Source organism: Felis catus, chromosome B4 (genome assembly GCF_018350175.1).
Source record: "Felis catus isolate Fca126 chromosome B4, F.catus_Fca126_mat1.0, whole genome shotgun sequence".
Lineage (NCBI taxonomy): Eukaryota > Metazoa > Chordata > Mammalia > Carnivora > Felidae > Felis > Felis catus.
In genome coordinates, this window is record NC_058374.1 from 121,683,249 (window position 1) to 121,933,667 (window position 250,419).

The 250,419-nt window shown below is 38.7% G+C and overlaps 3 protein-coding genes, 1 long non-coding RNA gene and 3 pseudogenes across 9 annotated transcripts; 4 read left to right on the forward strand and 3 right to left on the reverse strand.

Moving 5' to 3' along the window:
- Nucleotides 1–4,895: 4,895 nt before the first annotated feature.
- On the reverse strand, nucleotides 4,896–37,005 carry LOC123386707. 2 transcript variants are annotated; one of them, XR_006601010.1, is made up of 6 exons: nucleotides 36,943–37,005; nucleotides 33,470–33,615; nucleotides 12,166–12,367; nucleotides 11,292–11,389; nucleotides 9,785–9,879; nucleotides 4,896–5,107 (listed from the first exon to the last, which is right to left on the reverse strand). It is a non-coding gene; the product is annotated as an uncharacterized LOC123386707 (long non-coding RNA). The 2 variants fall into 2 exon arrangements; XR_006601011.1 differs by lacking the exons at nucleotides 33,470–33,615; nucleotides 36,943–37,005 and adding an exon at nucleotides 31,300–31,605.
- On the forward strand, nucleotides 33,706–34,619 carry LOC101080981 (annotated as a pseudogene).
- On the forward strand, nucleotides 37,005–145,722 carry UTP20 (UTP20 small subunit processome component). 2 transcript variants are annotated; one of them, XM_006933978.4, is made up of 62 exons: nucleotides 37,005–37,231; nucleotides 38,182–38,262; nucleotides 41,826–41,892; nucleotides 42,030–42,162; nucleotides 42,615–42,803; nucleotides 46,332–46,413; nucleotides 47,099–47,236; nucleotides 47,708–47,863; nucleotides 48,462–48,608; nucleotides 48,692–48,826; nucleotides 49,810–49,887; nucleotides 51,717–51,895; nucleotides 56,259–56,414; nucleotides 56,557–56,645; nucleotides 58,103–58,208; nucleotides 62,533–62,683; nucleotides 63,341–63,403; nucleotides 64,188–64,346; nucleotides 65,409–65,485; nucleotides 75,624–75,703; nucleotides 75,946–76,186; nucleotides 80,784–80,969; nucleotides 85,017–85,107; nucleotides 85,720–85,805; nucleotides 86,367–86,492; nucleotides 90,069–90,235; nucleotides 92,378–92,586; nucleotides 98,758–98,901; nucleotides 99,610–99,689; nucleotides 104,440–104,657; nucleotides 105,201–105,345; nucleotides 106,564–106,651; nucleotides 107,755–107,898; nucleotides 108,098–108,148; nucleotides 108,261–108,413; nucleotides 110,507–110,662; nucleotides 111,004–111,144; nucleotides 111,811–111,948; nucleotides 116,361–116,500; nucleotides 116,751–116,833; nucleotides 118,956–119,272; nucleotides 120,813–120,952; nucleotides 121,399–121,555; nucleotides 126,461–126,559; nucleotides 127,401–127,568; nucleotides 128,942–129,108; nucleotides 130,153–130,294; nucleotides 131,389–131,505; nucleotides 132,976–133,146; nucleotides 133,380–133,511; nucleotides 133,974–134,084; nucleotides 135,678–135,757; nucleotides 136,184–136,253; nucleotides 136,382–136,564; nucleotides 137,789–137,920; nucleotides 138,370–138,502; nucleotides 140,071–140,258; nucleotides 140,982–141,053; nucleotides 143,005–143,304; nucleotides 143,517–143,643; nucleotides 144,923–145,068; nucleotides 145,348–145,722. In XM_006933978.4, the coding sequence occupies exons 1-62, from the start codon at nucleotides 37,187–37,189 to the stop codon at nucleotides 145,501–145,503; spliced, it is 8,406 nt and encodes a 2,801-aa protein (XP_006934040.1). In that variant the 5' UTR covers nucleotides 37,005–37,186; the 3' UTR covers nucleotides 145,504–145,722. The 2 variants fall into 2 exon arrangements, with proteins under 2 accessions (XP_006934040.1, XP_019690962.1); XM_019835403.2 differs by having other exon boundaries at nucleotides 118,983–119,272.
- On the reverse strand, nucleotides 50,459–50,671 carry LOC111561614 (annotated as a pseudogene).
- A 3,836-nt stretch (nucleotides 145,723–149,558) lies between the features above and the next one.
- On the reverse strand, nucleotides 149,559–161,763 carry ARL1 (ADP ribosylation factor like GTPase 1). Its single transcript, XM_003989168.6, has 6 exons — nucleotides 161,544–161,763; nucleotides 158,618–158,755; nucleotides 156,106–156,187; nucleotides 154,594–154,705; nucleotides 150,724–150,902; nucleotides 149,559–149,964 (listed from the first exon to the last, which is right to left on the reverse strand). The coding sequence occupies exons 1-6, from the start codon at nucleotides 161,545–161,547 to the stop codon at nucleotides 149,934–149,936; spliced, it is 546 nt and encodes a 181-aa protein (XP_003989217.1). The 5' UTR covers nucleotides 161,548–161,763; the 3' UTR covers nucleotides 149,559–149,933.
- Nucleotides 161,764–162,714: 951 nt separating this feature from the next.
- On the forward strand, nucleotides 162,715–162,881 carry LOC111561603 (annotated as a pseudogene).
- A 39,630-nt stretch (nucleotides 162,882–202,511) lies between these two features.
- SPIC (Spi-C transcription factor) lies at nucleotides 202,512–212,775 on the forward strand. 4 transcript variants are annotated; one of them, XM_019835404.2, is made up of 6 exons: nucleotides 202,512–202,644; nucleotides 204,316–204,341; nucleotides 205,129–205,225; nucleotides 206,132–206,268; nucleotides 207,705–207,813; nucleotides 211,134–212,775. In XM_019835404.2, the coding sequence occupies exons 2-6, from the start codon at nucleotides 204,339–204,341 to the stop codon at nucleotides 211,559–211,561; spliced, it is 774 nt and encodes a 257-aa protein (XP_019690963.1). In that variant the 5' UTR covers nucleotides 202,512–202,644; nucleotides 204,316–204,338; the 3' UTR covers nucleotides 211,562–212,775. The 4 variants fall into 4 exon arrangements, with proteins under 4 accessions (XP_019690963.1, XP_019690965.1, XP_019690964.1 ...); XM_019835406.2 differs by having other exon boundaries at nucleotides 206,156–206,268; XM_019835405.2 differs by having other exon boundaries at nucleotides 205,132–205,225.
- The last annotated feature ends 37,644 nt before the right edge of the window (nucleotides 212,776–250,419 follow it).

Below are 250,419 nucleotides of genomic sequence, written 5' to 3' on the forward strand. Positions count from 1 at the left end.
AAAATCGTAGGATGTAGAGCCAGTCTGAGAATTAAACTCTCCTGGGACAGGATTGAAGCAACATTTGAATAGCAAATCCTAGTATTGTACCAAAACTATTGCTAGTAATTAATGAATGTCCTAGGTACTTCAACTTTTTCCTCACTTGGGGTAGTTTCCAATGTGTTTTGGATTTTTAAGAGGCTGATGATGCTTTCCTCTCACCTTTTGCTATAGAGCTTGATTACTGTCCCTGTATCTACTCTCTATCACCCAACCCCCCTTCAATATTATTTCCAGATGGCCAGTGTGTCTTCATACTTTAGAATTCCTGACAACCTTCCTTGATATGCCAGTGCTCAAAGAATGTATATACAGACCAAACGTAATGTAGCAAAGTGCCATTATTTAAGAAGGAACTTCCCAAGAAAACTCCCTAAAATGGAATGAGATGCCTCCTAGAGTTCCATGTCACTGGAGGTATTCTGTATCACGAAGACTCATCAAGGTGAATAAAACCAAAGCAAAGCAAGGCAAAGCCAAACAGTAACCTAATTGAAAAGGCCACGCTCCTTCCACCATGCCAAGCTACATTATTTTTCCAGTATCTCTGGTATGGATAGATTTGCAATGGTGTTTTGGCTTTCCTACGTCTCTCACTCCCCTTCAATGATCAGGGGTGTGCATTTTCAAGATGAGCACCTAGTATGTGACCACAGAATAATGTGGACTAAATTACACATATAAGGATTAATCTAATGTCATGCCTAATTCAAAACATATCGTAGAATCCCAGTTTCTTCATTGGTAAAATTGGTATAGTCAATCTGACTCCATTTTTTTGAAGTTTGACTACTGACAGCTTTTAAGCCTCACTCCTTCTTCCCCATCTGTCCTACATCTGGGACAACTGGTAACAAAGCTGAGATACTCCCTCTTTTGATGTTGATGAGAAATTACCCTCACCCTGGCCCAACCCCCTAACCACCAAAAAACAAACAACAACAACAACAAGGACAACAAAAAACAAAAACACCCAGGCCAGTCTCATTTCCTTGCTCTCTCTCAAACCATTTTTAAAATCTCTTTGGGGGGCGCCTGGGTGGCGCAGTCGGTTGAGCGTCCGACTTCAGCCGGGTCACGATCTCGCGGTCCGTGAGTTCGAGCCCCACGTCAGGCTCTGGGCTGATGGCTCAGAGCCTGGAGCCTGTTTCCGATTCTGTGTCTCCCTCTCTCTCTGCCCCTCCCCCATTCATGCTCTGTCTCTCTCTGTCCCAAAAATAAATAAATGTTGAAAAAAAATTTTTTTTAAATAAATAAATAAATAAAATCTCTTTGGGGGCCACACTGATTTCCCCCAGAAAGCCTCATTATGTGAGTAATAAACTTTTTTCATACACTCTTGGTATGTATGTGCCATCATTAGTCTTGACATGCAAACCCGACTTGGGGTGGAGGTCCTGTTTCTTAGGAGTAGTCACAACATTGGGAATAATGCTAAGTATCTTCAAGGATTATTGTGAGAATAAGAAATAAGGTAATAAATAACAGTCTTTATAATCACATAGTAAGTGCTCATAAGTTTGCGATAAATTTGAAATGAGTTATAAAGCAATTTAGAACAGAGTCTAGGGGGCGCCTGGGTGGCGCAGTCGGTTGAGCGTCCGACTTCAGCCAGGTCACGATCTCGCGGTCCGTGAGTTCGAGCCCCGCGTCAGGCTCTGGGCTGATGGCTCAGAGCCTGGAGCCTGTTTCCGATTCTGTGTCTCCCTCTCTCTGTGCCCCTTCCCCGTTCATGCTCTGTCTCTCTCTGTCCCAAAAATAAATAAACGTTGAAAAAAAAAAAAATTTTTAGAACAGAGTCTAGGACATGTAAGTGCTTTCTAAGTGTTTGATAGATAAAGAGCTCTTATTTCTGCTAGTGTGTAATCCACACCTTAATTTTTGCACATGAAAGGAAACCCATAATTGATATCTAAAATTGCATCTAGAAAGCATTTAATTAGAATATGATATGCACCAATGCACTTATAAGCCCATTTAAGAAAAAAAAATTTCTGACTCCTAGATGTCATATTTATGAGGTCAGGTATAGATACATATGGATAAGAATGTACATTTATGTTCTTACATAGTAATAAACTAGAGAATACGCAGGGCATATTCTGGCATTGCCAGCACTGGAAGAGTTTTAGTCCATTCAGGAATGGAGACCTCCCACCAGGATTCTGATGGTTGTAAAACAATGGAGTTGGAATAAGGTTCAACCAACCCCACCTGGGGAAGAATTCGGTGACAGAGATTCACACACACACACATACACACACAAACCCCTAACAAACTGTCCATTCTATGAAACTTAAGAGAAGAAGGGATATAATTTATTTATTTTAAAGCCCCCAAATTTTCAGAGGTAATAGAACTTAGGGCAGCCTCAGAAGAAGCTGTGCTAGAGATCAACCATGGCAATTTGGGCATGTTTCCAATTTGTACTCTCCTTCATGCAAGTTAAATATGCATTTAATGCAACTTCACTATTAGCATACAACAACAAGATCTTCTACTCTATGATCCTTTATCAAATGAATTTCTGCAGCCCTTGACTTGAAGCATCCGTGAACTGCAAGGAGAGAGACAAGAGACGTGTGTTGCATCAAGAACTACCAGGACCTATTTGGAATATGCACTGACAGCTACAGATAATAGCTTAGAAGACCTCTAGGAAGAAGAATGCTTAAGTCCAGAAACGTCATCAGGATTGTGAGCCAAGGTTTGGGACAGGTCCATCAAACCATTCTCCAATTAGTTCATCTCAATTCTGAATCCTGACCCAAAATAGTTAAGACATGTAGAGACAAGTGAAACCTGAGATGCCAATTCACTTTCCTAACGTGACCACACTTTACCTCTCCACCCATTCAACTTTCCAATATGCATGCTTCATCTCCAACTGCTCTTCAACGCCCAAATTTTACATAAGAAAATAGGGAAGTTCTGTTTTACGGATGAAAATAAGGTCAATGTTACCATTTTAATTAAAAAGTTAGTTTCATTAAACCTACAGATGAATTCAATCTACACCACTGAAGACATCTAAATGCTCAAAGGACTATAATAATGAGTTAATTAGCTCTGCAGCTATCACATGGTAGTTAAGTATAAAATCAATTACTTGACATGGAAATCATGGGATGGTCTTTCACTGAGACCAAGGTAATTATAATTTTAAGTGACATGAGCTTTAGCAAAGATTAGGTAGATAGACTGACATGTGCATATGTCATGTGTATATGTTCATATCATTCAGCACATGGAGCATCTACTATAGACAAGACAGTGTGCTTGTTGCTGCAGTACATGTATAGATAGGTAAAGACGTGGCCTTGGCCTCACAGACCTTAGTCTAGTCTGAGTTCCCCCAAAGACAACATACATAAACTTCCAGACATAGAGAAAGTGCTAAATAAATGTTAGTTCTTTTACCCTCCTCTCCCCCTTCCACATTCTCCTCCTTAATGCAAAGTGAAAAAGTTCCCATCAATTCCTTTTAAATAAAATGAAAGGAAAAAAATTAATAAAATAAATTAAACATAAAATGAAAAGGAATATACTGCAGGAGCCCCTTGGCCCTTCTAATAATGCAAACGACTTATCAACATGTACAAAAGATTTAACTGGGGGGGCCACTGGGTGGCTCAGTTGGTGAAGCATCCAACGTCAGCTCAGGTCATGATCTCACGGTGAGTTTGAGCCCTGCATCGTGCGCTCTCTCTCTTTCTCAAAATAAATAAATAAACTTAAAAAAAAAAGATTTAACTGGAATAGAGTCAAAATTTTCAAAGTAAATAACTGTAGCCTCATTACCCTGGCTTCAGACTAGCAGGAGGAAGATTTTTGGAAAGTAGGACAGAGGCCACCCCATAGGAGGCCAACAGGGCAAACTCTAGGAACCGTATGTTCTCACACCAAGCCCCATCCTGGTGTCACCATACGTTGACAATGCTGGCAGCTCTGACAGCTACACAGATGCATATTCAGGAAGAGCTGGCATTGGGAACCTCAACGCACTCCCTGCATTCTTCACTCTTGCAAAGTGACAGAGTTCTTTACAGGTGAGTCACAGAGCATGGTCATGCTCCCAGGATTCCTGCTTTACATAAAGGGATCTCTCCAACCCCAGCCACAAAGATGTTTTAGAAGATGTGTGTATTAGGGTTGTGGTTTTGTTTAAGGAAATGGAAAATGGGCATTTTGTTTTGTTGTTTCCCAGAAGCTCGCATAGTACCTGATGTATCCAGGCATCCAGGATACCATGTGTTATTTGAGTAATGAATGAGCGAAACATGGCACTTAGGAAACTGCCAGTCCTGTTAGAATTCTAGTAGAATGATAGTAGTTAACATATAGTTTCTATTATATGCCAGACCCTGTTCTAAGTGCTTTAACTTATTAACATTGTTTTGTTTTTGTTTTTTACTTTTCTTAACCCTTGCAACAACCCTACGAGGTAGGTATAACTATTAATAGGAACTATTATTATATCCACTCTACAGATGAAACAATAGAGACTAATAACAACTAACTTACCCAAGATTGCTAGTTTACAGTTGGTGCAGGTGACTGAGTTAAGCTCAGACAGTCTGGGACTGGAATTAGTGTTCCTAATCAGTAAGCAATACTGCCTCACGAGAATAGTAGAAGCAATGTTCCCACTTATACCGGACCCTTCTTACAAAGAGATGCTTGAACATATGTATAGCCATGTGTGTTTTAGTAAATATACACCTACATCCTATGCAAGTAGCACAATCTAAAATCCTGAACTCTCTTCTATATAGTAAGGATCCAGAACTTAAATATATATGGTCCCTTTCAATTGGATTAGGAAGAAAAACCTCACAGTTCAAACCAAGCAATAGTCTGCAAATATATGTCTTTATATAACAACCCAGACATAAAAAATCATGAGCCAGATTTGGTTTGAGATCTTGAAGAATAATCATATTTAAGTTACGGAAGACCCAAGACTGCTTTCCTAAGTGCAATCATTGGTTCAAACAGGTCAAGTCTGATGAAGGAACACACAGAAAGAAGTCCAGGCCATTGCTATTTCTGGAAGCTCCCAACTCTATAAAAAAGTAAAGAAACGTAAACACAGGGTTACTTGATGTGTAGGTTTTCTTAAATATTTATAAGTTAATAATTTAACAAGTTAATTTTTAAACAAAGCAAAATATGGAGTAGAAATTGTCCTATTTAAAAAGCAATTAAAGCATTTGTAAAAAAAAATTTTTTTTAACGTTTATTTATTTTTGGGACAGAGAGAGACAGAGCATGAACGGGGGAGGGGCAGAGAGAGAGGGAGACACAGAATCTGAAACAGGCTCCAGGCTCTGAGCCATCAGCCCAGAGCCCGACGCGGGGCTCAAACTCCTGGACCGCGAGATTGTGACCGGGCTGAAGTCGGAAGCTTAACCGACTGCGCCACCCAGGCGCCCCTAAAAAAATTGTTTTTAATTTTTTTAATGTTTATTTTTGAGAGACAGAGAGAGACAGAGCATATGTGGGGGAGGAGCAGAGAGAGAGGAAGACACAGAATCTGAAGCAAACTCCAGGCTCAGAGCTGTCAGCACAGAGTCCAACACAGGCTCGAACCCACAATTTTAATTCAAAATATACTTGATAGGGACACAGGTTTAAAGTTGCTGAGAGATGTAATCTTGGTGAATACAGGTAAAATTTCATTTGGAGATGTGATTTGGAGATCCTTTCTGAATGTCCTGGGCCAAATGGCCTTTTCAGTCCCTGTGGTAGACCCTGATGGAATCTAAACTTTTTCCTTCCCTCTTCCTTCCTTCCTTCCTTCCTTCCTTCCTTCCTTCCTTCCTTCCTTCCTTCCTTCCTTCCTTCCTTCCTTCCTTCAATTTATTTAACATTTCAAATGGTTAGGAAGTAAATGAACCAAGTAAGAAGATGGACAGAGATGTTTGTGTACTGTAACACTGTATGAAATAAGAAAATAGTGCTACAGAACCTAAATATTCATATCAATAGGGCACTGGCCTGGGGCGCCTGGGTGGCTCAGACTGTTAAGTGTCCGACTTTGGTTCAGGTCATGATCTCATGGCTCGTGAGTTCAAGCCCCACATTGGGCTCTGTGCTAAAGGCTCAGAGCCTGGAGCCTGCTTCAGATTCTGTGTCTTCTTGTGTCTCTCTGCTCATGCTCTGTCTCTCTCTCTCAAAAATAAATAAATATTTTAAAAATTTAAACAAATAGGGCATTGGCATTTTAAATATTGGTCGTTCACAGGATTTTCTTTCCTCCTAACACTATAATTTCTCTTTAGGAAATCCCAAATACTTTCGTTTCTCAATTTTCACATCTCAGTATATGCTTATGGCTCTAAATTTAAATCTTCAGCCCCTGCCTCCTCCCTGAGCATTCCACACCCAACCACCTAAAGGACACCCCACACCCAACATGACTAACTTTATTTGGTAGCCCACTTGATGAAACCAGAGTCATTCAAAAAGACATCAAATACTTTCATCTGCATCCTAACGGTTCTCAAATCCATCCCTCTCCTCTTCATCTCTATATTTTTGCCTTAGTTCCATCTCTGGTTATCTTCCACCCGATTTTCACCTTCTAACTCCAATCTTATTAGGGTGACTGGGTATTGCAAACTGAAATACCAACAGGCAACAGATAACTTAAGTGAATATAACAGGTCAGGTATAGATATTTTGGTGTGGTGGCATCCTGAAGAACACATGCTTTATCTAGAACACTTCCAGTTCTTTAAGTGTAGTACTTGAGTTGCTAGATTTAGCAAATAAAATTCAAGACTCCCATGCAATATTTGGGATGTACTTATACTAAAAACTTAGCCATTATTTAGCTGAAATTCAAATTTAATTGTGTGTCTTATCTTTTATCCAATAACCCTATCTAGACTTTTCTTCAGAGTAAGAGGGAGGACAAAAGAGATGACTGATGAGGTAGCTAACATACAGTGGGGTTGGAAGTTTAGGTTTTGGGTTCAAGAAGATCTAGTTAGTCCCAGGAGATAAAAAAGTCAAAGAAGGCAGGAGCTAATAAAAGTGTTAGAAGTCTGTGGAGTGGGTAATGATTGGATCGCTCATCTGTTGTGGAATGAACTGTGTTTCCCCCAAAAATATGTTCAAGTCCTAAGCCACAGTACTTGTGAATGTGACCGTATTTGCAACTAGGGTCTTTACAAATATAATTAAGTTAAAATGAAGTCATAATGGATTAGGGTGGGCCCTAATGCAATGACTGGTATCCTTATAAGAGGGAAATTTGAACACAGAGACAGAGGGGAGAACCCCATGGAAAAACATAGGCAGAGACTGGAGTGATACTACTACAAACCAAACAATGCTAAGTATTGCTGGTCACCACCAGGAAGAGGTAAGGAAGGATTCTTCTCTAGGGCCTTCAGAGAGAGCATGGCCCTGTTGACACCTTGATCTTGGACTTCTAGCCTCCAGACTGTGAGAGAGTAAATTTGTTGTGTTAAGCCATGTAGTTTGTGGTGATTTGTTACAGTTGCCCTAAGTAATGAACCAGCCTACTCCTTTCCCTTCATAACCCACATGATTACAGAGGACACTTTTGGCAGCAATGTTGGTATGGGACTGGTCTGAAGCAGGGACAACAGGAGTAAAACCAGTGACTACAGCTGAGCTAGTGTCCCTCCCCCTGGTCTGGTACTGTGAGATTTTGGTCATTCTCTGGTAACTGGACCTCAACTATGTAAACTTAGGAACCTATCTGTTGGTCTTGCTAAAGTCTACAGACTCATAATCAGTCACTCTGCAGAGATAGAACCAGCCCTGATAATAAGTGAGACACTGGTTCCAGTTTGTCCTTGTGGCCCACTGCACACCTTTGCACTTGGGTTTCTAAGAAGACCATCTGCGCTTATAAAAAAAAAATTCCTACCTCTCACTTAAACTAGCTTGAGCTAGCTTCACTGAAGTTCTCTTTGTTACCTGCTACCAAAGACCCATCCTGTACAGTTTATGATTCTCTATGAGGAATGGGAAAAAGTCCATTCAGGTACTAGTTTTCTAGTTTGTTGCAAAATGTAACAAAATGCCACAAACTGGGTGAGGCTAGAGGTCCAAAATCAAGGTGTTGGCAAGGATGATTCCTTCTGAGAGCCTTGAGGGAAGGATCTATTCCAGGCTTCTCTCCTTGGCTTGTAGATGGCCATTTTCATGTTCATTTGGCATTCTCTCCATGTGTCTGTCTCCAAATTTCCAAGCTTTTTATAAGGACATCAGCCGTATTGGATTAGAGTCTCCCCTAATGATCTCATTTTAGCTTGATCACCTCAATTTGACCAGCAATGCAGCAGGAAGCCCATCTGAGACTAGAAGCCCTAAGATATATGCAAAAACTTACTAAGTTACTTTATACCCAGTGGCCAAAGAACAGGTTATTCTTGGCAGTGGCCCCACCTTGTTTTCAGAATATGGCTTAGATTCAGAGTCAAAGAAAACTGTGCCAACTCTAATTTCACTAAAGACTTGAGTACAGAAACTTGGTTTAATCCTCTTTGCTTCTCTCACCATCCACTGAAACTTCAGTGCTCTCAAACTAACCCCTCAGACCTAAGAGGCTGCATTTCCAAATTCATAGTTTCACTTTGCTTTGGTCACCATCTTTAATTTTTAAACTTTAACATTCAAATAAAGGTATCAATAAAGGAAAATCCAGTTTGATGTTCATGGAGGACTTTGCAAATTACTTTCAGGACCAAGGATACAAGGGGGTCCCTAGTCCAGGATCTATTTTGCATGGGTTGAAACAACAAAACTTACAGTCCCAAGGTTTTTTTGTGCGTATTCATTTTAAATGTTCTCACAGATTGCTACATTTCTAAGAAATTTCTATTACTCAAGAAATATTCACAGAAAAATAATGAAAAGCCTTATAAATGCCTTCAAAGGGCTTCCAAATATCTTGGCAGGCTCTCTAAGATTCAAAATCTGGTTCTCAAATTTTAGGTTCATAACCCTACCTAGAAAAAACTCACGCTCACCAGTTGATAAAAGATTGATGTGTAAACCAGGATGTCATGGTACTTACCCATGTTGGGGCATAGACATTTTAGGGAAGAGTGTATTCATGTTTACTATTCAAGAAAGCCCCTTTATTGGATTCAAGCAGGTGGATTCAAGCAGCACCAGGCATGGACTATGATGGACACAGGAATGTATCATCCTATCTCCCCTCCCGTTGCATTCCCTCAGCTGCAGACGCTATGATGGCTAATATCCACACTAGCCTCAGCTGAAGACAGCCTCTGCATTCAAGATCATGCCCTTTCTCAAGGCAGCCTGCACATTTTGACCGAAAAGCCTTGGTGAAAAGGCTTGGTCTCTTGCTCCAATTCATGACAACCGAGGACAACTTTGTAAGGCCAATTCTGCTCCAAAGGGATTAGCTTAGGCCTTTGTTGTGGCAGCCTTATTTCCCAACCTCTTCCTCTGGCACATTGTTGCTTCATTCATTACTCCATATGTATTGCCTGACAGCTCTCCCCAGTTAATTTCCTGCACATAAAACTCCATTTCAGAGTCTGCTTCCCAGGGAACCTGATCTGCAAATATGCATAACTGGAGATGCCTATACTATCATTTTTTTTACCAAAGATAAGAAGGGCAACAAATACAATAGTCATACAGCAGCTATTTATTCGGCAGGACCTAGACTAGCCCCTTGGGATAAAAAGATGAATGAGGTTACCAGTAGATACTCTAACATACTTACTTAGCCACAGGGTAGAGATGTCTTACTTAGCCACAGGGTAGGAAGTTCCGGGTAGAATCAAGGAAGGTTTCCTGGAGATGATGCCCCATCTGACTCTGGAGGGATAAGTTAAGAGTTTGCCAAGGGAAGGAAGATAAGAAAAACATCCTATCTAGATAGAGGGAAGCATCTGTGGTCAGGGTGGTCACAATTACTACTAAATTCATCAGAACATGGAGTTGGCCAGAAGAAGTTTTACGCCACCAAATTCAACTCATTCAGCAAACCGGTCACAATTATAAACAGAGGTGGTGGTTGGCAGGGTGGGTGGAGTAGCACCATACTATTCTCAGTGCTGAGGTCTTAAATTTTAGAGTTTAAAGAAGAGAGTGGAGATAAAGAATAGTAGTATTAGCATCCAAAATGTGACCTCTCCACTGGGTTCTCTCTTTGGACACTGTAGGGAAGGATGTCCCTCTATCAAGCATGCACGAGATTTTCCCTTGAGCCACCTATTAATCTGTACACATCCTCAGCAACTGGGCAATCCCTTCCCTCTAGATGCCTTCTCTCTTTTCTTCCAAGGCCTCATCATTCTTCTTGCCCCTCTGTCCTACCCTAAGGCTTTGCTGATTCTTTCTAGCCTATGATTTATGTGACTACTAAACTGGGGTCATCAATATTATCCTTGGTGGAGCCAGTGGCAGTTTTTAAATACGTTGAGAAAAGAGGCTTCAAGTGCTGTGCTTAGGTGAAGGAGAAGAAGGAAACAGCCCTCTCATTCTCAGCCTCTGAGTGAAACATTTACAATCTAATCCAATCACCTGCTTATGTTGGCCATTTCCTATAATATAAATCAAATGCTCTGGTATGCAAATGGTCTGAATTTTTCCTCCTCTTTGTAACAAAGACTCTCTCTCTCTTCCCTCTTCAAAATCCTAGTTTGGAAAGAGCCCTCAAAGAGGAATAGACAGGCACCCGATTCCAAGAACAGAGATCTTGATACATAAAATGACACTCAGAGATACCCCAACAAATAAGTGAGAAACAAAGGTTCAAACCCTGATCTGTCCAAAGCCCATGGATGTTCCACACTGTTCGCAGAATGAGCATTTTCTACATGCCAGTCCAATGTGAGCTGTTTTACACTGGTCATCTCATCTAATTCTCCCAAGAACACTATGAAGGAGATACAAACTCATGGGCAATGCTTTTCAAACAATTCCACCAAAATGCCCTCAACATGCAGAGGAGAGCCAGCTCTCATCCTTGTGTGACCCAGAGATGTATTGTGAGCAGATGCTGCAAATAGGAAATATTTGTGTGCCCTTGTTTCCTATACAATTTCATTAAAAATGAAGGCTTCCACTCCATAAAATGTTTCATTTTAAAAAGTGATATCCTTGCCCCTTAAATTTTCAAGTGTAATTGACATTCCATAAACATTTCCCTGTTTATGTTGTGGTTTCCTTCACCTTGCTTCTAATAAGTGGAAATCTTAAAGTCATCAGCATTAAGTTTGTCTTACCATGGTTTGTGTCAGGAAAGAGCAGGATGTAAGTTGCATGGGAAGAGAAACATTGCCTGTCTTGTTTACCACAGTATCCCCAGCACAAAAAGCAGTACCTGGAACATAGTAGGGGTTCAAACAGTACTTGTTAGAATGACAGTAGGAGGCAATCACTGGAATGTAGGCTTTTTATCAGTAGAAGGATCATTCTCTTAATCCTCATCTTCATTAGGAACTGAGGAACAATCTTGACAACTGCATACTGTGCAAATATTATATGTATTGTATAGGAAGATAGGATTAGTGTACAACTTGCCTAAATTAGGGAAATAGCTCCTCTTATAACAAGATTTTATTTTGATTCTTTTTTTTTCAATGAGAGGGATATTGAGAGCACAAGAGATAGCAGAGGGACCAATAGATCCCACTCTACCTTGGTTCCAAACGAAATGCCTCAGTAAGTAATATACCAATGGTTACCTGTACTGCTTCCATCCCTCAGTCAGGGACAAGATTTCTCAACCATCCAAACAGTAGACTGGCTACCTGTTTGTGTCAATCCAGTAATTTTTTCTAACAAGATGGATCATAGAGGTATTTTTCCCCCTTTTATTATCTTCTTTAGGGCAGAATTTATGGGTCTATAACGTCTGTTGTGATCTGAGTATTTGTATCCCCCCCCCCAATTTATATGTTAAAGCCCTAACCCCCAATATAATGGCATTAGAAAGTGGGCCTTTGGAGGTAATTAAGTTGGGCTGAGGTCATGAGGATAAAGCCCCCACCATAGGATTCATGTACTTATAAGAAGAAGAAACCAGAGCTCTCTCTTGCCACCACATAAGGACACATCTAGAAGGTGGCCATGTGCAAACAGAAACAGAGTTCTTACCAGGAACCAAACTGGCTGGCATCCCAATCTCAGACTTCAACTCTTCAGATGTGTGAGAAAAATAAGTGTCTGTTGTTTAAGGTACCCAGTCAGTCTATGGGATTTTGTTATAGCAGCCCAAGCTAAGACAATATCCAATCATAAATTTCTTTTGCCTTGTTTTAAATACAAAGGGATAGGCTTCTTTCTAGTTTTTATAAACCTGTTGAAAGAAAACAAGCATGATTTCTAAATAAAGGGGCTTCAAGATAGGATTTGTAGATTTTACTTGTTTTCTTTCCTTGTAGTAGCTACACAGCCTTTCCCTGGGAAAGGGGTACCAAAATTTTGGTATAACTTACTTAATAGCAATAGACAATTGTCATAGTGTGTTAATCTCAACTTCTTCCCTTGACAAGGAAAAACTGTTACCTGGCCTTGTCACAAAAAAGATTTTCCCAAGGATTTCCCATAATAATGATATTTTGTACTGAGAAAAGCAGCTTATGAAATTATATAATTATATTTTTAATAACATATATTTATAGGCATAAAAAATGTTCTGGGTGGATATACACGAGGGTGTTAATTGAAGTTATAACTACATATTGGAATTGTGTGTAATTTTTATTTTTTATATTTTTGCTTACCTATTATAATTCTCGCTTTGATATATCGCTTTTGTAAAAAGAAAAAAAATGTTTCAACTACTAAAATAATACAAGATTCAGAAAAGCTACATAAGTAGCTTTGGAGAGTACCAAAATTACACTTAGATTCTATGGCTTTCAGAAGGAGGTAAGAAAATTAACATGTATTGGGTACTTGCTTTGTGTCAGCAATTCTGCTAGTGGTGGTATTAGTCCCATTTTACAGATGAGAAAACGAGGTTCAAGAGGGTTACATAAATAGTTTAAAGCACATACTGGTACAAAGCAAAACCAGAATTAAACCAGATTGATCTAATCCCAAGGCCACACTCTCTCCCCTTGACCAGACAGCTTCCAGCACTGCATGATGGAAAGCCCCAGACACCTAATTTTACTCATCACCACTCAGGCACCTTGTATACAATAGGCTGTAAATAATGGTTGTACCTAAGTTGCATCTGAGTCAAGTTCCTTTTTACAGCTCAGGGCAAGAGTGCCATGTGAGGCTCAAAGGCATCCACTTACCCCTTTACTCACCCTCAGTAAAGACAAATAGCTATAAGAATCTTGTTACAGCTGCTGTGCAAAGTCCTGCGTCTTTTAAGAATAAACGTGGCTTTCATTCTCTCTGCTTGTGGTAAAAGCCCATTATTAGGGTGACTTACAGCCCTTTGATAATTCTGAGATACACGTGTTCTTAAGGGAAGCGTCTCTACATCATGCTTGACTGACAATTGGCCTCTTAGTTTAACAACTGACAAAACATCACAGCGTTGCCTCAATTGCCCTTTGTATCCTTGTCCTGTTGGATGTTTTGTTAAGCATTAATATGACTGATTCCTCATCACACCAATGAGCTTTGGGCAATTTATTTATCATTTCTCTTTGCCATCACATCACTTCTGGGAAGAGCATAATTGCTAAATATTGTCTTCCCACCATTAAAATGAACATAGTAGCACACTGAACATTGCACTTCATGGAATGTTTGGCAAAGTGGCAAATGATTGGTAAAAAACAATATTATAGGTGGAAGAAAGGCTAAGTATGAACAGAATGCAGTTGAGTGATGACACTTAGGGAGTGGAGGAAAATCATGTGGGATATGTGGTAATGGAGGGAAAGTTCCTGTCTTACAACAAGGACTATTTATCTAGTTATGAAGCTCTCATAATGGGCCAGGCCCTGGGCTAAGTGCTTTGCATACGTTATGTGATTCATTCCCACAAGCAGGAGCTGATCCAGGTTGTGTGAAGTTCTGAAGATTACACACTCTGCGGGGGAAGGGGGGAGGGTGGGGGTCTTTTAGATTATAAAATTCAAAATACAACATGCCCAAGACTCCCTGTGAGGGGCCCATACAAGCGAGGTACCTCAATGCTTAAACTTTCTTAGCTTCCTGGTAAACCCATAAACCCTCTCAAGCATGTACTACCCATTCTACATACAAGGAAGCTCAGTACAGTTAAACATAACCCTGTCACAGAGCTCCCAAGTGGCAAAGTGAGTATTCTAACCAGGCTTCCGAAATCCTTAAAAAATTATCCAAAACCACCAAATAGGCAATTCATGAGGACAAACACCCTTGAAACAACAGCACATGTGGATCTGAGAGCTTCCTGGCAGGGCCAGCCTCTGTTAGAGCCTGCAGGGCTTGGAGTTGCAGAAACTTGCCTCAATTCTGCAGGAATTTGCATCTTTCAGATCCATAGAATCTGTAAAGAAAGCCACTATTGAGGAGACAGAAAGACAGGTTTTAATGGTTCTGCTTATTGTGTCTACAAACCAAAAAGCAAGGGAGAAAAAAAATTATTTTTAAGCCACACATACTTAATTCAGCCAGATAAGAAGCTGTCCCAGAGAAGAAGCTACCAGGGTAGCTAGTTAACAGATGGGCTAGTTAACAACTTGTGGGGCAGAGGGAGTCCCAGTTTGTAGTGTTTTCAATGTCTACGGTGTCAACACTTCTATTATGACTGGTTTCAATTTATCCATTGTTTGGGTAACTATGGATAGTTTGTTTGGCTCGAAAAATTCCTGAATATTCAGCAATCAGCTCCTGGAAATAGGTATTAGCTATTCCAGCACATCATTGGCCGGAGATGTTTGACTCGGCTATGATGGTCATGGCCTCAAGTCCTTTGGTTTATATAAGGATTTTTCTTAAAATTCAGAGGCAAATATTCTTGGCCTTGGAATCTTGTCTAGTTGGCACTATGGGCAAAGGACTTGAGATTGTTAAATCTCAAGAATGTTAGAGAAATGAGTTAGGCGTTCTTCAGTCTACAGGGACCTGTTTATAAAATCTTTCTGCATCATGTACTCAGCTACTGATATGGGTATGAACCCTCAGCCCCTGTCCCTCCCTACCACTAGCCCTGTTGACGCCCCTCAATCCTCTGCCCTCCTTCCACCTCATGAGCAACAGTCAAGGATAGGACAACTGGTAAAAGCAAAAAGGACTAGTCCAACCTCCTCATTTTACAGATAGGAAACTGAGGCCCAAGGAGAAGAAAAGTGACGAGTCATACAGAATTTTAAATACTCCAAGTGGGACTAAAAGTTAAGTCTTCTGCCTGTCTGTCGTTCTTTCTAACACCTTGCTGTTGAAGCAATTAAACCTTATGATAAACATTTCGTGATGATATCTTCGAACCGCACCGTATCTTCCAGATTAATTTTGTAGCAACATCAGGAAAGTGATAATTTGGCTGTTTTGGGCACTGACTCATTTCCTTTGTCTCTGCCTTTTTTTTAGTTTTCTAGAGCTGAAAACACTCATCACTGCACAGGTAAGCTCAGGGCTACCTAATTCAAAGGCCAAGAGAAAGCAGAGCCTGAGATGGGGCTTGTGTGGAGGCAGTTTATTTGGGGATATAATCTGGGGAAGAAGGGAGAATCAAGAAAGGTGTCTTATTAAGCTCCTGCAACCCCAGGAGGAGTTTTAAACAATACCTTCCAGAATTAGGGGGTTTCTACAACATGGGACTTTCAGTGCAACAAAACAGGAAAGTCCTGGGAAAATTAGGATGAGTTGGCCACCCTCAGAAATCATCTACCCAAAGCCAGAAGAGGGGAACATTTATTCACCAGCTACAGTCCTCTATTGGTTAAGTTGCCCTGTGAGACAGATGCCAACTTCCTTGCACTTGCCATGTTGCATACATGGAAGTCAAAACACATTTCTGCAGGTGTCCAAAGAAGAGGAGTAAGAGCAGCCCCAGGGCAGAACGAGATGCAGTACATCTGAGGTGAGGGACTGGAGGCTCACACCTCCGGTGGCTTGGTGCTGCAACAATGGCTGGAGTCAAGCTAGGCTGAGAGGATACCAGGCAGTGTGCAAGGGGTATCCGATGCAAGGCATGAAGGTGATGCAGACAGCCTTGGTCCTGAGCTGGCAGAAGTATCAAGTGACCCTCTGGGACCCGGGATATAGTGACTACTAAAGTTGCTCTGCAGCTTACCAGGTTGACCCTTCATGAATCTACCCATGACAAGATGTTGATCTTTACATGGTTTTCCTCCCTTCATCTCTCCCTTCCTCTCTTCCCTCCTTTGTCCCCTCCTCCTGCCACCCTTCTGTCATCACTTCTTTTCTTCTCCAATAAATATTTAGTGAGTACCTATAATATCCCAGGGACTATTAGGTACTTGAGATATAAAAATTAACTAAACACAACCCTTGCCCTCAAGAAGCACGTAGAGGAAGAACCACCAATCATAAAACAGGTAGTTAGAATACAATGCAACTCTGGTAGAGAAATGGGCAAGAGAAAAATGGGAGAAAAAAGTTTGACACAGGAAGGAACATCTATGGTTTATAATAATAACAGATAATTTTGATGGGGTGCTGACTGTGTGCCAGACAATGTTCTGAAGTCTTTCTAGTACCAACACATTTCATCCTTACAACAGCCCTAGGAAGGAGGTGCAATCATTACCCTGATTTAGAAATGAGAAAACTGGACTATTGAAAGTTTTCCAAGGTTTAAGGCACAATGGCACACACTATAGCTGGTCATCAAAACCCATTTTCTTTCCTTCTAGGGCGCTCAGCTAGATCACACTGCTCAGCCTCCATTGCAGTGAGGTGTAGCCATGTGACTGAATTCCAACTAAAAGACATGTACTATTTCCAGGCCTGACCCATAAAAAACTTCCATGTATATCCTCCATATGCTTTTCCCCTTCTGGATATCTAGAAAGGATGACCTTGGAAAGCACATGTTGAAAGTGGTTGAGTCTCTATCAGTCTGGGTCCCTAAATAGAGCTGGGCTTGTCCCACTGATTATTCACCTGCTCAGCCCTGTTACTTGAACAAGAAATAAATTCTATTGTGTTTGAGCCATTATAGATCTTTGGATCTTTTTGTTAACAGCAATAACTCCACCTATTTTATAAGTCTCTCTATTAATGCCATTAGTCTATTGTAGTTAATATAAGTACATATGAGAAAGTAGCAGAAAATTAGATTGAAAAGATAAATGAAGGGTGTCATGTAACATATAAAAAAGTCTCACCCTTTTTTTACTCTCAGAAGTATGGAATAATTCTTTTAAGACAGAGCAGAAGAAAATAAAAGGGTAGATATAGTTCCAGTTGGGAAGAGAGGATAGTTAACGGAGGTCATGTCTAAAGTGCTCTTTTTTTTTTTCCTGAGCAATAAGAAGAACAGTCATCTTCCTGAGGGCGTGCTAGCTGTGCCCGCGTGGAGGTGGGTTGTGAGGGAAGAGGCTGGGAGCTTGAGAAACGTGGTGAAGGTTAATAAGGGGAGATGCAGCAGTTAAAAGAGCAGACTTCGGAGCTTATATCCATCATGATCCTGTAAGGAAAACAGACATCACTCCAGGTAGGCATTTCAAGTAGAGAGGTGCTTAATACAGGAAATTAGGGGCTCGCAGGATGGGCAGGAAGTCTTGACAAGCTAAATTCAGTGGGGACACTAGCTTTCAGCTTCCTTGCCTCAGAGCCAGAGAGCCACGACCACCCAACCCAGAAGCCTGCAGGAAACCACTGACAACTTCATATACCTCTACAGAGCCAGGCTGGTGAAATGGCAGAGAAATGTGGCAACTGAAAAAAAAACCTCACATTTGGGAGGTCCATTTTTGTGTTTTATAAATGTAACTGCAAATTCTTTAAAACTTACTCCATCAAGACATGTGATATATGTCCCTTCCCCTAGAAATAGGATACGCTTATGACTGCTTAAGCCAGCAGAATAGGATGGAAATGAAGCTATGTGACTTCTAAGATTATTTTATAAAAGGCTTTGAAGATTCCTGTTTTGCTTCCTGAGAAGAGTCATGCTAGGAGCCCTGAGCTGCCATGTAAGAAGTCTGACTACTCCAGGCCACTCTGCTATCTGGAAGCACAAGTCACATAGAGAGGTTTATAAGAGGAGGCAGGAAGGTCAGAGAAGGCAGCGAGGCCATGGTAGCAGAGGGACAGAAGATGTAATGATAAAAGTAGAGGTTGGAGTGATATGGGCCATAAGCCAAGGAATGCTGGCAGCCTCAAAAAGCTGGAAAAAGACGAAGAAGTAGGTTGTCCCCTGGAGCCTCCAGAAAGAATGTAGCCTGGCTGACCCATTTTAGACCTCTGGCCCCCAGAACATACATTGCTTTAAGGTATTATGTTTAAGGTAATATGTTGCATCAATAACAAACTAATACAATGCCTGACGCTAAAGACACTCTCAGTAAATATTTCTTAGTAAATAAACAGATGAATAAGGCTATAAGCATCTCTTCTCATAAACACATGGAATTGTACTCCCACATAATTTTAAAAGAATAATTTATTGTCTGATATCTAAATATTAGGAGGTATGATATTTTCAGTTCCCCTAAACTCCTAAACCCAGACTAAATGTAGGCAGGAATGAGTCAAATAGAAAGTATTGTGTTTTAAGAAAATTTACTGAACACTTACTATGTGCTTTATTTACTGCCTTTCACTTAATCCTCACAAGAACCCTACGAGGTATGTACTAGTAGATCATCCACAGAGGCATTAAATAATTTGTCAAAGGTCTCATAGCTCACAAGTGATAAGGCAAGAATTAGAATCAGGCTGACTGACTCCAAAGTTCAAGTATGCAGACTTTATGGTACATTGCCGTGGTGTAGGAAAAGAATAGCACAAGATGATGGAAAGCCTAGTGCACCAGGAGTCTCCAGATTAGGGTCTAGACTTGACCCTGTGTGACCCTGGGTGAGAAGGTGAGGTGATGATTGAAACAAAGGTCGGAGTGATGGTCTTAATTCGGGGTCTGGTTTCTTCTTCTGAAAAATATGGAGGTTGGGCCAGATGACCTTTAAAGTCTCCTTTAGAACAGGGTTTCTGTATGCATTTCCAAGTTAAAGAAAAATCACACATGCTGAGTGAAATAAGGACAGGGTAGCAGCATACTCTGCTTGATGTGCTGAAGGAATCTGTTTCCCTTGGTGAACATCTGGTTAAGTTGCGGTATCCATCTGCTTATGTTATCTCCTTACCACCATGGTTTTATAAAGGGAACAAAGATGAGTATGGTAGACTGATTACAAAAACGGCCTAATTCTTCACTCCTCTCTGTAGCTATGCACTTTGCAACGGAAATTTGCAGTTCTTCCCATTAAGAAATGGAAACCATTTCCCCACCCTTTGAAGGTGGTCTGCTTCTGTGACTTGCTCTGCTTAGCAGAATAGCAGAAGTAGTGGTGTAACAGATCTGAGCCTGGGCTTTGCACTCTTCCAGCCTCTCTCAGGACTCTACCTGGTCTCAGGTTAGCCTGCTGGATGATGAAAGACCACGGTGAAGCAGAACCAAGCCATCCGAGTCAAAGCCAAGCTAGATTAGCCAGCCACTGACCAGGCTGTCAGCAGACCACAGATGCCTGAACAAGCCCAGCCAAGATCAGCCAAGACCAACCCAGAACAGCAGAACACCTAGCCAACTATAGACTTGTTGGATGCCACTATGGCTGGGTTTTTTTCCCCCCTGAAGCTTTATTGTGGCAATAGATAATGAACATGGTTAGCTTTCAAGCAAAGCAGAAAATATGGTAAATGAATTATGCCTGTATTAATCAGAATAATCCATCAGGAAAATTAATCTAGGTTGCAAGTGACAGAAATCTGACCTAGACTTGCTTAAACACACAAGGGATTTATTGGATTATGTTACTGAAAAGTCCAAAGATGGACACAGCTAGATCTAGATGCACCAAATTTGTCATTGGGAACTTGATTCCTTCCATCTCTTGGTTCTACTCTTGTCTGTCTTAGCTTTGTGTTCATGCAAATACTCCCTCATGGGGCAAGATGGCCACCAGCAGCTTCCAGCTTAACTCTGTTGTATTCATTGTTAAGTAGAAAGAGGATCTCTGTTCCCCAATAATTCATGTAAAAGTCTTAGGGACAACTTTCACTGGACTGACTAGAATCACACACCTACCCCTGTTTTTTCAAGGAGATATCCTGGGCCTAGGCTTGGGTCATGCAGCCAACCCCAGAGAAAGGGGATGGCTGGTATGGAAACCACACAGACTAAGAACAAAGAGAGGGGGTTCCCTAAAGGAAAATTAAAGTAGTGCTATCAAAAGAATGGGCAGTAAATGAAAACAATATATGATTTCTATACTCTTCAATATTACTAATGAATTAGAGAGAAAAGAGAGTGATGACTTCTTAGCATTGATTCTTCCGCAGAACAGCAAGTGGTTCATCCCTACCCAGAAAAACATTTCAACATTAATGTCAAAGTAGCTATTACTATATGCAGTTCTTCCTCCTCCCCACCCAAATTTTTGTCAAAATCAAATTTTGATCACATCTACCACGTAAGTAGACACTAGGATCAAACGGCCATACACATGAAAGGAAGGTTTTGTGACAGTCCTAGGAGCTATGAGGTATCTGAACTTGATCTCAAAGATTCTTGAAGTGTACCCATAATCTTCCTGAATCATAAAATTGGTTCCAAGTCCTAATTAGAGAGATACCATAGTGCAGTGGCTAAGAGCACAGATTCTGAATACAGTCTGCATATGTTTGGGTCCCTGCTTTTATTGCTTTATGACACTATGTGACTTCGGGGAAGTTCCCTAGTCTTTCTGTGCCTGTTTTCTCATCAGTATGTAGAGATTATAGAATTTACCTTGTAGGAAGAGTAAATGAGTCATAATGTACAAAGAACTTGGAACAGTATCTGGTATGTGGTAAGAGCTGTAAAGTGTCAGCTATTAATCATCTGGGAGGATGCATGTGGAAACAAGTCCTTTGAACCTGGGGTAAGAAAGTGTGGTACCATAAATCAAAGATGTATGACCTTGGCTGAGTCACTTATCGTCTCTGGGATTATTTTACTTCTTCATTTACAATACGATGGAAATTATATCTACCTTGCTTACCTCACAGGGCTGCCACAGGATCAGAGGAGATGATGAGTTCTAACTACTTTGAAAACTCCAAGTCCCTTATTAATATTAATCATCGCCATCCAGATTATCTGATTTGTGTGTTAGCAGAGAAGTTTTTCATCTGATGCTGCTATGAGTAAGGAATCATTAGGAAAGAAAATCTTTTGCTGAAATAAAATAATGGACTCCTCAACCAAACCCAGTTCAAAAGTCAACAGGACTATTATGTGATTTGAAACATCCACTGCCACCTTGATGCTTAACATGAAGTAAAGTTGATTGTAATGGAAAGGGTATAAAAAAATTGGGGGCCAGGACATCTGGATTTTAGTTCCTGGTTCTGCTGTTAACTTACTGTATCATCTTGGGTGAGTCATTTTATTTTTCTGAGGTTCCCTAGTCTGTAAAATGAGGCATGTTTGCTATACTATGACTGCATGGTTCTTGTGACAGAGAAGTTCCTGGGCGCTAGGGTTCTGATTGCTTCTAGGTAGAGGATTATTTATCATTAGTGTTAAATGAATCTGAATCTCTGGAAATTTCTGAATCTCTGGAAAATACATCTTCCCAGATGACATTGTATTATAAATACAATATTTGGTTAAGAGAATATACCTAAGAGTATATGTTGAAACCACAATGTCTTTGTCTCTGGAATTCCCCACGAATATAAGCACAGACCAACTTATAAATGCTCCAGAAGACAACAGCAGTCTTCCTTTCTTCAGTCCTACAAGGCATCTGGAAATGTCCTCTTCCATGGACCCTCTCCCATTGTGCTTGCCCTGGGACTCTGTCAGGTCTTCTAAGAGGCTCTTTCAGCAATTTCCTACTATAGTCTACAAGGCCCTATGCAGAGGCACCTGGGTGGCTCATTCAGTTAAGCATCTGACTTCAGCCCAGGTCATGATCTCACAGTTTGTGAGCATGAGCCCCACTTCAGGTAAGCCTGCTTCTCTCTCCCTCCCCCTCGTTCACTTGCACCCTGTCTCTCCCAAAACAAAAAGGCCCTATGCAATCTGCTCCCCAACACCAACCCTGACTTCTTTTCCTCCGTATTCACTGTGTACCAGACAAGTGGGGCTTCTGGCTAGTCCTGGACCAGATCAGAGTTTAATCCTGCCTCAGTGCCTTTGCACTGACTGTCCTTCTGCCTGAAATTATCTTCACCTAAATAGCCCCATGGCTCCTTCCCTCACTTCCTTCCTTCAGGTTTCTGCTTCCCTCATGTAAACCTTCCCCACTTTGCTCTTATGTTCCTTAAATTAGGTACCAGCTAAGATGTGATAACCAAAAAATCCAAAAATGATGTGGCTCATATTAGATAGAGGTTTATTTCCTTCTCATGTAAAGTCAAGAATTGAACAGTCTAAAGCTGGGACTCTGCTATCTTCCGCACTTGGCTTCCAAGGATGGTTCAGTCAATGCTATTTCCCAGCCAGTGGGAAAGAGAAAGAGAGGTTCCAAGGCAAGTAGCTTTATCCTTCAACAAATGACCTGCAAGTTACATGAAACACTTCCACTCATAATCCACTGGCCTGATCTTGGTCACAAAGTTTTACCCATGTGCAAAATGTATGGCCACATCACTAGCTAAAACTTGAGGTAGGGGTTCTTCTTCTAAAAGATGAAAAAGAAAAACTTCTGTGAAACAAGTGAAAAGTTTCTGCCACACTCTATCCACTTACTATATTTATCTCTATACCACTTACTGCAATCTAATGGCCTATAGATTTACATGTTTGTTTTTGTCTCCCCACACTAGAATATGAGCCCCATAAAGTTAGGGAACTTTTTTTTACTGCTGTATCTCCAACCCTTAGATAAGTGCCTAACAGTAGACACTCAATAAAGACCTACCTAGTGAGTAAATTATTTTTTCCTCTTCTGTTCTTAGGCACTCATTTCTCTGTGATTTACTTTGGATCTCACAGATCCTAATTTTCCTGGTTTCTAGTATTGACATTCTGGTCCTACTTCCTCTTGGCACTCCCAATATTTAAGAACAGGGTGTCATCCTTCTAGATCCCATATTAGGTAGCCATAATGCTTAGCAGAGGACTTTTGGTTTAGAAGGAGGAGTTAAGAGGAAGTGCTATTTTTAAAAATTAATTGGCTTTATTCTTTATTTTTTAACTTTTTAATGTTTATTTATTATTGAGAGACAGAGTGAGACAGAGCATGAGCATGGGAGGGGCAGAGAGAGGGGGAGACACAGAATCCAAAGCAGGCTGCAGGCTCTGAGCTGTCAGCACAGACCCCAACGCGGGGCTCGAACTCACAAACCGCGAGATCATGACCTGAGCTGAAGTTGGATGCTTAACCGAATGAGCCACCCAGGTGCCCCTGGCTTTATTCTTGAGGCAGTTACAAGTTTACAGAAAAATTGGACAGAAAGTACAGAGAATTCCCACATACCTACTTTCTGTCCTCATACGATTTCTCCCATTATGAGTGTCTTGCCTTAGTGTGGTGTATTTGTTATGATGAATGTCCCAATGGTGATATATCATTATTAACTAAACTCTGAGTTTACTTTAAGGTTCACTCCTTGGTTGCATAGTTCTATGGGTATAATGCCATGTACTCAGCATTACAGCATCATACAGAATAATTTCATTGCCCTAAAAATCCCTTGCACTCCATCTATTTCTTCTCTCCCTATCTTTCTCCAAGTTCTTGACAAGCACTGATCTGTGTACTACCTTTCTAGTTTTGCTTTTTTCCAGAACAACACATAGTTGGAGTCATATAGTCTGTTGTCTTTTCAAATTGGCTCCTTTCACTTAGCAATATGCATTTATGCTTCTTCCATGTTTTTTTCATAACCTGACAGCTCATTTCTTTTTATTGATGAATAATATTCTATTATATGGATGTACTATGGTTTGTGTTTCATTCACTTATTAAAGGACATCTTAATTCTTCCAAGTTTTGGCAATTATGAATAAAGCTACTATAAACATCCATGTGTTGATTTTTGTGTGGACATAAGTTTTCAATTCATTAACTTAACTAAGAGTAACTGCTGGGCCATATGATAAGCCTTAGTTTAGCTTTGTAAGAAATAGGTAACTGTCTTCCAAAATGGCTGTCCAGGGCACCTAGCTGGCTGAGTCCATACAGCATGGGCCTCTTGATCTCAGGGCTGTAGGTTCTTTTTTTTTTTTTTTTTTTTTTGCCTCTGAGGAACCCAGGGCTCCTGGGACCACAGTTTTGTTTTTTTTTTTCAATATATGAAATGTATTGTCAAATTGGTTTCCATACAACACCCAGTGCTCATCTCAAAAGGTGCCCTCCTCAATACCCATCACCCACCCTCCCCTCCCTCCCACCCCCTATCAACCCTCAGTTTGTTCTCAGTTTTTAAGAGTCTATACTTATGCTTTGGCTCTCTCCCACTCTAACCTCTTTTTTTTTTTCCTTCCCCTCCCCCATGGGTTTCTGTTAAGTTTCTCAGGATCCACATAAGAGTGAAAACATATGGTATCTGTCTTTCTCTGTATGGCTTATTTCACTTAGCATCACACTCTCCAGTTCCATCCATGTTGCTACAAAAGGGCCATATTTCATTGTTTTTCATTGCCACATAGTACTCCATTGTGTATATAAACCACAATTTCTTTATCCGTTCATCAGCTGACGGACATTTAGGCTCTTTCCATAATTTGGCTATTGTTGTCAGGGCTGTAGGTTCAAGCCCCATGTTAAGTGTAGAGATTACTTTAAAATAAACAAACAAATAAATAAATAAATAATCTATCTCCAAAATGGTTGTCCCATGTTGCATTCCCACCATCAATGAATGAGAGTTCTTGTTGCTCCAGACCCTCTCCAGCATTTGATGTTGTCACTATTTTGGAACTTAGCCATTCTATAGGTGTGTAGTGGTATGTCACTATTTGATTTGCAATTCTTTAACGACATACAATGTTGAGCATCTTTTCATATGTTTATTTGCCATCTGTGTATCTTCTTTGGTGAGGTGTCTACTCAAAGCTTTTGCTTATTTTTTAATTGTGTTTTCTAATTGTTGAGTTTTAAAAGTTCTTTGCATATTTTTGATACAAGTCTTTATTCAGATATGTGTTTTGCAAATATTTTTTCCAATTCTTTGGCTTGTCTTTTCATCCTCTTCAGATACATTTTTAAGTGTATCTTTTAAAGTATTCTATCATAAGGATGCCTGGGTAGCTCAGTTGAGCGTCCAACTCTTGATTTCGGTTCAGGTCATGATCTCACAGTTAATGGGATCGAGCCCCACATTGTGCTCTGTGCTGACAGCGCAGAGCCTGCGTGGGATTCTCTCTCCCTCTGCCCCTCCCCTGTTTGCACGCACACTGTCTCTGTCAAAAAATAAATAAATAAACTAAAAAAAAATTAAGTATTTGGGGTGCATGGGTGGCTCAGTCGGCTAAGCGCCTGACTTCAGCTCAGGTCATGATCTCAGGTTTGTGGGTTCGAGCCCCGCATCAAGCTCTGTGCTGACAACTCAGAACCTGGAGGCTGCATCAGATTCTGTGTCTCCCTCTCTCTCTGCCCCTCCCCCACTCATTCTCTCTCTCTCTCTCTCTCTCTCTCTCTCTCTCTCTCTCTCTCTCAAGAACATTAAAAATTATTTTAAAAATTATTCTATCGGGGCGCCTGGGTGGCTCAGTCGGTTAAGCGGCCGACTTCGGCTCAGGTCATGATCTCACGGTCCGTGAGTTCAAGCCCCGCGTCGGGCTCTGTGCTGACGGCTCAGAGCCTGGAGCCTGTTTCAGATTCTGTGTCTCCCTCTCTCTGACCCTCCCCCATTCATGCTCTGTCTCTCTCTGTCTCAAAAATAAATAAATGTTAAAAAAAAATTAAAAAAAAATTATTCTATCATCTAGATGAAAGAGTGGCATATGAAAAACTAAGAAGTGTCCCTTCCTCTGCCTCCCCTTACTAATATTGAAAACTTACCATTTTATATATGTAAGGAATTCTGGAAGCAACTCTATTAATTCTTTGACTTCACATGATACAACACTTAAATCATGAATATGTACATTACTTCTTTTGACATAGGGTTAATTTTACAAAGTCACACACTGGAGGGAACTTCCCAAAATTAGAACCCAGGTTTTCTGACCCCTGGCCTGATATTCTTTCTTATCCGTCACACTGACTCCTCTCATCCACACTTTTTTGATTCTTATTCCTCATATAAATATTTGTTTTAAGAGGAAAGCTTAAGTTTCCAGCCTTGTTTATCAGCAACACAAAAATTTTACATTAGCTATACAAGTATTATTTTGATTTCCAGTGTCAGATCCTGACTGAAATGGCCTTAGGCATAGAAGGGCAAAATAATCAAGTAAGGTAACTGAAAAATCTGAGGACTGGATGGATCCAGTGGCTGGGAGTAATTAATCTCTTGACCTCTTTCTCCATCTCCCCTCCTCCTTCCCCTCCCCTCCCTATTTTTCTCTCAGCTCTGTTTTCCTTTGCATAAACTTCATTGTGAAGCCAACTTCTCCTGGCAATGACAACGGCCACCAACAGCTTCAGGCTCCTATTATCTTGACTCATCCAAGAAAAAGAAGCTCCTCTTTCCTTATAGCTCTAGCCAAAATTCCAGATAGGGCTCTTAGCCCAGCTTGGGACACATGCTCAACTCTGAACCAGTTACTTGGCCAAAGAAATACAGCCTAGGACACAGGCCTTTCCTGTTACCTAACCTGAACCTCAGACACCAAGAGTGAGGTATGTGCTAAGGTTCTAGGAGCTTTAGCATACATTCTGTCATGTGATTCCCAAATTAGAGCCTGCATCAGAATCATCTGGCAGGCTTGTGATCACAGGAACCCCACCTCCAGAGCTTCTGATTCAGTAGTTTTGTGGTGGGGCCTGAGAATTTGCATTTCTAACAAGTTTCCATTGGGTGCTGATGCCACTGGTAGGGGGATCACACTTTGAAAACCAGATTACGAAGTCATTGATTCTTCATAACAACCCCATGAGGGGCACCTGAATTGGGTCAGTAAAGTAAGGCCCACACAGTAGTGGCAGAGCAAGAGAGCCTGAAGTCCTGACAGCAGAGTCCAAGCTCATCCCACCTCTCATTCAAAGAAGCAACTGCGATATAAAACAACCAAGACAAAAACCATTTTGATGCAAAGATATAACCCAAGGGGAGAGTGGGCAAAGGAAAAGGAGAAATACATCCAAATTATGAGACTCCTGATCCTTCCTAAAGAAGACGTCAGTGATCTAGTTAAGGTAGAAATATAGAGTAGAAATCATGGGGGTGCCTGGGTGGCTCAGTCAGCTAAGTGTCTGGCTCTTGATTTAGGCTCAGGTCATGATCTCACAGTTCATGAATTCTAGCCCCATGTCAGCTCTGTGATAACAATGCAGAGACTGCTTAGGATTCATTCATTCTCTCTCTCTCTCTCTCTCTTTCTCTCTCTCTCTTTCTTTCCCCGCCCCCACCCTGCTCACACTCTTTCTCAAAATAAATAAGTAAACATTTAAAAACAAAGAGTGGAAATCATGAAAATAAGTATGTAAAAATATGCAGATGTTTCAATTGTTCAAAAGGCAGGTTAACTTAGGTTATCCTCTGGCATCTTTAACAAGAAAATAAGGAATTTAATGTTCATGACAGAAATGCAAATGGTGAGTGGAAATGAGGAAGGAAAACAAGCTGAAAATAGACAGCAATGGTGTGTATACACAAGTGCGTGTGTGCATATGTGTATGTGCGTGTGTGTGTTTCTGAGGATGGTGAAGGGTGTTACAAATATTCTAACACCAACTGAGAACTACACCAACTCCCCTGTAAAAAGTTGAGTAACTCATTGTATTCAACAAGAAAAACCAGCAGCAGCAACAACAACCTATCTGCAAGAGGTATGTTTAAAATCGAAGATAATAGACTTACCCAGAAGAGTCTAATGCAGAGGCTGCAAACTGAAATGCCCATGGGGTCAGGTGAACAACTTAAACCAGTTATGGGCCAGGGGACGAGTAGCTGGGACAGAGGCAAAGGGGCTGCCACTATTCAGTTCCAGTTGACTGTTGCTTTTCTGAATGTGGGTGAGTTTGTGGATTTTTTAAAGAGAAGATGGAAATCTGGATTTTCACCTAAAATCTCCAGATTTTTGACAAATTAACATATTTTAAGAATATTGTAAACAAAAAATATAGTGGGCTACACTGGGCTTGTGAAACCCACTAATCTGCAATTTCAGGTCTGATGTCTCTGATGCCTGAGCTTTAAACAAAGGATAGAGGAAAAGAAGCTCAGTGGTCCCAGTGCCAAAAAGTGGTCACATAATTGAAAAAGAAATAATAATGATAATAATTATTATTATTATTAATGTTTGTGTAGCTCTGTATAGGCTACAGGAGACTTCGACCAGCTTTACATCAAGGATCTCCTTACCAACCAGGCAGTAAAAAAGCAGATTGGGTTATTATGCTTAATTTATTTTTTTTATTTTTATTTTTTGAGAGAGAGAGGGCCACAAGTGAGCGAGGGGCAGAGAGAGAGAGGGAGAGAGAGAGAGAATTCCTCAGAGCCTAAAGCAGGACTCTTGAGCTCACCAGACGTAGGACTTGTGCTCACCCAATGGGAGGTCTGAACTCATGAACCATGAGATCATGACCTGGGCTGCAGTCAGATGCTTAACTGACAGAGCCACCTAGGTGCCCCTATTAAAGATGCACCCAGGTGTTTATTTTAAAGATGAGGAAAATGAGGCTGAGTGATTAAATCACTAGTCCAATTATCAGCTAATACATGGAAAATCCCATACCTGGGACCCAGCTGTTCTTCTGGATCTAGCTTCCATGCTCTGGATGCATCCTGATTGCCACACAACTGTGAACAGTAAATAATTCTCTCAAGAATGGAATAATCTTTTGGCACAGAAACAGACACATAGACCAATGGAATAGAATAGAAACCCCAGAACTAGACCCACAAACGTATGGCCAACTCATCTTTGACAAAGCAGGAAAGAACATCCAATGGAAAAAAGACAGCCTCTTTAACAAATGGTGCTGGGAGAACTGGACAGCTACATGCAGAAGGTTGAAACTAGACCACTTTCTCACACCATTCACAAAAATAAACTCCAAATGGATAAAGGACCTAAATGTGAGACAGGAAACCATCAAAACCTTAGAGGAGAAAGCAGGAAAAGACCTCTCTGACCTCAGCCGTAGCAATCTCTTACTCGACACATCCCCAAAGGCAAGGGAATTAAAAGAAAAAGTGAATTACTGGGACCTTATGAAGATAAAAAGCTTCTGCACAGCAAAGGAAACAACCAACAAAACTAAAAGGCAACCAACGGAATGGGAAAAGATATTCGCAAATGACATATCGGACAAAGGGCTAGTATCCAAAATCTATAAAGAGCTCACCAAACTCCACACCCGAAAAACAAATAACCCAGTGAAGAAATGGGCAGAAAACATGAATAGACACTTCTCTAAAGAAGACATCCGGATGGCCAACAGGCACATGAAAAGATGTTCAGCGTCGCTCCTTATCAGGGAAATACAAATCAAAACCACACTCAGGTATCACCTCACGCCAGTCAGAGTGGCCAAAATGAACAAATCAGGAGACTATAGATGCTGGAGAGGATGTGGAGAAACGGGAACCCTCTTGCACTGTTGGTGGGAATGCAAATTGGTGCAGCCGCTCTGGAAAGCAGTGTGGAGGTTCCTCAGAAAATTAAAAATAGACCTACCCTATGACCCAGCAATAGCACTGCTAGGAATTTATCCAAGGGATACAGGAGTACTGATGCATAGGGCCACTTGTACCCCAATGTTCATAGCAGCACTCTCAACAATAGCCAAATTATGGAAAGAGCCTAAATGTCCATCAACTGATGAATGGATAAAGAAATTGTGGTTTATATACACAATGGAATATTACGTGGCAATGAGAAAAAATGAAATATGGCCTTTTGTAGCAACGTGGATGGAACTGGAGAGTGTGATGCTAAGTGAAATAAGCCATACAGAGAAAGACAGATACCATATGTTTTCACTCTTATGTGGATCCTGAGAAATTAACAGGAACCCATGGGGGAGGGGAAGGAAAAAAAAAAAAAGAGGTTAGAGTGGGAGAGAGCCAAAGCATAAGAGACTCTTAAAAACTGAGAACAAACTGAGGGTTGATGGGGGGTGGGAGGGAAGAGAGGGTGGGTGATGGGTATTGAGGAGGGCACCTTTTGGGATGAGCACTGGGTGTTGTATGGAAACTAATTTGTCAATAAATTTCATAAAAAAAAAAAAAAGAATGGAATAATCTTTGACTTTCTTTTGAGGGGGATTTAGGGGGAGAGGAGCAGAGAGAGAGAGGGGGAGGGAGGGAGGGAGAGAGAGAGAGAGAGAGAGAGAGAGAGAGAGAGAGAGAGAGAGAGAATCTCAAGCATGCTCTACACTCACTGCATAGCCCAAGGTGGGACTCAATACCAGAACCCTGGGATCATGACCTGAGCTGAAATCAAGAGTCTGGTGCTCAACCAACGGAGCCACCCAAGCACCCCAAGAGTGGAATGATCTTTGGATTAGCTTACCCTACTGCTTACAAGTCACTAAAAGACCCTCCTTGGTCCACTCCTTCTCTTTCACTTCACTCCCCTTTGTTCATTCGAGATCTCACTTTCTTTGTCCCTTGTTGAGTGAGGATCATCTCTGGTTTGATATATTTCACCTATTGAGCCCCTTTCTAGACAAGACCATGCCAACAGGCAGACCTACCCCCTTCCAGACCATCACATACAATACCTGAGCTAATTTTTCAGCAGCCTGTGTGACTATTGTCCCCACTTGATAGATCAGGAAGCTGAAGCTCTCATGACCTCTGAGTTTTACACTCTCCCTTATGTTTTCCTTTTATTAGCTCAAGGACGATAGGGATGCTGTCAATGCCCAGTGCTAACTTGACAGGGTGTGGCTTAGGATGAGGAATTAAAAATAAGCAAATTTATACTCAACCATTTTAAATCATTTCATACACTATTCCCTCCGTTTTATACTGTTTCCTTTACCCAGATAACACCATTCATGTCCATGCTCCTCCTTTGCCTGGCTAACTTCTATTCACCTTCTGGGTCTCAGCTTAGATGTCACCTCTACTTAAAGGCCTTCTCTGGGCTCCACTTCCATGTATGGCCGGGTAAACTCCTCATGTGATTATATAGTCCCCTGGGCTTGAAACTGCAGTGTGCTAGGCAATAAGGAAACAAAGATTAAAAGGTGAAAGTTCCAAGAGCTCCTGATCAAGCTTAAGAAGGAAGGAATTATGTTTCCTGACTGGGATAAATGGATCAGAACAATATTAGGGGGAAAAAAAGGAGGATTACATGGGGTATTCAATGTCTCTGCACAGAGGGAAAAGGCTGGGGGCAAGGAGGCACTCATAAAAACAGAAGTGTTTGGGGGCACCTGGGTGGCTCAGTTGGCTAAGCATCTAACTTCGGCTCAGGTCATGATCTCATGGTTTGTGAGTTTGAGCCCCGCAACAGGCTCTGTGCTGACAGTTCAGAGACTGGAGCCTGCTTCAGATTCTGTGTCTCTCTCTCTCTCTGCCCCTCCCCTGCTCTCTCTCTTTCTCTCAAAAACAAATAAACATTAAAAAAAAAAAGAGGTGTTTTTTGTGGCTACTTCAGATATTCCACAGAAACTCAGAAACCTGGCTTTGAGAGAGACCTTAAAAATCATGTGGTATAACCCATATCCAATGCAGAAGTTCTATTACTCTGGAGTTTGTCAGGGTTAAATAAAGTATTGTACGTTTTGTTAATTCAACAGACATTCATTAAACAACTCTTAAGTTCAAGAGATACACTGGCAATGTAAAGTTGAAAAAGTGCATGGTTTCTGCCCTGAAAAAACTTGTTAGGTAGCTACATACTAGAGAATTAATGGTCACTTATTTATCCATTCAGCAAATATTTGTTCCATTTTCTATATGCCAATACGATAACTTGGAAGATTGGGATTATCATCCTCTCCATGTAATAAATCAGAAAGTTGGGTCTCAGATAGGTTAAGTAATTTATCAAAGGTTGCACAGTTATGGTATCTGGTACCATCCTAAGTGCCTCTCACCCATTAGCTTATTTATTCTGCACAACAGCCCCCTAGGAAATAAGTGCTTTTGTTACCTTCATTTTCCATTTAAGGAAATTATGCTCAGAGAGCTTCCCCAAAGTCACACCCCCAATAAATGGCAGAGCTAGGACTCAAACTCAGGCAATCTGGTTCCAGCACCCGTGCTCTTTAACCATCATATTATATACATAAGTTATTCAACCAGAGCTGTCAATACAAGCATACCTCAGAGCTATTGCAAGTTCAGTTCCAGATTATCCCAATAATACAAATATTGCAATAAAGTGAGTCAAATGAATGGGAAAAAAATCCTGTCGTTTGCAACAACATGGATGGAGCTAGAGAGAAATAAGTCAAAGACAAATACCATATGATGTCACTCATATGTGGAAGATATAAAACAAATGAGCTAAGGGAAAAAAAAATAGAGAGGCAAACCAAAAAACAGACTCTTAACTATATAGAACAAACTGATGATTACCAGAGAGGAGGTGGGGGTGGGATGGGTTGAATAGGTGATGGGGATTAAGGAGTGCACCTGTGATGAGCACCGGGTGATGTATGCCAGTGTTGAATCACCATATTGTACACGTGAACCTAATATAACACTGTATGTTAATTCATTGGAATTTAAATAAAAACTTTAAAAAATACTTTATTGACAAAAAACTGCTAACCATCATTTGAGGTTTCAGCAAGTCATAATCTCTGATCACAGATACCTATAAGAAATATAATAGTAATGAAACAGTTTGAAAATTTGCCAGAATTACCAAAATATGACACAGAGACATAAAGTGAGTGAATGCTGTTGAGAAAATGGTACTGGTAGATTTGCCTTATGCAAGGTTGCCACAAACCTTCAATTGGCAAAAAATAAAGCAAAACAAAACAATGCAATATCTGTGAAACACAATAAAAATGAAGCATGAGAAAATAAGGTATGCCTGTACAGGAGAATCATATAATGAGTAACAATGCAATATAGAACTTGCAAGTGTCATTTCTTTTAGTGTCCTTGATTTTCATTTTTCTCTCCATTCCTTATTGTCCCATTAACTCCACCATCAAAAATAAACAACAGAGAAAGAAAAGGACACAATTATCTGGGGTGATTTTAGCAATAGGCTGGGAATATTGCTTAGAGTGGGGGCTCTTACCTTCAGGGGACTGAAGACTTCTAATTTTCTGCAATCATCTACACACTTCAGTGTGAATGAGCTTATCTGCTTTTTTCTAAGGAGAAAGTCTGCAGCTTTCATAGAATTCCTTAAGAGACTTGTGATGCATTAAGGGGAAGGACCACCTAAAGAAAAAAAGCCAGTTAGCTTACTGGAGGCAAGCCAAATATTGGGCACTTCTATACTTTATTATTAAAAAATCCAGAAGCCAGGAGCAAGCCCTGAACAGAAGTTTCTAGGTCCATCAGCACTGCAGGAATGGCAACTTATGGGATCTTGGCTGGCCAGTCTGTGGCAGTGGTCTGGGGTAAGTCATCTTTGGTGGAAGCTCTGGAATATCTGATAGATAAGCTTCAAACATTAATCAGCAATGAGGGCCAAGTGTCTGTGGAAAACATCAACCAGCTGTTGCAATCTGCCCACAAAGAATCTAGCCTTGACATTATTTTGTTGGGTGTAATTCCTAGAAGCACTACTCTGCACAGTGCTCAGATTTGGGCTGAGATGCCCTGGTGGATGTCTTTTTCTGAAAGAGCTGGTAGAGACAGCTGTAGTCAACAATAGCAAAGGGAGGACAACATCTAAGCTGCGTTTGGCCCTGACTCTTTCTGGTCTTGTGGAAGTGAAAGAGCTGCAGCAGGAGCCCTTGAACCCTGAAGAGATACAGTCTGTCCAAGAACACCTGTTACCAAAGTGACAGTTTGCTTTGTTTACAGATTGCCGGCAAAAACCCAACTTTGAAGTGTGTTCTTCTGGTCAACTGAAGCTTTCCATTGCCAAGAAGTCTTCTCCTCTGATGAAGCCTGCTATGGCCCCTGCAGCAGCCAAGCTTTGGACCCTCTCAGCCAATGACATGGAGGATGAGAGCATGGATCTCATTGACTCCGATGAGCAGCTGGATCCGGAAAATTTTAAGAAGCCAGATTCAGCTTCCCTTGGGCTCCTTTGTGTGAGGAAGGGGGAAAAAAGAGGAAGAACTGCACCTGTGGCCTCACAGAAGCACTGGAGAAAGAGAAGGCAAGGGAACAGGTGAGCTCCAGCCCAAGTGGGCTTGTAGAAATTTCTACCTGGATAATGCTTTCTGCTGTGCCAGCTGCCCTTACCTTGGGATGCCAGCCTTCAAACCTAGGGAGCAGGCACTCCTGAGCAATAGCAATCTCACTGATGCCTGGGAGGGACCCAACGAGGTGCAAACCTGCTCCTCCAGCCAACTCCTGTCCCTCAAATCCCACCATTGTGGTTCCTCCCATCTCCTCCGGATTTGCTCACTCTCTGCTTCACATGAATCCATCTGCAGGAAGGGCGCTTGGTAAACACAGTGAAGCTGGCAAGAGGTGTGCAGTGCTGCTACGCATCAAAAGGCCACGGCATAACGGACTCACATTACTCTGAGTGGGGAGACCTGTTTCTCCACCTAGTGTTAGGGAATAGGAGAGTGTCCTGAAGAGGGCCCTCTCCTGATGACACAATGCTGACCTAACACTCAGAGCCCGGGCATCCTTGAGTATTAACACTTTGGGACAAAGAGGGCCCTTGCCCCTATCCTAAACTCAGCATTACTGCCACTACTTATCTTCCAGACTTGGTGGTGAACTTGCATTTATTTGCTGGCGACATGAGTGAAGAGTCTCATGACCTCCTTAGGGCACCAAAGGAATCACCATTGGTTGCTGTTATCATATTCAGCGTCCTTCTGCCCTTTCTATCTCTACCTCACCCATTTTACTGTATTGTATCTGTCTTATTGTTTTGCTAATCTATAGTTATTAAAGTTGTGTACGTCTGCAAAAAAAAGTCCATAAATGCTACGGAGCCGTTAAAAATATTTACAACCCCATGATGACATACAAAATATTGATGTTGTAATGCCAATAATAATATGAAAGTGTTTAGATCTACTTCACTTCTTCATCCGATTCCCTCCAGTCTATGCATATTTTGCTTCCTTTCTTCAATACCGGACCGTACTTGTCAAGGTCACCAGTGACCTTCACCTTGTCAGATCCAGCAGCTACTTCCCCAGCCTTAGCTTTCAGCATAGTTGACCAGTGGTTCCTCATCCATGCCAAGACTAATCTGTGTCTACCTCACTGGCTCTCTATCCCATCTCCCTTCTAGGCCACTGCTAAATGTTAGAGCACTCCAAGGATCAACTCGGTCCTCTTCTCTTCTTCACCCTCCTTTCCATAGCTCTCTCCCTAAAATATCTCATCCAGTTCCACGGCTTTATAAATACTCCAAATGATTCAGTAGTTAAAGAGTGTTTAAGGTATTTAAGTCACACCTCCAGTCCTGACCTCTACACCAAGCTCTGGGCAGGAATGTATCCAATTGTCTACTTAATATCTTTCCTTGTCTAAGATGTAAGCACCTCAGACTAAATACTTCCAAACAGAATTATTATTATTATTATTATTATTACTATTATTATTGTGTCTTGTTCAATTCACACAACAGTGCATGGCCCAAGTAGAGTCTCAAGAAATACTTGCTGAATAAATACGTGGAAAAAAAAATACACATACAGCTGCTTGTACAATTACGTTTAACAACATAAGAGTGGTAGGAAAAATACCCAAATTTTAACTGGTTGCTTATGAAATTAAGATTTTTCTTTAAAACTCCTTTTCTGGGTGCCTGGGTGGCTCAGTGGGTTAAGCGTCCGACTTTGGCTCAGGTCACATGCTCTCGCGGTTCCTGAGTTCGAGCTCTGTGTCCGGCTCTGTGCTGACAGCTCAGAGCCTGGAGCCTGCTTCGGATTCTGTGTGTCCCTCTCTCTCTATCCCTCCCCTGTTCCTGCTCTGTCTCTCTCTGTCTAAAAAATAAGTAAAACATTAAAAAATAAATTTAAAAAATAAAACTCTTTTTCTATTTTTCAATTTTATTCAGACAGTAATGGTTAATATGACTTTGACGCTCAGAGACTTCTGCCAGACTGCCACTTACTTACCAGCTGCACATCCTTGCCTCCTTCGTATGCCAAAGGGGCTCAAAAATATGCACCTCAGAGGCCCCTGGGAGGCTCAGTCAGTTAAGCCACAGACTTTGGCTCAGGTCATGACTTCAAGGTTTGTGAGTTGGAGCCCGCGTTGGGCTGTGTTGACAGCTCAGAGCCTGGAGCCTGCTTCGGATTGTTTCTCCCTCTCTCTCTGCCTCTCCCCCACTTGCACTCTGTCTCTCTCCCTCTCTCAAAAAAAATAAATAAATAAAATGTAAAAAAAAAAAATTAAAAATGCACCTCAATTATGTCCACGTAGCGTTCACACTGCGCTTTTCTGTAAAATTCTGGATGTAAAGAGCTTTGCGTGGTATAAGGCTCATAGTGAAGGGTAGTGATTGTTAGTCGATAATACTGACAGGGAGATTTTCTTTTATAATAAAAATACATAGTTTTTATAAGTCTTCCCTGAAAGGAGAAAAAGAATTCCACGCCTACTCCAACATCAACTCACCGCGGCCCCGCCCTCTTTCCAGAAGGCTGCGACTGCTCGGTCGGCTTTTTCCGCCCACGTGATTCTCCCAGGCTCCTCCCCATCGCCAACATGGCCGCGCCCAGAGGCACAAGCCGCACGTGATGGAGTCCGAGCACCTGGAAATTGGAGCGTGCAAGTGTGTGAGCAAGTTTACCTCCGTACCATCGGTTCCATCCTTTCGACCCTTACCTAGGTCCTCGCGGACCCCTGTGTCTCTGCCGCCATGAAGACAAAGCCTATGTCCCACAAGACGGAGAACACGTACAGGGTGAGCAAAGGCACCTGGGCCAGGAACCGTGGGTACCTGCTGCCTCAGCCTTGGAACTGGGTCTGAGCAGGACACTGGGGGCCGAGGTGTTCTGGGCGGAGCGTGAGTCACTTACCTGGCAAAAGAGAGGGACTTGGCGGGTGTAGTAAACATGGGATGGGGAAAGACGTCTGAATAGCACGTTTCGCCCGCGGTTTGTGGGGTCTGGCCTGCCTGGGAATTCCCTTTGGTCCAGAGTTAAATTCATTATCACAGACTAATTGCTTAGGAGATGTTTTCCACTACTCTTTTCTCCTTAAAGACCAAATTGGGGGGCGAGCCGGAGGAAGGAGGTAAGTGATTTCTGGCTAATGGCTATGACACCACTTTCAGTTTTTCTTCTGAGAGTTTCTTTGTTATTGTACCAATCGTATGTCTGCATGTGTTTAAAAACACTATTGTTGCAACGACTTAGCCAGATCCCTGTGCTTGTAGCGGGTTATGAAACCTACAGTAGATCCAGGGAAGCCACATCACCGACTTTCACCTGGATCCACCACAATTTAGTGTGGAAATTTTATTTGAAATGACATAACTGAACTTTTGCAAATACATTCGTGGAAGTATTTAATTATCTTCATATAGTAGTAGTACAGGGCGTTTAACACTATGTCTTTGAGCTTGTTTTTACACTTCTCTTTTGTGACTCATCAGTGATGTCTACATCTAGTTTCAAAACACAATTATATATTTTATGATTGATTGAAAATACAAGTCTGAAATTGCAAGAGAAGCATACTGTTATTCGTAATGATAGTACGTGAGGAGGCTTATTGAAACTTTAAACTTTATATTTTCACAAGGCAATTGTGGACATGTAATTATTATATTATACAGTGCTTAAAACAGATATTCAAGATGTGATAAGTGTTAAATGATGATTGTATATTAAATATCCCTCCCTTTCGCAGTTTCTTACATTTGCTGAACGATTGGCGAATGTGAATATTGATATTATTCACCGGATTGATAGAACTGCAAGCTATGATGAGGTAAGAGAATGTTTACTAGCCGATCTTCGAGTATTCACAGTTGGTTTTTTAGTCTCTCCTCTTAGTAGAAGTGAATTGGTTTTCAAGCCATTCCTTAATGAATATGAAATGCATTATACCTGTGTGATTTTATAAGTTGCTACATATGGCAAATAAGATCTCAATTAAAGCAAATTAGAAATTTATGGGCTCAATAGCCATATGTGCTACAATATTAGACAAGTGTAGATATGGAACATTTCCATCATTGTGGAAAGTTCTATCAGGTGATACTGTGTTAGACAATTGGCTTGATACCTAGATACTTGGGCTTCTGTGATTCCAGCCTCTCCCTTTTCCATGTGCATTCTGATTGCTGGTGCAGATTCATTTTCCTGAAGCTACAGTTTTTAAGAGGTTTTAAAGGGGTGCCTGGGTGGCGTAGTCGGTTAAGCGTCCGACTTCAGCCAGGTCACGATCTCGCGGTCCGTGAGTTCGAGCCCTGCGTCAGGCTCTGGGCTGATGGCTCAGAGCCTGGAGCCTGTTTCCGATTCTGTGTCTCCCTCTCTCTCTGCCCCTCCCCCGTTCATGCTCTGTCTCTCTCTGTCCCAAAAATAAATAAACGTTGAAAAAAAAAATTAAAAGAGGTTTTAAGAACATCACTTTTCCAGGGCTTAGTTTCTTCCTTTACAAAATGAAAGGAGCTAGATTTCCAGTTCTAACCATGCTCTCAGTCACACCTGTACTTAAAAATCTTGCTTTTGCTGCATCTTCATTATGTCCCTGTTACCCTATTAAGGTCCTCTGTAACATGCCTTTAACTTAGGGGTTCAACTTCAGTTCTTACAGTTCTTCACTTATAACTCTAGTCAGACTTTGCTCACTGTCCCTTTGGATGCCTTATTCCAACGTGTGAATTCAATGTGTTAAATGATGTGATCTGGGTAAGCACATAATGCTTTATTTGTATAGGTTTTAGCATGGCAAAAGGGCAGGAAATACTGTTTAATGTTGAGAGAGAAACCTATATAAAGGAACAGAGACTAGAAAATTCATGTGACATTTAAGAAACTGCAAAACATTTCAATGTGGTTATTCATTGTATGTATAGTGTTTGTGTTGATGGTGACTGGGATAGGGGAAGGAGATAGCTGGTGAGAGATAAAGCTGAAGAAATAATCAAGGAGCATAAAGAACTTCATATGTCAAGCTAAGTTTGGATTTTATCCTGAAGCTCTGGGATGTCATTCTTGGAGTAAGGTAGAGGAGTGTGTGACATGATCAGGTCTCAGTTTTATTATTATTATTTTTTCAACGTTTATTTATTTTTGGGACAGAGAGACAGAGCATGAACGGGGGAGGGGCAGAGAGAGAGGGAGACACAGAATCAGAAACAGGCTCCAGGCTCTGAGCCATCAGACCAGAGCCTGACGCGGGGCTCGAACTCACGGACCGCGAGATCGTGACCTGGCTGAAGTCGGACGCTTAACCCACTGCGCCACCCAGGCGCCCCCAGGTCTCAGTTTTAGATCTCTCTAGCCCTTAATGTGAAAGGAAGAGCAGGATTGGAGTCAGGACAACCTGTTGTGAGGATTTGGTAGTCATCTAAGTGAGAAAATTATTATGGTAGCAGCAGTCAAGATGGAGAGAAGGATTCCAGAGATATTAAAGAAGTAGAATGGAGAGGACTTGTGACCTGCTGGTTATGGAGGGAAGGAGGTTAAAGTTTGGTTCTAACAACTGGGTGGTTGAGGACATCACTTATTAAGGTAGATTTGTAGGAAGAGAAGCAGGGGGTTGATTCTATTTGGGGCTTACTGAATTTGATGTACCTGTGGCCATCTGAATGATGGTGTCCAAAAGCTATTTGGATATATGGATCTGGAGGAGTACAGGTGATTTTGGAGGTGGAATTGTAGATTTAGAATTCAGTATATGGTTTATAATTTAAGCCACAGGAGAGATACATGGTTTAAGAGGTAGAATGTCAGGTTAGAGAAGAGAGCCTAGGATCTGATCTTGGGCTGGATGGTCCAGAATGGTCTCAATCACATTTTAACTGGGGCTTGTTAGTCCTAGTTATCCTCATGGCCGTTTACTCTCTGATAAGCTAGACTAGGCTTCTTTTCATGATGGCAGAATCTTTTCAAGAGAGAGAAAGCAGAAGTTATAAAGCCTCTTAAAGCCTAACTTTGGCAGTTGCAAGATCACTTCTGTTGCACATTATAGGTCAAAGCAAGTCAGAAAACCTGGCCACATTCAAGGAGTGAGAAAATAGACTCCATCCCTCTGCGGTAGGGGCTGTGAGTCACATGGCAAAGGGACAGGGACATAGTCTACCACAAAATGGCTGACATGTGCCTGCTGCTATCCTATACTGGGAATGCCTTCTTCATTTAGGTTTAAACTGCTAGGTGTATTTCTCTCTCTTAAGAGACACCGAACAAAATTTAATGAGATCCTCTTTCTTTCCCTCTATTCTGCCTATTGATTTATCTTCATTTTTATTTTTCAAAGATTTCCAAAGCCCTCTTTAAAGGTTTGCTCTTTTTTTGAGATTGTAGATTTGGCATGCAGTTTGTGGACTAATTTGTACTGTCACATTCCACTCACACACACACATACAGTAATAATTTTATTGATTTTACCTTTCAAAGTACAAAGTAATGTACACTGGGATAATAAGCTAAACAGTATGACAACATATTGGTGAACTTAGAAAAACTTATCTCACCTCTCCTACCCCTTATTGTCAAGGAAACTAATATGAACAATTTGGTATATATATATATATTCTGTACTTTTCTGTCATACAAATATTTGCAAATGTGTATATTTATAGAGGTCTTTTTAAAAAAATATTGGCTCCTACCATATACTTTATACTACGTAACTTGCTTTTATCGTTTTGGGAGTTTATCCTCAACATCCTTCTAATTCAATATAGATACAACTATTCTTAGTAGCTATATAATATACCTTAGAATTTATGGACCATGAGTTACAACAAGCACTTTCCTGTTGTTCGATGTTTACACTTTTTATGTTTTCCACCCACTACAATAAAGTTGAATAAGCATCCTTATACTAGTATGTTTGTAAATTTTATAAAAAGCATCTCCAGAATGGGAATTGATGGGTCAGAGGGCATACCTGTTTTGTTTTTGTTTTTGTTTTTGTTTTTGTTTTTGTTTTTGTTTTTGTTTTCATTTTAATGATTGCTGGAGTATTTTCCCATAAGGTTGTAATTCATATTTCCAAAAGCAGAATGAAAGAATTATAAGAGCACATTTTTCTGGGCCTAAAATTGTAGAAAACAGGAAAAAATTTTTTTTCTTTAGTGTGACTATCACATAGGTTTTAAAGAATCATTTGCTGCAACCAAATCAACAAAATACTGTGTTTATAAATCCTTTGCCCATATTATACATCTGATTGCTTTTTGAGTATGTTAGTTATCACCCTTTAAAAAAAATGCGTTTAAACTCCTATTATCATTGTCTCAAGGTATCATTATTCCTATTTACTTTGATCATAGATTTTCTTTGAGTTGCCTGATTAATGGACTGCTTTAATCTTGGCAGGAAGTCGAAACCTACTTTTTTGAGGGTCTGCTGAAATGGAGAGAATTGAACCTTACAGAACACTTTGGTATTTTCTATTTTGCTTCTATTTTATTCTCCCATCATTTGTACTTTATGTGTTTAAAACAACTAAATTAGTGGTATGGTAGAAAAGCAGAACCTATTCTCTCTCTCTTTCTCTCTCTTTTTTTTTTTTTCACCCAGGAAAATTTTACAAAGAAGTTATTGACAAGTGCCAGTCCTTCAATCAGTTGGTCTATCATCAAAATGAGATAGTTCAGAGTTTGAAGACTCACCTGCAGACCAAGAACAGTTTTGCTTATCAGCCCCTTTTGGAGTAAGTAACGTGTTGAGAGAAAGCTCAATGACCTTTATCTGAATTATAGAAAGGTTGTGTTTTATACTACATTTGCCTTAGATCTGGTGTCTGTAATTTGGAAACAAGAATGTACCTTTTCTGTTAGATCAGAACATTAGTGAATTGCCAAAAAGCAGAATCTTTAGAGTTATCCTCCTTTTTTCTTTTATACATTTAAGAAAATTCATATTTCTTTCATGCTACAGGAATGAGCATAATTTGTGATTAAAAACAAAAATACACTTTCTTGCTCCAGCTGAATTTCTTTGCTGAACTCTTAAAATGTGAAAAATTTTATGCCTTTCTCAAGACTTGGTTTGGAAGTTTTAATTAATCCTGTTATCACAGGCAATCTGTTATCATTTGTGAAATAGTCTGTCTTTTGATCTGCATGTCTCAGAATCAGTTACCTCTACTTATCTTTAATGCAGTTTGGTTGTACAGTTGGCACGAGATCTGCAGACGGACTTTTATCCACATTTTCAGGATTTTTTCCTGACCATCACCTCAATCCTGGAGACTCAGGACACGGAGTTACTAGAATGGGCTTTCACCTCACTGTCCTATCTTTACAAGTACCTGTGGAGACTGATGGTGAAGGACATGTCCAATATATACAGGTGACCCTTTTCTCTCTCTAATTCGGGTTTGGTTTGATTTTTGTCCCTTTTCAATTTTATTTTATCTTACGTACAATTCAGCACTGTTTAGTAAATTTATGGCATTGTGCAAATACCACCATAATCCAGTTTAAAAACATTTCCATCATGGGGCACCTGGGTGGCTGAGTTGGTTGAGCGTCCGACTTCGGCTCAGGTCATGGTCTCCCGGTCTGTGAGTTCCAGCCCCGTGTTGGGTTCTGTGCTGACAGCTCGGAGCCTGGGGCCTGCTTTGGATTCTTTGTCTCCCTCTCTCTCTGCCCCTCCCCTGCTCATGCTCTGTCTCTGTCTCTCTCTCTCTCTCTCTCTCTCTCTCTCTGTCAAAAATAAATAAACATTAAAAAAAATTTTTTTAAACATTTCCATCATCGCCAAAAGATTTCTCATGTCTGTCTACAAGTCAGTCCTGCTCCCCATCTGCATCAGTTTTGAGAGCAAAAGCACTGTATATATATATGTATTAAATAGTCATGATTGTCTCTGTGAAAACAACTGTGTGCTTTAGGCTCCTCAATAGAACAGGCCTCCTCAGTAACAAAACAGTTTAACATCTGAGTTTTGCAAGTTTTTATTTTTTGTTCAAGTGCAGTCTTTATCAATACCAGCAACCAGGATTGCTCACTCTTGCCTTGTGTTTAGTTAAAAAATGTCCACTACCCATCATGCGTACCTGCTGACATGGCTGCCTGACTCTGACATATTTTTTTGATTGTCTTTCTCTGGAGTTCTGTTTGACTCCAGACTGCCTTTCCAGCTCAGTCTCTATACAAAGTTGGTTCTCCAGCCAAAGTGGTCCACATTGGCTGGTCTGCATTGACCTGGTCTTTTCTTATCTGCAGCCATTGAAATCCTGCCTCTTGCCATCAAAGTCAGACTTGGTTTCCATAATCTCCACAAATATTTCCGGGCACCTTAGCCAAAAGTGAAAGCTTTGTACTCTGAACTCCTCTGGTGTTCTATACACTTACGTTACACAACTTCTGTTATAATTGTTTGTTCATTAGTAATGATGTTCTTTACTAACCTGTGAACTGTTCAAGAGTCCAGTCTTAAATATCTGCATTTACCCAGTCCCTAACATATTAAGTAAGCCCGAAGAGACATTCAGGGAACATTGTGAGCAAATGTGGACAGGGGAAGAGGATGAATTCAGTAGTTGCATTTTGTTTAAGGAAAAGATTGTTTATAATCAATTTCAGTCTGGGACTGATGGAGCTTTCCAGTTGGTGTACTGATTATTTCTGCATACTTTAATTGCCACAGGAATATGTAAGATTACTACCCTCCTCCCAAGTATAGGTGTGGGTTTGGGATAGGACTATAGATTTCGTTTTTGTTTTTATACCAACCCCCTTTACCCTACCCTTGGTTGAACCACCCTTCCCTCTACCCTGCCTTGATTAAAGAATGAGAAAGAAATATTTTTCCAGCCTTTGCTGGTTCTTTGTGAAGCTTTTGGTAAAATGTATTAGAAACCAGATTACTTTGTCAAAACCAGCAAGATCTTGGGGCAGTATTCAGTAGTCCCCCCCTTATGTGTGGGGGTTTATGTTCCAAGCCCCACAGTGGACACCCGAAAGCACAGATAGTACTGAACTCTGTATGTGCTATGTTTTTTTCTATGTATACATACCTATAACAAAGTGTAATTTATAAATGCACAGATTAATAGCAATAACTAATAATAAATAGAGCAATTATAACAACATACTGTAACAGAAGTTGTGTGTATGTGGTCTCTCTTTGGAAATACCTTATTGTACTGTACTCACATTTGTGATGATGTGAGATGATAAAAGGCTAATGTGATGAGATGAAGTGAGATGAACAACAAGGTAGATATTGTGGCATTAGTGCTATGCTCCTATTGAGCTGACAGTGGTCAGTAGGAGGAGCACCTGATTCCAGACCACAGTTGACTCTGGGTAGCTGAGACCACTGAATGGAACACAGATAAGGAGGGACCACTGCATGGCTTATTTGGTTTCATGACTTCTCTTGTTACTTTTTTATCTTCTAAGCCACGCTTTCCACTTCTAAATTTATTTGCTGTTGGTGTGACATCTTCAACAGCCTGGATATTTTCACATAAGTATTACTAAAATCAAAGTCAGCACATTCCTGCTCAAACTATCTCTTCATTCGTTCATGTGTTCAGTAAGTATGTACTGTGTTAGGCCCTTTTTGGTTGCCCATTTTCCAACAGTGATACCATCTTTCTTCTCGTCAACTGAGGCTTGGTGTCTTAGAGGCATTTTTGACCCAGTTGTCTTCAGGGACCCCAAATCCTCTTGATTCCATTATTCATGTACTCACTTGGTTAAGTATTTATTAAACACTGTACAGCACTTGAGATGCAATTGCAAATAAAACAGATAAAAAATCCCTCTTCATGCAAAGTTTACAATTTATCAGTGGAACACCTTGGGTGCATGCCTGGCATGTGTGAGAAACAGCAAAGAATCCTGGGTGGTGGGGCAGCGTGTATAAGTAGAGACTAATTAGACGGTGCCACATCATATTAATAAGGGTCCAGGCCTTGTGGGCAGTGTAAGGTCTTTGCTTCCACCACAAGGACTCTTGAAATGTCTCTTGGGTCCATCTTTTGCCATTTCACTCTACCATCAGCTTCTTTCATGCCCTTGTTCGCCCAAGCTTGCGTGACTTGAACAGATTTCTAGCTGGACTGCCAGCCTCTTCTTTCTTCATTTATTTTATCCTATATCCTGCTGCTAAATTAAACTTTCTGAAATATTAACTTCTTACTTAGCCAATATTTATTAGCACCTGTTATGGGCAACGAAGTGCTAGGTACTGAGGGTACAGTGTAAGAGAGATACATTCCATACTCTCCTGTCATTGGGGAGACCAGTTTAAACAATGTGATTATTCAGGTAATTATTTAGTTATAGCTACATGGCGGTGTGACCTTAAGCAGGTTGCTTGACCTTTCTGTCTCAGTTTCATTATCTGTGGAACCAGGATAACAGTTCCCACCCCATGGAGTTGTGTTGTTTACAGGAAGTAACAGAGAAAGTGCTTACGAGATGAAAGCTAAAGCCTAGTCTCCTCTGTTTGGTGTTCACAGTGACTGGTTTACCTGAGCAGCTTTATCTGCAGCAGCCCACCCAGCCACATCACCCTTTTTCTTTCAGACAGACTAGCCTCCTTTAGATTGTTTCTGCTCGCCCCATCTTTGCTCTCGCTTTTATCTCTAGTCATACGCACTACTGTACCCACCTGAATTCTTCATATTGTTCAGGACTCAGCTCTTCATGGAGTCTTCTCTGTAAGACCTGTACCACTGGTCCTAGGATTTTTCTTGTCTGTGACCATCTTCTGTCTTGGTAGTTGAATGAGGTTTTAAAGCACTTGCTTTATACTTGAAATGTATTCCTTGCATACCTAGCACAGTGTTGGGCATACAGTTGACATGGAATGTATGTTTATTAAAATGTGATTAAACATGTCTTATTTTCTCATTTATAGCATGTATAGTACACTTCTGGCTCATAAAAAACTACATATAAGAAACTTTGCTGCTGAAAGTTTTACTTTTTTGATGAGAAAGGTTAGTCTGATATATGTTTATTGCTCATTAATCCTCAAGAATTTAATGAACAGAAGCAGATATCTTTTATAATATGGTTTTTATGAACTAAATAAATATGTATGTATATGTATGTGTACATATATATATATATATATATATATACACGAATAAACCTTTTACCATTTTGAATTTATCATAAAATTGCTCACTAATGTGAAATAATTTGAGTCACTCGTTTATTGTTATTTAGGTTTTTGGTAGCTTTCAGTGTGTGCATATCAGAAGTGCCCTTGAATTCAAGTTAGTAAATATATGAATGGTGAGAGTAATAGAAACTTATAATAATTTCCTGGAAAGAACTGATGACATAGTGTCACTTGTGTTTGTTTCCATAGTAAATTTTAGAGGGTCACACTGGTATTAATTTCTCTTATAAGTATATGATTTGCTTTCAAAAATAAAATATTGCCTTATGTAGTTTTTCTTGGCACAGACCTTCATATTATTTCATCGAATCACTGTTGTATATGAAATAAGAAGTGGTATACTATTATAATAGTTTGAAATCATTACAGGTTTCTCTTCCTTTTAGAATTTTATCCTAATTACATTTAACTGAACCTGTGAACCAGTAAATAATATGTATTCATTTGGATTTGTTTGTTTTGTAAATACAGTTTTCCATTTGCATTTTGTGTTTTAGGTTTCTGATAAAAACGCACTTTTCAATTTAATGTTTCTTGATCTTGATGAACATCCGGAAAAAGTAGAAGGAGTTGGACAGTTGCTCTTTGAAATGTGCAAAGGAGTTAGAAATATGTTTCATTCCTGTACAGGGAAGGTAAATAACCGGAAGGATACTTTGTGTCTGTGTGAAAGCTATTAAAAAGAAAACCCATAATATTTATGTAAATGGTGTGGAGAGAGGATAGCCTAGAATAAATAAAAAGCACTAAATGGGGAGCATTAGGTTGTTGATAACAATGCTTACCTAACGTAGGTTCTAGGTGATTAGGTATAGTATTTACTTACAAAATCATTGCTGTCTTCTCCATCTGGATCCTAGAAGGTAACATAAATTGATTAATGAGTGAGGAGTAGACAGTTGGATGATAAAATTCTCCATCCTAGTTTGGAAATTCCTTTTGGGATGTGTAGTTAACCATCAAAGCTACCCTGTCTTTGATTATTCCAGATCAGATTTTAAGATAGGTTAATCAGAGTGGGGAATAATTAGACTGGGAAATAACAGTGTTAATACTTAAAAATAAGATTGTACATGTTTATTTTAATGATTATTGGCTTCCCACAGGCAGTGAAGCTAATTTTGCAAAAACTAGGACCAGTTACTGAAACAGAAACTCAGCTACCATGGATTTTAGTTGGAGAAACACTCAAAAACATGGTCAAATCCACTGTGTCCTACATCTACAGGGAACATTTTGGTCCACTTTTTGAATGTTTGCAAGTGAGTTCTAATTTTTAAGGGTTTGTTTGTAATAAGAAGCCCAAGAGTTGATTGTTCTTGCTCTTAGTTTAGCAAAACACTCCTGGAGATTGTATTTTTATAATTGTTATCTTTATACTTTTGCATACATCCTAGGATATTTTTTCCCTCTCTATCTCCTGGTCTTTGGTTGCTTGGTTTTTGGTTTTTGGTTTTTGTTTTGGATATTTTGAGATGCAATAGAACATAGTGGCTAAACGCCCTGAGAGCCAGACCGCCCCTGTTCAAATCTTGGCTTTGTCACTTACTGGTAGTGTGACTTGGGAAAGTTACTTAAATATCTGTTCCCCAGTGTTTTCATCCGGTGGGATTATGGGACAGTAATATTATCTACCTCATGGTTGTTATCAGGATTGTGAATAAACACTTACAAAGCACTTTATGACTGTGCATTCAAAAATGTTAAGATATTCTTAGTGACTCCTGGTAGGTATGTCTTTCTTTCAAAACAAAGGAATGTGAAAATTTGAACTGCTTCACCCAATATTTTCATTATTGGGTTAACAGGTGAGTTTCATATGTTATAGTTCTTCTTTTCTGTTAAATTCTTTATTGGCAGGAATCACTCTTGGATCTACATAGAAAAGTAACCACAACGAACTGTGGGGAAAGTTCTGAACAGATAAGAAGGTTGTTAGAAATATATCTAATACTTGTGAAACATGGAAATGGATCAAAGATAACCAAACCTGTTGATGTTTGTGAGGTGAGTTCCCAACTGCATTTGTTTAGAGTCTGTTCATTAAAATCTATTGCTAAGTGTACATTGTTTTTTCTTTTATTTTACAGGTATTATGTCAAACAATACACATAGCCAATCTTTCCACAACTTGCCGGGAGACACTCTTGGCTGTAATTTCTGCTTTGATCCTGGGTGAAAATGTTTCCTTGCCAGAGACCTTTATCAAAGAAACCATACAGAAAGTAATTTACTTCAACAAATATTAATTGAGTAGTTAATAAGATGTTTAGCATTGAGTAGGCCTCCTGGGGAATACAAATGAAGTGTGCAAAGGCTCTGCCTTCAGGGAATTTATAATCTTGTTAAGGAGATGTGAGTTGCATGCTGTAATAGAGAGAGACAAAACAAAATGTGATAAAGTAAATGTTTGGCATATATTCAGCAACACATATAGCTTACCATGTGCTAGGTATGGAATAGGTATTCCAGGGTGGACAGTATGGTGCCTGTAGTTTTTGCTTGTTAGGGAAGTGGGGCCCAGGGAACGAGTTATTATAATCCTTTGAATTTATTGATGTCATTGAAACATAATGATTAATTCTGCTTGGGGTTGAGGGACAGAGACTGTTTTTCAACGAATTTATATTTGGGATAGTCCTTGAAGGTTAACTAGCATCTGCCAGTCAGAGAAGGTTTAAAAATGCCAGGGAACAGCACAAGGTGCGTTCAGAAAGTACAAAAATGTATGCCGATTGGGCTTCCGTGGACACAGGAAGTGTGATGTATATCAGTGAGGCTCTGTTTGGCTTTGAAAAGTTTGGTTGGGTTTTATCCTGCAAATAGTGGAAGGCCCTGGAAAATTTTTAAGCAGGATAATGATCTGATGATTTGAGATTTGCATTTTAATGAGTTTAGAAGAGGTTTTATAGGGAAGCGGGATTGAAAATAGACCAATTAGGTTCATGCCGTGCAGCAGTAAAAAGTATGGAGAAAGGTGTAAAATAGTGCTGCCTGCTGTTTCATGAAAAGTAAGTTCTTTTTTGAGAGTGAGTTCTCCCGAGACTCTGTTGACTTGTATCAGGCATCCTACCACTTCTTGCTTGCAAATTAGAGGACCTTGAAGGTTTTGGGTGTTTTTTGTTTTCAGGAATGGGGAAAGTACTCTCTGTATATTTAATGTGTGTGTGTGTGTGTGTGTGTGTTTTTTTTAACCTGTGGTCCACAGATTTTTGAGAGTGGATTTGAAAGACGTCTAATTTTGGATTTTTCTGAAGTCATGTTTGTTATGAAGCAGTTTGAGCAGGTGAGCAACTAACGTTTTGGATTTGTTTTGTTATGGATCTGTCACGATGAAATAATCAAACTTAAAATCCTATGATTTTTGTTTGTTTGAGAGGAATAGAATAAGTATTTGATGTTTTAGTCCATATTTTTTGATGCAATTATATTCCAATTGTAGTTTATAAGAAACTTTGTTTCATATGCCAAGGCATTTAAAATGCCATTAGATAACCAACTTGTTTTCTAATAATCCTTGAGGAAGTTATAGAACCGTTTGGTAAAATTGAAAAAAGAGTTTAAGGAACTTTTATGTGACTTTGGAGCATAGAAAAAAATAGTTTCTGAAACATTTTGGGTTGCAGGAAGGTTACGAATGCACTTTCTTGCTACAAAGTAAATACAGTACCTGATTTAATGACATAGAAATCTTTCCCATTAAATCCTGACTTTATTTTATCCCTTTCCCCTCCCTCCCATCAAACATTTGCCATTCCTTATAACTGGTCATGCATAGCATACCTCATGGAAGCCTGTCTGTGTTTGTTCTGATTTCCCCTTTAGTCATTAATATATTATCATTTGCCTCCATAAGTAAATAATAAATAAATCAAATAAATAAACAAACAAACAAACAAACCTTTGTGTGTGTCCTAGCCCTGTTCCTTCCTGTCCAGTGAGAGCCCTTTACCTTGCTCTGGTTTTTGTAGCAACCCCATTGTTTCCTTCTCCCCTGTTCTCTTTTTATCTTCTTAAACTGGTAAGAACAGAGACTACACTTGATCTTACCCAAAAGGCCGAGAATCCATATCTTTGGTTTTTTTATAAACACCTTATTTTTATCAGAGGACTCCTTATGTGTATTCAAACAGTCAAGCAGGGCTAAAAGACAATCACTTGATTTCCACTCACATCTCCCTCACCAGGAGCAGCCACATCTCTTAGGTTTCATCTATCTTTTCCTGTTACTTCATACTTTCTAATCATTTGAATATACTGCTTTTCCTTGATGCATTAGTTTTAGTCGTTAGCTATAGAATTTTTATGGTGGATGGATTCTGATTCTTTTATACTCTCATCTTCTCAATAGAGTTACATCACAAATTTTGGTTGGATTCCTATTCACCATATAATTAATCCTTCCAAACAGGGAGTATTTTATAATTATGTTTCCTTTTTTTTTTTTGTATACTTTTCCATTTTTCCTAAAGTTACAGATTGCCTCATTCTGGAATAACTGGAAATTATTTTCCTTGAATAGCTGGACAGTGAGTCTGTTTTTCCACAGCATTCTAAAATGCCTTTCACATGGCAAACTGTCAGAAAACTTAGCAGCTTGAGTTTTTGTTTTTGTTTATTTTCCTTTCCTGGACACACTCCTCCTGAAGCAGTGCAAGTCTGAATGGGTTGCTTTTTCAACACACTGAACAGATGTCATACTAGGACTTCCTTTTGCTTTTCTCCTATTTCCTGGGTCTCATGTCTTTACCTTGTTATGCTTTACTTCCTTATTTTGATGGTACACATTTTCCAGAAGTTCTTAAGAAAGGGCGAATGGAAGTAAAATTTTGAGATTTAGTACACTGGAGAATGTCTTTATTCATATTGTTCATAGGCTGGCTATAGAATTCTAGAGTTTGTCATTTTCCCTCATTTTTTCAGGCTTTTCTTCAAGGTCTTAGAGCTTTCATTGTTTCTGTGAAGAAGTCTGATGCCATTACGATTTCTGATCCTGTGTTTGTGATCTGTTTTGTTTTTTTTTTCCCCCTCTGTGGAGGTATGAGAATCCTCTCTTCCTTAGGTGTTCTACAATGTCTATCTGTTAATAAACGTGATTTCCTTTCTTATTTTTAGCTTTTTCTACCCAGCTTTCTCTTATACGTTGAAAATTGCTTCTTGAGTGATGAGGCTGCTGCCAAAGATGAAGCTCTGGCCATTTTGGCCAAGCTCATTCTGAGCAAAGCAGCACCTCCTACTGCTGGCTCGATGGCGATTGAGAAGTACCCTCTGCTTTTCTCACAACAGACGGTGGGGTAAGTTCTAAGTCTTTATTCCCTGTAATGTTGACAGGATTACCTGTTTTATAACGTAACAAGAATGCTGTAAAAATGAAGATCTCTGTATTTTAACTGGAAAGATGTCCCTGATACATTGTTCTGTGAAAAAAGAAGATGTAAAACAGTTGTTCTGTGAAAAAAGAAGATGGTCCCATTTTGTAAAGTTAAAACAGAAAGTGTATGTAAGCATTGGAAAAAACATGGAAGGATACACAAATAGGTTAACTTGGTTAACGTCAGGAGGATGGAATGTGAAAGAAAGAGGTGACTGTTGATTTGTTTTAGCCTTTTATTTTAAAATAATTGTACATTCACATGCAGTTGAAAGAAATAGCATGGGGTGCCTGGGTGGCCCAGTCAGTTAAGTGTCCAACTCTTGATCTCAGCTCAAGTCTTCATCTCAGGATTGTGAGTTCAAGCCCCACGTTAGCCTCCATGCTGGGCATGGAGCCTACTTTAAAAAAAAAGAAAAGAAATAATACAGAGATGTTCTGTGTATTCTTCCCCCAGCTTCCCCCAGTAGTAACATCTTGCGTAAGTTAATGGGATGTCACAACCATAAAATTGGACATTTTTCAGATTACCTCAGTTTTACACACACTCATCTCTGGGTATGTGTGTATCTGGCTGTATGGTTCTGTGTAGTTTTATCACACGTGTAGATTCATAACCACAACCAGAGTCCAGATACAGAGCTGTTCCTCACCACAAGGATCTCTTGCACTACCTTTTAATAGCCATGCTCACCCTGACACTCCGCTCTCCATTCCTAACCCCTGGCAATCCGTCCTCCATTTTTAGGATTGTGTCATTTCAAGAATATTATATAAATGGAATTAAAGAGTACAACTTTTGAGGTTGTCTTTCAGTTATGCAGTTCCCTTGCGACCTGTCCAAGTTGTGTGTGTCAGTAGCCCATCTCTTTGTTAAAAATCTTTTCATGTGCTTATTGCTGAGTAGCAGCCCATGGTGTGGATGGAGGTAGCATACTCCATTCAGTGATTCACTTGTTGAAAGACTTCTAGTTTTTGGCCATTATGAATAAAGCTGTTATGAACATTCATGTACGTAACTTTTTGTTGCTCTGAGATAAATGCCCAAGAGTGGAATTGTTGAGTTATATTATAAGTACATGTCTCATTTGATGAGAAACTGTCAGTAGTTGTCCAGTGTGGTTATGCCATGGTACATTCCCACCAACAGGCTGAGTGATCCGGTTTCTCTGCATCCTCTCCAGCAGTTGGTATCATCACTGTTTTTTATTTTTTGCCAGTCTAATAGGATATGGTGAAATCTCATTGTGATTTTAAATTGCATTTCCTTAATGGCTAATGATGTTAACCATCTTTTTGTGGGTTTATTTTCTATCTATATATCCTCTTCAGTGAAATATCTATTAATTTCCTTGGCTCATTTTCTTTCTTTTTTTTTTTTTTTTTTTTAAGTTTATTTTGAGAGAGAGCAAGTGCACGAGCAGGGGCGGGGCAGAGAGAGAGGGTGAGAGAGAATCCCAAGCAGGCTCTGCACTGACAGTGCAGAGCCCAACACTGGGCTCCATCTCACAAACCTTGAGATCATGACCTGAGTTGAAATCAAGAGTCGGACACTTAACCAGCTGAACCACCCAGGAGCTCCCCACCTTGACCCTTTTTCTAACTGGACCGTGTGTTTCCTTACTGTTGAGTTTTGAGAACACGTTATATATTCTAGTTAAAGGTTTTGTTGTCAAATGAATGGTTTGCACATATATTCTTCTAGTCTATAGCCTGTCTTGTTCCCTTAAGATTTTTCACAGAGCACAGTTTTAGATTTCGATGAGGTTCAGTTGACCAACATTCCTTTTATGGGTAATGCTTTTGATGTCAAGTCCAAGAACTCTTTGCCTGGCTGTAAATCCTAGATGTTTTCTCCTACTTTTCTAAAAGTTTCATAGTTTTGTTTTACATGTAAGTCCATGATCCGTTTTGAGTTAATTTTTATATAAGGTGTGAGGTTTAGGTCAGGTGTCTTTTTTTTTGCTTGTGGATGCCTACTCTTCTGGCAACATTTGTTGAAAAGGCTATTCTTTTATGTTCTCTTTTATCGGTCATGTATCTCTCCTCCTCTAATACCACACTATCTTATTACACTAGCTCTAAAATAAGTCTTGAAATCTTGAAAAAAAATTCCTCCCGTTCTATTCTTCTTTTGTAGACTTTTTCAGCTATTCCTTGTCCTTCGTCGTTCTATATAAATTTTAGCAGAATCTTGTCTATGTCTACAAAAAAAACTTTGCTGGGATATTGTTTGGAATTGCCTTAAATCAAAGATAAGTTTGGGGACAATTGACGTTTCCCTAAAGATACGCAAAACTGTTAACTCTGTTTATGTCAGGAGGACAGGAAGGGAAAGAAGGAAGTGACTGTTAACTTAGATTATATAACTTTGCATCATTTGAATTGTTAAAAGAGCCATGGATTACTTTCTTAATTTCATTAAAAATAATGCATACCCTTTAGAAGCTGAAAACGAGGTTTATATAAACATGTGAGAGGATTCTGCTGATCATTTTTCAAGTAGTTGTGGGTGTGTTTTTAGAAATTATAGATTAGGAAACCAGTTCCCTTATCATTCCTATGTGTTCATGCTTAAATTTATTTCTCTGGGATTTGTTAGACTTGCTGCATTTATATTTTGCTTTGGGACAGTAGGAATAGATGAACAATTCTTGAGTTTTTGCTGAGTACTCATCTTTGAAGCGTCACAGAATCCCTTGAGATGGGTGTAGTTGTCCGCATGGTCGCACAGCGGAGTTAGTTGTTGATTCGGGATTGGTTTGAGATTCTGGAGGAACTCCTCTTCTTCACATGTTGCTCTCCTGCTGACTTTAAAAGTAGCTTCTCTCTATCAAAACATGCAAACAAAATCTTGTTGGTTTTTCAACATACTGCGCTGATTCCTGTCCAGCAGCCTCTGCAGTAAGTCTTCCCTCTGCCTAGTATGAGTACAGAGCATTGAGCAAGGAGGAGGGCAGAATGGGAGGCCTGGGTCAGATCACATGGGTCTTGTAGGGTGAAGTAGGGAGTGTGGATTTTCCTGGAGGAGCTCATCGGCAGGTGTGACAAAGCAAGGGAATGACCCACTTTTTTTTCAAGCAGCTCAATGTTTTCTTGTAAGGTTTTTGCAGATTGTTGATTCGCGGTTACTACTAGAATATATGTCAAGATGTAGTGACTTTCAGAAATCACCAATGAAATTAAACTATTATAATTTCTGAACATTCGATATCCTGGTAAGTATGAAACAAAAAAGAATACAACGTTTTAGTTAATTTTAATAATAACAGGGCACAGAAATAAAAACCTGATATTCTGCTTCTGTTGTGTAACAGACTGGGCATGGAGGCTAAATTATCAAAACAAATCAATTTACTTACTGTTTGTATGAGTTTTCTTTCAATTAGATTTCTGTCTTTCAAATAGGCGTGAGGTGTAGTTCATTGGCAAAAAGGAAAAGAGGCAAACAAGAATAGTGCCAAAGTAACAGACACCTAAACCTAAATGTCATGTCAGAAAACATCAAGGAAGAATTTATCAGATTAAAGAAGCAGAGAAAATTACTTCTAAATCATAATCACTTCAGTGGCATTTGTCAAATTCACCACTATGTGCAACATCATTCTACATTTGTAAAGTCAAAATTCATGTCAAAATGGAAGGGGGGAATAGAGGAAGTCTATTCATTACAATTAATTACCTCTCCTGTTTTAAAAAAGCGTTCAGCAGAATGTACAGAAAAGAATGAATCAGAATGAATTAGAAAATTCAGAAATAATACCTAAAATTAGAAGAGACTTGCTTTAAGTTATGAAGTAAATTAAAATAGAGAATAGAAGGGGCGCCTGGGTAGCTCAGTCGGTTAAGTGTCCGACTCTTGATTTGGGCTCAGGTCATTCTCTTGCAGTTTATGATATCGAGCCCTATGTCGGTCTCTGTGCTGACAGTGTAGAGCCTGCTTGAGATTCCCTCTCTCTCTCTGTCTCTCTCTCTGCTCCTCCCCTATACCTGGGCATGCGTACGCCTGCCCGCTCTCTCTCTCTTTCTCAAAAAAATAAACTTTAAAAAAGAGAGAGTAGAAGAAAGTAGAACCAAAGGAGTTGAAAAAGCCTCTCACTGAAAGTCCAGAAACAACTCCCGTTCATTTACTTACTTATATTCAACCACCACCCCCAGTTTGCACCTCCCCACAAATGTTCCATGTTCGCTCATGGAGAGGAGCCAGTTTTATTTCAGACTTCAGAGGGCAAGAGCAGTTATATTCCCTCCTCTTTTCAACATTCGTGTTTCTTCTCTTCCTTCAGATCCTGTGTAAGGCAGAAGAAGACTAGATCCAAGGGAGGAAAAGAACAGATCCCAGTGCTGGACCACCTCTTATCTCTAATTCGGTTACCTGCAAATAAAGATTCTACTTACCTTTCACATTCTTGGGCAGCCCTTGTCGTGTTACCTCACATCAGGTGAGAAAATAAACTGTGGGTAATTTTGAAAGAAATACTTAGCATGCTGAGTTCAACATGTGTTAGCCATTCCTTGCTATTCCCTGAAAAAAGCCATTGAATGCAACTTTGAACTTTTCTCTTTTTCTCCCTACTTGGACAGACCTCTTGAGAAAGAGAAGGTGATACCAGTCGTCACATGCTTCATAGAGTCACTCTTCGTGAATGTTGACGGAGAGAGTTTTGCAAAAGGTCAGTTACAATCCCCATTTGTTCTCTTCTTTCTTTTCTGGCACACCCAAAGTAACTATAAACACAACGGAATACCAGAGAATAGTGCTAGCATTGTGCTCTGACATAACCCCCTATATGATAAATACAGGAAAGAAAAGGATAAGATGGACGTATTGCCCTTGTACCTCAGAATGTGGTGACCGGCTCAGGGCGGCTTGAGCCCAAGCTGAATCTGAAGAGGAAGTGTTAGAAGGGTGCCATGGTATATGACCCCTCATTTTCAAGCCCCGGCTTTTATCTTGTTCTCTGTCTCCCATGCGTACTCTATCCCTGGTATACACCTTATAGTCCATTTGCCTCCATTTGCTCACCCTGAGCAAGATACTATCTTTTACAGCCTTCCGCTACCCTTGTACTTGTGTTCCTTCTGCCAGAGTCCTTTCTAGGCCTTTGTCACTTGGTGAACTCTTAATTTTCTTTCAAAACTCATTTCAAGCACAGCACCTGTAGGAAGGCCTACATGACTTCCTGGCAGAGTTAGGCTGCCCTGCCCAGAACTTCCTTTCCTATTATACACTTGAACACCTCCTCCCACTAGCATGAAGATAGCAGTTTGAAAGTAGATGTTTTGTTTTATCCTAGGACAGTATTTTCTAATGTAATATATAGTAGTTGTTCATTCATTTAAACATTAATGTGTTAGGTTCTCTGTTTGATACTCAGCAAACAGGTTAGAGGGTAAAGCAGACTCACCACAGCTGAAGTGCTCAATAGCCACATGTGGCTAGTGGCTGCCATATTGGATTGCAGCGCGAGTACAGAACATTTCTGTCATTGCAGAAGGTTTTAACGGACAGCATCGTTCTAGTATCTCGAGCAGGGATTGGCAAAATTTTTATGTAAAGGACCAGATAGTAGATATTTTAGGTTTTATAAGTCCTATTCAGTCTTTGTGGCATATTCTTTATTGTTTGCTTGTTTGTTGTTTTAAACAACCCTTTAAAAAATGTAAAAAACATTCTTAGCTAACAGGCCATATAAAAACAGGCTACCTACAAATCTGACTTATGGGCCAAAGTTTCCCAATCTCTAGTCTAAGATTAAATGAATGCCTAATTTAAAAAAATAATTTATTAGCTTTTGAAAAGTACAAGTGTGTCTCCTCAAAAATTCTAATTTTGCTATTGGCAGCGAATCGAACCATTGAACTTATCTCCTCATCTTAATGGAACATACATTTTGATTCTCTATTTTTGAATATATTTTTCTCTTAAGAAAGCTACAAGACTTGGGAACCTTCTCTTTTCAGTTCCTGCCTGTTACATCCTTACGTTTGACAGATGATTCTTTAGGCGGTACAGCTTCACTTTCATTTAGGAACTCCTAGAAACAGCAAGTGTTAGATAAATGAGATGCCTGGTAGTAATTGTGTCAAAGGAATAAGTTATGTGGTTCTCCTGTTTTTCTGCCCTTAGGAAACTTGTTTGTTCTTTGTCAAGCTGTAAATACTATGTTAAGTTTGGAAGAATCTTCTGAAATTCTGCATTTGGTTCCTGTGGAACGTGTGAAGAATTTAGTATTGTAAGTAAACATATCTCCCATGTATATTAATCATGAATAAAATATAAAAGCTTCTGTTTTTGTGAAATCTTGGGCATAATAAAGGTCCTTATTTTGATCTATTTTATACCCAAGTTGTATTCATATTAGAAATTTATGATTGATTTAAATCCTTAAAATAAGTACATTTTTTATGCAGTCTTTAAATGCAGATTCATCTTTGTAGAGCGGTATTTTACCATGTGGGTAAGCTCATGTTGTAGAGCATAAGGGTATATAATGCTGATTATTCCCAACCGTGACTTGCACAGTGTTGACCTTTTGTGACTTCCTGAGTGATTCCAGCACACGCATTTCCACTACACTCATTCTGTCTCATCCTGATATCACCATTTTGGAAAACTTTCCTGTGGTCCTTTTACTACATAGCAAAACAACCCAGGTTTTTGTTTTTATAAGTTTATGTCAACCAGCTCCTGATTTTGGTAGTAGTAGAAGTCTGTTATCGGGGAGCCGTGTTCTTCTCAGCTTAGCACCCTTTCTAAAGGTCACACCTTTTGAAAACCTGGTAAAGTAGTTGGCTTCTTTTTCTAGAGTCTAATCCATTTTCCATCCATACTGTTTTTTGTTGTTGTTGCTGCTGTTGTTGTTTTAGAGAGAGAGAGAGAGAGAGAGAGACAAAGTGCAAGCCAGGGAGAGGGGAGGGGCAGAGGGAGATAGAGAATCTTAACCAGGCTCCACACACAGCACAGAGCTCTACTTGGGGCTTGAAACAGATTTATTCATTTACTTCATTCAGTAAATATTCATTTGCTTTTCTTAGGTACCAGGCCCTATTCTAGGCACTGGGAGACATAGTGAATGAAACACACACAAAATACCCTGCCTTCATGGAGCTACTATTCTAGCAAGAAGAAACACTAAGCACGATAAATAAGTCGGATTTATAACATGTTAGACAGTGGCAAGAAAATTAAAGGAGAGTTGGGATAGGGAGATTCTGGAGGTTGGGGACAACAACAGTTTTAAATAGGGAAGGCCTCACCAAGAAGGAGACATCTGAGCAGAAACCCAGAAGCAGAAGGGGGTAAATCATGAGGGTATCTGGGGTTGGGGCCTCTCTCTGTTACTGACCTGGGAGACTTGAGTGCCACCGCTGTAGGGGGTGCCCAGCAAGGAGCTGTTGGCAGCTGAGCAGAGTGAGGGGTGAGTAGTAGGAGAAGATGACACAGAGGTGGTGGCCATGACCAACAGTGTGTGACATTTGGCCGTTGTGGGGCCTGGGCTTCTACTCCGAGTGAAAGGGAAGGAAGCCACAAGAGGAATTTTGGCAAGAGAATGACTTAGGCCTAAGCAGGACCACCCTGGCTACCGTGCTGAGAACAAAGTAGACCAGTTAGAAGACTTACTGCAGTAATCCAGTCTCTTTCCATTTCCAAATCTGGACAAAGCTGGCAATTCTCCATGGTTCCTTGAATTGGTTTACATTCCTTTAGGGAGTTTTTCTTTGATATCATCCTATATCTCACGTTTTATGTTCTCTTGTTCGCTTTATTGATCTGTTTAAACTTCTCATGGTATATTCTTTGGTATAAACAATTTAAGCCATCTGTAGAGGTTTTGAAATAAAAAGGCACACATAACACAGGGATTAGTATGTCCCCTGCAGAAGACCAGCCAGCCTCCCAACCAGGTGGCACTTAGCCTTGGAGGCCTGGAAACCTCTAACAGGAGTATATACAGCTTTGAAAGTGGAGGCGTAAACTTGGAATTGTGAAAGCTTTAGACGCAAGCTTCTGTGCTTGGTGCCATGCTAGTTACTGGTTAAGCACGTAGGTTTCACAGCCAAGACAACTTGGATTAGAATCTTATCTCTACCATCTACTAGCCCTGCAGCCTTTGGTGGGTTTATTAACCTCAACTTCATTATCTCTCTCAAGGGAATAACAGCACTTCCCTCATGGGCGTTAAATTGAACACCACATCCTGTCATGGCGTCCTACACATTGCATTTTTATTATGTCCTTACCTGCCAGTCTCTGTTCTGAGTACTTCATGTCCATTATTTAATCCTCACAGCAGCTCCATGAGGCGTGGGGACTCTTATCATTACAGATGGGAGCACTAAAGTTCCAAAATAAGTGCAGAATCTAACTACTCAGCATCCACTGCCACCCTGCTCTAAACCACCATATCTCTTACCTGGATTATTGCATTAGCCTCCGAACAAGCCCCCTTACTTCTGTCCTTGTCCCGCTGCTCTGTTTGGTGTCTCCCAACCGTACGATACTATTAAATGAAGGACCGATTATGGCACTCTTTTGCTGACAGTGATTCTCCACTAGCGGTGATGCCAGAGATACTTTTGGTTGTTACAACTGGGGGCTGCTACTGCAATCTAGTAGGTGGAGGCCCTGGATGTTGCTAAGCACCCTACAGGATGGCTTCCACAGCAAAAAGCTATCTGGCCCAAAATGTCAGTCATGCTGCTATGAGAAACCCATCTTACTCAGTATAAAGTCTGGTCCTTATCCTGTTCCTTGGGGCTCTGTAAGATCCAACCCCTAGCTACTTCTGACCTTACCCCCAGCCACTCTTCCTTGTTAATAACTCCCTTCCAGCTGGACTGGTCTTCTTGATGCTCCTCTTCCGGGTAAGCACACCTATCTGTGACCTGGCATCACCGTTCCCTCTGCCTGAATTGCCTTCCAGATATCCAGTGACTGATTCATTCACCTCCTTCAGGCCCTACCTCCCATGACCACCCCGATATCACATATATTTCTTTTCAACCTTCCTCCCGCCCTGCACAACCTCTCAGTCTTGACTTTCTATGGTTTGCTTTTCTCTGCTTCACTCATCACTGTCATACATAATTAGTTTATTTATTATGTTGGCTACCTTCTCTTGTTAGAATATAAGCTCTGGAAGGATAGGGACTTTGTTTTTTGTTTACTGCTATATGCAGTGTCTATAAAGGTCACTGGCATATAGTAGATACTCACTAAATATTTGTTGAAGGAGGATGACACCCAAAAATTAAGCAGCCTTGTCAGAGGGACACTGCTGATGGACTGCAGAGCTGGCTTCAAACTTGGGCTTTCCTACCCCAGAGCCTGTGCTGTACCCTCCTCTGTACTGTCCCTCCCTCAGCTCGGTGACTGGCACATGGAAAACACTAATATTCTATAATCTCCCTTTATGTCATTGTCATTTATAACTGTGTAGATTGAAAAAACAGCATTATGGGCACCTAGGTGGCTCAGCTGGTTAAGCGTCCGACTTCAGCCCAGGTCATGATCTCATGGTCCATGAGTTCAAGCCCCACATCGGGCTCTGTGCTGACAGTTCAGAGCCTGTGTTTCCCTCTCTTGGCCCCTCCCCAACTCACACTGTCTCTCTCTCACTTTCTCTCATAAATAAACATTAAAAGGTTTTTTAAAAGAAAGAAAAATTAGCATTGGGTTTTAGTTAAAATAGCATATTCTATGAAATCTTTCCATTTGTGACAACGTGGATGGAACTAGAGTGTATTAGGCTAAGCGAAATAAGTCAAAAAAGACAAATACACGATTTCACTCGTGGAATTTAAGAAAACAGATGAATATAGGGGAAGGGAAGGGAAAACAAGGTAAACACAGAGAGGGAGGCAAACCATAAGAGACTCTTAAATTCAGAGAACAAACTGAGGATTGCTGGTGGGGTGTCGGATGGAAGATGGGCTAAATGGGTGATGGGCTTTAAAGAGGACACTTGTTGGGATGAACACTGGGTATTACATGTAAGTGATGAGTCACTAAATTCTACTCCTGAAACCATCATTACACTATATGTTAACTAACTTGGATTTAAATTAAAAAAAAAAAAATAGCATATGCTGGGACACCTGGGTGGCTCAGTTGGTTAAGCATTCAACTTCGGCTCAGGTCATGATCTCACAGTCCGTGAGTTTGAGCCCTGCATCGGGCTCTGTGCTGACAGCTCGGAGCCTGGAGCCTGCTTCAGATTCTGTGTCTGCCTCTCTCTGACCCATCCCCGTTCATGCTCTGTCTCTCTCTGTCTCAAAAATAAATAAACATTAAAAAAAAATTTTTTTTTTAAATAGCATATGCTAATCCCATCTCTGCCTCCACCTAGCTGTGTGTCCTTGAGCTCATTACTCACTGTTGCAAGGCCTCAGATTCTTCATCTCTAAAATGGAGTCAATGTCTGAATAAAATGTCTACATTTTACCTTGGTCTCTTTTACAATTCCTTTACCAGTGATAATTTTCTGTAGTTTCTTTTACAGTCTAAATACCCAGCTGTGTGGTGCAGGCTGGGTCTAATAAATAATCTTGTTGCAGAACATTTCCTGTGGAGCCATCTGTGTTGCTGTTAGCTGATCTCTATTATCAGAGATTATCCTTATGTGGCTGCAAAGGGCCACTTTCTGAGGAAGCTTTAATGGAATTATTTCCCAGGTTACAAGCTAACATTTCAACTGGCATATCCAAGGTAATGGTTTTGTGGTATGTTCTCAGTCTCTCCTCTTTGATTACATATGTATCTCCAGTGGTTGTCAGAGCTCCTTAATCAGAAAATGCTGCTAGGGGGTGATTTCTGTTTGAAGCAGTGATTCCTAAATTGACCTACAAACTGTTTGCAGCAGGATTACTTGGGGAGCTTAATAAAAATACAAATTCCAGGTCCTCACAGGCTGGAGTTCTGATTCAGAAACTGAAAAATCTGCATCGTTTTTTTTAAAGCCCTTTAGGTGATTCTGCCGCTTGGTCAGGTGTGTAGAAATACCTGAATACGTTATGTAGGGATTGTTATGTAGGGATAACAATCACTAATTGCAACAGAATTGTAAATTTAATCAGTTTCTTTGCCCTTATTTACAGAGATGCTTATAGTGTCACAGTTGAAGGAAAAACACGGTTCTATGGGCAACCTTATCTTTTCCATCTAGTCTGGTCATTACTTGTTCCGTGTACTATTTGAATAAGGTGTTGGTTGGTGTCTAATATGAAATAAGGTATAGAATAACATGTATCTTTCTGATAAGCATTATATTTTCCTTAATGCTATAAAAGTGAAATCTCACTGGCTGTTAATCGGTTTCTTATGTGTAAACTTTGAAGTTTGAAATGTGCCTTTTACTTTCTCTAGATTCGGCTTTTGACAATAAGGATCCTAAACCATTTTGAGGTTCGACTTCCAGAACTGATGGAGGTATTTTTGCTGTTCAATTTGGATAACTTTTTAAAAACATCACTTTTTTTTTTTAATTTCCGAAGTGATATTTTTACAGAAAATTCAAATACTGTTGTGTAAATATCATAAAAACTGAAATTGTTGTTGTAATTCTTAGTCCTGCCCACACTGAAAATTCACAGGTAATTGGTGAATATTCTTTCAGACCTTTTGTACACATGTACAATTTAAATGGCATCAGGGAGGTTTTGCCATATCAGTACCTCAGGCTTACCTCATTTCTTTTGAGGCTTAAAAGGATACTGCCCCGATACCAGAATTTAAAATATCTTATATAACAGTTCTTTGTTGATGGATGCTGAAGTGGATTGTTTGGAGTTTTGCAGCATTTCCAATAAAATAGTAATGAACATCCTTATGCTGATATATTTGAATAGGGAAATATTCCCATAATGCATATTACTACTTGTAGAAATTATAGAAGTAGAATTGTGTAAGTGGAAGTATATGTATACGTTTTTATTTGAACAAATGTTGCCAATCGATTTGAGTCATTCTGAGAATGAGTTTCCTGTTTTTTCCTTGTCATTTCTGTGCTAGACATTATTCTTAAATTAGATTCTAACAAAAAGTAAATAGTTTGAGGAAAAATGGATCATTTACCACAAGAAGTGTTGCTTATTTAATTTACAACATTAACATACCCCAGTTTTTCTTTTTGTTAGAACTTTGGTCACATTTCATGTTCTTTTTGCAAAATCAAAGTACTGACCTGCCTCCTTGGTTTTCTCCGTTCACTCAGGATGATGGGCTCTCAGAGCGTCAGTCTGCCTTGGCTATATTACGCCAGGCAGAACTTGTTCCAGCAACTGTGAGTGATTACAGAGAGAAGCTTCTTCATTTGAGAAAACTAAGACATGATATGGTGCAGGCTGCAGTCCCTGATGGGCCATTACAGGAGGTATAAAACAGTGTCTCAGGTTTTTAAACAATTTGTCCTTTTTGATCTGTTTAGCTGGCTTTTGGAAAGAGAAACATAGCAAGTAGTTAAAAAAAAGTTTTTTATTTAAGCTAGCTAGATAAATCTCCAGTTTCCTTAGGTATTTTGAATTAAATGGCTCTGCCAGCCTTTTCCACAGTGGAAATAACTGTCCTCCCTCTGAATACGGGCATAATATGTGAAAGTAGGTACAACAGAAGGGCTCAACATCCGGTTTAAGACCTGACATTCTTCTCCATGTGCTGCAGGATGTCAGGCCTCTTATCTTTTGTATTGGGGGTTTTTGTGCTTGACCCTTGAGGATGGATCACAGATCCCTTTGGGAGTAAGGCCAATGGAAGCGTTCCCTTTAGATCAGAGCATTTCTGCTCTTTACATGTTTTATATATTAGTGTCTTGTGTTAACGTTTCGTTTGGAAAAAGGGCTCTGCTGCTAAAATAGTAATAAACACCTCATTCCCAAATAATACTAAAACTACCATTCTATATGATGCCTCCCCAGCACATGGAGATATGAGTGATGGCAGTCATTCTCAAAGGTGACTGAGAAAACTTGAGACCCTCTGAACTGAATGCCTTTAATGTATAGTTTTGAAAACTCAGCCATCTGCTCACAGAGCCCCAGCTGCCATTCACAGTGTATATCGTCTTGGGCTCTTTGGTATCTGTATTTTACTGCTTGCTGTTCAGGTTTTATCTCACACGGTGATGGTAATAGCAGTGTTTGTTAGGTGGGAATTTAATCATGAGTCAGATCTGTTTATTCAAATGCTATATCCTTTGTGAACATCTGGAGTGAGTTTGAGTACTTCTGCTTTAGTGATTCTTCTTTGTTAAATAGCGAGTGACATTTTGGGGAGAGTCAGAAAATTATTATATGCCAAATTTTGGATTGGTACCTACAACTTGTTCCTTAAAGCACAAGCTTCTTTTTAACCTCTGATTGTCTGAGTTGGGATATTTATATTTCATGCGTTCTGTAGTTTATAGCCCATTTACTAAACTAGTTTGCTATAATCGCAGGTGCCACTTCGTTATTTATTAAGCATGTTGTATGTTAACTTCAGTGCCCTCTGGGATCCTGTTATTGAACTCATAAGGTAAGCATGGGTTAAAATGGATGAAGCCGTATGTGTTAACTATTGCAGAGTGATGGGGCCAGATTATACTCCTGCTAGGTGTGATTTAAATGAATGGGTGTGTATAGTATTTGTAGGTACCTTAAATCCTTTGTGGGACAAGGTGAAGGAAAAACGAACATTAGTTATTCTCTCTAATGTCAAGTATTTCAACATCTCAGATGTTATATGTATGTATCTTTGTGCATTGAAATAACTTCAAAGGACTTGCTCTGTCTATTTGATAGGATATATCTGTATGGTTAAATTTATTTTTTAATTTTTTTAATATGAAATTTATTGTCAAATTGGTTTCCATACAACACCCAGTGCTCATCCCAAAAGGTGTCCTCCTCAATACCATCACCCACCCTCCTCTCCCTCCCACCCCCCATCAACCCTGAGTTTGTTCTCAGTTTTTAAGAGTCTCTTATGCTTTGGCTCTCTCCCACTCTAACCTCTTTTTCTTTTTTTTTTTTCCTTCCCCTCCCCCATGGGTTTCTGTTAAGTTTCTCAGGATCCACATAAGAGTGAAAACATATGGTATCTGTCTTTCTCTGTATGACTTATTTCACTTAACATAACACTCTCCAGTTCCATCCACGTTGCTACAAAGGACCATAGTTCGTTCTTTCTCATTGCCACGTAGTACTCCATTGTGTATATAAACCACAATTTCTTTATCCATTTGCCAATTGATAGACATTTAGCCTCTTTCCATAATTTGGCTATTGTTGAGAATGCTGCTATAAACATTGGAGTGCAAGTGCCCCTATGCATCAGCATTCCTGTATCCCTTGGGTAAATTCCTAGCAGTGCTACTGTGGGGTCATAGGGTAGGTCTATTTTTAATTTTTTGAGGAACTTCCCCACTGTTTTCCAGAGTGGCTGCACCAGTTTGCATTCCCACCAACAGTGCAAGAGGGTTCCCGTTTCTCCACATCCTCTCCAGCATCTATAGTCTCCTGACTATATGTTCATTTTAGCCACTCTGACTGGCGTGAGGTGATATCTGAGTGTGGTTTTGATTTGTATTTCCCTGATGAGGAGCGACGTTGAGCATCTTTTCATGTGCCTGTTGCCCATCTGGATGTCTTCTTTAGAGAAGTGTCTATTCATGTTTTCTGCCCATTTCTTCTCTGGATTATTTGGTTTTCGGGTGTGGAGTTTGGTGAGCTCTTTATAGATTTTGGATACTAGCCCTTTGCCCAATATGTCATTTGCAAATATCTTTTCCTATTCCGTTGGTTGCTTTTTAGTTTTGTTGGTTGTTTCCTTTGCAGTGCAGAAGCTTTTATCTTTATGAGGTCCCAATAGTTCCTTTTTGCTTTTAATTCCCTTGCTATTGGGGATGTGTCAAGTAAGAAATTGCTGCGGCTGAGGTCAGAGAGGTTTTTTCCTGTTTTCTCCTCTAGGGTTTTGATGGTTTCCTGTCTCACATTCAGGTCCTTTATCCATTTTGAGTTTGTTTTTGTGAATGGTGTGAGAAAGTGGTCTAGTTTCATCCTTTTGCATGTTGCTGTCCAGTTCTCCCAGCACCATTTGTTAAAGAGATGGTCTTTTTTTCCATTGGATATTCTTTCCTGCTTTGTCAAAGATTAGTTGGCCATACTTTTGTGGGTCCAATTCTGGACTCTCTGTTCTATTCCATTGGTCTATTGTCTTTGTGCCAATACCATGGTGTCTTGATGATTACAGCTTTGTAGTAGAGGCTAAAGTCTGGGATTGTGATGCTTCCTGCTTTGGTTGTCTTCTTCAAAATTACTTTGGCTATTTGGGGCCTTTCGTGGTTCGATACAAATTTTAGGATTACTTGTTCTAGCTTCGAGAAGAATGCTGGTGCAATTCTGATTGGGATTGCATTGGATGTGTAGATAGCTTTGGGTAGTATTGACATTTTAACAATATTCTTCCAATCCATGAGCAGGGAATGTCTTTCCATTTCTTTATTCTTCAATTTCCTTCATAAGCTTTCTATAGTTTTCAGCATACAGATCTTTTACATCTTTGATTAGGTTTATTCCTAGGTATTTTATGCTTCTTGGTGCAATTGTGAATGGGATCAGTTTCTTTATTTGTCCTTCTGTTGCTTCATTATCAGTGTATAAGAATGCAGCTGATTTCTGTACCTTAATTTTGTATCCTGCGACTTTGCTGAACTCATGTATCAGTTCTAGCAGACTTTTGGTGGAGTCTATTGGATTTTCCATGTACAATATCATGTCATCTGCAAAAAGTGAAAACTTCATCTTTGCCAATTTTGATGCCTTTGATTTCCTTTTGTTATCTGATTGCTGATGCTAGAACTTCCAACACTATGTTAAACAACAGCGGTGAGAGTGGGCATCCCTGTCGTGTTCCTGATCTCAGGGGGAAAGCTCTCAGTTTTTCCCCATTGAGGATGATGTTAGCTGTGGGCTTTTCACAAATGGCTTTTATGATGTTTAAGTATGTTCCTTCTATCCCGACTTTCTCAAGGGTTTTTATTAAGAAAGGATGTTGAATTTTGTCAAATGCTTTCTCTGCATCAATTGACAGGATCATATGATTCTTATCTTTTCTTTTACTAATGTGATGTATCACATTGATTGATTTGTGAATGTTGAACCAGCCCTGCAGGCCAGGAATGAATCTCACTTGATCATGGTGAATAATTCTTTTTATATGCTGTTGAATTCTATTTGCTAGTATCTTACTGAGAATTTTTGCATCCATATTCACCAGGGATATTGGCCTGCGGTTCTCTTTTTTTTACTGGGTCTCTGCCTGATTTAGGAATCAAAGTAATGCTGGCTTCATAGAATGAGTCTGGAAGTTTTCCTTCCCTTTCTGTTTTTTGGAACAGCTTGAGAAGGATAGGTATTATCTCTGCTTTAAATGTCTGGTAGAATTCCCCAGGGAAGCCATCTGGTCCTGGACTCTTATTTGTTGGGAGATTTTTGATAACTGATTCCATTTCTTCACTGGTTATGGGTCTGTTCAAGCTTTCTATTCCTGTTTGAATTTTGGGAGTGTGTGGGTGTTTAGGAATTTGTCCACTTCTTCCAGGTTGTCCAGTTTGTTGGCATGTAATTTTTCATAGTATTCCCTGATAATTGTATCTCTGAGGGATTGGTTGTAATAATTCCATTTTTCTTCATGATTTTATCTATTTGGGTCCTCTCCCTTTTCTTTTTCAGAAGCCTAGCTAGAGGTTTATCAATTTTGTTTATTTTTTCAAAAAACCAACTCTTGGTTTCATTGATGTGCTCTGCAGTTTTTTTAGATTCTATATTATTTATTTCTGCTCTGATCTTTATTATTTCTCTTCTTCTGCTGGGTTTGGGGTGTCTTTGCTGCTCTGCTTCTATTTCCTTTAGGTGTGGTGTTAGATTTTGTATTTGGGATTTTTCTTGTTTCTTGAGATAGGTCTGGATTGCAATGTATTTTCCTCTCAGGACTGCCTTCGCTGCATCCCAAAGCATTTGGATTGTCGTATTTTCCTTTTCATTTGTTTCCATATATTTTTTAATCTCTTCTCTAATTGCCTGGTTGACCCATTCATTCTTTAGTAGGGTGTTCTTTAACCATTCTTTTGGAGGTTTTCCAGACTTTTTCCTGTAGTTGATTTCAAGCTTCATAGCATTGTGGTCAGAAAGTATGCATGGTATGATCTCAATTCTTGTATACTTATGAAGGGCTGTTTTGTGACCCAGTATGTGATTTGTCTTGGAGAATGTTCCATGTGCACTCGAGAAGAAAGTATATTCTGTTGCTTTGGGATGCAGAGTTCTAAATATATCTGTCAAGTCCATCTGATCCAATGTATCATTCAGGGCCCTTGTTTCTTTATTGCTCCTGTCTAGATAATCTATCCATTTCTGTAAGTAGGGTGTTAAAGTCCCCTGTAATTACCACATCCTTATCAATAAGGTTGCTTATGTTTGTGCGTAATTGTCATATATTTGGGGGCTCCTGTATTCGGCGCATAGACATTTATAATTGTTAGCTCTTCCTGATGGATAGACCCTGTAATTATTATATAATGCCCTTCTTCATCTCTTGTTACAGCCTTTAATTTAAAGTCTAGTTTGTCTGATATAAGTATGGCTACTCCAGCTTTCTTTTGACTTCCAGTAGCATGATAAATAGTTCTCCATCCCCTCACTTTCAATCTGAAGGTGTCCTCAGGTCTAAAATGAGTCTCTTGTAGACAGCAAATAGATGGGTCTTGTTTTTTTATCCATTTTGATAATCCTATTTTTTTTTTGGTTGGCACATTTAGTTCATATACATTCAGTTTTATTATAGAAAGATACGGGTTTAGAGTCATTGTGATGTCTGTAGGTTTCATGGTTGTAGTGATGTCTCTGGTACCTTGTCTCACAGGATCCCCCTTAGGGTCTCTTGTAGGGCTGGTTTAGGGGTGACGAATTCCTTCAGTTTTTGTTTGTTTGGGAAGACCTTTATCTCTTCTTCTATTCTAAATGGCAGACTTGCTGGATAAAGGATTCTTGGCTACATATTTTTTCTGTTCATCACATTGAAGATTTCCTGCCATTCCTTCTGGCCTGCCAACTTTCAGTAGATAAATCTGTCACTAGTCTTATCAGCCTCTCTTTATATGTTAGGACACGTTTATCCCTTGCTGCTTTCAGAATTTTCACTTTATCCTTGTATTTTGCCAGTTTGACTATGATATGTCATGCAGAAGATCGATTCAAGTCACATGAAGGACGTTCTCTGTCCCTCTTGGATTTCAGTGCTTTTTTCCTTCCCCAGTTCAGGGAAGTTCTCAGCTATGATTTGTTCAAGTACACCTTCAGCACCTTTCCCTGTCTCTTACTCCTCTGGAATCCCAATTATGCATGTTAGTACGTTTAGTTGTGTCACTTAGTTCTCTAATTCTCCCCTCATACTCCTGGATTTTTTTATATCTCTTTTTCTCAGTTTCCTCTTTTTCCATAATTTTATCTTCTAATTCACCTATTTTCTCCTCTGTCTCTTCAATCCAAGCTGTGGTCACCTCCATTTTATTTTGCAGCTCATTTATAGCATTTTTTAGCTCCTCCTGACTGTTTCTTAGTCCCTTGATCTCTGTAGTAATAGATTCTCTGCTGTCCTGTATACGTTTTTCAAGCCCAGCAATTCATTTTATGACTATTATTTTAAATTCATTTTCTGTTACATTACTTAAATCGTTTTTGATCAGTTCGTTAGTTGCCGCTACTTCCTGGAGTTTCTTTTGAGGAGAATTCTTCCGTTTCGTCATTTTGGATAGTCCCTGGTGTGGCACGGAACTGCAGGGCTCTTCCTCTGTGCTGTCTGGAGTAACTCGCGCTGGTGGGCAGGGCTGCAGTCAGACCTGATGTCTGCCCCCAGCCCACCCCTGGGGCCACAGTCAGACTGGTGTGGACCTTATCTTCCCCTCTCCCAGGGGTGGTGTGGCCCCTGTCTGGGCTACTTACACATTGCCAGGCTTGTGGTGCTGCTTAGATGGGATCTGGCGTATTAGCCTGGGCGGATCCGCAAGGTGCACAGGGGCTGGAGGGGCAGACTCAGCTCGCTTTGCCTTTGGTAGTCCGCTTCGGGAGGGGCCCCTCTTCCATGGGCCTCTTGTCTACGCTTGGCTCTAGAGAGTCCTCTGCTAGTCTTCTGGCGGTTTTCTGGGTTATTTAGGCAGATGTGGGTGGAATCTAAGTGGTCAGCAGGACGTGGTGAGCCCAGTGTCCTCCTATGCTGCCATCTTCCTCACCATGGTCTGTTAAATTTTTTTTACAGTGACAAGATAGTGTATAGTAATTGCAAAATTTTATTTATATATATTGAGTCAGTGAGCCAAACTTTAAACATGACTTTTTGAAACCTTAGGTGTCTAGTATCCAAGAGTCCCTTAGTTCTAAAAAGGACCTTAGTAATCACATAGAAATTACATATGTGGTGCTTCATATGTAGTCTGTCCTTTTGCAGACCTGTGTCTTCAGATGGTCTACTCTGCTTTTTGTCAGATTAGACATATATCATGTGTGACCTCTCAAAACCATAAGCATTAGTTCTTAGTTGACAGAAGTAGAATAAGCAAATCTCTTTACAATTTGGAACCAGTTTGCCTTTTACTGCCCTTCAAAACCATTGAAAACAAAGCCTTCTGACATCAACTTCATAATTTCACTTATTGTGCTTAAGGAAGAATCTGACATATGTGTTACTAATAGCCTGCTATCAAAAATGTTGGTTTCTCAATTGCTAAATGCCTTTCATGGTTCTCCATGGCTGGCTAGGCTGTCTTCCTGTTGGGTACATCTGTCTATCTGAAAACTGATTGATTTTTCATGGATAGTCAACAGCATATACAGTTCATGTCTTGTGTGATGATTATCCACCTTTGCCTAGCAGTCTGTACTTTGCCCAGGGGCATCCCTGTGGTTAGAGGGGCGGTGATGACTAGGAGTTGGAGACTGAACTTTGCTAAGAAGCCCTTTAATCTTGGCTGGCATGGGCCTCACACTTGCCCTCAGAATGCGGAAAAGTAGCCCAGGAGAAAGACAGGCAGAAGTCCAACCTGTGTCACTGTCTTTCCGTTGCTGCTCAGTAGAGCTGTTGGCTGAGACCTGCTTGAGTCTTTTCTGGCCCCTCGTCTGTTCAGGAACACACACACACACATTCAATCAACCTGCTGTAGTGACAAAACGGATGTTGGGCTGTGGCATTAGTAAAAATGATATCCAGTCTCTTAAAAAAAAAAAAAAAAAAAAAAAGACTCACTTGTGTCCCTGGCCAGGCACCACATGCTGATCAAGAAGGGCCAGACCTGCTCCTTCGAACTCCATAGTCTGTGACCCCAGAGAGCTAGGCCAGGCCTTTCCATGCTCCCAGCTGGGTGCCAGTAGATGTTTACTGCCTGCCTGGAGCCACCTGCTCAGGCACAAGTGAGAGTAAAATATTAGGAGCAGAAAAAAATATCATATTCTTAGACAAGTAATGACAGAAAGAGCATACACATTTTTTTAAATTTAATTTTTTTTTAAATTTACATCCAAATTAGTTAGCATATAGTGCAACAATGACTTCAGGAGTAGATTCCTTAGTGCCCCTTACCCATTTAGCCCATCCCCCCTCCCACACCCCCTCCAGTAACCCTCTGTTTGTTCTCCATATTTATGAGTCTCTTCTGTTTTGTCCCCCTCCCTATTTTTATATTATTTTTATTGCCTTTCCCTTATGTTCATTTGTTTTGTCTCTTAAAGTCCTCATATGAGTGAAGTCATATGGTATTTGTCTTTCTCTGACTAATTTCACTTAGCATAATACCCTCCAGTTCCATCCACGTAGTTGCAAATGGCAAGATTTCATTCTTTTTGATTGCCGAGTAATACTCCATTGTATATATGTACCACATCTTCTTTATCCATTCATCCATCGATGGACATTTGGGCTCTTTCCATACTTTCGCTGTTGTTCATAGTGCTGCTATAAACATGGGGGTGCATGTGTCCCTTTAAAACGGCACACCTGTATCCCTTGGATAAATACCTAGTAGTATTTATCCAGGGATTTATCTAGAGTACTTATCCAAGGATAAATTTATCCAGTATTTATCCCAGCAATTGCTGGGTTGTAGGGTAGTTTTATTTTTAGTTTTTTGAGGAACCTCCATACTGTTTTCCAGAGTGGCTGCACCAGCTTGCATTGCCACCAACAATGCAAAAGAGATCCTCTTTCTCTGCATCCTCGCCAACATCTGTTTTTGACTGAGTTGTTAATGTTAGCCATTCTGACAGGTGTGAGGTGGTATCTAGAGCTTAAACATTTTGAGATTATTGGTGCTAAGATACCAAATTATATAAACACTTATGTGATTCATCTGATTTCTCTTCAAATTCTGAAAGATATGTTTCATGTAGTTATTTTTTTTGCCTTTATGTCAATGATACGTATATTTTAATTTGGTAGAGGAAAACCAACACTTAAAAATTTTTTTAACGTTTTATTTTATTTTGAGAGGCACAGTGGAAGCAGGGGAGGGGTAGAGGGAGAGGGAGACACAGAATCTAAAGCAGGCTCCAGGCTCTGAGCTGTCAGCACATTCCCCGATGTGGGGCTCAAACCCACAAATGCGAGATCATGTCAGGCGCTTAACTGAATGAGTCACCCAGGCACCTCTGAAAGCCAACACTTTAAAGTTAGCTGAGTTTTTCTCCCGAGTCCTCTCCTTTCTTTAATGTGCCATACCTTGTACCTGATGCCCCGTTCACATTACTGTGCCTTTAAAAATAGTCTTCTTAGGGTGCCTGGGTGGCTCAGTCAGTTAAGCATTTGACTCTTGACTTTGGCTCAGGTCATGATCTCACAGTTGAGTGAGTTTGAGTCCCACATTGGGCTCTTCACTGACAGCGTGAAGGATTCTGTCTCTTTCCCTCTCTCTGCCCCTTCTTACTGTTTCTGTCTCTCTCAAAGTAAATATACTTAAACAAACAAACAAAAAAAAACAACAAAAAAAAAACAAAAAAAAACCTTTTTAGAGGGATCTATTTAGGTTTTAAAAAATATCCTTTAGGGGCGCCTGGGTGGCGCAGTCGGTTAAGCGTCCGACTTCAGCCAGGTCACGATCTCGCGGTCTGTGAGTTCGAGCCCTGTGTCAGGCTCTGGGCTGATGGCTCGGAGCCTGGAGCCTGTTTCCGATTCTGTGTCTCCCTCTCTCTCTGCCCCTCCCCTGTTCATGCTCTGCCTCTCTCTGTCCCAAAAATAAAAAAATAAAAAAAATAAAAAAAAAAAAGTTGAAAAAGGAAAAAAAAAATATCCTTTAGTACTTTATGACTATAAAAATAATTCCTCCTCAAAAAATTAAAAATAGAAATACCATGTGATTCAGTAATTCCACTACTGGGAGCACCTGGGGGGCTCAGTCAGTGTCCAACTCATTTTTTTTTTTTTAATGTTTATTTATTTTTGAGAGAGAGAGAGAGACAGAGTGGGAGCAGGAGAGGGACAGAGAGAGGGAGACACAGAATCCAAAGCAGGCTCCAGGCTCTGAGCTGTCAGCACAGAACCCAACACAGGGCTTGAACTCATGAACTGTGAGATCATGACCTGAGCTGAAGTTGCCTGCTTAACCAACTGAGCTATCCAGGTGCCCCAAATGTCCAACTCTTGATTTCAGCTCAGGTCATGATCTCACAGTTTGTGAGATTGAGCCTCATGTTGGGCTTTGCATTAACAACATGGAGCCTGCTTGGGATTCTCTCTCCCTCTCTCTCTGCCTCTCCCTCTCTCTCTTTCAAAATAAATAAATAAACATTAAAAAAAATATAATCGCACTACTAGGTATTTACCAAAGAAAACAAAAACATTAATTCAAAAATGTAGATGTTCACTGCAGTGTTATTTACAAGAGCCAAGATATGGAGGCAATCTAAGTGTCCATCAGTAGATGAGTGGGTAAGGAAAATGTGGTATATGTACACAATGGAATATTACACAGCCATAAAAAAGGATGAGATTGTGCCATTTGAAATAACATCAGTGGACCTAGAGGGTATTACGCTAAGTGAAATAAGTCAGACTGAGAAAGACAAATATATGATTCTACTTATAAGTGGAATCTTTAAAAAAAATGAATAAACAAAAAGCAGAATCAGACCTGTAAGTACAAAGAAAACCCTGATGGCAAGGAAAAAAAAAAGAAAAAAAAAAAAAAGAAAACAAAAAAACCTGATGGTTGCCAGAGGGGAGTGGGTGGGGGGTATGGGCAGCATGGGTGAAGGAGAGTGAGAGATACAGGTTTCCAGTTATGGAATCAGTAAGTTATGGGAATAAAAGGAATATGGTCAATGGTATTATAACAGCGATGTAATGGGGCAGATGGTAGCTACACTTGTGAGCACAGCATAATGTATAAACTTGTCAAATCACTAAGTTATACACCAGAAACTAATATTGTGTTTCAACTACACTGAAATTAGTAAAAATTCCTGCTCAGTGCAGGCATTTTGAAAAAATGTAAAAAAGTACAAAAGTTATTGAAGCCCTATATTCAAGGATAACCTAATTAAGTTGTAATTATATCCTTTCGCTTTTTTTTTTTCCTATGAGAGATCTTTTAAAAAGGATTATACCACGTATTTGTGATCTTTTCTCTTAGTTCTCATGCACATGAAATGGACAATAAGCAATTTTGGAAAGTCTACTATGAACATCTGGAAAAAGCAGCTCTACATGCTGGTATGTAAGGGGAAGTGAAAGGGAGGCTGGGGAAAAAAAGGCGGTTTAACTATTTAATTTTTTACTGCTTAATTGTGCATGAAATCGGGAAACAGAAATGAGTAATGTACTATCCTGATAACCTTTGGATATATTTTATTGTTTCCTCATATTACTAGAGCTAGAAACACCCTCACATGAGGAGACCCAGAGGACAAATGTTAACATTTCTCTAGTGGTTCCAATGACTTTTTTTCTTGCAGAGAAAGAGCTGCAAAATGATGTAAGAGATGAGAAGTCCATTGGAGATGAAAGTTGGGAGCAGCCTCAGGAAGGAGATGTTGGAGCTCTTTATCATGAGCAGTTAACATCAAAAACTGACTGTCAGGAAAGACTGGACCACACCAACTTCCGATTTTTGCTCTGGCGAGCTCTGGCAAAATTCCCAGAGAGGGTAGAGCCACGGTCCAGGGAGCTTTCCCCACTTTTCCTGAGATTTATCCAGTAAGTATTCCTTTCCAGGAATATGTCCCTGGTAGAGTATGAGGAAGAGAAGATGTGAAGTCTTAAACTCCCAAGTAGGCTGTTTTTTTAGTGTGTCCATCACATTTTCAAACCATTGGCTCATCTGTAAAGCACTGGCTCTCTCAGATAACAGCTAGGTTTTTTTTGCCACTTAATTTGACACCAGTTAAAATGTAACCATGCCACAAATGGTGTTAATAAAAATTCCAGGTTAAAAAAAAATTATAGGGGCAACTAGGTGGCTCAGTTGGTTAAGTGTCTGACTTCGGCTCAGGTCACGATCTCATGGTTCATGGGTTTGAGCCCCACATTAGGCTCTGGGCTGATAGCTCAGAGCCTGGAGCCTGCTTTGGATTCTGTGTCTCCCTCTCTGTCTGTCTCTCTCGCTCTCTCTCTCTCAAAAATAAACATTAAAATTTTTTTTATTTTAAATTAAAAAATATAAAAATAAAAATTCTGGGTTACAGGGGCGCCTGGGTGGCTCAGTCGGTTAAACATCCAACTTCAGCTCAGGTCATGGTTTCACAGTCTGTGAGTTTGAGCCCTGCATCCGGCTCTGTGCTGACAGCTTGGAGCCCGGAGCCTGCTTTGGATTCTGTGTCTCCCTCTCTCTGTGCCCCTCCCCCGTTCATGCTCTGTCTCTCTCTGTCTCAAAAATAAATAAACATTAAAAAAAATTTTTTGGGGGGGCGCCTGGGTGGCGCAGTCGGTTAAGCGTCCGACTTCAGCCAGGTCACGATCTTGCGGTCCGTGAGTTCGAGCCCCGTGTCAGGCTCTGGGCTGATGGCTCAGAGCCTGGAGCCTGTTTCCGATTCTGTGTCTCCCTCTCTCTCTGCCCCTCCCCCGTTCATACTCTGTCTCTCTCTCTGTCCCAAAAATAAACGTTGAAAAAAAAAAAAATTAAAAAAAAATTTTTTTTTAATTGCAGGTTACAAAATAAGAAAGGCTTGTTGAATTAGATTAGCATACAAAGGCCTTGTTATTTTTTGCCTTGTTGTTTCATTGCCTTTCTTGGGGCTTTAACGTGTTTTCCAGAAACCCAGCCCCAGCCACTGTGTTGTCAGTCTGCTTATGTTTCCTAGGATGCTGAGGGGGAATGTACTTTGTATGTTACTACAGAATAACAACTTTCTGGAGCATTGTTTTGTTTTGAGTAGATAGTTGGATGACTTTAAAACTCTAAAGATACGGGATGTGATGTACAGAACAGGACTAATCATCAACGAAGAGTATGTTTTATAGTAGTATTTCATTATATGGGAAAGTGTCATATGTGTAACTTAAGCAGGCTACAAACCACATCATGCTTGGCTTGCTCAAAGAACAGCAAGAAAGTCTGAGTGGCTATAGCAGTGACCCTGGGAGAAAATAGTTAAAGATTAGGCCAAAAACTTAACAGGAGACCAAATTGTGTAGGGCCTTCAAGTGACAGTAAAGGACTTGTTTTTTTTCTGTTAGTGAAATGGAAAGACAGCAGAAGGTTTAAACAGAGGTGACATGACTTAAGATTTCTTAAGGATTTTTCTAGCTGTCATGTCAAGAATAGACTGTGGGTCGGTCAGAGCAGATAGACCAGCTTCAGAGATTATAAAGTCCGGCAAGAAATGTGGGTGACTTGACCAAGGTTGTAGTGGTACAGCTGATGAGGGGTGGTTGAATTCTGCATATTCTTGGAAAGATTTCACGTCAGTAAAATATGTTTGGGGGGGATTACACTTAGAACAGCCTGTGCAATTTGGTCAGCCAACAGATCAGACGTGTAGGTGTTTGGGGGAAAAGGGGGAATCAACATTCCCCATCAAAGGGGGAAGGTGAAAGGGGAGGAATTGGGGATGTCTCTAAGGTTTTGAGCTGAGCGACTGGAAGAAGAGAGTCACCATTTACTGAGATTGGGAGGAAAGCACAGGTTTGCGGATTTGTGGGGGAGATCAGGAGTTCATTTTTCTAGGTGTATGTTTGGGATACTGAATAGCCATCTAAGTAGGGATGTTGAATAGGCAGTTGAATTTGAAGTTTAAAGTTGGAGGGAAAGGTTTGGCCTAAAGATTATAAATTGAGAATCATCAGTATACACATGATTTTTAAATCGTGAGACCAGGAATGAAGCTACACCTAAGGTGTAAATGTAGACAGAGAAGACTTCCAAGGACTGATAGCCGAGATTTAGAAGTTGGGAGATAAGGAGCCAGCAAAGGAAGCCAGAAAGAGTGAGAGAAGAACCAAGACCATGTAGCATCCCAGGTGCCACGTGAAGAAAGCATTTTGAAGAGGGAGTAATTAGTTGGATCATACATGTCTGAGATGTCAGTCAGATAAAGCAGAAGAATTGATCATTGGCTTTAGAAGGCATCTTAACAAGAGTTGTTTTGGTTAACCTGGTAGGGATGAAAGCCTGATTAAAATCAGCTTAAAAAGAAACAAAACTAAAAATGAAAACAGCAAGTGTGGATAGTTCTTGTAAAAAAGAAGCAGACAGGTGGAGGGTGATGTGGGAGTGGAGAGAGCTGCTATTAGTAGGTTGCTGTTTAATATTTAAGCAGCGCACCTCTGTGTAATGCTGGTGTTGTGAATGATCCAGAAAGGAGGGAAAATTTGTAATGTAAGAGAGGGAATAAAATTGCTGGAGTCATGTCTTTGAATAGTTAAGATAGGATCCAGTGCATAAGTAGAAAAGTTTATATGAATAATTCATTCTGGCAAAGGTTACAAAGATTCAGGCAGGTCAGTAGGTTCCATGGTGGAAGAGTAATGATTTTTTCACCTAATTCTTCAGGCTTCAATTTATTTATAGCATGACAACGATATTTAGCTTCCCTGCCTTGTTTTGAAGATCATATAAAATAATGTTTATCAGTTGTTTTGTGCGCTACAAAGAGCTATACATATGGAAGCAAGTACTAATGGTGTTAACAGGAAATAAATTTCCTGCTCTGTTAATTTTCTAAATTTTTCCCTAAAGAAAGAAAGGGATTACTAATAGATTCCTGGGGATGGAGAGAGGAGCCTGTAACAAGATGTCATTTCTGAGTTTAAGAAGACTTAGAGACTATAGATAAACAATATTTTTTTAAAAGATACACAATTTAAAAAATATTTAACATTAGTTGGCAATGATTACCTGTGGCAAATACTTTTATAGATGATCCAAACTAATGGAAAATGCAAATGTCACCTTTCATTTTGACTTTGAAATATATTATGGGCTTTTTATTTTATTTTTTTACTAGAAATTTACATTTCTAAATATGTTTCCAACAATTCAGTGTTAGAACTAATTTGTGAATCCCTTGTAAACAAACATTCTTTGAGAAGAACCAAACCAGAGGCAGGAGTGACTAACAATGACGATACCTTGATAACAGGTGACATCTAAAGAGTCCCTGCTGTGTGCTAGAAGCACTCTTGTGAGTGCTCCGTGTGAATTATCTTACTTAACAAACACTAGTGAACATGCTGTGCATGGAGATATAGTTTAAAATTTATGTTCTATATGGTTAACTGAGTGTTGGGATTATAGTGGGGGTGCTGTTCAGTAGATGATGGTATGGTTTGTAACCGACACAGCAACCTTGTTCATTTTATGTATTCGTCTGCCTGGTAGGTATCAAGTGCTAGATCCTGCTGGCTGAAAATACAGAGTTGACTATAGTAAAGTGTCCCAGCTCTCCAGGGCTAGTTTCGTGTATTCACCTGGAGTTTAACGTGTGTTGACCTGGAGTGTCTTCCAGGTGTGCTGGGAGGGTGCTACCCTCAAACATGTTATTTTATCAGTGTATTTTTGAGTGCAGACTTTAAAGCCTGTCTGATCGATTTCCTTGTGTCTGTAGCCCAGTGCCGTCCATGCACAAAACAGACCACAAATGAACAAGTTGTTGGATGATGGAATTAAAATGACTCAAAAGCAATGCACTCTGTGGCAGCCTTCAAGATAATATTAGTTACTTCAAATATCAGACCAAAATTAAAGGGATGGAATCTAATAAAAACAAACGTGAATAGGAATTGGATAAGCTTAGTTTAAAGAGGCAAAACACAAATACTTTGTGATTTTCATTACCTGGACATTCAGTTTGAGTCTGTGTCATGCTGTGTCTGCCCCTGAAAGCAATGGAGTTGACAGTCCACCTGTCTTACCAGACCACGTCCAGAGGACTGAATTTTGCTGTGGCACTATATTTGCAAAAGGACATTGGCAAAGTACAGTGGGTCTGGGTGAAAGTGACTGGCATGGTCTTAGTGCTATGCTTTCCTTATTTAATAAAATCCACCCCTATACCCACCTCCCCCAGTTACGGTTCCAGAGGCAGAGAAGAGAGACTGATTTCAGCTCAGGCCAAAAGAGATTTTTCAAATATTTTTAACAGTGTAACAGTGGGATTTTAAAAGTGTAACTGCAATTAATGGTAGGTTTGCCAAACCAGGTACTTAAGAGGGGCTGAATAAGAAAGAATAATGTGAGGAGGTTTGGCTAAGGTGCCCCTGGTGACTCTTCATTGTGTGACTCTGAACCGTGGACGTACATCCATCTGTCACAAACAGAATTAGGACAACTCCGCTTCATCTCTTTCCACTGTAGCAACGAGTATTACCCAGCAGACCTGCAGGTCGCTCCCACCCAGGATCTGCGCAGGAAAGGGAAAGGGGTGGCCGCGGAGGAGACTGAAGAGGAACCCGATGCTGGAGATGACGAAGAGCTGGGGGAAGAAGCGGTGCCCATGGGTGAGCCCTCACAGAAGAAAAAGACCAGAAGAGCTGCAGCAAAGTAAGTTCAACATTGCTGGAAGATCACAGATCCAGGGTTCTGGGAGAAACGGGAAGAGACCTCTGATGGCCTAAGTGTGACATAGCCTTGGACAAGACGAACCACTCAGATAATTACTCAGAGAAGTGCTGCATCGCCTTGTGATTTTCTTTTGCAGCCCAAAGAAACCTGCCAGTTTTCTGAGTTTTTTGGTTGCTTATTATTACTTATTTTGCCCCTGACTTGAGTTGTCGGGATTTTGGGGGTCATCTAATCATAAGTGCTTTTTATCGACAAGAGCAATGGTCCTCGAGTGGTTGAATGCTCTTTGATCTTTGCCCTTCACTCTCATGGCACCAGGGTGTTATTTTGTGTGCTAGGGGAACACGTAATGGAACATCTCTTATAAATCTGTCAGCGCTTTTGCCTTTTGACTTGTCCCTACCCCTTGCCCCCATTACATTCTCTTTCCTGTCATCTGGGGTGTTCACTTACGTAAATTGTTAAGAAACCTCAGAAAAAGTAGAAGTGATCAGGCTTTCAGAAGTTACTGCAGCTTCCTTGAAGACTGTCTGCATTGAGGCTGCAAGGATCCAGTGTATTGGTGCTACCGTGTTATTTTAGCACTTTATAAATCTCAAACTGATCTGCCTATTTGTTCAGTCTTCCCATGAGCCTTTTATTGGTTCATTCAGCAGCTGTTCTGAGTGCATTTTGTTAAGTGTTGGGCTTCAAAGCTACACAGGAAGCACAGTCTAATGCCTGGTCAAATTTTTTTTTATAGAAGAAGTATTTTTAAAGGAGTTTTAGGGCAGGACAAATCCAAAAACAACAACGACAAAAACTGAGTTCTAGGATCATAGCGAAAAATGACTTAATTCTATCACAAAGAGAAGATTGTTACAAAGGAGAGGGCCCCACTGAAGCTGAAAGATGAAAGAAAGCCTGCTGGGCAGCTAGGGCAGGGAAGGACTTGGCAGCTAATGGAAATAGTGTGAGAGCGCCTGGGTGGCTCAGTCAGTTAAGTGTCTGACTCTTGATTTCGACTCACATCATGATCTCACCTGAGTTGGTGAGTTCGAGCCCTGCATCTGGCTCTTTGCTGACAGTGCAGAGCCTGCTTGGGATTCTCTCTCTCTCTCTCTCTCTCTCTCTCTCTCTCTTTCCCTCTCTCTTCCTCCCTCCCTCTCTCCTTCTCTCCTCCCTCCCCCTCTCTCTTTTTGCCCCTCCTCCCCTGTGTTCTCTCTCTCTCTCTCAAAATGAATGAATGAATGAATGAATGAGATAGTGTATAAAGCATAGGGGCAAGAAAGAGTGTGGCCATGCTTCCTGAAACTAGTTCCTTTTGTTTCTACCTTCTCATAACTCTGAGCGTTCTGTCCCCTACTACTTTCTCCAAGACCAAGATTGCTGTTTTCTTCTTCGTATCCTCAGCACACAGCTAGCAAAAGATTAGTCCTCGTATTTCTTTGTTGAATAAATGAATAAGCTACTTATCCAGTCATACCTCTTTCTTTCTTACCTCTGGACCTTTGCTGTGTCCTCCCCTCTTTCTGCTGTGCCCTTGCCTCACACCTGCCAACTGAAATTCTACTCATGCTTCCAGAAACTGTTCTGTGCTACTTCTTTACGGAAGCTTGTCCTGTCTTTTAAACTGAAAGTTCTCTTAACTCAGCTTCAGACTCAGAACAGCCATTTCATGCCTCTATCATGGTGCTTCTCCTTGCCTTGGATATTAATGAATTTTTTATAGATCTGCCATATAAATCAGAATGTCTTTTAAGGATAAGGTTCACGTCTTAATTTTTCTGCCCCCTGTAGCCAAACTTAGAATATTGCTAACATACACCAGTTAAAATGTGAGGGGGGGCGCCTGGGTGGTTAGGTCAGTTAAGCATCTGACTCTTGATTTCAGTTCAAGTCTTGATGTCAGTGTTGTGAGTTCAAGCCCCTCACTGGGCTTCACACTGGTTGTGGAGCCAACTTAAAAAAAAAAAAAAAAAAGGAAAAGAAAATTTGAGTAAATTGGTACTCACATTCCTGTGTCATCTCAATAAATTCATAGTCCCGAGTTTGTAATCCTTCATGGAACATGGTCCTTGCTAGCAAGTATTTATTGAGAACATACAAATTGGTTCCTGTTTTCTTTGGCTCTTTAAGGCCACATGGAGCATAAAAAAATAATACATGTTGGGGGGAAGGAGTAGATATTTTCAAAGAAAATTTTAAAAGTTTATTTGTAAAACTGTAAGGAAGGGCTCAGTGATAAGTATATATGGACATTGTATCAGACTTCTCTAGAGAAGCAGACCAACAGAATGAAGGTGTGTGTGTGTGTGTGTGTGTGTGTGTGTGTGTGTGTGTGTGTGTGTGTGTGTGTAAAGATTTATTTTAACAAATTGGCTCGTGATTATGGGAGCCAGCAGGTCCAGAATTTGTAGGGCAAAATGGCAAGCTAGAAACTTAGGCAAGATTTGGTGTTGTAGTCTTGAGCACAAAATTCATAGACTGGGATTTCTATGTCACAATTTTACGGCAGAATTCCTTCTCTGAGAAATATCTGTTTTTGCTCTTAAGGCCTCATTGAATGAGTCCGATCCACATTATTGAGGGTAGTCTCCTTTATTTAAAGCCAACCGATTTTGTCAACATCTACAAAATACTTGCAACACCTAGATTAGCGTTTCATTACATAACTGACTGCTGTAATTTACACAGGTGGACACATAAGACTAACCATCACAGGCATGGAAGCTAAATGTAAGCACGAGTGCTACCCTTATCCCCATTTCTCCGTAATATGTAAAGAGGTCCTAACTTCAAGATTACTTTCTCTGTTAATAGAGTCCCGTAGGACTTTTACAGTTTTGCATTCTTTTGCCCGGGAGCAGAGGAGGAGCACTGTTTACTAAACTCTTAGGAGCAGAGTCCCCACAAGTTTGGTTCAATCCTTGCAGGAAATCCAGGAGGTGGTATCTTTGCCTGGATGAGGAAACTGAGACTCTGAAACATTAAGTCGCTTTCCCCAAAGTCAGTATCACCTGTGCAGCATGGTTTCTATCTCTCTTCACTTCTCCCTGCTTTTAGTCTTGAAATAGGCAGATAAAACCTCTTCAAATCGGAACGTTTGTTCATTCAGGTTTTTTTTTTAAGCCCTATACAGCTTATAAATTATACACAGAGAGAAAACAGTTTGTTTCCCAAGTACTATTTTAAAGCCTCATTGGGGCACCTGGGTGGCTCAGTCGAAGTGTCCAACTTCGACTCAGGTCATGATCTCACTGTTCCCAAGTTGGAGCCTCACGTCGGGCTCTGTGCTGACAGCTCAGAGCCTGGAGCCTGCTTCAGATTCTGTGTCTCCCTCTCTGTCTCTGCCCCTCCTGCTCTCGTGCTCTGTCTCTGTCTCTCTCTCAAACAAACATTAAGAAAAAAAAATTTTTTAAAGCCTCATGAAGCCTATGGATTAGGAAGTTGAGCGAGTCACTGAGCTCTCTTCTCAGCCTCTTTTATTGGATGTAGTGGATGATCTGAGTGGCTTGGAGGCAGTCCCATATCCATATTTAACTTTTGACCACAGAATATTGTTCTTTCTTACTCCTTCTTGGTAACCAAGAGTCATGGTTACCCAAACATGGACCTCTGTTTCCTGACATCAGTGTTCATGTTATATGAAAGTGAGGAAGATTATATTTCACCACCTTCTTGTCTACTGCATCGAAACTAGACAAGGAATCATTTCAGAAATTACCTGTGTTCAACTTTGCAATGTATTGCTGTTTGATTACTTCCCATGTTTGGTTAATTTAAACCATTCGAAGCACATCCTGAATGATTTTCTGGGGGAGAGCCTAGATTTCAAAGGAAGGCCTGCGTGAGATTGAGAATTTCTGTAGAATAATTTCCTAAATGCAAATAATTAAAACTTGTTTGTGAGTTAACAGTGAAACCATAGTCAAGGTGTTTGGCATAGTTGTCAGAGAGACTAAAATTGGTGGGCACTATCATCTTAAGAAAATCTCTGTTCTTTAATTTTGTGTTGCCTGTGGTTTTTGTTTTTTGTGTTTTTAGGCAGTTAATTGCTCATTTGCAAGTTTTCTCAAAGTTTTCAAATCCACGAGCCTTATATCTAGAATCCAAATTATATGACCTGTATCTTCAGGTAAGTAAAATAAATTCTTGCCACTATAATTCTTTGTGAAATTTTCTCTTGTCATTTACTTTATCAGAATAACTTTTAGGTTTTTAATAATTGTTAATAAATAGGGCCTATGGCTACCTTTCCAGTACAATGTTTTAAAAGTTAATAATTATTTTCTGTATCTTGAGAAACAGTTTTAGACAGTACTGATTTTGTTGGTATTAAAGACATCTTGGGTAACATTGATCAGCTGTATTAACAATGGGTTTGTGCCAAAAGAAGCTAACTACTTTTCCTTTTACATAAATTGGTCTTACGGAGTGCTGGAATTTCAGGATCTGTTAGATTGAGTGAAAGCTGATAGTTGGAACAAGAATCTGTTGCAGTCACAATATATGATCTTCAGTTGCAGAAAAGATTGTAGACGAAATTTAATGCCAGAAGCTGAGTAAGCATTGGTTGTCATTCTAGGCCATAAGAGGAAACAAAATTTCCTTTTTTCATTTGGATGTTTCTTAACAGGGGACTTATATGATTTCAGCAGAATTTATCTTCATTCTGTCCATAACTCACATATAACTTCCCATGGTATATGTGACTTCATTAATTTATTCTATAAAATATCACTCTTAGCTGTTGCTACATCAGGATCAAATGGTGCAGAAAATAACCCTGGATTGTATAATGACATATAAGCATCCACATATCCTCCCTTACAGGTAAGTTACTTGAAGCTAAAGAAGTGCTGTTTCTTTGGCTGATTTTTATCTTTCTACCTGAGAGCCTTTCTAAAATAATTTTCTGAAGGCCTAGGAAATTTCCCTCTTTTCTACCATAATCATAATGCTATTTTCAAGTAATAAATGAAAACTGAAAGTATATTTGTGTGTTAAGAGTGATTCTTCATCAGTAATAAGGTAGGAAAGAGAATATTAATTGATATGTGTTGAGAAGGTTATACCATGTTGCTTCAGTAACGCCAAAATCTTGGTGATTACGCAGGGAATCATAATGATCACTCTCTGTAAGAACTAAGGAAAGCTTTTGTATGAATCTCTTTTAAACAGCTGAGTTATTGACTGTTACTTCCTTATAGTCACTTTTACCTTTTAAAATTTGAAAGCCTGTCATTTTGTGAAAATTTTCCTTTGTGGATATCAACCACAATATGGGTATTCTTAATACCTGTTTCAGTTTTTTGGATTACTGTACTATATTGCATTTTTTAAAGGTACCATTGATTATTAAATGATGATTTGTGCTGTATTCTATTTTTAAAGGGAAAACTTACAAAGATTGCTTGAAGACCGAAGCTTTAAGGAAGAGATAGTGCATTTTAGCATTTCTGAAGATAATGCAGTAGTGAAAACAGCCCACCGAGCAGATCTGTTTCCCATTCTGATGAGGTATTTATACTGTTTACAACTGATTTTTTTAAGTTGATCACAAAAACAGTTGTGAATGGAGTATTATGATTCTTTCATTTATAATCATATGATTATTCCTTCAGTTATAATTTTTTCAATTATAATGGAATATTTCACTTTTTATTTTATTTTGATTTTTTTTTAATTGGACCTTTTGGAGAAGTCAAATTGTTATAGAAACTTACTTGAAAATAATTTGTCCCTGGGGCATCTGGGTGGCTCAGTTGCTTAAGAGTCCCAATTCTTGGTCTCGGCTCAGATGGTGATCTCACAGTTTGTGAGTTCAGGCCCTGCAGTAGGCTCACACAGTGGTGGTGTGGAGCCTGCTTGGGATTCCCCCCCACCCCTCTCTGTCCTTCCCCTGCTTGCATTCTCTCTCTCAAAATAAATAAATAAACTTTAAGATAAGATATAAAATAAACTTTGTCCCTAACATAAAGAAAGATCTTGCCGTGGAGTTATTTTAATAATAATGTTAAAATTAAATCCAGTATTCCTCTAAATTTTATTGAGAAATAGGAAATATAATTCATTCATTTGGTATGTAACTAATTATGATTATAAAAGCTATTGATTTTTGGTGTTGATAATGTAACCATCCACAGTACAGACCTTTGTTATATTCGTTTTAATAGTTTTCATTGGATTTTCTTGGTTGAAAAAGTAATCGTTAATAACAGTCATTAAATTATTAGTCTGCTGTTTAAAAAAAACTCTTTAAGGTTCCGTTTTACTCGAAATAAAGTAGAAGGTCCTCACTCCTCCTTCGAGGGCCTGGTATGACCTCCCTGCAGCCTGCCTGTCCAGCCACATGGTTTCCATTCACTGCCCCCCTCAGAGCCCACTTCCAAGTCTGTGGACCTGCTCATCTCTGTGCTCATAACACAAGTTGGCTAACTCTTCTTCTTCACTCAGTCTTCTCTCCGATGTCATGTTGTCAGGATGCCTTCCTCGACCACTTTGTGTAAAATCGCACCTTCCTCTAACCACCCTTTAGTCCCCTGCCTCGCTTTATTTTTCCTCATAATTGTCTGGCATATCCTCTTTCTTAACACTTGTCTCCCCTGACAGAAGGTACTCCATGGCCTGTAGTAAATGTTAGTCAAATTAATTTCGTCTTTTATGGTAAAAACAAACAAGCCTTATTTTTTCTGTTTTTTAAATTTACATATCACCTACACAGAGTAGAAGAATGAACTGTGGTGGTAGTGGTTGTGGTTATCCTTGTCTTGCTGCCGTATTTAACAGTAATGCTGCTAGAGCAGCCCTTCTTGAAGTGTAGTCTGCCCCTTCTTGGCGGGGGCTGTCGCTGAGATGCTCTCAGGCGGTCTTTGAGGTTAAGACTTTTTTCATAGTACTACTAAGACATTACTTTTTCCCAGCATGCCGATATTTGTGCTGACGAGGCAGAAGCAACAGTGGGTAAAACTTCTGGTGCCCCACGACTAATCAGGACAGTGCCTCCAAACTGTACCAGTCATTCTTCATTACCACACACCTGGAGTTAAAAAAAAAAAAAAAAAAAAAATCCTGGTTTCATTAATGTTCTTGGTGAATCTTAAACCTTGAGTACTCGTCTTTTTATTGTCTTGTATGACAAAGTGGGAAATGTGCACAAAGCACTTCTGCTGAATACTGGTTGTCTCATCGAATGGCCTATTTTCCAAATTACCGATGTGTGTTACAGAATCATTGGTGGGTAAAGATCCATTCAAAGTGCAAGATAGACAGATGGAGATTAAGGTAACAAATCACAGAGTTTATGAATATGTTTCAGATTGCACATGCAACTAGCCTTTAAGAAACTACCGCTTGTTGGGGCGCCTGGGTGGCTCAGTTGGTTAAGTGTCCGACTTCAGCTTGGGTCATGATCTTACGGTTTGTGAGTTCGAGCCCCGCATCAGGCTCTGTGCTGACAGCTCAGAGCCTGGAGCCTGCTTCGGATTCTGTGCCTCCCTCTCTCTGCCCCTCCCCTGCTCATTCTTTGTGTGTGTGTGTGTGTGTGTGTCTCTCTCTCTCTCAAAGAATAAATAAACATTAAAAAGAAAATTTAAAAAATAGAAAAAATGGAAAGTACCACTTGTTGAAGTTTGGTGTAGTATCAAAGTGCAATATCCACAGTTATCACAAAAGAATTATCTGAAAGTTTACAAAATATGTTTCCTTTCCCCACCTGCATATCTGTTTAAAGTCTGGATTTTCTTCAACTACAATACATTGCAATTGATTGAATGCAGAAACGGATAGGAAAATCCAGTTATCTTCTAATAAGCAAGATAGTAAAGAAATGTGAAAATAAGTAAAAAAACATACCTCTAGACTCACTAAGTTTTGGTGGGGAGAGATTTGGAAAATAAAATTATTTTTTATCAAAAATATTATTGATGGTAACCCATTTTAATTTCTACTATGATAAATATCAATAGATAAAACTCATACAAAAACTCTTTGGGGACCTCAAAAATGTTTAAGAGTATAAAGCACCCCACACTAATAGGTTTTGCTAGTGATTCTGTCTTGCATTTCTGGGATACTTCTTATTTAGCTTTAATATTGTTTTAATGCATTACTGGATACTGTAATTAGAAATGAGTATTATGAGGCGCCTGGGTGGCTCAGTCGGTTGAGCGTTCGACTTCTGCTCAGGTCATGATATCACAGCTTGTGAGTTTGAGCCCCTCATCAGGCTATGTGCTAACAGCTCAGAGCCTGGAGCCTGGAGCCTGCTTCGGATTCTGTGTCTCTTGCTCTCTCTGCCCCTCCCTCACTTGTGTGTGTGCACATGTGTTCTCTCTCTCTCTCTCTCTCTCTCTCTCTCTCTCTCTCTCTCTCTCTCAAAAATAAACACTAAATTTTTTTTTAAAAAGAAATGGGTTTTATGTTTATAAGCAAGAGTGGTATATAATTTTATTTTTGTTCCTAGCCCAACTCAATATCTTAGTTACACCACCTTCATAAATGAAAAAGGACTGTTCCTTCTTTCTCTCAGCTATGAAACTTTATAGCATAGCAATTAGTTTTCTTTGACAGTTTAAAAAATTCATCTGAAAAACTGTATAGGTTCCATGTTTACTCATAATTACTGTTCTATTCAGGTTTTCTTAAGTTCTTTTCACTTACTTATGTGTTTTGGCTTTTTCTTGCCCAGGAAATTCCCCATTTAATTGAAATCTTGCCAGTTTCCTTATTTTACTTAGAGTTGAATTCACTTATTTCCTTTGAATCTATATATTATTGTTTTCATTTTTCCTTGATTAGATATACCTTTGGCTTGCCTATTTTACTGCTTTTTTCTTCGTATAAATAACTACCCTTTGGCCTTTTATCTTTATTATTTCCTTCCTCCTGCTTCCTTCAGCCTTGTTTTTTGTTGTTGTTCTTCTAAATTTTATATGTTAAATAACTAATTTCTGCTTTCATCTTTCCTTATTTTATAATATATCCTTTTAAGTCCATTGACTTGCTGTTCTTGGCTTTTAGGAAAACAAAATGACTAGAATTATGTTTCAGGATTAATGTGCAAAGAAAATAATGTTCTCTTAATTAACTTTTTAGGATTTTGTATGGCCGAATGAAAAATAAGACTGGGAGTAAAACTCAGGGGAAATCTGCCTCAGGGACCCGCATGTCCATTGTTCTGAGATTCCTTGCTGGGACCAAACCGGAGGAGATCGAGACATTCTTGGACCTGCTATTTGAACCTGTGAAGCACTTCAAGAATGGTAGCTCTCAACTCCCTGCTACTCTGAATGTGTGTTGTCTGCTGTAGATTTCTGATGTCTCAGGCTAAGTCTCCTGTGCTCTTGGACATCTTTCTCATGGGACTGTTCCTCCCAATCTTGATGGTGGACTTTTGGCTGAAATGGAATTCATTTGAAATTTTGATTGAATTAACCAAAGCTCACACTGATCCTGAGGGTCGTCAGCATCCATGTGTCAGTAAGCCCCTGATTAGAAAATGTGTATTTTTCAGGGGGAGCCTGGCTGGCATGGTCGGTGGAGCATGCGACTCTTGATCTCAGGGTTGTAAGTTCAAACCCCACGTTGAGTGTAGAGATTACTTAGAAAAAATAAGATCTTTAAATGAAAGGAAGAAAGGAAGGAAGGAAGGAAGGAAGGAAGGAAGGAAGGAAGGAAGGAAGGAAGAAGATAATGTATTTTGATTGTTGTGCATTTAGGCCATTTGAAAAATGGTTACTTACGCATACACAATGAATAGGTTTCTCCTTAGAAACTTAGAGCATGCTGATGAATTAATTTCAGTTGTCTTGGTATTTAGTCATTCACTAAGTCATTCATCTATTGAGTAGTGATTAATTGAATACCTCCTATACCCTGGACACTTTTCAATAATCTCTGCTCTCAACCTCACCGTCTAAGTGCAGTGAATGTAATAAGTATATAAAAATGAGTTGAAATGCTGTGTGGTTTTTGGTGTGCAATGTTAGTAATTATTAATAATAATAATAGCTAACATTATTGAGTGCATACTCCATGCCAGACATTATGGCAGATCCCTTTACATACAATTCAGTTGATCCTTAAAATAACCACATGAGGTATCATTACTTGACTGGTCCCATTTTACAAATGAGGAAACTGAGACTTAGTGTAGTATTTTGCTTATAGCCACTCAGGTAGAAAATGGTAGTTTTGTTTTTGTTTCTGTTTTTTGTTTTTTTTTTTTAAGTTTATTTATTTTGAGAGCGAGCGAGCATCCAAGCTGGGTAGGGGCAGAGAGAGGGAGAGAGAGAGAATCCCAAGCAGGCTCCAAGCTGGGTAGGGGCAGAGAGAGGGAGAGAGAGAGAATCCCAAGCAGGCTCCAAGGTAACAGCACAGAGCCTAGCATCGGGGCTCGATCTCACCAACTGTGAGGTGAATGACCTAAGCTGAAATCAAGAGTTGGAAGCTCAACCACTGAACCACTCAGGTGCCCCAAAAATAGGAGAGAGAAAGAGAGAGATAAAGAGAGAGAAGGAAAGAAAGGGAGGGAGGAAGGAAGGAAGGGGGAGGGAGGGAGGGAGAAAATGATAGCTCTTTCTGACTGCAGAACCTCTGCTGTAGTCCCATAATTGCTTTGCTTTAGGCAAACATAGATATTTATTTATAGGGTAATGTGTTACATTAAGTTCTGTATTTTTCTATGATAATGGATTCAGCTGTTAAAATGTTTTCATTCCGTATATTGCCCTGCAAAAGAATAGAAAGGCTTTTGTTCAGTGAAACAGCCTCCATTGTAAGAGGGTAGCTATAAATGGTACTCTTAACAGGTGTACCATTTAGGTGTATGAATTAGCAAGCCTGTGATTTCATGGCAGTTGGTTTGAAGTATAAAGCTCAAGCGGTAACAATTCAAGTCTTTTAAGTAAATTATGAAATCAATTTTGGTGCCTGTTTATAAAGAATTTTGTTTTATTTATTCACTAAGGACTACAAGAGGAAACATTTGATTCTCAGCATTTAAGAAACTTCTAATTAGTGGGACATTTTCTGTGAAACTGCTCAAATCAACATAGACAGTGAAAGCTGAGAGTGAGGAAAGTGTATGGAAAATTGCGAGGGGGAATGAAGACATTGTAACTCGGGTTTTGAGGAATAGTCTAAGTAGGATGAGAAGTGGGTTAGAGACTTAGTTCTGGCACAGGTTTCTCTCTTTTATTCTGAGTTTCCTCATCTATAAAGTGATAATACTAAAATCTGCCATGCCTAGCTCATTGAATATTTGGTAAGAGAATCAGGAGAAAATATGTTAGGAAAGTACATTATCATCTACATGATCATACTGTATCATTGAGGGAAATTGAAATGAAGCTGTAATTGGAGAGTAACTAACATTTCCTTTTACTTGATATCTCTTGCACTAGGAGAATGCCATTCTGCAGTCATTCAGTCAGTAGAAGATTTGGATTTGTCTAAAGTTCTTCCTTTAGGTCGTCAGCATGGTATCTTAAATAGCCTTGAAATAGTATTGAAGAACATTAGTCATCTGATCAGTGCCTACTTACCAAAGATTTTGCAGATACTGTTGTGCATGACAGCAACAGTCTCACACGTCCTTGACCAACGAGAAAAGGTGAGATTCACTGTAGATGTTTTTCTTCCTGGATGAATTATGTGGGTTTGAACTGTGTGGGTCCACTTGCAAATGGGATTTTTTTTTCTGATAAATACAGTGCAGTACTGTAAATGTACCTAATGATCTTCTTAATAACCTTTTCTCTAGCTGACTTTATTATAAAGTAATAATACAGAATTACAAATTATAATACATATACAAAGTATATGTTAATTGACTGTTTATGGTATTGGCAAGGCTTTCAATCAACAGTAAGCTATTAGTAAAGTTTTGGGGGAGTTACACATAGACTTGTGACTGCGCAAGGGATCAACACCCCTAACCCTTGCATTATTCAAGGGTCAGCTGTATGTCACTTGTATATTTTAAAAAGAGGTTTACAAATAGAGTGTGAATTAGTTCTATATACATCTGAAAAACTAAAGTCAGGGATAGTTGAGCTGATGTTTCTCACATTTTAATTTCAAGAGCCTAGAGGTATAGGACATCTTTCAACTCTCATTTGTCCAGAGTAGTTGGAGAATGAACAGAATACTGTTAGCATCATCCTTGTTATTTTGAGGTAAGAATTGCCGAGAGGTCTTTTATAAGTAAATGCTTGCCTACTAGGAGTACAATGTTTTGAATAAAGATCAGCAGCAAGACCAGGCGGCTAGCTCAATGCCAGAGGCTTCACAAGGCAGTAAATATTTTCTGAATTGTATTAAAGACAATATGTTTATGTTCTGTTGAAACAAGTATACGGGCATAAGTATACTCTCTGGGAAGTCGAGAGAATCCTATGTCTTTATGGACTGAAGGCTTCTTAGAGAAAATGAGACTTGAAGTGCAGATCTAGATTCCCATTTCTGTTGATTCTCCATTAATGGTAAACAGGCACAGTTTTAACTGGGTTAAAAATCTGTTTCATTCATTTGATTTATGGATATGCATGGTGAACTGTCTCTCAGATATGGTCATGATCACTGACAATTGACAACCAAAATTTGACGCTGTTTTTTGGGCTATGTGTGGATACAAATCTGCTTTAGTAATGAAATTCTCAATTGCCGAGCTCCAGGGATTTAGAACACACCTTATATTTTGTTAGGCATCATTTTGTTTTCTTTACTCTTTCATTCATTCCTGCCACAAATATTAATTGAGCCCCTTTTGGGTGACAAGCACCATTCTGAGCACTGGAGATGGAACAGTGAACAAAGCAAACAAAGCTTCCTGTCCATTCATTTATTCAATAAATACTTATTTCACACCTACCTGCTATCTATCAGACATAATTCTAGGTAGGGAATGAGACAGGTAAGGACTCAGTGTCATGGGGAGAAAGAGAATCAATAAATAATTATAATAATGTCGGTTGGTGGGGAGTCCCCAGAGGGAAATAAATGAGACCCTCTGCAGATCTGTGAGTCATTCTCTGTGGAGCTCTCTCCTCCCCAGCACTCTGCCTGCAAATTCTTGCTGCTGTGCCTGGGCTCTGCCTTCTCACACTAAATCCTGGAACTCCAAGCAGGAAACCGGGGAATGTGTAGGACTCACTTCCTCTGTTGCCCCCCTCTCCCAGGGCTTACTGTCCTTTACTGCCTGCTGTCTAGTATCTGAAAAACCATAATTTCATATGTTCATATGAATGTTTCATATGTTCAGTTTTTCAGTTGCTTGAGAAGGAAGGCCAAACCTAGTCCTTGTTGATCCATCTTGAACAGATGCAGAAAAACTGCGAGCAGGCAGAGAACAGACCTCCGACTAACACAAGGTTAGGAGCAGCTCAAGTTCCCAATAGCCAGGGCAGAAAGCTCATAATACCCAAGGCACCAGGAAGAGTCCTAGGCAGGGCCTTGCCTCGGTGTTGGAACTAGATTAACTCTGGAATAAAGGCTGCCCTGGCAACACCTACCAAAGCTCACAAAGATCCAACTTCCCAAGTACATTAACTGCTTCTGAGAATAAAATGCAAAAGTTTTCAAATGATTTAAATGAAAATAAAATTCACAGTGTCTGACATCCAGTCAAGTTTTACCAGGCATGCCAAGAAGTAAGAAAATTGTATTCATAATAAGGAAAAAAACAGTCAATAGAAGCAGCACGAGCAATGGTACAGATGATGGAAATAGCCAAAAACTTAAAATAGCTGTTAGAAAGGAATACACTCCATATATTCACAAAAGTAGAGGAAAACATGAGCATGTTGAGGGACATGAAGATGTGAAAATTTTTAAATAAAATGAGGGGATGTGATAGGAAGTGACAAACAGGGAGTGGATGGTGCTGCTTTTATTAAGGTGGTCAGTGTCTTCTCTAAGGAGGTGATAATTTGAACTCGTGTCTCCCCAGCTGTGGGAAGAACATTTCAGGCAGATAAAATGACCGGTAGTCCCTGAGGTAGAACAGCCTTGGCACATTCTAAGAGACACAAGGGCACAGGAGCAACAGGACTCGTGTAAGGTAACGTTGAGAGCTAGGTAGGGCCTCTTGGGCTGTGAGCTGGATTTACTCCTAACTGTATTGGGAAACCTCGAAGAGGTTTGAAGCCAGGGAGTGATGAGGTCTGTTTGATGTTTTTAAAATCTCACTTTGATTGCTTTGTGGAAAAGAGGCTGGGGGGGGGGGGGGGGGAGCAACAGTGAAAGCTGAAAAGAGGTCTTGGAAAAATTCTTTCTCTGTGTTATTTGAGAGCATCAGAGCCATACGAAGACTTCTGTGTGAATTTTCATTTGTGCCTTATAGTGAGTGATAGTGACTTTGTCTACACATGGATATATTAAATCGTGAAAGGTTAAAGGTTTTATAAACTCTGTATAAGTTGTCTGACTTCTTGGTTAACTTAGAAGCAGTTATTCAGTAATGCAGCCTTACTCTTGAGTCAACAGTTAGTAACTCCAAAGACCAATTATGCAATTTCATAGATCATTAGTTAGTGAGGTGCTATTGGAACTTTTTTTTTTAAGGTTCTTGGACAAGTTCAAAGAATTCCTTGAAGTACTGTAATGAATTATTACACAGTAATACTGCTTAAGTGAGTTAAACTTCTACATTTGTGTATTTGAACTAAGTTACACATTTATTTATTTTTATTTTTAATTTTATTTGTGTGTGTGTGTGTCTTTTAGCTCCTTTAAAACATTGACTGACACTGAAGTATATATCATGAGGGTTGTTGTGGTTTGATTTATTTTGGAATATTTGAACAATGTAGTAACTTTTAAGTGTACATGAACTCAGTCATATTGGCTGTTCCTCTCGGAGCAAAAGTCTACAATTGCTCGCTTTTAGGGCTTTTCTCAAGTTTACTAAATTATTGAGTAAATTGGGAAGCTGACACTGTAGAAACCAAGTGAGTGGAATGTGTAGATCCTACCCGATGTGGAGGGTGCCTGGTGGGAAGAGGGAAAAGGTGGGGGTGTCTGATTTGACATCATATTTGCTAAGGTTAGTTTCTTATTTTCTCCAGGGGATCATGATACCATATTGTTTCAAATGTAGGTAATAGTTTTTATCTTTTAGCAAACATGATAGACCTCATATTGAAAATATTGCCCGCAGAACTGAAGCAAAGCAGAATGACCTGTAACTGTATCACCTTGTGCTTGCCTGTTATTTCCTGTCGTAATTCGTATAAAGAGATAATTAGCCACAAGTAGATGGTAGAAACCTGGGCGGTATGTGAAATATGATGATTCCTCCAATTTGCATGGTGAAGTAATGACATTGTTGCTCCCATTCACTTGAATTTACAATGTGTTTTAGATTCAAATACTTCTTTTGATCAGAATATCCAATTTTCATCACAAGTAACCCCCCCCCATTACTTTTCTTCATAATATCATGGCCATAAAGCTTGATGAAATTCATTATATTAGGGTATTGTGTTGTCTTCACAAATTTCAGAGTGGTTTTCCTCACACTAGTCAGAGTGGCTAAAATGAGCAAATCAGGAAACTAGACACTGGCGAGGATGTGGAGAAATGGGAACCCTCTTGCACTGTTGGTGGGAATGCAAACTGGTGCAGCCACTCTGGAAAACAGTGTGGAGGTTCCTCAGAAAATTAAAAATAGATCTGCCCTATGACCCAGCAATACCACTGCTAGGAATTTACCCAAGGGATACAGGAGTGCTGATGCATAGAGGCATTTGTACCCAATGTTTATAGCAGCACTTTGAACAGTAGCCAAATCATGGAAAGAGCCTAAATGCCCATCAATTGAGAATGGATAAAGAGGATGTGGTTTATACATACAATGGAATACTACTTGGCAATGAGAAAGAATGAAATCATGCCATTTGCAGCAACGTGGATGGAACTGGAACGTATTATGCTAAGTGAAATAAGTCAGAGAAAGACAGGTATCATATGTTTTCACTCATATGTAGATCTTGAGAAACTTAACAGAAGACCATGGAGGAAGGGAAGGGGAAAAAAATAGTTACAGAGGGGGAGGGAAGCAAACCATAAGAGACTCTTATACAGAGAACAAACTGAGGGAAGCAAACCATAAGAGACTCTTATACAGAGAACAAACTGGAAGGTTGGGGAGAGGGGAAAATGAGTGATGGGCATTGAGGAGGGCACTTGTTGGGATGAGCACTGGGTGATGTATGTAAGCCCATTTGACAGTAAATTATATTAAAAATTTTTTTCAGGGTGGTTTTTAGATTTCGATAAAAAGGTCGATAGATTTCGATAAAAATAGATAATAAAGGTCCCTTGTAAAAATAAGTTGCCACTATATATCCAGGGCTCACAGTATGTTAATGAAATGGAAAAAACAATTAGAGGGTGCACCTTACCCCATTTGTTTGATTTTTAATAACATTCTGTGCTTGGGAGAAAACTTTCTAGGCTTTTATCTCTCTGCTTGGCCTAAACCTTTTCATCCTTCAAGATCCACTAGAAATTCTGCCTCTCACATGAAGCATTTATTTCCCTTTTCAAATTTGTAATTCCTCCCCTATTGGCTGTCTTCAGCGTTTTCAGTCTGTCACATAATTTAATATGTTTTCCTTTAGTGAGATTTTAAGCTGAGGTCAGAACTATGGCTGTCATGCCATTGGACTCATTGGTGGGGTCTCAATAAATTATTCTACTCTGAGCCTGAACAAACTGGCCACATAATTGTGATTTTGTAACTCATCAGGAAGGAGATGCCGCTAGGAGTAGCAGTATCTGTTATGAAAGAAGTTTGCTCTTAATTCAAACATCCACCCACTCTAGCCTCTGTGCCTCTAAAGACAAATTTTGATTTTTTTCCCGTATTTTTCTTTGAACTGTATATTTTCAGATCATCCCATGCCTCAATTTAATCACCTTATTCTCTTATACTGTATGAAGTATTCCACTATATAGACCATACATTCTTTAGTTCCCTAGACTAATTTTTTAACAAGAATAATTGAAAACTCCTAGTTTCAGAAAAAGTAAAAAAAAATAAGTTATGAAAACAAAAAAAGAAAGTGACTTTCATTTGAAACAAAGATTTATTTTTCCCCCTAATCTAAGACATTGTGATGGCAAAAAAACTTTTGTTTAGAATGTTCTGTTCATAGGAAGAAATCAGGATTTTATTTGAGACAATTACTGGGATAAAGAAAGAAAACAATGCAGGACACAAAACAGCTGTTCCATTTGTGGTTTTTTTTTTTCCCCCTTAAGGACACTTTAACATGATTTTACTAGGCAGTGATAATGGAGCACACCTCACCATTTGACTTTAAGTCTCTGTTTACCCATCTTGTTCAATGAAAAAAGCAATATGATATACTCAGTTGACATTTCCATATGAATCAGAGCCACAGTCAATAGACTTACTAACAGGATTTCCAGTTTGATTCGTAGCCATCTGAGCAAGAGTGCTTCCCTGAGGAATCAAGGATAAAAAGGAAATAGTTTTTTTTTTTTTTTAATTTTTTTAATGTTTATTTATTTTTGAGAGAGAGACAGATTACGAGTGGGAGAGGGACAGAGAGATGGAGACACGGAATCTGAAGTGGGCTCCAGATTTTCAGATGTCCGCACAGAGCCCGATGCAGGGCTCGAACTCACGAACCAGGAGATCATGACCTGAGCCGAAGTCGGACGCTTAATCAACTGAGCCACACAGGTGCCCTGAAATACGTTTTTTTTTGTTTTTTGTTTTTTGTTTTTTTAAGAGAAGATCTTTCTTTTACAGATACAGCTCAGGTTTATTAACCCGCTGAAAAATTTAAGACGTCTTGGAATCAAAATGGTAACTGACATCTTTTTGGATTGGGAGTCTTACCAATTCAGAACAGAAGAAATTGATGCTGTATTTCATGGTGCGGTTTGGCCCCAGGTAAACATGAGTATTACATTCTGCCTGGATATCTTCTGCTTCTTCCCTTGTTTTTACTTTAACCAGCTTAGTCTACACGCAGACATGAATGCCTTTCCTGGTCTTTTCTTTTACACTAAGTCTTCCTTTGTTTCTGGAGCTTCAGAGCACTTTTCTTTGCCTCCACTGCCACCTAAAGCTCAAGAGCTGGTTTCTTAATCCCATGACATTTATACTTAAGGTTAATTTGAATATGACGTGTCTCTCAAGCAAATGGAATATAACCGTTGTATCACCTCAGTGATGTGCCTTTGAATTTTGACAAATACAAGAGAAAATGCACAAGTGTTTTTGTTACACATTTCCTTGTTTGTAACCACTTTGTGACGATACCTGGTATAACTGTAACTAAAAAGACTATAGAGGAGACTTGATTTTAGGAAAGATTTCTAGCTGCTTGAGTTCTGTTATTTCTACCCAAATGAAACCTAAAGGACGTCATTCCTTTCAAGTGTCTAGCCCTTCCTTGCACTGCCTTTGCCATCTTCCCTGTGTAGATATTTTGGATTCCTTTGTTTTTTTTCTTTCATCTGTCCTTTAAATGTTAATCTCTGTCCCTTGGCTCTTTATCCTTGGGTGTGGTTTCTGTACTTGTTCTGCTTTTTAGTTATTTTTGTCCACAATTCTGTATGTGATTTTATTTTGTATTCTGTTCATTTTGCATCCTAGATCGGAAGGCTTGGATCTGAGAGTCAGTATTCTCCCACTCCTCTGCTGAAACTAATTAGTATCTGGAGCAGAAATGCAAGGTATGACCCTTCCTCCCTGCCTTTAAAAAGGACAGTGTTTTAGACCAATCTAGTCAAAATGAGTCAAGGGAATTAATATTATTTATGGTCTTTCCATACAATGAAATACAACAGGTGTGGTTAAAGAGAATAAGGTGGCTGAATTTCAAAATACATAGTTTAAAGAAAAATACAAGTTGCTGAACAATATAATCCAAGAAAAATAACTGCATGTGTATATATATAAAACGAAGTAGAAAATGTCTAGAAGGAGAGGTGCCTGGGTGGCTCCGCCAGTTAAGCGTCAGACTCTTGATTTTGGCTCAGGTTATGATCTCATGCTTTGTGGGATTAGGCCCTGTGTCCAGCTGTATGCTTACTGCTCAGGCCCTGCTTAGGATTCTCTCTCTCTCCCTCTCTCTGCCCCTCCCCTGCTCACTGCTCTGTGTGTGTGTCTCTCTCAAAAATAAATAAAAACTTGAAAGAAAGAACAAAAGGAAGGAAAGAAACAGAAAGGAAGGAAGGAAGAGGAAGGAAGGGAGAAAGAAAGAGGAAGGAAGAAAGGAAGGGAGGAAGGAAGAAAGAAAAAAAAGGAAGGAAGAAAAAGAAAAGAAAGAAAAAGAAAATGTCTAGAAGGATACATGGGAAACTGTTAATGTTATTGTAGCATGTGGAAGTTTTGGTGCCTGGGAGCAGGCAAGAGATACTTTTTATGATATATCTTTGGAGCGTTCATTTGTAATTTTTAACAAAGGGGAATATAGGTAAAATAACATTTTGCAATTTAAGTTGTAGAGCATAATTATAGCAAAAGTTATGCATTTTTGCTAGTTTTGCAGTTCCATTAAAACTTAGAAATTAAAAGTATTGGAATCAATAGGGATGTTCTTCTGGTGTGTTGTAATTGTTTCAGTAGTTTGATTTGGCCTGGGAAAGGGAAAAACAGAATGTGAAACATGGCAGATACAGGTTTCTCCAGCTATCTGAAAGTAGAGCATTTCTATGAAACCTTTCTTAAGCCAAAATGGCATAAAGCAAAGAAGTGATTACTATTTATTTACACGGAAAACATTTGTAGCATTCCTAGATCCAAAAAATAACCTCTCATAGGCTTCTCTGATACCTTAGGTCACATCTTGCTAAGGGATGCACAGAATAAATCAAGACAAAGCACAGATGTTCACAGACGCAGTTCACAGCTCTGGCACCTTGATGCTGAGATGCTGAGTGTGGTTGCCAGGGAAGAAGCCTGGCAGGGCCACTCTCACTGCTCAGGGTGCGTGCTGCCTCCATAATGACTTACTGCACAACAAATGGTGAAAGCTATTTTTGCGTTTCGCCTTTTTTCATAAAAGCCAAGTGGCATAACATGAACTTTTGAAAAGCCGGGGATATCTGTAGTTATACCAGCATATAAACCTGGCTACTTTTTGCATGTTTGCTTAAAAATAAAAGCTGATTTGTAATTTGCATTCTTTGTCTTTTTCCCAGTTCCTACTTAAAATAAAAAAAATTCCATAGGCTTTTTACATTTTCTAGATGTCCTCTGTTCTTTATAGAACTACATCTAGGGGCGCCTGGGTGGCGCAGTCGGTTAAGCGTCCGACTTCAGCCAGGTCACGATCTCGCGGTCCGTGAGTTCGAGCCCCGCGTCAGGCTCTGGGCTGATGGCTCAGAGCCTGGAGCCTGTTTCCGATTCTGTGTCTCCCTCTCTCTCTGCCCCTCCCCCGTTCATGCTCTGTCTCTCTCTGTCCCAAAAATAAATAAAAAACGTTGAAAAAAAAAAAAAAAAAGAACTACATCTAAGTATACATACAGCCCTCCCGAACATAAGTCAACATTGTTTTGAGGACATCATGAGCCATTTACAGGACCTTCATCTACAGAGGCTTGTGTCACAGACCAAATGCATATTTCCTGAGGAGTGTAGAAATCTATGTTGTTTATCTCAGTGATAGAAATAGACTTGAGTTTGCCCTGATCTGTTTTGAATAATGAAAGGTAGAATTAAAAAAAAAAAAATCATAATTGATTGTGTGATATTAGAATCTTGGCATCAGTTTTTACAAAATTGGTATCCTACTATATAACTAGCTTTTGATTTTATCTTTTTTCATGTACCATGATATCAGGAACTTTTCCCCATGTTATTAAATAGTCATCAAAAACAAACCAAAGACCTTGACACTGTCTTCCTCAGGAAAACCTGTTTAAAATATTTTACTGGTAGTAAAGACTCTTTTCATTTATTTCCCAGTTTAAGAAAACAGTTTCATGTCTTGTCTTATAACTGGGCCTTTATAAGCAGCCTTTCATAGGCATACTTGAGAAATGTCTTATAGTTGTGTAATTTTTATGCAAATGAACCGTGAAGGACTTTTCATCTAAGACTTGGTGATGGTGACCGCCTTTTATATTAGTTGGGTCCTTTCTTAAGGTATAGATCCACATCACTGGATGCCACTTCATCCTGTGTTCTGCAGTTTCTCCCACTGTGGGTTGGAGAAAAATAGAAGTCACTGAGTAACATGGCTTTTTTTGTATGTAACACTTAACCTGAAAGAAATCTTTAGAAGGACTGACTTCCCTTGAAATCTCCCTGGCAATAGATACGCATTTGTTTCTGTGTGTGGAAGAATTAAAAAATGAGTATTTCTGGGGCGCCTGGGTGGCTCAGTCAGTTGAGCATCCGACTTCAGCTCAGGTGATGATCTCATGGTTTGTGGGTTTGAGCCCCGTGTCAGGCTCTGTGCTGACAGCTCGGAGCCTGGAGCCTGCTTCGGATTCTGTGCTTCCCTTTCTCTCTCCCCAACACACTCGCATTCTGTCTCTGTCTGTCTCAAAAATAAATAAACATTTAAGAAAAAAATTTTTTTTTTAGTATTTCAGAACCAGCTGATAGAAATGTTACTTTTCAGTTAAAAATTATTTCAAAGTGTGGTTACAGTTTACATAGTGTCAGTTAGACATTTAAGCAGGTTTTCATCTGCAGTGAAGTCCAGCATTTTATTTTGCTTTGTGTTTAGACAGATGCAGGTAGAGCTGAACTATAGCCGGTATCTTTAAGGTTACAATTAAGGTTAAATTGTCTCAGAAATTAAGTGAACTCGAAACAACAGAAACTTACTCATTAACTAGAGAGGTCATATAAGCCCAACCATATTCCTGAGGGTGAAGAGAGATGCTATAAATAATTAAGCCAAACAACCAAAATAAACTGGGACTGTCCCTGGCCACCCTCGCTAATAGCTGCTCTGGTTCTGACCGCCATGAACCCCACGTGACTCCATCTCTTCCTCTTCTGAGCTTTCCTCTCCTGGGCCTGTGATCACATGCTGCCTTTTTTTACCCTCCTCTCTTAATAGTTGACCTACTTAAAGCTCCCTGAGGGTAGAGAACATGTCACATTATTATTGTTACTACCCCTCATGATCCATGGTTCTTTGATACTCGTTACATATTGAAAGAGTGGCTGAAATTTCTGACAGAGCCCTATTATTAAGCATGGAGCATGCCCAGTACACTGTTACATTGCCGTTCAAGAAACGCAGTTTGGTCATTTACAAGTTGTTTTGGATTTGAATGGGTTCTTGCGAAGACCTTGCCAGCAATTGAAAGCAGTTTTTTCACCTTTTGTGCTTAAAAAAAATGTTAAGACATCATAGAGTAGTGGTCAAGAGAACAGTCTCCAAAACCACACAGACCTAGCTTCAGATCCTAGCACGACTGTGTGTTCTTTGACAGAGTTGGCCTCTCTGAGCCACAGTGTCACCACCTATAGGATGGAAATAATAACAGTACCTACCTCATGGATAATAGAGGTGATAATGTGTAAAGTATCCTGCTTGGTGCCTGCACATACTATGCCTAGTATCTGTTAGACAAAGTTGTATGGATACAGCCTCTTAGAGCCTTTCTTCAGTTTGTTAGTACTAAGTACATTAAAAGTGCTTGAGCTCTTCTTCCAATGATGATTAATTGGTAAAACCAAACTGTCTGCATATTTTTGGTTTTACCTTCCTGCTGATTGTTAGGACTACATCCCTGATGTAAAACAATTTCTGGTTTGCCATTGGCTGGAAAGCCTTTGTGTTCTCTACCCTTGTTGGTGTGTTTCCTCTAGGTGGGATGCTCTTATCCTTTGTGCGAGGTTTCATAATTGGGGATGGATTCATCCACCTCCACCCGAAAATGATCCTAATCTCTAAATGTTGCATATCCCGATACAGCAAATTCTTGTTTGGTCTGTACTCTTAATTTCCATGCTGTAGTCTTTATGTTTTTTTTATGTTTTATGTTTTATAAACATTGGTTGGTTTTTATGTTTTATAAACATTCACACTCTAGAAGGCTTTAAATTGAAAAATAGCTTGTCTTCAATACATTTCTTGTAGAAAAGGCTTAGACTTTGGAGTTAGACTGTGGTTCAGATCTCAGCTCTACACCATTAAGCACAGTGGCTTTAGACAAGTCTCAGGGTTTTTTTTGTTTGTTTTTGTTTTTTACCTGTAATGTGGGGACCGTGTTACCGCATGATAGAGATGTTATGAGGATTAAATGAGACATGTAGATAAATTGTCTAATGTAATGTTGGTGAGGTGCCTACCATTACCCATCATATTATAGATTTTAAAATAATTTCCCTTTTGAGTAATCTTACTAATGTTCCTTCACATATGTATTTAAACTCAATATGAAAATTCATATTGAACTTGTTTTCATAAATGAACATTGAGAAATAAGATGACTATTTCAATGTTTCTCCTTGCAGGTATTTCCCTTTGCTGGCTAAACAGAAACCTGGGCACCCTGAGTGTGATATCCTGACCAACGTCTTTGCAATTCTGTCAGCGAAGAATCTCTCTGAAGCCACAGCCTCTATTGTGATGGATATAGCTGATGACCTTCTTAACCTTCCAGATTTTGAACCCACAGAAACACTTTCGAGCTTGCCGGTGACTGGATGCGAATACACCGAAAGGACAGATGGTACGTGTGCTGTACAAAGCAAAGCTAGCATTTGTGCCCTCACAAAGGAAAAAGTCCATACAATTTGGCTCTTTTAATTACTTACATTATTAAAAGAGTTTCTTTTCTGTAGAAATTAATACCAACTTACATAAACTGAATTTTCTTTGCAGTCATAGCAATTCAGATTATTTATGCTCCAGAAAGCTCAACTGCCCACCAGGAAATTATCAAATGACTTCCACTGTCCTGTTTCTGAATTCTTCCTATCATATTGTACGAACAGTTCTTTTACTACTTCCCAAAATGGGTTAATTAGATAAAGCCTCAGGGGTCTCTTATATAAACTTAAATTTAGCTAATGATACAGCTATTATGACTAAGAAGAAAGTTATTTCATCTTTAAATTTGAAATTTACTAAATGTTTATGATAATTGAGTGGTTTCCTTGTCATTATGAAGATAAGATAATTGAGTGGTTTCCTTGTCTGTCATTATGAAGATAGTGTACGATTATCCTTTAAGAGAATAATTTATTAAAATCAAAACATCACTTTTTTTCAGAGTCTATCACAATGGGAGGAAGATTAATTCTACCTCATGTACCTGCAATTCTCCAGTATCTCAGCAAAACCACAATAAGTGCAGAAAAGGTGAAAAAGAAAAAGAACAGAGCACAAGTCAGTAAGGAACTTGGCATTCTGTCAAAGTAAGTGATATATATACGGCCTTAAAAGGTAACATTACTCTCCGTGGTTTTAATTTCTGCTAAATTATGTCCAGTTTTTCAATTATTTAAATGTGATAATAAGCTGAAAAGGTTTTCAGTATTTTAAATGCTCTCCATTTTTAAGTTAATGTGGAACTCTTTTTCTTTTCTGGAATATTTATTAAAAAACTTTTATGTAAAGCATCTGCCTTTATTATAAGAAAACAGTCTTAAAAATTCTAAAGTAGACTAATAGATTTGCTTGTTTAGCCTTTGCATATTTTGTTCAACTAGAATTTTGAAAAAAAAAGAATTTTGAGTTACATGAGATCACATACTTTTTTTTTTTTAGTTTAATTGATAAAAATAGTTAACTTAAAAGAGCAGGCTGTGGTTGCTTTGTTTGTTTTCTAAGGGTCAAGAAGATCTTGCAAGGATTTTTAAAGATTCTTTTTGTCAGTAGACCTAATAATATGTAATTGTGATTTCTATAGCAAGGTTGGTAAACCAGAGCACAAAAAATGTTTCTATTTTAAACTCTAAATTATTCCAGGCCTTAGCTGTGAAAAGTTTATTTTTTCTGTTAACCTCAGCAACAGCAAAAAATGATATATTAGAGAATCGTTGAGGAACTTCTTTGAAATGTTTTATTTATACTGTTGTACTTCTAAGTTTTGCAGAATGGGAAACCACACAAAATACACTCATTGAATTTTATCACAGGCTGTGTGGTGGTGAAAAGGTGAAGAGAGATCAGGCACCAGAAAGACCCGGGTTTGAAAGCCCTGCTCTACCATTTCTTAGCAATGTGACACCAGTTTCTCTGAGTCTCCCATTTTCTTTGGGCAAAATGGAGCTAAAAATAATTCCTACATTGAAGGCTATTTTGGGAATTAAAGTGAAAACTGTACAGAAAGCCTTCTACAAGTCTTGGCACTTAGAATGTTATTTCTTTGTAAAATAAGAAATTACTGATGGTCAGATCATGATATCATGTACACAATCAGATGCTACAAGAGAAATAGAATAGTAGCAAGGTGCCTGAAGTTGGAGAGAAGTGAGCAGACACTGCTAAATAAGTCACCTGAACTTTTTATAGATGAACACATAAAAGCCACCTGTGTCTGTCACGTTTTTCTACAAAAAGTTGACCTTCTTAGAGAAGTACTCTCAAATTGTTGATCTTCCTTACATATCCATTTTTTTCCCCATCTCTAGGATCAGCAAGTTCATGAAAGACAAAGAACAAAGTTCTCTGCTCATTACACTTCTCCTCCCTTTCCTCCACCGTGGCAATATTGCTCAGGTACAGATTCATAGGATTTTATTTTGTCTCTGAAGCAACACTTTATTATTAGATTTATTTGTGAGCAGTAATTTCCTTGGTTAGATTCTGTGATGTATTTGTGAAGAGACTTTATATAGAAATACAAAAATAAAAATAGAGGAGAAAAACTGGAATGGAAGTAGGAATGAGGGTGCACAAGAAGGTGGAAAACGCCATCATCAGTCATAACAGAGAAAGTGTTATTAATCCCTTCATTTTCCTTTCTTTAGCTTCTAATCCATTTCAAGGCTTTTTTTTTTTCCCCCTGACTTTGACCAGTAATGAATCTGGAACCCAAAAAGTACATCGTATAATCTTTTTTTTTTTTTTAATTTTTTTTTTTTTTTAGTGTTTATTTCTGAGACAGAGACAGAGCATGAGTGGGGGAGGGGCAGAGAGAGAGGGAGAGAGAGAATCAGAAGCAGGCTCCAGGCTCCGAGCTGTCAACACAGAGCCCGACGTGGGGCTTGAACTCACAACCCGTGATATCATGACCTGAGCCGAAGTTGGTCACTCAACCAACTGAGCCACCCAGGCGCCCCAGTACATCGTATAATCTTAAATATAGATCACAGTTGCAGGACTGAATGAAAAGTCAGACTATAATAATATTAGGCATAGCTAAGAATTTTCTGATATGATTTTCAAACCTTAGTTCAATCCCAAGTTAAAGAGTCTTCCCATGCTCAAACTCAGGTATGAGGCCGAAGCCATTACACTGAACATCTCTTAGTGCATAGTAATTCAGTGTGGAAAACCACAGATCTGTAGACAACCAGAAATGTGTATTTTTTTTCAGCAAGCTCATTTTTCTTGGCTCTTTTTGGACTCAGTAGAGGAAATTCTGTCCCAAAGCCATATGTGTTTTCTATTAGAATTAAGGAAGAAACCGTTCATGGACGTTGTTGTGGATTTTATGTTAAGTTAAAATGCTAAGAACTTTTAAAAGACTGTGAAATAACTTTTCCAATTACTACTTTTGCTTCTTATTCATAATTGTATGTTTTCTGGACTGAAATATATTAAAGCCAAGTTGATCAGTTTTATAAATTACCGAAATGTGATTTCTTTTTCTTCTTAAGGATACAGAGGTTGATATTTTGGTGACAGTACAAAACCTTTTAAAACATTGTCTGGAGCCTACAAGCTTCCTCAAGCCTCTAGCAAAACTCTTCTCAGTTATTAAGAATAAATTGTCAAGACAGTTGCTTTGTACAGTTTTCCAGGTCTGTAATACTAATTTTTACCCCAAACCACCCACCCCTTTTTAAAAAGATAACTATGACATGTAACACATATTAACAGCTTTCTTGGTGCCAGTATGATGTTTCCTATAAATTTGAGTGGAAGGAGGGAGTTAAAGGGAGGAGGGCAGGAAAATTAAGATTTTATTCAGCAATAACATACTTTTTTCATTCCATTTAGACTCTTTCTGATTTTGAGAGTGGATTAAAATACATTACTGATGTTGTCAAGGTAAGAGAGAAAGTCTTCTCTTTTGCTTCAAAAGTATTATCATTTTTGTTTATTTAAGGTTTATGTACTTTCACCTACGTTTTCAACGTTTCAATGTTTTCATTTCTTGTAGCTTAACGCCTTTGATCAAAGACATCTTGATGATATCAACTTTGATGTTCGCTTCTCAGCATTCCAGACAATCGCCTCTTGTATTAAAGAGATGCAAACTGTGGATGTTAACTACTTAATTCTAGTCATGCATAATTGTTTCTATAATCTGGAGGTAGGTTTTTATAGCAAAAGTTTATGAATTGGTTTTCATTGTTTTGATAATACAACTGCATGACCAAATTCCTTAATTTGTGTTTTGAGCAGGACAAAGACTTTTGTGTAAAATTTCTTTTAGTTGCACAATATTTTGCAATATGGTGAAGACCATATTGTTATTCTCATGATTTAAAAGGTAAGTACTTTGAATAAAATAATATATGTGGAAACACTTTGAAAAATCCAAAAGCTGTGTATTCTAAAATTCCCTATTCTAAAATAGGGAAATTCATAAAGACAGAAAGTAAATTAGTGGCTAGGTTACAAAGGGCTTCTGAGGGAGGGAGGAATGGGAACGGAGAGGGAGGACTTCAGATTGGCACAGGGTTTATTTTGAGAGTAATAAAAATGTTCTGAAGTTAGATAGTGGTGATGGTTGAAACAACCTGGTGAATATATTTGCAAAAAGACTTAAAGTGTACAAAAGGGTAAATTTTAGAGATGCCTGGGTGGCTCAGTCATTTAAGCATCTGACTTCGGCTCGGGTCATGATCTCATGGTCTGTGAGTTCAAGCCCCACCGTCGGGCTCTGTGCTGATGGCTTGGAGCCTGGAGCCTGCTTCAGATTCTGTGTCTCCCTCTCTCTCTGCCCCTCCCCCACTCATATTCTGTCTCTCAAAAATAAACATTAAAATAATTTTTTTTTTAAGGGTGAACTTTAGGGGTACCTGGGTGGCTCAGTTGGTTGAGCATCTGACTTCAGCTTAGGTCATGATCTCTCAGTTTGTGAGTTTGAGCCCCGCATCGTGCTCTGTACTGACAGCTCAGAGCCTGGAACCTGCTTCGGACTCTGTGTGTGTCTCTCTCTGTCCCTCCTCTGCTCACACTCTCTCTCTCTCAAAATAAATAGACATTTTTTAAAAAAAGTGAATTTTATAGTATTTCAATTATATCTCAGTTTTTTGAAGTTTTGTAACTACTGTCATTATTTGACAGTCTGCCCCTCCTTTATTGATAGAGAACTATAAAGGGTTTGGACTATAATTAAGTGCCATGTTGCTGAATTGAATTAAAGCCCCAGAATGAGGAAAATGGAACCCTTGATTTATAGTTGACCACGTAATCAGTAATATCTTTGTGGCATTTTACAGTTATTCATCAGATATCAACAATTATGTAATATATGAAAAAGTAATCTGTTTGGAGATAATTCTTCATATATTATGTCAAGTTCCAACACAGAGGATTCCAAATCACTGCTTGGTTGGCTGAGTTGGAAATAGTTTCTCCACATTCACTGCCTACATTGCTCGAAGCAGGAACTGGAGCACAACTAACCAGGATTATACCAGCCAACTTTGTCATTCTCAGTGATCATGTGACACTGAATATTGAAAACTGCTTATTTTGCTTGTTTGGAGAATTAAAACAAATCAAAAACTCTATTTCATCATATTTTCCAAATGGGAGTGACACTTCTCAGTAAGCATGATTTTTTAAAGTTATATACTACAGGCATGCCTCATTTTATCATGCTTTGCAGATACTGTTTTTTACAAATTGAAGGTTTGTGGCAACTCTGCTTCAAACAAGTCTGTCAGCACAATTTTTCCAATAGCATTTGCTTACTTTGTGTCTTTGTGTCACATTTGCTAATTCTCACATTATTTCAAACTTTTTCATTATTATTATGTTTGTCATGGTGATCTGTGATCAGTGATTCTGACTCTCTGAAATACAGATCATGGTAAATATTTTTTAATGAAGGTATGTACCTTGTTTTTTTAGACATAATGCTAGTGCACACTTAATAGACCATAGCATAGTGTAAACATAACTTTTATATGCACTGGGAAACATTAATATTCATGTCACCTACTTCATTGTGATTTTCACTTTGCTGTGGTGGTCTGAAACCAGACTCACAGTATCTCTGAGGTATGCCTGCATGTTCCTCACAACACTACATTTGGTTCTTCCTTATGATTTTTACATAGACGAGTGGCAACATTTTCACTGAGGGGTAAACTCTTTCATTGGGAAATAATATTCCATATTACAGATATTACACAGAATAATTTGGGGTTTTTTCTTTTTTCCTGTTTCCAGTTAGGAGACATGTCTTTAAGTGATAATGCCAGCATATGCCTGATGAGTATCATCAAGAAGGTAGCTGCCTTGAACGTCACAGAGAAAGAATACAGGGAAATCATTCATCGTTCACTCCTGGAGAAATTGAGGAAAGGATTGAAGAGCCAGACAGAGGTATTGGGGTTTGCGATTGTATTTTTGTCTTTTACATACTACTGTCTGTGAGTTTTGGTATTGGTTTTGTTTTTCCCTACTTATACTGTTGTTGAAAAGCAGTCAGTCTTATAAGTACATTTAATTAAAATACTTGATTGCATAAATACCAAACTTTTAACAGGAGAATGAGAATAGAAAGGAGAGCAATCACTTCTGATTTCAGTTTGTGTTTATAGTGGGAATATTTTACTTTAAAAAAAAGAAAAAAAATTGTAATGGCTTTGTTGTGTGTTTCTTTGTATCCTCTAGAAAACAAATTCTTTAAAAAAATTTTTTTCCCCTCAATTTGGCATTTGCAGAATATTCAACAGGATTATACCACAGTGCTTTCCTGTTTAATTCAAACTTTTCCAAATCAACCAGAATTTAAAGAGTTGGTACAGCTTACTGATTGCCATGATCCAGAAATGGACTTCTTTGAGAATATGAAACACATTCAGGTAGAAGACAGTTCTGTTCAGTTCTTTTTTTCCCTGCCTATAAGTATTTCAAACTGTTCTGTCTCATTTAAAAAGATATATTTTAATTTTCCAAAAAGTTTTGAGCCTCTGATTTCTTGGTCTTCTTGATCATCAATGAAATTAGCACAGGAAATGATCATTTTCCTGGGGTCTGTTTTCTTTCATGGTATCATAAACCACAATTACAGTGTCACCTTTCTCTGCCATTTGCTAAGAAGTTTAACTGCTTTAGGATCCATTGTTAAACAAATGCTATGGATTATATCTCTGGAAGCAAATCAAGGCATAGGTGTTGCTCATGTAACACATGGACTGCCCTTCACTCCTTTAATCTCTTCATGCAAAAGGAACATGATACTGGGGCACCTGAGTGACTCAGTCAGTTGAGCATCCAACTTGTGGTTTTGGCTCAGGTCATGATCTCACAGTTTCGTGGGTTTGAGCCCCACGTCAGGCTCAGTGCTGGCAGCATGAAGCCTGCCTAGGATTCTCTCTCTCTCCCTCTCTCTCTGCCCTGCCCCCACTTGCACTGTCTCTGTCTCTCTCAAAATAAATAAATAAACTTCAAAAAGAAATGATACAGAAATAGAGCTGGTCATAGGTGAGTTCATTCAGTAACTAATTCTTATTTTATCTAACGCATAGATCCACAGAAGAGCAAGAGCCTTGAAGAAACTGGCAAAACAGCTAATGGAAGGCAAAGTTATGCTGTCTTCTAAATCTCTCCAGAATTACATCATGCCTTATGCCATGACTCCAATTTTTGATGAGAAAATGCTCAAGGTAGGACATTAGATTTAGAAAACATTAAACCTCAGGGCACCTGGGTGGCTCAGTCGGTTAGGTGTCATCCAACTTTGGTTCAGGTCATGGTCTCATGGTTTGTGACTTTGAGCCCCGCATTGGGCTCTGTGCTGACAGCTCAGAGCCTGGAGCCTGCTTCAGATTCTGTGTCTCCCTGTCCCTCTGCCCCTCTCCTGCTCACACTCTGTCTGTCTGTCTGTCTGTCTGTCTGTCTCTCTCTCTCTCTCTCTCTCTAAAAATAAACATTAAAAAAAAAGAAAAGAAACCATTAAACCTCTACCCATACCGTGACACAATTTTCCAAAATGCATATGGGGTTGGTGGCATCCATGTTGATGTTGTCACCATAATTAGAGGCTTAGAATAGTTCTGAAGCCCTTAGAATGGTACTTGGCACACAGTAAATGTTCTATAAATGGTAGGCATTATTTTTATTTTCGTTATTATTAGCTCGCAAAGGCCAGCCACAAAATATTTCCCCTCTTAGAAATGATCACATTACTAACATAGCATACTTTTATTTTTGTATCATAGGATTTAATTCTGATAAATACCATTAATAATCAGTATTTTCCCAAATGTCTTACAAGAAATGAAGTCACACAATAGCTACCTTTTCTTTAACACTATACCAGCTACAGGAGCTATTTTAAGTACTTTACATAGTCTTACTTCATCCTCACCACAGCTCAGCCCTATGGGGGGATTGTTGTCAGTATATTACAGGAAAGTAAACTGGGAATATGTGAGGTATTTATCTTTCTCAAAGACATACAGAATGAGAATCAGTATTTGAACTTAGGCCTGTCTTCACTGTTAGACTACACAGTGCCAAAAAAACAGTGCCTGGCACATTGTAAGACCCTGGTAAATGATATTTATTGATCAGATTAATGAAAGAGTGAAATTTAAGTCCAATTTGAGGCGATATCAGGAGCTGTTGGTCGAACTTATTCTGTGTTGATCACATGGTCTTGTGCAAGTTTAGGTTTCCCCTATTGTTTCAAAATTTTTTTAAAGAATTACCTACATAGGGGTGCCTGGGTGGCTCAGTTGGTTAAGCATCTGACTTCAGCTCAGGTCATGATCTCATGGTTTGTGGGTTTGAGCCCCACATCAGGCTCCATGCTGATGGCTCAGAGCCTGAAGCCTGCTTCAGATTCTGTGTCTCCCCCTCTCTCTCTGTCCCTCCCCCCGACCATTCAAAGATGAATAAACATTAAAAAAAAAGAAAACAAAAGAATTACGTACGTAAATAAAAGAATACTCCCCCTAAATTCTGGTTTGAAGAGCCAGTAAGCACAACCAATTTATAGTTTGATGGTAGTAAAATAGGAAAGAGGTGTAGATGAAAAAAATAAATTATATTTAGTTTTGGTTGATATTAACATATCTCTTTAAACGTTTATTTATGTTAAGGGAGAGACTGCTCATGAGTGGGGGAGGGGCAGAGAGAGAGGGAGAGACAGTTGCCACAGTGTTAGTGCAGAGCCGGATGGGGGGTTCAGTCCCATGAACCATGAGCTCACGACCTGAGCTGAAATCAAGAGTCAGATGCTTAACCAGCTGAGCCACCCAGGCACCGCAATATGGTATATCTTTTTAGTGTTCTATTTTTTTTTTAAACATATTTGTGATTTTGTATTTACAGTTGGTTTCTGGTAGATAACATATAACTGGTCTTGGCAGTTTTATCAAATCTGACAATCTCTGCCTTTTAATAGGTTTTAGACAGGGGCATCTAGATGGTGCAGTAAAGCATCCGACTCTTGATTTTTGTCTCCGGTTATGATCTCACAGTGGTGAGATCAAGCTCTGCATCAGGCTCCACACTGACGGTATGAAGCCTGCTTGGGGTTCTCTCTTCTTCCTCTGCCCCTCCCCTGTTCATGCTTTCTCTCAAAAAAGAAAAATCGTTTTTTAGACCATTTACATTTAATATGATTATTAATATGGTTGGATTTATATCTTTGATGTTGTTTATATTCCATTTGTCCCTCTCTTTTTTCCCTTGTATTGGATTAATTGGATTTTTTAAGCGATTTTATTTTATCTCTGTTGGCTTATTAGTTATCATTGAACTCTATTTATAGGTTTTACCTCTACATTAGTTCTGGTGTCCTTTTTTTTTTTTTTTTTCTTCAGTTTATGTATTTTGATAGAGAAATAGAGTGCATGTGTCCAAGAGCATGCACAGCCAGGGGAGAAGCAGAGAAAGAGGGATAGAGAGAATCCCAAGCAGGCTCTGTGCAGTCATCATGGAGCCTGACTCAGGCAGGGCTCAATCCCATGAACCATGAGATCATGACCTGAGCTGAAACCAAGAGTCAGACACTCAACTGACTGAGCCACCCAGGTGCCCCTACCTATACATTAGTTTTAAACATATATTGTTATTTTTGCCTTAAACAGTCAATTATCTTTTAAAGTGATCTTTCAAAATAAGGAAGGATCTTTTGTATTTCCTTACATATTTATAATTTCTGGTTACTTCCAATTACTTATAATTTTCCAGTTATTCCTTTGGGTAGATCCAGATATACTGCTATATCATTTTATTCCTGACAGGAAGACCTCCTTTAAATTTTTTATAATAAAGGTCTACTGGTGATGAATTCTTTCAGTTTTTATGTCTTTTCTCATCTTTGCTTTTGAAAGATGATGTTTCTGGAAGTTGTGGAATTCTAGATTGACAGGGTTTTTTTTTCTTTCTATTCTTTAAAGATAATTGCTCTATTGTCTTCTGATTTATATCCTTTCCAACAAGAAGTCATTCTTATCTTTCTTCCTCTGAGTGTAATATATCTATTTTTAGGGGCTGCCTTGAAAATTTTCTCTATATCACTGGTTTTAAGCTAGTTGATTATGCTGTGCCTTAGTGTAGTTTCCTTCATATTTCTTGTGCTTGGGGTTTGTTGAGCTTTTTGGATCTACTGATTTGTAGTGTTCTTCAGACTTGGAATTTTTTGCCATTATTTCTTCAAAGATACTTTTGGGTCTCCTTCTTGCCTTTGGAGACTCCAGTGTGTATTAGGCCACTCAGAATTGGCCCAAACTCCCTGAAGCTTTTTTTTTTTTTTTTTTTTTCATTAGTTTCTCCCCCTCCACCCAGGGTTTCATCTTGTTTCATTTTTGTTTCAAATTTGTATCGCTGTGTCTTCAAGTTCACTAATCTTTTCTTCAGAGTCTAATCTGATTTGAATCCTATCCAGTGTGTCTTTCCTTCCAGAACTGTCTTTTCTATTTCTGAATTTTTGGCTTGGGCCTTATAATTTTATATCTTACCTCTCCTTAACATGCTTCTGCTTTCCTTTCCCTTCTTGATCTTATGGAATGTAATTTCATCAATTGTCTTTCTTTGTCTACTTAAGTCTATTATCTGTGTCACTTTGGGGTCTGTTTCTACTAGTTGATTTTTCTTGTCATGAGAGGTATTTTCTGCAGCTTTCTTCTCTGTGTAGCTCTCTCCTCTCTATTCTTTGCCCTTTGGACTCTGGCTGCCACAGCCTTCTCTCTGCCTCCTTACCTCAGGGAGACCACTGGGCCCTTTTTGGGTTTCTCCTGTGCTATGACCTGACAGTTCTCTTCACACAGTGAAATTAGGATAATTATAAGACACATTTCATTTGTTGCCTTTCTCTCAGCTAGCACTGTACTGCACTGTTCAATGTCCAAAGTCTGAAAACTGCTATTTCATATATTTTTGTCTATTTTTCTAGTTTAAGGTATCAGGGTAAAACCAGTCCCTGTTCTTTATGGTGGCATGAAAGAAATGTCTCCAGGGCATCTGTACTGTTGAATGCTGAGCTGTACGTTAAAGTTAACTTTAGTGTTTAACTTTACACACTGAATTTACTTCATTCACTGTCTATAGGCTTTAACCCATCAGGGAGGTCTGAGTGGAAAAAAAGTACAAAGTATGAACTGATTAATATCCTTTAATTAAAGATGGTGTCATTTCTTTAATTGACAGTGTCTTCCTAGAGCTGTTAGGGGGAGTGGGATATAGTTTGGGCATTCTTTCCCTTCTATAATTGCTAATCACCTACTGTCTAAGCTTTTTATTTATTTATTTATTTATTAAAAAAAATTTTTTTTTAATGTTTATTTACTTTTGAGACAGAAAGAGACAGAGCATGAATGGGGGAGGGTCAGAGAGAGAGAGGGAGACACAGAATCTGAAACAGGCTCCAGGCTCTGAGCTGTCAGCACAGAACCCAACACGGGGCTCGAACTCATGAACCGTGAGATCATGACCTGAGCCGAAGTCAGATGCTTAACCGACTGAGCCACCCAGGCGCCCCTGTCTAAGCTTTTTAGTGTACGAAGTTAGCTCTTTATTTTATTAGCAAATACTTATTCTATGTTGATGCTCTTGATTTGTTTTACAGCATGAAAATATAACCATTGCTGCCACAGAAGTTATTGGAGCTATTTGCAAACACCTCTCTTGGTCAGCATATATATATTACTTGAAACATTTCATTCATGTCTTACAGACAGGACAGATCAATCAAAAGTTGGGTGTCAGGTATGTATGGTCAAGCTTATTTTTGCTTTGTTTTTAAAATGTAAATTTTGGATTATTTCCTGAAGTGGTCTCTCTAATCTTAGTTTGCTTTTACCTTGTATTAATGAGGTTATGCTAATATTTGTTGAATTCAAAAATACCTAAAACTGGTAAAAATAATTTTACTGTTGATAAGTCTTTAAATCCTTCACTTTAATCATCAAATGATGTTATGAATCAGACATTTGTGTGTACATTCTTTTTTCAACAGTTTGCTAGTAATAGTGTTAGAAGCATTCCACTTCGACCACAAAACTCTTGAAGAACAAATGAGAAAAATTCAGAATGAAGAAAGTAAGTTTTTAAAACTTTCTTAAACTAGATTTCCACTCTATTCTTGGATAATTGATGTTAATGAATTAAAGATGGCAAAATTCAACTTATCACCTTTTTCTACTTAGAGCAGTGACCAGTGAATGAGTCAAGAGGAAGTTAAAGCAAATGGTTTGAGTATTTGTATAAAATCTTTTTTTTAACAATAGAGAAGGCCAGTCTAAATTATATGGGTAAAAAAAAATCTGAGCTTCAATTATTTATATAGAAATCCAATTTTACCACCTGCATGTATGGAAAGAACAGTAAGCAATGAATGCAAAGATAGTATAAGAAAAGAATTAAAAATTAGAGCAACAATTAATAAGACAAAGTAGATACCATAAGAAAGGATCATCAAAGCTAAAAATAGGTATATGAAAAGATTATAAGTTGGCAAACCTCTGTCAAGATTGATCAGTAAAAATAGAAGGCATAGGCATAATAAACATTTAGAATTTTTAAAGGTCCCAATCAAATTAAAAAGGTAAAATAATATTATGATCTTTGAACTTAAAAATTTGAATACTTGAGTGAGATATACAAACTCTTAGAAAAATAAAATACAAAAGCTGGCTTTAAAAGAAATAGAAAATCTGGGTGTATCTCTAACTACTAAAAAATTGACTCTGTAGTTATAAACCTTCTCCTGATGAAAATACCAGGTTCACATTGCTTTATAGGCTAGTTATACAAATATTGAAGGAATGGGTAATTTCAACCTTACATCAGCTATTTCAGATGATTAATAAAAAGGAAGCTTCCACTAACTCATGAAGTTGGTATAATTAGTTAATGGAATTTAACATTAGCATGCAAAAAACATGTGGTCCTCTAAAGAGGCACAAGGGAAACATTTGGTTAGATTTAGTATTTAGTCATGATATCAAATAAGGAACAAATAGAAATTTCCTTAACCTGTTAGAGGATGAACACTTAAATAGGCCAATAGGCTGTTTTTGCTAAAAGACATTGAAATATTTTGGCACTTAGTTTGCACTACTTCAGCATTCCTTCCTACTCAAGAATTTCTAATTCTTTGATTCACAGTAAAATCATTACAGAGCCACACTAATAAATAGCAAAGACTGGCTTGAATTTGTAGGAACCTTTTGTGTTTTAAACCGTTAATTAAAACCGTTAATGCTTTAAACCATTGATCAAACTAAAGTCTCTCAACAGTTTATCTTCAGGCAGTTGAATCTGCATTTTGCAATTTTGCATCAATAAAAACATTAAAAATTAAAACAATCTGCTTAACTGTCTATTTTCTTAGATATGACTAGAGTTTAAAACATTTATTGAGTACTATGAGCTGGGCCTTTCGAGACATTATCTCCTTTGTTCTCATAAAAACCATACAAGAACCTTAGTTGTTAGTTACACCATTATTTTTTGATATGAGAAGTTACAGTTCAGAAATGTAAAGTAACTTTCCCAAAGCTACACAGCCAGGAAATAAAATAAAGACTAATGGCTACCATTTTTTTGAAAGTCTGTGACGTATCAGAAATGTATATTTGGGTGATTATAGACTTTATCTCATTGAATCGTGACAACAACCTTGCAAGTGGTGCCATCTCCATCTTACTGATAAAGAATACAAAGCCCACTAGGCTTAGGTTAACTCACTTTGGTCATATGGCTTGTTAGCAGATCCATGCCTGGACTTGCCCCAGTACAACACTGCCTAATTTTCTTTAATGAACTGAGCCCTATAGTAAGGGACATTTCTGCATGAGAACTGTTGGCTGCATTATAGTTTTCATGCTCATGAGTATAGGTTTTTGTTTTTGGAAACCTCCAACCACAATACTTTGGAAGCTTTCTTTTGGTTAAGACCCTCCTCCCCACCTAGTCTCCAAGTGTATTCCCAACATAGCCTGCACTTGCTCTCCCACACTCATAACTGTCCGTTTACTTGTCTCTGTTCCCCATTAGACTCCAAACTGTAAGACAGCAAAAAATCATAACCCTCTCACATAGTGCTGTTTCCTTTAGTACTTTATCTTACCTATCTGTAGTTGAAGACTAGATCGTTTTTATTGGATGTTGGTGGGAAAGACTTGTAACACAACTGTGTTGTTTCCTTATTTGATTTAAGGTGACTTTTGTTGTTTACTAAACATAGACACAGTAGAAGTGATTGAGTTGCCAGAGCATGAAACCATGGAATTAGAGCATATGGATGAGGAAGAGAAGGAAAACAAATGTAAGAATTTGTCAGACAACAACAAAGAACCGGGAAACCCCGATCCAGCTGAATGTCAAGGGGCATCAGCTAAAGAACCTGAGTGTGTCACTGGGTCCATCTCTTTCCTTCCTCGGAATAAGGAAGAATTGGAGAGAACAATTAAAAATATCCAAGGAACCATAACTGGGGATATCCTACCCAGGCTACATAAATGCCTGGCCTCTACGGTAATCATTCTGGTTGGGGCCCAACAGAATGGGGCCCATTCTGTCTGTGTGAACACAAGTGTTTGTGGCACTCTGTCAGCCTGAGGCTCCTGACTATTATTGATTGACTTCAGCTTTTGGGTTTTCTTTCATCTCAACATTTCAGAATTCACCTCCCTTGTTTTGTCTCATCATCTTTAGGTTCATCTTCTGCATCAAAGCAGCAATTTTTCTTCATTATGATTTTCATCTGGTAGATATCTCCAAAGCAGATAATTAGATAATTCTCATTTCAAAAAAAAAAAGAGTTTTAAAAAATTAGAATATGTTTCCCTTTTCTACTTCTTGGCCACTTCTCTGCTGTTCGGAATTCATCTTCTTCCTGGGTAATAGGAATAACATTTAGCAGTGAATTCTCATGAAGTCAGAGCCTTTCTTTCTCAGGGTAAAACAGGGGTTGGCAAACTGTAGTCCATGGGCTGGATCTATCCTGCAGCCTGTTGTAAGTAAAGTTTTTTTGGAACACGGTTACATTTATCAATTTGCATATTGTCTAATTCTGCTTTTGTGTTACCACAGCAGAGTTGAGTAGCTTCAACAGAGATCTTAAGCCAAAAATACTATCTGGCCCTCTACAGAAGTTTGCCAGCCCCTGGTGTAAAATATTGACTTGGTCATTTTGTATATTTGTAAATATAACTTCTTACTTGAGGCACTATATTTCTTATGTACAAACACTGTCACTCAAACTCTTGAAAATCCCGATTGATACAAATTTTTTATGATTTTTAGATATTTCACAGCAATCTTAATCCACATCAGTGAAAACTTGACTATTTTTTTCTGATCGTTCCTTTGGGAAAAAACATTCTCTCTTTTTATTTTTTTAATATAATTTATTGTCAACTTAACATACAGTGTATATAGTATGCTCTTGGCTTTGGGAGTAGATTCCTGTGATTCATCACTTACATAAACACCCAGTGCTCATCCCAACAGGTGTCCTCCTTAATGTCCATCACCCATTTTCCCCTCTCCCCTGCCGCCCCATCAATCATCAGTTTGTTCTATTTAAGAGTCTCTTATGTTTGCCTCCTCTCTGCTTGAAACTATTTTTTCCCCTTCCCTTCCCCCATGGTCATCTGTTAATTTTCTCAAATTCCACATATGAGTGAAAACATACGAAATCTGTCCTTCTCTGACTGACTTACTTCACTTTGCATAATACCCTCCAGTTCCATCCACATTGTTGCAAATGGCAAGATTTCATTCTTTCTCATTGCCAAGTAGTATTCCATTGTATATATAAACCACGTCTTCTTTATCCATTCGTCAGTTGATGGATATTTGGGCTCTTCTTTGGAAAAAACATTATTATTCCTATTATTTTTATAATTCTTTGAGAGTTATTCTCAAATTGCATAATTTAGTTTGTTTTTTTAAGACCGTAAACTTAGAAGTGTCATATCAAAGAGCTTATCGTTCAAATGCAAGATTTCGGTGTTGGTAGGTCCCCGATCCATTTATTTTTGTTTTAGTTTAATCTAAATTTTTCTTACAGACTAAAAGGGAAGAAGAACACAAGCTCATAAAATCCAAGGTTGTGAATGATGAGGAAGTAGTTCGAGTTCCTTTAGCTTTTGCCATGGTTAAACTAATGCAGTCCCTTCCACAAGAAGTTATGGAAGCTAACCTGCCAAGGTATATTGTATGACAAATTAGAAATGTTCAGTGAAACTCAAAACTTGGTTCTTTCTTCCTGACTCTTGAGTCTCTTTTTGTGAGGAAGAGACGTATTGTCACAATTTGCTGTGATTTAGAATTCTAATTGGGGGGCACCTGGGTGGCTCAGTTGGTTAAGCTCAGGTCATGATATCACAGTTCATGGGTTTGGGCCCTACGTCCAGCTCTTTGCTGACAGCTGGGAGCCTGGAGCCTGCTTTGGATTCTGTGTCTCCTCTCTCTCTGCCCCTCCCCTGCTCACACTCTATGTCTCTGTCTCTCAAAAATAAATTGGCCTTAAAAATAATTTTTTTTTTTAGAATCCTAATTGGGAAATTTGGGTAATGAATAAGAGACCAGAGGATGTCTGTATTTTTATTTGCTTCTGGTTTTTGATTAGTCCTTTTCAATTTTTCATTTTCTAGTATTTTGCTGAAAGTGTGTGCCCTCCTCAAGAACAGAGCACAGGAAATCAGAGACATTGCACGCAGCACTCTAGCAAAAATAATAGAAGATCTGGGTGTGCACTACCTACAATATATTTTAAAAGAATTACAAAGTACCCTTGTCCGTGGATATCAGGTAAATTGCATTATGCGCCTTATATTCATTCAAGTTGGATTGAAGTTCAAATATTTGCAATTTGAACACTACAAGTGATGTTGCCTTCTGTCTGTATTCAGTAAAGTTGATCCACTGAGGTAGTAATCAAGAATATTCATAAGTTTCGGGGCTCAGTCAGTTAAGCATCCCACTTGATTTTGTCTCAGGTCATGATCTCAGGGTTCCTGAGTTCAAGCCCCACACCAGACCCTGCACTGACATCACGGATCCTGCTTGGGATTCATTCATTCTCTCTCTCTCTCTCTCTCTCTCTCTCTCTCTCTCTCCCTCCCTCCCTCCCTCCCTCCCTCCCTCCCTCCCTGAAAAATAAACTTTTAAAAAAAGAATATTTACAAGTTTCTAATCAGCATTTTAAAAATCTGTTTAAAAAAAACAAACAAAAACTCCCGTGTCTGATTTTTATAAAGATACTTATAGGCCAGGGTTATATAACCTATTTTTCTCAAATAATTTGATACCAAGTTTTGTATTTTGAGAGTTCTTAAAAATATTCTTATTGAATGCATATTGAATTTATTACCACAAATGTGAATAATAAAGAGCATAGGCATTTGTTTAAGGATTGAAACATACAAGTAATAAAAATAATAGGATCTCCAGGTGGAATAGAAAGCTCTTTGAGTGGTGACGTGGCTGGCTGGCTCCTTACTACTCCAAGTGTTCAGCAACACCTGGGAGCTTGTTAGACACGCACAATTTAGGGCCCTACACCTGACCTGTACTGCCTGCATTTCAGTAAGATCCCTGAGTGATTTGAAGTTCAAGAAACACTGTTGCTTGTTCTTTTCAAGTACTCAGTCAAGACTCTGGGTAGTTAGCTTTACCTTCTGTGTCTAAATTTGCTCAAAGGTAAACTTCCTATTCTGTGGGTTCTAAATCTAACACAGTAAAAATATCAGTATTTATTTTAATGGTCTCTCTTGGTATAGTTTTTTATTTTAATTTTTTTTAATGTTTCCTTTTTGAGAGACAGAACGCAAGCAGGGGAGGGGCAGAGAGAGAGGGAGACACGGAATCTGAAGCAAGTTCCAGGCTCTAAGCTGACAGCAAAGAGCCTGACACAAGGGGACGAACCCACCAACCCTGAGATCATGGCCTGAGACGAAGTCGGACGCTTAACCGACTGAGCCACCCAGATGCCCCTCCTGGTGTAGTTTTTTAATGGTTGCTCTAGGAATTACCATATATATCCTTATTTTTAACAATCTACTTGGAAACAATATTTTACATCTTCCAAGTGGAATGTGGAAACCTTACCACCATATATGGATCCCTTCACCCTTCTTTTGTTTTATAGTTGTTTGTATGTTACATCTCTATATATTGAAAACTTTATTGGGCAATGTTAGAGTTTTTGCTTGTAATTGTCAAACATATCTTAACTCAAGAGGAGAAGAATTAGTCTATTAGTTTGCCCAGATATTTATCATTTCTACTTCTCTTCTTTCATTTCTGAATTTCCAAGTTTCTTTCTGGCATCATTTCCCTTCAGTCTAAAGAATTTCCATCAGCAGTCTTGTAGAGCACATGTGGCGGCAGCAAATGCTGTTAGTTTTCTGTCATCTCTGAATATCTTTTCACCTTATTCCTGAAGGATACTGTCATTGGATATCTGATTCTACATTGACAGTACTTTTCTTTCAGCTTCTTAAAAATGTTATCACTTCCTTCTGGTCTTTTGGATGAAAAATCCAGTTATTCAAAACAGTTTTCTCCTCTAAGTCATGCATCGTTTTCTCTGGCTGCTTTAAGAACTTTTTCTTGGCCTTTATTTTTTAGTAGTTTGACTGTAATGTGTCTAAGTTGGGTTTTTAACCCAACTGATCACCAGTAGATACATATGAAATTATGCCTTTAAAGTTCATTCTGGGGGGCGCCTGGGTGGCTCAGTTGGTTGACTGTCCGACTTCAGCTCCGGTCATGATCTCGAGGTTCATGAGTTCGAGCCCCACATCGGGCTCAGTGCTGACAGCTCAGAGCCTAGAGCCTGCCTCAGATTATGTGTCTCCCTCTCTCTCTGCCCCTCCCTGCTCATGCTCTCTCTCTCTTAAAAATAAACACTTAAAAAAAATAAGATAAACACTTAAAAATTTTTTTAATTTTTTATTTTTTTAATTTTTTTTTTTTAACATTTATTCATTTTTGAGAGAGAGACAGAACGCAGGCAAGGGAGGGGCAGAGAGAGAGGGAGTCACAGAATTCGAAGCAGGGTCCAGGCTCTGAGGTGTCAGCACAGAGCCCGACACGGGGCTCGAACTCAGGAACTGCAAGATCATGGCCTGAGCTGAAGTCGGATGCTCAACCAACTGGGGCGCCAGGCTAGCTCAGTCGTTAGAGTGTGTGACTTTTGATCTTGGAGTTGTGAATTTGAGCCCCACATTCACTGTAGAGATTACTTAAAAAAAATAAAATCCAATCTGTGTATTGACAACCAATTATGTTTCCTTAGCCTATGATCATTATCTGGTGTTCCCTGTGATAATTTGTAACACTAGAAGCAGTATAAAGAATGCAGAAAGCTTGAGAGGCAACATAGTGTAGTGATGCAGAGCTGGGGCTGTGGCACCAGCTCTGTGGTTTCAAATCCTGACTCTACCACTGCCTACCCAATGCAACTTGGGGCAAGTTACTTGATCTCTCTGTGCCTCAGCTTTCTCACCTGAAAAGTGCTGACGATGGATACAGTGAGCAAGGATTAAATGATTTAATACATGTGAGGTATTAATACAATAATTTTACTAGCCCATAGTAAGCTCTTAGGAATGTTATTAGCTATGGTTACTGTGAAGAGCAAAAACTTGTCTATTTCCTTCATAACAGCTTTGATTGCACCCAACATTGGCAAGCTCTTTAATTCACAGGTTGGTTTTTAAAGTTCAAGACTCTTGTGCCTTTTCTTTATAAATCAATGGCCTGGAGGTGCCTAGGTGGCTCAGTCGATTAAGCGGCCAACTTCATTCAGCTCACGTTATGATTTCATGAGTTTGAGCCCTGCATTGAGCTCTGTACTGACAGTGTGGAGTCTGTTTGGGGTTTTCTCTTTCTCGCTCTCTCTCTGGCCCCCCCCCCAGCTTGTTCCCTCCCTCCCTTCCCCCCCCCAAAATAAATAAATAAACATAAAATAAAAATAAAATAAAATAAAATAAAATAAAATAAAATAAAATAAAATAAATCAGTGGCCTGGTTTAGTCACAGTAGTACACACCAAGCTTGGTGATATGTTTCTGAGCATCTTTTGTACAAAGTGATCATTTGGTTAAAGTCTTTTATTTATTTATTTATTTATTTATTTATTTATTTATTTATTTATTTATTTATTTATTTATTTTTTCAGTGTATGAAGTTTATTGTCAAATTGGTTTCCATACAACACCCAGTGCTCATCCCAAAAGGTGTCCTCCTCAATACCCATCACCCACCCTCCCCGCCCTCCCACCCCCCATCAACCCTCAGTTTGTTCTCAGTTTTTAAGAGTCTCTTATGCTTTGGCTCTCTCCCACTCTAACCTCTTTTTTTTTTTTTTCTTCCCCTCCCCCATGGGTTTCTGTTAAGTTTCTCAGGATCCACATAAGAGTGAAAACATATGGTATCTGTCTTTCTCTGTATGATTTATTTCACTTAGCATCACACTCTCCAGTTCCATCCAGGTTGCTACAAAGGGCCATATTTCATTCTTTCTCATTGCCACGTAGTACTCCATTGTGTATGTAAACCACAATTTCTTTATCCATTCATCAGTTGATGGACATTTAGGCTCTTTCCATAATTTGGCTATTGTTGAGAGTGCTGCTATAAACATTGGGGTACAAGTGCCCCTATGCATCAGTACTCCTGTAGCCCTTGGGTAAATTCCTAGCAGTGCTATTGCTGGGTCATAGAGTAGGTCTATTTTTAATTTTTTGAGGAACCTCCACACTGTTTTCCAGAGTGGCTGCACCAATTTGCATTCCCACCAACAGTGCAAGAGGGTTCCCGTTTCTTCACATCCTCTCCAGCATCTATAATCTCCTGATTTGTTCATTTTGGCCACTCTGACTGGCATGAGGTGATATCTGAGTGTGGTTTTGATTTGTATTTCCCTGATGAGGAGCAACGTTGAGCATCTTTTCATGTGCCTGTTGGCCATCTGGATGTCTTCTTTAGAGAAGTGTCTATTCATGTTTTCTGCCCATTTCTTCACTGGGTTATTTGTTTTTCGGGTGTGGAGTGTGGTGAGCTCTTTATAGATTTTGGATACTAGCCCTTTGTCCAATATGTGATTTGCAAATATCTTTTCCCGTTTTGTTGGTTGTTTCCTTTGCTGTGCAGAAGCTTTTTATCTTCATAAGGTCCTAGTAGTTCATTTTTGCTTTTAATTCCCTTGCCTTTGGGGATGTGTCAAGTAAGAAATTGCTACGGCTGAGGTCAGAGAGGTCTTTTCCTGCTTTCTCCTTCTAGGGTTTTGATGGTTTCCTGTCTCACATTCAGGTCCTTTATCCATTTTGAGTTTGTTTTTGTGAATGGTGTGAGAAAGTGGTCTAGTTTCAATCTTCTGCATGTTGCTGTCCAGTTCTCCTAGCACCATTTGTTAAAGAGACTCTTTTTTCCAGTAGATGTTCTTTTCTGCTTTGTCAAAGATTAGTTGGCCATACGTTTGTGGGTCTAGTTCTGGGGTTTCTATTCTATTCCATTGGTCTATGTGTCTGTTTTTGTGCCAGGTTAAAGTCTTTTAGATGGTGATAGAAGTATGTGTCATTTGTCAAAACTTCTCCCTACAGTAATTATGGAAACTCTGAGCGCTCTCTGCAGTACTTCTTAGATCTTATTTTTTTTCTACTATGGTATTCTTAACCATTCATATTCTTACTGCGCATTTCATTTTAGGTCCATGTGCTGACTTACACTGTTTATATGTTGCTGCAAGGCCTCACCAACAAGCTACAAGTTGGGGATTTGGACTCCTGTTTAGATATAATGATTGAGGTAAGATTTAGAAAAAAGGAGTGTCATTTTCTCAACTGGGCAATGGACACAGAAAATCGGCTCACAAAATACGAAATATTTATAACCTGTAAAAATGAAAATGATGTACTATCTCATCTCTTAGATTAGCAGAAGTTTAAAAAGCTGACTCAGGTGAAGTGAGGTGGACTCTCTACCATTGCTAGTAGGTCATGAGTTTTGGTATAACCTTTCTGGGAAGAAAGTTGATGTTGTGTATCAGGAGCTTTAAAATAAGCAAAAATATCGACCACTTTTAAGAATCTGAGATGTATTTAGTCTGGGGTTTATATAAAAATATGTGCACCAGAGCTTTATGTACAGTAGTGAAAAATTTAATAACCATCAACTTTTAAAATTGATCATGTGATAATTTGGGGGGTGAGATTAGGAAGAGACTAAATTTGCCATACTGCCTTTGTTCATTCATAAAAAAATGTACGTATTTAAACATTTTGAATTAAACACATCAGTTTTGATAAGTTACAAATATCATCAGTTTTTTAAAGGGAAATGAGGCTACTCTTCGGTAATATCCAAGAGGAAGTACCTGTCTCTTATATTATACAATCATATATGTAAATCTATATAGCACTCTTTTATTTCCCCTTAGTAAAAACCTTCAGGTGTTGCGGTATTTGCTTGTCTTTCAGTAATTGGTCCCTGAACTGCCTTGAAAAAGTGAAATCTAATAGAAATTCCTGCCATCTAATTTCAGTCCTGTCCAACTTGTTTTCCTCCGATCTGGATATATCAGAGACTGCTTATGTTGACATATCTTGCTGATTACACATAATTGCCATTTGGCTTTTTTCTTTCAAAGATTTTTAACCATGAGTTGTTTGGTGCCATTGCTGAAGAGAAGGAAGTGAAGCAGATCCTCTCCAAAGTCATGGAGGCACGAAGAAGCAAGAGTTACGATTCTTATGAAATCCTGGGCAAGTTTGTAGGGAAAGATCAGGTTACAAAACTTATCCTTCCATTAAAAGAGGTAAGGACTTGAATGCAGTACAGGAGATCCCCACATTACAGCATCATGAGTTCTTAAAACGACCCATGCAGTAATGCTGCACTTGACCACCAGGATTTCATTTGGTATGAAGGGCATGGATACCACATGGCCACTAGCTGGCAGCCCTAGGTGGCATTCTAAACTAAGAACCAGATTCCTGGATGTAAACCATGGGATGCAGAAACAAAAAATTGAAATTCAAGTGAGTTTTATAGTTGGCTCAAGTCAGCAGCTAAGAACATAGCTTTTGAAGACAGATTGCTGCTCCCAGATTGCCAAGAGGGAGAAAAGTGACATCTGTTGAACATATATTATGTTCTCAGCATCGTGTTTCATGATCTCTTCTAATCTGCACAACCACTCTGAGATCAATGGTACTTTCATCTTACAGATAAGAAAATGTAGGCTCAACAAAAGGTAGAAGGGTCATGATTAAGGAGGAAAGTAAAACGTTACTTGTAGATCTTTCTGATCCAAAGCTTCCATTCTTTGCACTGTTTTCATTCTGCTCCTGTCGGGCAGGGACTGTAGTTTACTTACCTTCATTATGTTCTCTGTGCCTAATGTAGGAGTGAACACTCAACAAATGTTATTAACTCATTTTATTATAATTTTATGCACAAAAACTAGAGCAAAACACTATTTAATGGCATGAATTAACCTTAATTCCAAATGTTTTGGTGTCAGAATAACTCCATAATTTTTTCTACAATGCATTAATCTTACCTAAACCTGAGAATGTTAGGTATGTTTTGAGGATGAAAAAGAATTAACACAGCACATGTATTTTCCATGTATATTATCAAGTCCCTCCAAGATAGTTAAAGTTATTAATACCGTGTCCTGTGCAAAGGAATATTTATAAAGTGCTGAGGGTTTTGTTGATGTTGATGGTCCTAGATTCCCATTAAGTTCCTATGATTCGGCCTAATGACTAATATCAAACCCTGAGGCTTGGCCATCACAGCACTGTTAGCATGGTTTCAGATGAGTACTGACTGCATTTTGGTAATGTTGTATATGTGCATGTGCTTGCCTATGATGCACTTACAGGGTTGATGTCTTCCATGTATCACATCATGTCTCCAGTCCTGTGCCCTGAGGTCTCACCAACAGAGATCACAGAGAAATCCAGAGACATACATGATGCTGATAGTGGTTGTCTCTGGGATTGACAGTATGTGTAAATGTTACTTTGTATGCTCTGTTTGAAATTTTATTAAGGATGTTTCTTTTTAATTAGAAAAAAAAACCTATATTAAAAAGGAAATGTATTTTTTAAAAACTACCATCACAACAAACAAAAAGGCAGTTCTGTGTTATCTCAACATGACATTTATGTTTGCCTTTAGATCTTACAAAATACCACGAGTTTAAAACTGGCCCGGAAAGTTCATGAAACCTTGCGCCGAATCATAGCAGGATTAATTGTAAATCAAGAAATGACGGCAGAATCCATACTATTGCTCAGTTATGGGTTGGTCAGTGAAAATCTTCCCCTGTTAACAGAGAAAGAAAAGTAAGTTTGAAAGAAAAAAAAAAAAAAAAAACTATCCTTGGGTGCTTGCTTCTGATAAACCATTCAGTTTTCATTTACTCTTAAGTGAGTTAATTTAATAATTTACCTTAGTTAAAACACACACACACACACACACACACACACACACACACACACACAGAGTAAAACCTTGGATTGCGAGTAACTTGTTCTGCAAGACAAGCAAACATTTCTAATAAATTTTAACTTGATAAAAGAGTGACGTCTTGCAATATAAGTAGTACCTGATGCCATATATCACATGATCACAACTGAGCCAACGGTTCTTGAAATTTACTTTGATATACAAGTGCTTCGGGTTACAAGCATGTTTTCCGGAATGAATTATGCTTACAAACCAAGGTTTTACTGCATATGCATGTTTACATATATTACACAATTACATAATTTATAATACATGTACAATTATTTATGTGTACATATAATTATATACATAATTAATACATATACAATTACATACTTGTATAATATATGCTATATATATTTGAGTTATGAGATGGTTCTCCTTTGTGGTGTTTGGGCTAAAGCCCTTCCAGGTGATAAATCTCAGCATGAGATGATTTTCTGATAAATGAGTAAGTTAGCTGTGACAGCAGCCAGTTATGTTATTTATTGAATCAAAGTTAGGATAGATTTTAAATACATAGCTTTTCTTCTGATTAAATAGATATCTAGACCTGAAAAGGTTTTAAAATACCTCCTTTGGATTTTGCTTTTGGGTTCTAAAAGAAACTCCTTGGCATTTGTTTTCAAACATCAAGGGAGTGTCCTTTTACTGTTCATCTTAACTTAAACGTGTGTTCATCAATCTGATTTCTGTTTCTGGGGTTGTTCTACAGCTTTGATCAACAACCTAATAATCTTTTTCTCATGGTTGAAGGAGAAAAAAAGCCCACAGTGAATAGCATACTACTTAGTGCTGGACTCCAGTCACCAGACAGGGTCACGTGACTTAGAGTGCAGCATACAGTGTTCTTGCCCCTGTTTTTCCTTTGTGATTGACAGAAACCCAGCAGCCCCTGCACTGGATCCACGTCTGCCGCCCCAGAGCTGTCTTCTGCTCCCCCCAACTCCAGTTCGAGGTGGGCAGAAAGCTGTTGTGAGCAGGAAAACCAACATGCACATATTTATTGAGTCTGGACTCCGGGTAAGAATTAACCCTTAAAGTGTGATTTGCTGCCCACAGTGAGTGTGCCTTTCAGTCCTCTTCTCATTCCCACTGTAAATGCCTTATCAGAAATAAATTACAGGCTATTTTTTTGTTTGTTTGTTTATTTAGTTTGAGAGGGAGAGACAGCGTGAGCAGGGGAGGAGCGGAGAGAGAGGGAGAGAGAGAATCCCAAGCAGGCTCCACACTGTCAGCGTAGAACCTGATGTGGGGCTCAATCCCATGAACCATGAGTACATGACCTGAGCCGAGATCGAGAGTTGGACACGTAATCAGTTGAGCTGCCCAGGTGCCCCTGGGCCATTTTTTTAAAGGTGCATTGGTCCATTTACCATTTCTCTCTTCTAGTACTTACTTTGATGATATAATGGTCTCAGGGTTAATGATTCTGACCTAACATTTATTATGGGTTCACTTTGATTTGCCCATGGGCATCTCTAAATTATTTTGAATTTTTTTTAAAGATGTAAGTGTCTAAAAACACAAATCTGATCGTTTTATTTCCTTTTTATTACCTTCATTGGCTCCCATTTTTCTTGAGAGCCTGGTCTTTCATCTGGGCTACAGGGGCCAAACTTTGTATTGTACCATTCCCAACACACAGCTCGGCCACACTGGCTTCCCTTCAGTTTCATAGTCTCCACACTCTGTCACTCCAGGACTTCACCACGGGCTCCTCCCTTTGCCAGGGTCCCCACAGAACTCCCAAAGCACACTGCATTTACAGTTAATTATTTGCTAGAGTCTCTCTTCCTGGTTAAGATCCATCAGGCAGGAACCATGTTCATCTTGATCATTGCTGTGCCCTGTGTGCCAACCCAGTGCCTCAAATCAAAGTAAATCCTGAGTAATCATTTGGTAAATGAACTCAGCATCTCAGCTGCACAGTGAACTCCCACCTTCTTCACTTACTGAGAGTCTCCCAGGCCCTTTACCATTCCTTCAGAATTTTTGTCACTTCAAACGGAAGCATCTTAATGTTTCATGTATCTCTCTTAAAATCATTTTACCTTTACCTAACTCATTTGGTCTTATGGGCAACTGGTATGAAATAATCTTTTTGAATCTTTTAGCTGCTACATCTGAGTCTAAAGACTTCCAAGATCAAGTCTTCAAGTGAACCTGTTCTGGAAATGTTGGATCCTTTTGTCTCTCTCCTCATAGACTGCCTGGTTTCCATGGATGTGAAGGTGAGCTTCTGTTCCTTCATGAGAACTGTGTTGCACAAAATACCCAGAACTTTTAGGCTTGTGCTTCACAAGATGATGGAGTTTTTAAGTGGCTTTATGATATTGTGAACTACTTCTGTTCCCTCCATTACGTTGCTTTCCAACCATATATTTGGATAGCCTTCAGCAGTTTTACAGGCTCTGGTAGATACATTATACTTATTTCATTCGGTCCTTGCAACATCATGAGGCTGAGTAATGGTGTCACCATGTCAGCACTGATCATCTCCATCATCCTTGTCACTACTGCCCTCACTGGTGTGAATCCTCATAACAACCTATGAAGCACATATTATTAATGCTTCTGTTTTATCAGTGAGAAAAGTAGGCTATCAGCTGACTTGGCCTAGATCACAGATCTGGGATATCAGTCCGTCAGACTCCAGAGCCGACACATCTCCCGTTTCCTGACTGCCTGTCTTATAGTGAAGGTGCCAGGAGGTTAAGTAACATCTCTGTAGTTGAATAGGTAATAAACTGCAGAGCTGGGATTTAAGCCCTGGCCTTTGTGACTCCAAAGACCTTTCCTCTATGGCTTCATCTAATCCAGCCCAAGAAGACCTTACAGCAACCAGAGCAGTGTGGGTCTATTAGGCACAGCCGAACTAGGTGAAGTAACTGATCTCAGTAGTCTCTAAGGTTTGAGCCGGAGGTCAAGGATTCTCATGTCATCACTTGGTCCCAGCACACTTTTTTCATATCTTTTGCACAGCACTTAACTATATTAAATTGTAGTGTATTGTTCTCATGCTTAATTTCTTAGCCAGCTGTCTGCTCTTTAAATAGAGGGACGGTGTTCTCTTTATCTTTGTAATTCTGATTTTTAAAGTGCCTTGTATACAGTTGCTTAGAATGGATTAAAGTACCATTTTAGAAAATAGAAAAGTCATTTATAATGTATCTTTCCAGACACAAAAAAAAGTTGCTGAAATTGGCCAATTCAGGATGCCTGGGTGACTCAGTTGGTTAAGCATCTGACTCTTGATTTCAGCTCAGGTCATGATATTACAGTTCATGAGTTTGAGCCCCACACTGGGCTCTGTGCTGACAGTGCAGAGCCTGCTTGGGATCCTCTCTCTCCCTCTCTTTCTGCCTCTCCCCTGCTGTCTCTCTCAAAATTAAAAAATAAAAACATTGAAAATAAATAAATTGGCCAGTTCTTCCAGTCATTGACTCATATAAGTTAAGAATATGGTGCACTCTTTCTTATTTACTTGCATCACCTTTATGTGCCTTAGAGAAGCAGTAAGTTCTACCACAGGGAATAGGAAATCTCCCTCTCTTCTTATGCTTTTGGTGTACGGTTCTTCTAGAGTGGGCTGAGCAGAGTATTTGATTTTTTCAACTTGATTGCTTATAGCGTCCACACAGCCTCAGGTGCTTGACTATTGGGTTTGATCACTACATAAATTGGTTGGTTTTGTTTTTCAGGTGATCACAGGTGCTTTACAGTGCCTGATCTGGGTCTTGAGGTTCCCTCTGCCTTCCATAGAAACAAAAGCAGAACAGCTGACAAAACACCTCTTCCTGTTGCTGAAGGACTATGCAAAACTTGGAGCTGCCAGGGGCCAGAACTTCCACCTGGTGGTAAATTGTTTCAAGGTGAGGTGTTTTTAGTTATACTTCGAAAGAGCCAGGACCAGGTTTAACATCAAACTTAGGTTTCCTCATTGTCCTTTGGTCCTGTTCAGAATTTTTTCCAGATTAATTTGCTAAGGCCGGAGGGTTTGTATCCTGTGTGAAAAAGCATTGATGTCGTATTAAGGCCTTACCATTTCACTGATTCTTCATTCGTGGGATGTCCTGGCTATTAACCTCACTAGTTTAATTTACAGTGTGTGACCATAGTTGTGAAGAAAGTGAAGTCTTACCAGATAACCGAAAAGCAGCTTCAAGTTCTACTAGCATATGCTGAAGAAGACATTTATGATACTTCAAGACAGGCCACTGCATTTGGTCTTCTGAAGGTATGGTATCACCAGAATGTTGGATTTTACAGTTTATGTGCCTCAGATTAGATACTTAGAATAATGTGGAACAAAGTATTTTGACTAGCTGTGGATTTCCAAAATTAATTTATAAGCATTGTGATGATTTTGATGGATTAATGGTAATCTAACATACCTACTTACTAAAATGTTTGAACATGAATTCAATTAACACTTCCAGAGCCTTCTATAAAAGTAGAGGAAAGTTTAAAAAATGCTTGTATTTACTGTATTGGACTTTGTGGAGCTTTTTTCTTTTTTTAATTATAAAATACATAAAACAAAAGTCACTATTTTAACCATTTTTAAGTGTATGTTTTTTTTCTCTTGAAGGTTACTTTCATTATTTTTGAAAATTGCCTGTGAGTGCTTTAACAGTGCATCAGCTTACAACCATCTGCAGTAGAACATGAAATGAGATGTCTTCCTTTTTTATTTTAGGCCATTTTATCAAGGAAGTTGTTAGTCCCAGAAATCGATGATGTCATGCGGAAAGTATCCAAGTTGGCAATTTCTGCACAAAGTGAACCTGTCAGAGTCCAATGCAGACAGGTTTGTAGAGAAGAAGCCTTATTCCCATAGCAAGTGTTGGGTCCTGTCTTCTCTGTTCCATATTTAGATAGACAGATGTCAACATTGACTGAATTCTGAAGATAATTTTGTGTCACATTGTTGCTTTATTCTGAGACTCAGGAACCCATTTACTTACCAAGTGTGAGAAGCATGTCTGCTCTGCCTTAAGGGCATTTCAGTTAACAAAGAGCATTTTGAGAATAACCCATCATATGTGGAATGTTTCAAACGGATAAAGATGTATATTTTCCTTCTGTGGCATGATAGCCTGCACCAAGTATTTCCATCCATTGGTCCAGGCATCAACTACTTATGCATATTACTATGTGCCAGGTGCTGCTGGAAAAGCAGTCAACAAAATTTTTATAGTCCCTGTCAGATAGTGAAATTTTAAAGTAGACAGGCACAAAGCAAAAATTCCACAGGTATTTAATTACAGGCATCCTAAGTGCCAGGAGGGAGAAAGCACTGTCATATTTCATTATTTATAAGACATACCTTTATTTATATACTTCAAAGAAAGAAAACACTATGACACAGTGGTAAGATGCCATCAATTTTAAGATACGTCCCAATTTCAGATCTGTTAAAATGTGAAAAACTGTGCTTCTTAGAATTGACAAAATATGGAAGAGTAGATGATAAGAACATATGATCAGGTTGAGGACCACCCTGGTGTTAGAATCAGGAAGGGCTCTCCTGAGGATTGGCTTGTCAGCAGAAATGTGAAGGAAGAAAAAGGCTTAGCTTTCCAGGTGAAGGGAGCAGCCAATGCCTAAGGAAGGTAAGCCTTGAGGTAGGTAAGGGCCTCACTTATTAGAGGAGATAAATGAAGGTTAAGTGAGGTGGGGAAGGGAGCCAGGTCAGGCAAGACCTCGTGTACTTGTTAAAGATTTATTTAGGGCTTTATTCCAGTAGCAGAAAGCTATTGATATATAATAGCTTATATATAAATACTTATTTTATTAATTACTTTTATTAATAAACTAGTACAATGGTTTGAAAGCAGATAGACCAGGCATGGAATTCTGGCACTGTCACCTGAGCATGTTACTCACCTCTCTGTGCCAACTTCATTCTCTTCATCTGTAAAATGGGGATAATATCCCCTACTTTCCAAGAGAGTGATGACAGTTAACTGAGGAACACATAGCACAGTGCTTGGCATATAGAATTAATTGACATATACTTAATAAATGAATTAGTATTATCTGTATTAATATCAATCATCACTGTCATTCTGATTCAAGGGGAAATACAGGGGTGAACCACAGTCCGTACTCAGTCCACCATACCCCACTACCTATGGAAGAGAGGAGCTTCCAACACGTGAGCTTAGATCTGGAGCCCAAAACAACCATGCCAGTGGTAGGCTAGGACTTTTAATCAGGCACTTGGGGCAGGACCTGAGTAAGTGAAGTAGGAGAAGAAAGGAAAGCGTGCAGTTGACTCAGGAGGATTGATCAGTCTTCTGAAAGGTCTTTGTAACTGAACAGTGTATCAGCAGGTTAGGAAGCAGAAATCCTGGAGAGATAGGACCCAAATAATCATCTATGTGACTTCTGTTCCTAGGTTTTTCTGAAATATATTCTTGACTATCCCCTGGGTGACAAATTGAGACCAAACTTGGAATTCATGCTTGCTCAACTCAAGTAAGTTTAAGCCATAAACTACATAGGGGCAGAAGAGTAGTTTCCTCTCATTTTATTGTGGCACCTGTCTGGAAAATGACAAAATCTAAACATCTGAGGGTGTTATCATTTGAATCATTGACTTGATTATCAAACAGTGTGCATGGCTTCATGTGACAGTTGTGTAAGTTGCTTTTCGAATTCGGTCTGACCACTGATTTTCATTAAGAGTCTATTTAAGGAGAATGGTAAAAATCTAACAGAATCACATTTAAAGCTGAATAGTAGCATGATAAGTTTACATAAGTATTAAAATTGGGAACATGGATATTTTTTTCTACTTTTTAAGAAACAGACTGACACCTTAAAACAATGTTTAAAAATTTTTAAAACAATTATTGGTAATTGAAAAGATACTAACAAGTCTATCTAATGTTCTTGCCTTAGTTATGAACATGAGACCGGGAGAGAGTCTGCCTTGGAAATGATCTCCTATCTCTTTGACACATTCCCTCAGGTACCTTGAATCACAGACTGTAGCTATGTTCCCCTTGAGCCCTGGGGGGCCCACAGGGAGCCTCCCTTGTTTGGGCATCCATAAGAATTCCAGTCTGAGTGTGCTCTTAACTGCCTGTTTTCTTCTAGGGACTACTCCATGAGAACTGTGGAATGTTCTTTATTCCTCTTTGTCTAATGATGGTGAACGATGATTCTGCCATGTGCAAGAAGATGGCATCCATGACAATCAAATCTTTACTCAGTAAAATCAACCTTGAGAAAAAAGATTGGCTCTTTGATATGGTTACCACCTGGTTTGGAGCAAAAAAGGTTAAGGTTGCTTTTAGTTAAATTTCAATGAAAAGTCTGAGCTTTTGGTATTCACTTTAAATAAGAATACATCTTAAACATTGTTGAATTTTTCCCAAATTTTATTTTTTTTAGTAGATTATGTTAATAATGTACTCTTGCTGGGTGGGGGGGATGGGTTAAGTAGGTGATAGGGATTAAAGAGTATCCTTATGATGAGCACTGAATAATGTATAGAATTGTTGAATCACTATATTGTACACCTGAAACTAATTGTATGTTAACTATATTGGAAATAAAATTTTAAAAATATATATATATTCTTATAGTAGAACTTCAGGAAATATAAGTTATAGAAAGTAACATGAAAATCACCTGTAGTCCCACTACATGATTGTCAGCCAGTGACACTGCTATAGGAATGTATCGAATGTATCTAACCAGTCCCCAATGATGAATATCTTTGTTTTCAGTTTTGCATATTCAGTTAATGAAATGTAATGTTTGTCAGTGATTATATCCACTTGCTGACTTGCCACCATCAACAGTGGCCCATGTTTGTGGAATATAAACGTGTTGTATCTTAATACTGACTGTAATACGTATTAAAGTTAGAATGGGGGGGTATTGTATGCAACTTCCAGTTTGTTAATTAAATTTTTTTTATTGAAATATAATTGACACACAGTGTTACTAGCTTCAGGTGTACGACATTGATACTCGACAATTCTGTATATTATTCAGTGCTCATCTTGATTTTTTTTTTTTTAATTTAAAATGGGAGAATGTGGGTAATGATGAGTTCCATTTCTTTTTTAATGTTATTCTTGGGTGTGAAGATTCTCTATATTTTTCATTTTAAGCCACCAAAGATCCATATTCTATTGATTTCTGGCATTATAAAGAAATATTGAGGGGTGCCTGGGTGGCTCAGTCGGTTGAGTGTCTGACTTCGGCTCAGGTCACAGTCTCGCAGTTCGTGAGGTCAAGCCCTGTGTCTGGCTCTGTGCTGACAGCTCGGAGCCTGGAGCCTGCTTCGCATTCTTTGTCTCCCTCTCTCTCTGCCCCTCCCTTGCTCATGCTCTATCTCTCTCTCTCTCTCTGTCAAAAATGAATAAACATTAAGAAAAAAATTAAAAAAAGAAATATTGAGGACAGAGTCATGCCCATTTTATTTTATGAATTTGGAAATGGCGTACCAAGTTGTGTTATTAACATTGTCTTTCTGTGGTTTATTTTTGGTAGAGCTTAAATAGGCAACTAGCTGCCCTCATCTGTGGCTTGTTTGTGGAAAGTGAAGGAGTCTCTTTTGAGAGAAGACTTGGAACTATTCTTCCTGTGATTGAAAAGGAAATTGATCCTGAAAACTTTAAAGATGTAAGTAATTTGCCAGAGAATAAAACTTGTGCTAATTTTTGTAGTTTTACTTAAGGTGGTTTAGCTAACAGCTTAAATATTATGTGTGTTCAAAAATGTTTCTTAATGAAAGCAAGAATTCAGTGTAGCTGGATCTTCTTTTTTAAAATGAGATTTAAAGTAAGTTATCTTCCATAGTATGTGAAGATTGAAGTTTCTCCAGCAGGGGGATTTCACCACCCCACTGCCAACCCCTCTAGACACTTAGCAACACCTGGAGACATGTTTGGTTGTCACAACTGGAGTGTGGAGGGTGCTACTAGCATCTAGCGGGCAGAGACCATGAATGCTGCAGATCAGCCTGTAGTGCAGAGGGCAGCACCCGCAACAAAAAACTGACCCAAAATGACAGTAGTACTGATAGAAACCCTGAAGTTGTCTCAGTGGATTTATATCCATCCTGTTTTTAGATCATGGAAGAGACTGAAGAAAAAGCTGCAGATCGCCTTCTGTTTAGTTTTCTTACACTGATTAGTAAACTCATCAAGGAATGTAATATTATTCAGTTTACCAAGCCCTCCGAGACGCTGAATAAAATCTGGAGTAAGTATTTCCTTTTTATTTACATCTAAAAACAAACACATTAGTTGTGACAGAATTACTAAAAACCAATTTGGGGGATTAGAGTATGAATACTTAGAAAGTCTATAATGTCAGGGGAAAAGTCCATGAGAAAAAGATTTAAAAGACCCTTTCAAATTGATTATAGTGAAAATGTTTCTAGGAAAAATAATATGTTTATGATTTCACAAGTAATACATTTCATTTGTAAAAGAAAGAATATTAATTATGGGAAAGTAAAAGAAAGGAAAGTTTTTCAAAGTCTTCCTTGCTGCTTGGTGTTAATTTGGTATATATTTCCATCCAGTCTGTCTTTTTGTTATATATAGACACAGATTTTTTTTTTATAGAGATTGCATAATTCCATATAAACTTATATCTTGTTTGTACCTAAATAAGAATATTATACTATAACACACTCAGTAGAAAGCTTTTTAAAATAGCTGTAAATAGTCCACCATGCAAATATGCCATGATTTAGTAAACCATTTAACCCTTGTGAGACACTTAAGTTATTGTATATCACTCTTTTTTTTTAATATATATATTTATTTTTGAGAGAGAGCACATGAGCAGGGGAGGGGCAGAGAGAGGGGGGGACATGGAATCCAAAGCAGGCTCCAGGATCTGAACTGTCAGCACAGAGCCCAACACGGGGCTCAAAGTCAAGAACCATGAGATCTTGACCTGAGCCAAAGTTGGACACTTAACCTATTGAGCTACCCAGGTGCCCCTGTATATCGGTCTTTAAATAACAAATAAGATCCTAGAATTTTTAATTTAACATACTTAATCTTGATTAGCCAATAGGAAACAGACATTGGAATGAATGCTTTAAGTACCCACCTGTTTTAAAAGAATTCATGATCCTATGGAAATTACTAAATTACTATATGGCCCTACTCTGGTATGATTCCACAGAGACATGGCCAGATTATTAGAAAATACATATAGAACAAAAGTAAAACCATGTTTATGAAATGTATAACAGCATAGACTAAAACTCAGATATGATATGGTTCATCCAGAATTTTAATCTTGTTCCCTACAACCCACAAGGCTTTTCTACTGTATTTTCCAAGTGTAATATATGGAGAGTGGCCATGTAACATAAGAGTGTAAGGTTTGGGGCCAGATCAAGCTAGGGCCCAGGCCTGGTTTTGTCTGTTACAGCGTGGTGCCTCATCTGGCCCCTCTGAAACATTTCCTCATCTGTAAAATGCAGCTGACAGTTGTAAGGTCACAGAACTGTTGTGAGGTCTAAATGAAACATATGTAACACACTTAGCCCTGTGCCTGGCACACAGAAAGCCTCAATAAATGATAACTCTCCACCAATTTCAATAACTATTAGGAACAAACATGTGCCTGTATACAAATTTATATTACCTAATTTAGAAATTGTAAATGTTACAGCCAAAAGATGTTGTTCATCTTTGGTTCCTAAATCCAAGCACGTAATAGATAGCAAATGCCTAATCTAATCATATTTACCACCAAAGAGCTGGGAAAGCTGTGAGACATCTGAAAATGCATTTTGGTTCCCTTAGGTTATGTTCATTGTCACCTGAGACATCCACACAGCTGGGTGTGGCTCACTGCAGCCCAGATTTTTGGATTGCTCTTTGCCTCTTGCCAACCAGAGGAACTTACTAGAAAATGGAAGTCTAAAACAACGAAAAAGAAGTTCTCAGAACCTGTAGCAGTAAGATTTCTAACAAGTGACCTTGAACAAAAGGTAAGGTTTCTCTAAAACCTTTTCTTTGTGATCTATGTGAGATGTTCCTTCTGGTTCATGTAACTATTTGGGGGTTGGCCCTTGGGAAAAACTCTGACAGCTGACTTGTTGCACATTTCTGTAGGTGTGCTGGAAACTAGAAAGGGTCAACCTCAAGGCCAAGGTTTTTCAAAGATAATTTTTAGACTATCAGTCTAGTCCACTTCTGTTGTTCATCTTCTATTATTGGTTCAAGTTCTTTATCAACACTGGAAAATAGTATTTATTAAAATGAGAGCAATACTGTCTATCCCGCCTCCTTCATAACCTGTTGATGACTGAGATCATGTTCATGAAAATCTTAGGTAGAGACCACATTACATCCATCTCTGATTTCCTAGGGCCCAACACAATGCCTGACTCATAGTGGAGACTCCATAAATAGTGAATGATTGGAAGATGGAGGGGGAAAAAAAGGAAAAAAATACTGGACTGTTGTAAAGTTTCCTGCTAATAATCTGAGGGATTATTAATATCCCCAAAGCTTGAAAATATCCCCTTTATTTGAGCTAAAATGTTTGTGGCAGGTAGAAAGTAGAGACCTTCCCTCTCCAGACCTATACAAGTCATTCAGAACAAAATCTAGCACTTCAGTTATATTATTATGGTTGGTTACTTGGACTTTTTAAAAACAATCAGAAATACCCTGCATAGTGTCTGCCAATGTCCATTTTCTTTTCACAGATGAAAAGTATCTCCCTAGCCTCTTGCCATCAGTTGCATTCCAAGTTCTTAGATCAGTCTCTAGGAGAACAGGTCAGTATTGTCATCCTCCTGGTTTAATAGAAGGGATCTGTTCTACCAAGTCTAGGAATAGGCTTACATTTGGTATTTGTGGGGGGTTTTGTTGGTTTGTTTTCCTATTTTAATGCTTGGGGAATTAAATGAAATATAGGCATACACTGAAATACATGTTCAGTTATAAATCTAATCAACTCTGGAGTCTATGTTGGGGTTATTCTTGGCTTCATTTAAAATGCCCAATAAAGATGGTGCAGTGAGAGGCTGACTGTTAATCTTTTCATGTTCAGTTTTAACCATCTACTCAACGTTGTGACCAGCTTTGAAGGGCTTTGGTTGGTTGGTTGGTTGGTTGATTTTCATTGTCCCTATAATGAACTACAGTACTGAATTTCTTTCCCTTACCCCTGGAAGTTGAAGAGAAAGCAGTAATAGTTATGTTACAGTGTGGTGTGAGAATTGTCTATCCTTAACTGAAGGCAGATAAATCACTAAAAACTTTGTTTTCATACTATAGAATGTAACTGTAAGTAAATTGTGAATATAGAGAAGCATGTATAAATATGCAGTAAATGTAAATTACTTTTGAGTAAGGTCTATTCCCTTTATTTTTTCCTCCTTTGATAAAGCCATCGAGCTGGTAGATGAGATACATAGATGTGGTATCTTGGTATGAGCAAGACAGTTATTTGTGACTCTTGTCATTATGGACACAATGGAGCAGCAATACAGATTAAGTGATGGGACACAAGAAGCTAGGTGAACACTGTATCCAAAGAGTGATCTCAAGTAGGATGCCATAAGCCCTCATATTTCCATCACTTTTTATATGGAAATATAGTACCCTTCATTATATGGCAGGGCCAGAGAAAGAATGGATAGCTATTCAGTGGATAGCAAAGTGAAGCCAAAGAAATCCTACCAGGGTAGATAGCAGGTGGTGTCTCACAAAATATCAGTCTTAATAGAGGCTGACAGATACAACCATGGAAACTAGGGACAGGAAGGGATTTACTAGTACTAACCCAGGATGAAAGAAATTAATGGAATTCAGTTCATTGTGATCTTATGGTGAGTTAACTGTGAAGTTGCTGCCACAAGGGGAAAAGGCCTCCAAAACTGGGACTGTATTTAGGGAGACCAAGCTTCCAGAAGAAATTATAATCTTGGCATGAATTCTCGATGGCCAAGCTAACCTTGGACAGTATGTGGGATTCTGAGTACTACATTTGGAGGAAACTTTTGGCATACAGCACTCCCAACAGAGCAGCCAGGATGGTAAAGGAACTCAAAAGCAACTTGACTTCCTCCGTCACGTAATCAATGTGAAATATCTATGTCAGAGATTTTATGGATGTCAGAGTTAGGGACTCACTATATGGGTCCATTATTATAAGACTAAAATTGGTCCTTGGGCTATTTATCTGGATCACATGATTTGAGGAAGAGTTCAGTGTTTAAGAACTTAGGCTTGAATTCTAAAGACCATTCAATCTTAGCTGACGACTTGCTTTGCCTTTAGGTGAGTCACTTAGTAACTCTGAGCCTTGATTTTCTCTCCTGATAATAGTATCTAATAGTGATATTTTAAAGTTGAATTAGAATGCTGTATATAGAATCAGTGCTCAATAAGTGGAAACTTACTTCTATGAAGAAATTTAATAGAGGAGGGATGAAAGTTCTCTCAAAAATGTAAATGGATAGTCTAGAATGAAATTATTTACTTATTCTTTGTGACCTTAAAAGGTAGAACTAGGTCAAGTAGATAAGTTACATGGAAATGGGTTTGGGTATACTATAAGGTAGAACTGAATTATCAAAAAATGGAATAATCATCAGTTTAATAGTGCAATACCTATTTTGGGGGAGTTTTTTCCTAATTGTAGAATACCTGTTTTTTACTGAGCCATATCTGTTTCAAAATCAAAGTCCAATTCCTCCCTTTCTCTCCCTTCCTTTTTTAAAGGTTGTTAAGAATTTGTTATTTGTAGCCAAAGTCTTATATTTACTGGAATCTGATTCTGAGGATGAGCAAGGTGAGATAAAAGAAGACATGGAAGAACAAGCAGCTTTGGGAGATGGTGTAGCCAGAGAGAAAATAAGAAAACGCAAGTCCTGTGCAGATGAGGAGATGGACTCTGACAAAGAAGAAAACAAGGAGGCAAAGGAAGAGCACAGCAAGCCAGCCACACTGCTGTGGTTGATCCAGAAGTTGTCCTGGATTGCAAAACTGGAAGCTGCCTACTCACCTAGAAACCCCTTAAAGGTGCAGTGAATGTTCAGAATGCCTGAAAGTAGTCATTTTTTTTTTTAAAGTATTTCAGTGGTATTAGTAATGCTCCCACATCTCTAGAAACTCTTCAACCAAAAACTGCAGCAATAATATCTGCCCCCAAAGAGACCTTTTCTGAATTAATTGTTTATATGGCTGCAATAAAAGAAACACTTCAGATAACAATGAATGATCTGTACTTTCAGAGAACATGCATCTTTAAGTTTCTTGGAGCTGTGGCAATGGATCTTGGAATAGACAAGGTGAAGCCGTATCTCCCAGTGATCATAGCTCCTTTGTTCCGAGAACTGAACAGCACCTATTCAGACCAGGGTAACTGCAGCCTGTTTTCTGAATACTTGTACATTAGATATCCTCACTTCTCTCCTAAATGCTTCCTTCTTTTCTATCTTCCTTCCCTGCCAGAGTTTTAAGAAAACTTGCTAGGTATCAAAACAATAGCAAACAAGGCATCTTTGTTTTATCTACGACTGCCTTCTGTGTGCTTCCTCATGTCTAAGAGTGATGTTTCTCTCCTAAAAGATGTTTTACTCCTAAGCATAGATGAAATATTCAAAGAAAACTATAAGTTGAGGTGGTTCTAAACCCCATAGTGCTATGGACAATAATGAACAATAAAATGTCATGGTATTCTATTATTGTGAACTGTAAGGCGAAAGTATGAAATACTTTAAAAATATGTTGTTTACTTTTCCTATATGTCATTTTCCTTGCCTGGGCATTTATTTGTACATTTCTCTCATTGATCCTAAATTCTCTTTTGATGATAGGAAAAGAGGGAATGGGGGTTGGAAAGAGGAGGTAAAGTAGGTATTAAGTTTTAAAATAAAACAAGTGAGTATCAAAGCAGGAAGTATACATTTCCTTCCTCTCAGAGAGGAAAAAGCAGTGGTCAAGGCCAGGTCCACTTTGGTTCTCATTATTCAGCATTTATTGAGCCTGTAATATTTGTCAGGTACTGGGGGTTCAACATTGGAGAAAAGACCTAGTCCTTATCTTCAAGAAATATTCAAAGAAAACTTTGTAATCTAGAACAGCTGCCCTGAAACTGAATACAGAAATATGTGGGTTATGTGTATTTGGGAGACAGAAGGTAGGGAAGGGTGGGAAAGCAAAGATTTTTGTCAGTTTCTCAGAAGTCTTAACCTCCCCCCACAACCAAAAAAAAAAAAAAAAAAAAAAAAAACTGTGGCCAGAACTAAGCATCTGACCCATGAATTAGAAGGGGCATAGAGAAATATTTACCTTTCCCATCTGCAGAGTTGAGCAGGTTAATAAAGTAACCCAAAATGTTTCTGTCAGCTTCTCAAATTAGTGTCTTCTGAGCCAGGATTCCACTGATAAGTGGGCTTCATGGAGTCTGTGATACTCTTAGTGCCTCCCAGATGAGTGGTGGTGGCTGGGAAGTGTCCTACCCAACACTTCCTTTTTTCACATCTCAGAAACATAAAGGCTGGTTTTAGATCAGTGTTTAATGTTCAGGTAATAAAAGTGATGATTCCACAGGGGTTGAATTTTGCATGTTCTTGATTTTATAGATGTTAAATGTGTCTTTTCCTATATGACTAATTATTACTCTGTGTGTGATCAGATCCTCTGCTGAAGAATCTATCGCAGGAAATCATAGAATTACTCAAAAAGCTGGTTGGGCTTGAGAGCTTCTCCTTAGCTTTTGCCTCTGTACAGAAACAGGCTAATGAGAAAAGGGCACTCCGGAAAAAGAGGAAGGCTTTAGAGGTATGTTTGCTGTTTGAAAATATAGCGTGTTCCTTAATAGATATTTTTAACCACAGGTGTGTGCATGCGTGTGTGTCACACTTAACACAGAGAGGAAAGAGGAACTGGCTGTGTTTGAGAAGTGGGGACTTTATAGGTGGGGCTCCAGATTTTCTTTAATGGGAATGTGCTGCATTTGTGATATTTAAAGGTGAACAAAATGGCCCATTTCTGCATTTGGTTTTTATTGGTTTAATATTTACTTTTAAAGTAATATAAAATTTCTATTCTTTTTTCAAGTTCGTAACTAATCCTGATATTGCTGCCAAGAAAAAGCTGAAGAAACACAAAAATAAAAGTGAAGCCAAGAAGAGAAAGATAGAGTTCCTGCGTCCAGGCTATAAGGCCAAGAGACAAAAGAGCCACAGCCTGAAAGATTTAGCAATATTGGAGTAATGTGCTCCCTCTGCTGATAAAGTATCTCCATTTACCCCAAAGCCTGAACTTCCTGGTATATCTGCTGGTCTGAAATCACAGCAGATTTTAAGTTACAATGGCATAGATTATATATTATACAGTTTAATATAATCCTGCTCATATTTTTTTAAATTAAAACATTTCATAATATTACTGTATCTTCACTGTCTAAAAAAGCAATAAAAAGCTTACAAATTATTTTTTTTAAGCACACTTTAAAATAACAAGACAGAATATAGAAGGAATAAATCAAATGATTTACAATACTTTTCGGGAGAAAATTACAAAATTTTATCAAAGGGCACTAAAAGAAGGATATGCACAAATGGAGGAATAACCATGTTCGTGGATAGGAAGATTTAATATCATGCTAGTTCTTCCCAAGTTAGACCCCATTGGCTAAAGACATATCTGTGTAAAATCCCAAGATTTCTTCAGATTATCCTAATAAGAGGATTCTAAAATTTATATAGAAGATAAGCCGAGAATAGCCATGATGTTCTTAAAAAGGGTAATACGGTGAGGACTTTTCCCTGTCAGACATCAAATGTTAAGTCACAAAAAAGTGCTGCCTGTAGTGAACATGTGATAAATTCTACGTGAAAATTAAGAATTTTCTGCTTGTAAGACACAACTGGGATATGGTATGTAGCATATACTGATAATGAATTTGGTAGAATCCAGGATATAATGAGTAACTATGAATCAACAAAGATAACCCAATAGAAAAAGTGTCAGGAGAGAAATAGTCATTGCACAGAAAAGAAGTAAACATTAATACTTAGCTGATGTGGCTGTACAGTTCTTAAAGTACTTATGTACTTTATGTACATATATATACTTATGTTTCACTGCCTTGAGACACTCAAGCTACCCTGGCCACCCAAGTCCCTAGATTCCCTATTTCCCCACACCAAAAATTACAAGATTAATACCTAGACTGGTAGAGGGTCCTCCTATATCAGCTATGTCTGGTTGTTAAATATTTTGAATCAGTCTTTTATAATTAGGAAATTATTAGGAATATGCAAGTTAATAATTAGGAAATGCAAATTAACATCAGAATGAAATTCCATTGAACCCTTTAGATTGATAAAGTTGACAGTATCAAATATTGGCAAGCTTGGTGGAGCAAAGGGAGCTCTTATAAACCACTTTGGAAAACAGTCTGGCATTATCTTGTTCACCCATATGGTATTAATGGTATCTTGGTCTCACTCTACAGTTGATGTGGAAGCAATATTCTTTAGTGCTCAATAGACGGAGGAAGAAGAGCCATCCTATGTGCCAGGCACTTTGTTAACATTTTAGTCTTCATAGTGTTGCTCAAAGTTTCCTAAAAATTGGTTCCTATTTTACAGATGAAGAAACAGAGGTTAAATAATTTACCTAAGGGTAATACAGGTTGCAGGATTCACACCCAGGATTAAAAGCCTATGTTCTTTATAATTTCTAAATATGGAGTCAGAATGTAGCATAAGGCATAGAAATCAAATGTTCAAACATTCTTGAACTTCAGCATCTGTGTTTTGATGTAGTTTGTCTCAAACAGGAGTTCTCACACTTCCAAGGAGTTTGTAATGTGCCAAGAGCATAAACATGGTGCATCACAGAAGGTTGATTTCAATTAATTCTAAGTGATTTAAAATAGATGTACTGCTTTTATAAAAATTTTTAAAATAAAAAATCAAAAGTTAACACTTAGGGAAATTTCAGAAGAAGAAGAAAAGTAAACATCCTCAGGGATACTGAGCACAATTTAGTAAATAATTACTGAGTGCCCACTATGTGCCAAGTGCACCACACTACATGCAAGAGATACTAACAGTAAGATAACGTGTCTTGGAGTGCCTGGGTGGCTCCTGATTTCAGCTCAGGTCATGATTTCACAGTTCATGAGCTCAAGCCTTTTATCAGACTCTGCTGTCACTGCAGAGCCCTCTTTGGATCCTCTGTCTCACTCTCTCTCTAACCCTCCCCTGCTCATTCTCTCTCAAAAATAAATATTGAAATATTAAAAAAAAAAAAAAAAAGATCCAGTCCCTACCTTCAAAGAGGTTACATTTCCACAAGTTAAAAGTGTACCTCGTATTCTGATAACAAAATCCCACCACTCTCAATTTTTTTTTTAATGTGAACACCTGACATAGCACAACTACCAGAGTTATAAAATAGAATATTAGAACTAAAAGAAACCTTTGATAGGATCTGTCCAAGTCTCTTATAAGAAAAAAACTGAAGGAATGACCATTTGTGCCTAGAATTCATGTGTTCTAAGTTTGGTGCTTTTCCCATTTTCAAGCTTCTCCAAAACAGTATTCAGTAGATTTTTATAAATAGCACTCAAACTCCTGTAACTTACCTGTACAGTTGTTTCCTGCTACACAAGGACCTCATAATTTATACCACATTAAAGTACATGTATGCTCTTTGTGATATTCTATTCTTTGTGATAAAACAGATCCAGATCATCCAAGTGCTTGCCTTTGCTACTACTTCATGTGCGTTCAGTATTCAAGATGGCAAGAGCAATGTGCTGGGCAACATCTGCCTGCCAGGGCCTCTCTTGCCCCACACTTACATTCTCACAGTGTTCCTAGACTGCTGGCTGGGGGCGTACTTAGCCACTTAGATATAAACCCAGCACCAGACATGTGCCACTGACCAGAAGGGAACCCAAGTATAGGTGGCAGAGATACTATTTCCCTAGTTGACATATACCTACTATTTAAACCATGCACACATCTGAGGTGCAGTAATATGCCAGGCACCACACTGGATTCTAAGTATATTAATATGGAAAGGGCAGTCTGTACGTCCGGAGTGATTTGGAAACGATGAAACAATGTTAATTACATGCTCAGTTAATATTAGGTGTAGCACTCAGAACACCTGGGCCTGAAAGACCTCCAGAAAATACTTCAGAGACCAAATTAAGAGTGGGTACTGGGGAACAAGTTAAAAAAAAAAAAAAAAAAGTGAAAGTCTCACAGGTGAAAAGAAAAAGCCACATTCATTTGATCTGAATAACCATAAGTATGAAGGAAAGAGGCTAGAGGCCAACACCTAGAAAGACTGTGGCAGGGACAGGTAATGGACCACTGGTGTTCCCAAGAACACTAGTAAGGGGCATCAGGTTTTTTAAATGCTAGTTGTCCAACTTAAAGATTCCCCCTAGTTTTAGTAAATACAAGGGACTGTGTTTACTTCTGTCACAACTGTAGCCAATCCTGTAGTAGACTGGATAGTTTGAAAAGTTCCTTTGAACATAACTTTTTGATAGCCTAGTAGTAAGTGTATTTTTTTTAAAACCAAGAATGCTTAATTTCTCCCTATACAACCACTAATTTTTTACTTTTCACCAAATTTACATGTCCAATTATAGATAAAAGAAATGAAAGACAGTCAAGACATCTTTTACAATGCTTCTTAAAATAGATTTTTTTCAATTTCCTTTAATATGTTGTGGATTCCATCAAATATAACCATTTAGGAGTGTTTTTACTACCTCTACTAGTATAGACAAATTTACAGAAATTATTTTAAATGTATTGTGTCTACTTCAATTAGCATAATTTTGTTTAAGCAGTTACAGTTGTCTGTGTTGCCAGTGTTGACATTTTCAGGAATTAATGGTACAGTTTATGGGACAAGCTTCTGACCCTGAAATCTCACTTTGAGTCCTGTTCCCACCTCACTAGCAGGTGATCCTGAGCAAGCCAACTCATCAAAATCTTGGGTCCACACCCATAAAATGAAGACATTACAACTGGTGCTACCTATATGACAGGGTTCCTATATGTAAAAATTTTCCAACAACTATATGGTACTATAACATGACAATTACAGAGGTGAGTGAGGTTTTAACTGCCAAAATAATTACTTCAGCTTCATGCCTATAACCAAAAGCTTTTAAACAAAACAGCTTAAATAAAGTAGTCATTAAGCAAATGGAGACATATTAACTCAAACTATGTTCCTAGCCTATTGAATCTAATCTCGGGAAAAAACTTAATTCATTTTAGAGGGAAATATATGAGTTAAGATATTTATTAGTGTTTATACAAACAAGATGCAACCACTGATTCAAAAATAGGAGGGTATTTTCCTCAATGAGAATACATTCTTTAATAGGACTCTACTTGAATAAGAATTCCATACAAATAGAATATATATACTTAACACAAGAAAGGAAGGATTTTACATTACACAAAACAGACATTCAGTTGGTTCAATCATGGTAAGCTACCCTTCCAACCGAATACTTATATTTATTACAAATATTGCAGTCAGTTCAGTATATGCCAACAATCACAGAGTTTTAACATTTAGTAGCACGAAGCACACTTAACTGTTTCCAAAGGGATATGTAATGTAGTTTTCATTTCAGAGGAATGGAAGTGACTGAATTACTGTCTGCTCTTTAATGTTTCAACTAACCTGTGAAAAGAAAATGAACAGTTTCATAAAATTAACCTCAAACTTTCAGGTATAAAACATGATCATTTATAGTAGGTTTTATACTGGAAGTGGATTCCAAAGCACTTTAAATGATGAAAGCTAAGATAGTTATATCAGAAGAATAAAGTTATGGACTCAATTTCGATGAAGGCCTCTCTTAGCTTTTACTTTTATCTATGCTCTGAATGAATAAAAAAAAAAAAAAAAAAGACCAAATATCTACATTCCAGGCTGTAACTACTGCAGCAAGGCCAGATGTGGATAATTCAGAGGTGAAAACTATTCTCAGTCCTCATGGAGCTGAAAATCTAATGAGCAGATCACAAATCAATTATAAGACAGTATAACTACTACATTACTACTGGTCTGTGACAAGGATACCTACATGTGCAGTAGGCATTGGGCACGGAGAGGTGCAAGGAAAGGTTCTTGAGAAGAAGACAGTCTTAATCTAAGTACTAAAGGATAAGGAACTGGAGGATGAGGTAAAGAAGGAAAAAAGCTAAAAAAACAAAAAAATGGCAGAGAGGTGGCTTATCTAACTATAATCAGGTGGGTGTGGCTGAAATAAAAGCCAATGTATATGAAGACCAGTGGAAGAAAAGGCTTGAGGAACTTAATTTGATATGCTGCTAAGTAATCTGAATTTTGTCCTTAAGACTAAAGGGAAATCACACATATGCACACCTGCACACACAAACAAATGCACAAATGGCTTCTAGAAACATGATACTTAACCATTCCATTGCCTCATCAAGGCCAGTGCCTTTGGTTGCTGAAGTTTTGAATATTTGCCATTTTCGGTCCTTCAATGCAGGTAACCCAAGTGAATTTGCCATCTCTGAGGGAGTCATGGCCTGCTCCATGTCCTGCTTATTTGCAAACACCACCAAAATGGCTTTTCTCAGCTCTTCTTCCTAAATAAAATAGAAGCTACTTAATTTTTTCTCATCAATTTGCCCCCTTCAATTTGGGGGAAAATGCTAACAAAATGCTAACAAATGCTAACAAAAACATTATTTTAAAAGTATATTTCCTAATTATGAATATATGATGTTCTTTATAAATTATTTGAAATTACAGAGAAGAATGAAGAAAACAAGCTTCATCCATAATCCTATCTTCCAAACATGATCACTGTTAACACTGTGGGTATTTTCTATTGCTTTGTAATTTAGATACTTATAGTTTATTTAGTAAATACATTTACATATTTGAATATCAATATATATACACACAGTTCTATACTCTGCTCTAAAAAAATAAACATTTGGGCCACCTGGGTGGCTCAGTTGGTTAAGCGTCCAACTGTGGCTCAGGTCATGATCTCACAGTTTGTGAGTTCAAGCCCTGCATCAGGCTCTGTGCTGACGGCTGAGAGCCTGGAGCCTGCTTCCAAATCTGTCTCCTTCCCTCTCTGCTCCTCCCCTGCTCACACTCTCTCTCTCAATAATAAATGAACATTAAAAAATATTTTTAAAAAATAATAAACATTATACCATGGATATTTATCCAAACAACCAAAATTTTTTCAAAAAAAAAAATTTAATGGGGCGCCTGAGTGGCTCAGTTAAGTGTCCAACTTCAGCTCAGGTCATGATCTCGCGGCTCGTTTGTTCAGGCCCCACATCAAGCTCTCTGCTGTTAGTGCAGAGGCCACTTAGGATCCTCTGTCTCCCTCTTTCTGTGCCCCTCTCTCACACACGCACGTGTGCACTTGCTCTCAAAAACAAACATATGAAAATATTTTTAAAAATTTTTAAACAAAAAAATTTAATGGTTAAATATACTCTGCACTATGAATGCATGCACCATACACTAACTGTTCTCCAGAAATTCTTACTAGATTCTTTTTCCTTGACTACTATAGAAACCTAAGGGATGCAGTCATTACACAGAAATCTTTTTCTTTAACAAATTCTCTAAAAATAGAATCAGAGTATGAATTTTTTTAGGCTCCTATTATATGTATTAATAAACTGCTTTCAGGGCGCCTGGGTGGCTTGGTCGGTTAAGTGTCTGACTTCGGCTCAGGTCATGATCTCACGGTCCGTGAGTTCGAGCCCTGCCATCAGGCTCTGTGCTGACAGCTCAGAGCCTGGAGCCTGTTTCAGATTCTGTGTCTCCCTCTCTCTCTGCCCCTCCCCTGTTCATGCTCTGTCTCTCTCTGTCTCAAAAATAAATAAACGTTAAAAAAAAAAAAATTTTTTTTAAATAAAATAAACTGCCTTCCAGAAAGGTTTTTAACAATTTAGACTCCACCAACAGTGTATAACAGTACCACTCTTCAATGCAGCCCTGAAAGAATTAGAAATATGTATCTATGTATAGTATATTTTTCCAAACATAGCATGTCATTAAATGCTTATTTATTACCAGAGTATAAGAAATGCAAATATTATTAGAATATAGTTTTCTCTTGTGCACTGCAGATTCATTCCTTCTGTTCAGTTTTCTATTTATTTGCAAAAGGTCTTGATATGATTAAGAACACAAATCCTTAGTCACTGGTTATGAAACTATGTCCTGGTTCCCTGCTTTACCCTAAGTTGTATTTGCGAGGTTTTTGTTTGTATTAATATAATTAAATCTATCTTTTCTAATTCCTTCCAATCCTTTGATTTAGAAGGACCTTCCCTATCCAGAAATTTTAAACATATTCACTTACATATTCTTGGAGTTAACAATTTCCATTCTTTACATTTCATTCTTACTCCATTTAGAATGTATTTTTGCATACAAAAATGGGAAAACTTAAATTGATTTATATGCCTGTAAGTTTTAATGCAATAGATAATAGACCCGACTCACATGCTATATGTACTTTACATTATATATATTGACTGAAACAAGTTACTTCCTAAAAATGAATATAATTTTTAGTTCTTTCTCATGATTATACAAGTCAAATTCTAATATCACAAATAATAAACCAGCACAAGAATTACAAACTTAAGTTAATAATCCATTTCCTTTATGCAGTACTTTATATGATAAAAATCAATTATACCATGTGACTTACACCTAAACAAACCTTTTTTTAAAAATCCATTATACTAAAAGCACTTAAATGGTCCCTTAAAATTCCTTATACTTGAATTTGGTCTAAGAAGCTCTTATGATAAATATGATGCTATGTTGTAAAAAAAATTAAGCAGAAGTTTGAAACTATTAGGTCTTCACTTTATAACTCAGCCATTAAGTCAGTAATCAGGAAATCAGAAGTCTAAAGCATTCTCAGAAAGCTTCTATGTAGGTAATCAAATGGCCTAGAACTTAAACATTCAGTGATTGGATACTTCAGAATCATAGTTTTGGTAGGAAAAGGAAACTTAGGTATCTAATTTTCTCAAGCATAAGGCAATGTCATTATTACTTAAATTAACCGTTAGTACATATGAAAAGCTTATTTAGCAATTGGAGATTTTTTTGAACTTTTGATTATTTAATGCATCCTCTGAATTCAGTTAGCCAATAAATTTTTATTCTATAAACTTCAGTGAATACAATGTATTGAGTTTTTAGTAAGTGCTATACACTGTTCTACACATCAGGGATATTAGGGTAAACTCAAAGAACTTACATTTTAGGTTGGGAGATTTATATAAGTAAACAAATATATTTTAAAATAAAGGAAAGAGGGGCACCTGGGTGGCTCAGTCGGTTAAGTGTCCCACTCTTGGTTTCAGCTCTGGTCATGATTCCAGGATCATGGGATCAAGCCCCATGTTGGACTCTGCACTGTGTGTGGAGCCTGCTTAAGAGTCTCTCTTTCTCCCCCTTTGCCCCTCTCCCCAACTCATGCTCTCTGTCTATAAAATAAAAAATTTAAAAAGAAAAACAGATTTTAAAATAAATTAAATTAAATTATGGAAAGAAACAGTAAGTGGTACAAAAAATAAAGTAGGATAAGTTTAGAAAATAACTGAGCTTCCTCTCTGGAACAGAAACATGACATAAAACATGTCAAGAAGGAGCCATGCAGATTTGGAGGAAAAGCACTACAAGCAGAAAGATGAACAAGTGCGAAGAGCCCTCAACCAAGTGTCCAGTGTGCTGGCTCAGTGTATCCAAAGAACAGAAAGGTCAGTATGGCTGAAACACTGGAAACACAGGCAAGAGTAAAGAACAATAAAGCTGGAAGAGGTAAACAAGGATCAAAGTTGTGCCAAATACCCAGAAATTCTAAAACAAACAAATATGCTTACTATGTATACCCTTATCTGCTTCTCTAAGCTAATTTATACAACTAGAAATACAAGTAGAAACAGAACATTCTATAGAAAGCACTTCATAAAAGTAACTTAGAATAGTTCCTTCAGTTTAGAAAGAGTCCAGCTCTGAGCTTCCTAGAAATCAAGGAACCTAGTTTAAAGTTACAAGGCTGGATTCTTTGTTTCTCTTTTGTTTTGTTTTGTTTTTGGTCTCCATCCCTCTTTCCAATAGAATTTCTGGAATAGGAAATAATTTGCATAAAAGAAAATGATACTAAAGGCATGAGGGGAAAAAAAATTCCTGCTTTCCTTTTCATTATTCCTGCATGTGGTAATAATGAGAGCAGCAAGCAAATGTAAAAGATTTCCCCACATCTGAATAAAGTTTTCTTACCTCCAACATGGCAACTAACTCTGATTTGGAAATGCCAATTCGGTCTCGGTCACAACTGTCCACCACATAAATGACTGCATCTGTGTTTGAATAGTAACATCTCCAGTACGGCCTAAAGAAAATTCAGCAAGGGAGAATATATTATTATTTGAAAGAAAAAGAACCTGCTATGTTAATTTATGTGCTAGAACTTGGCAATGATGGGAGGTGGGGGGCTTATATGCCAATCTTCCCCACCCATGAAAGAATTAATGCCATAATGATTCACTGTTTCTGAAGGATATGTATCACATCCTTCAGATGGGATGGGGGTGGAATGATAAACATTAAATCACAGGATCGAGGAGTTTCAGACTTCAGGCTAAGAGAAGACATTTATAATCAACCTAAATCACTAAATGTACTAAGATAAAGTTATACCAGACCTTATTGTTATATCTTATAAATCTTTAACTAGGAACTCCTTAAGAAATGGGTTCTTAAAAAAACTTTTAGTATGATTTTATATAACAGACATTAAGTTGATTACTAAAGACTTCATGAGGTAGAAATGGCTAAAATTAGAGAGGGCCTCAAAAGTGGTTCAAAAAATAAAACAAGTTAGGGGCACCTGGGTGGCTCAGTTGGTTGGGTGTCTGACTCTTGATTTTGGTTCATATCATCATCTCACGGTTCCTAGAATCGAGCCCCACATTGGGCTCTGCACTGACAGCACGGAGCCTGCTTGGGATTCTCTCCCCCCCCCCCCCGCCCCTCCCCCACTTGCACTCTCCCTTCTCTCAAAATAAATAAACTTTTTAAAAAATAAATAAAATGAGTAAAAAAGGCAGCAGGATATTTGGAGACTGCACTACCCATGTTTTAAGATGGCAGGCACCACAGTGAGCAACCACTGACAGTCACCAAACATTCACAGTTGCCATGCCAAGCACAGAATGCTAGGCAGGAGACCTGCGTTCCAGAAGGCATCTATGTTCACATTAAACACTAAATGGTGGGCTGAAAGGTATTTTTATAAAACCCAAAACAGTCTGTCTTATAGACAAAGTGACTGACTAAATGAGGATTTTTAGTTAAAAACTCCCCAAGTAATTAGGTCTTGGGATTTTCCTGAAAATTTTTTTCATTTAGGTGGTATCTGGAAAACTGGCTTCCTTAAATTTTAATTCAATTGAGAGAACAGGAAATTCTTCCTTATTTTAAATTACAAAAGAGGGGCATTTAGGTGGCTCAGTCGGTTAAGTGTCCGACTTTGGCTCAGGTCATGATCTCACGGTTCGGTTCGTGAGTTCGAGACCTGCATTTGGCTCTGTGCTGACAGCTCAGAGCCTAGAGCCTGCTTCAGAATCTGTGTCTCCCTTTCTCTCTGCCCCTCCCCTGCTCACACTCTATCTCTCAAAATTAAATAATTGTTAAATTACAAAAGAAGACATATTTGGGTTTACTGCTCTTCACCCTTCAAGGGCCAATAAACATTCAATACTAGAAAGTAATCTGGTCTTTGTACCATACCTGATACTTGTCTGTCCTCCCAAATCCCAGACTTGGAATTTAAGGTTTTTGTATGTTACTGTCTCAACATTAAATCCAATAGCTAGAAGAGAAATCAAAATCAGTAGTATATGTAGACTAATGCATTCTACCTTCAAAGTATCCAATCTAACTGCATCTTAGCAATTAATGAATTACCACTGAATCACATTACTGGTTGAAATATTATTCCATTTAATATAAAACAGTTGTGCTACACACACACAAACACACACAATCAATTAGCAAGATCAGTACCACTTTCAGATTATATAAGAATCCTGTTACCTCTACAAATACAGAATTTTTAGCTCAGTGGGAAGTCTACTATGTTAAACTCTCCATATAATACAATCCTGGCATACAAAAGTGTTCAGAAAGTTATGCTTAGAAAGAACAGATGTAGATGTATTACAAAAAAAAAATGGAATTTTGATAGGTAGCAAATATAAATGGAACAAAACCAAGAAAGCCAACATTTTAAGCTTCAGTGGTTAAGGATTCAGCAAAAGCTGTATACCACTTTATAGAAACTGGGTTCTCTAAGGGTAGCAATCTCACAGACTCTCTGCAGACTTCCTCAAGAGCTCATTTGTATAAGGTCATGGTTGGATGCTCAGATGGGAGGTGTCTCATCTCTTTTCCCTGCCATTCTTTTTAGGTGGAGGTGTGGCACCATATGGCTAAGGCAGGATACTTCTATTTTCATTGAAAGGAACCTAAGGAAAGGTGGAGAAGATGCTGAAAAATTTGGATTAATAAGATTTCATAATCTTGGGGCACCTCGGTGGCTCGGTCAGTTAAGTGTCTGATTTCAGCTCAGGTCATAATCTCACAGTCCATGAGTTCAAGCCCCATGTCGGACTCTGTGCTGACAGCTCAGAGCCTGGAGCCTGCTTTGGATTCTGTGTCTCGTGCTCTCTCTGCCCCTCCCCTGCTCATGCTTTGTCTCTGTCTCAAAAATAAATAAAAACATTAAAAAAAAATTTTTTTAAATAAGATTTCATAATCTTAAAACAAAGTAAAAAATGACATAGCTATAACTGGACAATTTTTGTTTTAAGTTTAAGTCTACATTGGTAAATGATGCTAGTAAGTTTACATAAGTATGCCTATCACAACTAAAAAGTAACTATAGTAAACCTGAGTGGAAAATTAAAAAGCAAGTATATGAACCGCTTCTCGGCCTTTTGGCTAAGATCAAGTGCAAGTACATGATGTGTCCCTTAGAATTAGGTAGGAGTGTAATCACCATATTTACCTCGATAACACTTTTTATATGCAAAGGACAAGGGTGGGCTGTAAAGTGTGTTCCCTGAAATGCAATCCACTGGGCTGTGTGCACTGCAGGGGCCACCAAGACTTAACCACTGCAGAGATGGGCAATTTTGAGAAGCAAAAATCAAGGGAACTGAAATTTACTGATGGTGGCAAAAATAAATCAGATGCCACAGAGTTTAAAAGGTTCTTCTTTCATAAAAGCTAGACCTTTTTCTCTTTTAATCTGGAAATTTAAATACTACTAAATATAGAAATACCTTGCATGACAGTGATTTTAGAGGCATAATTTAAAATACTCTTCAACAAACTCTTAAACTTAGTTTAATATATTAATCTTCTCGAAGTCAATTCAGGCCAACAAATAAAAAAAGTATAAATAATAGTTTTCTCATGTAGTAAAACAGGGTTATTTGAGAATATTCCTCTAAGATATCAACTGATTTAAAGTTGAGGTGTTTCTTTTCTTGATATTTTCAGGTACCAGATTAATTCAACAGTCAATCTCTTCAACTCAGATCTTTAAAAGCAATGAATTCCTTAAGAGAAACAAATCTTATTAAAATAATAACAAATAGGGGCACCTGGGTGGCTCAGTCTATTGAGCGTGATTGAGCGTCTGACTTCAGCTCAGGTCACAATCTCATGGTTCGTGGGTTCGGGCCCTGCATCAGGCTCTGTGCTGACAGCTTGGAGCCTGGAGCCTGCTTCAGATTCTGTGTCTCCCTCTCTCTCTGCTCCTCCCCTACTCACATTCTGTCTCTCAAAAATAAATAAAGTTTAAAATACATATATATATAAATAGTAACATACGGGGGGAAAAAAAGCACTTCAGATGCAATAGTATCACTTAACATCTATATGATTCTTTAAACAGGTTTACAAAGTATTTTATATATTTCACTTATTCCCCCCTCAAAGTCAGTGGGTATATTTATTATCTTCATTTTATCAATAAAGATACTAGCCCTCAATAAGATTAAGTGCCTTAACTCTATCCAACTTTTAAAATTAGCTTTAAACAGCAAAACCCAGCCATGCACAGGGGTTTACAAAATGCCTCTAAATTTATGAAAAATGTTATCAATATTATGCCCACACTAGAAGTTTACAAACCTTAACATTAACTTATTATATGAATTACTTATTCAGAAATAAAGTTATGTTAGATGGAAAACAAAAACCCCTACAATTTGTTTATCATACTAACACTTACTAGGAATCGTAGTAACGACTTCTCCAACCTGTAATCTGTACAAAATTGTAGTTTTTCCTGCTCCATCTAATCCCAAAATTAAAATCCTCATTTCCCGGGTTCCAAACAGACTGGAAAAAATACTTGAGAAAAAGCCACCTGAAAAAAATAATAAAAGAAAAAATGTATTATCATTTTCTGAACTAGGTCCACAGAACATTTAATCTCGCCCTTTTTAAGCTATACCAGGGGTGCCTGGATGGCTCAGTTGGTTAAGCATCAGACTCTTGATTTCGGCTCAGGTCATGATCTTCTCAGGTTCATGAGATCCAGCTCCAGGTGGGCCTCCGCACTGGGCCTGGAGCCTCCTTAAGATTCTCTCCCTTGGGGCGCCTGGGTGGCGCAGTCGGTTAAGCGTCCGACTTCAGCCAGGTCACGATCTCGCGGTCCGTGAGTTCGAGCCCCGCGTCAGGCTCTGGGCTGATGGCTCAGAGCCTGGAGCCTGTTTCCGATTCTGTGTCTCCCTCTCTCTCTGCCCCTCCCCCATTCATGCTCTGTCTCTCTCTGTCCCAAAAATAAATAAACGTTGAAAAAAAAAAAAAATTTAAGATTCTCTCCCTTTCCCAGGACCCCTCCCCCACTGTCACAGTCTCTCTCTCAAGAAAAAAAAAAATTAAAGCTATGCCAAATTAAATAATACTATAGTATTTTCCTTGATTCATAGGTTCATTAAGTTTGCTCCCAATGATATACATTATTCAACACCAAACAAGTAATTACTGATCGTCACTATGTCCTAGATACTGTATTAGGAAGGCACAGAAGATACATTGCAGCATAAGAGAAATAGGACTACCTTCCTCATGAAGCTCACTTTCTAATCATGAGACTATGGATACCTTAGCATGATCTCCTCACAACCCCTAAACACCAAAGGACAAATAAGAATGACACTGGGACAATGAGATCCTTATATATGAAAAGCAATTATTATCATTGTACAGTAGCACCATGATAACTACCTTCAATCACTGAGATTTCTCTGTAAGCAATAGAATTAGCAAAATAAATTGAGGCACAGAAGCCCAAAATAACAAAACCTACTTTTGGCAGAAAACTCATTTAAAAAAATAATAAAGCTACATTCAATGTATATTGAAATATTTCCAGAAAGCTTCCTATATGCAAGGTATTGTGTAATATAAAAGCACTAGTGAACAGAGTAGAATGGTAGTCCTCAGATGCTGGGGGAGTGGGGAGAAATGGGAGAGATGTCAAGGGTACAAACTTTCCTTACAATAGTAGTAATTTCTGGAGACCTAATTAACAGCATGGTAACTACAATTAATAACAATGTATTGTACAGTTGAAATTTGCTAAGAGAGTAGATCTGGAAGTGTTCTCACCACACACAAAAAAGGATGTATTAATTAGCTTGATTACGGTAGTCATTTCACAATGTGTATATATATTATATATATATATCAAAACGTCATACTTAAATATATGCAATTTTGCCATTCATACCTCAAGAAACCTGGAAAAAATTAAAATTAAAAAAATTATCCTTTGTCTCAGCAGGGCCTGCTGGTAACAGATTAAGGTATTGATTCATTTGGATTGTGTTTAAATAAATGGTGATTTAGAGTATTATTCTTTTCACAACAAAATAAAGAAGCTTTTTTAAAATACATTTTTTCTTTAATGATTCCAGAAAAAAGCACTTTGGGCCTTCTCCATCAAAAGCCATTAGAGAAGACTGAAAGTTACATTAACAATATAAAAAAAAGTTGACAACAGAAGCGATGCCACACAATACATGCTTATTTGACAAAGAAATGGCACAATTAAGAGCTGCAAGTCTGGAAAAATGAAGACACCACGGGCCAGAGAACCCTGGGAAAGAAAGTGTAGCAGAAGGGGTGTGACTTGACAAAATCCATAGTACCTTTTTACACCTTAAAAAAAAAACAAAACTGGGGCGCCTGGCTGGCTCAGTAGGTACAACAGGCTACTCCATCTTGGGGTTGTAAGTTCCAGCCCCGTCCTGGATGTAGAAAGTACTTAAAAAGAAAACCTTAAAAAAAAAAAAAAAATGAAAGGAGTTATGGAAAAAAAAGCAGGAAAGCGCCTGTGATATTCCAGGCTAGGTAAATCCCCCCAGAAAACAGTAGAGGAATTAAAGTCAGTCATCAAACGTGCACCATTTGGAGAGGTGTAAACCAGTTTAAAAATCTGCACTTCCATTTGGGCTTCAGCGGGGAGGGAGGCTTCGGTTGGTACTTGTGATGACAATGTAGTTCCCTCAACCAGCACTCCAAAAAAATCGAGATTAAAATTTCACTCACTGACCAGTTATGACCACTACCCTCCCCATTTCCTTCTCCACATTACTCTATTATCTACATGAAAAGCTACAGCAAGCAGGCAAATAAGAAGCGGACTAAAAACATGAGCAACAGTTCCCTTTAGATTTTTTACACTGACGCAGTTCCAGCGACCAGGAAGAGAATCACGCTTCTACTGTGGGGTCAAATCTTATTTTTCACGCAAGAAACCTCAGCGCACCTGCGACTGACAAGTTGCCAAGCTTCCCAAGACTAACTCTGACCCCCAAATCGAGCTGGGTCTGAGAGGGACAGGGAAAAGTTCATGGTCAAGGGAAAGGTCTCGGGGCCGGGTTCCCCCGGCCGCAGCGCCGGGCGGACCTGCGCCGCCCCCGCCCCCTGACCCTTTTGGGATAAAGGGGACAGGAGCGAGGGCAGAGGGAACGCTCGAAGCAGGGTCCACTCCCACAGGCGAACAGCCAAGGTGAGTTAAGTCCTCACCGACCTGCCCCTGAAAAGCTGGCTACTCCGAGCTTCCCAGGCCGACCCCTCTCCTCCAGACCCCGGCCCTCCGGCCGAAGCCCCTCGAGCGCGCCCGGGCGCCCTACTCAGATCCTCACCCATGATGAACCGCCTGTCCGCCCTTGTTGGTGGTTAGAGACAGGCCCCGGCCTCGGCAGCGACTCCTATTCGAGCCTCGGCGCCGCCACCTCTACAAGCCTCGGCCTCCGGCTCCGGCTCCGGCTCGGAAGCGGTTTCCTTGGAAGTCCGGTCCGCCAGCAACTTCCACGTCGGACTCCCGGCGGGGGCGGGAGCGACGGGCCGCTGCGACTACGCGCCGGGAACGGCGACCTGAGCGTCCGCGTCGTCGCTTTCGACAAAAGTCCCGGGCGCGCAAGGTGAAAGCCAGAGGATAAAAAATATTCAAGGACCCCAAGTTTCTCCTGCTTCTATTTTCTTGTTGAAAGGGCTTCCCAAACAGGGAAATTCGAATTTTCCTTTTAAATTCTGACCCCCAAAAGTGGCGAATCTGTCACCCAAAAATTCGAGTTGGGCCTCGATGCAGCAGCCAGTCGACTGGACGCAGGCATCGGGTGCAGCGTGGCAGAAGTTGCAGGTCCTGAAGCGTCCTGCGGGGGCGAAGCACCTTTCCTTGGGTTCTCTCTCCCACACGGAAATAGGACTACGTAATAATAATAGGAAGAGCCCCGCGCCGCCAATGCAAAGCAGCCTTACGCCTGAGGTCGCTAACTGGAGTTTTTTAGTGTCGCATTGGCGTGCTGGGTCAGCGTTAGAGCCCTTCACTCCGTTCTTCCACCTAATTCTGAGCACCTGACCAGCTTTGTGTGCTTGGCAGTGCGGGCGGGCTGGTTCCTTCCAGGGGCGTCTGTCGACAGTAATGCCGGTTTTGACAGGGAATTGTATTGGGAGAAATGAAGCAGTACTTGGACGATGGGAAGAAGGGATTCTCCTAGACTGTAATTTTTTTTAAAGGTTGAGCGTGCGTGTCTTAATTCGTAAAGGTACACAGAAAAATAAACCGATCCGTAGCCACAATACCACAGTTCTCCCTAGAAGTCACCATTGTAAACTCTTTCTTGGGTCTCCTTCCAGATATGGTTTTGGCATTTTATGTTTTTATTTATAATAGGGATTTTCATCCATTCAACAGAAGTTTATGGACTGACTTTTGTTTCAATTTTCAGACCTCTCCAGCTGCCTAGGCATTGAAACTAGACCTACCTGTTGCCCTTGCCTCCCTTCCCCGCTTCTAAATTATAAATTCACAAAATCGTTTCTCTGCCTTTTGGCTAAGATCAAGTGTAGCATCTGTTCTTATCAGTTTAATAAATTCACAGAATTTTTCTTGCAAGGGAAGGTTTTATTTGTTTTTTTATCTTTGTTGTTTTGAGAAGGAGAGAGTTGAGCGACTCTTTATCTGAACACCTGGACCTTTTTTAAGGCTGTGTGTTGTAAGCATTATAATGTGCCAGCTGTTGGACTTCAGTGGGCTGGGATTCCACTGACCTTTTTCTCCTGTTCTTCATCCTCTTCCCCTGCCTGTCTTTGCCAAAATTAGCTTGTCAATATTAGCATTGACAAGCTTGTCAAGATTCGATTGTCACGATTGGCAAATCTTGACCATTGCTACTTAAAATTTTGTCCATGTCAGATTTCCAGTATAATGCATGCAGTTCTGTGAAAATACAAATTCCCTTTATTTTTTTTATTTTTTTTTTAAATTTTTTTTTCAACTTTTATTTATTTTTGGGACAGAGAGAGACAGAGCATGAACGGGGGAGGGGCAGAGAGAGAGGGAGACACAGAATCGGAAACAGGCTCCAGGCTCTGAGCCATCAGCCCAGAGCCTGACGCGGGGCTCGAACTCACGGAGCGCGAGATCGTGACCTGGCTGAAGTTGGACGCCTAACCAACTGCGCCACCCAGGTGCCCCCAAATTCCCTTTAAAGAACTAAAAGGAAGGGCGCCTGGGTGGCTCAGGCGGTTAAGCGTATGACTTTGATCAGGTAATGATATCTCAGTTCTTGAGTTAGAGCCTGGCATGGGGCTCTGTGCTGACAGCTCAGAGCCTGGAGCCTGCTTCAGATTCTGTGTCCTCTCTCTCTGCTCCTTCCCAGTGCACTCTCTTTTCTCCCCCCACCCCCCAATAAACAAACATTAAAAAAAGAGGAACTAAAAGGAAAGGTACGCTGTAAACTTTATATTTGCAGTGTATATTCTGAACCAAATAAGCAAATGAGACCTACCTATGTGAAGACACTGTGTGAATTGAAGTGCTATCTACAAATTTAAAACCATTGTTAATACTATTGGATGGCATGTCAGCCTTTCATAATGTGCATTAAGCACCTAATTAGAAGTCACTTTGGAAACAATAATATGATAAAACACAAACAAAAGGGGAGCCTGTGTGGCTCAGTCCATTAAGCATCCCACTCTTGATTTTGGCTCCAGTCATGATACCAGGATGGTTAGATTAACCCTCATGGGGTCAGCTCTAATAGTGAGTAGCCTGCTTGGCATTCTCTCTCTCCCTCTGTCTTTCTCTCTGTCCTGCCCTCTCTCTCTCAAAATAAATAAATAAAACTTAGGAAAAAAAAACCCTCTGCAATTGGATCAAAACTTTATTTTTTACATTTACCCATTTAACTTTGTTAAGATTTTATCTCATTTCCTGGTTGCATCAAAAACTCTTCTCCATTCTCAGCAAACTTTGACCTAAAGAAAAATCCCAAAATATTAGGATGTTATCTTTAAAGTTTTTCTAGTGTAGATTTAGGACAAATAAAATAACTTTTCTGACCACTTACTGTGTTCAAGGCCTTATGCTACACCTACAACATAGTCTAAAACAGTACCTACTCTCAAGGTTCTAACTTTTAGAGGCACTCATTAACCCAAGAGCGTTTAAGTCCAAAAATGTAAATAATTTTATAAAGTACCTTGGCAAATTTATAAATAACAAAACCATAAACAGCTTAGGGAAACTTAACTAATATTTATTGGTGGTATCTCACTTCTACCTTTTCCCTTCTCTCAATTCTCAATTCCTAAGACTAGAGCAGTTCCTACTTTCATAGGAACACAATTTTCAATGTGTAAAGGTAAGGTTGTGAAAAGTAAGATAACAAAGCTACCATTTTATGTCTCTTTTCTGATATTAACTAAAGACATTACAAAGTAAAGATACTTATCTTTAGGGCAACATCATTTTTCTTTTTTCTTTTCTTTTTTCTTCCTTTTTTTTTTTCAATGTCCTTTTTCAAAATGTAATCATTCCTATTAATATTGGCCTGGTATTACAGTTCCTGCTTACTAAAAAGAGATACTTGAGGAAGCAGAATTATAGCAGCATGCTAGAATTAAGGCTAAATATTTAGTTGTAAGTCTATGTAATTTTATTCTTCAGATAAGCACATAAAATTGACCTCACCTTTCAAGTCGTTGCTCAAATGTCATCCTATTTAAAACTGCAACCCACCCAACATCCTCCTTATCCTGATTTTTAAAATTTTTTGAACGTTTATTTATTTTAGAAAGAGACAGAGACAGTGTGAGCTGGGGAGGGGCAGAGAGAGGGAGAGACAACATCCGAAGCAGGCTCCAGGCTCTGAGCTGTCAGCACAGAGCCCAATGCAGGGCCGGAACTCACAAGCTGTGAGATCATGACCTGAGCTGAAGCCAGACACCCAACCAACTGAGCCACCCAGGTGTGCCATCCTCATCCTGATTTTTTAAAAGAACTTGCCAGTAAACATAATTTACTTGTCTATTATGCCTATATTTTGTCTACTTCCTCTGACTAGAATGTAACATCTATGAATGCCAATATTTTTGTTTATTTTGTTCACTGCTTTGTCCTAATACTTGGGCACTAAACATATTTGTTGAGAGAATTTGCTGAATTATAAGTTTTTAAGGCCAATGCCATAAGCATTAGTTAACATAAACATATATTGTGCAATATTATTAAACTTGTTTCCTAAAGTAGGCATATCTAAACCACCTGTCATAGTTTGATAGAGGCCAAACTATCATATTCAGATAAAGAAGGTTGTTGGGGCACTTGGCTGCTTCAGTCAGCAGAGCATCCAACTCTTGATCTCAGGGCTGTGAGTTTAAGCCCCGCAATGGGTGTGGAGCCTACTTAAACAAAAGTTGTCATATTTGAGAAGAAGCCACCAGGTGGTGGTATTGCTTCATACTAATTCTCCATAGACTGAGATCAATTGGTCCAATTTATCAAAAGCTGAGTGGACAATTTAATCCTTTTCAAATCTCATGGTCCAATAATAATTAACTGAATTTTAAAATGTGAATGTTTTAATGCAGTCCAAGCAAGCAATACAAGCTCAAAACTCCTTTGACTCTAAAATCACAATAAGATCAAGTAAGTTCAGAATTTTAAAGCTAGGAGGAACCTCAATTCCTCAAAACCACCTCAATTACAGATGTAGTAGAAACAACCTAAGAAACAGCCAGGAAAGCAACCATCATCATTTGACTTCCAGGCCTGGAGTAACTAGATTATGATGCTTTCTGTAACTGAACCATGATCTATCCATTCGGTAAATTGATATTCATACACATGACCATGATTCAAGAATCTGTAGTTTCCAAAGCTGGAAACTAAACATTTCTATATGTTCCATTACCTTGTGGAAGTTACATTCTTTTGCTCAGATCTTATTCTATGAAGCAGAAACCTGTGAAATATAATAAGTATATGATAAATATAAGCTTCAAAAGGGCTTATCATACTGTGTATTTATAATTGTATTTTAAACTAAGGAGCATTTTGGGGTGTCTGGGTGGCTCAGTTAGGCATCTGACTCTTGATTCAGCTCAGGTCTTGATCTCAGTGTTGTGAGTTCAAGCCCACACTGGGGTCCACACTGGGCATGGAGACTACTTAAAAAATAAAAATCAAAATAAACTAAGAAGCATTTTGAAATCATAACTAGGTGTGTGATTTTCACAAAGCAAGATTTAGATTATATTTCACATGTTTCCTTTCAATGACATGCACTTTGCCAACATTGAAGAGTTTCTCTTTAAAGGTTATTGAGATGTAATTCACATACAATAAAATTCACAATTTTTAAATGTTTATTTATTTCGAGAGATAGAGAGAAAGAGAGTGCACTCAAGTGAGGGAGGGGCAGAGGGAGAGAGGGAGGAAGCGAGAGAATCCCAAGCAGCCTCCTCACTGTCAGCACAGAGCCCGTCGCAGGGCTAGAACTCACAAACTGTTGATTATGACCTGAGCTGAAATTAAGAGTCAGACACTCAACCAACAGAGGCACTCAGACACCCCTACAAGTCACAATTTTTAAAAATATTTTAATGTTTGTTTATTTTTGAGAGAGGGAGAGAAAGAGAGAGTATGAGCGGGGGAAGGGCAGAGAGAGAGCGGGACAGAGGATCTGAAGCAGAGAGGCAGATGCGGGGCTTAAACTCACAAACTGTGAGATCATGACCTGAACAAAGTCTGATGCTCAACCGATTGAGACACCCAGGCACCCCCAAAATTCACAATTTTTAAGTGTACATTAAGTGACTTTTAGTATATTCACAAGGTTTGCAAAGATCACCCAAATTTCAGAACATTTTCATCACCCTAAACAAAAACTCTGTACCCATTAAGCAATAATAACTTCCCAGTCCACCCCTCCCCTAGCCTCTTATAACCTGTAATCTATTTTCTGTCTCTATGAGTTTGCCTATTCTAGATATTTCATATAAGTGGAACCATACAACATTTGTCCAGTATTTGTCTCATTTTACTTAGCATGTTTTCAGAGTTCATTCATGTTATAGCATTTATCAAATACTTCATTCCTTTCTACGACTGAATAATATTCTGTTGTATATGCCATGTTTTGTGTATTCAACAGTTGATGGACATTTGAGTTGTCCTCGTTTTTTGGCTATTTGAATAATGGTGCTATGAACGTTTGTGTACAAGTTTTTGTGGGAATATATGTTTTCAGTTTTGTGGAGTATAAACCTAGGAATGGAATTGCTGAATCATATGGTAACTCTTATGTTTAACTTTTTTTTTCTATGTTTAACTTTTTGAGGAACTACCAAACTGTTTTCCAGCTGCATTGTTTGCTGAAACTGTTTTCCACGATTTTAACATTTGCATCAAGAATGTTTCAGGGTTCTTATTTTTCACATACTCACCTATACTTCTTTTCCACTTTTTAAATTCTAGCCATCCTAATAGGTGTAAAATGGTATCTCATTGGGGTTTGTTTGTTTGTTTGTTTGTTTGTTTCTGAGTAGGCTCCATACCCAGCATGGAGCCCAACCTGGGACTTGAACTCAGAACCCACATCAGGCTCTGTGCTGACAGCTCAGAGCCTGAAGCCTGCTTCAAATTCTGTGTCTCCCTCACTTTCTGCCCCTCCCCTGCTCACACTCTGTCTCTTTCTCTCAAAAATAAATAAATGTTAATAAATTTTTTTAAGTATTCCTGATGACTAGTGATGCTGAACACCTTTTCATGTGCTTATTGGCAATATCTATATTTTCTTTAGAGAAATGTCTACTCAAATCCACTGCCTAATTTTTAATCGAGTTATTTGTCTTTTTTATTGTTGAGGTGTAAAAGTTTTCTGTATGTATTCTGGATATTATAACTTTATCAAATATGTAATTACAAATACTTTTCCAATCCTGTGAGTTGTCTTTTCAGTTTGTTGATAGTGTCCTTTGATGCACAGCTTTTAATTTCGATGAAGTCTGTCTTACCTATTTTTTCTTTTGTAGTGTGCTTCGCATGTCAAATCTAAGAATCTACTGCCTAATCCAAACTCATGAAGATTTACACCTATATTTTCTTCTAAAAGTAAAACAAACACCCCTAAATCTGGTTCACTTTTCCAACTCCCCTATTTCTTTGCTCAGTGATCCAAATTCTATCTTGCCTTACCATCTCTGGTTAATACAGACTTGCTCCTTCTTCTGGCCCTTCACAGTGACCAAACCCTTCCCATTCTTCCTTTACTTCCTACTCTTAGACAGTAACCACTTAACTGATCCATCTTTTTCTCCCCACTCTCAAATACCCCTAAACATCACCATTTTGCATCTAATTAAAGTCTAGCATGTACTAGGTACTCAATAAACGTTAACTGAATAAAACTCATGTTAATCTCTCTATCATAAGCCTTTAAAACTCATTGCACAAAGATGTTTATAACTGTTGGTTACTTACTTTTACAGAAGACTGTGGGGTTCTTAAGGGCAAGGCCTTTCTTACTCTTCTATGTATCCCCAATGTTACCATGTTGAAGTTCAGTAAATGTTTGTTGAACTCATAAATGGATGAGGCCTGAGCTTCTTAACATGGTATTCAAAAACTTCCACAGTTCAATCCAACTTACTATCTCTCTCCAGTTTAGGCAAAAATTGTGAATTGAGGTTGGGGGGTGGGGTACTCACTGTTTCCAGGACCCTCTAGATTTTAGTTCTAAAGTAAAGTTTACCACTATTATCAGAGAAGACACCTACTGCTCTGTAGTTCTCTTCCTCTGCAAAATGAAGGATTGGACCACATTAGAGCTTCTCAGACTTTAACATACACACAAAGCACCCAAAGACCTTGAACATGCAAGATCAGATTCTGATCCTGTGTTTCTACTAGCTCCCAGGGGATGTTAATGCTAATGGTCCACAGACCGGCCACCCTTCAAGTAATTATAAAATTTTGTCCTCTGCAACCTTTTTAATATCTTCTGGACATACCTTCTGCATGACTGACACTATACCATTTTGTATATTGCCTCTCCTTCCCTGGGATGCTTTCTCCATTTATTTCCTCCTATTTGAATCCAACCCATCTTTTCAGGATCTTACTCCTGGGCAAAGCTTTCTCTGACTGCTCTAGTGCCCCTACTCAATCTTTTTTTACTCTACTAAAGTATCCAGGGAGCCTGGGTGGTTCAGTTGGTTAAGCATCATATTCTTGATTTTGGCTCGGGTCATGGTCTCACTGTTGGTGAGTTCAAGTCCCACATTGCACTGTCAACATGGAGCCTGCTTGGGATTCTCTGTTTCCCTCTCTCTGTCCTACTCTCGCTCATTCACACTCTCTTTCTTCTTCTCAAAACAAATAAATACTCATTAAAAAATTATAAAATAGCCCCGCGTCAGGCTCTGGGCTGATGGCTCAGAGCCTGGAGCCTGTTTCCGATTCTGTGTCTCCCTCTCTCTCTGACCCTCCCCCGTTCATGCTCTGTCTCTCTCTGTCCCAAAAATAAATAAACGTTGGAAAAAAAATTAAAAAAAAAAAAAAAAAAAAAAAGGGGCGCCTGGGTGGCGCAGTCGGTTAGGCGTCCGACTTCAGCCAGGTCACGATCTTGCGGTCCGGGAGTTCGAGCCCCGCGTCAGGCTCTGGGCTGATGGCTCAGAGCCTGGAGCCTGTTTCCGATTCTGTATCTCCCTCTCTCTCTGACCCTCCCCCGTTCATGCTCTGTCTCTCTCTGTCCCAAAAATAAATAAACGTTGGAAAAAAAATTTAAAAAAAAAAAAATTATAAAATAAATAAAGTATCCATTATTGGTGCTTCATGTTTGACCCATCATCTACAAATAATTATTGGTTAACATTGTTTGTATGTGAGTACCCAGTTATATCCTTCTTTTTCTTTCTTATGAGGCTCAACACAATGCCTCACATGTAGGAAGTACTCAACAAATCATTGTTGAATAAATGAATGAATGAATGACTCACTTCAGCATTACTACTCCAGAGAGAAATCAAATGTTTTACTGTACTATATTGTTCTTTTCCAGAATATGGAGGAAAGAGCCAATATGGAATTTCCCCAGTCTACCTAAATGAGGCAGTTCAATCTAAACAACAATTTGATCTTTTTAAAAATAAATGATATTAAAATATCTAAAATGAATTTATATTAAAATTCAAATTTTTCCCTTTAGCTTCTGAAACAATGAAATTTGCTACCTCTGTTTCTGTCCCAATTTCCAAAACCAAATGCACATAATATATTATATGAGAAATATAATGAGAGCTTCACATTATGTGGAATAAAAGATTGGTCCTATAGAGTATGAATTGGTATTTTATCATGATTTCAATATCCTGGTTAAACAACCTGCTTTATGCCCAATGCCATGTTGCATATCAAATAATAAAGTAAACTCTCTGGTGAAAAACAAAGAATCCTTCTTATTGATATAGAGAAGTTGTTTTAAAGTTAAAATAAGGAAGTTCTTTGAATATTGCCTAACTCACTGTTGTGGGAAAAAAAAAGTTAGAAGCATTTCAGAACAAAGTACCCTATTTTGCATTTCTATTAAAGTTTTTTTCTTAACTTGCAAAATTGTTTCATAAACTAGACTTTAACTCAAATATCAATTTATCATTTTTGACAAGAGAAAAGAGCTATATTGTATATTATCAAGTTTTTGACCAGAGAGATGTTTGAGTTATAAGTTATCAGACTGTAAAACTTCTTGATAGACTGTGAAACGACAGCTCCACAAATGTAGAGCACTTTAATCATGGTTATGCGTAAGGCATAACACTTCTGCAAAATGCTGGAAAACGTGAGCTAAGTGAGTACAACTAGTAAAAGTGCTGTATCACTTGAATGGAGATATTAGTCTTACTTTTAGTAGGTTTTAGTAATCTAAATCAGTGTGTTTTATTTCAATTCCAAAGGATTTCCATTCTTAATTTAGTTTACCCACTTCTGATGGGAACGTCTCTTCACAAAATAAATAATAAAGTGAAAAGTCTCAGGAAGCAGACATTAATACTGATTTTTAATTATCTTTATTTTATTTAGTTCTCTAGCTCTAAGAAAATATTTATGGGAAGAGGTTATTTTTAGCTCAGGCTTTGCAAAGCTCTCTGTCACCTCCCAATCTGAGTTCATCAGAATGAAGCAACACAGAATATACAATTGATGGATACCACAAGGGCTAAGTAGGGGGTTTTGTTATTAAAAATTGTCATCTCCATAGAATCTGAAAGAACATTGAAGATCATTGGGGCCAGTCTCCTCATTTTACAAGTGGAGACACCGCGGCCTTGATGTCACCCAGCTCATTGGTGAGAGTCAGGCTTGAACTCTACTCCTTCTCTTTAATCCATGGTCCTTTCCACCTTTTTAAGTGAGACATAGGAAAACTATGAATGGTAAGAGCATCAAGAAACACACATAAGGGCACCTGGGTGGCTCAGTCGGTTAAGCGTCATACTTCAGCTCAGGTCATGATCTCATGGTGTATAGGTTCAAGCCCCGCATTGGGCTCTGTGCTGACAGCTCAGAGCCTGGAGCCTGCTTCGGATTCTCTCTCTCTCTCTCTCTCTCTCTCTCTCTCTCTCTCTCTCTCTCTCTGTGGGGGAGGGCCCCTGCTCACACTATGTCTCTCTCTCTCTCTCAAAAATAAATAAGAATTTAAAAAATTAAAAATAAATAAAAATTAAATTAAAAAGAAAAAAAGAAACACACTTAAATGAAGGAGGTATCCAGTCTCTTCTGGGCTGTCTGCAGAGCTCTGCCATTTGATCCACACCCCACTCAGCTCTCACTTGGTTGGCCATCCTTGAGAGACTCAAAATTCAACCACTGACTGGAAATTACTAGATGGTAATTACACAAATAGAACTTCTCTAAATGTGTCTCATTACCTGTATTTGTCACTGGGTAACCACATTTTTCCATTTTACTTCATTCCATTTTCATAAACAGCCCTATAAAATATACATTATTATTCTTCCACATTTTAAAGACAAAAAAATTGCAGCTTAGACAGGTTAAGTAATTTACCCAAGGTGCAGAGCTAGAATGTGGCAGAGCTAAGACTGGATCCCGAGCTGTTTGGCATCAGAACCAGGCCTCTTAAGCACTATTGCGGTGTGCTCCTTCTGGGAAAAAAAAACTGATCTACCCAAAATAAGAAACGTCCTTATTATTTATAAAAAGATATGTATATATGAAAATATTTTCATGTTATTTTCTAAATGATGTGTTCTTTTTGTTTTATTTGGGATAGATAGTAATAGTCAATATGAGAGAGTTCAGCCTAATTTATCAGTCATTTTCAATTTAAATTTTATTTTTGCAATGCATAGTTACTTTAAAGATAACATATGTTGGGGTGCCTGGGGGCTCTTGGTTTCAGCTCAGGTCATGATCTTGCAGTTCATGATTTCAAGGCCCTCATTGGTCTCCACACTGGCAGTGCAGAGCCTGCTTGAGTTTCTCTTTCTCTCTCTCTCTCTCTCTCTGCCCCTCCCCTGCTTACACGTACTCTCTCTCAAATAAATTAAAAAACAATTTTAAGTTATACATGTTTATGTATCCAAAAAAATAAATTCAAACAGTACAAAAGTAAAGAATGAAAAAATCTCTCTCCTACTCTGACTTCTATACCCAGAGTCACCTTCTCAAATCAATCACTATAAATGGTTTTGTGTATCCTTCAAATGCATATACACATATACAGGTATGTCTCACTTTATTGTGCTTCATTTTACTGCATGACCCTGGGATCTTGATCTGAGCCAAAATCAAGAGTCAGATGCTCAACTGACTGAGCCACCCAGGCGCCCCCCTCCCTTTTTTTGTGAGAGACAGAGTGCAAGTGGGGAAGGGGCAGAAGGAGGCAGAGAATCTTAAGCAGGCTCCATGCCCTGAGCTGAAATCAAGAGTCCGACCCTTAACTGACTGAGCCACCCAGGCACCCCACATGTGTCTCACTTTAAAGCAAAAGCTAAAAATGATTAAGCTTAGTGAGAAAGGCATGTAAAAAGCCAAGATAGGCCAAAAGCAAGGCCTTTTGTATCAAATAATTAGCCAAGTTGTGGGGCGCCTGGGTGGCTCAGTCAGTTAAGTGTCTGACTTTGGCTCAGGTCATGGTCTCACGATTCGTGAGTTTGAGCCCTGTGACAGGCTCTGTGCTGACAGCTCAGAGCCTGGAGCCTGCTTTGGATTCTGTGTCTCCTTCTCTCTCTGCCCTTCTCTTGCTCTCTCTCTCTCTCTCTCAAAAATAAATAAACACTGGGGCGCCTGGGTGGCGCAGTCGGTTAAGCGTCCGACTTCAGCCAGGTCACGATCTCGCGGTCCGGGAGTTCGAGCCCCGTGTCGGGCTCTGGGCTGATGGCTCAGAGCCTGGGGCCTGTTTCTGATTCTGTGTCTCCCTCTCTCTCTGCCCCTCCCCCGTTCATGCTCTGTCTCTCTCTGTCCCAAAAATAAATAAATAAATAAATAAACACTAAAAAAAATAAAAATAAAAAAAAAATAATTAACCAAGTTGTGAATGCAACAGAAAAGTTCTTAAAGGAAATGAAAAGTGTTACTCCAGTGAACACATAATAAGAAAATGGAACAGCCTTGGGGTGCCTGGCTGGCTCAGGTCAGATCTTGCGGTTTGTGAGTTCAAGCCCTGTGTCGGGCTCTGTGCTGACAGTTCAGAACCTGGACCCTGATTTGAATTCTGTGTCTCACTCTCTCTCTGCCTCTCTCTCTCTCAAAAATAAGTAAACATTAATTTTTTTTTTTAATAAAAGAAAATGAAACAGCCTTATTGCTGATATGGAGAAAGTTTTAGTGGTCTAGAAAGTTTAGTGGTCAAACCAGCCACAACATTCCCTTAAGCCAAAGCCTAATCCAGAGCAAGGCCCTAACTCTCTCCAATTCTATGAAGGCTGAGACAGGTGAGGAAACTGCAGAAGAAAATTTGAAGCTAGAAGAGATTAGTTCAGGGGCACCTGGGTCACTTGACCAGTTAAGTGTCTGACTCAATTTCAGCTCAGGTCATGATCTCATGGTCCGTGAATTTGAGCACCATATCAGGCTCAGTGCCAACAGCTCAGAGCCTGCTTGGGATTCTCTCTCTCCCTCTCTTTCTTCCCATCCCCTACTCCCATGGGTGTGTGCTCTCCCTCTCTCTCTCTCAAAATAAATTTTAAAAAAGAAGAAAAGTTTAGTTCATGAGGTTTAAGGAAAGAAGCTGTCTCAATAACAAAATTACAAGGTGAATAGCAAGTGCCAATATAGAAGCTGCAACAAGTTATCCAGATCCAGCTAAGATAATTAATGAAGGTGACTACACTAAACAGATTTTCAATGTAGACAAAACAATCTTCTATTGAGAAAAGATGCCATCTAGGACTTTCATAGCTAAAGAGGAAAATAAATGCCCGGTTTCAATGTTTCAAAGGACAGGATGACTCTCTTGTTAGGTGCTAATGCAGCTGGTGACTTAAAGTTGAAGCCAATTCTCATTTACCATTCTGAAAATCCAAGGGCCATTAAGAATTATGCTAGATCCTTTCTGCCTGTGCTCTCCCAGTAAACAACAAAGTCTAGATGACAGCACATCTGTTTACAGCATGGTTTTCTGAAGATTTTAAGCCCACTGTTGAGACTAACTGCTCAGAAAAAAATATTTCTTTCGAAATATTACTGCTCACCGACAATGCTCCTGTTCACCCAAAATCACTGATGGAGATGGACAATGAGATCAATGTTGTTTTCCTGCCTGTTGACACAACATTTATTCTGTAGCCCATAGATCAAGGAATAATTTAGACTTTCAAGATTTATTATTTAAGAAATACATTTTGCAAGGCTATAGCTGCCATAGATGGTGATTCCTCTGATGGATCTGGGCAAAGTAAATTGAAAACCTCCTGGAAAGAATTCACCATTCTACATGCCACTAAGAACATTTTTAATTCAAGAGAAGAGGTCAAAATATCATGAACAGGAGTTTGGAAGAAGTTGATTCCAACTCTCAAGGATGACTTTGAGGATTCAAGACTTCAGAGGAGGAAGTAACTGCAGATGTGGTGGAAATAGCAAGAGAACTAGAATTACAAGTGGAGCCTGAAGATGTGATTGAATTGCTGAAATCTCATGGTAAAACTTTAATGGGTGAAGATTTGCTTCTTATGGATGAACAAAGAAAGCGGTTTCTTAAGATGTAATCTACTCCTGGTGGAGATGCTATGAAGATTGTTGACATTACAGCAAAGGATTTAGAATATTACATAAATTTAGTTGATAAAGCAATGGGTTTGAGAGGATTGATTCTAATTTTGAAAGAAGTTCTACTGTGCATAAAATGCCATCAAACAGCATCATGTGCTGCAGAGAAATCATTTGTGAATGGGAGTCAATCAATGTGACAAACTTTATTGTTGTCTTATTTTAAGAAATTGCCATAGCCACCACAACTTTCTACAATCACCAGCTTGATCAGTCAGCAACCATCAATATTAAGGCAAGCAGCAGCAAAAAGATTACAACTCGCTGAAAGCTCAGAGGATGGTTAGCATTTCTTAACAATAAAGTATTTATTGATTAAGATATGTACAGTTGACCCTTGAACAACATGAGTTTGAACTACATGGGTCCATTTATATGCAGATTTTTTTTATAAATACAGTACAGTACTGTAACATATTTTCTCTTCCTTGTGATTTTCTTTTCTTTTCTTTTTAGATACTGAATTTTTTTTAAGTACTCTCTATGCCCAACGTGGGGCTCAAAGTCACAACCCTGAGATCAAGAATTGCACGTTCTGCTGACTGAGCCAGCCAAGCACCCCTCTTCCATGTGATTTTCTTATTAACATTTTCTTTTCTCTAGCTTGCTTTATTGTAAGAATATAGTATATAATGTTTATAACATTCAAAACATATGTTAATCGACACTTGTCAGTAAGACTTCTAGTCAATGATAGGCTATTAGTAGTTAAATTTTGGAGAAGTCAAGTTAAACATGGATTTTGGACTGTATGGAGGGTGGTGCACCTCAACTCCACATTGTTTGTGTCAACTATACATTGTTTTTATATGTAATGTTATTGTACACTTAGTAGACTATAGTATAGTTAAATATAACTTGTATATGCACTGGGAAGCCAAAAACTTCATTTTACTTGCTTTACTGTGATATTTGCTTTATTGTGGTGGTCTGGCACTGAACCTGCAGTATCTCTGAGGTGTGCCTGTATATGTACATTTCCTTCAATATAGATGGTAGCATTATATTTACACTGTTCTGTATGTTTTTACACTTAATGTATCTTGGCAAATGTTCTATATCAATACATGTAAATTTACCTTATTCTTTTTAAACAGTGGGAAATTGTTCCATTGCAGAATAATAAGAAGGTGAAAATTCATTGACATCAATAAATAGTGTTTCTTGGGCTCTATCCTGTATGTGTGACTGGAAGATTTCCAGCCCCACCCTGCAAATCCCACAGATCTATCCTATGAGCCTCCAAGAGATGAAGAGAGATATAGGTGAACCCTCTGGTGCCATCAACAGAGAAGTTTATACCATGCTATTCACAACACAAGACAGCATGGCATTTCTTCCCCTGGTAGTTCCACTAAAACTTTTGTGTCAGAGCAACTTGTCCAGGTCTTGGTTTTGACATGACACATAAGCCCTTCAGATCTGAGTGATAAATAATATGCGACACTCAAAAATGTCTTTCTTCACCAGTAATTCCCTTGGAATAAGTCTTCCTATAGAGTTCCTGGGTCTTTCATGCAAGCAGATCTCTGGTAGACCCTCTTCAGCTAAAGTCCGAATATTCCCAGTTGAGTCCATTTAGTGAGACTGTATTCAGTGGCTCAAGATGAGTCACACATGCCATCCCATCTCCACTGCTAAAAACACACAATGAAGCACTCCTATGGAGTCCCCTTGCCTCACATGAGCCTTATTGGCATGCATGGTGAAAACAGACTTTTATTAATGGACATCAAATTTGACATTTATTAATGGACTTCGAAATTGATGTATTATTGCCATTTACAGCTGAGAAAAGTGAGGATAAGTATAACAGATGGAAAAAAGTGAGTGTGTGGTGTTCAAACAGGGAGCAGATATTAACTGATATTAAAGTTTTCTGTTTCTCCAGACTGCCTTCCCAGGGCTGGGGAACTACTCCATCCGCAGCCATTTCAAGTACAACCTGAAATTAAACTTTTTTAAAGCTTTTTCTTCCTTCTTTCCTCCCTTTCTTTCTTTCTTTCTTTCTTTCTTTCTTTCTTTCTTTCTTTTTCTTTTTCTTTTTTAAAGTAATCTATATACCCAACATAGGGCCCAAACTCATGACCCTGAAATCAAGAGTCACTACCAACTGAGCCAGCCAGGTGCCCCTTCTTTTAAATTCTATGTTCATCATGGGCAGCTATGTGCCCTTGAACACTACACGTTTCATTATTTATTCATCCATTCACTGAACAAATATCATTAAGTCCTGGTGAAAGGCCAACCATTGTGCCTCGTCCTGGGGACTTACCTGCAAAGGAGAAGAATGTGTCAGTTTCAACATATAAACAAGTAAATAAACAAGGTATCTATAGATTGCAATAAATGCTATGGAAGAAATGGGTAGGATAAAGTGATCAAATGTTACTAACTGGAAAGAAGGGGCTATTTTAGATAGAAGGGTCAGGGAAGGTCTTGAAGAAGGTGACATTTCAACTGAAGTCTGAAGGGTGAAAGATGAGAAGGAGCCAGTCATGCAAGGACTAGGGAACAAGTGTCTGGGCAAAGTGGACAGCAGCTACTTGATCTTTCCAGTTCACTTCAGCATGGCACACTGTTGAACTCAAAATACACTTCTCAAATGAAAATGAATTCACATTGCTTTGCCAAGTGCTAAAACATATTTTAAGGCCAACTATTACCTGACCAATTGCTATTTAAAATAATACACTAAATAATAGTTTCTATTATTACATTACTTATTTATCTTTATACATTTTCTAATGTGTATTATAAGGGATAACCTCTATTTGATACTGACTGAGGCAGCATAATATATTCCTTCAACAAATATACATCAAGTCCTACTGTATGCTAGATCTTCTGCTGGACTTTGGTGATGAAATAGTGAAGCAAAGAAAGCTTATGTGAAATGAGTACTGGATTGACATTGGGTTGGGGTCCTTAGTCCCCTCTCCCATCAAGGCAGTTTTCATGTGCTTTATACACATGACCTTCCATATGCAAGTTTATTATATAAATGATTTCACTGATAAAAAAAGAAAAAGATTAGAAAATCACAGGCTCCCCAAAGTCCTTTCTGTAAAACTAGATATACATATTATTGTGGGGAAATTTTTATTTTCCTTAAATTCCTTAAAAGCTACATGTGGACATTATGTTTGAGACGACTCAAGAATCATATGAAATAAAGTGAATTACTTTGCTTGAATGGATGAAAAAGTCATATTTACTTTTAACATAAATAAAACATTTTCCCCTATGGATATAGAACATTAACCGAAGTTCCTTGCCCTTTTAAAACACAAAAACAAAACAAAAACACTCATATTTAATTGTTTCTGATTTTTAAAATTCTCCTTGTCCTATCAGAATTCTCAAAGTACAGTCTACATACATTTTAATTGAATTCTTTTCTCCTTTCAAAATTTCTGACAATCTTTTAAGCAATAAGGAAGGAAATACCAAACTGGCAAAATGTGGGATGTGAAAATGGTGCTATGGGCATGAGAAAACTGCTCCTATTATGTTAGCAAGTTTCGAGTCCTTTACAAAAAAGAAGAACTGGCTTATTAATACCAGTTTTGCTTAGTCATGTATTTTTTTTAAAAGTTATTTTGCAGTTATGTATTGGCTTTTTCGCTGGCATCAACGTGGGAAACAAAGTCACGTGAATTGAAGTTAGTGCTCATTTTATTTCTGTCCTTTTCCTCTTTGACACCTATCTAGGGCATACAGATGTTATGAAATTCATAACAAAGACCTCCAGTCATTTTGGGGAGAAAAATCACACTCCCTTCTTTCGCTTAAATTACTTAGGTTATATTTCTTTCCTTAGACTATGTAAGACCACTATTCCGTGTTATTATGGTGCTTGGTATTAAGTAATGAATTTAGTTGGTAATGAACATGCCAGGTATTAATTGTTGGCCTGTGGCAACATTGCCAAGTAAAGTTATTGTTTCTCGGTCCTTCATTTGGGTGGTCTCTTCTGCTTTCCAGCAAAGGCCCTCCCAGAGCATACATACCTCTGCACTCAGACCCAACTCTGCATTCTCTGGCCCAGTCTCTCAAGTTCTAGATCTTTCTGAGCTCTTTCTTTTGTTTATCCCTAGCTGACTTCCAGCTGCTACAAGACATTCACACTCCAGTATTAGGAAAAAAATTATTAGAAAATGTTCTCCCTGGTAAATACTGTTACTCATTTTCTGAAGTCATGAATAATATGGGGTTTTAGATAGCTAAAGGAGGAGATATTTTCACTCACAGCTTTCTATAGGTACTTTTCAAATTCTACCCCAGAAAGGGCCATCTTTGCTAAATGGATATAAACCCCCTGCCTTTCTTACTCAATGAAACTTGCTTACTCATAGCTCACAAAGTTCCCCTGAAGATGATTAGTAAGCATTATTCCAAAGTTTCAGCAAAAACATTGAGGGAGGCTGCCTAACAGTATTAGATTTAAATTAGTGGTTTGAAAGCAAGTCACGTTGCCTTATCTGCTAGCCAGTGTTTCTACTAAATTAGTTTTTTTCTCACTAACAAGTGCTCATACAAACAAGGAAAAAATAAGAATTCACAAAGAAATATAAGATTAGAACTGAAAGGGACCTTTAGGATAAACAAGGCCAATGTACTCATTTTACAGAGATAACTGAGGCTGCCAAGCCAAGTTATCCAGACTCACTGAGCCAGTGATAGACCTCATTCCTCAATTACAGTGTCTCGTAGCACCATGGTCCTCTCCTTTCTTCCAAGCAGAACATTTTGCAACTACTTGCTTATGTCATTTCGTGATTACAGGAACTCTGGTTTCACTTGCTCCTTACCAGAACAATCAGGCTTATAGTCGGTGCTCAATAAATATTTGTTGAATATCTCTAAACATAGAGTCAACTCTCAGTAAAGATAGAATTGAAAGTTTATTTAGTCTTTTGAACAATTGTCAAGTCATTGTTCACACATTATGTAGACATGTCACTTAAGTTAATCAAGAAAATGTTAGTTTCTACTATAGTAAAATATAAACTTTAAAATCTCAATGGCGTAAGACAAAAGGGCTACTTCATATGTATTTAAATTCTATATGTGATGGATGTCCTATCTCTACCTTATAGCTACTCTACCTGGAACTTAGAGCCTCCAAGGTCATGATGGAAGAGTGAGAGAGCAAGACGGAGGCAGCATACTGGCTCAGAGGGCCTTAAGTCCAGAAGTGGCACACGGCACTTCCACTCAGATTCCTGTGGCCAGAATTGATCATATGGCCCCATGCCCGTGGCAAAAGAGGTTGACAATGTTTTAGGGAGAACTAGCTGTCTCTGCTCGCCATTGTATGAGTTAATTATAATAATAACAATCACCATTTTTTAATGTTTATTTATTTATTTTTAAGAGAAAAAAGGACAGCACTAGTGGGGGAGGAGGCAGAGAGAGAGGTAGAGAGAATCCCAAGCAGGCTCCACACTTGTCTCAGAGCCCGACGAGGGGCTTGATCTCACAAACCATAAGATCACGACTTTGAGCTAAAATCAAGAGTCAGATATTTAACCAACAATTTAGCCATCCAGGTACCCCAACAAGTACTAATCTTTATTGACTACTTACTTTCTGCTAGGTCAAGAGTTAATATGTGCATTATTATATCCACTGCTCCATTTAATTCTTAGTACATGGAAATGAACTTCAGACACTCATTATGCTCAGTTTCCACATGAAGAAATTAAGGGATTGGTTCATTTGTTCAAGATCACAATTGCTAAGTGGGATCAGAGATCTGTACTAATATGTCAGGTGCTAAAGCCTGTGCTCATAGCCACTCTGATTTAATCTCACCTATGTGAGTCATCAGAGTAAGGCTTTGAAGAACAACAGATTGCTTTTAATAGTAAAAATAGAGGATACAAATTATAAAATTCACTTGTGTGATGATAAATAAGCTCAATTTATCCATTCAGTTGAAGAAATGACTATTGTTAATGTCATCAGTAGTGGAGAAAACTGAGATTATGTGCATCCTGATGAACACTGAGAACACAACACACAGCATTTCTGCCCAAAGTTCATGATCTGAATCTGAGAAAAAAACCCAAACTGAAGGACAGTGTACAAAACAACTGGCCTGCATTCTTCAAAAATGTCAGTGCCATGAAGAACAAAGACTGAGGAACTCCTCCAGATGTAAGAGGATGAAGAGAACCACAAAGTACAATGTATGATCTTGAATTGGATCCTAGAAGAGGGGCTCAAAAAGGCTATGAAGGACATTTTGAGGGCAACAGGTGAAATTGAAATATGAACAATATATTATATGAGTATTATGATAATAATACATTTCCAAATTTGAAAATTATACTATGGTTATTGAAAACAAACTCAGGCACCTGGGTGGCTCAGTCGGTTAAGTGTCTGGCTTCAGCTCAGGTCATGATCCCACAGTCCATGGGTTTGAGCCCCACGTCGGGCTCTGTGCTGACAGCTCAAGAGCCTGGAGACTGCTTCAGATTCTGTGTCTCCCTCTCTCTCTCTCTGCCCCTCCCTGACTCATGATCTGTCTCTGTCAAAAATAAATAAATATTAAAAAGAAAAAAAAAAGGGGGGGCGCCTGGGTGGCTCAGTCGGTTAAGCGTCTGACTTCAGCTCAGGTCACGATCTCATGGTCCGTGAGTTCGAGCCCCGCATCGGGCTCTGGGCTGATGGCCCAGAGCCTGGAGCCTGCTTCTGATTCTGTGTCTCCCTCTCTCTCTGCCTCTCCCCCGTTCATGCTCTGTCTCTCTCTGTCTCAAAAATAGATAAACGTTAAAAAAAATTTTTTTTAAATAAAAAAAAATAAAAAATAAAAAAATAAAAAAAGAAAGAATGAAAAAGAAAAGGGACAACCTCAAGGGGCGCTGGGGTGGCTCAGTTGGTTAAGCATCTGACTTCAGCTCAGGTCATGATCTGACAGTTCTTGACTTGGAGTCCCACATCAGTGAGCTCAAACCCCACTTGTGGTAAAACATGAGTCCCCCCTTCAGGTGAGCCCTGTTTCTCTCTCTCTCTTTCTCTCTCCCTCTTTCTCTCTCTGACACTCGCTCATTCGTGCCTCTCTCTGTCTCTTGAAAAGAAAAGAAAAATGAAAAAAGAAAAGTAAAAAAAAAGAAAAGGGAAATCCTCAGTTTTCCACCTGTGTGTTTCTTCCCTGTGAATCTCCTTTACAGCTCCCAGAAAACACTTCTGGTCACCAGATGTGTAGAGATTTTCCTCCACACCAAGTAATTCTTTGTGACACCAACTCAGTGTCCTACAATTTAACTCAATTCTGATACTATTTATCCAGAGACAGTGTCAGATCCCACATGTAAGGGTTTAGTGCCATTCATTCTCCCTCAGCATACCCACTTCAGACTCCAGTCACAAGCCCAGGTTGTCACCTGTGTTTCTGACCAACTAGCTCTACATCGGAGGTTCCAGTGACCCCCTTCTTGGGTTTGATTAATTTGCTAGAGAGGCTCACAAAACTCAGGGAAACACTTAACAATTATGAGTTTATACAAAGATATGGTAAAGGATATGGATGAATAGCCAGATGAAGAGATGCATAGGGAGAGGTCTGGGAGGGTCCTGAGTACTGGAGCTTCTGTCCCCATGGAGTTGGGATTCATCACCCTCCTGGTGTGGATGCATTCACCAACCTGGAAGCTCACTGAAATTCATATTATATTTTATGGAGGCTTCCTCACATGGGCATGATCAAATATTAACTCCATTTCTAACCCCTCTCCCCTCTTTGGAGAATGGGGGTTGGAGCTGAAGATGCCAAGCTTCTAATCAAGACTAGGTCTTTCCTAGTCCTAGTGACTACTCCCATCCAGAAGCCATCCAGGAGCCCACCCAGAGTCACTTCATAGAACAAAAGATGCTCCTAATGCTCTTATCACTTAGGAATTTACAAGAGTTTCAAAAGTTCTGTGTCAGGAACCAGGGGCAGAGACCGATATATATTTTCTATTTTCTCACAGTTAACTAAGAGAATGTTCTTGTTTTTAGGACTTATCTATAGAGCTATCTAGACGTGAAGGGGCATGATGTCTAAAACTTGCTTTCAGGGTGCCTGGGTGGCTCAGTCCATTAAACATCTGACTTTGGCTCAGGTCATGATTTCGCGGTTCCTGAGTTTGAGCCCTGTTTTGGGCTCTGTACTAACAGCTCAGAGCCTGAAGCCTGTTTCATATTCTGTGTCTCCCTCTCTCTGTGCTCCTTGCTTGCATTCTCTCTCTCAAAAATAAACATTAAAAAAATTTTTTTAAATAAAATAAAACTTGCTTTCAAATGATTCATAGTTATATGTATAAATAAAAAGAGATAAGCAAAAATAGCAAATCACTAACAATTACTGAATCTGCACTACTCTTAAAATTGTTTAATTTTGACTTTTTTGAAAAAAAAATAAAAAAAAAAAGAAGAAGCGTTTATTCATGGCCTGGTTGACACTAGGCACTGCTTCTGGCCACAGAAAAGTAGGTTTTAGGCAAGGATATGTACAGAATGCTATGCATCTAATTCATTGTAGGTAAGACTGGTAGAACCCAAGCTGTGATTGATTTCCTTTATCATAAAGGCTTTTGATTCATTAGGCTTGGTTTTCAAAGGAAGGTTATGGTTTCCTCCTCCTTGGAGGTTTTGAGGGAGGAAAGAAATGAAGTCTCAGTGGGGTGTCAGAAGGGGCCATGAATTTTTGTAACCATTAGTTCCATGGTAATATAAAAACTGAAGAGAAATGGAAATCCCCTTTGAAAGCAAAGGCATTCTCAGGCAACAGAAATCCAAGGCTCTGGTGGAGTGGTTGAGAATTAGAAAAACCGCCCATTCTATTCAAATTCACTCTCACTCAAAGCATTAATGCACTGAGTTGATCGCTCAACAAAAACCACAGATGCTGGTGGCTTCCTATCCTTCCCTAAGGCATGCGGGCATATAAACTACTGGAGAAAAACAAGCAAACCAGGGCAACGTTTCCAAACCTTCTTTCCACCAAGGTCAGAAGAGTTTCTGAATTGCCAAGAGTAGTTTCACAGAAGACCTTAAACTGGGTGAATAAAATTGTGTTCACTGTTATGCCCAGAATTCGTGATCCCCAAATACCGCCAGGGAGCCGAGTCCGATGTAAAAGCAAAAGAGCCTTTAGTCGAGCTAGCTCCAGCTCAATCCCCTACCTGCACCGACGCAGCGGTGAGATACCGGGGAGAGAAGGTGAGTTTCAAAAGGACAAAGGTTTTATTGGGGCCTAGGGGCAGTTGGTGAGGTAATGGCTGTGGCCTCAGCCGATTGGCTGGGGAAGGGTCGGAGTCCTGTTACGCAGGTCTATGGGTGTGTTTTGATCGGAAGTTTGAACGGGTGAGCGGGAGGTTACTCAAGGGGAGGAGGCTGGTCAAGGTGAAGGACAGAGAACAAGATGGAGTCAGCTGGCATAGGCCCGTCCTTTCATTCACAAGGGATACAAATAGGTTATAAATCAGTATACTGTAAAAGCAGAGATTAGCTGTGAGAAAGCAAAATCACTTATATACAAGAGAAATACTTATTGAAGCATAAATGTATTTTCCATTTCTCACAGATTTGTTTTATCTAACCAGCCATCATCATTTTTGAAAGAGTATAAAAAGTTTTTGAATTTCTCTCCTTCTGCATGCTTCTGATTAATACAAGAAATACAAGATGGGGGCGCCTGGATGGCTCAGTCCTGTCAGTTAAACATCAGACTTCGGTTCAGGTCATGATACCAGTTTGTGGGTTCAAGCCCTACGTCAGGCTCTGTGCTGACAGCTCAGAGTTTGGATCCTGCTTTGGATTCTTTCCCTGCTCATGCTCTGTCTCTTTCTCTCTCAAAAATAAATAAACATTAAAAAAAAAAAAAAGAAATACTGGATAAATAATTTAACATAGGCAGTGTGATCAGAACAATGTCATGCACATACTACAATCTCAATAACTTATTTTTTAAAAGAGATAAAAAATATTAGCTGAACAGAGTTAAGATTGACTCCCACTTAAATCATAGTTATATGGGAATAAATCAACTTCCACTACAGTGTCCTAGGGACCTAGAACTTCATCTGAAGACAATTCTGAATACCATGTTCTAAAGTGCCTTTCTGAGGCATCTGGGTGGCTCAGTCAGTTGGTGTCCGATTTCAGTCTGGTCATGATTGCACGGTCTTTGAGTTTGAGCCCCGAGTCAGGCTCTGTGCTGACACCTTGGAGTGTGGAGTCTGCTTCAGATTCTGTGTCTCCCTCTCTCTCTGTCCCTCCCCCACTCCTGCTCTGTCTCTCTCAAAAATAAATAAACATTAAAAATATATATATTAAAGTACCTTTCCAAGGTTCTTTCTCTCTCTGGCTTTTCCTAATTCATTCAGACCTTCACCTCATATCCATGCAGAACTAAGTTGCCAAAATTCTTTTCCCATGTCTATTTCTCTTTCACAACTATTCTGGCTGTTTCTTCATACAACATCATAAAGACTTTCAGAGCCCAGAGGAAAGAAGTCTTGTCCTGTTTTTGCACAGGCTCAATCAATGGCTCAATGAATTTTACTTTCCATGTTTTAAATACTATTTAAAAGGGGCGTCTGGGTGGCTCAGTCGGTTGAGCGTCCGACTTCGGCTCAGGTCATGATCTCGCGGTCTGTGAGTTCGAGCCCTGCATCCGGCTCTGTGCTGACAGCTCAGAGCCTGGAGCCTGCTTCAGATTCTGTGTCTCCCTCTCTCTCTGACCCTCCCCTGCTCATGTTCTGTCTCTTTCTCTGTCAAAAATAAATAAACATATAAAAAAAATAGTATTTAAAGGATGAATTTGCCTTTGCCAAGTATCTCCATAAAAGTGAGGCTTTTCCTCAGGTAGATAGTGCTATGTGAACTTGGGCAAGTTATTTAACCCCTCTGTGCTATATCATAAATAATGTCAATGATGTCATTGTTACTGTTGTTAATATTAGGCATAGGAAAAATTGAATTTGGAAAATGGCAGTACTGGGATTTCAACCCAAGGAATTCTGTCTCCACCCTTAAGAGTCTGGGCTCTTATCCATTTTTCTTGATTTCTTAAATTGAGAAAAAGACCCTAGATAGCCACTGATCTGGTCTGTGACACCATAGTTTTGCTTCTTCTAGAATTTCATATAATTTGAATCTTACAGTCTTACAGTATGTAGTCTTTTGTGTCTGAATTCTTTTACTTAGCAAAATGCTTTTGAAATTCATCCATATTGAGTGGGTGTGTAAAATAGTTTGTTCCTTTTTCTCTTGAGTAAAATTCCATTGTATGGGTATGCTGCAAATTTGTTTATTCATTCAAGAGTTGATGGAAATTTGGATTATTTCCAGTTTGGGCATATTATGGAAAAAGCTGCCATGATCATTTTCATACAAGTCTTTGTGTGGACATGTTTTCATTCCTCTTGGGCAAATACCTAGGAGTAGAAAGCTAGGTCATACAGTAGGTGCATGTGCAACTTTATAAGAAACTAACAAACTATTTCCCAAATGGTTATACCATTTTATATTCCCACCAGCAATGTATGAGTGTTCCACTTGCTTCATATCCTTGCTAACACTTAGTAACTATCAATCTTTTTAATTATATCCACTTTAGTATGTGTGTCGAGGTAGCTCATTGGGGTTTTTTATTTGAATTTCCCCACTGATGAATGATGTTAAGTACTTTTTCAGGTGTTTATCATTGATATATTTTCTTTAGTGAAATATCTGTTTAAATATTTTGTCTCCTTTTTAAACTCGAGTTTTAGTCTTATTATTGAGTTTTAAAGCTTTTTATTTTTTTTATGTTTTAGATACAAGTCCTTTATCAGAAATAAGTTTTGCATATATATTCTCCCAGTTTGTGTCTTGGCTTTTAATTATCTTCTCAGGATCATTTGAAGAGCCAAAGTACAAATTTATATGAAGTTCAACTTACCAATTTTCAGTGTTTTAGGTTCTGTGTGTTTTGTGTCTTATTTTAGAAATCTTTGTGAAACATAAGAGCATACAATTTTCTTCTTTATGTTTTCATATTGAAGTTTCAGAGTTTTATCTCTTTAAATCTTTGAGTCATTTTGAGTTAATAATTTTATATGCTATGAGGTAAAAGTCAGGGTTTTCTTTTTCCAACTATATCAAAATTTTCCAGATTCATTTTAAAAACTCAATCAGTCATACATGTATAAGTCATGTATAACTAGTCTTATACTACCCCTACATGTCTATCCTTATGGCAATACCAGATTATGATATTGATTACTGTAGCTTTATGGTAAGTCTCCAACATTATTTTTTTTGTAAAATTGTTTAGCTATTTTACATTCTTTTAACTTTTATAGAAATTTTATCATCAGCTTGTCAATTTCTACAAGTCATGTGCTGCATTTTGATTGGTATCTTCTAAAATCTATAATTAAATTTGAAAGGATTTGACATCTTAACAATAATGAGTTTTCTGATTCATGAACATTGTATAACTCTCCACGTATTCAGATCTTCTTTGATATCTCTCAACAATGTTTTCAGTGTTCAGGTCTTACATGTATTTATCCTTAAGTATTTTGTGTTTTTAAAATGTTATTATAGGGATGCCTGGGTGGCTCAGTTGGTTAAGTGTCCGGCTTCAGCTCAGGTCATGATCTCACATTTCATGAGTTCAAGCCCTGCATCAGGCTCTGTGCTGACAGCTCAGAGCCTGGAGCCTGCTTCGGATTCTGTATCTCCCCCTCTCTCTGTCCCTCCCCTGCTTGTGCTCTCTCTCTGTCTCTCAAAAAATGAATAAATGTTAAAAAATATTCTTTAATGCTATTATAAATGCTACTGTTTTCAAATTTCAAAGTCCAATAGTTTGTTGCCAGTATATAGAAACACAATTGATTTTTTTATGTTAACTTATATTCTGCAACCTTGCTAAATTCATTTATTAGCAGTGACAGCTGTTTTGTGGATTCCTTAGTATTGTATATATAGCTAATCATATCACATTTGTTTGCTTATTTATTTATTTAATCATATCATCTTTAAATAAAGACAATTTTACAGATTCTTTTCCAGATTGTATGCTTTTTATTCCTTTTCCTTGCGTTACTACACTGGCCAGGACCTACAGTACAATATTAAATAGAGCTATACACTTGAAGTGGGTATATTTTATTGAATGTAAGTCGTATCTGTTAAAGCAGTTAAAGAGACTGTTACTGAGGTGACTCTCTTGCCTCGATGGCCTGTGTAAGCAAACCAAAACCTAGGACATAGTCAATTGTAAATGCATTCATATCCAAGAGGATGAAATTTAAGAACAACCAATCACAAACAGCCAACTAGGATTTCCCAAATAAAACAACCACTTGAGGGCACCTGGGTGGCTCAGTCAGTTAAGTGTCTGACTTTAGCTCCGGTCATGATCTCACCATTCCTGAGTTCAAGCCCTGCATTGGGCTCTGTGCTGACAGCTCAGAGCCTGGAGCTTGTTTCAGATTCTGTGTCTCCCTCTCGTTCTCTGCCCCTTCCCTGCTCATGCTCTGTCTCTCTCTCTCTCTCTCTCTCAAAAATAATAAAGTAAACATTAAAAAAAGTTTTTTAAATTGCTTAAGTTATAGTCAATCAAATAATTTCCTTGTTTGTGCTATGTCTTCTATGTCTGCTCTATAGGAGCCTACAAGACTTTCCCCTAGCTTCTGGAAAGGGAGTGCTCCTAATCACTTTTGGTTTGGTGCTGCCTAGTTCAAATCAATATTTACTCATTTAAACTCTTGTAAACTTTAATGAGCATCAGCTTATCTTTTAATGAATCTCAATAACACTGATTTTTTTTTAGTTGTCTCTATGCTCAATGTGGGGCTCAAACACACAACCCCTAAATCAAGGGTCACATGCTCTACCAACTAAGCCAGGCATCCCAACACTGATTTTTTAAAATTGAACTGCATATATCACAAAAATGAAAAGTTAAAGAGGCCTTTTATTGTGTGATGGGCATTGAATCACAGATGCAAAAGAGTTGAAATTGTAATTCCTGATCTTGATCTGAAAAAATAATAAAAGGAAAACAATGATGGCTAAAGTTAAGAAAGAAATTATTGAGACAATTGATTTGGAAACTTTGTCTTCCTATGTTAAGTTTGAAAATGTTCGAAAATGATGAAAGAAAAAATATTGAAGGTTTTCAAAGTATTTGATGATGGTGATACAGGAAGCATAAAGATTTGAGGTAATTTAGCCTCTGATAAACCTGAGAAAATATTTGACCAAGCTGTCTGTGATGGGGATAGAGCAATAAATAAGGGGGAATTATTGAGAATGACAAACACACACACACACACACACACACACACAAAACAAAACAAAACAAAAACAACCTTCTTCATTATCAATACAGGTACACTGTTATCTTTTTGGAAGGTTGTTAATTTCTTGGTTTTTTAAAAAATATTGTTTCTACAATTTAATCTCTGAAGGTATACTTCCATAATATTTGGCTTAAATATATAGATTAAATTCTGACTTTTGATTTCTAAACCACACTGTCACATGATTTTTTTTTCCTGTTAGCATATTGTTAGACTACAGCATGTAGAAAAAAAAGTAAACCAAGTTGGTTTCCTTGAACTGTGAACTAAGACCAATAGAAATCCCAGTTGCTGTGAAAGAAGTCCCAACTTAGAATACTTATTCCTTTTTTAGGTTTAATAAACTGGGTCTTGCTGTAAAGAGATTGAAGTAAGAGAGGAAATAAGCCCTTTTTTACTTTATTATGTTTCCTTTTTACAACACCTGACAATCATTTCCATTTAAATCAGGTATTCAGTTCTGTAAAGTATAAAATAAAATTGCTTGGCAAGTGTTTTATTTTCTCATTTTCTTCTAACTATATATATATAACACAGTATTTCTATCACCACATTTCCTTCTATATGACATTATACCAAGGGAAGAGGGAGAAAAGCAACATCTGTTCAATACTCTGTCTGTGCGATGTGTGTTCTCAGCTGATCCGTAACAGCCAAGGAGATAGGTAGTTTATCTATTTTATAGCTGAAAAAACGAACCAATAGATAAACATTACCCAGATTCTGACTAGAGATTTGCAAAGTTTTTTTTTTGTTGTTTTTTTTTTTTTTAATTTTTTTTTTAACGTTTATTTATTTTTGGGACAGAGAGAGCCAGAGCATGAACGGGGGAAGGGCAGAGAGAGAGGGAGACACAGAATCGGAAACAGGCTCCAGGCTCCGAGCCATCAGCCCAGAGCCCGACGCGGAGCTCGAACTCACGGACCGCGAGATCGTGACCTGGCTGAAGTCGGACGCTTAACCGACTGCGCCACCCAGGCGCCCCGAGATTTGCAAAGTTTAAGCTTTTGCCCTGCACTCTGCTGCTTCTCTCATGATGTTTTTGAAGTTTAGCTTCCTAATTTATTTTCAGTTCTGTCTCTCAGAATTTTTTATTTTTTTCTAAATTTTAATTTTGTCAACTTAACTCTCCTTTTCAAAAGAACTACACTCTTCCGGAATATGAACAATAAACTTGGAGCAAGAAGAAATTCTGTTCAAAATGTAACTTTTAAAGGCCACACCCAGCAAGTTTTTAAATACAGACTGAGGGTTTTTGTTTTTCTTTTGTTCTGTCAACATCTAAGAGTGTTTCTTTATTCTATTGAGGTTATGTGTTAATGGAGTATTCTTACCTGTTTTCACAGTACTTTAAAAAAAAAAATTCCAGTATTGTTAACATATAGGGCTATATTAGTTTCATGTGTACAATACAGTGATTCAAAGTTTCTTTTTTTTAATTCTTTTATCTTTTTGTTTATTTTGAGAAAGAAAGAGTGCAAGTGGGGTAGGGACAGAGAAAGAGGAGAGAGAGAGAGAGAGAGAGAGAGAGAGAATCCCAAGCAGGCTTTGCACTGTCAGCACAGAGCCCAATGTGGGACTTGAACTTACAAAGTGTGAGATCATGACCTGAGCCGAAATCAAGAGTCTGACGCTTAACCAACTCAGCCACCCAGGTGTCCTTACAATGCAGTGATTCAATGATTCTATCCATCACTCAGTGCTCATCACAATAAATGCACTCTTAATCCTCTTCACCTATTTCATTCATCTGCCCTCTTTTATTCCTAATTGTGAAAATTTTCTTCTGGACAAAGGAAGAAAGTATATATTAAACATGTGCCAGCCTCTCATTTTTAAGAAGGTTTTATATTTTTTAACTAGGTAATACATATGAAAAAAAGGAATTCAAGGAGTATCAAAAACTATTTAGTGAAAAGTAAGTCTCCCGTCTCTGGTACACAATCCCTAGTGTTCCCCAAGACACTTTTTTTTAAAACAATTTCTTATGTAACCTCCAGGCTATTCTATGTGTATGTAAGCACATATAATATTTAATACAGTCTTTTAAATATAATAAAATTCTTCTATACACACTAGCATCATACATTTTTTATTTTTTAATATATCTCAGAATTCCACATTGATATAAAAAAAAACTACCTCATTGTAATGGCTATGTAACATTCCATTGAACAATATGCAACAGAAACCATATATTGTTCACAAGGCCTAAAATATTTGCTACTTTGATTCTTTACAGAAAAAGTTTGCTAGGTTCTGTTTTTGCTACTAAACTTTGAGTTACAATTTAGTAACAAAGAAGTTAATACTAAAAGCCATTGAGGGGCACCTGGGTGGCCTAGTGGGTTAGACATTCAACCTCAGTTCAGGTCATGATGTCACCATTTGTCAGTTTGAGCCGAGTCAGGCTCTGTGCTGCTGACAGCTCACGGCCTGGAGCCTGCTTCGGATTCTGTCTCTCTCTCTCTCTTTCTCTTTGCCCCTCCCCTACTCATGCTCTGTGTCTCTCTACCTCTCAAGAAGAAATAAACATTTTTTAAAAATTAAAAAAAAAAAAGCTGTTGAGATACTGTATTTAGAAATTTAAAACAGACTTATAAGCAACTCCTGGGTCAAGGAAGAAATCATAATGGAAGTTAATAATTAGAACAGAACGATAGTGAAAATATTCTATATTAGAATTTGTGGGATAGAGCAAAAGTGACTTTTTTAGTCTTGTATAGACTCATAGTTAAAAAACAAAAACAGGGGGCGCCTGGGTGGCGCAGTCGGTTAAGCGTCCGACTTCAGCCAGGTCACGATCTCGCGGTCCCTGAGTTTGAACCCCGCGTGGGGCTCTGGGCTGATGGCTCACAGCCTGGAGCCTGTTTCCGATTCTGTGTCTCCCTCTCTCTCTGCCCCTCCCCCGTTCATGCTGTCTCTCTCTGTCCCAAATATAAATAAATGTTGAAAAAAAATTTTTAAAAAAACAAAAACAAAAACAAAAACAAGCACAAACAAAAATTAAAAACAAGTATCCCAAATAACAGATTAGAAAGGAAATCAGAATAAATCCAAAGAGAATAAAGGAAGGATATATTAAATGTGAGAATGAATTGAAGAAGGAAATAATAAAAGCAGCAGTGTCCATTTTTTTGAAAAGGTCAGCAAAAAAATTTTTTTTTTTTTTTTTTTTGTAAAATAGAGAAAGCATGTATGGATGTATTGAGTTCTTATTTATGGTTTTTGCATTTTTCAGCTCTAGAATTTCTATTTGGTCCTTCATATCTGCCATGCCCCCCAACTCTGCTACTAACAAAAAATAATAATTGTCAGTTCTCTGCTGAGGTTTTCAATCTTCTGTTTACCTCCTTAAACACAATAAATATTATTTTAAAGCCTGGGCTGACAAGCCCAGTGTCAAAAGCCCTTGTGTGGCTATCTCTATTTTCTGCTGTTAACTACTGGTTCTCCTTCAAGTTTGCCTAATCTAAGTGCCTGATGATTCTTTAAGGTCTCTTGAACCTTTTATTTGAAAACAATGCAGAGTTGATTTGAGGCTATCATGTAACCTTCTACCGGAAAAGTGCCTAAAGACATTAACAGCAGGGATTGTCTTAATCCAATTTCAGGGATTGGAAGGACAGGTACAAAACTGGGCTACATTTCCCAGTAGGGCAAGTCTACCTCCCGTTTTGATGTACTCCAAGGGTAAAAGGCCCATAGGCTCTCAACCCAAATTGCTCCAGGGGGAATTTAAATGCCTCCCCTACCCAGAGCCAGCCACAGCAAATGTTTAACGGCATCAGAAGAGATGGAAACAAATGGGTATACTAGATAGGCTCCTAATTTGGTGCACACTCAAATCCATATCCCTAAAATTTCTGACATTTAAAGCATTTAGAAGTGAGTTCTGACTGCAGGAAAGGTCAAATAAAGATCACTTTTGTCAGTGTCTCCAAGCACCTAATATAATCCTGTAATTAACTGGGACTCTCCCTCCTAAGAAACCCGTGGCCCCAGTGCTGCCTTTCAGCCTTTGACCTGCTATCTCACTGGTGTTTTCTTCTGCCTAGATTGTCTTCCCACTGATGTCCACGTGTTTCACTTCCCCAAACTGCCCCATCTTTTGTATCAAACTTTTTTTTCCCCAACTACTTATGATAGCCTTGTCCTCAAGAGGAATTCGGGTAAATATGTTTCCTTTACCTCTAAACATTTGTGGAGATAGCTCAAGTTTAGATATTGTAGATTGTCGTTCCTGGAACCTGCCTGCCCTGCCCACCCTTATCTGGCTCTGCATCTCACCGTGAGGATGGTCTCCTAAGAGATTCCCTACGTATTTTACCACACCCAACATCCCTTTCCACAATAGCAATGGTTTTCCCCAGAATTGGATTACCTTTCCTTGTGGATACTTCTTGGAGAGTTCTAGGACAGGCTTATTTCTCTTAGGTTCCTGGATTAGCAGCCCTCTCTTGAATGACTCATTCTCTGAATATCCCTGCTCACCCATCTTTTTCAAAAGATTTTGAGTTTGGTTTTATTCTCCTTGCTGTTTAATCAAATGGGAGCAATATTGTCTTTCCTCTGTCCAAGTTCCTGAGAGACTCACTCAACCTCATCTGATGGTGATCCTTGCAAACACATGAGTATTTAGGCACATTAGCACAATCAGTACCGCAAATCTGACAGTTGAATCTTTAACTTCTTTTCCACAGAAACTGTGAGAATTTGCACCATGAATGCAAAAGAAAAATAAGTGGGCCTTTTGGTTTCTCAGTGGACAAAACAAGAAGTCATAGATGACTTACCATATATATTTAAAACCAGATGAGTCTGCTTTTATATTTTTCCAAAGTGGCACGCCAAGAAAACAATCTAGAGTCCATATGTAAAGTGTAGTGTTACTATCCGATGGCAAAATTACTCCCATTTGAGTATAGGGCTTCAAACAAGAAATAGCACTTAGAATTGATTGGAGGCTGAGGTGAGGGGGACAGAACTGGTTTTGTAAACTGTCAGACTTCTTCATTACTGTCATACTTCTAAACTTCTATAATAAATTTACACAGATTATATTTAAATCATGAAGGACTTTTAAGAGAATAAAAAATGTAATTTTGCAACACTGACTAGTGAGCATTTTCATACTCAAAGCAAAATGTTTCCTTATTATTTTCTCTTTTTGGAACTTACTTTGTTAGATGGCTTTCTGACATCATTTGTTCCCTTTGTCTATTGTTTTTTATTATTTTAGTATGTTGTTTGAAACACATGAAAGCATATATGATCTCATTTTAATAAGATGAACATACATGAACCCTCTCCTGATCCCGAAATTAAAACATTTTTAATAAATTGTGTGCTTCTTCCTTGACAATCTCCCTGCTTTTCCATTCCCAGGAGTATCCACTGCTCTAACTTTGTGCTTATTATTCCCTTGGTTTACAAACACAAACACGCACCATAGAAAGATGATAAGATAGATAGATAGATGATATAGATAGATAGATAGATAGATAGATAAAGAAAGTAACAAGGAAATAAAGAAAAAAGAAAAGCTGATTAAAATATATTATTTTGGGGTGCTTAGCTGGCTCAGTCAGTAGAGCACATGACTCTCAATCTCAGGGTCATGAGTTCAAACCCTACATTAGGCATGGAGTCTACTTAAACAAATAAATCAAACATACTGTTTAGTTGTTTCTGAGCCCTAAAAATCTTGCCATATTTTAAGTGGTTTCTCAGTCTTACTTTTTTCACTGAACTTACTATTCCATTATGTGAACATAGCACAATTTATTCATTCTCTTGTCAGTGTGTATATATGTGCACATATGTGTGTATGAATCTATGTGTGTGTGTGTGTGTGTGTGTGTATAAATACCTCTTTCATTCTCCATAGAGAAAGGAGTTGTTTGCAGATCTTTTCCATTATCAACATGGCTGTTAACACCATCTCTGTACAGATACCTTGGCACTTGTATACAATTGTGTATATACTTATAGCCATTCATAGAATAAAAAGTTTTCATAAGTTTGTAATAACATATAAAGATGGATAACATTAAAACAGAAGTAAGGCTCCTGGGTGGCTCAGTTGGTTAAGCATCTGACTTCAGCTCAGGTCAGGTCATGATCTCATGGTTCATGAGGTTGAGCCCTGCATTGGGTGAGCATGAGCCCCACTTGGGGTGAGCTCAAGCGTTGCTTGGGGTGAACATGAGGCCCTCTTCAAGTGAGCCCCGCTTCCCTCTCTGTCTCCCTCTCTCTCTCTGTCCTCCCTCACTTGCACCATCTCTCACTATATATATATATATATATATATATATATATATATACACATATCTGTCAGTTGCCCAAACTTCTTTGAGCTCAGAGTATCCCACCTCTCACCCCTGCCCCACTTTCCCTACCAATTTCCTACCAGTTAATCAGTTAACTTCTGTAGCAACAGGATACTGCTTCTCTACAACAAAGGACATTGTAGCCTTGCTAACAGATTTTGTTAAAACATGGAGTTACCACTCACAAATTGCTAGGAAAAAAAGAGAGAGAGAGATAGACCTAGAGATGAGGCAGAATTAATTGTTAGCCTATCTTCCTAGTGAACTAGAAAGTGAAAATAGGCATGAAGACCCCAGTAAGAGGAGGGAGGGGTCGTTACTCTTCCCTTTTCCTGGGCCAGTGAGTAGTTTGGGTTTAGAAGCTTTTGAAGCCAGAAGGACTGAAGTGAAGAGGAATACTTGCTCTCTGGATCAGAATAAGGATGTATTAAGAATTCAGCTGCGGTTTAGCTCACTTCTCTCTGCCTAGGATGCAGCAGGTATACCAGTAGGTTGTTAGAGAGAGTGCCCTTGCACAGGGTCAGTCATGGTTTAGAACACAGGATAACAAATCCCCACCCTTGCAATGCCCCACAGAGACCATGAGCGTAGATCTGTTGTCTCTTCTTCTCTGGCGAGCTGGGTAGTTCTTTTACTAGTCTTGTATAAGAGGAGTTTCCTCCATTGGTATGAACATTGATAGGAGCTTTTTTTTTTTTTTTTGATAGAAGCAATTAATTACAGGAAATACATAGAGCCTGTGTGGAATATTTATGCAACCCCGTTGCTGGGAAGAGGCACCAGACACGGCAAGGGAAGACCTGGGTTTGAGTTCCAGCTAGGCTACAAGACCCAGATGTGGGAGGAAATGAATGGTTTTGGTGATGGCATAGCTACCATAGTGCATGTTTACTGTTCTTCTGCACTATCTCAATAAAACCTCTCAAGAGCCCTTTGATCATTATCGAATTCTTATTCTCATTCTCATTTTGTCTCAGTCTCACTCCGTAGTAGATAAGGAAGCAACATCTGGTCAAATGGTTAAAAGCCTTTGGTTGGAGTTGGGTAGAACTGGTTTGAAAATCTTCACCTCTACAGCTTACTAGCCATGTGAGCTTGGGTAAGGCCCTTAACTTCCCTGAGCCTCTATTTCTTCAAAAAGAACAGGGGATAATTACAAAGCAGCACCTAACATTTGTTGAGCATTTATTAAATGTCAGGGCTGTCAAAAGTATATTACATGGATTCACTCAGATTTTCATAACTCTGCGTGATGAGCAAAATCATTATCCACATTTTACAGAGAGGAAACTGAGAGGGTAAGTTGTCCAAGTTTACACAGATGGGAAATATGGAGCCAGAATCAAAACTCGTGGATAGTAACGCCATTTCACAGCATTATTGTGAGGTTAAATAATATATTATACATACATAGAAGTAAATATATAAGTTTAGCACAAAAGATGGAAGGGGATGTAAATTAAATTAGAGTTAACGCTTGAACAACACAGGGATTGGGGTATCAACACCCCCGTGTAGTCGAAAATCTATGCATAACTTTTGACTCCCCCAAAACTTAACTACTAATAGCCTACTGTTGACAGTAAGCCTTACCGATAACATAAAAGGTCGATTAACACATATTTTATATTATATCCTGTATTTCTTACAATAAAGAAAGCTGGAGAAAGGAAAAATGTTATTAAGAAAATCATAAGGATAAGGAAGAGAAAATACATTTATAACATAGTACTGTATTTATCAAAGAAAATCTGCATATAGGTGGACCTACACAGGCCAAACCTGTGTTGTTCAAGGGTCCACTGGGTACGGTGATAAGGTTCTTACATGATACATGAAGTGGTATAATAGTAACTCATGATAGACTGAAAAATCAAGAATGCATATTGTAATCCTTGGAACAATCACAAAAAATAAATTATAGAAGTATATCATATCATAACATATATAAACATAAAATAAAAATATAAAAAGCTAATGGCGGAAATAAAATGAAATAATAAAAATGCGTGTTTGATACAAAAGAAAGCAGGAAAGAAAAGAACAGAGGAACAAACAAATAAGAAAAATAGAAAACAAATAGGAAGACGGCAGATTTGAGCTTAACTATTTGTAATTACTCAATTGGATAAACCCTAAAAAGACAGAGATCGTCAAACTGTATAAAAAAAAAAAAAGCAATACCCAATTACATGCTGCTTAAAAAGACATACTTTAAATGTGAAGACAGATTGGACATGTCAAAAGTAAAAAAGATAAAAGAGCTAGTGTGGGGCGCCTGGGGGCTCAGTCAGTTAAGGGACTGACTTCGGGCTCAGGTCATGTTCTCTCAGTTCGTGAGTTTGAGCCCCACGTCAGTCGGGCTCTGCTGATAGCTCAAAGCCTGGAGCCTGCTTAAGATTTTGTGTCTCCCTTTCTCTCTCTGCTCCTCCCCTGCTCACGTTCAGTCTCTCTCTCTCTCAAAAATAAATAGACATTAAAAAAATTTTTTTAATAAATAAATAAATAAATAAGAGAGCTAGTGTGGATAATATCAAAGTAGATTTCAAGGATTACCAAAAAAGGATTACCAAAATGAAATACAGAAATTTTATCATGATAAAAGACTCAATTTATCAAGAACACATAACAATTCCAAATGAGTATGCATCTAATAATAGAGCTTCAAAAAACATGAAGCAAAAATGGACAGAACTAAAGGCAGAAATAGACAAATCTGCGATTATAGTTGGATGTTACTCTTTGTATGCTCTGTAATCTTCTGTAATCTTTGTAACTGATAAAATATGCAGGCCAAAGAAAAAGGCAGTAGAGATATGGAAAATTTGAACAATATTATCAATGAACCAGATCTAACTGGTTCTATTTTATTTATGAGGCACTATATACAGTAATTGCAAAATATACATTCTTCCAAATACAAATGGAGTATTCATCAATATAAGGCCCTATGTTGGGTCACAAAGCAAGTGTCAATAAATTTCGAAGAATAATCTGTGCAAGTAATTATTAAAGTAAGAGCGAAGGCTAGCTATTTGTCTCATGATCTGTGGTTCTGTGAATTCTCCTACTCTGACATAAGAAATTTTCTAGCATCTTCTTCCCAGTCTAGCAATATTATTTGCTTGTTAGGTTTTCAGAGATCTAAGTTCAGGACTCAGTTCTTTAATCCTCTAAACAATGGAGTTATTTTTAGTTTTTATTATTATTTCTTTAAATTCCAGAGGAGTTAACATACAGTTTTATATTAGTTTCAGGTGTACAATAGAGTGATTCAACATTTCCAGGGGCTCATCACAACAAATGTACTCCTTAATCCCCATCACCTATTTCTCCCATTCCTCCACCCCACTCCCCTCTGGTAACTATCAATTTTTTCCCTATGGTCAAGAATCTGTTACTTGGTTTGTCTTTTTTCTTCATTGTTCATTTGTTTTATTTCTTAAATTCCACATCTGAGTAAAGTCATATGGTATTTGTCTTTCTCTGACTTATTTCACTTAGTATTATACCTTTTAGATCCATTCATGTTGTTGTAAATGGCAAGAACTCATTCTTTTTATGGCTGAGTAAAATTCCATTGTATATATACACCACATCTATATCCATTTGCCTATCGATTGACATTTGGGCTTCTTCCACAATTTGGTTATTGTAAATAATGCCACAATAAACCTAGGGGTGCATATATATTTTTCAATTAATGTTTTTGTATTCTTTGGTTAAATACCTAGCAGTGGCATTACTGGATCATATGGTAGTTCTATGTTTAATTTTTTGAGGAAGTGAACAATGGAGTTATTTAATTAGAAATAATGATAAGAGCTTGAATTTAGTCTCCTTTTTCCTGTGTTCTGAAGCTCTCTATTCTCAGAAAATGCAATCTTCCATCAGAAGCTTCGCACCATATGATTTAGACTCCAGAACATCTGTTGCTTAAGATTCTCTAAAATAATCTCAGTTACCACTGAGCACAATGAACTTCTGCAAAAGACTTCATCGATCAGGAATCTTTTCTTTAGAGCCCTTGTTAGTCAGTTCACTTCTGGGGTTGAAGGAAACGTTAATGTCCACCTTGAAAAAGATGTTCTGTGTATGTGCGTTTGTATTAGGTATAAATGTCTCAAGAGGCAATACTTGGACCTTAAATAAGGCTTTAAAAATACATTATAGCAGGAACTCCTAAACTTGGGTCTGTTGGCTCTACTTGGAGCCTACATGGGGCTTGAACTCACAACCCCGAGATCAAGAGTTGCATGCTCTATGGACTGAGCCTGGCTGAAGAAGTGCTAAACAGCAAAACTTGCTTCTACTCAATACTTTTTCTGGGTTCATTTATTAATATCTTGCAGAATAAAACTCTGGAGACACCAGTGGGAAAATACCTGCTTAGAAAGTTCATTTATTTTTCCTTCCATTTCAAATACATACCAAGCTAGAAGTATCTGCTGGGTGCTATGGAAACTGCCATGGTGACTGAGAACCTTGGTCAAATGGAACCTAAGTGCAGACACAAACCTCCAGCATGGTGGCTGAGAGCATGTTCATGATGTCATCTGGGCCCAAATCTAGACCCAGCCCAGCCCATCTCTCACTAGCAATTGGACCTTAGGAAAAATCACAAAATGTCTTTGAGCCTCAGTTTAGATTCCTCATCTGTAAAATGGGGCTAAGCAGGCAACTACTATCATGTATGATTTTTAGATTCTTTTGAAATACATATACATATATATGTATATATATGTGTGTGTGTGTATATACATATATATATGTGTGTGTATATATATACATATATATGTGTGTGTGTTCTTCTAGCTCTACATTTGGGTTCATCTGAACCCTCCCTCCTACCTTCTAACTTTGCCTCTCAGCCCCCAGTCTCATTCTGCTTGAGCCCCCATGGCTTTCATTTCTAAGGTTCTTTGCACCTGTTGTTTATTCCACCAGGCAGTACTTTATATCCCTGCATTTCTTTTGCTCACTCTTTCTTCTTGTTAGATTTCAGCTCTCACACATTCCCTCCCCAGAGGATTTTCATGATCATTCATCACAACTACATACTCTTTCTATACCCTTTCTCTTATCGTTTTCTTAGTATTTATTATCTAATACATGTCTAGTTTGCTTTTTTTAAAAATCATTTCTCATTATAACTTGCTCAGGGCTATATTCCATGGACACAGGACAGTGTCCAGCAGAGAAAAAAGCTCAGAAATATATACTTGTTAAAAAAATAAATCAAATGGAACAAAATGGCGCAAAAGGGCGTACACATGGAAATGGTACAGATTAAAACCTCATCAACATTAGTGATTACAGTTTTATACACTTGTTATTATAACATCTACATTTCTGAAGAGGAGATGTGTGTTTACATTTGCATAACAAATTGAGTAAAAAAAGTAGATGGTCTAGAACAATGGTCCCATATCAAAGGTGAGTTCAGATTCCAACCATGCAAAACAGAAAATCTCTCCACCCAAAAGGTTTACCAAAAATTCTTAGGTGGTTTTCCCCCTGGCGAAATGTGATATCTGTTATAATGGCAGAAGGTTACAGTTAGGGAAGGGTGATGCAGACACGTGCTTCAGAGGGGAAAGTTATTTCTGCCTGGTACACGTGGATGCTAGATCAGACTCTGATAGGTAAAATGGAATGGGTAACTGGGCACATGAATGGACTGGGAAGCAAGCATTATAGGTGGAGGAGTACCCCATGATTTCCACCAAAGCCACCAAAACCTATCTCCAATAGAACTTCTGGCTAAATGAGAGAACTGGACCTCTGTGCAGATCAGGAGCTTCAAGTGTATCCTGGATCACCGGATCACCACCCAGGAGCTGTTCCTGACCTTTTTGGAGGCCCTACTGGATTTAGGTATGGAGAGAAGGCTACAACCTGAATTTCATTTCCTTCTCCTAAATGAATGGTGATAAATAAGGCTAAGGTTAGAATGAGGAGCCTTGAATGCCAGGGCAAGAGACTGTGCCTTTAAGATCTCTAAGTAAGGCAATCAGTATGAGTCAAGTGGTTTGAGAGGAAAGAGACCACTTTGGGAAGGCCAGAGTGAAAGTTGTTTATAGTCCAGGCAAGACAGGCAATACAGGGTCTAGAATCAGGGGGGACACAAAAGGAATAAAAAAAGGATGGACGAGAGTTGTGCAGGTCAGAGATTTCCAGTGGGGCTACAGGGGGCCAGAGGAGACTCAATTTATGCTGGCGGAAGATTCACGGGGTTTGTTCGAATGCTTTCAGCCCATGGGATATGAACTTTTATGTGTCTCTTCAAAATAATAGCCTCTGGCCTATAATGAAATAGAAATCATGAGGACACTGTATCTTTTAAAAAAATCCCCTTTTGTAGCACTTCCTTAAAAACAGCTATTTAATGCAACTCTGCCAGTGAGTTCTTGACAGTCCTGTCTTAGGATTCCGATATTAATGAAACATCTTTGCAAAGGGTTGAAGTGTCTTCCTGGTAAGTATTTAGCTTCTGTTTTTCAAAATACCTTGTGAAAACTTAAATTTCTCCTTTGACCTAACGTTTCTCATTGACCTGATATAAGAAATACCAAGCAATTGCATCGATCGATAACGTTTTCAAGCTTTTTTCTTCCCTTTTGGTTTGCTACTTTAACTTTAGTCGTAATAGTTGTGATAATTTTGTGGAGTATTTTTGTCAAAGTCATACAACACTCATGTATTTGCTTTGGTGCTTATGAGTTGAGGCATAATTAATTGAAAGTCATTTACTGGTCTTTAAAAATACATATATTGATAATATTTGTTAGGAACCATAACCCAGTGATTTATGGATTTTTTTTTTTTTTTTTTTTAGTTTTTGTTAAATTGCTCAGCATTTCCCACATTGGGAAGCTGTCTTTTTTTCCAGCTTTATTGAGATATAATTGACATATAAGATTTTATAAATTTAAGGTGTAAAGTGTGATTATTTGACATACATGTATATTATGAAATGATTACCATGATAAGATTAGTTAACATTTCCATCACATGGTATAATTACCTTTTTTATCACTTTTCCTCTCATGTTTTCTTTTAACTGACATGATATAGTGATTTCAAAGAGCTGAATAGAATTCCAATGTTTGACATATTACATTGATGTAATTATTGATACATGTATATAATAATAGTGTTAGATTATATTATCTCTGTATTCTTCAGTGTTAATGAGTAAGTTCACTATGTTTGCAGGGTAAATATTAACAACTTGTATAAACAGTTGCTTGTGCTAAATGAAATGATAAGCAATGTTGGACCCACCACATACTCTTTCTTGTTATGTAGATTTGTTTGTGTTTAGTTCTATAGAATTTAAACTTAAAAAGAACACTTAATGTGGGTCTGTGTGATCATTGTTTATTTAAAACAAAATCTAACTTACAGGGATAAGAAAGTAGGCCATGCACGGTTCCTATTCTACCATTTTAGAAAGTCGTTGGATGGGTTTCATAGGGTAAATTTTATTCGCTTTTTTCCATTTTTTAACGTTTATTTATTTTTGAGAGAGACACACACAGAGCATAAGTGGGGGAGGGGCAGAGAGAGAAGAGACACAACCTCAAGCAGGCTCTAGCACAGGGCCCGAACTCACCGACTCTGAGATCAGGATCTGAGCCATGATCTTGATCTGAGTCGGACGCTTAACCAACTGGGCCACCCAGGCACCCCAGGGTAAATTTTATTTGTAATGTAGGTCCACAGTTTGTGAGCTAAAAAGCCTATCATTCACCAGATTCTCAGGCTGACACCAGAAAGATCTAAAAACAACAACACTGTTATAAATGGACACCTATGCTAACTTATATACTTTAACTCTTAAAAGAATTTTGAAATATTGAAATAGTTAAATATTGAGTTTTTTCCTATTGTCTTGTAAGTTAAGCAATTTAGGTAATTAACTCTATTTAGCTATTTTCACATTTAAAACGTTTTGTAATGATAGAAGAGCAAAAAAAAAGTTTGTAGGAAATTTTGTTCAGAATTAAATTAAAAAGAATTTAGATGGTACTTTTGGTTTACATTGGGTATTTTCAGGAAATATTTTGAGTAAGATCCTTTAATTCAGAGGCAAATGAAATAGAAACACTATTAATTTTGCTTTTTACTTATTAATCTTTTTCAGAATCGTAAACTCATTAATGAAGCATGGTAAGTTGGCATTTTAAAATCTTTGGGTGATTTGGAGGATGAACATCCTCCATTTGGAAAATAAAATATATGGTTCAGATTATAAGGGCGTGAAATGGTTTGCAAGACAGTTTAATTTTAGGTCTTAGAGACATGTTTTTGAAATTAAGAGCATTCCATTTTTTTATTATTATTTATAATGTTCATTTTTTTGAGAGAGAGAGAGAGAGCACGAGCATGGGAGGGATAGAGAGAGAGAGACACAAAATCTGAAGCAGGCTCCTGTCAACACAGAGCCCTATGCGGGGCTCAAACCCACGAACCATGAGATCATGACCTGAGCCGAAGTCTGACGAAGAACATTCCATTTTTAAGCAGCAATTCAGATTTTTTCATTAAAGATACATGCCTGATCCCTTTTTCCAAATCAGTCTTCTGCTATATGACTCCTTACTAAAATTTTACAAGAATGTTAAATACTATACTATAGAATGAGTACTGTTCTCTAAATACTATATGTTATAGAGCAGTGGATCTCAACCAGGGTTGATTTTGTCTCCCAGGGTATATTTGGTGATTTCTGAGACATTTTTGATTGTCACAACTGTGAGGATGTTAACTGGCATCTAGTGGGTAGAAGCCAGGGATGTTGCTCAATATCCTACAATACATAGCACAGCCCCCCCACAGCAAAGTCTTAGCCAGCCTAACATGTCAATAGTGCTGTGGGTGAGAAACTCTACTTTATAACAGAAAAATTAAGTTCAATTGATAATTTCAAAACTTGAGAGTTCTGCCATTTTTCTAGCAGGCCTGTGTTGAACAAGACAAGCTGGGTCAAGCCTTTGAAGATGCTTTTGAGGTTCTGAGGCAACATTCAACCGGAGATCTTCCCTACTCCCCAGGTAAAGATGTCAGTCCCCTTCTTTCACTGGGATATCAAGTGGCTTGTTAGTCAGGCACAAATAATAATTACCAGAACAGAGAAGACCATTTTTACCTAGTGCATCTAGGATTAATTCTAAGGCAGAAAGCTTCCAGGGTTACCTAGCCTAAGTAAATTTAACGTGTCATATATAAAAATGTAAAGAATGACATTCCACATAGAAATACTAGCACATATAATTATTTGCTATTAAAAATACCTAGTTGATATTTATCTAATTGATCATTTTAACTGTTCAGAGTGGGCTTTTCAGTTATTCTAATTTATCTTATAGACTTTCCATGCAAGAGATATTATAACCAGAAGAATAAATATTCTTTTATTCTTCCTCACCCATCGCCCTCTAGACTATAGAAATATAGTGTAGGTGAGATACAGGTATTTTGCCTACCGAGTTTATACAGGGTGTTGCGGGCAGTACCAAGATAAGAGATCATGGATCTCTACTTGCAAGGAACACATACTCTACTAAGGGAAAATGGGACATGTAAAAAGAGATCTCTGATACCAGCACAATGCAATAAATGCAAAGTGAGATGAACATAAGGGAAGGGAAGCAAAAATAATACAAAAACAGGGAGGGAGACAAGACATAAGAGACTCTTAAACATGGAGAACAAACAGAGGATTACTGGAGGGGTTGTGGGAGGGGCGAGGGGCTAAATGGTAAGGGGCATTAAGGAATCTACTCCTGAAATCATTGTTGCACTATATGCTAACTAACTTGGATGTAAATTAAAAAAAAAAATAAATTAAATTTAAAAAAAGAAATGCAAAGTGATAGAAAACACATGATAGAGCAATCACACATAAGCATATATGCATACATGCACATGTGTGTAATCATAAACTTTGACTTTTTCAGTTTCTGTCTCTGTTTTTAAATTAGATTACAAAAATTACCTGGCGTTCATCAACCACTGCTCTCATATCAGAGGTAATTCCAACTGCTATGGTATGCTGCCTGCAGAGGAACCTGTCTATAATTGGAGAACAGTAATAGTGAGTACATGTACCAGGAGACCACCCCCCAGTAAGGCAAATTCCCTATTCAGTCCTGCCTTTCACTTGGTGTATGCTAGCTGAAACCCAGCTTAGAGGCAGCAGAGACTGTGAGAACATTCACAGCCATCAGTGGTGTGACCCTGAGAGTCAACATGGGGTGAGCCTCAGCAGTGCTGTCAAGAAGGAAACTGTCCTCCATCATTGCTCTTCACCCAGCATCAGAGGGTGTGAATGACTTCTATAAAGATATATTTTTAGGGTTCTCACATTACTGCTACTCTTTAGTCCATCTGGAAAATTGCAAAAAGCCATGGTTCCCCTATATGCCATAGGGCAAAGCCCAAACTTACTCTACACTGGTTTTACCTACAGTCTTCTACCGACCTCTACTATTTTCTAAAGAAATTTTCATTTTTTAAATTATTTTTTTAAGTTTATTTATTTTGAGGGAGAGAAACAGCACAAGCAGGGCAGGGACAGAGAGAGAGGGAGAGAGACAATCCCAAGCAGGCTCCATGCTGCCGGCATGGAACCCAATGCAGGGCTCAAACCCAGGAACCATGAGATCACGACCTGAGAGGAAACCAAGAGTCGGACACTTAATCAACTGAACCACCCAGGCACCCTGACACCTTCTCTATTTTCCTTCCCAAGCTTAGAGCTAGTTACATGTTTTGGATCAACTCATGGATATTGTAGTAGTGTGCCCTGCAAATGAAGTGTCCCCATCATCTATTTCTCCATTCATGTGTTCTTTTGTGTTGTTTCTTAATGCCAGCAGTCTTAATGTGGTAGGGTGTAAATGCAACATGGTTTTCTTTTTTTTTTTTTCCCAGTCATTCCCTTCAACCATGCTGTATAGCAGATGTCCTTTTTCTTACCTTGTAAGTTCTGTCAGGGCCTCTCCATATGACATTTCTTTGAAGAGGGAGTTTGAATTAACCTGTGGAGACCTATATATCCTTGCCTTATGTAATGGTAACACCTCAGGCTGTTTCCACCTTGGCTCTGCCCTCCCTTGGCTGACATCTTTCTCTCTGTGTCTCTTGCCCAGCATCCAACAGAGGAATGGAAAGCCCATCTTCCCTTTTTTGTGGGCACTTCAATTTCTACTAATAATTCTTTTAAATTTTTCTTTCTGGCTGGGCATTTTTAGGGAGAAGGAAGGAAGGAACACCCTCTTTTTTCTCATAAGGAGGGGATGATATGAAAGTCCCCACAAAGCCAAAGATTACTTTACATCCCTTGGTCCTCTCTTTATGTGGGTTTGAGGCTAGTTCTGCCCTGGGAGATAACTGGCTGCAATTGAGAATAGTGCTCGTTAGAATTTGGGAGATTCTTAGCAGTCTTTTTGTCCCCAGCTTTTAACTTTAGCCATCAACTGGGGGCCACATGGAAAGTCCCACTTAACATCTGCTGCATTATTTATATAGAACAGTGCTGCGGACCTCTATTTTGAAGGAAATATTCATCAATCTCTGCCAAACATCCCTGAAAACCAGCTGGTACAACCTGCTGTTCTCCATCAAAAGGGAGGAAAAGGTATGTGGATCCATTACTCCTTTTATAAGTAAAAGAACCAAATCTTCAAAGCAGCTTTAAAGGGATTTCATATCTGAGTTTAGAATTGGATTTGCAAAATATTCTCGTATTGTGATTAAGAAGAATTCACATCTGACGGACTGAACCACTCCAAGCCATTCACCTTGGATGAGGCTTCCTATTGTTTCATAGAAATGTTATGAAGCTGCGTTGTGTTGCTTCACTCAAATAAATCTGCATTTGAGAATAATGTGTATATATTTGGGGTATAGAAGGAGGAACTTTTCCATAAGTTGTTTTAGCAATCTTATTCTAATTGTAAAGGCCTTGGTGTAAAAGTTGTCTTCTCGGTTAAGTTTTCTGCAAATGAAGTTCCATAATAATTCAATATTTCATAAATTTGAAATCTTGATTTCATAAATTTAAGACGATGATGATCTCACCTAACAGATGGGCAAAGTGTTAAAGCAGGATAGTAGCCGCTGACATGTGCACATGTGCTTTTGGAGGCAGTGTAGATTGACTGGTACAAAGTTTTGTAAGGTAATTTGGCACTATCAAAAATTTAAATGTTCGTATCTTTTGACTCTTAAGGACTATGTAACTCAGTGATTGAGTGTGAACTATGGGTTAATTGTATGAGCCTGGGAAAATCACTCAACCTTTTCTTCCACAGTTTCCTCATTCAAAAGGCAAATAATGGTAATTGTACAAATAAATCATAAGATTTCTGTAAAAATCAAATGAAAGCCTATGTAAAGCATTATGCTCATAGCCTGGCACTGGATAATTTCTCAAGATACCATAGGGGTGTGTGTGTGTGTGTGTGTGTGTGTGTGTGTGTGTGTTGTTGTTGTAGTAAAAGAATGGAACTTACCCACCGCATTTGCCTGTATATAAGGAACAGAGATGTGTAAGATGCACTATAATTTTATGATGAAATTAAAAAAAATGGTTTATCATAGTTACTAAATTATTTTAAATGTGCTTTTTTTTGGGAAAACTAGTTTTGTTTCTATATCTCTATCCTAGAATACTGTACACTGTATCCTAGAATAAAATTCTAAATATTCAGTTATAATCTAATCCAGCAAAGAATAATGCATAAAATCACACAGAGAAAATAAATCTGTATCACTGAATATTGGTACTGGATATTGAACTATGGTGGTAATTTAATATAAGGAGAATTACACTTCTACTTCTGTCCAGGTGTTTAGCTAGTCACTATTATTTTTTTAAACTAACTCATTCCAGGGTGTAAAGCCTATGTCTTTCCACTGATGCTTTATGTTGTGGAGCTTTGCCATTATGGGACATATTACCATCTTCTGTTTTTCAAGTTTCATCTTGCACTTGAAATAGGGATACATTTGAAACAGAATGAAATTTCAAAATAATCTGGGCATTTATTATCCAGAGAAAAATAGTACATGCATAAAACAGAACACATAGCTTTTGAAAGGCATGCAGGCATATCATATGTGTTGATAAAGAACTTTAGAGTACATTCTTTTTGTCTTAATCCCATTTAATTCCATAATTTAAAAGTAACAATGCACATGATTAAAAGTAGAAAGGATTCAGAAATACGTAAAGAATAAGTAGAAGTGTTCCTTCTTTCTTCCCATGCTATATCCTGGGAAGTAGCCATTTGTCAACAGTTGGGTATTTTACCCATCTGTAGCTAATTTCTATATTCTCTGATATAATTTAAGGTATATAACATTGGAAAAGGGCATATTACTTTGATACCACTTGTATTTTTAAAGGGTATACATATGTTTATATGCAAAAAATTTTTTTGAATTTAAAAACTGTAGGATAGACTGGAATTTTACTTTCACTTTGTGCTTTTTTTTTTCACTTTGTGCTTCTGATTGAATCTTTTACTGTGAGCACATAATACTTAAAAAAAAATTTTTTTTAGTGTTTATTTATTTTCGAGGGAGACAGAGACAGAATGTGAGTGGGTTAGGGGCAGGGAGAGAAGGAGACACAGAATCTGAAGCAGGCTCCAGGCTCTGAGCTGTCAGCACAGAGCCGACGTGGGGCTCGAACTCACGAGCTGTGATATCATGACCTGAGCTGAAGTCGGACGCTCAACCGACTGAGCCACCCATGTGCCCCCACAAAATACTTTTTTAACAAAAATTTAAACATTTTTTTTTCAAAATTGAAAACAAATTTTAAAAGATGAGCATCCATTATCATGGATTTGACCATCAGATAAGGGACAGAGTTTGTTTAAGGCTGTGACTTTAATTCATGATGTGTTTTTTGGTAAGTCCCTTTCATTTCTCAATTTGTAAATTCAAGATAATATAACTCAAAAAGATAATCTTAAAAAACCTTTGAGGTTTTGGGATGAATGATGACTGATATAAGAGTATTACTCCCGAGAGACTGTTCAAAGCAGTTTGGGTATCCACTATTCAACTCTATCTAGAGCAAAAGGAAATTTGACCATAGCTATCTCAGCTACTGACAGATCTGGTGAAGCATGGTATTTACAGGCCAACTCAGAAGCCACAACATGGGCTGTCCCCTTGGTTCTCTCATTGGCCAAAGAGATACAATCAACAGAACAAAAATCACGACAAATCTTCCTAAAGTTTCCTATCTAGAAATTCTAAAATATAAAGGGCTGTGTTCCTAAAGGGACAAAAACTCTCATTGTACCATGTTATTTTACAGCAACAAGAAACATCACGATGCCCATTGTCATTGCTCATAAATGATGTCCAAATGTCATAAAGATATTTTGGCATTTTCTTTATTTTTCAAGCAACTGTGCACACCCAGAGTTTTTTTTTTTTTAACTAAGTCTTTGTTATTAATGTCACTAATGTTACTTTATATTTGAATATTGTTTTGCATTTTACAAAATACATTCACATTCCTTACCTCATTTGACTTACCTCATTTGAATAAAGCCCTTTCAAATGATTTGCTTTCTGAAAAGGGCTTCTGAGGCTTCTCTTTAAAACCACTAAATTTTGCTCAGTTTTGTTGTTCTATAGGAAGTTTAGCATATGACATAAAACCAGTAGTCAAGATTTAGCTGAAGAAAGACCACATGACAGATGAGAGACTTGGGTCAAGTTCCAGCCTTCCCTTTTCTAGTAATGGACAATATAAAATTTTTTTACAATATCTGTAACAAAGAAAGGTCCAATTAAAACTTCAATAAGCCAAACAGACCTTTGACTTTCAAGACTCAGTGCGACTTTGAATTTTATAGTCACTCAACAAACCTTTCCTGAGTATGTTCTTTGTGCATAGCCATGGTGAAGTATGATATTTGTTCTCCATTTTAGGCAGGAAGAAGCTTCGACTGTTCGAATACCTTCATGAATCCCTGTGTAATCCTGAGATGGCATCTTGTATTCAGTGGGTAGATAAAACCAAAGGCATCTTTCAGTTTATGTCAAAAAACAAAGAAAAACTTGCCCAACTTTGGGGGAAAAGAAAAGGTAACCGGAAGACCATGACTTACCAGAAAATGGCCAGAGCACTGAGGAATTATGGAAGAACTGGGGAAATCACGAAAATCCGGAGAAAACTAACTTACCAGTTCAGTGAAGCTATTCTCCAAAGACTCTCGCCATCTTATTTCTTAGAAAAAGAGATCTTCTACTCACCATATGTTCAGCCAGAGCAAGGGTTTCTCAGCCTCAGTAACTGGAATGCAAATTATAATTGTACATATGCTGATTACCATGAGTTAAGCCACCCTGACTGCTAAGTTTTCTCTTACATTTCATGATTTCCTGACATCCCTACCAACCTGAAATCCCTACCAATTTCAGGATTTTTCTCTTAAAGCAAACACTGAAAAGGAAGAAACAATTAACTTCATTGTTTCTTTTAAATAACGTATAATCTCTATAGTCATGATGAAAAAAAAAATCTGCCAGTAAGCAGATTTAAGTTTAAATGACCAAGTCCCATTTGAAAGCATAGACTAAATGTCCTTGCTCTTACTTTTGTCTATGCAATTCTTCTAGATAAACAATGCTAGTAGAGATGATTTGACTCATTGATTTAAACATTGTTTTCCTGTCATACACTCAAGCCAAAAAAAAATCACTTGTAATATATATCTGATGGCTTTAGTGACAAAATAAAATAATTGCATATAATAGTCTTCATGCTAAAATATACTCATGACTTTAAAAACTATATATTTTTTCTGCACTTCAGACTATGTGGCACTAAAGAAATGATCTAAGGATCTAAGGAAACTGCCATCTACCTTAATGATGGTAGAACACCAAAGCTTACACTTCCCACAAATCATTTCCTGGCGTTTCTCCCCTAGGGTAGATCCAGGAGCTAACATTTCTTGTTATCCTGCCACTCAGCCACAAGGAGGTGATCTTGCCTTGTCATCTTTCTGGATCAACTTTGAAACATGACCTCCTCTTTGAATTAGCCCAGCTAAGACCCGACTGGAACAATTGGACAAAAAGAAAAGAAAAGAAAAAAAAGACTTGTTAAAGAATAGAGACTAGCAAATAAATACAGGGAGGAACAAGGATTTAGAAAGACTGACTTGAAAGCTATGGTTTATTCTCAAGATCCCATCAGTAATGAAGAAAAAAGAAACTCTGGGAAGAAACCCTGTTTCTTACTTCCTGCTTGGCAGGTTCATACATACCCATCTGTATTTCCACGACATAGGAGACCTTCCTAGACTACTTGGGCCACCTTCAGTCCAGGCCAACAGGGCCCAGCTGGCTGGCCAAGAGCTTCCAGAAGCCTACCCTGTTTGATTTGCAGATTTTCCCTTTTTCTTTGTGTCCTCCTGGTGCCTTTCATCCCTCAGGGATTAAGAACATGGCAGACCCAGAGTGACTAAATGAAGGCTAACGATATTGGCCATCTATACGTGTAGTCTGGGCTTCTGTTATAGACTGAATGTTTGTGTCCTCCGAAAAATCATATGTTGAAACCTAATCCCCAGTGTGATGGTATTTGGAAGCGGGTCTTTGAAAGGTAATTAGGTCAGAGGGTGGAGCACTCAGGAATGGGATTGGTGCCTTATAAAAGAGATTCAGAGAGCTCCCTTGCCCCTGCAGCCTTATGAAGACACAACAAGAAATGGCCTCCCATGAACCAGGAAGCAGGCTTTCACCAGACACTGAATGTGCTGGTGCCTTGATCTTGGACTTCCCAGCTTCCTGAACTGTGAGAAATAAATTTCTGTTGTTTGTAAGCCACCCAATTTATGGTATTCTGTTATAGCAACCCAAATGGACTAAAACAGTTTCAATCAGTGTTAACCTTAAAGGTAGGATCCAGCATTTATGCTCTTTCTCCTACAAAGAAATATGTTCTATAAATTAGTAAAAAACATAAATTTTACCAGAGATTGCAAAGAGGAAATGGCGAAGAGGTTTTACTATACAGATCATTCAGTCAACAACTTACTAAAATCTCATCAACATTTTACTTCTCTCCATAGTCCCTCCTACACCCAATGCCAGCTTGAGGGGTTCATCTTGACAATTCTCCCCCAGAAGTCCCCAGTCAGCTCCAACTGTGTTTTGTACTGTTCTACAAAGTAGCTTTCTCTTGGGCAGAAACCTGGGTTCTGCCTTTTACCTAAAGTGGGCTGACCAAAGACCATTTTTACAAGTAGGTCCTTATGAAGACATGCTCATTCCAGTTGCTCAAAGACTAAAACCTCTATATATTGTGTGAAATGTGCCCTATTTCAAACAAGGTGTTACTCCCTACCATCACCGAAGGACAGGGTAGAGATACTTGTTAGGCTCCATTCATGCTCCTTCATTTCCGGGTATATGGTATCCCATCCTTCATCTTATCACTGTCAGCTGGCTGAAAGGCTCAGTTAAATTCTCCAGTGAGAAAGTATCCAGTGCTAAGTGAAACAGACATGGCTTTCTCTGTCATGAAGCTTCATTTCTATTAATATTTAATTATAGATTTATAAGTTCTATTAATATTTAATCAAAACTTACCTAAAGGCTGACTGATGAGTAATTTATTGGTTGATTTGGCACACATATATTTGTAAAGTATGTAAAGTGCATTAATGTGGCAGCATTAATTATATGTATGCATAGATTGATGCATACACCCACTTAGCCATCTTCTAGATTAAGATTAAGAATGCTTCCAGCATCTCATAAATTTCTCTCATTTCCTTTCCCAAGATCTGCCCACCTTCTTGACCATCATGTAAATGGAATCATACAGTGTGTACTCTTTTGCATTTGCTTTCACTTTCCTCAATATAATATTTATGAAGTTCATCAGTGTTGCTGGATGTAAGAGGAATTTATTCCTTTTCATTGCTTTTCAGCTCCTGAGGTTTATTTATTTATTTATTTATTTATTTTGAGCGAGAGAGGGAGACAGAGAGAGGGAGAGAACAAGTGGGGGAGGAGCAGAGAGAGAAGGGGACAGAGGATCTGAAGCAGGCCATGGCTGACAGTCAACTGAGGGGCTTGAACTCACAAACCCCGAGATCATGACCCCAGGTGAAGTTGGCCACTTAACTGACTGAGCCACCCAGGCACCCCTTCAGCTCCTGATTTTTAAAGGACAGCGCCTGAAATCTTTTCTTTAATCTCTAGACTTTATAATATAAAATGGATGCTAAATATTCTCACACTTACATGGATAGTGTTCTTTTATTATCAAACATCATTGATACCTGTCCTCCAAGAGTTGGAATGATGTACACCTTCATATAACCACAATTTAAATTTATATTTAGATATTTTGGTTTATATATTTTTATCCAACTCATATCATCTGGATGAAATTTGATTTTGTATTTTGATGCTACAGATTCTGATAATGAAGCTAGTAATATAAAATAGGCTTTACTCCTTTTTCATGGATTTATGAAAGTTAATGAAAACATTTTTAACAACTAAAATGAACCTTCTTTCTTCAAGTTTGCTATCCCCCAAATCAAAGCTGAGGATACCCTATGTGTTTGCCTTTGCAATATGGTGAAAAATTATTTTGAATTTGATGGATGGCTGTCTCTGTAATTTAAGCCTGGATGGATTTTAAGAGCTTAAAATGGGTAGATACTAGAGATAAAGGGGGCTGCAGGTAGGGATTGTGTGTACTTTGTCAGGGGAGAACAGTGAGGCATCCCATAAATGTGTGAAACAGACTGCCTCAGGGATTGTCAGGAGTAGCCCTGACTTACCTAGGCCATGAACTAGTTAAATAAAAGACTAAGCATAGAAGAAGAATCTGGAGCAAGTAGGTTTTTATCAGTGGGCCCCAGGATCAGAAATCCACATATAAAGAGCAGCACACGAATGTTTCAATGGTGACCTGATGAGTCAGCCATTGGTGTCAAAGAAGTCGATGTGGTTCAAATATGAGAAATTTGCAAATTGTGCAAGAACAAAGCTTTGTACAATGTTTGGATCTGCTATCAGAGATAGCTTTATTCCGGACAGCTGTGGAAGCTAGTGAAGATTCTCTTTGATAAGCACATTCAACCAGGATTTGTAATGGAGGATTAATCACCAAAAGGCCAGTGAGTTCATATGCAGCTTAAGTGAGCAAACAGAATTTCCTATAATAAACATTTTATGATATATGTGAACAAATAAAATTTCCTTTAACAATCATGCTTTATATAAGCAATCAAATTATAGCAAGTCATGTGTTGAGAGGTCACATTTACAAGTTTTAGAGTCTCTTGGACCCTTGGGAGTCTCTTGTTATCTCTTGAACACTTTGCTTCATATCAATAACTCTTAGTAAAAGCAGGGACACTCTGGGCTTCAAGTAACAAAAAACCCTGACTCAAACTCGTTTAAATGATAAGAAAATTTACTATGTCACAGAGATAAGAAAATTCACTATGTCACAGAACAAGAAATCCAAAGGAAGAGTGAGCCACCACCATGATACATTATTGTTCTGATTTCATTTTCTGGTGAGTCTTTTGTTTCTCCTTCTTGCCATGGCTTCTCCTTAAGTTTGCTTTTTCTAAGAGCAAAATGACAACTGCAGGTCCAGCTACATCTCAGCACAGCAAATGTCCAGCAACAGAGAGGGCCACTTCTTCCAGTGTCCTCTTTACAGTAAGGGGGAAACTTTCTAGAACCCTCCCTCCCCCCAGAATATCTATGCTCATGTCCTATTTTCCATGCCTGGAATCCTTGCTCAAGCTTAAATCATTCACTGGCAAAGGGAAAGGGACCACTGGGACTGCTCAGATGAAATAGACTTTAATCCTGGAAGAGGAAAAATGTCATGATCCCTTGAGTCACAGAAGAGAGGGATGAATCCCTGAATAAAACTAGTGTTTTGCCTGAAGAGAGAGTAACGGACGTTCAGTGGAAAACCAACAATTTTTGCTACAGTCCACCACTTTGATTGCCCAATGTTTCTACGTACACTTAAAAAGTGTTCATACCTTGGGGTGCCTGGCTGGCTCAGTCAGTAGAGCATGTGACTCTTGATCTCACAGTCATGAGTTCAAGCCCCACATTGTATGTAGAGTTTACTTTAAAAAAGAAGGAAAAGGTGTCCATGCCTTTATTGAAATTATTCACATACTGCCTAAGGGGAACTAATCTTAAGCCTCATCGAGTTATTACATCCAAGTCCAAGATTGTTGGATAATGTAGTTTTAATACATCCTATTATTATTTAGACATGGTAAAGCCAGTAGATCTGGAGCTGAGTGCCATTGAAGAGATCATTTATTTCACTCTCAGGTACGAGAGAGTATACATCATGCCAAGGAGGCTACATGGAGAAGCACGAGGGTCAGTCATGAGGCAGATGGAGGGGGGACTTGTGGGTAAGAGGCTTTATTATGATTTGTGCAAGAAGAAATGGGTAAGGCAGGTGAACAGGTTTAAGATTGGCTAGTTTGAATAATTTAGTGGGGCAAAGAGGCTTCCCCTAGTTGCCTGGTGCCTGGCGCTGGGGTGTTTAGGATGTGTATATAGTGGCCCAGAACATGAGAACCCTATAAGGGAAGTGGTTGGGTATAGACTCTGGATTGGTTGGCTTTTATTTAAAATCACACCCCAGGGAGGACTCCCCCTGGAAGGGGATGGTGTAGGTAACAAGGGAGGCAGTTGGCTAAGGTCAGGTAACTCAGGCATATTGCTGGGTTGTCCAGAAAAGCCTATGTCTGGCATATTCATGCAGGGCAGACATTGAAGCATCAAGTTTACGGAAGCTATTAATACAAATGCTTATTTGTCTCCTTTGATCCATGACTGTGTTTGCTCTTCATGGTTCAGCAGTAACTATAATATAAAGTCTGATTGGGAAAGGGCAAGAGCAGAAAACAACTCCCAGTCACTTCCCCTTAACACATATCTTAACCAAACTATACAGGAATGGTGAGACTCCCGCCTGGGAGAGGAGTAAGTTCCTGTCAGTCAATGAGGCTGACCCTATTTCCACTCTTTTCAGGGAATGCCCTTCATCATGTCCTTCATAATCTCTGGGTCTGCCTCTTAGGATAATCTTCCTGTTTATTTTTTCTATGGCCATACCTGAAATAGGCATTTGAAAGATGTGCTTTCTTAGTTCTGAGCAGCAGTATGTTGTTACAAGTTCAGAAGTCTGAGATTGCCAATTCCACATTTTAGCATTTGCTACTGACAACACCCTACTTCCTGGTACTGAATTTTGAACTCTTAGTTGTAGCTAACCGAAATCAGCTTTGAAGCTTTAATCACTGAAGTATTCACTGGGATTTATTGAAATATATTGCTTACAGAATTTCTGAGGAAGCTAGAGAACAAGCAGCCAGTCATTAAGCCCTAAACCACATCAAAGGTCTGTCCAAGTGAGGACATCACCGCCACTGTTACCAATTACTAGATGCCTCAACTTTATGTCATCTCACATGTCACTGAAAAGAGTTACCATAGCATCACTGTTGCCCCCAGAATCCATCTTGCTGCAGCCATTGAATTCAGTTGCAGCAAGACAGTTATCTGCCATCCCGGCTTCTATAAATCTCTAGATCCTCATTCACATTCTGGGAAGGGAACTTCTGATTGGCTCATGCTTGGTCATGTGCCAGTACGTGACTGCAAAGAAAATGATTATCTGGAACTTTCGGTTATCATTTTTTTAAGTTTATTTGTTTATTTTGAGAGGGGTGAGGGGAAGAGAGAGAGGGAGAGATAGAATCCCGAGCAGGGGACGCAGGGTTCAATCCTGCAAACCGGAAGATCATGACCTGACCTAAAATCAAGAGTCAGTCGCTTAACTGACTGAGCCATCCGGGCGTCCGTGGAACTTTCAGTTCTTATACTGAGAGATTGTTTCAGCATCCTATCAAGACTCCTACGGTCAAAAATTCCCCAAACATAGGATGGGGTTCAGATGCTGGGCAGCCAAAAGAATGACAAAATTCATTAGAATTTTTAACTACAGCAATAAGAATCAGAGCATGTATAGTTTACTTTTAAAGACCTTTGCTCTGCCTGGATAGTCTCCAAAAATGCTCTTTGTTCTTGGTTGTTTTGTGCTCATAGGAATTTAAATAGTCTCTAAACAACTTTTCCTTATCTTTCTGAAAAGACAGTTTCAGCACAGCATTTGAATTCTCCAAATATAAAATAAAAATTTTAACTTATAACTGAAGCTAAATCTAAGAAATTAAAGTCTATAATGTCTAACTTTCACAATATGGAGGCTTTATTCATATCTGTTTTCCTTTGTTTAGAGATTTCTTAAAGTGTTCCAGTTTCATTGGGATTAAGTTTGAAGAACTCAAAATAATATAATCAACCAGTCACAACTATATAAGATAACCGATACTGATTTTTCCCCAAGAGTATTTTCCGGTTGCCACAGCTTGCTTTGAGGATGTAAGCGGTACATTGGGAGTATTCAAAGTTTAACAGCCACTTAGGAACAGCTCTCAATCAATGACAGATAGGAGTTGGTAAATACTTACCTCTGTCTCTTCATCCCATAGTTAGAATAATTCTGAGAAATGTTCTTCATTTGTATGAGGACAATGCTCCTCCAATGACGGCTGATGTTCCTCATTTGATTGACACTCAGTTGTATCAATTCTGGATGACAGCAGTGGACCAGGAGATAGAATTTACTGGAATACTAGTATGTTTCCTGTCTCCTTTCTCCCTCTTTCCTTTTCTGTTTCAGGCAGACAATACCATGAGTCAAGGTGGGTGTTAGAAGCCCCATTTTGTAGATGGAGAAATTGATACTAGAAGAATTTATATTTTCTAAAGTCAACCTACTAATGAATGTCTTATTGTCAATTTGAACTCAGGTTCAAATTCTTTCTACTATGCCATAATGTCTGCTGATGTAAAGAGTATCTTAGTTATGCCTTGATACAGGTTCTCTCCTGTGTCAGTGCTAGATCTTCATAGCATTATTGTTGTGCAGAAAAGCCTGTGCTAAGTTTATTCAATGCTATTAATAAAAAGATATATAAAATAACCACCTACTCTCCATCACTGTTGATGGGAGTGTATATTAGTATACTTTTGGAAAATAGTGTGATGGTATTAATCAGTCTTAAATCCACATAAAGTCAGTATATTTTAAAAATTTTATCAAGGCACTCATGTACAGAACTTAAGCTTTAAGTAGTTCTAAAAAGTTTATAATGAAAAACAGTAGTAAGGCTGCTCTCTCTCTTCTTCCAGAGTTGCTCTTGAGAGGCAACAACTTCAAATTTTTTAGCTATTTCTTTTACATTTATGGCACATGTCTAAATAAATTCTAGTGCTACTATTTCTTGGTTTCCCAACTTTAGATAATATCAGTTAACATTACCAGCCTGCCAATTTCCTGTGCTGGGTCCACACTTATAGGATATTAGGCTTCCTCTCATTTTGCTAAGGAACATCTTCAAAGAACTTCTCGATATAACTTTACAACAGGTTAATAACGTTTAGTCCATGTATGTGCAAAACATCTTCATTTTATCCTTATACTTTATTTGTATTTTGACAGGGTAGTGAATTCAAGGTTAAAAACCAGTTTCCTTCTGGATTTGGAAAGTATCTCTCCCTTGCCTTCTCACATTTAGTTTTGAGACACCATGTGACCCTCAGACAGTAGCTCCTTTTCTTTCCTTTTGGAACATTTTTGGACCTCCTTTTAATTCTGGGTAATTCTGAGATTTCTTGATGTGTTCCCTGGCATGAGTATTTTTAAACATATTATGTTGAGCGCTTATGGAACCTTTTAAACCTAGAGACTGTGCTTTTCAGTTATAGGATATTTTTCTTGTTATTTCTTTGATAATTTCCTCCACACTATTTTCTTGGACTCTCATTTTAGAGATCCTAACCATTAGATTCTGTGAATTGATCCTGTAAGTCTTTTTATTCCTCTTCTATTTTTCAGCTATTTTATTCTACTTTCTGGAATACTTTAACTTTGTATTCCAACTCTTCAATTAAATTTTATTTTATATATTACATTTTATTTTATTTTTTTCTTTTAATGTTTATTTATTCTTGAGAGAAAGACAGAGCGTGAGCAGGGGAGGGGCAGAGAGAGTGGGAGACACAGAATCCGAAGCAGGTTCCAGGCTCTGAGCTGTCCTCACAGAGCCTGACACAGGGCTCGAACTCACAGACCGCAACATCATGACCCGAGCTGAAGTCAAACACTTAACCAACTGAGCCACCCAGGAGCTCCTATATTACATTTTAAATAGCCAAATGTTATATCTTTTTTTCCTGTTTCATTTTCACTATATCTTGCTTTTATTCTATGGGTGCATTATCCTCTACTACCTCTCTAAAGTTATTTAATATATAAGTTTTCTTCCATTTCCAGCATAGTTTCCTTTCTTTCCAAGTACTCCCCTCTACTTTATTTGTTTTCCTATTTACTTCTCCTTCTGTCTTATGTTTGTGACTTTCTTCAAATGTCTGATGATTCTGGTCTCTCCACTAATGTGCAAGGTACTTAAAAGCATTTTTTGGTAGAATTTGCTAACTATGGACTTCATTTTAATATGGTATGGTTGGAAGCTGGCTATTTCTCTGGGGAACCCAAATGTTTTCACCTGCAAAAAATCTTCCTGAGAACAATATTCCTGGAGGGAGACTGGGGTTCTCAGAGTAGATTGAAAAAGGATTTGAGTATCCCATCATTCAGTGAGCAGATATTCACTCAATATTAGTGTTTTTAGCTTCACATTTCACTCTATCCTCCAACCTAAGTTGGAGCCATTCTGATCCAATTTATCCACATAATAAACTTATAATCTCCTATTAGATGGAAGAGTTACCTTTCTGGATGGAGGAACTGGAGATGAAAGTGCTCCATTTAAAGACTTCCAACTAATCACTTATTTTCAACCCTATGTTGCCTTCTGCTTTCTATGATACCTGGTGTCTCCAAATTCTGAACTTCTCAGGCAGGGGCAAATCAGCTTGGTTCATAAGTTTCTCCTTCTGTACATATGGGTTTGAAATGTGCTTTTGTTGTCCAAGGCAGTTACTACCTCTCCATTGGATCATTTGTGGGTCTACTTCTATGGCCTATTTTTCCTCTTGGCCCCATTTCTTGGTATGTCTGGTACTTTTAAATTGAATGCCAGATATTTAATATGAAAAATTATAGACTCTGAATTATTTTATTTTCTCCAGGAAGGATTTTTTTCTTAGCTTTGGTTAAAATATAGATTAGGAGCAGATCACCTTAAGCCAGTCAGGGGTTGAACAAATTCAAGACTGAGTTTCAGTCTTTATAAGGTAAAACCTATTTTCTTAAATAATTTTTTAATGTTTATTTATTTATTTTGAGAGAGAGTGTGTGAGCAGGGGAAGAGCAGAAGGAGAGGGAGAGAGAGAAAATCCCAAGAAGGCTCTGTACTGTCAGCACAGAGCCAGATGCAGGGCTCTAACTCAGGAACCATGAGATCATGACCCAAGCCAAAATCAAGAGTCAGACACTTAACCAACTGAGCCACCCAGGCAGCCCATAACCTATTTTTAAAATACTATTTATTAGGGTATAACCCTGCATATATGTTATACCAAAATTAATTTTTTTTTTTACTTCAAAAAGTCTGGTGTATGATTTTAACAAATACATCAGATAATGGGTTTTGTAAACATATGTTTTTTAAACTGCGCATATTTACTTCCCAGGAGTAAGAGTAAATGTATGATATTGTGGGAATATGGTGTTAAGCTAAGGATCAACACACTACTTTATTTTGGGGAACAACTTCTACCCAGATAGGGACAATAAAAATCATTATGTTTTCATTAAAATAAATTTCAGTGTATTAATCACAGAACACAGTATTTATGGGGTGCCTGGGTGGCTCAGTGGTTAAGCATTGACTCTTGATTTCAGTTCAGGTCATGAATTCACGATTTGTGGGTTTGAGGCCTGCATCAGACTCCATGCTGACAGCACAGAGCCTGCTTGGGATTCTCTCTCTCTCTCTCTCTCTCTCTGCCCCACCATTCTCTCTCTTTCTCTCTCAAAATAAATAAATGTTAAAAAAACGAACACAGTATTTCCATTAATTCTTATGCTAAATCATGAAATAATTTTTCACTTCTGGCCAATTGTTTCAGTCTATGTACCCCAAGAATAATTCCTCTTGAACTTAAAAGGGGATGTTTGAGAAACACTAATTGCATCTAATTGCACTAATTGCTTCTTCCTCCTTCTGTATTGCTCCAATGGCCAGGAAATTTGGAACACAAGATCACAGGCATTTAACAACAATCAGTCCTACTCATTTGTTTCTCCATTTACTTGAACACTCTTATTCGTAATTTCTGATTTAATTACTCATCTTTTGTATATATTTATTTACTGTTTTTTTAAGTTGAGGGAAATCAACCGAATCTAATATAAGGAGGTTAGATAATCAACATAAGAGACATTAGCATTTCTTAGGCTATTCAAATGGAATTACTATATTGCTGTACTTTAAAATATGTAGGGCACCTTAAAATACAAGGAAAACCATTAGTTGTATACATTTGGTCACAGCAAATTAGAATTTCTTTTAGGTTTCCCTACGAAAATTTTTTTCAGAGGCAAAAACAACCCAACATTTATTATGGATATTTTTAGAAGCATTTATATGTAGCGACTACATGATATCAGGATGATGTAAAAACATTTTTGTGAAGCAAGAATATCCTATCATGTCCCCTGAGTGACATGAAGGAATATGTCATTCAAAGTCATAAAAATATTTTTGCTATCCTGTTACCTCCATACTGAATAACTTATTCAGCTCATTTGACTTTGTGTCCACGGTCACACAGCTAAGAAGGGGCAAATCTGGGATTTAAGACTAGACTGTCTAGTCAGACAGTTGAGAATCTGATCTTAACTACCATGCTGGTACTGAGAAAATCTAATAAGTCATTAGGCCTAGGAATAAACTTGGAAATTTAATTTACTAGCATTATGTAGAAACATTTCTGTTGACTGTGCCAGATTTCCAAGCCCAAAATGCATTATCATATATTAAGATTCTTCTACTTCTATACAGAACAACCATTCAATTATATCCTTCCATACTGGAATTAAGAAGAAACTATTCAGCCTCTTGTAGAATGTGTGGTGTGCTCAAGTGTGTTAAAAATCTTTCCATCTATACACTAGCATTAAGAATTGACATCAACAGAATTTGAGTGCAATATTCTATAAAACTGCCAAACTTCTGTATTAATTTACATTAAAATTATCCAGGGGTGCCTGGGTGGTTCAGTTGGTTAAGCATTGGACTCTTGGTTTCAGCTCAGGTCATGATCTCACGGTTCTTGGGTTCTACACTGTCAGTGCAGAGCCTGCATGGGACTCTCTCTCTCTCTCTCTCTCTGCCCTTTTGCCACTTATGCTTTCTCTCTCTCTCAAAAATAAATGATTAAACTTAAAAAAAATACATATCCATCCCTTTGTGCATTCAATAAACATTTACTGAAGCCTGCTATGTTCCAGGAACCATTTCTAGATATTGAGAATTCAGTTGGGCACAAGATGGATAAGGTCTCAGCTCTCCTGAAGCTCACTTGCTAGAAGGAAGAGACAGATCTTAAATAAACAAACATACAAAATGTCATAAGTGTCTTGCAGAGAATTAAAACTAGGGACATAGAAGCAAGATAGTAGGGAGGGGCTCTATTACTGCCAACAGATCTTTAAGACTTTTCATTTTAGATAATGGTTTTCTTCTCTTGGAGAAAACAAGCACAAAGTCTTCCTTAAATTTATCACGGTACCTTTAATAATTGGTCCAGTACTCTTTTTGCTATTAATGGGTAGAAAAGTCTGTATCTCCTTAAGGCAATGGTTTGATTGGGATAAATGAGTTTACCATTAGTGATGTCTTTTTAAAAAAAAAAATTATTTTATTTTAGTGAGAGGGAGCATGAGTGGAGGAGAGAGGCAGAGGGAGAGAGAGAAAGAGAGAGAGAGAGAGAGAGAGAGAGAATCTTAAGCAGGCTCCATGCTCAGTGCAGAGCTGACATAGGACTCAATCCCATAATCCTGGGATCATGACCTGAGCCAAAATCAAGAGCTGGACGTTCAACTGACTAAGCCACCCAGGTGCCCCTGTAATGTGCTTCTAAGGATTGGATTGAGAACAGTTACTGTGGGAAGCCAGATATTGTAAGAGAACATGGGAATGACTTCCAGCTTTGACTGACCTTGGGCCTGCTCTTCATTTAGGGCTTTAGTGATATCTCCCATAAAGAAGGAAAATATGATCACCAAACTCAAATGTGTATTATTAGAATTCAACACACACATATCCTTAGGATATATTGCTAAAGTTCCTGTAACAAAGTACACTAATCTGGATGGCTGAAGCAATGGAAATGCATTATCTTACAGTTATGGAGAGTAGAAGCTTGGAAATCAAGATGTTGTCAGGATTGGCTCCTTGTAAAGACTGTGATGGAAGAGTCTGTTCTTGGCCTCTTTCCCTGTGTCTCTTTACATCATCTTCTCTCTATGCATCTCTCCGTGTCCAAATTTCACCTTTATAAGGACACAGGTCATATTGGATTAAAAGCCCACTCTAAATCAGTATGACCTCATTTTAACTAACTACATATCAACCCTATCTCCATATAAAGTCACATTCTGAGATACTGGAGTTCAGGACTTCAACATATGAATCTGGGGGAGACACAATTCAACCCATAACCCAGCCACATAGAACTTTGTGTTACATATTATAACTGCACAATATTAATATATGTTTCAAAGTATTAATGAAAAATACCCTCTTTCCAATTAAATATTTACTCAAAATATTATGCAGTTTAAATGAATTGACATTTAGGCAGAATATCCAGTCAAGGGAGAATTGAGAGGAAAAAAATGCTCCCTCTAAATTGAAGAGCTAAGAAAATTGAACATGGCAGATGAATTCGACACTGGCACATGGTGAGGTAAGTTTTGTTTCCCCTCTGCAATGTATCCTTTATACTAACTCTCACAGTCAAGGTGCCTAAACTCTAGACACATTTAGTTGGTTTTTTTTCCCCCTCACTGGGCCCCTGCCTTTAGTAGACTTCCATTAAGCTCACATAAATAGACAAAGATTTCCATGCTAATTAGTTCCCATGAACTAAGTATAAATTTGTGGATATGATAGCTGATTAATTTTTATTTCTTCCTTTTTCCTTTATTGACTTTTTAGATGGCCTTTGAACCCAAAACTATGCATATAATCTAGATGTCATATGTAATTATCACAGTATAAGCAATTTTGGCATTATTTTAGGAATAGAGCACTTTCTTTCATGAGAATATTGGAAACAAAGCATGAGCTAAGGACTTTGGCCTTTTCTTATCTGAACTTTACCCTCCAGGATTTTCCTTAATCACTTGCTTGTCCTCTTTTTCCTCCAACATAGAAATTGATTCATTTTTTTCCTAGTTGCACACATGTAATCGATATTTCTTATTAAAATTTAATAATAGATATAAAGGCCCAATAGCTACCTCTTTAAAATATCTCCTTCCAAACCTTTTCTATACACAAAAAAATATGTGTAAATTTTACAAAATGGTGTCATAAGTGTGCCCTGTTTGTGATAATCTCTTTACACAGTAAAATGTGGGTGAATCGAGCCTCATATTGTCATTTAATCACTGCATGGTATTCCTTGTGTTGATATGGTATGATGCATTTAATAGATTGACTCTCCAATCTTGATTTGTATAATTTCCAAAAAATTTTCCAGATTTCATACCAATCTTTACCTATTTATCAGAAGCCAGCCTTTTTAGGTTCAAACTCCAAGTTTTAGCAATAAAAATAGAAACCCAGGGCACTGACGCCTGAGACATAACTCCTGTCAGGTCACATCCTGTTCAGAGTGCCACCATTTTTCCACTGTGAAACATTACTTGAACAGATTCTCAAAATAGCACTCCCTCTTTTTAGCATGCCAGCGTCTCACTTGTGTTATCTGGCCCTCCCAAGCGGCCAGCAAGAATTCTCGACTCCTCGGCCTCGGAGTCCCTCTGTCCCTGTGCCAGACCAGACTTAGCAATCAGGACATAACACTGGGGAGCTGCAGGCAGTTGGAACTTTGGGACAGCAAGCGGGAATGTAGACACATGGACCCGGCCAGCTCCCTGTCTCCACTCATGCAAGAGATCCTGGTGTCATGCATGGTAGTGTTCTGAGTTGGGGAGAAAAGGTCAGAGGTATAGGCTCATGGTGTACTCTAAACCCAACCTGCCAGCTCCCATTTTGTACTTGCTGTTATCTATAAATTACAGAGCAAATTTAGGGAGATTATAGATTTTTCAATTCTCCAATTTTCGTTAGACATAGTATAACTTAGTAAAAGAGCGTGGGCTTCAGAATCAGTCTTAAGTTCAAGGCTAGATCTGTCACTTATTGTCCATGAGACCTGACATACGAGGCACTCAGTAAACACTTACAGACTAAATGTGTTGAAGGCACGTTTGCCAACTGTATAAAAGCGATGATAATAGTACCACTTCACCATATTGTTGTGAATACAATTTGATGAATGCACAATTGGCCTGGAGAAGGTATTTCATAAATTAGAGCTGCCATTTTATTAGTCTCAGAAGAAAAAATAGAGTTCTTATTAGAATCAGTTTTACAATGCTCTTGCCCAACTTACTTGTTCAAAAAATAGTTATTAAGTAGGTTCTGGGAAAATACTGGGAAGTACTGGGAAAAGATGTTGAATAAGACACTGTCCAGACCTGCAGTCTAGAAATTTTCATTCATTCATTCATTCATTCATTCATTCACTGAATCCATTCACTTCCTATTAGGTACTGAAAACAGCATCCAGCTGCAAAATACTTCTATCTACTTACTTCTAGCTCCATTGTCATCGTCCTGTGGACCACCGTCACAGGTTCTTAACCCTATTACTCCTTGCTTCCATTATTGACTTTTTGAAACCACTTCATACTCAGAGTGGTCTTTCAACACTGTAAATCAGATCATGCCATTCCTTTGCTAAAGCATAGATTCCAATTTAGAATAAAATGCAAATTTCTTATCTTGGCCCATATAGCTCTGCATGACTTTGCTCCCTCCTGTATCTCCAACCTCAGCTTAGCCTCCCCTTAGCCCCTTATGCTCCACAGATTGCCAATTCCTAGAACCAGCCAAACTCTTTTCTGCCTGAGGCCTTTTCATGTTCTATTCTCTCTACCTGGAATGCCATCTCCTATGTGGATGACAGTCTTCTTCTTTTCTTTAATGTATCAGCCTGAAAGTCCCCTTCTCAGAGAAGTCATTCCTATGCCTAATGACCAGTATTTATTCCATAGCAAAAGCATCTTGTTTATTTCCTTCCTACTATTTTTTTATAATCTGCATTTATCGTTTCTATTTATTTGCATACCTGTTTATTGTCTGTCTTTCTACTACATCAGCCCATGAGGGCAGGAGCCTTGTCTCTTGACTATTGTTTGCTCTTCATTGCCTAAAACTGTGCCTGTCACATAAAAGGCATTGATAATTTGTTATATGGAAGAATGAATGAATGAATTTTTATTGTTTTGAAAAACTTCAGTAGTAGAAATTCTGAGCTTCAGTTTGGCGCATTCTAGGACAGATATATTTTGATGTCAAAAATTATTTTATGTTGGGATACACCTTTTTAAAAATTCCAGTATAAAAAATTTCCACGGGCACCTGGGTGGCTCAGTCAGTTAAGTGTCCAACTTCTGCCCAGGTCATAATCTCACTGTTTGTGAGTTCGACCCCCCTCGTCGTCAGGTTCTGTGCTGACAGCTCGGAGCCTGGAGCCTGCTTCAGATTCTGTGTCTCCCCCTCTCTCTGCTCCTCCCCTGCTCATGCTCTGTCTCTAAATAAATAAATAAATAAAATAAAAAGGAATTCCAGTATAGTTAACATACAATGTTATATTAGTTTCAGGTGTACAATATGATTCAACAATTCTGTATTACTCAGTGTACTCAAGTGTACTCCACGGGCGCTTGGGTGGCTCAGTCAGTTAAGAATCTGACTTTGGTTCAGGCCATGACCTCGCATTTCATGAGTTTAAGCCCCACACTGGGCTCTCTGCTGTCAGCTCAAAGCCTACATTGGATCCTCTGTCCCCCTCTCTCTCTGCCCCTCTTCCACTCGCTTTCTCTGTTTCTCTCTCTCAAAAATAAATAAAAACATTTTATTTTTTAATTTTTTAAATAAAAACATTTAAAAAATATTTTTAAACAAGGTAAATGTACTCTTAATTCTCCTTCACCTATTTCACCCATCCCCCCTCCTCTTGGGATACACTTTAAGAAATGGATAGAGTGTGACTTGGGGACGACATGGGAGAGTCCATCTCCTTCAGGAGATAAGCAATAAGAAGGACATCCCAGCAGCAGAGAATTTGAAAACTCATTTGTATTTAGGGACGTGAGGAGTTGCTTTTTCACTGTCCTCTAAGAATTCATGGTGAAGAGGATGGGCTTTGGGGCCAGGAGACTGGATTCGCATGACTGCCTCACCACGTATTAACTGTGTGACTGTGGACAAGTCAGATGATGGCTCCAAGTCCATTTAAGTGAGAAACGGACCCCTGAGTCTGTTACAGAGTAAGTGCTCAGTACGTGTTAATTATCCTTTTTATCTGATAAAAAGATCTTTTGAGACGTACTACTGTGAATTTAAAATGCACTGGTAGCCAAGGCCCAGCACAGGGCTGGGTAGGTCAGAGATGCTTACAAAGTGGGGGTGCAGCACAGCAGAGCACAGTGGTTCTCAGACTCGAGTATACACCCAACTTGGCTAGGGGGCTGGTGAAAATGCAGAGGGCTGTGCACTTCCACTGGTTTCCGATTCAGGAGGTCTGGTGGGGCCTAAGAATTTGCATTTCTACCACGCCTCCAGGTGATGCTAATATTGCTGGTCCAGAGACCACACTTTGAGACTGACAGACGGTAGTTAAGGACACCAGCCCCAGTGCCAGACATTCATGTCCCAACTACCCCTTTTCACTAATATATGATCTTGAGTGAGCTGCTTCCTCCCTCTGGCCTCAGTTTCCTTATCGGAAAGTGGAGATAATAATAGAGCCTTCCTCTAGAAGTTATTAGGAGGTTTAAATGAGGCCTCATACAGCACAGTTATTCAATACACATATAATCCATACTTCTTGTATGGATTATTTGATTATTATTTGATTGCTATTTGTTATTTGTTTTTTTTAAATTTTTAAAAATATTTTTATTTATTTTTGAGACAGAGACAGAGCATGAGCAGGGGAAGGGGCAGAGAGAGAGGGAGACACAGAATCTGAAGCAGGCTCCAGGCTCTGAGCTGTCAGCACAGAGCCTGACGCGGGGCTCGAACTCACAGACTGTGAGATCATGACCTGAGCTGAAGTTCAACACTTAACTGACTGAGGCACCCAGGCGCCCCAGCTGTTTGTTATTTGTTAATAAAAACCAATTACAGTAAAACTTTGATTGCAAATAACATGTTCTACCAGTGCTCCATGTGACTAGCAAACATTTCTAATAAATTTTAACATGATAAACGAGTGATGCCATGCAATATGGGTAGCACGGGATGCTAATGTCACATGATCACAACTGAGCCTATGGTGCTTGAAATTTGCTTTGATATACAAGTGCTTTGGATTACCAGTATGTTTCCAGAACGAATTATGCTTGCAAACCAAAATTCTACTGTACAATGAATTTATAACTGTGCTATCCAATAGAATGTTCAGAGATTATGGACATGCCCAATTCCATGCTGTCCAATTCAGTAGCTATTCACTGGGCCTGGTTATTGAGCATTTGAAATGTGGCTAACAGAATTGAAGTGCCGAGTGTTTAATGTTTAATTAATTTTGATTAATTTAAATTTAAATAGACCTGTAGCTAGAAAAACACAAAGTTCTACTTAAGAGTTCCTCCCCTGGATCTGGGCTTGTGGCAGTTCTTTGGAAAGCTGACAAACGCAGGGCAGTGTAAGGACCTGAGTGTGTGTGAATCTACTACTTTCTGACTACTTGACCTTAAGCAAGCAATTCAATTTCTCAGCAACACAACCTCATCTGTAACATGGGAATGACACCTGCCCTGATTCCTCAGAACTTCTCGATGTATTCTACTGTGATTATATAAAATCATAAATGTAATACAATTGCAAAGATTTCTTTAAAGCTTCATACCATCGTTTCATATTTTCTTCCCTATGACCTGCTTTAAGGGCAATGGCTCTATCATCTTCAGCCTTTTGTGTCCACAGTGCCCAACACATAGTAGTAGGTCCTGAGTTAGAATGCGGCCTCCATGCCAGTGTCTTATAGTTTGGCCTGCATGTATTGGTGCCCCAGAATACGTAGTAAAAAGGAGGAAATGCTTATATTATTTTAAATGCACTAGTATGCCTTAAAAAGTTATTGTCTAAAAGTCTTTCTAATCTTTATTTTGTCTCAGTTATAAGTATTTCATAGTTGTTTAGAATTGGAAAATGTGGGGTGCCTGGGTGCCTCAGTCAGGTAAGCATCCAACCCTTGATTTCAACTCTGGCTATGATTTCACGGTTTGTGAGTTTGAGCCCCACATCAGGCTCTGTGCTGACAGCTCAGAGCCTGGTTGGGATTCTCTCTTTCCCTCTCTGCCCCTCCTTTGCTTATGTTCTATCTCTCTCTCTCAAAATATATAAATAAACTTAAAAAAAATTGGGAAATGCAAAATATTATGAAGAAAAAATACAATTCATCTATAATATCTCCACCTCATTAACATTTTAAAACATTTTTTCCAATTATATATTAATTTATCCATTCAACAAATATCTCTTTTTTATATTTTTTAAACTTTTTTTTAATGTTTATTCATTTTTGAGAGACAGAGCACGAGTGGGGGAGGGACAGAGAGAGAGGGAGACACAGAATCTGAAGCAGGCTCCAGGCTCTGAGCTGTCAGCACAGAGCCCGACACGGGGCTCGAACTCACAGTCTGCAAGATCATGACCTGAGCTGAATAACTGACTGAGACACCCAGGTGCCCCAACAAATATCTCTTGAGTATTTGCTATGGGCCAGGTGATTTCTAGGTGATGGTGATACAACAATGAACAAACTAGACAAAAATCTTTGCCTTCATGGAGTTACATTCTAGTGGATGATATATGAAGGCTCAGGAAAATATATACACAGATTTAAAAAACTAAATCAGGCTAATGTTGTTTATACTATTGTACATTTGTTGGTTATTTTCCTTTACATTATGTTGTGAGAATTTTCTAATTTTTGTTTTTTTAATAGGTCTGTCCTTAACATCCATTGCCTGCTGAGCTGACACATGGGGTTTTCTGGGGTAAAAGGAAAAATAGATACTTGTTATGTCTTTAGGAACTTTAGCCTGGATGTGGTATTCTTAGGGGATCAATGACTGTCCAAGGAAGGCCCCATACTGTGTACCTTGGAACATCCTGTTCAGAAAGCCAAAGAATCCCAAGTCTGGGACTCAGTGTTCACATCTCAGATTCTACTGAGTTTTCAGGCATCATTTCATCTTGTGTCTCTAAAACATTTTTTCAGGTCTTAAAAAGAAACTTTCTCAGGGGCTCCTGGGTGGCTCAGTCAGTTAAGCGTCTGACTTCAGCTCAGGTCATGATCTCGCGGTTCATGAGTTTGAGCCCTGCATTGGGCTCTGTGCTGACAGCTCAGAGCCTGGAGCCTGCTTCAGATTCTGTGTCTCCTTCTTTCTCTGCTCTTCCCCCACTCATGCTCTCTCTCTCTCTCTCTCTCTCTCTCTCTCTCTCAAAAATACATAAACATTAAAACAATTTTTTTTTTAATTTTTTGGAGTCATCAGGACCCATGTTGCTTGTGATCCACCCTCTTCTATTCCTGCATGACTAACCTGGCTAATTACTCTGCCCCTTTGCAGATTCAGATGAAAACAACTAAAACTTAAATCCTGAAAGAGGCTTCCAAGCCAAAGTAGTGAGGAGCATGGTGAATGAGGAGGGGAGAGCAAAGCTCATACTCTGATGAGGGGTTGCCACTACTGGACAGAGACAAAGACAGTTTGTCATCTTCGTGTCCTGGGCCATGACCACCACAGCCCCTCCTCTTCACGTGGAATCCTTCTCTAGTTCCTTCTTGTTTTGTTCTTTTTCTCTCCCGTGTCCCTACATCTTTTGCCCCTTAGGGTCTGCCAAAAGGGAGTGAAGGAGGCTGTATTTCTTCAACACATCAAGGACAAGGATTTCATCTGACTTGGGAATAAAAGAACAAATCCATGAATGGATGCCATTTCTAGGTAGGGGGAAATATGTTGATGGGCCCCCAGGTAAATCATAAAGGGGGGTGTTTTTTAAAATTGTCTAGAAGGGAAAAAGGAAGATGTTAATTGCTGGTGTCTGCCCTTATTAAAGGCTTGAGCCAGGACAGAGTCGAGAAATGAGTAGGCATTCTATACAACAAATAGTGCCACAGAGCTATATGTGCTGAAGCCAACTGCCAGCATGTCCCACTGCGTTGAGATTTTACTGTTGATCATTTCAGGTGACATCTCTTCTTCTCTTCTTTTGTTTCTTTCCACAATTTTCACTGCATCATTCACACTGATGGTTCATTCTCATTGCTAGTTGCCCTATACAAAATACAACCATTAGCAATGAAATGCTTTGCTACTGGATAAAGAGACAGTATAATATAGTATGAGAGTATGGATCAGTGCTGTTCAATAGAAATAGAATACAAGCCATGACTGTAATTGAAAATTTTCTCACAGCTACATGAAAAAAGGAAAGAAATAAATAAAATTAATTTTAATCATGTCTTTTAAAAAATTTTTTAAAATATGTATATTTATTTTTGAGAGACAGAGAGCACAAACGGGATGGGGCAGAGAGAGAGGGAGACACAGAATCCGAAGCAGGCTCCAGGCCCTGAACTGTCAGCACAGAGCTATCACGGGGCTCAAACTCACGACCTGGGAGATTATGACTTGAGCCGAAGTCAGATGTTTAACCAACTGAACCACCCAGGCACCCCATTTTAATCATGTTTTATTGAACTTTATCTAAAATATCATTTCAACATGTAAACAGTAGAAAAATTAATGAGATATACGGGGCACCCATGTGGCTCAGTCAGTTAAGCGTCCAACTTCGGCTCAGGTCATGATCTCACTGTTTGTGGGTTTGAGCCCCATGCTGGACTCTGTGATGACAGCTCAGAGCCTGGAGCCTGCTTCAGATTCTGTGTCTCCTTCTCTCTCTGCCTGTCCTCCTCTTGTACTCTGTCTCTCAAAAATAAATAAAAGCATAAAATTTTAAAGAAAAAATTAATAAGATATATGTGTTCCATACTAAGTTTTCAAAATCTAGCATACAGCACATCTCAATTTTGACTGGCCACATTTTATGTGCTCAATAGCCACTTGGAGTAGTGGGCTCCATATTGGGCAGTGTAGGTACTCCACAGCCAGAGTAGCTAGAGGTGTAATATGGGGAAAGTCACATAACCTCTGTGGGTCAGTTTACTCATCTACAAAGCTGGGAAACAGGATAGTCCCTACTTCATTTAGAATTGTTATGAGGATTAAATGAGCACTTAGAACTTTGCCTGACACAGAGTTGGTGCTCAGTAAATGTGCTTTTTTATTATCATCAAATATACATTTAACCACATCCTTGTAATGATCAAAACAATCTTTCAGTAAGGTCCTGTTCTGAGCTTTCTAAATAGGGGCTATATGTCTGATATTTTGCAATGATAAAAATCATACGACACTCCAGAATTCCTCTCTCACTTCAAACAAAGGTTATCAAAGAGAGTTTGGTCTTGAGCTGTGCTTTCATAAAGCTGGGTAACCTGTAATTTGACAAAGTTCCTCATACTATTAAGTCTGCAAATAGATTTTTTTAAAGTAGGGTCTACATCCAACGTGGGGCTTGAACTCATGACCCCAAGACCAAGAGATCAAGAGATCAAGAGAGTCCCATGCTCTACTGACTGAGCCAGCCAGGTGCTTCTGCAAATAGATTCTTATTGAATTTTCCAAAAAAGCAATATCGTATTTTTATTGGGATATAAAATTAGGTTCACAGCTATAAAATCATCCCAGCTTGCTTTCTGGTGATCTCTTATAGATTGAAACCATGCTTCACTGTAGTAAGAAGATAGCACTGTCTTCTTGAAACTATGGCTTACAGCTACAAACCCATATTAATATCACAGGATATATTCGAGAGCCTAAACAGCATGATACATTAATTGTTACCTGGGGCACTTTTATGACAGCATGTGAATAAACAATGGAGCAATTCTACAACTGTTATTATAGATCACTTTATTTATTTTTAATTTTTTAAATGTTTATTTATTTTTGAGAGAGACAGAGACAAAATGTGAGTGGATTAGGGGCAGAGAGAGAGGGAGGCACAGAATCAAAGCAGGCTCCAGGCTTCAAGCTGTCAGCACAGAGCTTGATGTGGGGTTTGAACTCACAAGCTGTGAGATCATGACCTGAGCCGAAGTTGGACGTTCAACTGACTGAGCCAACCAGGCGTCCCTCATTATCAATCACTTTAAAAATATATTTTAGATGTTTCTAAATCTTAATTCTTTCATTCATTTACATATTCAGTCATTTAACTATCCATTTATTCAACAAATATATATTGAGGGCTTACTATGGGCCAGAAATTTTGCTAGGTACTGAAGAGTCAATAGTAAGCAGAACATACAGTCTGTCCCCATGAGCTTGTAGTCTACTAGGGGAGAAAAATGTTATCCAAATAACCACACAAATAAAATTGTCAACTGACATAATTTCTATCAAAAAAAGGAAGGATTGCTTTGAGAGCCTATGAGGAGGGCATTTGATTTGGTCAGGGAGCTTTTTTCCAAGGAAGTGCTGATTGGGCTGAAATCTGGATGAGTAGGAGTTAACCAGATGGAGAGAGCAGGGAACTGCATTCCAGACAGAAGAAAGAGCATGAATACAAGTCCTGGGGTGACAGGGCCTGGTGAGGGAGAGATACTAAAACCATGAAGGAGGCTGGCTGAGGTTTAACTGGAAATAGGTAAGGCCAGACATCGCAGGTTCTTGACAACCATGTTAAGGATTTTATATTTACATGAAGAACATTGGAAAGCTGTCACTGGGTCTCCAAAACTTGGGGATGCTTTTCTTTGCTGTGTCAAACCTCATTTTAATTCTTTGTAATTATGATGAAATAAACTGTCAGGACACAAAGACATAGAGATCAGGCAAAGGGCTACACATAGCCTCTATTTCTTATCAAGTGCAACCAGTCACAACAGCCACACTAGCTCCTGCCTCTGGTTCTCCCTGTAGCTCCTCTTCTTCAGTTATCCAACCAATTATGAGCCTCAGTCTTGTGTTTTTCTTGGTGTTTAGCAGAGCAGCTGATAGAAGAGTTTTGACCACAGCTTATATGTGAACCCCTGAAGAAATCAACTGTTCCAGAAAAGGAAGTAAAGCTCTTACATATTTTAAGTCTGACCAGTGAGTCTCCATTCTGTGTAAGAGCAAAGAGGAAAGATGATCACATTTGGAAAAAATAACTAGAAGGGTGCCTGGGTCAGTTGGAAGGGCATGTGACTCCTGATCTTGGGGTTGTGAGTTTGAGCCCCACATTGGGGATGACTTAAATTTTACAAACTTTAAAAAAAGAAAAGAAAAGATAATTAGATACAGGTGGGGAAAAGAGTGAGGGGAGTTTAGAGAAGGTTAAGAGAGGATGCAAGGAGATGAGAACACTGTTGCTATCAACTAGGCGAGAGGTGACGTCAAACGTGATGACAAGTAGATGGATCGGAAAGACCCAAGGTGCTTCACGGATGTTTCCAGTCGGGAAGCTCAAGTACTCCAGTGTGTGCAACGCTCTTGAATTATTTCTTTGAGGCTTTTCTTGCCTTCGTTTTTTTTCTGCTTTTTTAGTATAACTCTTGCTGTTCAGGTGTTACATCCTATTTTTCATCTCTTTTTCTTTTTGACATATTTTCTGGAATATTTCTTCAAACTTACCTTCCAACATTTCTATTGAACGTCAGAGAAAAAGAAATAAATGTAGGCCCAGCTTCACAGAGAGATATCTAAAAATTATCACAGAAACCTGACTGGTAATTAGTAGTGCTATAGACTGAATGTTTGTGTCCACACCAAATGTTTTATGTTGAAACCTATTTCTCAAGTTATCTTTGCAAACTCCTAACAGAGTCCTGAAAATATGGTGAGGATAACCACTGTAGTCCCTTCCCTAGGCATAGAGACCCTATGTAACTCTCTGTGCCTCAATTTCCTCATCTGTCGAAGGACAGGAACAATAGTACCTATCTCAGAGGGCTTTACTCACAGAATAAATCAATCAATACATGTAAAATGTATATACATTAGAATAGTTTCTGTATATTGTAATCACTGGAACAGTGTTAGTGATTACCTCGCTATTATTATCAATACTATTATATGAGAGTTGAGTGGCTGGTAGGAGACATTTCTGGCCGTTCTCTTGGGATGATATCGGAAAGAGTGAGTCAATTGGCCTTTGAGAGCTCCTGATATGTCTGGGATAGACAAATGTGCTAGAGTGTCCTTTCTGTACCTGCCAGAGGCTCATGTGGACCTTAAACTCAGCTCTTGAGACTTTTCTATGGTACACAGAGTCACTGAGCAGACTGAAGTTTCTTTGAGATTCTAACAACTTGCCATTTAAACCTATAGATCCAAAAGATAATAACCTCCATCCTTAAAAGGAGCCCAAAGTAGACAGGATTTGCTACCCATTGCTGCATCATAATACCAAGAGGACAAACTAAAGCAAAGGTGGTGTGGGCCATGCTAGGGTCAGTGACATTGTTGATGCGGCAAAGCACAATCTCATGAAAAGAGCCCAGGTCAGATTTTTATTTAAAGAATGTTAGGCCTTGCTATTCCTAAGGCTGATCCATTTCTATAGCAACGCTTGCCCCTTACCCCTCACTCAGGGTGTGATTTATGCATGGCTGAAAGCACACCAGCTAATTCTCTTTGAGCCCAAACCTCTCCCCAGCTTGCCATTTGAAGATGGTTTATGGGCACAGAGCTCATCTCTGGAATGCTGGAAGAGCTAAATATTTGCTCAGTGGGCACTGCACCAAAGGCAGCCCCAGCTTTTTAGCTTTGGGTTGCTTCAAGGTAGGATTTTGCAAATCTATCTTGCTGCACACTTAACCATAGAGACAGACCTCTCGGCTTTGGGAAGGCAAGCCAATTCGCAAATTCCCTTACCTAAACTGGATCAATTCTCCTGGACTGCCCCAGGCTCTTGATTCCAAGTGTGATCCTTTCATGTTACTCCTGCTAATTAACTATGACTAGAGAAGTGTCAAAGAGCTTCAGATAAAATCCAAATTAATTTTGAAGTGAGGGATTATCTTCACTGATTTTGAGGAGGCCCATTCCATTCTGCAGCAGGTGGTGTATTTTCACATGTATAGAAAAGTATTCTCTACAAATGTCAATCCTACAGATCTGGGGGCAGGACATAAGGTAGATTTAACCAATCGGGAGATATTTTTCATGCCATCTCGAAAGTAGCTCACAGATGCCTGACAGCTGCAGCTGTCCCGGCCCCTCGCGATGGCATTGCTCTATGACTCAGAGGGATGTTTATGCCAGAGAACGCTGCCACTGCAACACTACCCCAGAGATGTCCCAGGAGAAAATAATCTGGAGCAATAAGTGAGAGAGGAAGGTCCTCGGTCAGACTTAGTCAAACCCAGCCCCGTATGTAAGGGTAAATAGTGTTATATGGGGTGGTGGAAAATGCATGGGCTTCGGGGTCAGACAGACCCAGCCATAATTCTTAGCTCTCACATTTTATATTCATCCAGTCAGTTATCCACTCATTCACTCATTCAACTAATATGTATTGAGAATCTACTATGTGACAGACACTGTACTCGGTGCTGAGAGAAAGGGGTAAGCAGGACCAGATAACATAATTTGTGAGGCCAGTGAAAAACGAAAATGCAGTTCCCCTGTTCAAAAAGCATTAAGAATTTCAAGACGATAGGGAGCCTGTGTGGTTCAGTCAGTTAAGGTTCATGACCGTGAGGTCATGCCCCACGTCTGGCTCTGCGTTGGCAGTGTGGAGCCTGCTTGCAATTCTGTCTCTCTCCCTCTCTCTCTCTCTCTCTCTCTCTCTGCCCCTCCCTACTTGTGCGCTCTCTCTCTTTCAAAAATAAATACATAAACTTTAAAAAAAAAAAAAAAGAAGAATTTCAAGATGGTCACAATAGAGCATTAAACCAGCCATGGGGCCCTTCTGAGCATAGGGACTGTGCGACTGCATTACATGAAGCCAGTTCTCCTGATAAGCCTTAGGAAACAAGAGCGTTTGTGCTAATGGAGCTTAATTCACACCAATTAACCTAAAATCATGACCCTATAAGGACAGCTGAAGGACAAGAGCATGGTGCCATGTCTGGAAGAGGAGGTGTCTCAGTCAGCTCAGGCTGCCACAAAATACCACAGAATGGGCAGCTTGAACAAAAGAGGTCTATTATAGTTCTGGAGGCCGGAAGTCCATGATCAGAGTGCCAGCATAGTTGGGTTCTGGTGAAAGCTCTTCCTGGCTTGCAGATGGCCACCTTCTCTGTGTCCTCATATGGCATAGAGACAGAGCTCTGGTCTCTTCCTCTTCTTAAAAAGACACCAACCACATCATGACCTCATCTAAACCTAATTAGCTGCTAAAGACCTCATCTCCAAATACCAACATATTGGAGGTTAAGGCTTCAATATACGAATTTTGGGGGGGCACACAAACATTCAGCCCACAAGAGCGTTTGATTTGTCAAGGAGACGAGGAAATCCTTCACCAAGGAAGTGATGCTCAGAGTGAGATTTGAATGATAGTCATTAACCAGCAAAAATGAGAACTGACCTGTGAGAGGCTCCATCATTCCAAAGCCAGTGATGAGCCTGCAAAGGAGAAAAAGGAGAAAATGTCAACACAGGAGGAAACCAGGAGAGGCATGGGTTATGGGAGCCAAGGAAGGAAGTGTTTCAGGAAGCACAGAAAGCCTACGTGGGTGACCCTGGCAAGTGGTCTCATGTATCAACACAGGGATATACTCCTGAAGGCTTAGTGGGATTCTTGGCACACGTCATTTTTATTCCTTCCTGGTAATTGTCTCTATGCAAAAGCAGGTTCATCTTTTCCCAAACAGGTGGTCCGGTTCTCAATCTTGGGGCATATTTCAGAGAGGGAAGTTGAGGCACAGAGAATTCAAGTTTAAAAGGCTTCTAGGAGTGAGATAATGATCCGGAAACAGACAAGCAAACATACATAGTGTGAAGCCACTGGGAGCCACCTCCAACTCCAGTCCCATCTCCTCACTCTTCATCTCATTCTCTAGACTCTCTGTTCCCTGCACTTTCAGTCCCAGGATGCAGCACCTTTCTTCCCCACCTCCTAACCTGTGCTGTTGCTCTACTTCCTCTATTTCCACCTTCAGGCATGGCACAGGACTGTTACTCATTCTTCTGACCACAGTTTACTAGTGCTTCCTTTGAGAGCTTGCCTTCCCCAAACCTCTGTCTGTTTTCCCCTATTATGTCATCACAAATATAATATGTAAATAAATGAGAAATATAAAATATAATTCTTCTTATAGCCCTGTTCTTTTCTTGATACCATTTATCCTACTTATGCTCCTACTTGTTAATGAAGGTGTCTTATTTCACCATTGATTCCTGGCAGGCAGGTACTGGCATGTGTTCACCATTGTAGACCAGTTACCTACCACATGAAGTTATTAAATGAATTAACATAAAACCGTGTTCACCATAAGCTGAAGGTGCCCAACATCTTGCTCTTGCTCAATCTTGACTTAGAGAGGAAAATGTGCTTGAAGATTATTTAAACCTCATTTACAGATATTTCCATAAGCCCTTCTCAATTCCACCATAGTATCCCACCCTCCCATCATCATAGCAACCCATGTATTAAAAGAGAAATTTTCTGAAGCTTGTACTCTGATTCTTCATTTAAGTAATGTGTGTGTGTGTGTGTGTGTGTGTGTATGTGTGTGTGTGTGTGTGTGTTTAGAGGATAGCCTTCACAATCCATCAACCAGGACATGGAGTCAAGATCAAACATTGTGGTCTGAATTCTCCTGTGACTCACAATTTACATATCAGTCAGGTAGGGTTTCTAACTGGAAGATAGGGCTGGGGTAGGGCTGGGGTAAGGAATGTAAACACTTGGGGTTGATTATAGCAACATATGTCAAGTTAGACATGTTCATGCCAAATTCTTAACAAATAATGGGTAGAGGAGCAGATTCCAAGTTTTCTGTCTCTCTGAGTTTGTTCCAACACTATCTGAATATTAGACCACCTTATGAATGATGTTGGGCTCTGTAGCATCTGTTTTCTGCAACTTGCACTAGCTGATGCTATTCAACAAGCTCAGAACCAAAGAATAGAAATAAAAAAATAAGACTAAGTTTGCATGGAGAAGAACCTTGGGTGTGTTATTCACCAGAGTGTAGACAGGAGTTCACAAAGTGCCTGGCTAAAAGTAGATATGCCTGGAGGAAGCACTAATAAAGAGGCAGAGAAGAGAGACAGGGAAGACAAGGAGGCCTATAATGGTATGTTATTGAGCACCTGAGACAATCACACTGGGGAGACCATCCAGAGGCATCTCAAAATTATTTGCCTTCCCCAGAGGGAAGGAAGATAAAGTATTTAATCTCCAATTTCCAACCACTTGGCCTGCTTTTAGTGGGCCAGGAAAAGGCCCTTAAGTGGAGTGGACTCCTACAGGCATGCAATAGAATGGTTAGTGCCCAGAGGTCATGGGTAGGGCACCAACAGGATCTGTTATGGATAAGAGAAAAGCAGAGTGAAGAGCAAAATGAGGAGAAAAGAGAAACAATTGTGTGTATGTGTTTGTGTGTGTGTGTGTGTGCACACAGAGTAATGAGATCTACAGAAAAGTTTTAAATAGGAAATAGGAACACCTCACAATCAACCCATCTATACAACTCCTCTCTCCACCTGACATAAGCACTTTAATATTTATCAGTTTATAAAGATTTAAAAAGATTGTTGTTTTTCATTTCATGGATTTTCAAACAGAGCAATGTATTATAAAGCATTTATAAATAAAAATGGATTCATAGGAAAGAAAATTCCCTCAAGGGCTAATAAACATGATAAATACATGAAAAGATAGTCTACCACAGTGGTAATCATGGAAATGTATATTAAAGCAATGATATACCATTTGGGAGGAAATATTTCAGAGGATAGTAAAAAGATTAGTAATGTCCATGGGTACCTGGGTGGCTCAGTGCGCTGGGTCTCCAACTCTTGATTTTGGCTCAGGTCATGTTCTCACAGTCATGGGATCAAGCCCTGTGTTGAGCTCCTCACTGACAGTGAAGAGGCTGCTTAAGATTCTCTCTCTCTCCCTCTGCACCCCTCCCCCACTTTCTCTCTCTCTCTCCCTCTCTCTCTCTCTCTCTCAAACAAGCAAATAAATAAATATAAAAATAAAATAGATAAAGTCAAAAGGTTAGTAATATCCAGCGTAGACAAGGATATGGGTGAATAGACATTGCCATGTATTGCTATTAAAAATTTAAGCTACAAAAAAATTTGAGTTACTAAAAAAAAAAAAAAGAAAAGAAAAAAAATACTTGAGTTACTACAACTTTGGGGGAAAGAAATGTCAGTATACACTAAAATTAAAAACATTCATACTCTTTTGTCCTGAATAAATAAAAGCACCAGAATATAAGGAGATTTGCACAAAGATTTTTTTTGTGGCATTATTTTAGCAAAAATATTAATGCCATTAATATAAAAACCAGAAAATTTGAGGTATATCCATGCTAGTAAAAGTAATGCTGTATCTGTTTATTTTAAGTAATGTTTGTGATATAGTGAGAGGAATTAACAAGTTGTACTGTAATATGTACAGCTCAATCCACTCAAGTAAAAAAAGCTAAGAGGAAATTTGTATGTGACAGGGAAAGATATGGAAAGATATACTTCAACCGATACTGTTAGTTACCTTGAGATTTGAGAGAGTATGATGGGATTTGTGGTAGAGGAAATCCTGTAGATAAGAATGTTTGCTTTTTCATTGTATTGTTTGGCTTGTGGTAAAAAGCAGGTATTTCTTCTGAGATTTGAAAATAAAATCACATAAAGTGTGAAGAATTTGAGAAACTCCACAGATGAACATAGGGGAAAGGGAGGAAAAATAAGATAAAAACAGAGAGGGAGGCAAACCATAAGAGACTCTTAAATACAGAGAACAAACTGAGGATTACTGAAGGGGGTGATGGTTGGGGGGAAGGATTAAATGGATGATTGGCATTTAAGAGGACAGTTTTTGGTATGAGCTCTGGGTGTCATATGTAAGAGATGAATCACTGGGTTCTACTCCTGAAGCCAAGACTACATTGTATGAACCAACTTGAATTTAAATTAAAAAAAAAAAAAATGAGGAAAAAGGCCTCAATGTTGGCAGGACTGTTGAGAAGCAAATATGCTGACATGTAATTGGGGGCCCCAAGAATCAGTGGAATCATTGTTGAAAGTAGCTGAGCAGCATAAACAAATTTTCTAGAATAAATGATACTCACTTTGGGAATATACCTGGAAAAAATATCTACCTGTCCTCTCTTTATGAATGACCCCTTTTATTTTTTTTTAAATGTATACATGTTTCTTCAACAGTGCAATAGAAAACCCGCATGGCCAAAAATCAGGGAGTAACTCAGCAAACCATAATGTACTAAGTACATTGTAATACAATAGTAAAGGCCAGAACTAGGTATATGTTGTGCTTGTGTTTGAGTCCTCGTTCTGTTTCTTGCAGGCTGTGTGGCTTTAAGCATGTCAGTTAACATCTTTGGGTTTTAGCTTCTTCACCTTGAAATGGGGATAACAATAGTATCTAACCAATAGATTTGCTCTGAGGATTAGATAAGATATGCATATCCTTATTATTACTACCACTACTTTATTATTTATAAAATAAATGAGCAAGTGAATAGACAAATGGAGAACTCTATATGAGATACTGCTAAGTGAAAAAGTAAAACAGGACATGTGTGCTTTATATTAATTATGTAAAAATGATTTACACAATGATTAAAATCAAAAAGTCAATAAATTTTGTAAATGCTAGTAGTTGGTATTTTGACATGGAATTATTTGCCTCTTTGATTTTATTGATCTTTTACTTTAAGGTTAATTATGTAATAGCATAAATACATATATAATATGTAAAGCAGATTTAAGAGAAAAAGATTCTTAGAGGCTCATCCTTTGAAAACAAAAATAATGTTTTGTGGTGTGCTTGGGACAAATGTTTATGTCTCTCCCCACACCCCTTCACACACACACACACACACACACACACCTCCAGAATATCCTCATTGTTCCAGGCTGCTCATCCAGCTGTGGCTGGCAATTGCAGTCTTACCAAAATAGAGTCTTCTAGGATGTCTTGCCAGAAACACCAAGGTCCAGGCTGGTGGAGGCATTTGGAGCAGGTCTACTCAGAAAGATCAGAGAACAAGGAGCACACAGATATCTATGCAAGAAAACTATATAAGCCTGATTATTGAAAAAGAAGAAGAAGAAGAAGAAGAAGAAGAAGAAGAAGAAGAAGAAGACGCAGCAGCAGCAGAAGCAGCCTGAGTTCCTTAGCAGAGCAGATAAGGTCCCTCAGAATCTGGCTCAGCTTCAGTGTTGGTCTCGGCCCTCGGCACTCTGCAGGCTCCATCAGGTGCTTCTAGCCAGCCCCACCAGCCTTCTTGCCAGTCTCTGAACACAGCATGATGTGTATGCCTCCATGCCGTTGTTTTGGCTGCTTCCTCTGTCAGGAATGTCTTTCACGGCCTCCAAATTTTTCCTCTGAAAAACTTTCCCTGATTATTTTCTTCTTTCCATAGAAGATGGAACTACTTTCCACTGTGCCCAGCACTGGGTACATTTGTCCACCAGACCACTTACCATCCTGTACCATAACTGTTTGGCTCCATATTGTGACCTCCCCAACTAGATTATCATCCCTACCAATTTTTTGTTCCTCTTTCACCCTGCATAGTCACTAGTAGATAGCAGGCCTCCAAATCTGTTGGTTGGCAAAATCCACAGGGAATGAAAACACGGAAAGAAAATTGGGTATTCAGTGACATCCAAGGACAACTTAAATTCAACACTTCACTATTACACAACCAACTCTAACATAGAATTAGGCATAAACCTACATCATGTTCAGATGTCACCCAAGAGGTTCTAGTTACAAGAAGCGCAGAAACAACCATGATCATAATTCCACCTAATTTTATCTCTGCCTTCCACGAGTTCAAGCATAGTAATACATACCACTTGCTAGCAATTTTCTTTCTTTTCTTCCTTCTTTTCCTTTCTTCCTTCCGATCCATTTCAGTCACAAAACAAATTTTGATCAAACACGTAGTACCCTGCTACCACATTTAGCACCATGCTATGGGGATACAAACATTAATAAGATGTAATTGCTGCAACCTTTACATTTAGAATCTTGGCGTTGTCATTTAACCATAGAGTGAACTTTAGGGAAAGCAACCTCTATGACTCAGTTTCCTCATCTTTGAATTAACCTAGCTTTTCTTCCATCAAGCAAGAATCTTTTTTTTTTAATTTTTTAATGTTTATTTACTTTGAGAGAGAGACAGAGAGAAAGAGAGCATGTGAGCGAGTGTGGGGGGGGGGTGAGCGAGTGTGGGGGGGGGGGTCAGAGAGAGAGAGAGAGAGAGAGAGAGAATCCCAAGCAGGCTCTGCGCTGTCAGCACAGAGCCTGATGTGTGGCTTGATCTCATGAACCGTGAGATCATGACTTGAGCTGAAATTAAGAGTTGGATGCTGAACCGACTGAGCCACCCAGGTACCCCAAGAATCTTCCTTTTTTAGGGCTTTGGGAAGAGGGAGAATTCTCCTTGGCAAGGCAGGGAGGAAAGGAAAGTTGTAGATACACTTACAGGATGTGTTTTTGTTTTTTGTTTTTTTGTTTTGGTCCCATCACAAGGATGTTTGGCAACCTGCAGGAAGGAATGTGCCAGAGACAAATGGAAGAGGAGAACCAAGTTAGAAGTGGAAAGGCATGTGAAAGGAGTAACAACAGCAGGTGGGTTGCCAGGATGGAAAGGAGAAAGGGGTGACCTAACCACCTGACTGTAACTTAAAATATCTTTTTTACTCTATTGATATGGCTGTTGGATGTCACTAGTATGGTAGAATTTGCACAGCTAATGAATGAATGCTACCCATGGGTATAAGGTAATCTAGTATCTTTGGAGGAGATGCTATTGTTTAAATCTGTAAGTATTATGTGTGGAAGTGAATTATTGAAGAACCACGTCAGCAACAAACACATCCCTGAATTGTGCTCAAAATATATGGAACAAGCTGCTATTTAGTGGGGGAGATAAAATGTTAGCTTATATTTTCTCCAAGTTTCAGAATATGGGCTTGAAGCCCGACTGTCTAGCGTCAGATCTCATTCCACCACTTGCTAGCTGTGTAAGGAGCTTCTTCATCTGTAAAATGAGGATGGCAATAATACCTTCCACACAGTATTGTTGTACTCATAAACAGTAAAGAGTAGTATTTATTACATTAACCTCTTGAGATGGAGAGCTGAGAATGGTTTTCTTCTTATATTAAAATGTTTTGATTAAACAGAACTTGAACATTACAATTAAATCTGAATGAGGATAGAAAGCAAAGGGGCTGGGAGAAGTTATCATCTGAATGAGTTGTAATTAGCTTGGATAATAGAATCATAATATATTACTAGGAAAGAGAGCACTTCAGATATTTTGCCAGGTCTTCACTGAAACTATTAGCACTTCGTATATCAGAAGTTAAACTTAACTCCATGAGTAAGGCAGTTTGAGCCTATATTTATAACTGCCCTGGACGTCTGTTGCATAGATGAAAGATCCTTGTTCATTTGGGATCTTAGTCAAGTTCAGGCCAATGAAAGAAGGGGGAAAAGACTGCAGGTAGCTGGCACTAATCTAGGATAGGGCTTGGGATCCATGTCTTAACTTGTTACAGAGATATTTTCGAGAGCAGATACTGAGTAATGTTGAGCTTGGAAAGACGTTAATATTATCCAACTAACTGTAGTGTGGCTTGTTTTATATCGTAAGGTGTTTTTCTCTGTATTATTATTTAAAACTTATTCGCCTGTATCTGTCACAGGAAAAGCTTAAAGGTTTGAATATTCCTGAATTGCTTACCTGCAAGGGAAAATGACTTTGGGCATGTGTTCTTGGTATTGCTATTTTTCCTTTCCTAAATTCAATGGCCACTGGTACCCATGGCAGTCTCTGAGGACGAAGTTGGCTAAAACTAAGTGTAACCAGAGTTAGTGACATTTCCTTACTGTACCTGTCACCAGCTGTATCAGATGCTCACTCTGTTTCATCAGTCCTATCAAATGTGCCCTTAAGCAGACGATTATAAATGCCATGAGTAAATGGGGCTAAAATGGGTTTGGGGACGTTGCAGTTTTTTAGAAGGAGGGCAGACCAAAAGAATGGAAGAGACCCCCATCCATTAGCCTTTTGGTTGGAGTTTCACGGTTGCTTTAGATTTCGGGCACTTGAAACACTTCACTCCCATCTGCAATGGGATAAGGCAAGGAGAGGTTCTTTGTTCAGGGTTCAAGTACTCTTGTGACCGTGCCCAAAATAGCTCTGAGTGTAATACAGTGGGGCCTCACATAGCAAAACCCTCAAGCCTCTGGCTCACTATCACTGTCACCTCAATTGTTTTCTCCTCCTTTCTTAGGCAAGCCAGGCACTTGAATAAAATTTTCCGTCAACACTCAGGGTTGCATAAACCCCTGCCTTTTGCTTTTCCAAGTCCACGAGGAGCCTCCCTGTCGGTTAAAGAGAAAGTACATAAGCCTGATTTATCAAGTACTTCTCTAAATAAGTCTTCCTAGTGTCTTACACAGTTCTTCCCTCAGATTCAAATCAGATTAAGTCAATCTTTCCAGTTGGTTTCATTTCACCAAAGGATCTTATTTTCTTAATTGGTCAGATTTTGCAAGAATTGTGATATTTGCAACCAGCCTTTTATTTATGAGGTCCTGTGCGCCACTCTTCAGCATGTACTTATTCCATCAGCCAAGTTATTATGCTGAGTTGAGTGTTAAAGAAATCTGATCATTTCCTTGGTCTCTGTTTTGGAAGATGCTAAAGTTTTATCCCTAGTGACGGCATGAAAGCAATATTTAAACTTAGAGGTTAACAAAGAGAAAGGGTTGAGATGGGAGGGTAAAGCTGTGAACACTTTGTTTTAAATGACCTCAAGATGCAGCATAGGAAATGAAAAGGAGTGTTTTTGAAACCGGGCAATTTCTAGAGTTATTATAATGTGGCACAGAAAAGCAGCACATAAGATGTGTGTGTAAAGAACACTGTGAAACTGATACCAAAAGGAAGGAAATATACCAACCACATTGAACACTTGGGTAGTGGAATTGCAGGTGATTTATTTTTTTCCTTTGTATATCACATGGTTTTTTTTCAATTTCTATAGCTTTTCTCTATCTGCATGATTTCACACAATCTTTGCTATTTCATGCAAGTGTTTTTTTTGTAGAATAAGTTCCTACAAAAGGAGGTGCATATGTAAATCAAAGTTTTTAAAAAGGGTATAAACTATTCTTATGTTTAAAATGCACAAAATTTGGGGGCACCTGAATGGCTCAGTTGGTTAAGCATCCGACTTTGGCTCAGGTCATGATCTCACAGTTTGTGAGTTTGAGCCCTCTGTCAGGCCCTGTGCTGACAGCTCAGAGCCTGGAGTCTGCTTCGGATTCTGTGTCTCCCTGTCTTTCTGCCCCTCCTCCCCCCTTCTCAAAAATAAAAAAACATTAAAAAATTTTTTTAATGTACAAAATTTAAACAATAAAATGTTACATAGCTAAACCTTGCGAATTTCTTATTTTCCTTTAAAAATCATTTGTGTTGTTTTAATCCTAGTTACAAATGGTACATGGTATAAAACTGTCACTTCTTTATTGAACAATACTTCCTATTATTATTATAATTATTATTGTTGTTATTATTTACAAAGCAGGATCATATTATATACACATATATATTTCTGTGCTGCGACTTGCTTATTTCCCGTTGTATCTCAAATGTAGCACTCCATGACAAAATATAACTCTATTTCTTTTTTGGTGGCTATTAACTCCTTTATATGTGCCATCTTATTGTGTAGCAAATATATATAATATATTTAATCTAACCCCCATTACTGGACACTTGGCTCATTTTCTTAGTTGCAAACAGCGCCCCAGTAAACACCCTTTTACTTAATCTTTACTATCTTGTGTACAGAGTTTCGTAGAGTAAATTTTTAGAAATAGAAATTTAAGTTTCCAAATCAGGCTGGGGAATGTGTTAGACAGCCTTTCTAACTTATCATGACCACAGGATGATGGTTTGCATACCCTACAAACAGCTCCTGCACACTACCTTGTCTGAAAAGACACTTAACTTTGTTTTGGAAAAATGGAAAGTGTTCAGTTTCTTCACCAGTAGGTGGCACCTAGTCTTCCTTTATATTGACAAAAATCCCCCCTAACCTCAACGCATTCCCAATGTGTCACTGAGCCTGCACTAACAAAGCGATGATCACATCACGTACAAATGCTCCTGTCTCATTCCACTTAGCCCATGTTTGTATTGTTCTGGTTCCAGAACGCTGAGACTTTAAGCCTGAGGCTCTAACTTGAGCAGGAAGAGTTTATTTTGGGATGAAGAATCTTCCCCCATAGGAGGGCCTCTCAACCAGTGTCTCTAGTTCTCTGTCTTTAGAAACTGGGAAATTCTGGGGAGGGGGAGAAAACTTTTTCTAAATCTGCAGATTGTCCCTTTCTCTCAGAAAGTTTAGACTCATGTGTTGGTTGCTCAGTTTATTGAGGGGAACACAAAGTTGCAGGGACATTGAGAGGTCATGAAGAGAGATTTCAGTCAATTGCGCTTAGGAAAATGACTCTATAAATCTCCTTAAGTATGTAGGGTTCATGGGATAAATATATACAAAGTATGCATTTTATCAAACCTATAAATATACATGTTTAAAATGGCCAAGGAGGAAGGAAGGAACAGCAAGCTATATTTTTTTAAATGTGATGACACATCATTTTGTGTAAGTATCAGTTTCTTTTAAAATAAATATAGAAAAGGTCAGTGTAAGAGTTTAATATTTTACTTTCTTTAAAAAAAGTCATTTTGATTCAAGTGAATGTAAATTTTTTTCCTACAAAAAAACATTAATATGACCTTGAGTAAACCTTGAGGAGAAATATAAGAGAGAACTGGAAATGTATGATTTCCCTTTTCTATAAAAATGGAAATGTGCCGACAGAGTTCTTGTCTCTCATAAAGAATAGTTCAAGCACATGGGATTTTCTCAGAATAGATAAGAAAGATGGGCTTTTGGGTTTGGTAGGAAGGGGAAAATAACACTTTATGACACATTTGGCCAATTGCACCATGTAGCATTGTGAAAATTCCACTTTGGTCCCTCTGGGGATGATTTTATACTCTGACGTATAGGGTTTGCTTATCATCAGCATAACCTGCAAAAATGCGGTCCTTAAAAAATATCCAGATCCTCTTTCTCTCCTTCTCCCATTTCCCTTTCAAATCAGTAGAAAATGTAAAGTTAGAGTCTTTTCTAACAGACTATTTTGTAAATAATTGGGTGATGTGGACCAGTAAAATACAAAAATATCTTTGTTTTGTTCTAAGTTAGCTGAACATATTGTTGACCCCCCTCCCCTGGAACATCATGATATTGATATTGGGGGAAAAATAAGTGGTGAATTTTCTTACATTAAAACAATATTTTTTAATATTTACTTATTTTGGGGGACAGAGAGACAGAGTGCAAGCAGGGGAGAGGCAGAGACAGAGATAGATACAGAATCTGAAGCAGGCTCCAAGCTGTCAGCACAGAGCCCAATGCTGGGCTTAAACCCACAAAGCATGGGGTCATGACCTGGGCTGAAGTTGGATGCTTAGCTGACTGAGCCACCCA

Bases quoted from the DNA above. Each gene is read 5' to 3' on its own strand.
- UTP20 (XM_006933978.4), top strand. From the start codon at position 37,187: ATGAAGACAAAGCCTATGTCCCACAAGACGGAGAACACGTACAGG. The intron at 111,949-116,360 runs GTAGGACATTAG...TTTGTTTTACAG, and splicing joins TTGATGAGAAAATGCTCAAG to CATGAAAATATAACCATTGC. The intron at 136,565-137,788 runs GTTAAGGTTGCT...TATTTTTGGTAG, and splicing joins CCTGGTTTGGAGCAAAAAAG to AGCTTAAATAGGCAACTAGC.
- ARL1 (XM_003989168.6), bottom strand. The intron at 156,188-158,617 runs GTAAGTGTTAGT...TTTCTCTTCTAG, and splicing joins AGTCGTTACTACGATTCCTA to CTATTGGATTTAATGTTGAG. The intron at 150,903-154,593 runs GTAAGAAAACTT...TATTTTATTTAG, and splicing joins AGTTAGTTGCCATGTTGGAG to GAAGAAGAGCTGAGAAAAGC.
- SPIC (XM_019835404.2), top strand. The intron at 206,269-207,704 runs GTGAGTACATGT...TTATTTATATAG, and splicing joins ATAATTGGAGAACAGTAATA to AACAGTGCTGCGGACCTCTA. The intron at 207,814-211,133 runs GTATGTGGATCC...TCTCCATTTTAG, and splicing joins CCATCAAAAGGGAGGAAAAG to GCAGGAAGAAGCTTCGACTG.